Here is a 253942-nt window from a genome sequence, read left to right as displayed (position 1 = left end):
GACCAATCACAGCTAATCTTGAACGTAAACAAAATAATTCTTCTGATTGTCATCCTCACTGACAGTTGGCATCAAAACATTGCCTTTTGGCTTATGTTTTGAGGCAATGAAAAAGCCGTTCAAGTTTCAGTTAGTGTCCCATTAAAGAATAAAAACATCTACGTTATTAAATGATAAAGCAAATGATACAAACTTACAATTTACAATGAATCAAATCCATTCAACACCTCAACCTAAAAGACGAAGTTAATCAGCTGTCACCCGGTGACAATCCGGGATACCGATCAAACTTTGGCTGCGTCAAAAGTGATAATGTAAACACGGAAACGTTTCAAACATTGAGAGTTTATTTGTGTGAAATTTTGTAAGTAATTTTAATGGTATTTTTGGAAACCTCGGAATGTTCTCTACAATTTTATTTCTAATCACTTTTACTGTCACTTGTCAAATAACCGAGTTATTGACGTGTAAACTGAGTGCTGCGCAGCTGATTGGTTTTGAATTAAAGGTCAACTTTGACGCCCTCTACCGGCTAAACGATGGACTCGATCACCTGATTTAATAATATTTTTGGAAATCACGGAATGTCCTCTACAATTTTATTTCTAATCACTTTTACTGTCACTTGTTAAATAACCGAGTTATTGACGTTTAAACTAAGTGCTGCGCAGCTGATTGGTTTTGAATTAACGGTCAACTTTGACGCCCTCTAGCAGGTAAACGGTGAACTCGATCACCTGATTTAATGGTATTTTCGGAAACCTCGGAATGTGCTCTACAATTTTATTTCTAATCACTTTTACTGTGACTTGTCAAATAACCGAGTTATTGGATAAATCCAACAAAGCATACAGTGTGTCCCAAATTGATTCTACATGTATTGGGATCTCTGTAACCGTAAGAGCTACAGAGTCGGTTAAATGGGGAAAGTTTTAGAGAATTTTATGTTAAACTTATGTCCCAAATTAAATTATCTTTCTCCGTTTTCCGGAAAATTGGGAAAACGTCAGAGGCTGCATTTTAAACACTCTTTAACAAAGCCAAAGAGAGTTTTGAAACTAATACATTATTAAGGCACTTTTTTACGTAGATCACGATGATGTAATTAGAAAAAATCTATCGTCATTGGTTTCCGAGATATGGAGGACGCCATCTTGAAGGCGGCCATAAGAATTTACTTCGTGTTGGCATAACTAACATTTGGCGTAAAAAAAAAAAACGTTAAAAAATATTAAACAATAATTTATTTCAATTTAAAACAACAAAACCCGTTATTGCTAAAACAATTTAATAATAAAACATTTCAGTCTCTAGAGTAATTTATACTACTTTCACTCAAATAATGAGAGTGAATTAATCAAGTAATTGTCCAATTAAGTGTCCCACTTAGATTGCTTCCGTTTAAACTCTTCTGTACCATCATCCTTTACAGCACCATAATATCCCAAAGCTTCATATTTATGCCTCATGTATGCAATGTATCCTAGACAACCACCGAGTGCAACTAATCCTAGTCCCATAATAATGGCATTCTAAAACAATTAAGTAAAATACAAAGGGTAAGGTTTATTCAGTTCATTGTCTCTCAGTGGAGTTGTACGAATATGACAGGTAAGATATGACCTAGTGTCGTCTGCACAATACTTCAGTTCAGTCTTTAAAGAATAAGATTTGCTCAACTAGTTTCGGACATATACAGGGTGTTTCGGGAGGAAAGGAAAATATTTTAGGAATGCGTTCAGGAGATTTAAATAAGATAAATGTTTAGTTCGATTCTTAACCGTTTCTGAAATCAAGGTGTTTTTAATACTTAACATTAGGGTATTTCAGTATTTGTCATTACTTAATTTAATTGACTGGTAGTTTTGACAAGCATGGTTGTTGTCAGTTTGAGTGATATTGGGGGCGTTCCGACTCGAAGACAAAAAAAATGCCTCAAACATTCACCCATAAAACACGGGTCACACTAGGCTGATTGCCAGTTACTGCCAATCAGCTGCTGACAGTGGCCGCTGCTTGCTGGCAAAAGTTGGACAAGTTCAACATTGTCAGCCGCTGATAGTGGTTGCTTCTAAATTCGCGGTTGGCTAGCAGCCTAGTGTGACCTGTGCTTAAGCAGCAGCCACTGTCAGCCGCTGATGTCTGACATGCTATAGAGAGTATGCCGACATGATATACGTGCATGGTTTCTGCAATGATAGCGCAATGCGAGCTGTTGATGAATATCGACGTCGTTTTCCAAATCGAAGAGTTTCTAATCGAAAAGTTTTTCAAAAATTCCAAGTCCAGGAAACTGGAATGTTTCCAAGCGTAAGGATTGATTATGACCGAGAGGAGGGTTTAGATGCTGAAAATGAAGAAAATGTTCTGGATATGGCTGAAGAGAATTCCGGAGTTAGTACGAGGCGGATTAGTGTTGAACTTCAAATACCATCACATGTGGCCGTTTGGAAGACGCTTAGAAAAAACGGTTTAAAGCCTTTCCACGTTCAACCAGTTCAAAGTTTTCAAGAAGGTGATTATGGAGGGTTCAATTTTGGGAATGGATCCAACCAAATCGAGACCTCTACAGATACGTTTTGTTTACCGATGAAGCTCAGTTTATCCGCGATGGAATCAACAACTATCCTGAGAATCATCATGCCACGTTTGAACAAAACTTTCAACATCGATTCAGTGTTAACGTGTGGTGTGGAATGCTCAACGACCAATTGTTTGGTCCTTTTGTATTGGATGGACGTCGTACTGGAGATGGATATTTACGGTTTTTGGAAGACCATTTAACGAACATGTTGGATGATGTTCCGCTAATTGTTTGACACCGAATGTACTTTCAGCATGATGAAGCCCCGCCTCATTTTAGTCGCAGGGTGCGTAATTTCTTGGATAATCGTATTCGTGATCGTTGGAATGGCCGAGGAGGACCTCATGATGGCCTCCGACATCACCAGACTTAAATCCACTGGATTATTGCCTTTGGGGGTAGATGAAATCAATAGTATACGAAACAAGAGTAGAGACCGTGGAAGGACTCCGCAATCGAATTTTCAATTCTGCAAATATTATTTGCGACTACAGAGAAAAAGCTATTTATACCGCCGTATGTTAAGAATATCGTGGGTGCAGAGAATCACCAACTTGGAAGTCCTTGCGTGGATGGGAAAAAAGATGGGGGAGACAAAGAAAAAGATATTGGTACGCTCGCGTGAGCAGAATGCAAGAGGGAAGACTGCCACGCATCGCACTTGAAGGAAAACCACTAGGGAAGAGAGCACCCGGAAGACCACCTAAGAGATGGAAGGACAGCTGGCAGTCCACCTCCCAGGAGCTGATCCAGAGGAACCTGCAAAACTAACAGATAGCGAGATCTTAAATATGAATAAGAAGAAGAAGAATAAGAAAGTTTTCTGTCAACTGAAGAAAAAGATAACACAAGTGCAGCCTCCGTCATTCGATCGGCCATATTTCAAACCTTCCGGTACAAAAAAAACTCGGAAAAACGGTTTTTGAGATATAGTAAGTTTTCACACTTTTGTTACACAGTTACACGTTGCAATTTTATTGTTTTATACTTACGGGTTTAGCATAAAGTTCAAAGTTAACTAGGCGAAACGCAGTGGAAGTTTTTAAAGAACGAATGCCATCTCCCGGTGGACCGTCCTTCTGACCACCTTTATTATTGTCTGCCATGGTACGAGGTAACTGAAATTAACAAAGTAATTAATAAAAAAAAATTAAAATAGCTGTTGTATATCACATTTGTATCAATCTTGAAAAATCATTCCTAAACGTATCTTAATTTTTATATCAAAGACTAGTAAGAATTATGGGGATTATTCAAGAAGTGTTTTAAGTTTGCCTCTTAATCATTGCAAGACATCAATCCTTATTAACTATAACTAAACTGATGTTTTAAAACAAATATTTGATGTGGTCTGAGATATGGCAATGTTCTTCAACAACCTGAATGACCAACCAATGAAACTCCTGAAATTCAACGATCAAAGCCGATCAGTCGATTGTCTCTTTGGTAGGAAAAGTCCACCTCTCTCTAATTCGATTTCGATTTCTTTTTTCAACAGTCTCTTCTTGTCAAATAGCTATTCTTTGGTTTAGAAATCACACCATGGACTCGTCGCCACCAAAAAGGTAATACAATTTTGAATTTGACAATTGAAGATAGCAGCAGAAGTTTACAAACTTTACATTCAAAACATCCACCTGTGATTGAAATTTGGATTGGATAATGATTACTACTTCCTACTCAACTGTGATTACATTGTACTCATTACAATAAGGGCTCAATTATAGCCTTTACTGGCTAACTCACTATGTCTGTCAAAACGGTTTGCATTGAACTCAATTATAATTTTATTTTTATCCTTGTGAAGAGGCGTACAAACGCTTTGCAATTTAAGTTGTCAGAGCATCTTGGTCATGAACGAAGGATGCATATTACCAACAATATTATCCTTGGTACCCTCCACAACTACAGTAAAAGACCCGGGGAGTTACTCTGATAGAAGTACTTAACCTTATCATCATTATTCGAAGCAGTTCAAAGAACATTAGTAGCTTATTGGGGATCCCACCCCATCATTAAACTACCAATTCTGACGTCAAATTTACACAACAAGCCCATATCCCACACGCCAGTTATTTCAGGTTATGTATGTTATTATGTTGGTAGTTTAGGGTGGTAATTACCTCCATAAATGGTTAAGCCCTACACGTTTGTGGCGTTATAACTTTTGGGGCCACAAAAGATCTGGGTTAGTGTGACTATAAAGATCCAAATTACTTGATAAATTAGGTATTTAATGAGATTTTTTACAGAGTATTATACAATTTAAGTCACATAAAATATCACAGTTGAGCATACATGAGTTCTTCAAGGAAGTTGGTTCTCAAAATGGCCTCCCTTAACTTCCGGTCAAAATCGCACTTTTTCTTCTCCATTTCCGTCCTGCTCCTAATCTTTTTCACTCTTTCTTTTTCGCTTAGAAATTTCTCCTTCTTTCTTTTATAGTCGGCGAGCATACTTTTCCCTGGAGAGTATCCGGTCACGATTTGCTTGTGTTCGTGCTTTCCTACTTTTCTCACTACCTTCTTGTCCATGGTGGTCGTCAACTTCACTGTACATTTCTGGTCGGTACACACCCATACACGTTTACCATCGGCGGTAATGTAGTAATGGTGGTACTCAAACCCGTCAACTTTTAGAATCTCCATTACACCAGCCCTAACTCATTTACTACTTCATGAAGCCGGCAACTTAAGTACTGCCAAAGTGAGTCATCTTACGAGTAAAATGAACAAACCCCGCAGGTTCTAATCTTTTAAAAAGCCGATAAGATATTCAATATAGTCGAGGTAAATCAGATTTGTTTGGAAAACATTACTACTTGGATTTCAGTTTGTTTACAATAATTGATAATGTTTTTGCAAAGGCATTTGAAACACTATACCTAATATGCTTTTGTTGGTAACAATGTGGAAATAACATGTCAACTGTCACCCTAACGGGCTGACTACGAACTAAAATTGTTTTTAATTATATACGTACACAGAAACTGAACTAAACACAGGGCACTTTATCACAAACAGATTATCAAAATAAATGTATTAAAATGATTAGGAATGTTCCAATCACAAAATTAATTTGGCAAGGATGTATTCAGTTGGACAGTTCACAACATCTCCCAAATTTTGGTCTACTTGAACGTTTTGGTCTGTCTTGGTCTCGTGCATGCAATTATCTATGTTTACTCTGTCAGTTACACGGTTTTCCTTACCACACCTTTATAGTTTTGTAAAGCAACACTTATCCCATACAAATGGCCCAAACACCCAAATCAGTTCCTGGACAGGTCAGAATCATGAACCCAAACCATTGTATATTATTGCATTTTAGGATTCTACGTCGAATTGTCATGTCATACACTTTTCTGTGTCCGTTTCTGAGATATTTACCGTTCTATGTGAAATTTAATATTTTCAGTATCCAAAACAATAATTTTAATTTATGCATATCAGGAAACGGTTTTTTCTTGGTTTTTGTGTTTTGTTCTGTTATACATATTTGTTCTAAGAGTGGGTGAAGAAAAACGATAAAATATATTATACAGAACCACCCTGTAACTGTCAAAATAATCGAGTTATTCAAGGTTAAAGTAGTAGCTGTCAAAACTGTCAAACAACTCGTTTATTTGCAACACTTTGTATGGACTTTTATGTCAATGGATAGAAAATATAATGGGCTTTCCAAAAATATGACCTTTTGTGTTGATAGGGTGCTTGGTTTGGCCGCCAGAGGGCTCCAAAGCTAACTAAACGTTTTTCTTGACTGTAACCACTCTAACTTCTTTGAGGATTTTTTTTTTAAATCGGTCAGGTACGGCCCTGATATTTGGCTACAAACCTAGCACAGTGAGTGTCAAATTTAAAGCCCTAGCAAAACTGTACAAATAAAATCATTAAAGTCGATTTTCCTTTGCACTAAGTGGCCAACATAAGGCAAAATCCATTGGAATAGTGGTGGCTTTTCAGGCAAATTTGACCCTTACGAAAATTGTCATTTGCAAAATCACTTTTTCAAGAAATTTCTATGCATTACATCGTGGTAGACCTAGTAGCTCATGTAACCGTGCTTTCTTAATTTTCCAGGGTCAAATTAGCCCTAACCAGTCAAAAAGTGTTTCTGGGGCACCCTGTCTGTAAACCGTTAGTAACGCGCGTATTTGTAACACTTTGTATATACTTTTATATGTCGATGGACCGCCAATGAAATGAGTTTTATATTGACGTAGAAAAGTCGGTTGGTTAGTGGTACCGTTTAGCCACTAGAGGGCGTCAACTTTGACCAACCTTTTTTTGGTGTATCCTTTTGTTTAATATTCAAACACCCGCTTAATTGCACTATTTTTGCCAGAGTTTTATACGTCAATGGAGAGCCAATGGAATGACCTTTCTAAAAGTTCCCAACATGGATTGATAGGTTAGACGGTTTGGCCGCTAGAGAGCGTCAAAGTTGACAGTTTTTTGTATGACTTTTTTCGTGCATCCTTTTGTTCAATCTTCAATAACTAGTTTATTTGCACTATTTTTAGTAGTGTTTTATACGTCAATGGATAGCGAATGAAATGAGCTTTCTAACAGTCATCCAATTTGAATGGATAGGTTAGACAGTTTGGCCGCTAGAGGGTGTCAAAATTCATTATTTTTTTCATGACTTTGTTGGTGCATACTTTTGTTCAATTTTCAATAACTCGTTTATTTGCCACACTTTTTCAAACTTTATATGCCAACGGATAGCCCCTTGGTTAGGGGTACGGTTTTGTCGCTAGAGAACGTGAAAAATTTTAAAAGTAAAATTACAAAATTCATAATTTTTCATTGTATTCCAACGGAATTCATAGTGCCCATTGATTCCTAAAGTTTGTACACCATAATGCCCCAGTGGTTTACCACTCGGTTAGTATATCCTGAAGTACTAGAATTTTATTTGACTCAAACTTGCTCCAATTTAAACTTCTTTGTCTTCTCTTCCCATGCTGAGGTTGTGTGTTTTCAAGCTCTATGGCGCAAGCAGAGCGTTTTTGACATCACAATGACGTAATTTGACAGTTGATCTAATTATGTTTTTGCCAAATTACGTCATGGTGACGTCAAAAACGCTCTGCTTGCTCCATGGAGCTTGAAAACCAATACAGCCCTTATGAAACACAACTTTTGATATGATCTGGTCTAGTAAAATGATTTAAGAGATGTGAGGCAACAATGAGAAGTCACTAAACAGAGTATAGGGTTTATTTAATGTGTTTAATGTCCAAATATGCTACAACCAAACGATATCTACATGACAATACACATCTTGATCACAGGACATAAAACCCAAAACACAGCCCATAACAAAAGTATTATCTTACTACTTACTATTATCTAATGCTTTTATTCTAAATTTATCTTCTTTATCACTTACCTTTTTTGACTTTAGGATACTAGGTATAGAGAATATTGCCAAACTCTCAAACCCCTCTTTTTTGGTAAGACTTATTATAATGAAACTGGAAAATTAGAACATTATTGTAGTTAGATACATGACAAGGATATTAAGTATTAGTACCTATTTAAGTTTTAAAATACATTTATAAGGGAGTTTTTCCCTTTTGTTATGTTGTTTACTAATTTACTGTAGGTTATGTAGACTTGTTTGACCAGCTTCTTTTGTACTTTCTAGGCAGCTGGTCAGCTCCAAATTTACTATTTAAAAGAGAACCAACAAAATAATTTGTCCCAACTAAAAATCATCCTGTCGTTAAATGAACGTCCTTGCCCCTGTAGCGCCACTGGTGGGTCCTCCTGGGTAGCCCTAGGAATGGTCAGGTTCAAAGCCCCAAGGGTACCTTCAAGACCTAGGACATTCCAGTCCGTTACGTCTATTTCGGAATTTTACCGACCGACAAACTAAACAAAAATTGACCCAGGGCTTTCCGATTTCCCTCAAGATTCTAAAAAATGGACATTTTTCGATTCAAAAATTACCGCTGTGACATCTCTGGTGGCGCCATCTATTCCTATTGCGGCGAATCCACACACCGCGTTAAACAGAGTTCTTTAAAATCGTAAGAACAAATACGCTTTTTGACGTCTGACAGCTACAATCGACCAGCGAGATAACTGGTCAAAAAAACGGGTTCCGACATTTTCATTAGTTGGTTGTGCTTCCTTTGTTTGTTTGTCTGTAAAGTTTTGAATGTTTATTTATATTCTTGAAGTAAAATAAGTGATACTTTTTCAGTTAAGTGGTTAATATACGGTTGAAAACAAGTTAGGGCATAGTTTACAGTGCTAGAATTGAATAGAAGTCAAATATGGAAGAAGTAAAACCTGAGCTGGTTCAAATTGATTTAAACAAACTTTGCAGGGCTTGTTTGTCTGAAAATTCTGATATGAGAAATATTTTCTTGCCGGATGCATCAACAGGAGAGGATTTGGTTATAGCGGATATGCTTACAAATTTCACAAATATTGAGGTAAGTTTTTAAATTAAATAATTAAACTTGTCTTTAATACAAAAAATCATGAGAGTTTATAAATCCAACTAGTGCTTAGACCCTGTTTTGACCATCAACAAATAACCATGGTTCAATACTATTGGTGTATAACTAGACAAAGATGTGTTATTTACCCATATTTATCTGGAGATTTACAGGGGTACAGGGTCTTTCACTGGGGACTAACCAACCCCCCTTTTTGGGCTTCCCTGTATGTAATTAAAGAAACTGAGATAGCCATTTGATGTAGGTAGTTTAAAAAGTTGAATCAAAAAATTAGTATCAAAATATTCCTAACCTTCAAATAGAAAAGCTACAGCCAATAATGGTGTTTTTTTCTAATGGATCACCCGGTATAATTAACTAATAACATGTAACTGATTAAATGGCTATTTCAGTTTTTTTAATTACTTACAGGAAAGTCAGAAAAAGGGGGGTTGGTCAATCCCCAGTGAAAGAGGAGAGAGCTTTATAAACTATTTTAGATAAGATTGTTGCCATATATGGGTATGTATGACAACAATCTTTAGTGTCAAGAACAAGGGGAGAGTTGAGAATTCCCCATCAATCAACCATTTTTTGAAAAGGGCTACAACACAAAGCATATAAACTGCTTCCTAGTTACCTTAAGTCCATTGAAAATTTTAAATTGGTTTGAAAATCTCTGATAAGTTTCCTGTTGGAAAAGTGTCTGTATAAAGGTCTTTAAAAGTTGGGAATTTATCAGGTGAAACTCAGGTGACCATAAAAAACTTAATTTCAGGGGTGTATTTTATCAAGATTTATTATTATCTCAATACCAGGGGACTTATAGGTATAACTAAATGTAAGAATGCCACAAATGTGTAAACCGAGGTGTAAACCTTTGAAGGTATCCCAAGGCAATTTAAATAATTTAAAGGCATTTTGTGGTATTTCAAGACAGTTTGAGGCATTTTAAGCAGTTTTATCACTATAAGGCATTTTGAGCCATAATAGAAGCATTGTGAGGTATTTTAAAAACATTTCAAGGTATTTTGTAGGCAAAGAGGCATTTTGGTGTAATGCAGCTTTAACTGAATAGATTTAGTGTTAGTTATGATCCAGTAGGTAGGTACTCTTTTGTTATAATCAGTGATGTTAAATTACCATATTTTATATTTTTCCTAAATTACCACTGTTATTTATTTACCAATTTTAATTACCATTTTTAATTCTCTCCTAATTCAGAAAGAAGTAGTAGTCCATATTCTTTCAGTGGAGTCGCAAGAGTACGAAAGGAAGGAAATGACAAACAGTCTTCTCCACAATACTTTATTATGACCTTAGATGGTAAGGTCTGCTCAACAAGTTTCGGTCACAGAAATGACCATCTTCAGGAGCTACAAGAATAACCTACTTTACATGGTGTACCAGAAGTTAAATGTTAAAAAACGAGATGTTAAAAAACGAGAAAACGTACCTTAAATCGGTCGATCAATGTGACTACTGTCTTTTTACAAGGGGAGAGACAGAGAGACCCATGTTATAATGAATTAGTGACTATAACATAGTTAAGTAGGTGAACAAAGCTGTAAAATTTAACACATGTATAAATTAATTAAAAGGATTATAGGGAAATTTAATAGTTACCACCATTGCACCTCCATTTTGTTTCCTGTTTGATCGCCTCTTTAGTGGATGGTGCAGGAGTTTTAAGATCTTTTTTTCCCCCTAGGGTCTCACCCAGCCCTAAATGGGTCTAGTTTAAGTTTTAATTTTAATTTAATGTGCTATAGTTAGTTTTTTCTCCATAATGAGGTAACTATTAAATTTCCCTATAATCCTTTTAATTAATTGTTAAATGTGTTAAATTTTACAGCTTTGTTCACCTACTTAACTATGTTATAGTCACTAATTCGTTATAACATGGGTCTCTCTGTCTCTCCCCTTGTAAAAAGACAGTAGTCACATTGATCGACCGATTTAAGGTACGTTTTCTCGTTTTTTAACATCTCGTTTTTTAACATTTAACTTCTGGTACACCATGTAAAGTAGGTTATTCTTGTAGCTCCTGAAGATGGTCATTTATGTGACCGAAACTTGTTGAGCAGACCTTACCATCTAAGGTCATAATAAAGTATTGTGGAGAAGACTGTTTGTCATTTCCTTCCTTTCGTTCTCTCCTAATTGATTTCCTTTGGGTAATTTACCACTCATAATACGTTTTTTTTACACGAATTCTTGTTTTTTTGGGGAAGGAAGGGCAAGTAATTAACTCGGTAATTAATAGCAATAACTCCTTTGTAAGCAACTTTATTACCTAGTTATTCTTGAATAAAAAATAAACTACTGAAATACATAAACAACATAAATGTTAAAATAACATCTTACATCAGTTTGTATTAATTTCATAACCTTTGTTATAAATTATAATGGTGAAGATAACCTAGAAATTACTAATTAGTTTCCTGATCTGATTAGATTTCCTTCATCCACATAAATATCATCCAAATTCTCATCCTCCTGCAAATTTAAAACTTTAAATGGTTTCTCCAATTTTAAATTGCAACTAATAATGCCCAGTAATTCCTAACAATATCATTTTCTGAATTACCACAACTGGAGAGTCTAATAAAACATTTTTTTTTATTAAAAAAAGACAAGCATACAAGGAAATTTGCATGCAACAATTTCACCCAAACTAGATATCAACTGCTGCTTATTTTAAATGGGACACCCATTTAAAATAAGCAGCAATATTTTTGCATTTTTGGATTTTACGTCGAATTCTAGACATATTTTGTGTATTAATGTTATATACTTACCTGTATTTGGTTCTGAGATATTTACCATTTTATGTGAAATTTGATATTTTCAGTCTCCAAGACAATTTTAATTTACACATATCAGAAAGAGTTTTTTTCTTGGTTTTTGTGTTTGTCCAGGTAAAACAAGGTTTGTTCTAAGAATGGGTGCAGAAAAACGTCAAAATATATGATACAGAGTGGTCAAAAAATAGGCTCAAGAAACCAGTTCTAAAAAAGGACAAAAAGTCAAATTTTTCAGATAAAACACTTTTTATTCTTATAACTTTGTCTCAGTCTCTGTCCAAAATTCAGGTAAGTTAGTATTAGATCACTTATTTAAAACATTTATTCTTCAAATCGATACATTGAACCACCCTGTAACTGTCAAAATAACCGAGTTATTGAAGGTTAAAGCTGTCAAATCCAGTCAAAACTGCCTTTATTGTCAAATAACTTTTTGCAAACTTTTATATGTCAATCGATAGCCAATCAAATGGACTTTCCAACAATATGGCCACCAGAGAGCTCCAAAGTTGACAAAATATTTTCCTTGACTGTTACCACTCTTATTATCTTTGAGTTGACACAAACCTAGCACAATGATTGTCAAATCTAAAGCCACAGCAAAACTGTTGTAGAAATAAAATCATTAAGGTCGATTTTTGCTTCCACTAACTGTCCAACTTAACCCGCAAAACCCATTAGGATAGTAGTGGTGTTTCAGGCAAATTGGACCCTTAAGAAAATTGTTATTTGCAAAACAGTTTTTCCAGAAATGTCCAAGCATCACGTCATGGTAGACCTAGTAAGTCACGTGACCGTGTTTTCCTAATTTTTAAAAAAAAAATTAGCCCTTAACCAGTCAAAAAGTGCTTCTGCTGCACCCTGTCACTAAACCGTAGATAACACGCGTATTTGTAACTCTTTGTATATACTTGTATAATGTCGATGGACAGCCAATAAAATAACCTTTCGATTGACGTATAAATGTTGATTGGTTAGTGGTACCGTTTGGTCGCTAGAGGGCCTAAACGTTGACCAATTTTTTTGGTGTATCCTTTTGTTTAATCCTCAAAAACTTTCTTAAATGCACTATTTTTAGTAGAGTTTTATAGGTCAATGGATAGCCAATGAAACAAGCTTTCTATTGACGTATAAAAGTTGATGTAGTTTAATGCCCAGTAATGCCTACTAATTCAGAATTCTTAGTATTGTTGCCAATTGCCAGGTAATGTCCACTAGTCCCTACAGTTTGTACACCATAATGCCCCAGCGATTTACCCCTTGCTTTTTGGTGGCACATGTTGTAGCTGGACAGTCTAATATTTCCTTGAATATTTCTGTAGCTAGCCTGCTACAGAAATAAATTCCACCAAATGACAGGACTTAAATGACCGGAATCAAACGCATTCCACAAAAAATCTTTGGAGAAAAATATTCTTTTTCAGGTGTGGAAGGAAGCATACCAAAAAAATTCCCCAGAATTTATTTACCGGTTTGGGTGACATTGGTAGTTTGTTAATGTTTAGGTTAGGTTAGGTAACTTTAAATTTCTCTTTGTCAGAAATAATACTTTCTTTAACGTCCACTTAGGCTAAAGTAAACAAACTTGAAACACAAATAAATGTTTGCCAGAAAGTCAAATAGTAACTTCTGTTTTCACAATGAAGGATATTATATTTGACCCACATCATGTCGAGAACTACCGAGGTATTTCAATCTTGTGTAGCTTTTCTAAAGTTCAGTGTTTGAGATCATGCTCTATACGCGTCTCTTTTACAGAGTTTGCAACAGGCTCTCGAGTCATCAACATGGTTTCTATTCTGGGAGGTCATGTTTGACTAATTTGTGCTCGTTCTCCACTTACGTCTGCGGCGCCATTAACAATGGAAGCCAGGTTGATGTTATTTACATGGACTTTAGCAAGGCGTTTGACCAGATCGACCACTCCCTTTTGCTCCAGAAAGTTTCTTTTGGTGGTTTTCGTCTTTGGCATTTTGGTTTCTCCGACAACTTGGTTTCATTGTTGAAATCTTACCATTTGGGGCGTAGGCAGTTTGTTGAGTATGAGGGCTTTAGATCGGACATGTTTATTCCTACTTCTGGCGTACCTCAGGGTTCTAATCTGGATCTAATTTCAACACTCAACTGCAGTACACTGGCGTATGCTGACGACATAAAAATATTTAATTGCATCGATACTTCGGCCGATTGCACCCCCTTGCAGGACAGCATATCCGTTCTCAGTCAGTGGTGCCCGGCTAGCCGGCTAAACCTCATCAACATCTCGAAATGTAACGCAGTCTTTTACTCACAAATTTCTGTTTAAAAAATCGTTTTTTTTGTCATAACTGTCAGACCGTTGGAGCAATATTGATCAAATTTGGAACAAACACTTTATTACACGTTATTACGGTCAAAGACCCAAAACTAACCCAACCCAACTTAAAAATTGTCTTGGAAACGGAAAATTCACTTAAGAAGTTTAAAAAATATTATTGTAGTCAGTTTTCATAGTTTCCAGACAAACTGAAAGACTTTAGTTTTGAAAATTGACTTTTCATGCAAATCGAGAGACTTTAATACTGAAAATTGACTTGTAGACATAAAAACTAAGTACTTTTTCAAGAATTTGTTACTACAAATTCATATATTTAAACCTTAAAAATTGACTTGAACCCCAAAATGTGACTGAACTAATGAAAAGTGACATCAGAAGCTTAAAATTTGCATTTGAAGTAAGTTTTCATAATTTGAAGACAAATTTCAATATTTTAGTCTTGAAAATAGTCTTAGATGCAGGACATTAACATTAGATTCATGAAAATTGTCTTGAAAACGAACTTTTCGTGCTTTTTACTTTGCTTTTCATTTTCTTCGAATTCTGGACTATTTTTAGTGCTTCAAAACTGCTTTCAGCTTGGAAAATCGAGTTTCAGGACTATCTTCACCAAGTTATTGACATAGCAAACTTAAGAAACTATTTTTACATTCTTCATAGACTTAAAATGGCATTCCAAGCTTTGTCACTATTAAATCGACTTCTAGACACCTCAGTGCTAAAAATTCATATATTTCTTAATAAACTAGACTGTTTTTAGTGTTTTAAGGCTCTTTTCAGTGCCTCAAATCGAGTTTTAAGACTATCTTTACAAAGTTTTTGACTTTTAGTGCTTTTTAAGACTGAAAAATCGAGTTTAAGACTATTTTCAAAAGTCAAGTTTCTTCAGTAATAAAAGTAAAAAATGTTGGTATCAAATGCTACAATAATAGTCTTAAGAACTAGTTTTTAGAAATAAAATAGTCCGAAAATTTAATTTACTTCTAGATGCAGAAGAGTTGTCCAGTCCAGAAAATTCAGTTTTACACCAATTAAAGTCTTGAAAATATACTTTTGGACTCTCTTTAGTCCTAGTAAAGTCAGTTCTAGCATTAAAAGTCAACTTTTATATTATTTTTAGTAGTAAAAAATGAGTTTCATGCACAATACAATCTTTGTCTTGACTTCCGGATTTTTTTTTGTTCTTGAATGCCAGTTTCAGACACTCAACCAGGATGGCAGTCTGAGGAAGCGAATCATAAGACTAGATTTACTACTAGATTCCTAGTAGTAAAAAAGTTTTTAGACGATTCAGTACAAATTTGGACTTTCACAAGGTTTGGATGTTCAGTTTTAAACTATAAAACGATTTTTTAAATTGAAATTTGGAGGACTGTATCTTCCTTAGGAAACGATTTTCAGAAAAATGACACAATGCAAGTCAACTTATTTTTTGATTGGCTATAAAATGGTGAATTATTGACACTTAAAACTGGACCACCCTGTACATTGTGCGAATCCACCCTTGACAGACTTTCCACTATAAAGGACCTGGGAGTGGTTTTCGATGCCAAATTCTCTTTTATTCCTCACATCGAACAAGTGGCTGCCAGCGCCTCTAAAACTCTGGGCTTTGTTTTGAGAAACTGCAAACATTTTGCTAACCAGGATACTATCAAAGTTCTGTATAACTCCTATGTAAGATCAAAATTGGATTACGGTTCAATAGTGTGGTCCCCTATATACAACTCCCACATTCAAACTCTTGAGTCCGTGCAAAGAAGATTCCTAAAATACTTGATGTTTAGAGAGGATAATGTATACCCAGAAAGGGGTTTGGAGCATAACCGTATTCTTCTTAGGTTTTCGGAACTTCCTCTGGCTGTACGTTGGGAATTGCAGTCACTCTCGTTTCTCTATAAACTTACCAACTCTAAAATAGACTGCCCATACTTGTTAGAGCGGGTTTCGTTTAATATTCCTCGTAAGGCGGTCAGGCATCCACCAACTTTTTTATTGGCATTTGCGAGGTCCAACATCCTATCCCAAGACTTTATACACAAAGCCTGTTACAGCTATAACTGTGTAGCGGCTGACTCAGATATTTTTTGCGACAGTCTCTCGTTCTTGTTGCACAGGTTTCGCTTGTTCTCCGGCTTTCCCCCTTGAATCCTGTTGTCCACAGGCACATATCCTTTGCACCTACCTCCCCCTACCTTTTTGTGATTGTATTGTGAAACTTCATTCTTGTTCGTCTTTTTTTAGTTTTTAGTATTTAGTTATTAATAATTATTTAAGTTTGAGTTCGTATACTATCTTTCAATTTCCTGTAAGTTGGGCGTCGGCCTGTTAGAAATAAACGGCTTTATGATTATTATTAAAAATACCTACATAAGTGGATGATATACGTTTCACTGACACAACAAGCGCTGTAAGGTAAAACATACTTGTAAAAAGTACCTTTTTGGCTTTTCAAGGTTTTTAAAAAGACTAACTTATTTAGATACTGAAATCACTTTTTTTCAGGTATTCAGCAATGATGGTCTTCCTAGTTTCGTATGTCTTCAATGCACTGTTCAAATTGGTCGAGCATATTCATTCAAACGACTTTGTGTCCAGTCAGACTCCAGTTTGCGACAATATTTAGGAAAACCTTCGTTGAAATCGGAACCGGAAAAGTCGTTGCAATCAAAAAAGTTGCCGACACCTGAAGAGAACGATTTTACCAAATCGTTTCTGGAAGGGTTTGGCTTAGAGTCGACTTCTGAAAGTGAAGAAGAGGAACTTAAAGACTGCTATACCGGTTTAGTAAAAGGCCCGGTAATTACCGATCCATTCCAGGAGAAAGTGGTAGCTCAACAACAGCTCATTAAATTGGCTTTAAGTCAAAAGAATAAAAGTCGAAAGAAAAAGTTGGGAAAAACTTCAAGTCAACATAGTAAGTAGAAAATTATGAATATTTGCATCTTAGTTTTTAGTTTTATTTTTTCTTAATGAAAGGTCGTGAATACAAAGGTGCATTCCACAAATGAGTTTGTAAATAAGGGTCGCCAAGTCGCAACATAAAACCATATTGGAAAGGTGATTGGCAGAGAAGGACAATAAGTTGCTAATTTGAATTCTTTGTCTACGTCTCGTTTATTCTACATAAACTTCTTCAGGGCTAAGGAAGAAAGTTGATGTCAAAAACCGACAATGAATCACAAATAATAATTTCAAAAACAGAATTTAGATTAGCAACTTATTGTCCCCTCTCCGTCTTTCCAATTGTAACTAATAGGGACGCAATTCCAATAAAACGTATAAAACCATATATTCGTATGAACCAATCTCTATTTTTTTGATTTTCTTTCCGCGCCAGTTTTAAGATACGATACTAAGGATTACGATTTTTGCAGCTCTATACCTTCAAATTTTCATAATCTCTAATCAACATAAACAACCACTTAGGGACGCAATAATTTGGCGGGTTTGATTAACTTGCTCTGACTAAAGGAGAGATCAAAAATGTCCACTTATAATCTTTTTCTGATGTATTGTAATATAATAATCAATCATTCAGTCTGCCATTGATGCTCTCATGTCGACTAACCTAACCTAACCTAACCAGGTAAATCAAAAACCCTAAAAGAGTAATGACCAATGGCGGCTAATGTACGCTATGCTAAATCCAAAATTCTCCACCAAAGACGGATAATGCATATACCTGCTAACTTTCTTCTTCTGTTTTTAACATTTATTTGTTCATTTTTCATTAAGATGACTAATATTGAGGTCAGAATTGCGCAAACCGCATGGCTCTAACTTAATCCTTAATAAATGAATTGAATACATAGAGTGATCAATTAAGACAGGTTGTATCACAAAAATTCTACAGGTTTGAAATAAAAATTGTTTCCGAAATTCCAGTGTTGTCGCATTTACATGAAATCAGTGGCAATCACGGATTTTTGTTCTTCTGCTATTCTGCTATTTTGTCTAGACCATTTTGCACTAAACATGTCAATCGAAAACACCATAAGAGAGTCGTCTTAAATAGAGTAGTTCTGTGTTCAAAATACCTTTCAAGTACAGTGAAAAGGAACAAATCCAGAAGGAAAAAGTGGCTGGAAAAACATTATTTCCACGGTTTCCGATGCTTTAAGCATTTCGGAATCTACTGTCCTAAAAATTAGCTTGAATGGTGTAAATAAAGGTAAAAGCTTTAAAAAACGAATTAGCGAAGCGGCTATGCTATCCCGTGGTTTTTTGAATGAAACGTAAAAATATGAAAAGTTCTTAGGAAATCAACGGTATGAAAAGAGAATCAATGCTCTAATGCTCACGTCAAAAATGATAAAATCTTTCTTTTTTTTTGCATTTTACACCACACTTTTTACACTTTAGAAGTACAGCACCAGCTTAATATACAGGGTGTCCCGCGAGGTAAGGGACAAAATGTCACTACGTGTTGTTTAGGTAAATGCGAGTCGAAAATATTCTATGAACATGGGTCCGCAAATGCTTCCTTACCAAGATATGATTTTTTTAGGTTTAATAACACTGGTCGACAAAAAAAATATTTTTTTTTGTAACAAAAAGCTGAATAGCATAGAATGGTAAAATGGACCAATATGAATTGAAAACAGCAAAAAAAAAACTTGTAGCACGTAAGGTTTTCTTGTTACGTTAAACAAACCACAAGCGTAGAACGGTATTATAATGCATATGTTATTTATCACAAAATATATTTTACAAGTAATTTAAATCTCTATAGCGACTGTAACTACTTAATAATAAGTTGAAATCTATTAACAATACAAATATTCAAAAAAGTTATTTGAAACACACCAAATAGTTCTATTTTTTTCTTTTGTGTGGGGTGACGTCTTCTCTCTTCAAAAACCAGCAATAGTCACCCATCATGGCTTCATCCCATCGTCCTTGGTACCTTGTTTCCATTGTCCTGATGTCCTGATGGAACCTTTCACCTTGCTCGTCGCTAACAGCGCCCAAATTCTCCGGAAAAAATGATAGACGGGAATGAAGAAAGTGAATTTTTAAGGACATTCGACAACCAAGCAAATTGTAAGATTCCAAAAGTTCCTCAACTATTTGTTCATAATTTTGATCCTTATTGTTACCTAAAAATCCCTTCACCACTCTTACAAATGAGTTCCACGCTCTCAATTCTTCTAAGGTGAGATTTTCCGTGAAATGAACATCTCCCATCAATTTTCTAGTTTGCGGTCCAATAAAAATACCTTCTTTTAATTTGGCGTCACTTAACTGAGGAAACACTTGTCTCAGGTACTTAAATCCTTTACCATCTTTATTCATAGCCTTCACAAAGTTTTTTATCAGTCCGAGTTTTATATGAAGAGGAGGCAAAAGAACATTTTTTGGATCTACAAGAGGCTCATACTTAACATTTTGAGATCCAGGTTGAAATGCACTCCTCTCCGGCTGACCATCAGTGATTTTAGATTAATAGATACCAATACAAGGGAAAAACTCTTTTTCTACCTATTTTTTTTTTATCTTTTCTACCGTTTGTACATCTAGAATTACAAAGTCGTATATGCATATAAACTCCTTTTGGAAGAACGCTCTTTTGTATATAATACTAAAAATATTTAAAAAAAAAACAGTAACTACATATGAATTTACGAATATTTCCTCTTGGTAAATAAGTAATATCCGTTGTGTTAATCCCAAAAAAGCAATTATTTTGTACAGTTTTATTTTGGCAGTTACGACTTTGTAATTCTAGATGAACGCGTTGTACCGACTCTGCCGAACACGCCTACCGTCGTATTTTAAGCCGCGCCTAAGTTAAGTTTGATTCAGGCTGTCATTTTTTCACCTGTATTGTCACAGTGTGAACCACCCTTAACTTAATCTTGGCTTAAGGTATGACTGTGCAAATGGGGGTTCGTCATATTTGCTCTGCTCCTTCATGCGGGGCTTCAACTCAAACACGGCTATTACTGGCCAACATCAAAAGGTTTAATGAAGCTATTGAAAAAAGTGGACGTTCTAGGACTTTATGGGAATTTTTTCTATTACTAGAAAGGCATAAGCATTGTGAGATTAATGGTCTGACTGGTGTTACAAAAATTGTGTCGGCCAGTGTAATTGTCTTATTGTGTTGAAAACTACAATAACCTCACAAAAATATTTTTTTACAAGAAAAATTAATACTACTTGGAAAATAACTGTTTATAATTATTGTTCAAAGTGTCCATTTTCCCATTGTAAGCATGGTCTAGCCCTTTTAATGATGTGGATGATACCCATTGTAGTTTTCGGCACAATATCACTATTAAATTTCCAAAATCATATTTTGGTGAGAAAGCATTTGCAGACCCATGTTCATAGAACATTTTTAACTCGAATTCACCTAAAGAACACGTAGTGAAATTTTGTCCCTTACCTCGCGGGACACCCTGTATAATTTATTATAGCCCTTAAGTTACAACCTGAAACTATAATCATTTTGACAATCAATCAATATCGCATTTAATTACCGACATACGTTTCTTGCTGGTGATTGTGACGCAACAGTCGCTGAACAGAGAGTAGCGAGGTATAGTCTGTTTAGTGACTTCCGACTGTTGCGTCACAAAACACCACCAAATTGGATGATTGTCAAATCAGGGGCTACAATAAATTATATAGCATATGACCAATCAATCAATATTTATAATACCAACAATTAAACAATTCTTGCAAAGAGCACTTAGAAACCTTTGGCAGTTTCTAGAAGGTTTTCTGTAGCATTTAAAGTGCTCTGACACTTCCTAGAGGCCTCTGGCAATTTAGCACAGTTATGGTAAGGTTCAAGAGATTTGTAGAGGCCTTTAACAGTTTTAAAATGGTTCTCAGTAGCATTTAGAAGTCTCTGGCACTTTCAAAAAAGTCCTAGAGGCTTCTGGCTGTTTAGAAGAGTTATGGGAAGGTTTAAGACACTTGTAGAGACCTCTGGTAGTTTTAAGAAGGTTCTCAGTAGCATTTAGAAGTTTCTTCCACTTTCAAAATGGTCTTAGAGGCCCCTGGCAATTTAGAACAGTTATGAGAAGGTTTAAGACACTTGTAAAGGCCTCTGGCACTTTTTAAAAGGTTTCCAATAGCATTTAGAAGTCTATGGAACCTTCAAAATGGTCTTAGAGGCCTCTGGTAATTTAGAAAAGTTATGGGAAACTTTAAGACACTTGTAAAGACCTCTGGCAGTTTTAAAATGGTTCTCAGTAGCATTTAGAAGTCTCTGGCACTTTCAAAATGGTCATAGAGGCCTCTGGCAATTTAGAACAGTTATGGGAAGGTTTAAGAGACTTATAAAGGCCGCTGACAGTTTTAAAATGGTACTCAGTAGCATTTAGAAGGCTCTGGCATTTTCAAAAAAGTCCCAGAGGCCTCTGGCAATTTAGAACAGTTATGAGAAGGTTTAAGACTTTTAAAGGCCTCTGGCAGTTTTTAAAAAGTTTTCAATAGCATTTAGAGGTCTATGGAACTTTCCAAATGGTCTTAGAGGCCTGTGGCCATTTTAAAACAGTTATGGGAAGGTTTAAGACACTTGTAAAGGCCTGTGGCACTTTTTAAAAAGTTTCCAATAGCATTTGGAGGTCTATGGAACTTTCCAAATGGTCTTAGAGGCCTGTGGCCATTTTAAAACAGTTATGGGAAGGTTTAAGACACTTGTAAAGGCCTGTGGCACTTTTTAAAAAGTTTCCAATAGCATTTAGAGGTCTATATGGAACTTTCCAAATGGTCTTTGAGGCCTCTGGCAATTTAGAACAGTTATGGTAAGGTTCAAGATACTTGTAGAGGCCTCTGGCAGTTTTAAGAAGGTTCTCAGTAGCATTTAGAAGTCTCTGGCACTTTCAAAAAGTCGTAGAGGCCTCTGGCAATTTAGAACAGTTATGGGAAGGTTTGACACTTGTAGAGCCCTCTGGCACTTTAAAAGGTTTCCAATAGCATATAGAGGGCTATGGAACTTTCCAAATGGTCTTAGAGGCCTCTGGTAATTTAGAAAAGTTATGGGAAACTTTAAGACACTTGTAAAGACCTCTGACAGTTTTAAAATTGTTCTCAGTATCATTTATAAATCTCTAGCACATTCAAAATGGTCCTAGAGGCCTCTAGCAAATCAAAATAAAACTGGCAAGGTCTAAACACTTAAAGAAGCCTCAGGCACTTTAAAGAAAATTTCAATAGCATTTAGAAGTCTTTGGCACTTTAAAAATGGTCTTAGATGGCTCTTGTTTAAAACACTTGTAGAGGCCTCTGGCACCTGTTGAAAGATTTTCAATATAATTTAGAGCTCTGTGGAACTTTCAAAATGGTTATAGAGGAGTCTGACTAGTTTAAATCAAGCAAGTTTCTCAAGTCAATTTTTCCTGCTGGAAATAGTCTATGAAGTCTTGAAATAAGGATTTGTTCTTTTTCACTGTACCTGACCGCCATTTCGGACACAAAACTGCTCTATATAATATGCTGCTCTATACTCACCTCGTTTATTTACGAGGTATATAAAAACGTCAAAATAACCTGACATTTATTAAACCGCCAAACTGACAATATCATGTTATAAAACTCATATTCTTATTCGATCTTTGTCTAATGAAATGAGGAACAAAATGGGAAGGAACGTGACGCAACAGTCAGATGTCACTGAACAGAGCTTACATAAGCTTTTGAAAACTTAAGTTCATATTTGAATTTGCCGACTATCATTAAGAAACACTCTGTACATTTGTATTTCCAGGTAAAAGTCGACATTCCATATGCAACGTGTGCCAAAAAAAGTTTTCAGACGTAAAATTGTTTCGCAAACATCTACGGTCTCACATTGAGGACCGTCCGTTCAAATGCACACAATGCAGTAGAACTTTTACTGAAGAAAACTACTTAAACAACCATATGCGAAGCCATGTTCCCGAAGAGAAAAAACCACACGAATGCAACGTGTGCAAAAAGAGGTTTATACATTCCACTATGCTTCAAAAACATTTTTTAAGGTGTTAATATAACTATTATCCAGCGCTGATTGATGTTTTTAACCATATAATTACCTTGTAGGCACACGAACGAAAAACCGTTTGTTTGCAAGATATGTAATAAGGGCTGCTTCGCTGAAAACAGCTTGATTAAACATATGAAGATACACGAAAAGAAAGTAGGTGATCCTGGCTTATTGAAACATATTTGTGACTATTGTAGAACTGAATTCTCTAGTGCAGAAGCCCTTTCAATGCACATTAAACAACATTCCGGTTCCAAACCGTTTGTTTGTAATGTTTGCACGAAATGTTTTCCGCAAAGATTTAACCTGGAGTTACATTTAAGGGTACATACAGGTAAGTCACTTTTCAGTTACAATTAATCATATACAGGGTGTCCGTTTTACGAGCTCAACCATGGGGATCTTGGTTATTTGAAGAGATACAAAGTCGGTTAAATTAGGGCAAAAATGCGCATTTTCGAGCTTTGTACGAGGAAGTATTGAAAAGTAAGGTCTCCTATTTTTTTTTTCATAGAAAATCAAATTTATTTACAACTTTGCGTACATCGTTAGAAAGGTTGAACATTTTGCTATTTTTCTACATAATCGCCTTGTCGTTCAATCACTTTTTGCATGCAACTGACTACAGCTTTTTGCACTTCCTCATCTGACTTGAATTTCCGTCCTCCAAGGTGTTTTTTGAGAGCGGGGAACAAGTGGTAGTCGCTGGGAGCAACGTCCGGACTGTAAGGAGGGTGGTTGATGATATCCCAGCCGAATCTATTAAGTAGGGTGGTCGTTTGGTGTGACACATGTGGGCGCGCATTTATGATGCAAACACACTCCTTTGGTGGGCCTACCCCTTCTTTTATTTTGGATGGCTTGCCGAAGTTTCTTGAGAGTCTCGCAGTAGCTTTCTGAGTTGATTGTTGTTCCTTTCGGCATGAAATCCACCAACAGAACCCCGTTCCTGTCCCAGAAAACGGTCGCCATAACCTTTCCCGCTGACTTCTCTGTCTTGAACTTTTTGGGCTTTTTTTTGGGTGACGCCATTGTTTCGACTGTGCCTTCATTTCCTGGGTGTAATGAGGTGCCTAAGTTTCGTCTCCAGTCACAATCGAATCCAGAAAATCTTCACCCTCTTCTTCATAGCGGCGGAGAAATTCTGTGGCACTTTCCACGCGTTTTCTTTTGTGTTCGTCGGTAAGCTGCTTAGGGACCCACCTGGAGGAGACCTTGTGGTAACCGAGGACCTCCGACACAATATTCTCCACAGAGAAGTAGCCACACTCTTCATTAAGTCCTTCCGTTATTTCATGAAGAGTTATTCTGCGGTTATTGCGCACCATCTCGTCGATTCGAGCAGCCGTTGATTCCGGTAACCTCGGCCGCCCTGACCGCGGCTCATCGTGGACATTTTTTGCGGCCTTCAGAAAATTCCCGGCACCACTTCCGCACGTTTTTTATGTCCATGCACTTCTCACCATATACTTCCACTAACTGGCGATGATTGTATATCGGAGAAACCTTTTTTGCGTTCAAAAATCGAATGACTGAGCGCAGTTTGCAACTCGCGGGCGAGCTCAGCGGGAGCTCCATCTTAAGCGACCGCTACGCAGGGACTGGCCGTCCCAAGGTATTGCGCATGATTCTACACTGTGGTGGGGAAACCAAGGAATGTAGCGCTGTTGTCAAATTTCCCCTAGCAACTCACGTCCCAAAATGGCATCGTTGGAAACCTTACTTTTCTATACGCCCTCGTAAGATGTCGTTTTAAAAATTACAAAATTCATACATTTTTAATTTTTTCTGGACTTATTCGAAGAGACAAATAAAAATGACGATGTGTCACAGGCACTTTTTCTCCTCTACAAGATGGCGGAGTCAACCTTGGAATCCGACGTTTCGATTTTCCGAAACCATCATCAGATTTGTTTTTTCATATGGGCGCCATCTTGGATTTTTGCATTTTTAGATTCAGCTTGTAAAGCTGATGTATTGTTAAGACAATCGCTCTCGGGACTGGGTCGTTCCAAGGATTTCCTTTCTAGAACCGTTGGACGACAATATTCTAGTGATTTGTCTAATTGCAATAGTATGTCATCGAAACTCGATTAATATCCATTCTTTCAAATAAAAACTACAAAAATAAAGTTCCCAGGGATGCCAAGTTATTTTATAAATGGAGAAATAACTAAACCTAAAACAAAACTAACCTAACTACTTTACTACAGTAACTATTCTATTCAGACACTAACAGGGTAATTGTTTGGCGCTCAATGTTTACATACATGACTACCACTACTACTAAATGAATAGATCGGATACCAGAAACGATTGCATTATATGAACTACTGTCTATACTAGCCTAATTACTTACTGTCTCTGACACGGTTACGGAATTAGTCCAAGAAACAAAACGTCTACAGATCACGTGGTGTGTTGCACTATGACTCCTACTTCAGGTTTTCTGGAATTCGCTCACAACATCGTCGGGGTATCAGTATCGCTTTTGAACAGCAGCAATCAGCTCAGTCTCTGGCTCTTCAAAGATGAAAGTTCTTAGACAGCTTTGCAGCGTTCCCAACTAGTTTGCTTAAGAAGCAACAAATGCTTCCAATTGGTACCTGACTGGAACTGCCCAATGCAGATTACACCCTCTTTAGCTTTAGTTCTCGAACATCAAACGACGGGGCGAAAACTATCGTATTTAACGCAAGGTGTATTAACTGTTTGAAGCTTTCTACAAGCTATTCTTCCATCAGTCCGCATCTTTAGCTTCGCAAGAAAATTTGATATATATGTCTGACAATTCTGAAAAATTCTTATCAAAAAATTGACATGTCTACCTCCACCTGAATATCCCTGGCATCCCTAAAACGGCCCATACACTATACAATTAGTTGTACGACAAGTTGTACAACTCAGGTAGATTTGACCGTCGAAACGCAAATTGCATAGTGTGTGATGCTGTCGTCCAACAAGTCATACGACCCGGTTGAATGGTTGAATCGTACGGTAGTTTGACTGGAGAAAAATTTATCGTACAACGGCGTTTGATATACGACAAATCGGACTGATGTATGCGCAACTCACGACTTGTCAAATACAAATTCGACATAAACTTAAAACTTTCGCAAATATGGAGACTAATACATTTTGGACTGAATTTATTGAACTTTATCGTGAGCAGGTTTGTTTGTGGGATGTGAAATCCAATGAATATGCCAATAAATATAAACTTTTTCCTTTCTTTTCTTTTTCTTAACTTTTCTTTCATCATGAACTAAAGCGACCACTATTGCTGCTGTAGTGGTTTTTTACAACGTACATGATGCTCTGTGTGCTACAGAAGTTTAAAAAGTACTACAAATCTTTAAGACCGATTGATGCTCAGATCGTTTGTGTTTGTGGCCAAAATCACGTGCAACTTGTCGCATCAATTGTATGTTCAATCTATCGTACAACTTGTCGTACAACTAATTGTATAATGTATGGGCCGTTTAAATGTTTGATCCGAGATTGGTGGTTATGTCACTTAGGGTATAGCGCTTGCCCCTCGAACCCCAAAAATAGGCTTGTAAGACTCAAAAATTGGAATAACGAATTTTTGGGCCATTACAAGCAGGTCACAAATACAGAAACAAGCTGCCTAACAAAACAAAAGCTAAAGTAAGTGTTCAAAATGTTTACCGTCATTTTCAATACACAACTGGACTCTTTTTTGAAACGAATGTCCATCATTGACTAACATTTGTGGCGTTACAGTTGCAAAGGCTGCGCGGATTATCTGTTTCATATCGTCTGAGGTTGTGGGTGCAACATGGTAAAACATACTGTTAATGTAACTCCACAAAAAAAAATCGGGAGATGTTAGATCGGGTGATCTTGCTGGCCAGTTTTGCGGACCTCCTCTACTAATCCACTTGTTGGGAAAATATTGATTTAAATGATTTCTAATGTTGATATGAAAATGCGCTGGTGCACCATCTAGTTGTAGCCACATTCTACGTATTACCCATTCTAAGGCACGTTCTCTAAAAGGTCAAACAAAGCTTCTGTCAGAAATCTAGTAAACTCATTTAAATGCCCTTCAAAGAAGTAAGGTCCGATCACATATTGCTCTAAAATGCCGCCCCATACATTAACAGACCATCTATGCTGATGATCCAGTGTTCAGAAAGCGTGGGGATTTTGGTCACTGTAATAGTGAAAATTATGCCTATTTACTAAGCCGTTATTATGAAATGTGGATTCGTCCGAGAATAAAACGTAATCAAAAAAATCATCTTATCAAGACACCACAAACAAAACTCAACCCTCCAAACGAAGTCTATTTCAAATAGAACCTCCCAAATAGCCTTACATTCGTATCAAATTCTTTAAAAATGTCTCCAAAACTATACATTTATCAGACACTAATTAGACATTAATGATACACTATTTTATTTTTAGGAGAGAAACCGTTTAATTGTGAAGTGTGCAAGAAAGGTTTTGTCTCGAAAGCCGGTTTAAAAATTCACATGAGAACGCACACGAACGAACGACCGTTCGCTTGCAATTTTTGCGGAAAAGCCTTTAGGCAATCCGGCGATCTCACTAGTCACAAAAGATTGCACGGCACCGGAAAACCCATTGAATGTGAAGTCTGTCAGAAGCGGTAAGTTTGCTGTAAGTTGGATAGTTTCATTGAACATTTGGATAGTGATAACACTTTTTTCAAATGTTAGCTGCTCTTTTGCGCTTAATTGAGGGATATCTTACCCATCTAACCTTAAAATAACATAACGGAAAATTGGTTTTGTTTGCTCATAGATTGTATTTCCTGTGTACTACTAATAATTAACAATCTTCAGTACCACCTCACCGGGACAGTGATTTTTTTGGGTAATTTTTAAAACCGCGCCATTTCCAAACGAATCAACGGATTTTTATGTGGTTTGGACTGTCATTGAACTTAATTTGTTTGCTTGGTTTTTTGCTGAATAACAAAGTGTTGTTTAGGTCGATATCTCGGGACGTTTTTGGCCCTAACTAACATTCTGTTCAATCTCGAATTAAGGCAGTAGCATTGATCTGTTATTCGAAGTTAGGTGTAGGTCCCATAATATTACATAATTTTAAATCAACACCCTTGACCGATAGATCCAAATAGGGTCTCTAGAGACGAGAGAAGAAGGTATTACCAGACATGGAGCTTGTCTTGAAAAGTACTCTGATTATGTAACAGATAATGTTGAACATATACAGGGTGTCCCACGACGAAAGACATCGATTGATATTGGAAAAAGTATAAATAGGAGAGTTTTGAAAATTTGGCAGTATACTGAGGTGGGCATGCCCAATCCAACTAAAATATTTTCAAGATGGTTGCACTTCCGTTTATACCGGAAGACGATCACAACTTTCTTATTTTAAATAGAACACCCTATATATTATTACATATTTGGATCCCTCACAAAATTCTGACCAACTTTTGTATAGAATGCCCTATGCCTATCTCTAGCCGTTTTCGAAATATTTGATGTTTTTCCAAAAAAGTGACAGTTGCAACGCTCAACATATTTTTGTACTATGTTAAAACCGTATTTCATTTTGCAATGAAACTTTGGGTTATTGTAAATAAAAGATCGTTTTATTAAACTGAGGGTGCGTAATGACTCATTTGTATACAGGGTCGTCAAAAAAAATCATAAACTTGCCACTAAAAAAAATGAAAAATCTCAAGTTTTTTAATCAGAAACCCACATTTTTTATGACGGAATCATTTTGAGCATCAAAAATTACTATAAGTTTCAATTTACTTGCCTATACCTAAATCCAACCCATTTCGTTTTATTTGAGAATAAACATTTTTTATTATAAAAATTCCAGATTTCTTGAAAATTTCTCTCTCTAATTACGTGTGGATTTATGTCACACCAGTAGTGTGAATTATGTCTATTGAACATTCCATTTTTAGTGAATTTGGCCTCGTCGCTCCAAATAATATTATTCAAAAACAATTCATCTCCATAGTGACTAGTCAGCAAAAACTCACTAAAAGCAACTCTCTTCGGAAAGTCAACCTCTTTTAAGTGTTGCACTAATTTAAATGAAAAAGGGTGAAATTTATGTTTCTTCAGGATCCTCTGAATTAAGCTTTTGGATGTTTATTCTACGGAAACTTGTCTTATTGACAAAGTTGGATTTGCAACAAAATAGCCCAAAATTGCAATTTCTACATTTGTATTATTAAGGATTGGTTTTGTTTTAATAGCTTTTATCTTCACATATCCCGTATTCTTAAAATTTTCAATTATTTGCTTGACAGCTTTTGGTGATGGCTTTGGTTTTTCTGGAAAACGAGCGGCAAATTCCTCACATGTTCTACTTACAACTTTATCACATTCTCCGTAAATAATAAACAGATTTAAGTAATCTTGGTTTGAATAACGTAACCGCGACGGCATATTTGCAGTTGTCAAAACACTCAAAACTAGTGTTATTAACATGCCCTGCAGGTCTCCAATATCACCGTGTGTCAAAAGCATGACCAACTAGAACACCACATAATCCCAACCGTGCAGCATAATAAAAAAATGTTTATTCCCAAATAAAACGAAATGAGTTGGATTTAGGTATAGGCAAGTAAATTGAAACTTATAGTAATTTTTAATGCTCAAAATGATTCCTTCATAAAAAATGTGGGTTTCTATTTAAAAAACTTGAGATTTTTCATTTTTTTTAGTGGCAAGTTTATGATTTTTTTTTAACGACCCTGTATACAAATGAGTCATTACGCACCCTCAGTTTAATAAAACGATCCTTTATTTACAATAACCCAAAGTTTCATTGCAAAATGAAATACGCTTTTAACATCGTACAAAAATATGTTGAGCGTTGCAACTGTCACTTTTTTGGAAAAACATCAAATATTTCGAAAACGGCTATAGATAGGCATAGGGCATTCTATACAAAAGTTGGTCAGAATTTTGCGAGGAATCCAAATATGTAATAATATATAGGGTGTTCTATTTAAAATAAGAAAGTTGTGATCGACTTCCGGTATAAACGAAAGTGCAACCATCTTGAAAATATTTTAGTTGGATTGGGCATGCCCACATCAGTATCCTGCCAAATTTTCAAAACTCTCCTATTTATACTTTTTCCAATATCAATCGATGTCTTTCGTCGTGGGACACCCTGTATATCGGCATCTGAATAATAGATATTACAGTTAATTATCATTGTTAATTAAGAAACGCTTAAAAACGTCTCGAGGAATTACCCTAGACGACAAGTTACTATTGTAGAAAAAAGTAAAAAAATATTTCTTGGTAAAAATAAAGGTTAAAGGGACACTTTTAATCTCTCAGGGATTTAAATGGTTATTTGCGCAACTAGGAAGAAAAGTGCAACTTTTACTCCCGCGAACAACTTTACGGTTCAAGGGTGCAAAAAAGCAGTTTACTCCATAGTTGCGCATCTAATTTTTTCTACGATCAAAATTTTGTTTTATGATAAAAAACAGCAGTCAAATACTATGTTAATATCTGGCTGAAACTTGTTACTAAAATAAGTGTTTGTCAATACTATGATATTCTTAAAGGGCTGAAAAGAAAACTAACGAAAAGGAAACTAGTTTTTGCATTCTTTTTGTTTGATTTTTTGGGATATTTCATTTCTTTGAAAGCCAACTTTGAACCATTCCCACCATTTTTTATGAAGAGATAGATTGACCACGAACGAGCCAAATTCAGCGTCCAATGTGATGCCAACAGACGTAGAATGGCTCAAAAGTAACAAATATGCAGACTAGAACAACCGCGGAATCGATTGTGCCGGTTTTGAGACGAAAGAATACAATTTGGCACAGATTGACCACGAACGAGCCAAATTCAGCGTCCAATGTAGTCCCAACAGACGTAGAATGGCTCAAAAGTAACAAATATGCAGACTAGATCAACAAAAAAAAGTGAAATAGTAAAATTGTTCGTCGAGAACTGGCAATTACGTTTATCGTATTTTTGCTATACCATTCCATTTAACTTTTCAGAGTTTTTGGCTATTTTAGTGGTATGGATGCGCCCCCCTAGGGGTAGATTTAGAAAGCTGAAAATTATTTCCAACATTTTCTCCTGCCTACATTTACTAAACAGACTAACAGCAGCGTGCACGGCTTATTGAAACACTTTGTACAGTTAAATTTAAAAAAGACATTTTCCACACATTTGCATCACAGTGTATAGTGTATTTATATGTAATTTGTATGTTTCAGATTCACAACAATGGTGAAGCTGAAATATCACATGCGTAATCACACTGGGGAACGTCCGTATGTTTGCAATGTTTGCAACCGTGGATTTACAGTGAACACGATTCTACTACGTCACATGCGAGTGCATTCTGGCGAACGACCATACGTATGCGTAACTTGCGGTAGAGCATTTTCCCAAACTAGTACTCTGAACAATCATATGAAAGTTCACAGTGCTGCGAAAGGCGAAGAGAAAGAGTTGAAATTTGAAAATGTGACAGAGAAATTTAGTCAAAATCCTCAAAACATTCATCAACCAACCAATCAACAGCAACCGGTTGAATCTCAGCAACACATGATACTCCATCGGAATAATCGGATGATCCAAGAAGGTGAGCTTACTTGTATTGTTTTTATGTGTTAATATTAGTGATTCAATCAATCAATCAAATTATGCTTTATTGTCGGAAGATACACTGTTCTTATTGACAAAGCCACAATAATAATTAAGAACATAATATAAAATTATACAGGGTTTTTCAATGAAAAGTAGCCACCCTGAATATCTTCCAAAATAATTTCTCTGTTAAAAAATGCTAAGACACGTCAACAAAGATTGCAAGAGGGACATTTTTTTACGTAGGATTTGAATTTCTGCCATCAGCCCCTTTGCCGCCATAGCCACCCCCACTAAGTTTTCAAATGGCACCATACCCTGTGTGGCACATCGTTGGAAAGGGTATTTCATAAGGAATTAATTGCACTATTTTGAGAGCAAAAAAAAATAAAAAATACGTTTTGTGTTTATTTTTTGTTAACTGCAGAAATAATAGCAAAAAGCGGTTATCATTTAATTAATGGCTCAAAATCACCTCCGTTAACTTCCATACAATAATACAAGCGACTTTGGAAGAGTTCGCGAACATTTGTGAGGACTTGCGGTGTCAGTTGTCGGCATTCATGTATTATTCTCTGCCTAAGGTCTGCAATATTGGCCGGCTGTGTTGCATAGACTTTAGATTTTAAATGCCCCCATAGGAAAAAGTCCAACGGAGTGAGGTCGGGTGATCTCGCAGGTCATTCCATGAGACCACGTCTAGCAATCCATCTTCCAGGAAATCGATTGTTCAGATATTCTCGAACGGGAAGTGAATAGTGTGGAGGTGCACCGTCTTGTTGGAAAATTAGTTGGTTTTCAAATAAATTTTCATAATTTTCTAGTAGCTCTGTTATGGTCGGATCAACTGTGGTGTCAAGAAGCTCAAGATAAGTATAGAAATTACCGTCAATAAAAAACGGACCAACGATGTGGTCTTCTAAAATACCTGCCCAAACATTAAGTTTTTCTGGATATTGGGTATGGGTTTCCTTAAACCAATGTGGATTGGTGTCTGACCAATACCTATAGTTATGCCTGTTCACTTCTCCATTCAAAAGAAACATACACTCATCACTGAAACAAATATTGTACAACAAGTTCACATTGTTTGTCAGATTAGTAGACATAATTTCACAAAATTGTAGTCTTCTATCATAGTCATCTTCGTTTAATCCCTGAACCAATTTTACCTTGTATGGATGAAAATTGTGTTTTTTTAAAATTCTCTATACACTGCTTGTCAAAACACCCGATGCATGGGAAATTTGATTTAAAGACTGATTATTATCCATTGCAACGTGTCCCAAAACAGCAACTTCAATTGGTTCATTAATAATTTGTCTTTCAGGTTGATGTTTTTTGTTTGTCACTGAAGCAGTTTCCATGAATTTTTACATCAACTTTAAGACATACTGATGACCAATTAATTTATCTGGATGGATTACAGTCGTTATGTTTGAAATAAAAACGTACAATTTCTATTCTTTCGGAAGTCGTGTAAACCATATTGACAATGTTCCTTCAAAACGAACTTACAAGTTGACCGACTGAGGCAAAAACATGGAATGGAAAACAGGTATTCGGTAGTGTTATCAGCAGTTTGACTAGTTACAGACTAGTTACATAAAGTGATACTTTATGTAATGACACTAGTTATGAAAAGTTCATTTCATCACTCCCTGTTTTTATGCATTTCCATAGAAACATATGGGCGACATCCATCATAACATGTCGTTGTCACTGTTTATACAAGGTGCTATGAAAGTGAATATTTGTGTTAAATCACTTTAAAAGATGGTTTTTACCGCTTTTTGGTCAAAATTAGAAAAAATTATGTATGCAACACGTTTTGAAAATGTCTTATTGTGTAACTCATTCAAATTGTAGGACCTCGCTGCGCTCGCCCTACAAACATTCATTCGTTACACAAAATCGATCTTTTCGTAACTGGTTACATAAATAGCTATTTTGTTATTTTGGTCTCAATTCAAAGCAAATGTACAAATAAAATAGTGCAATTAATTCCTTATGAAATACCCTTTCCAACGATGTGCTACACAGGGTATGGTGCCATTTGAAAACTTAGTGGGGGTGGCTATGGCGGCAAAGGGGCTGATGGCAGAAATTCAAATCCTACGTAAAAAGATGTCCCTCTTGCAATCTTTGTTGACGTGTCTTAGCATTTTTTAACAGAGAAATTATTTAAGATATTCAGGGTGGCTACTTTTCATTGAAAAACCCTGTATACAAACAAGCATAGCACAATATAACTATCTACTACTCAACATCAACTTTAAAACAAAAATGTAAATACTTTATAATTAAAGGTCACAATGCGCAGAATCAGATAAAATTACATTTAACATGACATAAACAGGACATGAATAAAGGTAATAAGACATAACCCACAATAGACATACGGAATTCAACAAAGATGCCGAGCAGGCCCCGGCCTAAATCCGACCCGAAGCCGTACCGTACTCGAAATATTCCGCTATAGAGTAAAATGTATGGGCCGTCAGAAACGATTTCAGCTTTTTTCTAAACTGAGGAAGAGAAGATAATCTTCTCAGTTCAATGGGCATAACATTAAATATTCTTCCAGACAGATACAGTATGGATCTCCATGCGAGTGTGCTTGATGGAATTGGAAGAGGTATAGTAGAACAGCGTTGTCTCCGGCCATCGACTAATGCGTAGATTGAGCTGAATTGTTTCTTATGCATCAGACAGGCAGTTTCCAAAAGAAAAAGGCAAAGCAATGTCAAGATCTTGCCGGAAATAAAATATTCTTTACTTGATTTTAAACCATACAAAGATCTAAGGGCGCGCTTTTGTATTCTAAATACTTTATTGAAGAGACCAAGCCTCCCAAAAACAAATGCCATATCGCAAGTGTGATTCCACCAGAGAAAAGTATACGGTTCTGGCGCACACCGAGACATGCAGATGACAGTTTACTACATAAACCCACGATATGTTTGTCAAACTTTAGCCTTTCATCCATCTCAAGTCCCAAATATGTGTGTGAAGATGAGGTCCTAAGTTTACGTCAAATTTGCACTTAAAATTTAAAATGTTTGTTTTAGCGAAGTTAAAACAAAGATAGTTCGCATTACATCACTTTTCAATGCATTCCAAATCAGTCCTTACCTGGTTCTCCATTTGAGTAATATTCATATGGCGCCAAACAATTGCAATATCATCGGCAAATGAGCCGCATTTTTCCGCTCTTACTACCGAGGTCAGATCGTTCACATACAATAAGAACTGGACCCAAAACAGAATCCTGAGGAACTCCAACACTGAGCTTTCCCTCATCAGAGTGTGATCCGCAAAACCTAACCACCTGTGACCGTTCTGAAAGATACAACTTAAACCAGTTCAGTATACAGCCTCTGAATCCGTAACGTTCTAGCTTTGCCAACAGTGTTTCATGGCAAACACAGTCAAAAGCCTTGGTCAAATCGCATAACACCACTGAGGCCAACTGACCATCATTCAACCCCAAATACAATTCCTCCAGCAGGCTGTGATAAACTCGTAGGTCAAATTCTATTGGACCTACGGTTGTCCAATGAAGGGTTCTTTAGTTCCAGTGCGTAGGGCTAGATTCAGTGAAACACGAAGTACAACAATAACAACAACTTTAATAACTCCGCCATTAACAACCGCACATAGTCACTCAACAGCAACGCGTAGCAACTGTACGCGTGCTCGCGCGCTGCGCGAGCTGTTCTCTTAACTCCCGTTACTACGATCAATCGCTCTTTTATCTACTCAGTTATCTTACATCAGGTTTTTGGGGTTGATTGCCTCCTAAAACCTTCAACAACATAACCCATTATCCTTTTGCTTGAGCGTTGACCGCATGGAGAATGATTGATATTGTTACGATTTTCCCGTGGGTTCACACAAAGTCAATTTAACTCAACAATTAATAAATTTATTAACACTTCAAAACACTCCGTACAATAATTAATTCAGTTACTAAAAAAAACACTACTACAATTCCACAATTATTCCGCTATTTCAACTTTACCGCGTTCCCAAATTCACTACTACACCACGTTCTAGAAGACGCTTCGCGATTTGCATCGAACGTCCAAGATTCTTCCAGGTGGCGCCTCCTAACTGTGGCCTACTTTAACACGCGCCCGGCCAGATATTGCGGCGCATCGGTTTCATCCTGACTCGAGTATAGTAGGCCCAAACCGTAACAATATGATATGATTTGATATGATGATTTTGCTCATAGTAGGCCATAATGAAATAGGTCGGTAGTTGGAGGGGTACTGTTTTTTTGTACCTTTTTTAAATAAAGGCACAACAACGGCCCTTTTTAAGATCTCTGGAAAGCAACAATTTGCAATAGATCTGTTCACGTTTAGGGGTAGCTCAGAAGAAGGAAACCACAGGTGTACAGATAACCCACTTTTATTCAAGATAATAACTACAAAGGTCTTACATCCAGATTGCCAAGATGGCGAGGATCATGATGTACGGTGTATCAGGGGGAATGGTTACTGAGGTTTGCGGAGGGCACACGCTTACCGGGGGTGAATAGAACCCTAGACTAGTGTCCCAGGGTAATTTATGGTACTGCTAAAGGGAGATAAGCCGGTACGGCAGCTAATGCTGCTCGCCCGTGCTATTTCTTTTAACAGGCTGATTCCCGGGTGTTGCACTTGGTTACCACCTGCTCCACTGAAAAGCTACACAGATGGTAAACCCAGACTAACCCAGAGATCAGTGAGTGACCTCCCTCTGGGAGAGACCCCAGAGTTCGGTAATTTGTACGTGATTTTCGAGCTGCCACATCATGACCTCAATTCGCTGATCTTCTCTGGTATTGGGGGAGACCGAAGCAAATGCAGGTACGGAACATAGTGGAATTACTATGTTACAATAGAATCTGCCAAAACTTCGACAGCACTGTCAGGAAGAAGCTCAAAAACTCTAACAGATATTTCGATTTTGGAGAGATTATTTGGGTTGTCACTATTATGGAAGCAAAACACATACAATTCATCACCAAACATCAAACTAATTTAATAAAACAACCAAAGCAGGAAATTAAACATTAACATGTTCCAAGAGTTCTTAACCTCACTTATATTCTAACCTAAGATCAAAAACAAATTTAAAAAAGACAGCTGACATTTAGGTGTTTACTACAACAACCTTATTTCATAAATCCAACAGTTAATATACAGGGTGTCCAGGATTGGAAACGGTTAGAGATACAGATTTGGTTAAGTGGGAGAAAAGTTGCGTAATCATGACCTTAATAAGATAACATTTAGAAAATATCAAAATATTTTTTGGTTTTTAAGATATTTTGAAAAAAGATAATTCTTTGATTTTGCATTTTATTTTTTTTGTGACGGTAATATTGGACCTAGGCCAAAAGTAATGACACTTCTCCACAACAACTTTTAAAGCTCTTTAAAGTGGCTTTATCAGATTTTCTTTTGAGCTTTTTTTATTCCAAATTCAATGATGTTTGACACTCTATGCTGTTACACTGTTTTTTGACCTAAATATCAAGATGACCTAATACGGCCGCTTACGCAGATGATATCAATATTATGCCCCGCAGAGCGGAAGAGGCGGCAGAAATATACACACAACTGAAGAGAGAGGCCAGAAACATGGGACTCGAAATAAATACACAAAAGACAAAAACACTAACCCAGGCAAGAACAAGAGGAAACGAAAACTACCCCAGAGTAGAGAATAACGTGGATGCTGTCCAGAGCTTTACATATCTAGGTGTTGAACTCAATAAGAGAGGATCAGAGGAATCGGAGATACAACATCGAATAATATCGGCAAACAAAGCCTACTTCGCTCTGTCCCATATATTCCGCTCCAAAATCATACACAGAAAATCAAAAATCAGGATATACAAAACCATCATCAGGCCGATACTACGCTATGGATGCGTAATGACAAAGAACTCACAGAATAAACTGGAGGTGTTTGAAAGAAGAATACTAAGACGGATCTTCGGGCCACTAAATGAAAATGAGATATGGAGAAGAAGATATAATCATGAAATCTACCAACTTTTCAAGGAGGCACCTATCTCAGAATTTGTCAGACTATAGAGGCTACGATGGGCAGGCCACATAGTAAGAATGCCGGATAACAGGCTACTAAAAAGGGCCCTCAATAGTAGGATGCAGGGCAGAAGACCAAAAGGGAGACCACGGAAAAGATGGGAGGATAGAGTGACAAAAGACGCGCAGAACTTGATAGCTATCAAGTGTTATTTAGATTGTTATTATTAATTTATACTTGAAATATCCTGTGTAATATGTTTTCCTAAAACGTCGAATAACTGAGTTATTTATTGTTAAAACTGAGTTATTTACTTTGACAGCCCATAACTCTGTTATGTTGACATGCTACCGACAAGGTATGTCAACATAAGAGAGTTACGGGCAGAGACAGACCGCAAGGAAACCGATAGCCTGTGACTCGTCGGGTTGGACAGGCGCTGCATTCCAAAAACGAGTACTGCGGGGGGAGAGGCCCCACCGAGACCTGCGCCTCGGTATTCTCCCACTGCGGTCTGTCTCCGCAAGGTTTTACGAGTAGAGCTGATAGTACTTCTCTACCCTGGCGCCCTTCTTGGTTTCGCCGAGTGCTCTACACACTCAACTACTTACGGTGTTGCCACGAGAAGGCTCGGGTACGCACATGCTCACTCATTAAGTCGTCGCGGACGACGAGTTTATGTCGCTTGGATGTCCAGATGTTCTATGACTCCCCAGTTTAAGAGAGTCACATTTCTCATAAGAGAGAATTTCTTCACTTTGACATTGGGGACACTGGGCAGAACTCACATTGCATCAACATCACGTTGTAACCCTTGAAATTGTCTTTTGATCACTCTGTATACTATATACAGTGTGTCCCAAATTGGTTCTACATGTATTGGGATCTCTGTAACCGTAAGAGCTACGGTCGAGTCGGTTAAATGGGGAAAGTTTTAGAGAATTTTATGCGAAACTTATTTCCGGTTTCCGTCTTTCTTCGTTCTTTAACAAAGCCAAAGAGAGTTTTGAAACTAAAACATTATTAAGGCACTTTTTTACGTAAAACACGATGACGTAGATAGAAAAAACCTATCGTCATTGAACTGCTTTCTGGATCTCTGGCGACTTCAGATACAACTTCGCAAATGCGGCCTTGCTGTTTCGAAATGCGGAAGATGTTGTATCGCATCCAGTAAATGCATGCAAAAACAGCACGTTCTTGAAGCCTTTGAGACGAGAATAAGGAATCTCTGATCTTTCCACGTTTGATAAAACTAATGTCCTTATACGCATCAGCTTTAGCCATAAACAGGACATTGAGGTCGACATCTTCTCCTACAATGCAGAAGGCTGTCGTTTCCGACATTTCCACAGCCGTATCCACAATCAGAACGTCCGCAGCACCTTCTGCGTGAAGAGTCCTAATCCCATCGTCCTCAAGCTTCACCTTAAGCATGTTGATGAGTCTTTTGTTGAACTGATTCGACAAAAAATCTTCTTGTTTGACTTGTTTATCTCGGTGTCTTCGCTGAAATAGATGTCTGCAGACTTCCTGAGGCGATAGCGCCTTTGCTACTTTGCTACTTTTGTGCTTGAGATGAATGACGAATGACCGTCAAAGACTACAGTACATCTCTTTCTGTGGTAGTTTTTCGTGATAAAGGGGATGTAGCTCTTGCAGATTGTCGTTGCACCTCTTTGCCAAATTATTTTATAAAGGAACTGCGTCAAATACGATTTGTAGCTGTGCGACATGTACTTCCTTGGTCGTAGCGTTGAAATCTTTTCGTCGTTGATTTGAACCGATGTTCAACAGTTCACTGTTGAAAGAGGAAGAGCTCGTTCTTTTCGAGTCAATTTGATGTTAGAAAATGTTGAATTGACCAGTTTAGCCATTGCTTGCTTACCAACAAACCCTACAGCCAGCATTCAGCTTTTCGGTGCATTGTTAAAGAGTTATCCGGTCAAAAAGAGCGATAATGTGAAGAAAACAATCATTTTTCAAAGTTACACACTTTCAAGAGCGGATATCTTGAAAAATGTATAGAATAAAACTTGTAGCAAATTTAAGCAGCTTTCATTTTGTTTAGAGAATTCTTGTCGGTAGAACACATAGTTTCTGGACTCGTAAAATTATGGAAAACATTTAAATCTCTCGTGGTATTACCCCCGATAATAATGAATGTACTTTATTACCAATGGCTATTTCTTTTGTTATAGATGGGCGAATAATGCAACCTGATCCATTAAGAGTTTTACATCCAGACACAACCCACGACGCGTCGAGATTGTTAACGGATAGCGGTCATATGTTAACTGATAATCGTGGCGTTATGCCAGATGATACTCGTATCTTGGTTGCCGATCCGAGAATGGTTGTAAACGTGGTAGAACCTACAAGATTATTAGTGTCTGATAACCGATTATTAACGATGGACAACCGAGTAGTAAATTGTGTAAACGACAATCGGCATTTACCTATGACTGAAGGAACTCGAGTATTGACTGAAAAATATTTGGGTTATGGCACGTATCAGAGAGGACATTTATAATAATTAGTCTTTTTTGGAAGATTTTATCAATAAAATCTGTTTTTCAGTAGAAATATACGTTTATTTAATTAATCCTGAATATTGACAAACTAATATCCAAATTAGGTCGCCGAAATGTTCAGTTTGGAATTAAATTGAATTGAACCCTCGTCAACATTTCTGGATCATCCCGATTTACGTTCCTGCGCTCTACGTACTGAGAATCTCCTTCTCAGAAAACAGCTTGAGGACCTCAGCGAGAAAATGGCGGCATTTGAAAAACAAATAGCTGCCATCAAAAAGACGCCCGACAGACAAGCCAAGCAAACCGATGACGACGAGTTTATCACAGTTAAAAGAAGACGAAAAGACGGATCAAAAGACAGCAAAACCTCTGGAGGAGATGGAGATTAGTGAGGAAACTTACAACAATCGATCAACTTCGGGAACTGTGACAGACCCTCCGAGGGAGACGGAGAAAGTCGAAAAAGTAGGATACCGCCAGTAGTGCTAATCAATCAATCAATCAAAAAAGTAGCTCTATTGGCGGAAACTTAAAGTCATGGACAAAGCCCTGAAAATAAATACAAAAACAGCAAAAAAAGAACATACATAATTGTTACACTACACATACAATATGAATCACACATAATTACACCTTACAATTATTAAAATAAAAACAAAACAAAAAGGCAGTTACCCTGTAAAAGAGAGGAGAAAGAAGATCAAAAACACAAACAGTGCTGCTTGGTCAATTTATGGCAGAACAAGGCGCCTTAAGAACTGGAGTAGAATTCGTCCAGAGAATAGTACGCCCTGTCAAGCAAAAACCTCTCAGTCTCACGCCTAAATCCACGCGCAGACGGCTGGCCTCTCACGTGGAGAGGAAGGTTATTGAAAAGTCTCTTGCCACCGTAAATAAGCGACGACTTAATCTTCTCCGTGTGAGGAATGGGAAGCCTCAAAACGAATCTAATGCGAGTCACCGAGCCGGAGCCCTCGGACAACTGACCCCCAAACTTGCCACGGACAAGACAAATCGTCTCTAAGATGAAAATGCAGCACAAGGTGAGGATACCATGTTCAATGAAACTAAGAAACGCAGAAGACTGGACAACCGTCTGCAATAAGCTTAAAGCCAAGAAGATCGAATACAAAACGGCCAAGATATTAATGAATTGAATGGAGTGGCAATTACCCCGTCCACCAGCAAGGATTATAGGAGCTTGACTAAGCTCCTAAACGATATCAAGAAGGATTACCACACGTATGCACTTCCCGAAGACAAAACTACCAGGGCCGTCATCAAACATCACCGTTGATGACGTCACCAAGGATGTCACAAGTCAGGGATTGAAAGCTATCCTATGACCAGCAGACAGGACAAGAGGCCATTACCACTAGTTTTGGTCAAAACTAGAAAACAAGACAAAGGGATCCTATTTCAAATCACTCGATGCTGCCACCTAGTAGTAAAGGTGGAGCATCAAAGACAACAGCTCGGTGCAACCCAATGTCACCGTTGCCAACGATTTGGACATACGCAAAGCTACTGCACCGCAAAAGCCAAATGCGACAAGTGCGGAGAAAACCACCACACAGCGGAGTGTAAGAAAGCACGAGAAGACCTGCCAAGTGCGTAAACTACGGGGGTCCACACCCCGACCAAACCGAGACAACAAGCACGAAAAGGACCCAAGTCAGCCAGCTATGCAGCGGCGGCAGCACCAACCAAGACAGAGGACATTGTGTCTCCCAACCCGGACATGACTTCAACTTTGAACACGATTTTGAAGCAGATGCAAACAATGTGCTCATTAATGAACACAATGTCTGCACATCTGGCAAAACCCGCCATTTAAAAAACTAATCATGTTTTCAAGCCAGCCAAGAGGAAGATGACGACTTGACAAAACCAACTCCGACAGACGTTTTCCCCCCGGATGGCGAGAATTTATTCTCAAAATCTGGGTAAAACCTCTCCGCAGCTAACTTAGTGCTGACTAAGCTTTGGTTGCAATCCGCCCCCTCCAAGAAATTGGGGGGGCACCTCCAAACCATCAACTCCTTCCAAGGTTTGTAAATGAAATGGTAACGACCTGAAGGTTTACCATTTAATTTGCAAACCTTCCCCGACATTGACCAAGCCGATGAAAAAAGAAGCGTCGAGGAGGACAGAAGAGCCCCAAGTCGGCGGGGGTACTTTCAGCCAGGACCGCAGTTGCACTTTTAACTTGCGAATGTCGACTTAAGTCGATAAAATTCGCCTTTGTAGGGCTGGGTGCTACTGATACTGGCCTAATGGTCTACACCGATGGGGAGGTAGAAAGCAGTAATCTTGTTTGACCCTGTTGAGTTAATCTATTGAGATCGCTAGCTCTCTCGAGCAACATCTCAACCTCCCAGCATCACCGCCGACTAGAGTAAGTATACCTGTTTGGTGGCTAGCCCTCCTAATGCAGTGTGTACCTGTTATTTGAACACTGAGGCTCTAGACCGTGGTGTTCGTGCCTTGTTTACTCCAACCCTGTACCGCCGTGGTTCGCTAGACCATGCGCTACCTTAAGTTTCACGTCACCAGTTTTCATTGCAAACGCTACGTGGTTCGCTAGACCGGGCGTTTGCACCGCTAGTCCCAGTCCGGCCCTTTTACTTCAGTAGCATTGTGGCTTGCTAGACCAGGTGCTAAGCCGTAGATCTGGCACTGTAGGCTTCTACACAAACACTACATGGTTTGCTAGACCGGGTGTTTGTATACTTTTCCCCGATAGGCCAATTTCCGGCCCTAGTTCACTCTGTAGCGTCGAGGTTCGCTAGACCGGACGCTACATGATAGTTCCGCATTCAACACAAACGCTACATGGTTCGCTAGACCGGGCGTAGGCAGCAAGTTTCTAAACCCATTTGCCGACAAGAACCACTACAAGACTCGTGTAGACCGGGTGGTTTCAGTAGTACCCTCTGCCGACTCTTTTACCGACCCGTGACACCGTAACTTTGTTTGCACTAGGACGGTTAATTGCTTAGTTGTAAACGTAGACCTGCTTTGTCCCCGTAATTAACTTTGAATCGTTTTGTACCTGTAACGTTGACTGCATTGCGTGGCTTTTAATTTTCTGCATTACACCGTTGACATGTCTTGCATCTCGTCCGTCCCGTACCGTAACTAAGTAGCACACTCTCATTCTCGATTAATTTAAGGAGTTGCTTATTTGAACAGTTAATTGGGTTAGTTGAGTTTGCTGACGTTATAGATTAAGCAAAGAAGAATAAAACTTAGTTGATTGATACTTTTGGCTTTTATTAGCGTTGTCCCCACCTGAATCACTGTTGCTACAGATTGACGGGAACTATACAGGGTGTCCCACGACGAAAGACATCGATTGATATTGGAAAAAGTATAAATAGGAGAGTTTTGAAAATTTGGCAGGATACTGATGTGGGCATGCCCAATCCAACTAAAATATTCTCAAGATGGTTGCACTTCCGTTTATACCGGAAGTCGATCACAACTTTCTTATTTTAAATAGAACACTCTATATATTATTACATATTTGGATTCCTCACAAAATTCTGACCAACTTTTGTATAGAATGCCCTATGCCTATCTCTAGCCGTTTTCGAAATATTTGATGTTTTTCCAAAAAAGTGACAGTTGCAACGCTCAACATATTTTTGTACTATGTTAAAACCGTATTTCATTTTGCAATGAAACTTTGGGTTATTGTAAATAAAAGATCGTTTTATTAAACTGAGGGTGCGTAATGACTCATTTGTATACAGGGTCGTCAAAAAAAATCATAAACTTGCCACTAAAAAAAATGAAAAATCTCAAGTTTTTTAATCAGAAACCCACATTTTTTATGACGGAATCATTTTGAGCATTAAAAATTACTATAAGTTTCAATTTACTTGCCTATACCTAAATCCAACCCATTTCGTTTTATTTGAGAATAAACATTTTTTATTATAAAAATTCCAGATTTCTTGAAAATTTCTCTCTCTAATTACGTGTGGATTTATGTCACACCAGTAGTGTGAATTATGTCTATTGAACATTCCATTTTTAGTGAATTTGGCCTCGTCGCTCCAAATAATATTATTCAAAAACAATTCATCTCCATAGTGACTAGTCAGCAAAAACTCACTAAAAGCAACTCTCTTCGGAAAGTCAACCTCTTTTAAGTGTTGCACTAATTTAAATGAAAAAGGGTGAAATTTATGTTTCTTCAGGATCCTCTGAATTAAGCTTTTGGATGTTTATTCTACGGAAACTTGTCTTATTGACAAAGTTGGATTTGCAACAAAATAGCCCAAAATTGCAATTTCTACATTTGTATTATTAAGGATTGGTTTTGTTTTAATAGCTTTTATCTTCACATATCCCGTATTCTTAAAATTTTCAATTATTTGCTTGACAGCTTTTGGTGATGGCTTTGGTTTTTCTGGAAAACGAGCGGCAAATTCCTCACATGTTCTACTTACAACTTTATCACATTCTCCGTAAATAATAAACAGATTTAAGTAATCTTGGTTTGAATAACGTAACCGCGACGGCATATTTGCAGTTGTCAAAACACTCAAAACTAGTGTTATTAACATGCCCTGCAGGTCTCCAATATCACCGTGTGTCAAAAGCATGACCAACTAGAACACCACATAATCCCAACCGTGCAGCATAATAAAAAAATGTTTATTCCCAAATAAAACGAAATGAGTTGGATTTAGGTATAGGCAAGTAAATTGAAACTTATAGTAATTTTTAATGCTCAAAATGATTCCTTCATAAAAAATGTGGGTTTCTATTTAAAAAACTTGAGATTTTTCATTTTTTTTAGTGGCAAGTTTATGATTTTTTTTTAACGACCCTGTATACAAATGAGTCATTACGCACCCTCAGTTTAATAAAACGATCCTTTATTTACAATAACCCAAAGTTTCATTGCAAAATGAAATACGCTTTTAACATCGTACAAAAATATGTTGAGCGTTGCAACTGTCACTTTTTTGGAAAAACATCAAATATTTCGAAAACGGCTATAGATAGGCATAGGGCATTCTATACAAAAGTTGGTCAGAATTTTGCGAGGAATCCAAATATGTAATAATATATAGGGTGTTCTATTTAAAATAAGAAAGTTGTGATCGACTTCCGGTATAAACGAAAGTGCAACCATCTTGAAAATATTTTAGTTGGATTGGGCATGCCCACATCAGTATCCTGCCAAATTTTCAAAACTCTCCTATTTATACTTTTTCCAATATCAATCGATGTCTTTCGTCGTGGGACACCCTGTATATCGGCATCTGAATAATAGATATTACAGTTAATTATCATTGTTAATTAAGAAACGCTTAAAAACGTCTCGAGGAATTACCCTAGACGACAAGTTACTATTGTAGAAAAAAGTAAAAAAATATTTCTTGGTAAAAATAAAGGTTAAAGGGACACTTTTAATCTCTCAGGGATTTAAATGGTTATTTGCGCAACTAGGAAGAAAAGTGCAACTTTTACTCCCGCGAACAACTTTACGGTTCAAGGGTGCAAAAAAGCAGTTTACTCCATAGTTGCGCATCTAATTTTTTCTACGATCAAAATTTTGTTTTATGATAAAAAACAGCAGTCAAATACTATGTTAATATCTGGCTGAAACTTGTTACTAAAATAAGTGTTTGTCAATACTATGATATTCTTAAAGGGCTGAAAAGAAAACTAACGAAAAGGAAACTAGTTTTTGCATTCTTTTTGTTTGATTTTTTGGGATATTTCATTTCTTTGAAAGCCAACTTTGAACCATTCCCACCATTTTTTATGAAGAGATAGATTGACCACGAACGAGCCAAATTCAGCGTCCAATGTGATGCCAACAGACGTAGAATGGCTCAAAAGTAACAAATATGCAGACTAGAACAACCGCGGAATCGATTGTGCCGGTTTTGAGACGAAAGAATACAATTTGGCACAGATTGACCACGAACGAGCCAAATTCAGCGTCCAATGTAGTCCCAACAGACGTAGAATGGCTCAAAAGTAACAAATATGCAGACTAGATCAACAAAAAAAAGTGAAATAGTAAAATTGTTCGTCGAGAACTGGCAATTACGTTTATCGTATTTTTGCTATACCATTCCATTTAACTTTTCAGAGTTTTTGGCTATTTTAGTGGTATGGATGCGCCCCCCTAGGGGTAGATTTAGAAAGCTGAAAATTATTTCCAACATTTTCTCCTGCCTACATTTACTAAACAGACTAACAGCAGCGTGCACGGCTTATTGAAACACTTTGTACAGTTAAATTTAAAAAAGACATTTTCCACACATTTGCATCACAGTGTATAGTGTATTTATATGTAATTTGTATGTTTCAGATTCACAACAATGGTGAAGCTGAAATATCACATGCGTAATCACACTGGGGAACGTCCGTATGTTTGCAATGTTTGCAACCGTGGATTTACAGTGAACACGATTCTACTACGTCACATGCGAGTGCATTCTGGCGAACGACCATACGTATGCGTAACTTGCGGTAGAGCATTTTCCCAAACTAGTACTCTGAACAATCATATGAAAGTTCACAGTGCTGCGAAAGGCGAAGAGAAAGAGTTGAAATTTGAAAATGTGACAGAGAAATTTAGTCAAAATCCTCAAAACATTCATCAACCAACCAATCAACAGCAACCGGTTGAATCTCAGCAACACATGATTCTCCATCGGAATAATCGGATGATCCAAGAAGGTGAGCTTATTTGTATTGTTTTTATGTGTTAATATTAGTGATTCAATCAATCAATCAAATTATGCTTTATTGTCGGAAGATACACTGTTCTTATTGACAAAGCCACGATAATAATTAAGAACATAATATAAAATTATACAGGGTTTTTCAATGAAAAGTAGCCACCCTGAATATCTTCCAAAATAATTTCTCTGTTAAAAAATGCTAAGACACGTCAACAAAGATTGCAAGAGGGACATTTTTTTACGTAGGATTTGAATTTCTGCCATCAGCCCCTTTGCCGCCATAGCCACCCCCACTAAGTTTTCAAATGGCACCATACCCTGTGTGGCACATCGTTGGAAAGGATATTTCATAAGGAATTAATTGCTCTATTTTGAGACCAAAAAAAAATAAAAAATACGTTTTGTGTTTATTTTTTGTTAACTGCAGAAATAATAGCAAATAGCGGTTATCATTTAATTAAAGGCTCAAAATAACCTCCGTTAACTTCCATACAATAATACAAGCGACTTTGGAAAGGTTCGCGAACATTTGTGAGGACTTGCGGTGTCAGTTGTCGGCATTCATGTATTATTCTCTGCCTAAGGTCTGCAATATTGGCCGGCTGTGTTGCATAGACTTTAGATTTTAAATGCCCCCATAGAAAAAAGTCCAACGGAGTGAAGTCGGGTGATCTCGCAGGCCATTCCATGGGACCACGTCTACCAATCCGTCTTCCAGGAAATCGATTGTTCAGATATTATCGAACGGGAAGTGAATAGTGTGGAGGTGCACCGTCTTGTTGGAAAATTAGTTGATTTTCAAATAAATTTTCATCATTTTCTAGTAGCTCTGTTATGGTCGGATCAACAGTGGTGTCAAGAAGCTCAAGATAAGTAGCGCCATTCAAATTACCGTCAATAAAAAACGGACCAACGATGTGGTCTCCTAAAATACCTGCCCAAATATTTTTAAAGTTTTTCTGGATATTGGGTATGGGTTTCCCTAAACCAATGTGGATTCGTGTCTGATCAATACCTACAGTTATGCCTGTTCACTTCTCCATTCAAAAAAAACATACACTCATCACTGAAGCAAATATTGTACAACAAGTTCACGTTGTTTGTCAGATTAGTAGACATAATTTCACAAAATTGTAGTCTTCTATCATAGTCACCTTCGTTTAATTCCTGAACCAATTTTACCTTGTATGGATGAAAATTGTGTTTTTTTAAAATTCTCCATACACTGCTTGTCGAAACACCCGATGCATGGGAAATTTGATTTAAAGACTGATTATTATCCATTGCAACGTGTCCCAAAACAGCAACTTCAATTGGTTCATTAATAATTTGTCTTTCAGGTTGATGTTTTTTGTTTGTCACTGAACCAGTTTCCATGAAATTTTGCATCAACTTTAAGACATCTGATGACCAATTAATTTATCTGGATGGATTGCATTGAAAGCGGGCGCGGCAGCTCGTGCACAGTCGTTATGTTTGAAATAAAAACGTACAATTTCTATTCTTTCGGAAGTCGTGTAAACCATATTGACAATGTTCCTTCAAAACGAACTTACAAGTTGACCGACTGAGGCAAAAACATGGAATGGAAAACAGGCATTCGGTAGTGTTATCAGCAGTTTGACCAAAATAACAAAAAATGTTTTTATTTTTTTTGGTCTCAATTCAAAGCAAATGTACAAATAAAATAGTGCAAATAATTCCTTATAAAATACCCTTTCCAACGATGTGCCACACAGGGTATGGTGCCATTTGAAAACTTAGTGGGAGTGGCTATGGCGGCAAAGGGGCTGATGGCAGAAATTCAAATCCTACGTAAAAAAAGTCCCTCTTGCAATCTTTGTTGACGTGTCTTAGCATTTTTTAACAGAGAAATTATTTTGGAAGATATTCAGGGTAGCTACTTTTCATTGAAAAACTCTGTATACAAACAAGCATAGCACAATATAACTAACTACTACTCAACATCAACTTTAAAACAAAAATGTAAATACTTCATAGGTCACAATGCGCAGAATCAGATAAAATTACATTTAACATGACATAAACAGGACATGAATAAAGGTAATAAGACATAACCCACAATAGACATACGGAATTCAACAAAGATGCCGAGCAGGCCCCGGCCTAAATCTGACCCGAAGCCGTACCGTACTCGAAATATTCCGCTATAGAGTAAAATGCATGGGCCGTCAGAAACGACTTCAAGCTTTTTTCTAAACTGAGGAAGAGAAGATAATCTTCTCAGTTCAATGGGCATAACATTAAATATTCTTCCAGACAGATACAGTATGGATCTCCAAGCGAGTGTGCTTGATGGAATTGGAGGAGGTATAGTACAGGGTGGGGCAGAATGGACGGGCGTTTTTAGAACTGGTAGTACGTGTGAACGGGAGGAGGTAGAGCGTTCCGGTTGTCGTCGTTCGATTCACGAAAGCTTGCCATTTTTTATGAGCCGTATTGGAGTTATTAGACCTTTTTTCTTTGAAGATGCAAGAGGGGCAACTGCCACTGTAACCTCTGAGCGATATGTTTTCATGTTGGAAAACTTCTTGATTCCTGAATTGCGACAAAGAAAAATTAACACCAGACATGTTTGGTTCCTATAGGACGGTGCCACAGCGCATACAGCCCGAGCGACAATGGAAACTGTGCGTCGAATTTTACCTGGACACTAAATCCCTCGTTTCGGTGATGTGCCGTGACCCCCTCGTTCCCCTGACCTTACATCTGCTGATTTCTTTTTGTGGGGTTACCTGAAGGCAAAGGTCTACGTTGATACACCTAAAAATCTGCGTGAGTTAAAAGAAGCCATCAGAGCACAAGTTAGGGCAATAGATATCGATTTGTGTGAGAGGGTTCTGCGGAACTTTGAGGAACAACTACAACAGTGTATTACAGAGAACGGACGTCATCTCCCTGACATTTTTTCATTTTTAAATGGCAACATTTAAGCTTTCATTTTGAATGATTAAGTTAAAAAACAGCGGAGATATTTTCATTTCTTAAACACCCTTCCATTCTGCCCCACCCTGTATAACAGCGTTGTCTCCGGCCATCGACTGATGCGTAGATTGAGCTGAAGTGTTTCTTATGAATCAGACAGGCAGCCTCCAAAACAAACAGGCAAGGCAATGGTCAAGATCTTGCCGGAAGTAAAATATTCTTTACAGGAATCCGTTGGTTTTAAACCATACAAAGATTTAAGGGTGCGCTTTTGTATTCTAAATACTTGATGAGAACTAATTGAAGAGATCCAGCGAGCAAGCCCCCCAAAAAGAAATGCCATATCGCAAGTGTGATTCCACCAGCGAAAAGTATACGGTTCTGGCGATTGACACACCGAGACATGCAGCAGACAGTTTACTACATAAACCCACGATATGTTTGTCAAACTTTAGCCTTTCATCCATCTCAAGTCCCAAATATGTGTGTGAAGATGTCGTATTACTAATTACGTTAGATCCTAAATTTACGTCAAATTTGCACTTAAAATGTTTGTTTTAGCGAAGTTAAAACAAAGATAGTTCGCATTACATCACTTTTCAATGCATTCCAAATCAGTCCTTACCGGGTTCTCCATTTGAGTAATATTCATATGGCGCCAAACAATTGCATCATAGGCAAATGAGACGCATTTTCCCGCCCTTACTACCAAGGTCTGATCGTTCACATACAATAAGAACTGGACCCAAAACAGAATCCTGAGGAACTCCAACACTGAGCTTTCCCTCATCAGAGTGTGATCCGCAAAACCTAACCACCTGTGACCGTTCTGAAAGATACGACTTAAACCAGTTCAGTATACAGCCTCTGAATCCGTAACGTTCTAGCTTTGCCAACAGTGTTTCATGGCAAACACAGTCAAAAGCCTTGGTCAAATCGCAAAACACCACTGAAACTGACCATCATTCAACCCCCCAATACAATTCCTCCAGCAGGCTGAACATAGCATCTGAAGTGCTCATGCCACTACGAAAACCAAATTGCAAAGAAGAAAGAGCAGCGTGTTTATCGAGAAAATAGATCATTCTACCCTTAACAGCCTTTTCTATGATTTTGCTCATGTAGGCCATAATGAAATAGGTCGGTAGTTGGAGGGAGTACTTTTATCACCCTTTTTAAATAAAGGCACAACAACGGCCCTTTTTAAGATCTCCGGAAAGCAACCATTTGCAATAGATCTGTTCACGTTTAGGGGTAGCTCAGAAGAAGGAAACCACAGGTGTACAGATAACCCACTTTTATTCAAGATAATAACTACAATGGTCTTACACCCAGATTGCCAAGATGGCGAGGATCATGATGTACGGTGTATCAGCGGGAGTGGTTACTGAGGTTCGCGGAGGGCACACGCTTACCGAGGGTGAATAGAACCCTAGACTAGTGTCCCAGGGCATTCACCACGCCGACTAAGACGCTATGGTACTGCTAAAGGGAGATAAGCCGGTACGGCAACTAATGCTGCTCGCCCGTGCTATTTCCTTTAACAGGCTGATTCCCGGGTGGTTGCACTTATTGGTTACCACCTGCTCCACTAAAAGCTACACAGATGGTAAACCCAGACTAACCCAGAGATCAGTGAATGACCTCCCTCTGGGAGAGACCCCAGAGTTCGGTAATTTGTACGTGATTTTCGAGCTGCCACATCATGACCTCAATTCGCTGATCTTCTCTGGTATTGGGGGAGACCGAAGCAAATGCAGGTACGGAACATAGTGGAATTACTATGTTACAATAGAATCTGCCAAAACTTCGACAGCACTGTCAGGAAGAAGCTCAAAAACTCTAACAGATATTTCGATTTTCGAGAGATTATTTGGGTTGTCACTATTATGGAAGCAAAACACATACAATTCATCACCAAACATCAAACTAATTTAATAAAACAACCAAAGTAGGAAATTAAACATTAACATGTTCCAAGAGTTCTTAACCTCACTTATATTCTAACCTAAGATCAAAAACAAATTTAAAAAAGACAGCTGACATTTAGGGGTTTACTACAACAACCTTATTTCATAAATCCAACAGTTAATATACAGGGTGTCCAGGATTGGAAACGGTTAGAGATACAGATTTGGTTAAGTGGGAGAAAAGTTGCGTAATCATGACCTTAATAAGATAACATTTAGAAAATATCAAAATATTTTTTGGTTTTTAAGATATTTTGAAAAAAGATAATTTTTTGATTTTGCATTTTATTTTTTTTGTGACGGTAATATTGGACCTAGGCCAAAAGTAATGACACTTTTCCACAGCAACTTTTAAAGCTCTTTAAAGTGGCTTTATCAGATTTTCGTTTGAGCTCTTTTTATTCCAAATTCAATGATGTTTGATACTCTATGCTGTTACACTGTTTTTTGACCTAAATATCAAGATGACCTAATACGGCCGCTTACGCAGATGATATCAATATTATGCCCCGCAGAGCGGAAGAGGCGGCAGAAATATACACACAACTGAAGAGAGAGGCCAGAAACATGGTACTCGAAATAAATACACAAAGACAAAAACACTAACCCAGGCAAGAACAAGAGGAAACGAAAACTACCCCAAATAACGTGGATGCTGTCCAAAGCTTTACATATCTAGGTGTTGAACTCAATAAGAGAGGATCAGAGGAATCGGAGATACAACATCAAATAATATCGGCAAACAAAGCCTACTTCGCTCTGTCCCATATATTCCGCTCCAAAATCATACACAGAAAATAAAAAATCAGGATATACAAAACCTTTATCAGGCCGATACTATGCTATGTATGTGATAAAGATGACAAAGAACTCACTGAATAAACTGGAGGTGTTTGAAAGAAGAATACTAAGACGGATCTTCGGGCCACTAAATGAAAATGAGATATGGAGAAGAAGATATAATCATGAAATCTACCAACTTTTCAAGGAGGCACCTATCTCAGAATTCGTCAGACTATAGATGCTACGATGGGCAGGCCACATAGTAAGAATGCCGGATAACAGGCTACTAAAAAGGGCCCTCAATAATAGGATGCAGGGCAGAAGACCAAAAGGGAGACCACGGAAAAGATGGGAGGATAGAGTGACAAAAGACGCGCAGAACTTGATAGCTATCAAGTGTTATTTAGATTGTTATTATTAATTTATACTTGAAATATCCTGTGTAATATGTTTTCCTAAAACGTCGAATAACTGAGTTATTTATTGTTAAAACTGAGTTATTTACTTTGACAGCCCATAACTCTGTTATGTTGACATGCTACCGACAAGGTATGTCAACATAAGAGAGTTACGGGCAGAGACAGACCGCAAGGAAACCGATAGCCTGTGACTCGTCGGGTTGGACAGGCGCTGCATTCCAAAAACGAGTACTGCGGGGGGAGAGGCCCCACCGAGACCTGCGCCTCGGTATTCTCCCACTGCGGTCTGTCTCCGCAAGGTTTTACGAGTAGAGCTGATAGTACTTCTCTACCCTGGCGCCCCTCTTGGTTTCGCCGAGTGCTCTACACACTCAACTACTTACGGTGTTGCCACGAGAAGGCTCGGGTACGCACATGCTCACTCATTAAGTCGTCGCGGACGACGAGTTTATGTCGCTTGGATGTCCAGATGTTCTATGACTCCCTAGTTTAAGAGAGTCACATTTCTCATAAGAGAGAATTTCTTCACTTTGACATTGGGGACACTGGGCAGAACTCACATTGCATCAACATCACGTTGTAACCCTTGAAATTGTCTTTTGATCACTCTGTATACTATATACAGTGTGTCCCAAATTGGTTCTACATGTATTGGGATCTCTGTAACCGTAAGAGCTACGGTCGAGTCGGTTAAATGGGGAAAGTTTTAGAGAATTTTATGCGAAACTTATTTCCGGTTTCCGTCTTTCTTCGTTCTTTAACAAAGCCAAAGAGAGTTTTGAAACTAAAACATTATTAAGGCACTTTTTTACGTAAAACACGATGACGTAGATAGAAAAAACCTATCGTCATTGAACTGCTTTCTGGATCTCTGGCGACTTCAGATACAACTTCGCAAATGCGGCCTTGCTGTTTCGAAATGCGGAAGATGTTGTATCGCATCCAGTAAATGCATGCAAAAACAGCACGTTCTTGAAGCCTTTGAGACGAGAATAAGGAATCTCTGATCTTTCCACGTTTGATAAAACTAATGTCCTTATACGCATCAGCTTTAGCCATAAACAGGACAATGAGGTCGACATCTTCTCCCACAATGCAGAAGGCTGTCGTTTCCGACATTTCCACAGCCGTATCCACAATCAGAACGTCCGCATCACCTTCTGCGTGAAGAGTCCTAATCCCATCGTCCTCAAGCTTCACCTTAAGCATGTTGATGAGTCTTTTGTTGAACTGATTCGACAAAAAATCTTCTTGTTTGACTTGTTTATCTCGGTGTCTTCGCTGAAATAGATGTCTGCAGACTTCCTGAGGCGATAGCGCCTTTGCTACTTTGCTACTTTTGTGCTTGAGATGAATGACGAATAACCGTCAAAGACTACAGTACATCTCTTTCTGTGGTAGTTTTTCGTGATAAAGGGGATGTAGCTCTTGCAGATTGTCGTTGCACCTCTTTGCCAAATTATTTTATAAAGGAACTGCGTCAAATACGATTTGTAGCTGTGCGACATGTACTTCCTTGGCCGTAGCGTTGAAATCTTTTCGTCGTTGATTTGAACCGATGTTCAACAGTTCACTGTTGAAAGAGGAAGAGCTCGTTCTTTTCGAGTCAATTTGATGTTAGAAAATGTTGAATTGACCAGTTTAGCCATTGCTTGCTTACCAACAAACCCTACAGCCAGCATTCAGCTTTTCGGTGCATTGTTAAAGAGTTATCCGGTCAAAAAGAGCGATAATGTGAAGAAAACAATAATTTTTCAAAGTTACACACTTTCAAGAGCGGATATCTCGAAAAATGTATGGAATAAAACTTGTAGCAAATTTAAGCAGCTTTCATTTGTTTAGAGAATTCTTGTCGGTAGAACACATAGTTTCTGGACTCGTAAAATTATGGAAAACATTTAAATCTCTCGTGGTATTACCCCCGATAATAATGAATGTACTTTATTACCAATGGCTATTTCTTTTGTTATAGATGGGCGAATAATGCAACCTGATCCATTAAGAGTTTTACATCCAGACACAACCCACGACGCGTCGAGATTGTTAACGGATAGCGGTCATATGTTAACTGATAATCGTGGCGTTATGCCAGATGATACTCGTATCTTGGTTGCCGATCCGAGAATGGTTGTAAACGTGGTAGAACCTACAAGATTATTAGTGTCTGATAACCGATTATTAACGATGGACAACCGAGTAGTAAATTGTGTAAACGACAATCGGCATTTACCTATGACTGAAGGAACTCGAGTATTGACTGAAAAATATTTGGGTTATGGCACGTATCAGAGAGGACATTTATAATAATTAGTCTTTTTTTGAAGATTTTATCAATAAAATCTGTTTCATCAGTAGAAATATTTGTTTAATTAATTAATCCTGAATATTGACAAACTAATATCCTAACTGGGTCACCGAAATATTCAGTTTGGAATTTAAATTGAATTGAACCCTCGTCAACATTTCTGAATCGTCCCGATTTACGTTCCTGCGCTCTACGTACTGAGAATCTCCTTCTCAGAAAACAGCGTGAGGACCTCAGCGAGAAAATGGCGGCATTTGAAAAGCAAATAGCTGCCATCAAAAAGACGCCCGACAGACAAGCCAAGCAAACCGATGACGACGAGTTTATCACAGTTAAAAGAAGACGAAAAGACGGATCAAAAGACAGCAAAACCTCTGGAGGAGATGGAGATTAGTGAGGAAACTTACAACAATCCATCAACTTCGGGAACTGTGACAGACCCTCCGAGGGAGACGGAGAAAGTCGAAAAAGTAGGATACCGCCAGTAGTGCTAATCAATCAATCAATCAAAAAAGTAGCTCTATTGGCGGAAACTTAAAGTCATGGACAAAGCCCTGAAAATAAATACAAAAACAGCAAAAAAAGAACATACATAATTGTTACACTACACATACAATATGAATCACACATAATTACACCTGACAATTATTAAAATAAAAACAAAACAAAAAGGCAGTTACCCTGTATAAGAGAGGAGAAAGAAGATCAAAAACACAAACAGTGCTGCTTGGTCAATTTATGGCAGAACAAGGCGCCTTAAGAACTGGAGTAGAATTCGTCCAGAGAATAGTACGCCCTGTCAAGCAAAAACCTCTCAGTCTCACGCCTAAATCCACGCGCAGACGGCTGGCCTCTCACGTGGAGAGGAAGGTTATTGAAAAGTCTCTTGCCACCGTAAATAAGCGACGACTTAATCTTCTCTGTGTGAGGAATGGGAAGCCTCAAAACGAATCTAATGCGAGTCACCGAGCCGGAGCCCTCGGACAACTGACCCCCAAACTTGCCACGGACAAGACAAATCGTCTCTAAGATGAAAATGCAGCACAAGGTGAGGATACCATGTTCAATGAAACTAAGAAACGCAGAAGACTGGACAACCGTCTGCAATAAGCTTAAAGCCAAGAAGATCGAATACAAAACGGCCAAGACATTAATGAATTGAATGGAGTGGCAATTACCCCGTCCACCAGCAAGGATTATAGGAGCTTGACCAAGCTCCTAAACGATATCAAGAAGGATTACCACACGTATGCACTTCCCGAAGACAAAACTACCAGGGCCGTCATCAAACATCACCGTTGATGACGTCACCAAGGATGTCACAAGTCAGGGATTGAAAGCTATCCTATGACCAGCAGACAGGACAAGAGGCCATTACCACTAGTTTTGGTCAAAACTAGAAAACAAGACAAAGGGATCCTATTTCAAATCACTCGATGCTGCCACCTAGTAGTAAAGGTGGAGCATCAAAGACAACAGCTCGGTGAAACCCAATGTCACCGTTGCCAACGATTTGGACATACGCAAAGCTACTGCACCGCAAAAGCCAAATGCGACAAGTGCGGAGAAAACCACCACACAGCGGAGTGTAAGAAAGCACGAGAAGACCTGCCAAGTGCGTAAACTACGGGGGTCCACACCCCGACCAAACCGAGACAACAAGCACGAAAAGGACCCAAGTCAGCCAGCTATGCAGCGGCGGCAGCACCAACCAAGACAGAGGACATTGTGTCCCCCAACCCGGACATGACTTCAACTTTGAACACGATTTTGAAGCAGATGCAAACAATGTGCTCATTAATGAACACAATGTCTGCACATCTGGCAAAACCCGCCATTTAAAAAACTAATCATGTTTTCAAGCCAGCCAAGAGGAAGATGACGACTTGACAAAACCAACTCCGACAGACGTTTTCCCCCCGGATGGCGAGAATTTATTCTCAAAATCTAGGTAAAACCTCTCCACAGCTAACTTAGTGCTGACTAAGCTCTGGTTGCAAATCCGGCCCACCCAAGAAATTGGGGGGCACCTCCAAACCACCAACTCCTTCCAAGGTTTGTAAATGAAATGGTATCGATCTGAAGGTCTACCATTTAATTTGCAAACCTTCCCCGACATTGACCAAGCCGATGAAGAAAGAAGCGTCCAGTAGGACAGAAGAGCCCCTAGTCGGCGGGGGTACTTTCAGCCAGGACCGCAGTTGCACTTTTAACTTGCGAATGTCGACTTAAGTCGATAAAATTCGCCTTTGTAGGGCTGGGTGCTACTGATACTGGCCTAATGGTCTACACCGATGGGGAGGTAGAAAGCAGTAATCTTGTTTGACCCTGTTGAGTTGATCTATTGAGATCGCTAGCTCTCTCGAGCAACATCTCAACCTCCCAGCAGCACCGCCGACTAGAGTAAGTATACCTGTTTGGTGGCTAGCCCTCCTAATGCACTGTGTACCTGTTATTTGAACACTGAGGCTCTAGACCGTGGTGTTCGTGCCTTGTTTACTCCAACCCTGTACCGCCGTGGTTCGCTAGACCATGCGCTACCTTAACTTTCACGTCACCAGTTTTTATTGCAAACGCTACGTGGTTCGCTAGACCAGGCGTTTGCATCGCTAGTCCCAGTCCGGCCCTTTTACTTCAGTAGCATCGTGGCTTGCTAGACCGGGTGCTACGCCGTAGATCTGGCACTGTAGGCTTCTACACAAACACTACATGGTTTGCTAGACTGGGTGTTTGTATACTTTTCCCCGATAGGCCAATTTCCGGCCCTAGTTCACTCTGTAGCGTCCAGGTTCGCTAGACCGGACGCTACACGATAGTTCCGCATTCAACACAAACGCTACATGGTTCGCTAGACCGGGCGTAGGCAGCAAGTTTCTAAACGCATTTGCCGACAAGAACCACTACAAGGATCGTGTAGACCGGGTGGTTTCAGTAGTACCCTCTGCCGACTCTCTTACCGACCCGTGACACCGTAACTTTGTTTACACTAGGACGGTTAATTGCTTAGTTGTAAACGTAGACCTGATTTGTCCTATTTAACTTTGAATCGTTTTGTACCTGTAACGTTGATTGCATTGCGTGGCTTTTAATTTTCTGCATTACACCGTTGACATGTCTTGCATCTCGTCCGTCCCGTACCGTAACTAACTAGCACACTCTCATTCTCGATTAATTTAAGGAGTTGCTTATTTGAACAGTTAATTGGGTTAGTTAAGTTTGCTGACGTTATAGATTAAGCAAAGAAGAATAAAACTTAGTTGATTGATACTTTTGGCTTTTATTAGCGTTGTCCCGACCTGAACCGCTGTTGCTACAGATTGACGGGAACTTTGTCTCCAGCTGTTTAAAAGCTACCAAGGCATACGAGTTGTGTTTCTTGGTTCACATTTCGAAAACTCTAATAATTTTATTAAACCAGGTGGCGCCTGCGGCAACTTTTATTAACGTCTTCATAAAAATCAAAGCTAAACTAATCACATAAACAAACAGCGTCACAGGGTTGGCTGCTGGCTTCACACGTCCTGGAGGCCTATGATCTCCTATCTCTTACCGTTGCTGGGATCCCAATGATGTGGCTCGAATTTGAAACACCCTGTAGTACAATATTATACTTACCCAGGTGTAATAAACAAAAAAATATTATTATTTTTTTTAGTTTTTCTTTATTACTTAATATTAACAACTTTGTAAAAAAATTGCTCCAATATGTCGACTTTACTTAATTTTCAACTTCACAAATTGAAAAAACAAATTTATTTCCGTCGTTCTTTGTCATCTTTATCTTTATTAGCCGCTAAAACTGCCCCCGGAGACGGATAGGGTCTTTGCTGAAATAACACCCCGGAAGCAGTATTGTCTGCTCTCGTTGTATTGCTTTCCAAACCATCGCTCCACGTTCCTTGTGGCACATCAGAATAAGCCGCCGGATCCATTGGATCTAAAGGTTCCTCCCGTTTACGTTTTTCTCTGTCCCTTCTATAGCGGTCGTCTCTCTCCCTCTTAGAACGTCTATCATCCCTTTTTAACGCACATTATGTTAAGATATGAAGAAAATTCATCAAAACGATTCAACTTAATTAGAAGTTTCAAAACGTTTAGATAAGTATCGTGTTAAACCTCATAAAGCCTTGTCGGAAACAACTTGGTTGGTAACACTCCAGGAAAACCGATAAAACAAGGAACAAATCAAGAACTTACCTATCTTTTTCTGTCCTATCACGTCGATCCGAAGATTTCCTGTATCCCCGGTCGTCATCATCAGAATCATCTCGCATTTTGTCATAGCTTCTATCCGTTTCCTTATCTGACCTTTCGCGCTTTAGCGCATCCTCTTTGTCACCATTTGAATTATTCTCGTCTAGTAACCGCTTCTCTCTTAATTTGGCCGCGCAGTGTGAAGCCACTGCTTTAGGATGCTTAGGCGGTAGCCAGGAAACCAAATCGTTTTCCATATTCCAATAATAAAATCGGCCTCTGGAAATAATAATACTCAATCGGTCAATATAAGCTTTCAGATTGTAAGTATAGGGCGAGGGGTAGATCGCCGAAGTATTTTGGTGTACACACTCGAGGTATTATGAGGCACTTTTCCAGTATTACGAGGTATTTTGAGGCATTAATACTTTGCAGTAGACCTTGTATCAAAATAACTAAATTGACTGAAAATCGAACAGATCAGCATAAGCAGATGTAATAGTTGTGGTAAAATCTTTGTTACATTATATTGAGTTGACACAATATTTATTACAAATTATTATAATAATTTACCAACTTTTGAACGTTTAAACATTTTTAAGGTCCCGTGACTGTTATGACAGGTTCCAACTAGACTTTACAGTGTTGCAAGCACTAAAATTGCATAATCAAGGTCACGTGATGTGTCTCTTACAACCTCCGGTTTTTAAACCGTCTAAAATAGTCCAGTATCAAATTTTTAAAATGTAAACTACATTTTAAAGACCACGTGATTGTTTTTGACAATGTCAACAGCCCTTCACAGTGTTGCAAGCTTAATTTATCAATTTTCCAAAATTAAAACTGCGTTTTGGAGGTCACGTGATTGTTTTCGACATTATCAACTGGCCTTTACAGTGTTGCAAGCTTAAAAATTGAATTACCAAAGTCACGTGACGTGTATTTTGCAATTTAAGTTTGTACAACTGTCTAAATTTAATTCATCAATTTTCCAAAGTTAAAACTGCGTTTTGGAGGTCACGTGATTGTTTTCGACAATATCAACTGGCCTTTACAGTGTTGCAAGCTCAAAAATTGAATTATCAAATAAGAACTATGAATCCAGTTTTATAGACTCTTTGATTAATCATGGCATCAATCTGCGATTTTGAAAAACAATAAACGTAGAAATTAAGACTCTAAGAACCATAAAGGGTATAACACTTAGGAACTTGCACACAGGAGTGTATATAATATAGAATTTTTTCCACTATTAACAATATTTTTCATAGTCCTTTTATTGAAAATTTAAGATAACAACAATACAACAACATGAAGGGACAACCCACCGCCCTCTATACTAGAAAGCCTAAAATGTCACTTTTAATGGCGGCGTTAGCGGTTTTCGTTTTATACACAAACGTATGCAGATGCAGTAAGAAATATGTGTTTTTTTAATTGTTTCGTGTAATTGATTGCAAGTTGTGAGTGAAAAATCAAAAAAATGTTTATTTCTGATCCAGATATGTATAGATACAGCTTTTTTATACATAATCAAGTCCAGCCTAAACAAATTGGTTAGAACACTTGTCCTGGAAAGTACAACACACAGCAAACTAGTTTAAACATTGTTCAATGTAAGAAAATCTGTAAATCCTTGAAACTAGGTAAGCAAAACTGGTAAATGGTTCTTATGTTATTACCAAGAACATTCATTCAAAGTTATTTTTGTTGCTCTCACAATGAAGGATGCTTTAAAATGTAACTCACATACGTGTGCATGTAACAAGTACCTATTAAGTTTACTGTACTAGAAAGCACTTGTACCTACCATTGAGTATAGTGTTGGAGTAAAATCATCCCACTTCAAAGTGTTCAACCACTGTTAAGTTGGATCCGGTTTTTTGTAAAGCAAAAAACTGACATGGTACTTAAATCAACTCGACAACAGAAAGTCTTTTTAAAAAGAATAATTTTATTAAGAGTTTCTGACGTCGAGTTTATTTAAGTGGCGCAGTCGGTAGGATTGTGCGGTAGTGATTTTCGGACAATTTCGGTCTGCAGTCATTATTTGGGCCCTTCGACCCTTCAGCGCAATCCAAAGAATCTAGGACACCAGGCGACACCCAGAGTGAGAGTCGGAAAGGAAGAAGCCAGTTCAACTACGTAAGTGCCATATTCCTTTCGCTCCTTCCGAAATACCTCGTTTAGGTGTCTCGTTAGGAATAATTTATTTAAGTTCAGTCTATCGAAGACAATTTAGGTTAGATCAGTCTATTGGAGACAACTTTAGGATTAGTTCAGTCTATCGGAGACAAAATTAGGATTAATTATCAGTTTCTGAGTGAAAAGTTAAAAATAACATAATTTTTAATTAATTTTTGTTTTCTTCGATGAGTGATTCCGAAAACGAATTTGATGCTATTATAAATCAATTTCAAAGCTCTCTAAAATTATCAAGGGAAGTAAAACAATCAACTCGAAACACTATTCCCACCATGAATAATCAAGCAGGTAGTCAGGCACATGTTGCTTCATTTAATTGGAATCTTTTCAAATCAAAAGTGGATATTATTAAACCATACGATGGAGACGCTACTAATGCTTATTAAAGTATGCCAAGGTCTGATTGATTCTTACAAAGATTTAAATGATGCCGAACTTAACAAACATATTTTCGATTGCATTCAAGGTAAATTGATTGGTAAGGCAGAAATCATGATTGGCAATCGATCAGAACTTTCTACTTGGGATCAATTTAAGAATGCTTTGATTCAATGTTTTTCCGATCGCAGAAATTTGGAATGTTTAATTCAAGAATTAACACGACTGCGCCACTTAAATAAACTCGACGTCAGAAACTCTTTTTAAAAAGAATAATTTTATTAAGAGTTTACAATTAGTGCGACTTAACTATACGAAGTTACAGTAGAGAGTAGTCTAGGAATATAATAAATAGCTATTTATGTAACCAGTTACCAAAAGATCGATTTCGTGTAACGAATGAATGTTTGTAGGGCGAGCGCAGCGAGGTCCTACAATTTGAATGAGTGATACTTTATGTAACTAGTTACATAAAGTAAAACGTTTTGTCACTCTAATCAGTTTTGAAAAGTGTCACTTTATATGTCAAAATTAGAAAAATACATTTAAGCAACCTAAAATGTAGAATAAGCATAATAGCAATAGCATCTTCCTGGGAACCGTTGTGTCAGCATAGTCCCATGGGATTTACGGAAATAGGCATATATAACTCGGTTGGGCTTTTTTCTGAATTGCTGTTACAATGTGGCTTGAAAAACTTATGAACGGCAGCAAACAAAAATAACTTACGCAAATAACCTCAAGTTTTGATTTTAAACCGCAAAAATTCATCTAATCCTCAAAAAACAAAATTTCCACGATACAAACTGTCACCACTATTCCCGCCATATTGGAATTTTTGACAAGCACCTTCTATGCTTTCTAGTATAGTAGGCGGTGGACAACCTAATTTATCTGTCTCTGTCAAGTCAAGTATATTTCATATGTCAGATGTCTTAATGGACATTGACATTATTATTTACCTAGGTCAATAATATTTCCTTTTTTGTCGTGTTTGTGCCAGACTAGAACTAGAGATTAGACTCTATTTTTGACCTAGGTCAACAATGACCATTCAGGTAGAGGAAACTAATTTCTCAAGTTACTAATCGGTATGTTTATTATGTTAGTAGTGGAAAAAACAATTTTCTTATTTCCCGTTGCAGCTTTGTCCGTCTTTTTCTTCAACTCGGCCTTCATATCTTGGATTTTCTTTTTTAGTTGTATTCCAGTTAAATCCCTTCCAATTTGGGAAATATATTTTTGGTGGATCTCTTTGTATGCTTGTTCTTTTTTCTCTTTTATTTTAGGAACTTGCGATTTATTAAATATAATATTATAATTCCTTCCCAAAATTTCCATCAATTTCAAGTTGGACGAAATTTTTGCAGGAACTTCCTCCGCCAAAAAATCACTTGTAGAATTTTCTGAATCACTACTCATTTTGAACGTAAACCGATAGCACTCGATAATGATACTGGTTTAAAAAGTTTTAACTACTTAAAATATCTAGATTTTCCTAATAAAGTAAAAGCAAAAGGTTATTCACTTCAATTTCAGCAAATGCTATTAGCCAAAGCTAAATCTACCTAGTAAAAGCTAAAGCTTACACTTCATAATAATAATAATAATAATAAAGCCGTTTATTTCCAACAGGCCGACGCCCACTTACAGGAAATTGAAAGATAGTATACAAACTGAAACTTAAATAATTAATAACTAAATACTAAGATAAGATCAAGAATCGGAAAGGCTAGATCAGTGTTTAATAAAATGAGGAATGCATTAACCAGAACAGATCTTAGTCTACATCTTAAAATCAGAATGCTTAAATGCTACATATTTCCAGTACTATTATATGGAATGGAAGCCTGGACGCTTAAGAAGTGCGACACTGACCGGCTGGAAGCGTTCGAGATGTGGGCATATCGAAGAATCCTCAGAATAAGCTGGGTGAGCAGAACAACGAACAAGGAGGTGTTGAGAAGAATGGGAAAGGAGAAGGAAATAATCAACACAATCAAAATCAGAAAATTGCAATATCTGGGCCACGTGATGAGAGGGGAGAGGTACACACTGTTGCAAACTATTATACAAGGAAAAATACAGGGTAAAAGAAGTATAGGAAGAAGACGCATCTCCTGGTTGAACAACCTAAGGCAGTGGTACAACAGTAGCTCTGTTGATTTGTTCAGATCCGCAGCTTCAAAGATAAAAATCGCCATGATGATAGCCAACCTTCTTAAAGGAGACGGCACGTAAAGAAGAAGAAGAAATACTAAAAACTAAAAAAAAGACGAATAAGAATGAAGTTTTACTATACAGTGCGTTTTTTTTAACGCGCAACATAGGATTTTACGTGTTAAATTTTTAAGCTCATGTTAGACCATTTTATTTTGGAACTGCAAGTCTATAACTTGACGGGTGTGTCTTTAGTACCCTGAAGCTTGTAACGAAGTTACTAAGTTTTACCGTTTTTTTAATTAAATCGATCAACCGGAATCATCATTTAAATAACTTAAGTTCCAACAGTCGGATTTTCTCCGTTCTTGTCAGTTTAGGTTCGGGACGTCGGTTACTTTTCGTTGGGATCATAGCGATGTGTCGCGGAAAACCGCTAATTGATGAGTGCGTGGTTAATAAGTTTTACGCGGCCGAATGTTCAGCGGCTATAGTACCGCAGTTAACCTGCAAAGGCGTCCTGCCGGCACCCAGTGTGTGGCAGTGCGCGCGGTTCCGGTCCCCCATACATGGTACGTAGGTGAGTGGGAGATTGCAGGAAATAAAACTGGCCTGCACGTGGCAAACGGCCTCTTCCACCTGCGGTCAGCGTCCGAACCAGACAACCTGCTCCGACTCGAGATCCGACTAGCAGTAAGTACCATTCAACCACGTGTACCGGTACGGCATCTGTTCTGGGCCTATACCGCAATACCTGTCCGTTCCTTTTGATTTTCCCCAGTAATTAGTACACCGTAGCTAGCCGTCGTGGACTCGTAATGACCCGGCGGATTTTTCCCCAGTAATTAGTACACCGTAGCTAGCCGTCGTGGACTCGTAATGACCCGGCGGATTTTTCCCCAGTAATTAGTACACCGTAGCTAGCCGTCGTGGACTCGTAATGACCCGGCGGAATTTTCCCCAGTAATTAGTACACCGTAGCTAGCCGTCGTGGACTCGTAATGACCCGGCGGAATTTTCCCCAGTAATTAGTACACCGTAGCTAGCCGTCGTGGACTCGTAATGACCCGGCGGATTTTTCCCCAGTAATTAGTACACCGTAGCTAGCCGTCGTGGACTCGTAATGACCCGGCGGATTTTTCCCCAGTAATTAGTACACCGTAGCTAGCCGTCGTGGACTCGTAATGACCCGGCGGATTTTTCCCCAGTAATTAGTACACCGTAGCTAGCCGTCGTGGACTCGTAATGACCCGGCGGAATTTTCCCCAGTAATTAGTACACCGTAGCTAGCCGTCGTGGACTCGTAATGACCCGGCGGAATTTTCCCCAGTAATTAGTACACCGTAGCTAGCCGTCGTGGACTCGTAATGACCCGGCGGATTTTTCCCCAGTAATTAGTACACCGTAGCTAGCACCCGGATTTCTCCTGTTCTTCACCGCCAGGACAGCTGCCGTAGACACCGTTAACGTGTACACCTTTTATTTGACCGCTTTTATTGGTACGTTTAACTGCTTTGTCACCCGCGTCCCGACTTACACGCTTTAGGTTGAAATTGACCACTTAAACAAAGTTACACGCTCTCTCTCATATTTATACTTGCTTTTGTTTCTGTTAAGACTTAAGATACCGTTAGGGTACCGACTTTTGTTTTTCCGATTGGTTCTGTTCGTTAACCACCGTAGGTCCGTAGTCATATTTTTTTTGGTTAAGTGTGTCAGAGTGTTAATTTCTGTTTAGTTTATTTGGAAACACGACCCGGTGAGCTTGTAAATTTACTTTTGTCTTTCATTGGGCCTGTCAGCCTTGCAAAACCTTAGCGCCCGCTTTCCTTCTTCGACTGTCTTAAAAGTTACCCCGGTAGACGGAGCGTTTTCCTGGTTTACGCTCCGCGGTTATTTGAAACCAGGTGGCGCCCGAGGCAATTAAAATCAGACTAGTGTCAAAAGGGGTATTTAATTTGCATCCCCAACAAAAGAGCGTCACCGGTCATCACCGGGAGCGTTCCGATAAGTAAGTCTACCAATTTGGTTTAAAAAGTGATTAAAAACTGGAAAAAAATCTTTTTTTTTCGAAATACTGTTTGGCTTCAAACGGAGGTCACTTTGAACAATTCACTTATAAAAATACTTCTTTTGTTCTTAACTTTCTTGATATAAAGTTAATGATAACCCTGTTTTACTTTCTACGCCAAATTTTACCTGCTACCTGCCGTGCCAGTATCAAAAACAACAAAGAACAACAACGTATACAGGGAGTATGAAACGATAAAACCTTTTCGAAAAAAGATGATTTTTTGCAAGCTTTTTAACACTTTTTAGGCCGAATTGGTAAACTTACTTAAGTTTCAGGGCACGAAACAGCCACCCGTCAAGTTTTATACTTGTAGTTCCAAAATAACATGGTCTAACATGGGCTTAAAAATTTAACACGTGAAATCCTATGTTGCGCGTAAAAAAAAAACGCACTGTACAATCACAAAAAGGTAGGGGGAGGTAGATGCAAAAGATATGTGCTTGTGGACAACAGGATTTAGGGGGGAAAGCCGGAGAACGAGCGAAACCTGTGCAACAAGAACGAGAGACTGTCGCAAAAAATATCTGAGTCAGCCGCTATACAGTTATAGCTGTAACAGGCTTTGTGTATAGGGTCTTGGGATAGGATCTTGGACCTCGCAAATGCCAATGAAGGAGGAATATTAAACGAAACCCGCTCTAACAAGTATGAGCAGTCTATTTAAGAATAAAATAGTTGGAAAGTTTATAGAGAAACGAGAGTGACTGCAATTCCCGACGTACAGCCAGAGGAAGTTCCGAAAACCTAATTAGAATACAGTTATGCTCCAAACCCCTTTCTGGGTATACATTATCCTCTCTAAACATCAAGTATTTTAGAAATCTTCTTTGCACGGACTTATGAGTTTGAGTGTGGGAGTTGTGTATAGGGGACCACACTATTGAACCCTAATCCAATTTTACCAGGAATACTCAGAACAATTTTAATAAAAAGATTAATATTAAAAATGAAACTAGAAGCACCAGCTGTTGATTAATAAAAGCATTTCTGTTGTCAAAACACCATACAAAATTGCGTCTTTCCTTTCCCCATAATTCCTTTTGTAGACTAAAAATTGTATCAACCAAGCCCCTTAAATGACATAAGAAAGAATATTCTAAAATTATCTCAGCTATCAAATGCACTGGGTTGATATTGTCAAGATTATTATCATCCTGAAGATGAGATTTACTCAAATCTCCCTCACCTCCTATTTGCATGATAATATCATCATAACTGGTATCAGATTCACCCTGACCATTCATTCTAATAATCTAGTAAATAAAGAAAATTTAAATAAATAAGCTTGAATAAAAATTCTATAATAGGGATGCCAAGTTAGTTTTAAGGTAAATAACTAAACCTATCTAACTTACTTTCTACCTGAAAATCCTGCTTCTAAATATATCATTGAAACTACAAATGTCTTTAATACAAAAAATTACAAACTACTTACAACTAATACTCTTCGTCAAAGAGTCCAAATTGTCCAAAATAAACCGTCAGTTGACCAATCTTCTTCTTTTCCGTTGAGGCGGATTTTTAACTGCAAAGGCTGTATATCGGTAACAGCCGGGAGGCCTCCTCGGTTATCGATTTAACCACTTCTGGAATAGGTCCTCTATCACAATCTGCTCCATGTCATAACGTGGACTAGACGGTACAATTGCTGGTAGCACTCGGTATTACACCCAGTAACTTCCGTTCCGGAAGGAAAAAAGCTTTCTAAGATCCCCTGATCTTCAATAGTCTGATTTTTGCTCGAATTTCTCTTTTTTTTTTAAATTGACTTTTTTAGCTCTCTCAAAGTCTCCACCACCACGTACCACCTTTTTCACCTCCTTTGAAGTTCATCAAGTAATACTGTTAATTTTCTTAATAACTACATACAATCCTACTAAAACTAACTATAATGGTAAACACTTGACATCCCTACAAAAATGTACCTTTTCTATAAATTAAATAAATAAATTTTCTTTATTTTCTTGGAAAAAAAATCCTTATTTTCAAGACAATATTCAAGACATTTGCAGCACATTTTGTTTTACTTTGTATATCTGCTTTTGAGGCAAAATTAATCTTTCTGATTAGTACTCTCCTTTGTTGGTTAAATGACTATTTCAAAACTTTAAAATCAAATCAAATCCGTGATTGCTTTAAACAAAACAAAGTCTAAGTTAAGTTTGAAATAATTTCAATTCAAGATTCATATTAGAATAAACTGATAAAAACTTACAATCCTTTGTCGAAGACTTCTATCCAAGCATTAGGTAGAGGATATTTAGCAAGCAATTTATGCATGTTTCTTACATATCTGGCATCAGGAGTCAATACTCCTTTCCAATGTGTCTCACACCATACAGAGCACTCGTGGAAAACATTACTTTTGTTAGGACATGTGGATAATCCTTTATGGTCAGTTTTTCTGATCGGATCGTGATATCCTTTTTGTTTTGCTGCAACAATAATAAAACATAATATGTGTAGTAGTATATCAATCATGTAACTTAGCCAAAGCTTATAATGAATACATTATGATTGTAGAAAGTTTATTCTGAAGCTTAAATTAGTTCGAAAGACCTCTAAAATCTTATAATTCATCTCTCAGTTTGAAAACCCGGCAATTTAACCGGAAGTAGATATCAACTGCTGCTTAGTTTAAATGGGACACCTTGTATATTATTGCATTTTTGGATTCTACGTCATATTCTAGACATATTTCCTCTACTAATGTCATACACTTATCTGTATCCGTTTTTGAGATATTTACCGTTCTATATGTGAAATTTAATATTTTCAGTCTCCAAAACAATAATTTTAATTTATGCATATCAGGAAACGTTTTTTTCTTGGTTTTTGTATTTTGTCCTGTTATACAAGGTTTGTTCTAAGAGTGGGCGAAGAAAAACGATAAAATATATTATACAGGATGGTCAAAAAAAGAGCTCAAGACGTCAGTTCTAAAAAGGGACGTTTTTCAAATTAAACACTCCTTTTGTCTGATTCTCTGTACAAAATTAAGGTCAGTTTGTATTAGGTCGCTTATTTGAAAAATTTATTCTTTAAATTGATACATTGAACCACCCTGTAACTGTCAAATAATCGAGTTATTGAAGGTTAAAGTAGTAGCTGTCAAAAAACTCGTTTATTTGCAACCCTTTGTATGGACTTTTATATGTCAATGGATAGAAAATATAATGGGCTTTCCAAAAATATGACCGCTTGTGTTGATAGGGTGCTTTGTTTGGCCGCCAGAGGGCTCCAAAGCTAACTAACCGGTTTTCTTGACTGTATAACCACTCTAACTTCTTTGAGGGATTTCAGGTACGGTCCTGATATTTGGCACAAACCTAGCACAGTGAGTGTCAAATTTAGAGCCGTAGCAAAACTGTAGAAATAAAATCATTAAAGTCGATTTTCGCTTGCACAAAGTGGCCAACATAACGCAAAACCCATTGGAATAGTGGTGGTGTTTCAGGCAAATTTGACCCTTACAAAAATTGTCATTTGCAAAATCGGTTTTTCAAGAAATTTCTATGCATTACGTCGTAGTAGACCTGGTAGCTCATGTAACCGTGTTTTTTCAATTTTCCAGGGTCAAATTAGCCCTAACCAGTGAAAAGGGGTTTCTGGGACACCCTGTCTGTAAACCGTAAATAACACGCGTATTTGTAACACTTTGTATATACTTTTATATGTCCATGGACAGGCAATGAAATGAGCTTTATATTGACGTAGAAATGTCGGTTGGTTAGTGGTACCGTTTGGCCCCTAGAGGGCGTCAACTTTCACCAATTTTTTTGGTGTGCTTAATTTTCAAAAATCCGCTTAATTGCACTATTTTTGCTAGAGTTTTATACGTCAATGGAGAGCCAATGAAATGACCTTTCTAAAAGTTCCCAACATGGATTGATAGGTTAGACGGTTTGGCCGCTAGAGAGCGTCAAAGTTGACTAAATTTTTATGACTTTTTTCGTACATCCTTTTGTTCAATCTTCAATAACTCGTTATTTGCACTATTTTTAGTAGTGTTTTATACGTCAATGGATGGCCAATGCAATGAGCTTTCTAACAGACTCACAATTTGAATGGATATGTTAGACGGTTTGGCTGCTAGAAGGTGTCAAAATTGACTAATTTTTTCATGGTGCATTCTTTCGTTCAATCGTCAATAACTAGCTTATTTGCCACACTTTGTATAAACTTTTATATGCCAAAGGATAGCCAATGAAATAGGCTTTCTATTGACGTATAAAAGTTGATAGGTTAGGGGTACGGTTTTGTCGCTAGAGAACGTGAAAATTTTTTAAAGTAAAATTACAAAATTCGTAATTTTTCAGTGTATTCCAACAGAATTCATTGAAATTACCAAACTTTATTTATGTTTAAATTTGAATGGTAGATGAATAGAAAAAAATATTTTATGAATTTTTAGTTGGTTATATTAATAGTTTTCAAAATAGCAATGTACCTCCAGTAATGCCCATTAATTCCTAAAATTTGTACACAACAGAAAACAAAGTTCTTCAAAAAGAGCATTTAAGAAACCTTAATGTTAATGGACACACATCAATATAATCTTATTCCCCCCCTAAATTAAAATTACAAACAACAGGATTTGGAGTAAAATACACAGCTAAGAAAACGAACGAAAAGAGTTAATTGTAAATAAAAAATATAATTATCAAGACTGGATAGGAAACTTCAGAATGACAAAAGGCTTTGCCTGAAACTTGGTACTCTGTAAAAAAGATAATCTACCCAAGAGGGCTCCAAATTCAAGTAATTGTGACATTATTTGATACTGGACCATTTGTTTGGTCCTTGCAGTGTAAACAGAATAAATAACACCCAATACCTTTTCACCTTCAGCTAGTATTGCAAACTTTATCTTTGTAAGTAATAACTATCATTACATGCTCATTGAATAATATACTATTTTTCTGAGTACCTCCATACTTTCAGTGATAATTGTCATAGTTGTTGCCCCCTCAGTTATTATTATTAAGAATAACTAATAGAGCAAATAAAGACACAGGACATACAGAGTCTTTTACTGTTTCTTCTCAAAGAATAACAAATTCTACTTAACTACATATTAGTTTGAATTATCTTACCACTTATAAGTCCTCGTTTAGCCAATTTAGCCGCTAAATGAGGAGGTAAAGGCATGCTGATAATGACTTGGGATTCAAAAGCTTCCTGATAAAATTTGATACAAACCGAGCAGCACGCACTACTAAGCCAAAAAGTCCAATATCACAACAGATAACGCTAACAGTTTGAGGTAAAATATAAACAAAACCTCCCAGTAGTCTTCCAACCTCCAATTCTCCCAAAAGCAAAACAAAACAGAAAATTGACGTGAGGTGTCAGTAATGTCATTGGCCGTCTGTCGATTACTTCTTTTTGACAGTTGTTGCAAGTTTTATTACTGTCATTTGTCACTTTATAAAGTCCGAATCAATGAAAACAAAAATATAGCAGGAAGGAGGATAAACAACCAAAGTGGGAGACAAAAATCGTTCAGTATGGCGGCCGTAAACTGTCACAAAATCATTCTTTTTTCTCGAAGGTCCGAATTCTAAGCCAATTTAAACGAATAACCAAATGATCATAGTTAAAACTGTGGTTATTGTAGAATTTATTGTTCAGGTCCAACGGATGACGTCATTAATATTTAAATTTGGCATCAGGGATGTAAAATTCAATTATAATTCGATTTTTACATTTTTGTACTATCAACTTGAAGGTATTTAGGCAGTTGATGAAGTTAATTTTGAAAATAAAAAATTTTAACTTGAAATTTTTTGAAAATTCTAGTTTTTAATTTTTTACAGTCAACCGGTGCATGCGTAGTACCAAAAAAGTGTATAGAAAGTTGTATCCCATCGAGGTGCATTTGTGGTAAAACATTCAGACCTCTAACCTGAAACGTTCCTGAGATATTGAGCAAAAACTGCAAAAAACTAGAGTCAACTTTGACGCCCTCTAGCGGCTAAACGGGACAACATAGTCGTGCCCGCGTCACGTGATAGCCCCGTGCATTAGCTTTCTTTTGTTATACGGTGTGTTTATATAGGGAGTTTCAAATAAGCGAGTTATGGACGATTTTCTGGAAAAGTGCACCAAAATTTCGCTCAAATTCGACGAGGGTGGTCAAAGTGAGGCTGTTAGAGAAAAACAATTGAATATCGATACAAACATTTTACATCATTTATAATCTAGAATTCGACGTAGATTCCAAAAATCGAAAAAAAAAATTATGTTTGGTTTGTTGCTCAAATTTGGGACACCCTGTATACTGATGGATTATCTAGGCATAAAGTATATGCAAATATGTACAAGATTCATATTTGGTATTTTTTTATGACAAGTTACAAGGATGTTAAAAATGCATTGAATCACCCTGTAAACTACTCCATTGTATTGTCAATAACTCCTGTTATTTTGACAGTTACAGAGTGGTTCATTATACCAATTTGTAGCCCTTGAAATTCTCTTGTGACCACCCTGTATAGCGTTTTTACCTGAAACGCCGAATAAGTGAGTTATTTACTGTTGAAATTGAGTTGTTTGATTTGACAGTTTTTATTGTGACAGCCTATAACTCCTGTTATTTTGACAGTTACAGGGTGGTTCAATATACCAATTATTTGTAGCCCTTGAAATTCTCTTTTGACCACCCTGTATAGCGTTTTTACCTAAAATGTCGAATAAGTGAGTTATTTACTGTTAAAACCGAGTTGTTTGATTTTGACACTTTTTACTGTGACAGCCCATAACTGTTATTTTGACAGTTCCAAGGTGGTTCAATATACCAATTTGTAGCCCTTGAAATTCTCTTGTGAGCACCCTGTATAGCGTTTTTACCTGAAACGCCGAATAAGTGAGTTATTTACTGTTGAAATTGAGTTGTTTGATTTTGACAGTTTTTACTGTGACAGCCCATAACTCTGTTATTTTGACAGTTACAGGGTGGTTCATTATACCAATTTGTAGCCCTTGAAATTCTCTTATGACCACCCTGTATAGCGATTTATTTAAAACGTCGAATAAGTGAGTTATTTACTGTTGAAACTGAGTTACTTGATTTTGACAGTTTTTACTGTGACAGCCCATAACTCTGTTATTTTGACAGTTACAGGGTGGTTCAATATACCAATTTGTAGTCCTTGAAATTCTCTTTTGACCACCCTGTATAGCGCTTTTACCTAAAAAGTCAAACAAGTGAGTTATTTACTGTGTAAAACTGAGTTGTTTTATTTTGACAGTTTTTACTGTGACAGCCCATAACTCTGTTATTTTGACAGTTACAAGGTGGTTCAATATACCAATTTGTAGCACTTGAAATTCTCTTTTGACCACCCTGTATAGCGCTTTTACCTGAAAAGTCAAACAAGTGAGTTATTTACTGTTAAAACTGAGTTGTTTGATTTTGACAGTTTTTACTGTGACAGCCCATAACTCTGTTATTTTGACAGTTACAGGGTGTTTCATTATACCAATTTGTAGCCCTTGAAATTCTCTGTGATTAACGGTAAATCGGTGGCGGTAAAGCCTTGCTCAAATGAAGTCTTTGACTTGATTAACGAAAAACAAACAAACCTCTTCAAAGAGAAAGATAAAATAATCTCTGATTGCTTGTTATAATATCGAATTTGCCGGTAAAGAGCGACGATCGAGATATAGGTATATCTGACTTTTCTCCGACATCGGACTTATCCCCACAAAGATTCACTTATTAAGCAACAGTAACGGTTTTACCGGTCAGGCTTACTGCGGATTTGAAACTACTGAAGAAGCTGTCAAAGCAGCCGCAAAGGATGAAACTCTTATGGGGCCCAACAAAGTATCGGTACAGTTTCTTCTGCGCGAAAACATGGAAAGTGTGTTGAATATGAATTACACACAAAATGATAAATTGGATTTAAATCGTCGAAAATAACTCGTGAGGAGAGTTAGAGGGGAAAAATTAACTTTGAATTTGATTAATACCTGCTGTGTTGTAAATTTTAAGGTCAAGGGCTGTCTTAATCCAGGTATTGGAAAAACTTGAAAAGAGCTTGGCACAGGGAATTCACTCGGAGTAAAAAAGGTGAATGTGTACCGATCAGATTAATAAGGAGGTTCAAAGATTTTTGGAGGGACTTTTTCAAGTGTAATCCTCAAAAAGGGTGCTGGGATGAAACGAACGTCTCGTCTTTAAGTTCAGAAATTGTAAATAAGTGAGGGGAGACTTAAAAAGTGTCCCGAAAAGAAAAGAGCACAAGAGGGATTTTTTATACTCTGCCAGAGATGGCGTAATACCTGAACCTGATACGTTTCATGCATGGAAATTACTGATTAGTCCCGTTCGTCGAATCAATATGTCCTGTCATTCCGAAGGGACGAACGGGAAATTCATCTTTTCGAGCATTTTTACAAATTAGAAAAGGAACGTAAGTTCCTAGATTTTGTGTATCACAGTGTGTTCATTGCCACATCCCGGATTGGTACCTGGTGGGACTCCAGCTCCTGAAACTCCATTGCCACCACAATTCAGCCAGAACTCCAGACTGAGAAAGAACCATCGGCCCGAGAACAAAAAGACGCAGCAGAAAGAAGAAGGAAATTTTCAATTTCCGCGCAGACCGCTGTTATCATTTGTTCGGCCTGGTTTCCCCAATATGCCTAGGACGAGATTTGATTCGAATTTAGGGCAGCAAGGACACTTCAGTCGTGGTGGCATTAGAGGAAAGTTTGAACCTCGTAGAGGGTTCAGAGGACGAGGCGGAAGGTTTCCTCCCCCTCGAGGAGGACGATTTGTTCCACCAAGTCATAGAGCAGACTAGAGATGTTCAATTCGGTTGCAGAGTATACTTGGACAATGTCCCATTCAAGGCGGGCACAAACAAAATTCTCGACTTCTTCGAGGGGTACAATTGCACTAATGAAGTGAGCAGAATGTATAATAACGACCACACTCCCAGCGCTTCGGCTAAAGTGACCTTTCATAACTCAGAAGACGCTGAAAGAGCGGTGAGAGAGTTAAACGGGGAAACCAATTTAGAATCGACCTATTACAGGAATAATACTTTTAGACTACTAGAGCCTGGATTTCTAGGCAATTTGCTTTTTGTAAACAAGAAAAGCAAACCACTTTTGACATCTAATGTGAACGATTTATGCTAATTATCTGTTGCAAAATACGTAAGTATCAATTTACAAATTTAAACTGACCCAAGTAATTTCCAAATGATCTTCAACTAAAACTAAAACTTTTAGTCTAAAACTCTCCAAAAATTTCAAGGCAGTCTCAAAGCTTCCGTATGCTTCTGCTTCTAAAGCAGTTTAAAAGCTTCCACAAGTTTCTAGAACCCTCCATAAGTTTTCTAATGCAAAAGCAGTCCAAATAAACTTTCAATGCTTTTTAAACTCTTCAGAAACCTTCCAAATGCTCCTAAAGTAGTCTAAAAAGATTTCAAAACACTACAGAAACTTTAAAATGCTTCTAAAGCGGTCGGAAGTCTTCCTGAAAGATTTTAAAACAGTCTGAAAGATTCCTAATGCACTTCGACTAGTCTAGAAGCCCTCAAAAATAATCACAACAAACGTCTAAGACGCTTCAAAAGCCTCTAAAGCATTCCAGAACCTTCAATATGCTCTTTAAACTGTCCAAAAACCTTCCAAATACTCCTCAAGTAGTATAAAAAGGTTTTAAAACACTACGGGGACTCCAAAATGCTTCCCGAGCAGTCGAAAGGTTTCTAAAAGCTTTTAGAACAGTCTAAAACATTCCAAATGCGTTTCAACTAGTCTAGAAACTCCCAAAAGATTTCAAAACATTCTAGAAGCTTCCAAAAAATTCTAGAACCTTTTAAGAATTTTCAAATGCCTCTAAAGCATTCCAGAACCTTCAATATGCTCTTTAAACTGTCCAAAAAGCTTCCAAATACTCCTCAAGTAGTTTAAAGAGGTTTTAAAACACTACGGGATCTACAAAATGCTTTCCGAGCAGTCGAAAGCCTTCTAAATGCTTTTAGAACAGTCTAAAACAGTCCAAATGCGTTTCAACTAGTCTAGAAACTCCCAAAAGATTACAAAACATTCTAGAAGCTTCCAAAAAATTCTAGAACCTTTTAAGAATTTTCAAATGCCTCTAAAGCATTCCAGAACCTTCAATATGCTCTTTAAACTGTCCAAAAAGCTTCCAAATACTCCTCAAGTAGTTTAAAGAGGTTTTAAAACACTACGGGATCTACAAAATGCTTTCCGAGCAGTCGAAAGCCTTCTAAATGCTTTTAGAACAGTCTAAAACAGTCCAAATGCGTTTCAACTAGTCTAGAAACTCCCAAAAGATTACAAAACATTCTAGAAGCTTCCAAAAAATTCTAGAACCTTTTAAGAATTTTCAAATGCCTCTAAAGCATTCCAGAACCTTCAATATGCTCTTTAAACTGTCCAAAAAGCTTCCAAATACTCCTCAAGTAGTTTAAAGAGGTTTTAAAACACTACGGGATCTACAAAATGCTTTCCGAGCAGTCGAAAGCCTTCTAAATGCTTTTAGAACAGTCTAAAACAGTCCAAATGCGTTTCAACTAGTCTAGAAACTCCCAAAAGATGTCAAAACAGTCTAGAAACTTCCAAAAAATTCTAGAACCTTTTAAGAATTTTCAAATGCCTGTAAAGCATTCCAAAACCGTCAATATGCTCTTTAAACTGTCCAAAAACCTTCCAAATACTCCTCAAGTGGCTCAAAACAATTTTGAACGTTTACCGAACAGTTTTAAATCTGAAATATGACAGTTACCTGGGCTTATAAGCCATCTACAATAGAATTTCTTCCTCGACAATGACAGTTAAATCTTCCGAATGCTTCCAAAGCAGTTAAAAAAACTTCTAGAACTCGAACTCAAAAAAAGTAAAAAATTTCGCATCTCTCAAAGAATCTTGTGCTTTTTTTAAGATTTTGATGGTTTTTTGAAGAAAAATGTTGCTTTTTTTCGCAATTTTAGTGTTTTTTTAATCCGGACTCTAGTTACTACTATTATAGTATGAGGGCATGATTTATTATCTCCTTTAATTACATAAATAAAACTTGCTTATCATTTTGCCCAACCGTTAGTGGAATAACTAAAAAATAAACCTTTCAACTATAAACTTTTAAATATCAACTTTGATTTATATGAACTTTTCAATATTATAATCAAATCTGTGAAAAATAAGTCCAGTGTCAGATTTTGTATATCAAGTCAAATAAGCCTCAAAGTAAATCAATCATCTTACACCACAGATAGAGCTCCATTCTGGTTTTTTTCAAAATGAGAAAAGGAAGAAAAAAAAACAAACCAAAAAATACAAAAATAATCATAATTTGTACCTTACTAGGACGAATCTAAAATCACAGTCAAACCGCGAGCTTCCACTTTGATTGTTAAATGTTCGCGGTATTTTTCACGAAACATCAACGCCACAGCCTCCAAAAACGCTCTATTCTCACCGGAAACCTTGAATACGGCCTTGCCCGGATGACAGTTCAATCCCACGAACCAGCCAGTGCTAGCAGCGTCAAAGTACCGCCAAACATCTTTGCAATAAGCCACATTCACGTAATTCAAACTACCGTGCTCGAGTAGTCTTCTTAGGGTAATGGATGTCAAGTCTGGATTGTTTGTGGCGCGTATTGATGTGAGGTGAGGAGCCAGTCTGCAATAAAACGTCGATTGGTACGAACTAAGTTAAACTGAAAACTGACCTTAGTAAGTGAAACAAGTCAGAATCGGCAACATCGCAATGGTCCAAGCCTACTTTTTCTAAAACTATTGGATTACTGTTGAACGCGTCCAGTATAATCTTCAGCACTCTAGTGCCTTTATTTCTCGATACGTCCAGGTGTTTCACCACCGTCCCGTCCAGGTATGACATCATTTTCTTCAGCCCATTGTCTTCTAGTCTGTTGTGACTTATATTGAATTCCTCCAGAGTTTTTAACGGCAAACCAGTGCAATTTAGCGGTTCTTCGAATCCCACATTACAGAGTTTCAGAGTTCTTAAAGTTAAATGACTGACTATGACGTTTAAGTCGTTTAATGACGGATTTTTTAGCGAAATATTGTGGCTGAGGTCCAAGTCGTGCAATCTACTCAAATTGGGAGCACTTGAGGAGATGCAGTTGGCTAACTGAGTTAAGTATAACCTTTGAAAACCTGTAAGGCTCAGGTTTAACACTTCCAGGTTAGATAAAGTGTTCAAACTGGAGCACAGCAAGTTAACACTTTGTAGATTAAGAAAGTTCCCGCTTAAATTAATCTCAGTGAGGGATTTTTGGTTGATAATTGATTTAAGAAGGGGGTTGAGCTGTTTACAAAGATAACCGCGGTCGGACAAGTCTAGGCTGATTGTTAGAGTCTCAATTAAAGAGCAAACGTCTTGATCCAGATCTGAAATTTTGTTCAAATTCGCCCAATAAACTTTAAATAGATAGAATCTTACCAACTCCCATATTTCCGCATATCTCCCGATACCTGTCACTAACGGAAAATAGTTTCCACTCTATCACTCTGCCCACCACTTTCTCAGCTTGCACAGTACCCATAGGGAACAGAAGCTTAAGAGGGTCGTTGTCGTCTAAGATTGCTCCGTTAGAGGTCTCCAGCTCCAATGATGGAGCCATAAATTCTTTGCTAGTTGAGAAAAAAACACAGAAAAGTATTTTCATTTTTGTCCAATTTCCAAACTCACCTTTCATATCGATGCGCAGCTTCTTCAGCCAACCATTTGAATGTTTTAGTCTGCACTTGTGACAACAAAACAGGTACCCTAAACACCTTCCTCTCGATTTCTACGTCCACAAACAACATTGGATCTTGTTGAGTTGCAGCAACACTAACGTCAGTCCGTTTCATTGGACTGCGCGACACTGTCGATGTTGGATCGGTCTCAACTTGACTGCGATACGTGGTGATCTTCGCCTGGGTGGGTCTGAACAATAAAACATTGACTTGGAGGTCAATAAAGGTGTATGGAGGTTTACTTTTGCTTTAAAGACAAACGTCCTCTGGGAGTTGGAGATATACTGCTGGTCCTTTCCCTGCTGAATCCTGAATCAAGTAAGGAAATCTGTCTTTTTTTGGCGGAACGGTTGCTCTCGTTGCTGGCGGTTGATTCTCGTCGTTGACTGTGATTGGGATTAACAAAATCCAAGTCCCAGAAATCTTCTTGGAATGGCGTCTCTTCTACAAAATCACTCTCAACCTGCCTGGTATTCAAGCCTCCGGACGTGGTTTTCCTTTTTTTGCTTTTAGTAGGTCTCACATCATCATCCAACCAGTCATCACCTTCAACAAAGTCATCCTCGTTGATTAGCGCTGATCTTTTGGAAGTGCTCGGTCGTTGACTGTGATTGGGATTAACAAAATCCAAGTCCAATTCCCATACATTTTCTTGGAAAGGCGTCTCTTCTACAAAATCACTTTCAACCTGCCTGGTATTTAAGTCTCCGGACGTAGTTTTCCTTTTTTTGCTTTTAGTAGGTCTCACATCATCCTCCAACCAGTCATCACCTTCAACAAAGTCATCCTCGGCGATTAGCGCTGATCTTTTCGAAGTGCTCGGTCGTTCTCCAGGTGATTGGTAACTTTTATGACGTAGCGTTTGCATGACCTGTTGATATTCACTAGAAGCTCCTTTTATCGGCGTCCGTCTTGTGCTGGTTTCTGTTAAAATATTGTTATTCAGCGACTGACAGTTAAACCAGTCAGCACTTGCCTGGTTCAGAGTCTTCCTCGTCAGGGCTTTCTTCCAGGTGAATATTCCTCCTAAGTCGCCCCACGTTAATATTTGATGCGGAGCCGGCATTTTCTTTGCCTGGAGTAGAATTACGTGTTTGTTCTGCATCTTGTTGACCAGCTTTACGCAATGCTTGCTCTAGGCGAACAATAATTTTGTTGTAAAGGGACGTTTGCTCGATGGTTAGATCGGAATTTGCTCGATCGTGCCTTAAAAGATAGTTTCTTTTTCAAATTGTGTAGTATACAAAGTTTCTATTATACAGTGTGGAACAGCCAAATGGAATAAATTCGATAACGAATAAATGAGAGCGTGTTGGGAAAAACGCTTGGACATGTCGATTTGTATTTTTAGATGCGCATTTATTAAAAAAAATAAAAATTATATAGGGTGTGTCATGTGACAGTGGCCGATACCAACTTTCTTATTTTAAATACAACCCCCTGTATATTATTAGTTTTTTGGATTCTTTAGAAAATTCTAGACATAATTCATGTACAATGTTCCATACCTATCTTCAACTGTTTCGGAAATATTAAGTGTTTTCAGATGTATTACAACAATTAACATTAAAAAAATAAAATTATTTTATTTCACAAATAATGTAAAAAAAAACAAAAAAACATTAATTTCAATGTAAGAGATGTTCAAAATGTTCGTGAAAATAAGTATTGAGTGTAATGTAGCGAATTTGTGAAAAAAAATAATTTTCTTTTTTTAATGTTAATTGTTGTAATACATCTGAAAACACTTAATATTTCCGAAACAGTTGAAGATATTTATGGGACATTGTACATGAACTATGTTTAGAATTTTCTGAAGAATCCAAAAAACTAATAATATACAGGGGGTTGTATTTAAAATAAGAAAGTTGGTATCGGCCACTGTCACATGACACACCCTATATAATTTTATTTATTTTTTTTAAATGCGCATCTAACAATACAAATCGACGTGTCCAAGCGTTTTTCCCAACAGGCTCTCATTTATTCGTTATCGAATTTATTCCATTTGGCTGTTCCACACTGTATATCTGTTATACAGACGCTATTTTAGTACCAAGTGATATTGCCAATCAAATAAAAGTAAACAAAGAATTGCTGTAATCCATCAAAAAAGAACTGGATTTTGGAAGCTCCACTAGATATTGCCAAATGTCTTTTTAAGAAACGAACTTTATGTGATGTTATAAATAAGAACACCTAAATCTGGCCTTTTGTATGAATTGCTGTGGTTTTGGACACGAAGCTAAGTATTGTAACGATAAACCATGCGGTTATCGATGTGGAAAAGAGCAGCCTGGAGAGGAATGTTCTCAAGAATTCTTAGACTGTATCAACTCTAAAAAAATGAAATTTTACCCCAAAGACACTAAACACTAAAAAGACTCAAACAGTATAGGAACCAGGTAAACTATGGCGGCAATTTCTTTGTAAACAAACGAAGAACAAAATCAAGAGAACAAAAGATATTTAGAACTAAATTTAGAGGCGACAGGTAGCAATCAATCCACAGAACAAAGAAGTGTAGGCACAAAATGGAGCATAATCCATCAAAACCTTCAATCCATTGGAAACTCGGTTGAAAATATGCTGCTGTCAAATGAAACGTGTAAAGTTGTATGTGTGGAAAACCACAAGTCAACTGCAACATCACAATATTTAAAATTTCTATCTGGCATAGGGTTTCTGTAGAAGTGAGCAGACCCATGGAGGAAGTGCCATTTTCGTTCGAGAACGGTTGGAGAGTAAAGTGATGTAAATGTGTTGAGTGTTGCAGGGCAGTTTGAATGTTGCGGCTGTAAAAAAACAGGAAAGTATGTAATAGTTATTATATCTCTGTATAGACCGAAGTAATCGACATATCAGTTGAGTAAGAATAAACATTTTAAATTCACGTAAAAAATAAGTTTTTCATGATTTTTTCTGAAAGAAAAATTAGCAAAACAATAAGACTATTCCTTGGCCATATCTCAAAAACCGTACATCAAATGACTGACAAAAATTACTGGGTAAATTGGCCATGAAGGAAGAATCGCTGGAAAATATTTTCAAGTTCTTAAAATGACCACCAGAGGTGCCACTGCCATCTTAAATTTAAAAATTGCATTTTCTATAAATTTTGCGTAACAAACTACTAAGTTTTTGTTCACATTTAGAGAACCAGTTTATCTAGCATGCTGTAACTTCTTAGCGATTTGACTGATTTTAACAAATTTGGTATCGTTGAAAATAGCATTCCTTGGGCAATAAGAATCAACCAAAATATTGTTGCACTTTACTGGGTTCTTTTTGATAAGTGAGGCTTTGAATAAACTCAACAAACTTTATTTACGAATTACACTACAACTTTATTTACAATTTACAACACTAGAGATCACTTGTTAAACCACTAAAGTCACTTTTACCACTTTTCACTACTTTGCTCCTCTTTTTCAAGTCGTCGTTGTTCTTCCTCTTCTTGCTTTTCTTGTTGTCGTCGTTCCTGTTCCTCTTGTTTTTCCTTCTGTCGTTGTTCTTTTTCGGCATCTATCTTTTGTGTAGTATTGTCGCCATAAATGTCGCCAGTTGTTTCTCCATTTTTGCCGTTTGTTGTCTTGTATTCACCATTCACGTACAGCACAATTCTTCACTCACTTATCCTACTTCTGACACCAAATGTTGCACTTTATTTGAAAAGTGAGACTTTGAAAAAACTCAACAAACTTTATTTACTAATTACACAACAACTTACAACGCTAGAGATCACTTCTTGTTAAACCACTAAAGTCACTTTTACCACTTTTCACTACTTCGCTCTTTTGCTCCTCTTTTTCAAGTCGTCGTTGTTCTTCCTCTTCTTGCTTTTCTTGTTGTCGTCGTTCCTCTTCCGTTTGTTTTTCTTGTTGTCGTCGTTCCTGTTCCTCTTGTTTTTCCTTCTGTCGTTGTTCTTTTTCGGCATCCATCTTTTGTAGTTTGTTCGCTCTTTTGCTCCTCTTTTTCAAGTCGTCGTTGTCTTTTTCGTCGCCGACTTTTTGTCGGCGTTTCTCGTCCGCTTGTTTTTCTTGTTGTCGTCGTTCCTGTTCCTCTTGTTTTTCCTTCCGTCGTTGTTCTTTTTCGGCATCCATCTTTTGTAGTATTGTCCCATAAAAAGGATAGTGTGCAAGACGCCAGATTACCGGATTCAGAAGAAAATCAGTACCAAACGGGACATGTAGCTGTTATGGAGTTAATTGTAAGGAAGTTAGATGAACTTTCTTATCGTTTTAACCAGAACATCAGAACAAATCACCGGTACTCCTCTGCTAAAAGAAACATTACTCTCGTTTACCGACCCCGCAGAACTGGCGTAACCAGGAGCAGGAAATGAAGAACCCGGAAGGACAATTACCCCGATATGTAGAGGATCGTCAAGCTTTCGATAGCGACTTAAGGCACCGGAAAGGACAAATTCATGATGGTTGGAGGATTGGTCAAATTGCGAAGGTGACAGACAAAGAGGCTACGAAAAGAGTGAAGAGCAGCGTTTCTAAGGAAGACAAGAAATTTCCAGACATGGACTAACAGTAAAGTGTAACAATATAGTTCATTTAGTTGAATCCTTTGCCGCCAGTGGGTTAGTTTTGACACCGTGACACAAATTCCAAAATAAAAATCAAATGGAATGATATGACTTTTTCTGTCTGAAAAAGTAGCCAAATAACTTCCAAATAGGCCAGTAAAAACCGTTTTTCAAAATCTTGTTTCTAAACTAAAATATTGGGAAAATCAGATGAATGGAATTTTGAAGGCCAATCCAAGTTTCCTAAAACTAAAAATCAATTTACCTACAAGATGAATAAGATGTTAAGCCGTTAAGCCACTTGTGAGTCTAAATAGAATTCATTATTCAATTTATTATCATAACATTCATGTTGCCTCAAAAAAGGACTAAACGCGTCCTGAACTTTATATAGAAGTCACTTTAATATTATTCCTACCTTTAGTTTAAAAAGTAACCATCAATCTCTTCTACAGGCGCTATTCTAGATTTTACCAAGTTTGAACATTTGTTTAGAGATTGAGGAGAATTTACTCATCCTAAATCTGTTTTTCATTTTGGAGAAAATATCAAAAATACTATTTTTCACAACAGTCATAATAAAAAATCACTTACCAACGTTTCAGTTCAAATAAAGCTGTGTTGCCATCATCAGTCTTGGCAACAGCAGAAGCGCCTCGATCCAGAAGCAGCTCGATCACTTCCAAGTGGCCGTTACTAGCCGCGTCATGTAGAGGAGTGATTCCTTAAATGAACATATTTCTTCCTTGTACGGCACACTATTAAACAAAAATAAAGTACCGTTGCACTCTGATCCACCGCGATCGTTAATAGAAGCTTTATGATCTAACAGGAGACGAACAATTTCTAGATGACCATGAACGGCGGCTTCGTGCAAAGGCAACCAACCCGCATTATCCCTAACGTTAACCGGATGATCAACATCCAGCCAGTATTTTACCTGAAAGATTCATCTTTTCCAAACCTGACAAAAACAGGTTTACAGACACTAACCATTTTGAGATTTCCCTTAATGCAGGCTACGTGTAGCGGCCATTCTCCGTTTAAGTTTTTCTTAAACTTAACTGAAGTAGGCTTGCGACGCTTTGACGTTTGACTGACTGTTTCAGGAACTTCATCGTCTGACTGTTCCGAAAGGTCCGTGACATCACTTAAAATTATGTCATCTCCAATGGGGATTTTATTGGAGTCTTCACTTTCATATTCTGATGAGGAGCTGTGCTCTTCATTTCCCAGCATGTCTTGTAATTTCTTTAAGTGTTGATCCAGCTTAGCTGCGTCGCCGTGACAAAAAGAACGCTTTAAAAATTGTTGGTAGCGTAGAGTCAGCACTTTCTCCTCCTTAATGTTTTGTTTCTTCCTGCAATGCTCCAGACCTCTTTCATAAACAACTTTTATCTGTTCCACACTATGGTGCGCTGTTTCCTTCACATCGGCAATTTTACATAAAGTGTTTAAGCAGTCTTTCAAATTGTTTTTGCACAAATTGTACTCTTTTTCAAAGTAGCGCTCTGCTTCATCAAAGTCCCGATTATCTTTGTAGGTCTCTCCTGATTGTTTGGGGTTCTAGACTGTTTCACAGTGATTGATATGTACTTACCTAGACTGAAATAACACTCTCCTAGCTCCTTATCACTTGCCCCACTTCTCTCAGCAGCTTCAAGCATTTTCTTGTAATACTCAATTGCTTTAGGAAAATTTCTTAAGGTGCAAGCTCCATCCCCCATTTTTTCATACAACAACTTTAGCTCTGCCTGGTTGTGGCAAGTAATAAGGTCGTCCTCGATTTTACACATTGCAGCCACTACAATAATACCAAAGGGTAAATCGGAGACATGCCCATGAACTAAACTATAAGAAAGAAACAACAAAAACAAAGGAGGACCCAACTCTCTTAAAGAAAAGTGATCCAAGTGAAAGCAATGTACAACCTTACAACACTGTGAGTATGATCTACATAAATTTAGTTTGAACATTCATCTGTGGATTACTGATCTGTCTCCTAAACTGTACCAAAGTTCCGCAAGAATAATCTAGCTTACGGAACATGGAATAAATCGTTCAGTCGAGTGGTTTTGGATGGTACATGTAATGAAATATCTTCTGAGAGTAGGACAGTTAAATAATGGCTTTATAAACCAGTAAAGTAGAGTTAAATCATGCTCATTTCTCCTGTTTGACCATCAATCCTCAGAACTGACTGAAGACGAGTGAAATCTATGTAGTGGTAGCCACAATTGCAGAGGAAGTCAGCTGATCCACCAAGTGAGAACTTCCAGGCAATGTATTTTAAAAATGTTTGGTATACAAACTGTAGGAATTAATGGGCATTACTGAGGGACATTGGTAAATATTTTGAAAACTATTATAATAGAATTAGAAGCGTCTAAATTATATTATTAATAAAATACCCTAAAACAATTGTTTCTATACATCTACCATTAAAACTTAAACACAAACTTAAGTCATTTCAATGAAATCCGTTGGAAAACAACGAAAATTTATGAATTTTGTAATTTTACTTTTAAAAATTTTGACGCTCTCTAACGGTGAAACTGTACCACTAACTAATCAACTTTTATACGTCAATGGAAAGCTTAGTTCAATGGCTATCCATTGACTTATAAAACTCTACCAAAAATAGTGCAATTAAGCGAGTTATTCCAGAGTGAAGGAAAGGATGCACCAAAAAAGACAAAATGAAATAATCAACTTTGACGACCTCTAGCGTCTAAACCGTCCACCTTATTAATCCAAGTTGAGACATTTTTAGGAAGCTCATTTCATTGGCTATCCATTGACGTATAAAACTCTACCAAAAATAGTGCAATTAAGCGAGTTATTCCAGAGTGAAAAGAAGGATGCACCACAAAAGACAAAATGAAATAATCAACTTTGACGCCCCCTAGCGTCTAAACCGTCCACCTTATTAATCCAAGTTGAGACATTTTTAGGGAGCTCATTTCATTGGCTATCCATTGACGTGTAAAACTCTACCAAAAATAGTGCAATTAGGCGAGTTATTCCAGAGTGAAAAGAAGGATGCACCACAAAAGACAAAATGAAATAATCAACTTTGACGCCCCCTAGCGTCTAAACCGTCCACCTTATTAATCCAAGTTGAGACATTTTTAGGGAGCTCATTTCATTGGCTATCCATTGACGTATAAAACTCTACCAAAAATAGTGCAATTAAGCGAGTTATTTAAGAGTGAAGGAAAGAATGCACCAGAAAAGGCAAAATGAAATAATCAACTTTGACGCCCCCTAGCGTCTAAACCGTCCACCTTATTAATCCAAGTTGAGACATTTTTAGGAAGCTCATTTCATTGGCTATTCATTGACGTATAAAACTCTACCAAAAATAGTGCAATTAAGCGAGTTATTCCAGAGTGAAAAGAAGGATGCACCACAAAAGACAAAATGAAATAATCAACTTTGACGCCCCCTAGCGTCTAAACCGTCGACCTTATTAATCCAAGTTGAGACATTTTTAGGGAGCTCATTTCATTGGCTATCCATTGACGTGTAAAACTCTACCAAAAATAGTGCAATTAAGCGAGTTATTCAAGAGTGAAGGAAAGGATGCACCACAAACGACAAAAAGAAATAATCAACTTTGACGCCCCCTAGCGTCTAAACCGTCCACCTTTTTAATCCAAGTTGAGACATTTTTAGGGAGATCATTTCATGGGCTATCCATTGACGTATAAAACTCTACCAAAAGTAGTGCAATTAGGCGAGTTATTCCAGAGTAAAGGAAAGGATGCACCAAAAAAAAAAAAATGAAATAATCAACTTTGACGCCTCCTAGCGTCTAAACCGTCCACCTTATTAATACTAGTTGAGACATTTTTAGGGAGATCATTTCATTGGCTATCCACTGACGTATAAAACTCTACCAAAAATAGTGCAATTAAGCGAGTTATTTAAGAGTGAAGGAAAGAATGCACCAGAAAAGACAAAATGAAATAATCAACTTTGAGGCCCGCTAGCGTCTAAATCGTCCACCGAGTCGTCCACCTTATTAATCCATGTTCAGACATTTTGAGGGAGCTCATTTCATTGGCTATCCACTGACGTATAAAACTCTACTAAAACTGGTGCAAATAATCGAGTTATTCAAGAGTGAAGGAAATGATGCACCACAAACGACAAAAAGAAATAATCAACTTTGACGCCCCCTAGCGTCTAAACCGTCCACCTTATTAATGCAAGTTGAGACATTTTTAGGGAGCTCATTTCATTGGCTATCCATTGACGTATAAAACTCTACCAAAAATAGTGCAATTAAGCGAGTTATTCCCGAGTGAAGGAAAGGATGCACCAAAAAAGACAAAATGAAATAATCAACTTTGATGCCCCCTAGCGTCTAAACCGTCCATCTTATTAATCCAAGTTAAGACATTTTTATTAAGCTCATTTCATTGGCTATCCATTGACGTATAAAACTCTACCAAAAATAGTGCAATTAAGCGAGTTATTCCAGAGTGAAGGAAAGGATGCACCACAAAAGACAAAATAAAATAATCAACTTTGACGCCCCCTAGCGTCTAAACCTTCCACCTTATTAATCCAAGTTGAGACATTTTTAGGGAGACCATTTCATTGGCTATCCATTGACGTATAAAACTCTACTAAAACTGGTGCAAATAATCTAGTTATTCAAGAGTGAAGGAAAGGGTGCACCACAAAAGACAAAATGAAATAATCAACTTTGACGCCCCCTAGCGTCTAAACCTTCCACCTTATTAATCCAAGTTGAGACATTTTTAGGGAGATCATTTCATTGGCTATCCATTGACGTATAAAACTCTACCAAAAATCGTGCAATTAAGCGAGTTATTCAAGAGTGAAGGAAAGGATGCACCAGAAAAGACAAAAAGAAATACTCAACTTTGACGCCCCCTAGCGTCTAAACCGTCCACCTTATTAATCCAAGTTGAGACATTTTTAGGGAGCTCATTTCATTGGCTATCCATTGACGTATAAAACTCTACCAAAAATAGTGCAATTAAGCGAGTTATTCCAGAGTGAAGGAAAGGATGCACCACAAAAGACAAAATGAAATAATCAACTTTGACGCCCCCTAGCGTCTAAACCGTCCACCTTATTAATCCAAGTTCAGACATTTTTGGGAAGCTCATTTCATTGGCTATCCATTAACGTATAAAACTCTACCAAAAATAGTGCAATTAAGCGAGTTTTTGAGGATTAAACAAAAGGATACACCTACAAAATTGGTCAACGTTGACGCTCTCTAGCGCCCAAACAGTACCACTAACCAATCAATTTTTATACGTCAATTAAAAGCTTATTTCATTGGCTATCCATCGACATATAAAAGTATATACAATGTGTTACAAATGCGCGTGTTATTTACGGTTTAGTGACAGGGTGCACCAGAAATACTTTTTGACTGGTTAAGAGCTAGTTTGACCCGGGAAAATTAGGAAAACACAGTTATGTGACCTACTAGGTCTACTACGATGTAATGCTTGGAAATATTTGAAAAACTGTTTTTGCTAAACTAAGGAATTAGTGTACAGAATTTTACTCAATCAAAACTGACACAATACCTTCACAAACAAAAGCACTCAACTTACCAACTCTCAAGTTTTTCTCTATAATTTTACTCTCAGATCGGTTAGGTGTCTTGAACTTGTAAGCCTTCCTCAAAACTTGTTTAGCACCTTGAAAGTCTGCTATTTTGATTAAAGCTTCAGATTTGGCCAAAAGAGCAGCACAAATCAACTCAACCCTTTTGGAGCTCAGCTTTTCTAATAAACACCACTTTTAATGACATTTGATGACTGTTTGTGGAATACTCACTGGCCACTTCCACAGCAAGATTGTAATGTTTAATAGCATCCTGATAGTTATCCTGCTTCTCAAACAGTGATGCTAAGGACAGGTAACCTCGATAGAGTTGTTCAAAAAAATCATGCTTCAAGCAAATTTTAATGCTTTTTTCATACAGTTTGTAAGAAGTGTTGTAGTCCCCTAAACTTTCTTTTACAAGCCCCAAGTTTGAAAACAATCTAGCAATCATGTCCTGTTTCTCTATTCCATCTGACAGGCTAAATTTGACTGTTAAATAAATCCCGAGGAGTAGATCACCGAAGTATTTTGGTGTACACACTTGAGGTGTTATGAGGCACTTTGCCAGTATTACGAAGCATTTTGAGGTATTTATGAGTATTTTGAGGCATTAATACTTTGCAGTAGACAATACCGTGTATAAAAATAACTAAATTGACTGAAAATCGAACAGAACAGCATAAAATCTTTATTACATTATATTGAGTTGAAACAATATTCATTACAAATTATGATAATAATTTACCAATTTTTCAACGTTTAAACATTTTTAAGGTCACGTGTTTTTTCCAACTGTACGTTACAGTGTTGCAAGCTCTAAAATTGCATAATCAAAGTCACGTGATGTGTCTCTTACAATTTCAGCTTTTACAACTGCCTAAAAGAGTCTAAATTTCATTTACTAATTACTAATTTTTAAAGTTTGAACTGCGTTTTGACGGTCACGTGATTATTTTTGACAATGTCAACTGGCCTTTACGTGTTGCAAGCTCAAAAATTGAGTTACCAAAGTCACGTGACGTGTATTTTGCAATTTAAGTTTGTACAACTGTCTAAATTTAATTTAACAATTTTCCAAAGTTTAAACTGCGTTTTGAAGGTCACGTGATTGTTTTTGACACTGTCAACTAGGCCTTTACAGTGTTGCAAGCTCAAAAATTGAATTACCAAAGTCACGTGACGTGTATTTTGCAATTTAAGTTTGTACAACTGTCTAAATTTAATTTAACAATTTTCCAAAGTTTAAACTGCGTTTTGAAGGTCACGTGATTATTTTTGACAATGTCAACTGGCCTTTACAGTGTTGCAAGCTCAAAAATGAAATTATCAAAGTCACGTGACGTGTATTTCGCAATTTAAGTTTGTAAAACTGTCTAAATTTAATTTATCAATTTTCCAAAGTTTAAACTGCGTTTTGAAGGTCACGTGACGGTTTATGACAATGTCAACTAGGCCTTTACAGTGTTGCAAGCTCAAAAATTGAATTACCAAAGTCACGTGACGTGAATTCTGCAATTTAAGTTTGTACAACTGTCTAAATTTAATTTATCAATTTTCCAAAGTTTAAACTGCGTTCTGAAGGTCACGTGATTGTTTTTGACAATGTCAACTTGCCTTTACAGGGTTGCAAGCTCAAAAATTGAATTACCAAAGTCACGTGACGTGTATTTTGCAATTTAAGTTTGTACAACTGTCTAAATTCAGTTAATCAATTTTCCAAAGTTTAAACTGCATTTTGAAGGTCACGTGATTATTTTTGACACTGTCAACTTGCCTTTACAGGGTTGCAAGTTCAAAAATTGAATTACCAAAGTCACGTGACGTGTATTTTGCAATTTAAGTTTGTACAACTGTCTAAATTCAGTTAATCAATTTTCCAAAGTTTAAACTGCGTTTTGACGGTCACGTGATTGTTTTTGACACTGTCAACTGGCCTTTACAGTGTTGCAAGCTCAAAAATTGCATTATTAAAGTCACGTGACGTGAATTTTGCAATTTAAGTTTGTAAAACTGTCTAAATTTAATTTATCAATTTTCCAAAGCTTAAACTGCCTTTTGAAGGTCACGTGACGGTTTATGACAATGTCAACTAGGCCTTTACAGTGTTGCAAGCTCAAAAATTGCATTATTAAAGTCACGTGACGTGAATTTTGCAATTTAAGTTTGTACAACTGTCTAAATTTAATTTATCAATTTTCCAAAGTTTAAACTGCATTTTTAGGGTCATGTGATTATTTTTGACAGTGTCAACTGGCCTTTACAGTGTTGCAAGCTCAAAAATTAAATTATCAAAGTCACGCGACGTGTATTTTGCGAATTTAAGTTTGTAAAACTGTCTAAATTTAATTTATCAATTTTCCAAAGTTTAAACTGCATTTTGAAGGTCACGTGATTATTTTTGACAATGTCAACTGGCCTTACAGTGTTGCAAGCTCAAAAATTTAATTATCAAAGTCACATGAGGTGTATTTTGCAATTTAAGCTTTTACAACTGTCTAAATTTAATTTATCAATTTTCCAAAGTTTAAACTGCGTTTTGAACATCACATGACTGTTTATGACAATGTCAATTGGCCTTTACAGTGTTGCAAGCTCAAAAATTGAATGATCAAAGTCACGTGACGTAGTTCTTACAATTTTACAACTGTCTAAATTTAAACCAATTTTCGAGCAAATTTTTCAACTATTTTTTTTTTAATTGATAAGTGTCTTTATTTGACACGTGCTAACTTGGTTACTATGACAGTTAGAAGATTCGTTCAAACTTTAAAATGTCAAAATATAACCCGTAATTTCAGACCACCCTACAAAACATACTTTTTGTTGGTCAGAATTTGGAAAAACAGTCACCTGACCATAGAAAATGAACTTAATAAGTTTTCGACACAAGGTCAAATCAAGTGTCAAAAATTTAGAAAAACGTTTAGGTGGTCACCTACCCTAACCTAAAAACTGTCATGGGACTTCTAAAAAAATCAATTTTAAGGTTTTTGAGTTTTCAAAATTTGGAAAAGCAATCACATAACCTGAGGAAGTCATTTTTATTGAATCATTAATCCTTATGACATTTTGACAAGGGTCATGTACAAATTGTAAAAGCAGACAGGCTACTGAATTAATCTGACCTAAAACTGTCATGTGACCAAAAAAAGAAAATTTCAAGAGTGTATTTCATCAAGGATTATCATTGTCTCAATACCAGGGGCCTTATACCTATGTATAACTAAATTTATGAATGCCTTTAAATAATTTAGGCATTTTTAGCAAAAATATAGAAGCATTGTGAGGTATTTTAAAGGCAATTCAAGGTATTTTGCACTCAAAAAGGCATTTTTGTGTACAAAAAAATTATCGGCAGTCTACCCCTCGATAAATCCTTAAACTACTGAAAAAACACTCACCTTTCACATTTTTTCATGCTCTTCATAAAATACCCATAAGCATCATTTAGTAGATTCTTGTTGCACTCATCTAAAGATGTTTCAAGATACCAAGTTAAATGTAAGTGACCCAGCTGAGCTAGAGCCCGCTGCTGTTCTAAAGTATTATGCTCTTGAAGGGCCACATCTACAAAAAACTGTCCACTACACCTGCTTTTGACTAATCCACAAGCGAATACCGTAGTGAATTTTAAAGTGCTCCAAAGCATTTTTGAACTGTTGTAAGCCCATGAACGCCTCGCCGATTCCACGATGAGTCTGAGCGTATAAAATATGCTGTTTTTGCTCCTTGTACATTTTGCTGAGAAGTTCATATTCTTTGATTGCCTTGGAAAATTTATTGTGGGCATTGTAGTATGCAGCTAAGTCTGTACATACTGATATTAATGCCGAAGCGCTGCCTGCAGCTTTAACTTTACGCTTAAGAAGCTCTGAAAGTTAAATAATGTAGCAAAACTATCTCAAAGCCTATACAATCGAATTAAAATAACAATAATTAGACTTGTTGAGTGGTCACTATTCAACTTACTCTGTTCCTCCATATTCTATACTAATTTTAACTAGTTTTGAAATTAACTGTTCTATGTTCCTAATGGTAATAAAAAGAATAATAATAAAAACTTAAAAATTTAATAATAAAAAACCGCCAAACCACCAAAACAAATATTTGAGGTTAGGAAAAACTTTCTCTTTGATTTGACAGTCTGCCTGTGCTGCCCCCATCGTTATTTTATTCTGTCAAATGTCATTCATTGAACATAACCATATGACAGACTGACAGAATATCTGAATGTCAATAATTTGTTGTGGTTTATTAATTTTGGTTCCCCTTCTTTTCAAGTATCAAGAAAATTGAGAATATTGATATTTAAGTGGGATGGTGTGGCTGTGATAAACAAAAATTATGAAAAAGCATCAATGTGTAAAGTAATTTACGAGATAATAAGGCCGGTTAAAGTATTTTGTTAATAGAAGATGGCCGCGGCGGACACAAAATTGATGATTGATAAAATATGCCGTTCTTGCATGTGTGAGAAGGCTGAAATGCAAGATGTGTTTAAGAAAACACTGGGAGAAGATGAAGATGCTTTGCTTCTTTGCGATGCACTTATGGCTTGTGCTGCTGTTGAGGTAAATAATTACTTTATTACCATACTCTGTTGCTAATGTTTGAGGTGAGGTCTTTATGGAAATTTTTATATAAAATCCTGGAATTAGTGAAGATACTTTCAAGCAATATTGCATCAAAATTGTGATAATTAGTAAATATTTAGTGCTAAAGTGCAATCATAATAATTTCTACATTCTGAACAGTAACTGCACTGAATCAAGTGGCAAACATACTTTTTCTGTTGCTTCGGGGATGTATGCTAACATTACTACTGATATACTTACATCATTACAGTTATTGCCCCCATTTTTATATATTTTAAAAACAGGACCTACTACAGAGAAGACCCCCTTTACATGCAAAATTATTTTATCTGAAATATTTTGTTTACATTGTAATTGTTTTGATTTCCTAATTAAATCAGACAAGTCTTTTAGGATCTTTATGGATAAAATCCTATCCGGAACTTTTTATGGAATTTTATCTGTACAGTAAAATGACATGAAAGCTCAAGTTTAATGTTTCACCTACACCTATCAGGGTAAATAGACAATGAAGCTGATTTTTCAGTTATGTAATGATCCTCTTTATCTACAGTTGCAAAAAATGCTCTCCCAGGCTCCTCCAGGCGGTCATAAATGAACTAGCCTAATTGCTAAACAATTTGTATGTCATTTCTTTTCTTGCTGTATCACAGAATATTAGATGGATTTCCTTGAGTCCTTGGGGGGTGCTCAGAGGGTTTTAAAGCTCAGTTTTAAGTAACTACCAATTGCTCTAACCAATATCACCTGCAATAGCAAACACATCAAGAGATGTTATGCAAAATAGGTGCTAGTTCTAATACTAAAAAAATTCAATAATTTAACATGGGTACAAATTTGACCAATTTTTTTATCACTTTCTTTGTGCATCCTTTTGCTTAATGCTCAAAAACTCTCTTAAATGCACTATTTTTGGTAAAGTTTTATACGTCAATGGATAGCCAATGAAATGAGCTTTCTAAAAATATTCCTATTTGGGTTAACAGGTTGGACAGTTTGGCCACTAAAAGGCGTCAAAGTGAACTCGTTTTTTCATGACTTTTTTTTCGCTCAATCGCCAATAACTAGCTTATTTGCTACACTTTGTATAAGCTTTTATATGTCAATGGATAGCTAATGAAATGAGCTTTTTACTGATGTATAAAGTTAATTGATTAGTTGTACCGTTTCACCGCTAGAGACACTAAAATTACAAGATTCATAATTTTTCCTTGTTTTCTAACAGATTTCATTGAAATGACCAAACTTTATTTATTTTATTTATGTTTATGTTTCAATGTATAGAAAAAAATATTGTGATATGATCATTTTTTTTATAATATACTTTAGAGTTTTTCAATTTTATTAATAATACTAATTTAATGCCCACTAATTCCTACAGTTGGTACACTATAATGTTTCAACGTAGATTCTGAAAATTAAAAATACAACTTTGGTATTTTTTCTGCATTTGGGACAAACGGTACATCCTGAAAATATTTGTAATAAAGCAAATCCATCCCAGAATCAAAACTTTTTTTAAAGTGAATAGTTTAGTTACAATCTTCCGTGTCGAATAACGTGAATAACGTAGTATAGAAATAGCAAATGTGGTAAACATAATTTCCGATTTTTCACCAACAATTTTGCTATTTAACTTATTTTCTCTATCTCTTCAAAAGAAATCGCAAAAGCGGTTCAAAGTTTGCTTTGAAGCGCGAATTGTAGAGTTTGCGACATTTTAAAGCGTCTTTTGAACCTACATGGTACCGAGGGGTGTGACACTCTCTTAAATTTGGGCCCATATTATATAATACGAGGATTATCATAGATTATTCAATATTATGCGATATTATTGATAATATTGGTATTATACCCGTATTATTGTATTATTCCAAATAATATTGATATTATATGGTAATATAAGGATTATTATGGATTATTCAATATTATTGATATTATGTCAGTATTATTGTATTATTCCAAATAATACTGATATTATACGTATTATTGCTTGATTAGCGTATTATTAAGGATTATTCTTTACTACTTGGATTATTACATATTATATTAATGATGCAATATTATTGCGAAAGCGCAAAAGTTTAAGCGCAAACGAGTAAGTTAAAAATTGTTTAGATTATAATTTAGAATACAAAAATGGTATCAGTAAATAAAGCTGTCATAACAAAATCTGAGTTTACTACTGGTTTCACGTAGATGTGCGAACCAATCACTTCAATATTTTGAATGTGTTTTGATCGAGGTTTTTATGGTCATATTTTTTTATTTCATTTTTGTTTCGAACATGTCTCAGTTTCAATTTCCTCAATACTGCCCATGTTGTTTCTTATTTAATCACCCGCTAGTAATTTAATATGTAATTGCATAAATTATTAATTTAAAGACGATAAATACATTTTGGCAAAATACTTAGGGAATAAATAAATAAAATAAAAAAATTTGTCAGTTTATTATTGTCACAAGCCGAGCAAAAAGTTCGGGGAAACGCCATCTGTACTTTCTAACTCATAGAGTTGAGTACAGATGTCACCAGATGTTGCACAACAACTATCATTTCTGGCATCCAGTTGACTATACTGGAATGAAGGTTTTGTTCTTTGGTTATCAAGCCCTATAGCCTCTCTGATGAGCCGTAATACGGCGAAACCGGTCAGAGGATTGGGATTGATAAACAAAAAACAAAACCTCACCATTTTCAAAAAGCTCCTTATAATAACCAAGCAAAAAAAACATACCTGCATAATTATTTCTACACTTTTCAATCTTCAGTTGGTTTAGTTGGTTTAAAATGTTTATATTTATTCTTAATAACCAACAATTCCCACCGCTTTATGATTTTTCATATTATGCCGTATTATTCGTATTATTCAGATTATTTACTATATTATTGGATTATGTGGTATTATCAAGATTATGCTGCATTATTTATATTATGGGGTATTATTCGTATTATTCAGATTATTATTAGTATTATTGCATTATGTACTATATTATTGGATTATGTCGTATTATCAAGATTAGTAAGATTATTGCATATTATTAATATTATTTGGTGAGTGACCCAAATATTATTGAAGTGTCACACCCCTCGCATGGTACCCTTCCCTAGAAAAAGTCCAAAACGTTGAAATATGGTCAAATTTCATAGAATCTGACTTAGTGGATCATTTACAGTAATTCTAGTCAATTTTTAGAGCCAAAACGTGAAAAAAACCGTAAAATTTCATATAAAATTTTCTTACTGGTCCATTTGCAGACATTTTAGCCAATTTTCAAGTTTAAAACGTTGAAATATAGTCAAATTTCATAAAAAATGACTTACTGGACCATTTGCAGTCACTCTAGTCAATTTATAATGCCGAAACATAAAAAAACTATCAAATTTCATGCAAATTGACTTACCTGGCCACTTGCAGTCATTTTAGCCAATTTTCAAGTCCAAAACGTTGAAAAACAGTACAATTTCATATAAAATCTTCTTATTGGACCATTTGCAGTCATTTTAGCCAATTTTCAAGTCCAAAACGTTGAAATATGGTCAAATTTCATAGAATCTGACTTAGTGGATCATTTGTAGTCATTCTAGTCAATTTCTAAGGCCAAAACGTTGAAAACAGTAAAAGTTCATATAAAATCGACTTACTGGACCATTTGCAGTCACTCTAGTCAATTTATAATGCTGAAACATAAAAAAACTATCAAATTTCATGCAAATTGACTTACCTGGCCACTTGCAGTCATTTTAGCCAATTTTCAAGTCCAAAACGTTGAAATATGGTCAAATTTCATAGAATCTGACTTAGTGGATCATTTGCAGTCATTCTAGTCAATTTCTAAGGCCAAAACGGTGAAAACAGTAAAATTTCATATAAAATCGACTTACTGGACCATTTGCAGTCACTAGTCAATTTTCAAAGCCAAAACGTGAAAAAACAGTCAAACTTTATGAGAATCGACTTACTGGACCATTTGCAGTCACTCTAGTCAATTTATAATTCCGAAACATAAAAAGACTATCAAATTTTATGCAAATTTTTCTTGGCTACTTGCAGTCATTTTAGCCAATTTTCAAGTCCAAAACGTTGAAAAAACAGTACAATTTCATATAAAATCTTCTTACTGGACCATTTGCAGTCATTTTAGCCAATTTTCAAGTCCAAAACGTTGGAAAAACAGTACAATTTCATATAAAATCTTCTTACTGGACCATTTGCAGTCATTTTAGCCAATTTTCAAGTCCAAAACGTTGAAAAACAGTACAATTTCATATAAAATCTTCTTACTGGACCATTTACAGTCATTTTAGCCAATTTTCAAGTCCAAAACGTTTAAATATGGTCAAATTTCATAGAATCTGACTTAGTGGATCATTTGCAGTCATTCTAGTCAATTCCTAAGGCCAAAACGTTGAAAACGGTAAAATTTCATATGAGAATCGACTTACTGGACCATTTGCAGTCACTCTAGTCAATTTTTAAGTTGAAAACAGTAAAATTTTATGACTATTGACTTACTGGGCCATTTGCAGTCATTTTAGCCAATTTTCAAGTCCAAAACGTTGAAATATAGTCAAGTTTCATAGAAATTGACTTACTGGATCATTTGCAGTCATTCTAGTCAATTTTTAAGGCCAAAAGTTAGTTTTTGCTTAACCCTTAGAGAACTTTTTCCTATACGTTAACATGTGAAAGAAATCAAAATCCCTAATAGACTTTTGTGATGAGAAAACTACACAAAATCTTTTCTGTGACAAAGCTCTTCTGCTGACAGCTGAAAACTTTACTTTACCTAATACAGGGTTGTTAAACTAAAGTCAGTCTCAAAATGTTATTGTTTTTAATCGCCCTTAGGCATGATGTTAAAAAGCCATTGTTACTACACGAGTACAAACAAAAATCTTGTTTTTTTGATCAAATAAGGTTTATACACTTTTTATAGATTATTTCTGGAGACGGATTGCCTTATTTGCTTTGCGATGTATGTGAAACCAAATTGTGTTCGGCGTACGAGTTTAAACAGCAATGCGAAAAATCCGATATGAATTTGAGGGAAATCACCAATCAGACTGGGAGCAAATCTAACAGAGAAGACATTGTTGTACAACCTGATGTGCATGAAGAACTTTTCGATGAGGTAAATTCTAGTGTTTCTATGCAGTATTTTTTTGGAAACGTTTATTTAACAGGAGGACGAGGATGATTTACCCTTATCAAAGAGACAACGTAGCCTATCGTCAAACGAATTAACTTGTAGTTATTGCTTAAAAATATTTTCATCAAGAAGAGGTTTAAGGGTTCATTTACGACAACATACTGGCGATGGACTGAGGTATGGTTATTGAGTGTTTTGAGAATTTTTACTTGAAAACGTATTTGTTGAAAGGTACTGTCCGTTATGTCCTTCCAAGTATACTCGTACAAATCATCTACTAAGACATATGAAAATTCATGATAAACCAGGGAGAAAACACTCGTGCAAGTTGTGTGCTCAGAAATATACCCAATCTGGAAATCTTTTTCGACATATGAAGAGTCATATTGAAGAGGTAAGTTAATGCTCATGAGTTTGAAATTTAAGTATTTTATATTATAAGTCAGATTTGTAATATTTTACGAACGAGAATTTTACCATCACTCATTTCTCTTTATTGTTTTAAATATTATTTTTTGTTGTTTTTGTTAATTTCTACAGCTTCCTTTATCCCTTTATGAACTGGTCAAAAAGATTGAAGATACTTTTATTTGATTTTATACAACTTTATTTTTTTGACATAAAACAATGTCTATCTTCCTTACCCTGAGTATCTTAAATTGTCATCATGACATAATGATTATGTAGTATGTTCTGTAAAATTGATTATTTTAACATTCCCTTCCAATTTTACAATACATACACATCAGTATAATAGTAAAATGAATATCAATACAAAAACTTCCTTCTATAACAATTTCTTGAATAATTTATAAGTCTAAAATATCTACAACATTTAGTTTTTCAATAAAATATTTGAATTTTGGTAGCGGTAGAGCTTTTGTAAATACATCAGCTACTTGCTCTGCTGTACAAACATACTTTAAAATTATTTGTCCTTTTTCAACACAATCTCTTTGCTTTTAAGTCTTCACTTAAAAATTTACAAGGCTTCTGTGTCTGTTTACCTTTTAAACATGTTTCACATAGAGTTTTACTAGGGTATTTAGTAGAGTGTCCCATTCTTTTGTGCCATAAATCATTAAGTTCAGATTCAGTTATATGCGCTTCCCCATTATCAATATTCATGCATACTAGATATAAATTATTCTTTATGTTACCTTCTATTATTGTTTGGCCTTTCTTCTTAATCACAACTCGTCCATGTTCAAAAACAACTTTTAGTCCTTTCTGCTCCAGATTTTTCACACACAGAAGATTATAAGTTAAACCTTCACACTGAAAAACATTTTCCATTGTTATTTTTCGACCATCACTTGTTTTCAGTTTTAAAATTCCTTGTCTCTTTGCTGTTACAGTTTCTCCCTTCTTGGCCACATTAATTTTAATGTCAATATTTTTCACTTGGGTTAAATACTGTCCTTGATTTGATCCAATTGATGAGTTGCTCCACTGTCCACAATAAATTGTATCTCATTACTAGTTCCACTTGTCATTGCTTCACTATTTTCATTAAAACTGCAAAAAGCTATTTCTTCTTCCTCTTCAATATTACATTTTCGTTGTTTGAATTTCAGTTTCCTGCATTCTGATTTTTTGTGTCCCCTTATACCACAATAATGACACTTGTATGGAAAATTTTCACTAGAGGTCGCACCGCTTCTATAATCAGGAGATGCATAACGATTTGTAGTTGATGGTCGTTTGTTTACTGGCTTACTTCCTGGATATCTATATCCTTTTCCAAAATGTTTTCTTTCTCCATCTCCTCTACCATAAAAATCATGTGGCTGTGATGTGTCTTCATTTTCCTCTTTTACCTTTTCTTGTCTTGATTCCTCCATAAGTAATTTGTTCTTTACAAAGTCAAGAGAGATGTTACTTTCACCTTGACAAAAAATAATATCAATTGCAGCTACTTGATAGTTCTCTGGCATTGCAGACAATAACTGTGTAACTACCTCTGTGTCATTTATGTTTCCACCACAGTTTTTTTAACTCTGAGACTGTTTTCTCAAATTCAAAAAAAAATTCACTTAGTTTTCCTTTTCCAAAGTATTTCATGTTTCTTAATTTCTTCTGCAAATGTACCTGGTTTGCGATTCCTTGCTTTTGAAAAGTACCTTTCAACTTTCTTTAGATGTAGTTTTGGTTTTCACCATTTCAAGAACATTATCAGCCAATAACTGAACAATTAAATTCCGAGCTTTTATATCGTTTTTATTAAAAACTGCAAGTTTATTTGTGGCTGTTGATTCCAGAGGATCTTTCTCCAACATTTCCAAAACACCTTGTTGCTCAAGACACAATCTTGCTCGAAACTCCCAATTTGAGAAGCCGTTTCCATCAAATGGCTTTACAATTAAATTACTAGGGATTGTCGCCATAATTTGTCTTATCCTTCAGGTTTTCAAAATACGTTTCACAACAGGATAAGTACTGCTTACTTTTCCGGTTTTCCTGGGCTGGGCCCATAACCTGGTAATTTTTACAGCTTCCTTTATCCCTTTATGAACTGGTCAAAGAGATTGAAGATACTTTTATTTGATTTTATACAACTTTGACATAAGCACACTCGAATAATAATTCCCGTCTATCTTCCTTAACCTGAGTATCTTAAATTGTCATTAGATAACATAATGATTATGTAGTATATTCTGTAAAATTGATTATTTTAACAGTTTTTGAATTAAAATTGTCTTTGTTCTTATAAGGTTGAACGAAAAGCTAGAAGAGAAATTGAAGGTTCTGAACTAGTGGAAGTAAAACGCGAAAACGAAGATGAAGCAATCAAGGCGGAGAAAGTAATTGAACGTGTCAATAATGCCGCAGATTTTGCTGATAAAGAGATTGAACAACAGTTGGCAGATAATAATGAGATTAAGGTGAATCAAGACGAAATTATCGATGCTAGTATTGCAGCAGTAATCAAGGTAAGTTATACATACATCTATAAAAAAGTAAACTAGTCTAACACCGATTAGAGCGTTATTGTTCCAATAATGCATCTGGCGATTTAACCTGATTTTTGTAGAACTTTTAGAATACCCTGAAATTTAAAAATATTACGTTATTTGCAATAAAAATGTGTAAAATGGTAAATAGCAGGGGGTCACAAAAAAATTTTTTGCCGAAGAACTGTGAATGCTAGAAGATTTTACCAACAGTAGTAAAGCCTTGAAAAAAGACCAATACATCGGATTAAATAATAAAAAATTAATTTTAACGAGGAAATAAATCGTTCTGGTAATTTTTGAACCCAGTCACGAACTTAGCACTTGCCAAATGCAAATGGACGTGGTTGTTTCATCAAACCATGAGCCTTACTTAGAGACAAGTCCACAGCAAGTTTCATTAAAATCCATCGAAACGTTCTTCAAATATTTCCGAAATTAGTTTTTTTTTCAAGAATTTTGACCATCAATAGCCCTGGAACCATAAACTTTTTTCTGATGACAATTACGTCAAATCGTCACCTTTCGATCTAAAGAATGTCACAGTACCCTTTTGATCATGTGCTTACTGGACACCCTGTTTAATAATTACAATATATTTTGATTTTGCCACTTTACTGCATCTTTTTTGATGTTACTTTTTTATCCGCAATACTAATATTACAGAGTACTAATGATGAAGATTCAATGGATATTCCACTCAGTCAGTTTCCATTCAGCGACTATGAAGAGGACGATGTCGAAAATCACGCAGAGGTTAGTACGGAGAAAGAAGATACGAAAGATGAAGATTTTGAAGTGAAAGAAAAGAAACCTAGAGGTCGACCTCCGAAAAAGGATAACACTCTCTATAAATGTAAAGAATGCGACAAAATTCTTACCACGTATACCGGTTTAAAAGTCCATCTGCGTAGGCACACTGGTGCTGATTTGGCCAGATGCAAGGTATGTAACTGTTTTAAAGTTGAAAAGACAAATTTTATTTCTGGTTAGTATAGTAGAATTAGTGAACTCGAGAAAAGTGAAATTTTGAATCTTTTTTGTTGATATTTTAAGCAGTTGTCTATTGCAGTAACTAGAAAAGGACACCAGCAATGGGTGGTTGGCAAAAATGCGGTCGATTTAAGTCTTTTTAACACTTGAGTCGTTGATTATTTGTGGTTAACATTGACATTTGCGTGTAGATAAAATATAGGTTGGATTTGATTTGTTTACATGGTGTTTGTTCCTTTGTTAACTGTGGAAATTGATGGAAAAGAACAAGGACTTTAGAAATTTTCACCTTTGCACATGATGGTATACAACAGCCAATCATTTTTGCTTGTGCCTTTCAGCTTTGATTAGTATTAGAAACGAAAAAACTTTGCTATTAAATTCAAAATGAATGGCGTATTTTGGTGAAAGTATTAACCTGAGTTTGAAGCTGTCGTAATATAGGCCACCCAACAAACATTTTTGGCAGAAAGGAAACTTTACTTATTTTGGTGAAAATCTACCTAAATTTGTCTACAAAAATTACTCAGTCAGTCAAAAATTTGTCAAAGTTTTTGAAGGGAGTTTAAACTTAGTAATCTTTGAAAATGCCCTTCAAGACAAGTGAAACTTACAACTTATGGACCTAGTTGCACATTACTTCATTTTTACCTTAATTACAACTTTTGGTAAAACAGACTTATGAGGTAGTTGAGCTTGACCAAATATTGCCTTTAAAATGTCAAAGGTAGAATTTGGTCAAAAGTCAGGATTTCTTACCTAAAATTCAACTTATTTATTTCTTTGAGATTGTGGTTGAATATTGGTTCAGATATGTTCTTGCAACATCATTTTATAACGTCATTTTGTGTGCTGACCTTTGCCTGTGGACATTCCGTTTTTGTTACCAATTACCCTGATGCCTATAACCTCAATAAGAGCAGTAAACAACCTCTGTCATCGCCTTTTGTGGCTCCATCTTTGTTTAGCACCATATTTGAGGTTAAATTTTGGTAACATAGTTAAAAATTGCACAAAATGTCCAGTTTTGGTCTTAAAAATGGTTTTAATGCCTCAACAACCCAAGACACTGATGTATGAACAGTCAATCTTATGTCAATGTCAACTTTTTCTTGTGCTTGGTAGACTGATTGCCAACCAAGATCTCTTGCCTCAATTAGTACCATAAAAACACTTTAATAGTAACCCTCACGACAATCCTCCTGGTAGCGACACAATCCCATCAGAATGTCTCAAAAATGGAGGTCATGCCCTGTTAAAACAGTTCCATACCCTAATCTGGCAAATATGGAAAGAAGAAGTAACACCAATCACTTGGAAAGAAAGCATTATAGTTCCGATAAGAAGGGAGATAAAATGTCCTGGTTAAACTATCGTGGGATCAATACTGGATATCAGGTGGTGATGTCACTTATCCTACCGGAAAAATTAACTCCCTATGTTGATTGTCAAATAGGCCACTATGAGTGTGGCTTCTGGAAAAACCGCTCCACTGTGGTCCTCATACTCATGGAGAAATGCTGGAAATTCAATAAAACCCTTCACCAGCTGTTTATTGATTTTAAGCAAGCGTATTATGACAGTATTTTGAGGGAGTGCGATGGCGGAACTTGGAATACCCAAAAAAGTCATTAACCTCACAATAAGGGCATGTATTGAGGGATCGGGCTAGTGCGGTGAGGGTTGGAGAGAGTCTCGACGTTCTTTTCAATCAATAACGGACTCATACAGGGCGATGCTCTAACCCGGTTGTTATTTAATGTGGCGTCGGAGAAAATCGTACGAGAGGCCGGACCTGAAACATTGCTATTTGGAGACCAGGGACCACGTCTCGTACTGGCTTTTGCGGATGATATAGACATCGTTGGAAATTCGACGGTTGCCATTAATGCAGAATTCTTCAAACTGGAAAGTGCTGCCAAAGAGGTACCTTAAGGACTGAACGAAGCGATCGAATCGGACGGAACGTCCCAATAAATTAATATAATTTATTGGTGGCTACGATAACGTCGAACAATACAACATGACCAATGAAATCAATGCGAGGATACAGAATGGAAATCGTTGCTGGTTTGCATTACAAAACATTATGAGGTCTAAGAATATCTCTCGTGGTGCAAAGATAAAAATCTGCCACACCTTAATCAGAACTATTATGACGTATACCAGCGAGACTTGGAATACACAAGAGTATCATATCCGAACAGGCAGAAATATAGTAAGGACCTGATATTGTCAAGTTGATTTAGTCGGAGAGACTCAGATGGGCACGTTGCAAGGCAGGAAAATGACCGCATCGCAGTCGGCAAACGTCCGTTGGGGAGACCTAGATTGCGCTGGAGAGATAAAGTGTCAGCGGATCTTCAAATCCTAAATATCGTTAATCCAGAGCGGATAATGATGGACAGGCAACAATGGAGGCAGATCGCGACGTCAGCCAAGATCCACCCAGGGTTGTGAAGGCTACAGAGAGAGAGAGAGTAACTTACACTTCACTTTACTAATAATGTGGGTGTAGGTCATATTATCTCCTCTTCTTCTTGAAATAGGCTTTCAGCCTGTTTTTCCAGCTTTAAGGAGTTCCTTGCGACGTCGACTTCCAGCTATCCTTCCACCTCTTTGGTGGTCTGCCTGACGGTCTTCTAGAGTGTGGTTTTCCGTCTCTCGCAATTTTAGCAATTCCATTCTGTTGATGTGTTGATTCCACTCTCGTCAATCTTACAATATCCTGTATGTCGCAGATTCGTCTTATTTCTTGGTCGGGTATTCTGTCACGTAGCGTGTGTCTCGTGATACTTCGGTTCTCATCTCTGCCGTTCGGGTTATGCTCTTGGTTCTGCTGGTGTCTGCCGTGGTTTCAGCGGCATATGTGATTATTAGCCTTACGCATGACTTATACATAGTATAAGTAGTATACTTGTATATTCTGGTCTTTGCTTCTATTTTTAGGAACTGGTTTTTCCATATAATGTCTTTCAAACATCCGGCTATTCTAGAGGCCTTGTCTATTTGATTCTTTACCTCAGATCTCCTGTCTTGATGGGCGGTTATTTCTACCCCTAAGTATCTGAAGGACATCACCTGTTCTACTATTTCGTCGTTAACAGCTAGTTTGCATCTTCTAGGTTCTTTTGCTACAACTAGTGATTTTGCCTTGTTTATCGCAATCGACATATTGTAGCGTTTCGCTGTCAGGTAGAATTGATGTAGTCTCTGCAGCTCATCTTCGTTTTCTGATATAATTACTGCGTCATCCGCGTAGCACAGTATTGTTATTTCTCCTTTGTTAGTTCTGTAACCATGTCCCGCGTTTTTAACGTCTTTTATTATTTCATTCATGATTAGGTTAAAGAGTACCGTGCTTAGAGAGTCTCCCTGTCTTAATCCTGTTGATATGGGCACTTCTTGGGTCAGGTGTTGTTCACAAGTATTCTGTTCGTTGTATTGGTGTTCAAATTTTCAATAGTTATAACTATTTCTTCCGGAATGCTGCCCCGTCTCAATATGGTTGTGATGTCATTTAGCCTCACTCGATCAAACGGTTTGCTGAGATCTATGAAGCAAATATACGCCGGTTTCTCGTATTCAATTGATTTTTCGACTATTTGTCTAATGATGAATATGACGTCTGTGATAGACCTGTTTTTCCTGAATCTCTGTTGTTCTTCCATTATGGGTATTTGTTCTGAAATGATACCGCATATGATTTTCCTGAATAGTTAGTTTCATCACGGCGCTTAGGAGAGTTATTTCTCTGTAGTTTTCTGGTTGTTTTTTGTCGCCTTTTTTGAAGATAGGGATATTGATGCTTTCTTCCAGTCGGTTGGTCATATTATGTGTTAGATAATTCGAAATCAACCTTCTTGACTGATGACAACATTTTGTGTGGTATAAAGTTTAGCGTAGGACCGACGGCTAAGGCCCAATTGCGTGGTACGTCGTCTGGTCAATGTATCTCTTTGCACGATATCTTGTGGACAACAGCGATATTCTCAGCAGAAAGTCTCTTCAAGGCAAGTGGCCAAACACCGCAGAGTATACGTTTGTTCAGTTGGTGTCGGATGGCCATGAAATCTGTGACGAAATTCACGTTGCGCCAAAACAATCGACGAACTGTTGCGCAAGAAAATGGAAACAATTTTTTTCTATGACCCCTATAGAAAATAAAAATTTTCTCCCTCATTTGAGAGATGAGAAAGATGAAAAAAATCATTTTCACTACCTAGGGAGTGAAAGTGTCACCAGTAAAAGTAACACTGTCTAAAGATAAAACATAACATTGGTCGTAGAAAAACTTAGATGCGCAACTCTTGAGTATACAGCTGTTTGCACCCTTGAACTTTGAAATTGTTCGCGGGAACAAAAGTTGCACTTTCCTCCTTAGTTGTTTACTTCACAAATGTTAAAATCGAATTGACATTTGTCGCCATTTACAAAACTTATAGCGTTGTCCAATAGGGTGATTATTTCTGCCCCACCTTGTAGATAGTTAAGTAAATAATACAGTGCGTTTTTTTTAACGCGCAACATAGGATTTTACGTGTTAAATTTTTAAGCCCATGTTAGACCATGTTATTTTGGAACTGCAAGTCTATAACTTGACGGGTGTGTCTTTAGTACCCTGAAGCTTAAGTAAGTCTACCAATTTGGTCTAAAAAGTGATTAAAAACTGGAAAAAAAATATTTTTTTTCGAAAAGATTTTATCGTTTCATACTCCCTGTATGCATTGTTGTTCCTTGTTGTTTTTGATACTGGCAGGGCAGGTAGCAGGTAAAGTGACATATTTTGACAGCATCACGACCCGACATCTTTTGAACGTCAAAAGGGCATTTTATGATTGTTTGGAATACTGTTTGGCTTCAAACGGAGGTCACTTTGAACAATTCACTTATAAAAATACTTCTTTTGTTCTTAACTTTCTTGATATAAAGTTAATGATCACCCTGTTTTACTTTCTACGCCAAATTTTACCTGCTACCTGCCGTGCCAGTATCAGAAACAACAAAGAACAACAATGTATACAGGGAGTATGAAACGATAAAACCTTTTCGAAAAAAGATGATTTTTTGCAAGTTTTTTAACACTTTTTAGGCTGAATTGGTAAACTTACTTAAGCTTCAGGGTACGAAACAGCCACCCGTCAAGTTTTATACTTGTAGTTCCAAAATAACATGGTCCAACATGGGCTTAAAAATTTAACACGTGAAATCCTATGTTGCGCGTTAAAAAAAAACGCACTGTATAATATTCTTATACAATGCAGTGACGTTATGAAAATTATGTAAAATCAGAAGAGTCAAATAGAAATTTATTGATTGGAGTAATAGTATATTACACACCGGGGTGGGAAGAGTTTCATTACTGTCGAGAGATTAGTTAGATAGCCAAGACGCGAAGCGTCGAGGTTTAGCTAGGATCTCGAGACAGGAATGAAACTTCCTACCGAGGTTTGTATACTATTTTATTTACAACCATCATATTTCTATCAAAATTTACAAATCATTGTTTCATTCTGAACATATCTAGAATATTACATTTAACAAAAAACTGCCAAGCAGTCATTTTTCTATATGCTTTTCTTCTGCTTTTCTGTTATGCTGTCCCAACGTGCCATGTCTTCTGAAGCTGTTGCAAGTAGTTCACAAACCTCAGTCATTCAGCAGCAAATTAATTTGTCAACCAAAGAGACAACTGTTGGAGACGCCAGTGCTGGTACTGGCCTAAATATTTCTATAAACACTTATAATAATTCAAATGTAACCATTAATTTCAATAAGTAGTTTGTTTTAGTTTAGATCATGTTAATTTTAGTATTGTAATGTATTATAGGCATTATAACCGTTAGAATGCATACAATTCGAGTTGTAATCCAGGACATTTTTCTCAATTTATTATTTGCGAACTGAATATCGATCCGACTTTATCTGACATTTAAAAAATTTGATTCAATCATCTTTTTTTTTTTTTAAAATATTAACAATCACAATTTTAGAGGGCGGGAAATGAGGGCGGGAAGTGAGGGCGGGAAGTAGAGGTGCGCAATATGATACTTCCTAACCTTCAATGACGTTAGTAATGATAGCATTACATATATGGTTGTAAATAAAATGTTTTTTCAATTCATCTATGAAAGCCAAACGTACGTTTTTGAATTTAATAAACGATTAATATAACTTTATGAGTGTCTAAAGTGTAATATTTCTATTATTTACTATTATTTTTTCTCTAGTCATAATATTTTTTTGCAGACTAGAGAGTGCGAATTCTGTGATCGTAAATTTAAGTACAAAAAAAGCTTTGTGCACCATATGCAAGTAGAACATGGCATGTCTGACGTAGGAAGCGATATTGATGATAAGACTGAGGAACTACCGTTATCTGCGAATAATAATGATAATAAAAATGGAGATAACGTAGGTAAGTGAGCTATTGAGAGATAGATGAGCAGATTCAAAAGAATTAGCAACACAGAAGTTAAAAATATGCGGAGTCTTAGAAAAGACATTTCCGATATAATGACAGCTAATTTACCACTTTACACAACAGCCAAAACATTTTTTTGACAGTTGTCACATCTTTGTTCTACTTATAATAATATGTCTGTTATGATACCAGCAAATTCTTCTCGCACGATCCGTATTTATTGTTTAGTAAGTTAATATATTCAGATGGTTCCAATGAGCACTTCCAAAGCAATGGCGATCTGGATGACATGGATCCTGGAGACGATATGACTTTTGGAGGAGGAGAAGAAGAAGACAATGCGAAGCGGAAAATTAAAGTACATACTTGCCATGTTTGCCAAGCCCAATTCGCTAGAGCCAATCACTTAACGCGGCACATGACGCTGCATCGATCAGTTTTGACGCATAAATGTGATAGATGCGATCAAGTGAGTACTTGACTTGTGTACACTTAATAATTAAAACAATTTGTTTGTGTAAAAACTTAAAAATTGCCTTTGAATTTGATCTTTTTGAATAATTTTTTAGATATATAATTTTTAGGCTTTTTTCACCGATGAATTATTGAAACAGCACATTGAGCAGCAACACATTAATAAGCCTTACATCTGTACAACATGCAATAAACCTTTTACTAGAGGTGAACATTTGATAAGGCATTTGAAGCTGCATCAAGAAATTACTGACGATGGTGAACACAAGTGTTCTATATGTGACGCTGTTTTTACCAGGTAAGACTATCTAATATTTTGTATTAGCCAATTTTACATCTATGGTATTGGTAAAAAAATACAGAAAGTTTCAAGAAGAAAAATATCCACGATTTGAAATACAGAAATTCAAAGTTACTCTGTAATACTATTAACTAAATTAAAATTGTCATTTTTAAACACACACTCGTTTGCGAGTAGAACCTTAACTTCGACTTGTTAAGACTGTAAATGTTTTTACCCAAAAAACGCTCCCTCTATACTTACTAAAAATGTTTTCGTAGTCTTTTAAAAATCTGATTTTATTTGTAGTAAATTATCTATTTATTCTGATTTTAGGTCAGATCATTTAGCTAGACATACAAAGACACATTTAATGCAAGATAAGAGACATGTTTGTATTGAGTGTGGAAAAGCATTTAATAGGTTAGATAATTTGAAAACTCACCAAAGGATACACACTGGAATGAAGGACAATTCTAAGCTCCATTTATGTGTATACTGTGGAAAGGAGTTTAATAATTCCAGTAATATGGTAAGTTGCTTAGATATTTTACATATTTTTTTTACAATTTCATTTCCTTGATTGTTTTTCCATTCTTAGCTATTAAGAAAGATGTATGATTTCTGTAAGTGCAGAGAAAAATAATTGAATTATTTTTTCCATTGGGTAACTGGTTAAAAATAATAATACGGTACTTGAATTGAAAACTGATCAAAAACAAAATGTCCACCTGATAGAGAAGCTAACTTACCAAAGTTTCTGTTAAATTCAACGAAAGGTTTGCGAAATAACGGTAAAAAGAAAACGGAAAAAATTATCGGGGGTAATTGCAGGAGTGTATAAAAATTACCGATAATTTTGCATGAAAACTTGTTATCTCTTAACTGCATGAGTTTAATTTCATATTTTTTTGGCGAAAAAAAAGCTTTTTTAGAAAAAAATATGAAAATGACCGAATGCAGTTTGCAAAGATAGCAAATTTGAACGCAGAATTATCAGGTTATTTTTAAGCACGAATGTAATTTTGGGGAATATTTCCCTCATGTGTTAAATGTCCCATATGAGCAGTGCATTTTCACCAGAATGACAGCGACAATTCCACTCATGTACAAAAAATGCCATATATACGTCATCAAAACACGGTTTGCTATCGGCTAATAAGGAAGGAAGAGAGTTTGCTAGCGGATAAAAAAATCGGATAAATTTTGCTGTTGATTTCATCGTTTCCACGGATTTTCACTACACTTTTATTGTTGCAATGTCTCACCTTGAGGTTTTTGCTGGCACTGTCAATTTTGATTTTTGTTCGTATTGTTTTGGTTATGGCTCGCTTCGGATAGAGTTCTACTGCAGAAAATCAAAAGAACCAGAAAAATGTATTTCTGCCAGTACAAGGCAATCGCAGTCTGATTATATTATTGATTATATTCATGGAATTGTCTTATCAAATACCATTCGAGCTCAGATTTTGAATAGGATAATTTTTCCGCTTGTCTTCTCATACTTTCTTTATGGTACAAAACTCGACCTGTTTGGCAATAGATACGTACAGTGCAATTATCGAAATGCAATTATCACTTTAGAATGCAATTATCGGGGGTAATTGCACAAGTGCATAAAAATTACCGATAATTTTGCATGAAAACTTGTTATCTCTTAACTGCATGAGTTTATTGTCATATTTTTTTTTAGAAAAAAATATGAAAATGACCGAATGCAGTTTGCAAAGATAACAGGTTTGAACGCAGAATTATCAGGTCATTTTTAAGGCACGAATGTAATTTTGGGGAATATTTCCCGAATAAATAAAATGTTTTGGTTTTGCTGCAACTATAGATTGCTCAATGGAGCTCAATGAACAAGTTCCAAACCGTTTATTAATTTTTGTTGACATCGCGTTTGACATTTTTTGGTTATAAAAAGTCAAAAAAATGCGCATGGACAACAATTAGTGTACTAGCAATTGGCTCTACAACAATGCTGTCGTTATAGATACGTACAGTGCAATTATCGAAATGCAATTATCACTTTAGAATGCAATTATCGCTGTCATTCTGGTGAAAATGCACTGCTCATATGGGACATTTAACACATGAGGGAAATATTCGGGGGCAATACCATAAGCGCTCAGATTTAGCCGGATAATTTTTGTGCTTGTCTTAGAACACTTTCTTTTTGGTGTAACTGCACGAGACCTGTTGTAACTAAATCACGAGAGCGTAGCTCTAAGACAATTCCATGAATATAATCAATAATATAATAAGACTGCGACTTCCTCGTACTGGCAGAAATACATTTTTCTGGTTCTTTTGATTTTCTGCAGTAGAACTCTATCCGAAGCGAGCCATAACCAAAACAATAAGAACAAACATCAAAATTGACAGTGCCAGCAAAAACCTCAAGGTGAGACATTGCAACAATAGAAGTGTAGTGAAAATCCGTGGAAACGATGAAATCAACAGCAAAATTTATCCGATTTTTTTATCCGCTAGCAAACTCTCTTCCTTCCTTATTAGCCGATAGCAAACCGTGTTTTGATGACGTATATATGGCATTTTTTGTACATGAGTGGAATTGTCGGGGGCAATACCACAAGAGCTCAGATTTAGCCGGATAATTTTTGTGCTTGTCTTAGAACACTTTCTTTTTGGTGTAACTGCATGAGAGCTGTTGTAACTAAATCACGAGAGCGCAGCTCGAGTGATTTTGCCAAACAGGTCGAGTTTTGTATCATAAAGAAAGTATGAGAAGACAAGCGGAAAAATTATCCTGTTCAAAATCTGAGCTCGAATGGTATTTGATAAGACAATTCCATGAATACAATCAATAATATATTAAGACTGCGACTTCCTTGTACTGGCAGAAATACATTTTTCTGGTTCTTTTGATTTTCTGCAGTAGAACTCTATCCGAAGCGAGCCATAACCAAAACAATACGAACAAAAATCAAAATTGACAGTGCCAGCAAAAATCTCAAGGTGAGACATTGCAACAATAGAAGTGTAGTGAAAATCCGTGGAAACGATGAAATCAACAGCAAAATTTATCCGATTTTTTTATCCGCTAGCAAACTCTCTTCCTTCCTTATTAGCCGATAGCAAACCGTGTTTTGATGACGTATATATGGCATTTTTTGTACATGAGTGGAATTGTCGCTGTCATTCTGGTGAAAATGCACTGCTCATATGGGACATTTAATACATGAGGGAAATATTCATAGGTTACATCCCGAGACGTTCAAGTTTTATCGGGTAAACTGTGCATAGGTGATTTTTTGCAAAATTTTGCTTGGAAAATGATTGAGACTAAATAATTCGACGATGAAATCCTGAGACCGCAGGTCGAACCTGCGGTCACAGTTCGACCTGCGGTCTCAGGATTTTATCGTCGAATTATTTAGTCGAAACCATTTGCCTAAAAGAAAAATTTTGCAAAAAACCTACCAATGCACATTTTACGTGATAAAACCTGAACGCCGAGGGGTATATGTCAAGATTATTTCCTGAAAACTCACATTTTAGTTTATTAACAAGAAAACGCCTTAGTTAGAACACAAATACTAAACTAAACGTGATGAAATTAATGATAATATTGAACTCACCCCAGCAGACGACAGATTTTCGTTCAGCCATGTATATTTTTGTTTACATTCCAGATTGACAATCAGATGTCATAATATTTTAATTTATGTATTTTTTTAATGGAAACTACGTTATAGTGATTTATTAACTGTTAATATTGAAGAAAATAGCTTAAATTTTATACAGTGTGACCCATTTAGAATGGAAACACCCCTATAAAATTTTAGGTTATTAACCGATTTCAATGATTTTTTTTTTGAAATAATTAGGAATGAAATGCCTATTACGGGAGAAAATTTTAAATATTTATTTCAGTTTTCAGGTCATATTACGATACTTTTTCTTGATAGAAAATGGAGAATTTTTATTAGCGATTTTTTTATTGAAAAAATTACTACGCCATTGGATCTATAGTGCTTTCAAATAGCTGTGACCAAAATTTCATGAAAATCCATTCATTAATAACAAAGTTATGACGAATTAAAATTCAAAAATCCTCTAAGCTAACGGTCACAAAAGAACACCCTGCATCAACTGGTGCCATAGAAATGGTGTTACTATTTACTTGTTTATTATTACTTATTAATTGATTAATTTCTAAAAAAAAAAATCAAAAAAAAAAAATCAAAAAAAAAAATTAAAAAAAAATCAAAAAAAAAAATCAAAAAAAAAAATCAAAAAAAAAATTAAAAAAAAATTTGGTCACAGCCATTTGAAAGCACTATAGATCCAGTGGCGTAGTAATTTTTTCAATAAAAAAATCGCTAATAAAAATTGTATAATGGCTCTCATTGGTCGAACTAGAAAGGTTCATTGAATTTTATTGGCTGCTAGTACAATGAGGGAAATAATCACCTTAAACAACTGATTGAAGTGTTTTCTTATTGGTTGGGCGTCAGAGGTTGCCAGACTGTTTTAGTACAAAATGTAGCATAAGGGGTTTGTCTATCCATCGGTATTTTTCAGTACAATACAATTTTTCTGACAGACTGATAGCTGTCATATAAGGTCTAAAAATGACCGCGAGAGGTGCCAACTGCCATCTTAAATTTTAAAATTGCATTTTCTATAAATTTTGCATAACAAACTACAACGTTTTTGTCTCCTTTTTTTTAAAGAGAACCAGTTTATCTAGCATTTGCATAAAACAAAAATTTCAGTTATTTCAAAAACAAAGTTGGGGGGGGGGGTGTTCAATTGTTTTTGTAATAACCCGCGTTAACTCCTTAAAGGTTTGACCAATTTGGTATCGTTGAAAAGAGTATTCCTTGGGTAATAAGAATCAACCATAATTTAGTTGAATCTTACTCCGCCAGGGGGCTAGTTTTGATACCACGACCCAAATTCCAAATTAATCAAAAAAATCAAATGGAATGATATGACTTTTTCTTTATGAAAAAGGACCCAAGTAACATCCAAATAGGCTGGTAAAAACCGTTTTTTAAAATCTCGTTCCTACCCTCAAATATTGGGAAAATCAGATTAATGGATCTTTGAAGGCCAAGAATCGCGCGGTAAATGTCCTAAAAGTTAAAAATTTAGCTACAAAATGAATAAGATGTTAAAGAACGAATTGTGAGTCTAAATAAACTTCATTTAATAAACTTTATTTAAAACAAATATAGGTATTTACTATTACTTACGGGACATGACTTTTCAATGCATTTAATTATTAAAATTTACTATAATCGTGTAACGCTTTATAAACAGGAATTTTTGGTAATAAATGAGTCCGCAACTGAGATTTTTTTCCTCCATTACCATTTTAATACAACTTAAAAAGGTTAAACGCCGTTAGAGCAAAACCATATACAGTGCGTTTTTTTTAACGCGCAACATAGGATTTTACGTGTTAAATTTTTAAGCCCATGTTAGACCATGTTATGTTGGAACTGCAGGTCTAAAACTTGACGGGTGTGTCTTTAGTACCCTGAAGCTTAAGTAAGTTTATCAATTTGGTCTAAAAAGTGATTAAAAACTGGTAAAAATTCAATTTTTTTCGAAAAGATTTTATCGTTTCCTACTCCCTGTATGCATTGTTGTTCTTTGTTGTTTTTGATACTGGCAGGGTAGGTAGCAGGTAGAGTGCCATATTTTGACTGCATCATGGCCCGATATCTTTTGAACGTCAAAAGGGCATTTTGTGATTGTTTGGAATACTGTTTGGCTTCAAACCGGGGTCACTTTGAACAATTCACTTATAAAAATACTTATTTTGTTCTTAACTTTCTTGATATAAAGTTAATGATCACCCTGTTTTACTTTCTTCGCCAAATTTTACCTGCTACCTGCCGTGCCAGTATCAAAAACTACAAGCACCTATCATACATACAGGGAGTATGGAAAGATAAAATCTTTTCGAAAAAAGATGATTTTTTGCAAGTTTTCAATCCCTTTTTAGGCCAAAGTGGTAAACTTACTTAAGCTTCAGGGTACGAAACAGCCACCCGTCGAGTTTTATACTTGTAGTTCCAAAATAACATGGTCTGACATGTGCTCAAAAATTTAACACGTAAAATCCTATGTTGCGCGTTAAAAAAAACGCACTGTATTTACTGTGTGAATTGACTCAAAATCATAAAATTAAACATACTGCTTACACTACATGGGAGACTATAATTTCCAACATTTATTATATTTTCCATCATTATAGTCTTTATAACGCCGTTGGTACCGCTGTTATCTGTTATACAATTTAAATTTTTGATTCGGATTTGTTAATGGTATTATTTTTAATTAGTTACTCATATGTTTGTCAATCAATTAATTTGAATATTGATACAAAAATGTTATATTGCTAGTAAGTTGTATTTTTCTAACAAATAGAGCTTGATTGCGGAATCAAATTAGGCTGCTGTTTCAGATTGTTCACATGAGGAGGCATACTGGGGAAAGACCCTACAAGTGTAACGAATGCGGAAAAGGGTTTCCACGATCTCACGATCTAAAATGTCACGAGAGAACACATTCCGGAGAAAAGCCTTATTTATGTACATTATGTGGAAAATCATTTAACAAAAGCAACAAACTGGTAAGTGTAGTTTATCAGTAAGGAATAATCAATTTCTGAAATCTTGAACTATTTTTGAATTTGTAACATAATGTTATGTATAAGAAAATGTTTAATATGCTAATTGTTGTAAACAATTTTTCTGAAAAGCGCTTTGATTCAAAAGTGGAAAACTTTGCTCTATATATTTTTTTGCTGCTTTTGCAGTAGATATTATGATATTAATCTAGTAGAATATGTCCTAGTGACAGAATAATTAAACTAATTATCTTTTGTTGTTGTCACTTCTTTTAAGAAATATCAATTTCAACAATCATGTAACAGGAGACGAACATTAGCGTTAGTGTTTAGTAGAGTGTTTCTGGTGAGAACTGGCTCTGTTCTTGTTTCAACTTGTTCTAATAAAACTAAACTAAAGCAAAATTGTTTTTTAAGCGGCGGTTTTTTTTAAATTGATTGCCTTGATTTTAGTAATTTTTTAAAACGTAATTTCCTTCTCTTTCTGATAACCTAAATAATCTTAGGAGAGTATACAGGGTGTGACTGAGGTGTAGTCAAAAAATTAAAATTTTAATTTCAAAATAATCGAGTCTTGACGTTTTTGTTAGTTTGGCGTTTAAGAACCGTTTAAAAAATTTATTGCAAAATTCCAAAAATGGGTTTATTTTTCTTCTCGTGTTGTAAATTCAATAGAATCTATAGATTTTTTTGAGTAACCAAAGTGGGATTAACAAAATTACACTTCAATTTGCCCATTTCGGGCGCAAAATTTCTAAGAATAACATTAAAAAACAACTTTGTCACCTTCTGATGCCCAAAAAAAAAACAATAAATAACAAGTAAAAATAACTGTAAATAAAACATTTTTGAAATTTAGCAAATAATGGCGAAAACGTCTATGGATATGGATTTGATAATTTTAAATGAATTGTGTGCTCTTTTCATAAAATGTCATACTTTTCTACTAAAATTACTGAATATGATTTTATATTTTAAATTTACGAACTTTATTCAACCATAAATTCATTAATTTATTTATTCACGTGAAACGATAATTTCATGAACTTCTTGGAGCATAAAGTGATTTGATATTATTGGCGTTTCAAGATAACGAGATACTCCCTCTGGTGATCAGTTTTGAAAACTGTTTCGGGCATTCCAGCTGTCATTTCTCCGTTTGTTTACATTGATTTTGGTTAGGATTTAGCACTGGTTTCATACATATGAAGACAGTGTCATATTATTTATAATGTTAGGTTAGGAAAGGATTGCCCGATTTTAGTTCAACTGGCGGTGCGATTTTAACTTGAAACGCCAATACTTATCAAACTTTTATGTCAAAGCTGTCAATGAAAACAGTTTGACCAACCAAACCAAGTGAATTTAAACACTAAATTCACGTGCTCGGTGGTAATAATTACAGATTATTCCTACTTGGTTTTCTGGTATTTTTTTGAAACATATAAAAGAAATTGCTTAAAATGCCGATAGAATATAGTTCATGCAATAAGTGCAAAAAAGTATGTAGTATTAGTAAAAATTGTACATTTTTGCACAATTTTATAAAAAAATTATTAAAATAAAATTTGAAGAAACTCTTTTTGATGAACAGTTTACTTTGCACGCTATAGTGTAAAATGGATCTTACGGGAAGTCCACATTTCAGCATTTGCCTAACTTGTAGCACTGTTTGTGATTCATTAAAAAAAGCAGCTTTTTTGACTAGTCACAGTCTACAAACAAAGCTGGGATTTACGCAAATGCTGAACTTGGGTGCTTTTTATTTTCTAAGATTCACTTACACTTTAGCTAGGAAAGTAAACTCCTCGTCAAAAAGAATGGGACATCAAAATGTTTGCTCTGTTTTCAGCGGTTGTTTCTTCAAAGTAATTGACTCTATTTTAATAACTCTTTTTTAATAATTTTCTTACCCTTTCTGATTATCTAATTAATATTTTCGAATATTGCTGAGAAATGTAGTTAAAAAAAATAAAATCACATAATAATAAAAAATAGTTACCACACTCCGTTCATATTTTTTTCAAAATTTCTACAGTTACGCCATAGTCGAGTTCACACAGGAGAACGTCCGTACGTTTGCAACATATGTGCACGAGCGTTTACTCAGTCAAATGATTTGGCACTTCACATGCGCCGACATACGGGCGCTAGGCCGTACGCTTGTGGTGTGTGTCCAGCGCGATTTATACAATCCGGCCAGTTGAAGAACCATAAGCGGCAGACTGGTCACTGGATGGAAACGCAGCCCGACTTAAAAGGAGGCCACAGGTATTTATTTTTTCTTGCTAAAAGTAATACTTTAATTATTACAATGACTGAATCACACATGCACTCATTCACATGAGAGTTTTACATTTTGATTTTTAGCTACAATCATATGGAGGTGTATAAGTAATACTGTATGTCCCTCGTATGCACTAAATTAGGCGTTTAAACTTGCTTTCTCTGTCACATAAGGTATCATTAATTATAATCCTCCAAATATTGAATGATTTTGAGTTAAAATATTTTAAAAATAAAACCAGATGAAAATGTCTGGTTTGGGGTATTCATTAGAGTCACTCATCAAAAGGCAATTCCGGTTTACGCACAGACTGATTTATAAAGTTGTTACATTTTTTATAAATTTTATTTTTTCCGGAAGGTCTAGGAAAATGTGAAATTTGGATTGTACAGGGTCTTTCACTGGGGACTGACCAACCCACATGTTTGAGATTCCCTTTATAAAATTTAAAAAAACTGAAATAGCTATTTGAGGTAATTTTCAAAGTTGAATCCAAAAATTATTACCAAAATATCTTATATGATTTATATGCTGTTTTCCAAGAGAGAGAGTTTTCAGTCTCTGCTGGTCTGGCTCTATGGGGCCTCTGTCCCCAGTGCACAGTCCGTGAAGTTTCTTGAGGTTCACCTAGACCCATGTCTTGGTGGGAGCGACATACAGTATGTCGCAAGATTCGATTCTCTATACAGGAATCTCGCTTCCCGTAAGAGCTACTGCAAAGGTTAAGTGGAGAAAGTTTTAGAGAATTTAATAGGCAATCCAACACCGTTTTAAAAATATTTAATTTTTGCTTCGTTTTTGAATTATTTTCGAAAAACCAAAAACGACCATTTTCAAAAAAGTGCTGTATTTTCGCTACTTTTAAAAATTTTAAAATTTGGCTTGTACATTGTTAGAGCAACTTTTTAAGGACTTTTTTTTTGTGTATTTCGTTTTCAGTTCCGATGTTTAGGTCTCGAGATACTATCATCAACGTCTTTTTTTCTTATGGATGCCATTTTGTTTTTTATCTAGTTAAAAAGAGCACGCTTTTTGCATTAAAATGAGGTACATGTTACAAAAAAATGTACTTTTATGTTAAAAAAGCTAAAAATCAGTAATTCTTAAAGTTACGTTAATGCAAATACAAAACGATTGCCAAATGATGAAAATGTAGTATGTAATTAAGGTCTAAACTAGCTTTCAATCTAACCAAACGTAACTTAATCTAAACCTGGTAAATTTTCTAAATGTCTCCCATTCGCTCTTCGACACTTTTCGCAATTCTTTAGCAGCCTACTTAGGACTCTGCCAAGTGTATGTCGGTTTATCATTGCAAAAGTATTTATTACTCTTTCTCGGAGAACATCAACATTTGTAGGAGGTTCAAACTCATAAATCTCATTCTTAGCATGACTCCCAAAGATAAAAATCTAAAGGGGATAGGTCTGGGAATCTAGCTGGCCATGGGATTGAACCGTTTAATGCAATGACATTGTTTCCAAAAATTTCTCTAAGAAAATCCATAACGGGCGCTGTGTTATGCGCAGGACAGCCATCCGGTTGAAACCATAATTTTCTAAAATCAGCTTCGTTTGGCACAATTTCTCGAAGAGCTGGTAAGATCTCAGCTCTCAATAAATCCAAATACCTCCTTCCATTAGGATTATAATCCAATGTAAATGGCCCTATTCAACTAGATCCTAAAATGACAAACCTTGCTCAGTTACACACCAACGATTCCACACCAAATATTTAAGGCAAATCTTGTCTGCATCCGTCTTTGAGCAACCTCATAGGGATTCTATAGCCCAAAAATGTCTATTGTGCTTATTGAAAACACCACAATTAGTAATCCTGCTTTCATCAGTCCATACAACAAAATTAGAAAATTCTGGGTCCTCATTACATTTATTAATGTACTGGTTCGAGAAACGCAGTCTTCTGCGATAATCGGTCTCCAAAAATCCTTGTACAACTGTTGGCTTATAAGGATGATATCCAGAAGTTTTAAGAACTTGGTGAACAGTTGATTTTGGTACGTTTACATCTTGTCCTACCATTCTAACAGATGCGGTTGGGTTTTCATTGACGGCTTGCGAAATATTCCAATTCCGGATTTCATTTCCACATTTCATGAAGACGGTATGATTCCCTCGGTTTTTCAAAAGCACCGTATTCCAATAAATTACCAACTAGATTTCTAAAGTGGGTCTTGTGAGGTTGGCGTCGTTCTGGATACGTCTCGAAATACCTAATTGAAGTCACGTCTGCGTTTCTGTTGGACTGAAGATTCAGTGCCAGCATGTCAAATTTCTCTTCATTTGAATACTTATTTTGTGGCATTTCAATACAAATATTAATTACAACCACGAACGTAAGCTTATCTGTGCAACAGTTTTAAAAAAACCGAATAAAAATTAAAAAAATAAATGTCACTGTCATATTCGACAATGTATTTTTACGGCAAATGGTAAGTCAAAGGCAACTTAGAGTCAAACTGTTTTTTAGCTTCTTTAACATTAAAGTACATTTTTTTGTAACATGTAATACGTCATTTTAATGCAAAAAACGTGCTTTTTTTAACTAGATCTTCTTCTTAATCCGCCGTCTCCCGCCGGAGGCTGGCGATCCATTATTATTCTGGATGTAGCAGCTCTGAAGATGTCAATTGAGGTACATCCAAACCATCTTCTTAAGTCTTTCAGCCAGGAGTTTTGTCTTCTTCCTACTGATCTTTTTCCTTCAATGATCAGTCTCAAGAGTTCATACCTTTCGCCTCTCATTATGTGGCCTATGTATCCCGTTTTTTTTTCCTTAACGATCAGCATCAGTTTTTTTGATTTTCCCATCCGCGCAAGCACTTCCAAGTTGGTGATTCTCTGCACCCACGATATTCTTAACATACGGCGGTATAAATACATCTCAAAAGCGTCCAGCTTTTTCTCTGTAGTCGCATCGAGAGTCCATCCTTCACTACCATATAACAAGGTTAAAAATATATAACATCTGATCATGCGCATTCTAAGTTCTAGGCTCAGTTCGGATCTCGTGAAAAATTGCTTCATATCAATAAATGTTTTTCTGGCCTGCTCAATTCGTGCTTTTATTTCGATCTTGGGGTCGCACTGATTATTAATGATATTCCCTAGGTATCTGAATAAATTTACTTGTTCTATCTGTATATTGTTAATGGACAAATTGGCAACTATGTTCGTCTTTGAAAAAACAAGAAGCTTAGTTTTGGACGCATTCGTGAATAGTCCATGCCGTTCACTGTGGCTTACTATACGGTTCATTAAGTCTTGTAAATCAGCCAGGTTATCTGCCAGCACAACACAGTCGTCGGCGTATCTCAGATTGTTAACAATGACTCCATTGATTTTGATTCCTCTTTGGACCCCCTGCAGCGCTTCTCTTAACGAGAAAAAACAAAACGCCCGTAAGAAAAAAAGAAGTTGATAATGGTACCTCGAGACCGAAACGCCGGAACTGAAAACAAAATACACAGAAAGATAGTACTTAAAAAGTTGCTCTAACAATGTTCAAGCCAAATTTTAAAATTAGCCAAAATAAAACCCTTTTGTTGAAAATGGTCGTTTTTGGTTTTTCGAAAATAATTCAAAAACGAAGCAAAAATTAAATATTTTTAAAACGGTGTTGGATTGCCTATTAAATTCTCTAAAACTTTTCCCATTTAACCTTTGCAGTAGCTATTACGGGAAGCGGGACCCCTGTATACAGGATCGAATCTTGGACATACTGTATTTCGAGCAGGGAACCATGCTTATTATGATCCCACTGTTAGAATTGTTACTGTTTTGTACTGTTTTATGACGTTGCTCTATGGTTGTTGTAAACTGAACTGGCAATAAAGGAGAATTATTATTATTATTAAATATTCCTAACTGTTTGAGCTATTTGAGGTAATTTTTAACGTAGAATCCAAAAATTAATACCAAAATATTCCTAACCTTAAAATAAAAGCGCTACGGCTAATCATGATGTTTTTTTTAATGGTTTACCCGGTATATTTTACTGAATATGCTCAAAATTCTGGAGGTATTTTGAAGATGTTCTTATACCGTGCTTTAAAGCATAAAATTCGCCGGTGGCATCATCAGCCAGCTTCAACAACAGCCAAGTTCAACATTGTCAGCCGCTGACAAATACTTCGCGGTTGGCTAGCAGCCTAGTGTGACCCGTGCTTTACTTTTTGAGATTTGGAAGCGAAAAATGCATCATTATTGAATGTTTGTAGAAAAAGTGTATTTATACTTTCATAATTTTGTTATTTAAATCGACATTTATAGTTCATTTGTTGGAGAAAAATCTGATTTTACGTTTGCTCACGTTTCAAAGCTTGTAGTCTCTTGCAATCAACTTTTAACTTAATCACACCCTTTTACTTCAAGAAAAAAAGGTTTTTCTTTGTCAATGATGTAGCGTTCATTTGCAATTATTTTCAGGTTGTCATCGTATTTGAAACCTTTTTTTCTAAGTCAAATTATTAGTACGTCCTCTTGCGGACATTTCACAAAACTCAAAATAGGTTCTGATGCGATTTAGGTGCCACCGTATTTTTACCGTTCTTTTTTGATGTAATCGTTGTCAGATTGTTTATTTATTAACTTACTTTTACCAAAATAAGGGTGGATGAATCACTTTCGCGCAGGAAAAACTCATATTTTCACGTTTATTCCTTTCTTATGGCATTCTCCATACTATACATAAGTGACAGCAGCACCAGCGTGATTGTTGAACATTTTGTTTGGTGCTTAACAACCTTAGCAACGTTGTCAAACATAACTGCTTTTTTGTTCAAAATTAGTAATGTCATTCTGATAATTGTTTAATAATTTCTTAAAATAGAAGTTTTCCATATTTTTTCTCTTTTTGAGATCTTAATAATTATTTCTACATATATGAGTCAGGCACTATGGTTAGCACTAGCAAAGTTTACAGAATAAAATATAAGTTCCGTCACTCTCGCCAAAGCGCCGGTTTACCTTTTCCGCGCTCCTCGTTCCTCTCAGATCCCACAGACCCCCGGTCCCAGCGCCCGAGCATACACAGTGGATTTTCGGCACGCGCAGTGTTAGTATCGGCGTATCTAACTAGGTGGACCAAATATTTTGCGCAAAATGCCTGTAGAATCAAAACATGTAGGTTAACTCTCAATCTTACAACATTTGTAAATTGTGTATTAGTATGTAAGTTTTTTAATTTTAATCTAGTCAGTTAATTATGTAGTGCGGTTTTTTCTCCGGAATAAGTGTTTTAATTCTTTAATTGCGCATGTTAGCAATCATAACATAACCTAAATAATCATTAACCACATTCAGTTAATAAGAATTATTAAATTCGTTTAATGCTATACGAAAACATTCATTTTTTTCTTCCAATAATTTTTACCCCAGATATTCCAAAATTAACTCCACCTTCCCCAATAAAATTTTGGTGCGCATTATTACTCCGACTTCCCCTGCGGTTTTCCATACAGTAAGCACGTCCTTTTGACGCGTTTGCCGGCAGTCGGCACGCTTAAGATCGCCGAACTTCAAAGTGCCGACAAGGAGTGACGGAACTTATATTGTATTCTGTAAACTTTGGCACTAGGTTAGCATCTTTTTCAATTTACAAAAAATAAATATTGTTGCTTGTACTAATCGGACACTAAGGTTAGCATTGTCAACAGTAATTATAGATATGGCGAATTCGACTGGGAAGCACTATCCGAGTGCACGGCCTACCCCAGTTCAATTCGCATTTTCTCAGTGCCATGTAAAAGTTGCTCTAACTCGGATTAGGTGCAGTTAGCACGCGGCACTAAGAAAGTGCGAGCTATACCAGTGCAGTTATTAAAACGAGGTTGATTCGACTGGGATTGACAATGGACAGAAAATGTATCTAATTTATCAAATTGGCCCAAGCAAGCTAACCACTCTTCATCCGACGAATCACTGTTGCTGCTAGATGACGTGTTTAATAAAAATTCTCCAAGTAAAGCCGTTGACACCATTTCTATTTATTTGTTTTGTTTGTTTCTCTTGACAGAACTGAACTGAACTATACTAGCAGCACAGTTCTAACATTTTGCACTAAGTGCTAAAACACATAAATATTTTCAAAACCAGTGCAGAACTTTGTCAGTCGAACAACCAGCACCGAGCAAGTGTGCTTTCAGTGCAGATTAGTGCGCACTAGTGCCGCCAGTCGAATTCGCTGATAGTAGTGTCACTTTGCATGTAAAAAATAAAAATGCTTATTTAATTTGCTAATTTTTAAACTATTTAACGATTAAACCCTTCATGTTAAACGTCTTATATCGTTTTCTTGAACCTTCGGTTTGGCAACGTTGCACATTTCCAGTAGTAAGGGGAGGAATTTTTCCTAGACTCAATGTTGCCAGGTCTACCGTTTTTGTACCGTCTTCCTGTTTTTTGTATACACCACGTGATGTCTGTTACTATTGTCACAATTGTCAAAAACTTTACTAGAATTTGCAAGAATTACATTTTAACGCAGTTTTCGAAACAAGACGACTTTCTGAGATTTAACAGTTATTTTGACAATTGACACTTCACAGTCCAGCTAAATAGTCTTCTGATATCACGTGACAACTGTCAATAACGTCAAAATTGTCAAACCTTGCTCAAAAGTTGCATAAATCAGGATTTAGAAACGTTTTCTTGCAGTATTTGATATAAAATGTGTTTCTGAGATTTATGAGTGTTATTTTGCCAATTGTCACGTGATCGTCTAACTAAATAGTGTTCTACAATCACGTGAAAACTGTCACTAACATCGAAACTGTCAAACTATGCTCAACAGTTGCAAAAATCTTGATTTAGAAACGTTTCCTTGTAGTATTCGATATAAAACGTGTTTCTGTCAATTATGACAGTTGTTTTGACAATTATCACGTGACGTCTAACTAAATAGTGTTCTAAAATCACGTGACAACTGTCACTAACGTCAAAACTGTCAAACTATGCTCAAAAGTAGCAAAAATCTGGATTTAGAAACGTTTTCTTGCAGAATCTGATATAAAACGTGTTCTGTTAGTTATGACAGTTGCTTTGACAATTATCACGTTACGTCTAGCTAAATAGTGTTCTAAAATCACGTGACAACTGTCACTAACGTCAAAACTGTCAAATCATGCTCTAAAGTTGCAAAAATCATGATTTAGAAACGTTTCCTTGCAGTATTCGATATAAAACGTGTTTCTGACAATTATGACAGTTATTTTGAGAATTATCACGTGACGTCTAGCTAAATAGTGTTCTACAATCACGTGACAACTGTCACTAACGTCAAAACTGTCAAACCATGCTCTAGAGTTGCAAAAATCAGGATTTAGAAATGTTTTCTTGCAGTATTCTATATAAAACGTGTTTCTGGGAATTATGACAGTTATTTTGACAATTGTCACTTCATAGTATAGCTAAATAGTATTTTGAAATCACGTGACAACTGCCACTAACGTCAAAACTATTAAATCATGCTCAAAAGTTGCAAAAATCAGGATTTAGAAACGGTTTCTTGCAGTATTTGATATAAAACGTGTTTCTGTCAATTATGACAGTTGTTTTGACAATTGTCACTTTATAGTATAGCTAAATAGTCTTCTGAAATCACGTGACAACTGTCACTAACGTCAAAACTGTCAAATCATGCTCTAAAGTTGTAAAAATCAATTTCAGTAAGTAATTTGAAAACTTTTCAAATTACATGGCGTACTCTTTTACAGGGTGGAACCAGTTTCATCTGCTGTGGACCCGCCACCGATCAAGTTTAAAACTTTTGGGCGAAATCGGGTTTTGAAAATCGAAGATGGCCAAGGAGATTTTGCAGAAAGCCAGCAGCCACCACAATTGGAACAGCTGCAACGCCTAGAGCCTACTGCGCAACTATCACAAATGCAACCACCGCAACGGATATTAATGGGCATTATGGGTAACCTGAAATTACCAAACGACGGTCAACCTTTAATAATCGACGGGAACAAATTTGTCGAGTTACCCGGAGGACAATTGAGTTTGGTCACTCTTCCAACGGTTATACACGGCGAGGATGGAGAAGAGATTAAGCTGAAAACTGAGATAAGTAGTTTTAATTTAACCTCAGTCGAAGACGAGCTGGATAAACATGAAAACGTCAGCACGTCTAGTACTTTCCATGAAGGCGAAACCGTTAGTTTTTCGGCAGTACAAACATCAACCACGTATACCTCAGCTGATAATTTTACTTTTCAAACGTTTCACTAGATTTTTATTCTGATCTCGTTTTCAATTTGACTGCTTGATTTCGTTTTAATTAAGAGGGACGTAAGAAGTTAACTTTTTTTACAATTTTTACTGTATTTTAGACAAGTGTACACTGTACAGGATGTCTTCAATTGCAATTGCTAATTTGGACATTTCGTATATAAAACTCCTTAATAGTATATTATTAAACAAGGTTTAGACAGAAGTTTTCATCGACCGTATGTCAATACATAAGGTTAATAAAAGCTGTCTAAACCGTGGATAATATAGCATTTTTTCCACTATTAACAATATTTTTGATGGTCCTTAAATTGAAAATTTAAAAATTTAAAATAACAACAAAACAACAACATGAAGAGACAACCATCCTCCCTCTATACAAGAAAGCCTAAAATGCCACTTTTAATGACGGCGTTAGCGGTTTTCGTTTTATACACAAACGTATGCAGAGGCAGTAAGAAATATGTATTTTTTTAATTGTTTCGTGTACTTGATTGCAAGTTGTGAGTGAAAAATCAAAAAAAATGTTCATTTCTGATCCAGATATGTATAGATAGAGCTTTTTTATACACAATCAAGTCCAGCCTAAACAAATTGGTTAGAACATTTGTCCTGGAAAGTACAACACACAGCAAACTACTTTAAACACTGTTCAATGTAAGAAAATCTGTAAATCCTTGAAACTAGGTAAGCAAAACTGGTAAATGGTTCTTATGTTATTACCAAGAACATTCATTCAAAGTTATTTTTGTTGCTCTCACAATGAAGGATGCTTTAAAATGTAACTCAAATACCTGTGCATGTAACAAGTACCTAATAAGTTTACTGTACTAGAAAGCACTTGTACCTACCATTGAGTATAGTGTTGGAGTAAAATCATCCCACTTCAGAGTGTTCAACCACTGTTGAGTTAGATCCGGTTTTTTGTAGGGGAGAGTGGGTAGGAATGGGTCAAAATCGACAACAGTCGCTGTAAAAATTCAAAATGATAATGAAGCCAATAACATTAATGGCCAAAATGTTATTTCAGGAACGTGGCAGTTTATTTATTATTTCAAGCAGCAAACTGTTAAAGCGGTAATTAGGATTTCAAAATTTCCATCGATTTGTCTTTCAGGATAGGTCTTTCACTAATATCGGGAGGAATGGGTCAAAATCGCACTTAATGAATTTCAAGTTATAAAAACCAAAAGAAAATTTTATTAATTCATTACAAATAAAATAAAGCTTTCTCAACAAAACTCTTAAAATATGGCACAGAACTTTTAAGATTAAGAAGTTACTCAAGTCCACGTCAAAATACATTACTGAAAATAACCTTCCGCTTGCCCCTGACTTAAAAGGTGATGGGAGTTTCAATACAACATCCTGTTGTTGAATGGTAGCAATATCAGGTACATTGGGAAATATAAACCCACTCCCTCTCTTCCTAAGAAAATTAATCTCATATCCGTCATCCAGCTCTTTTTCAACACGACCAACATAATGAACCAGATTAGTTTTAGTGCAAAATTTTACTAGAAGAAAGTCTCCAACATTGATTTTATTTGCTTCAAAGTCAGAATCGTGATCTTCCAATTCGGCAAAATCTAATGAGCTGGATCCGCTTGAGTGGAACGATTCAGACTCACTAGAACTTTCCATCACGCTAGTTGCTTTCTTTTTCTTTTTAAACTTTCTTTCGCTCTTCCTTACATGTGCATAATCTTTTTGTTTTTTCCCATTTTTTTTATTTTTACATTGCCACATTACCTGACCTAAATTTAGTTTCACTTTTTTCTTTAACCTTTCTTCAATTTCCTTCTTCTCTGACGAATCTGGTAAAATCCGTGTACGGCCTGGTTTTCTTCCTGCATTGCTAATCTTTCTAGGAGCCGCTTTTGGGTATGGGATCACATCCTCAGGACTTATTACTGAAGCAACCTTAAAGAAAAGTTAAAAATCTTAATAATTTTGGTTGTATTTACCTATAGATTTAACTATACCTGCTTGCTGGTAGATGGAGGAGGGATCTTCGGTGTGGTAAATTCATTTCCATGAAGGTCCTTGGGGATAGATTCACAATTTTCTAGCCTTCGATCTGTGACGGCAGCCATTAAGAAATCATCCTCCGTAAACACATTTAATGGCCATATTCCCGTTTTTTCAAACCCCTTTATTAGATTCGCTTTATTAAAAGCTTCAATGTAAGCTTTTGCTGATAACTCCGCTATGTTATAAATTGTTATTGGTTTTCCCGCATTGGAAGTCATATATTCCGCGCAAGTTTGGTTATAGCGGGTCTTCAAGGGTCCATAGACAGACACGTCTAATGGCTGTAGCCTGTGACTGGAATGTGGGGGAAACGTTATCAAAAATACTCCTGAATCCCTTGCTTTATTTATGACTTCTAATGAGATGTGGCTTTCATGATTGTCTAAAAACAATACTGCAGGCTTTTCTTTAGAGCATCTTACATGACGAACAAAATGTTCAAAGATTTTTATAACATTTTCTGTAGTCATCCATCCACTAGGATGCCCTAAAACTAAACTATTGGGAGGGGCTAAATGACCAATTACGTCCAGATGTCTTTGTCTCGGAAAGATATACGCAGGTGGAGCGGTATTTCCAGCAGCATTTATGAAGCAACACATAGTTACCAACTGTCCTCTTTCTCCCGACGTCACCTGTCCAACTTGCTTGAGACCTTTTTCTGCTAATACTTTTTGTGGCTTATGAAGTGTAGTTAAGGCAGTCTCGTCGCAATTCCAGATGTCACTAGCAGTAAATTTGTGCCGAGCATAAACATTTTGCACATTGTTAAAAAATGTATCGATGTTATGCCGGTTAAAACTAGTTGATCTGCTCAAACTTGTCGCCTCGGGAGTTCTTAATGCAAGATTTGGGTTTCTCCGGAGAAAGCCGAATAACCACTCATGTCCTGCTTTTTCTTCAGTATTCCATTTTTCAGGTACTGATGCGTTTATAGCTTTAGCATATTTGTACGCTAATTTTCTGGTGTCATTGGTACTCAAACCATAATGCATTTTTGAACACTTCTGCAAGTATTTTATCATCAGTAATTCTTGTTCTGGTGTGAAGACTTGTCTAATAGTTAAATTTGGTATAAACTGATATTCCTCTCCATCCGGCAACTGCCTCGCTTTTTGAACATGTCTTTGCAATGAAGAAAAAGAAATATTGAAGTTCTTTGAAACAGCTCGAATGGACGAACCACTCTTTACTTCTTCAATAGCCGCTTTTATATCTTTCCTGACCCAATCCGTTTTTCTTTTCCAAATCTAGGCATTTCTAAGAATAGAGGCGCTTTATATATTATATATACGAGCAGGCGGAATGGGTCGACCCAAAGCTCCTGCTAGGTGTTGACACGTTCTTCTCACATGCACCAAAAAAAAAAATCACAATCAGTTTAGATAAAAGTGAGATTAGGTGTATCAAAACAAAATATATGTATCTGTAGTAAATTAACATGCAATAATGATGTAAAAAACTACAATTTTGTTACATTTACTCCGCGTAGAACAAACGGCCATAAACTTTGTTAATGTTTATGTCGCAGCATACGCCATGAATACATATCTTACATAAAAAAGTAGAAACCTGTAGTTGAAGATTCGAGCGATTTATATCTCCTGTAACCCGCCATTCCTACCCACTCTCCCCGAAAGCAAAAAACTGACACGGTTGGGCTTTTTTCTGAATTGCTGTTACAGTGTGGCTTGAAAAACTTATGAACGGCAGCAAACAAAAATAACTTACGCAAATAACCTCAAGTTTTGATTGTAAACCGTAAGACTGTCACCACTATTCTATATATAATTTTTGACAAGCACCTTCTAGGCTTTCTAGTATAGTAGGCGGTGGACAACCTAATTTATCTGTCTCTGTCAAGTCAAGTATATTTCATATGTCAGATATCTTAATGGACATTGACATTATTATTTACCTAGGTCAATAATATTTCCTTTTTTGTCGTGTTTGTGGCAGACTAGAACTAGAGATTAGACTCTATTTTTGACCTAGGTCAACAATGACCATTAAGGTAGAGAAAACTAATTTCTCAAGTTACTAATCGGTATGTTTATTATGTTAGTAGTGGAAAAAACATCATATGTAGGTATATTGGTGGAATACGAGGAAGTATTGAAAAGTAAGGTCTCCTATTTTTTTTTTTCATAGAAAATCAAAATTATTAACATCTTTGCGTACATCGTTAGAAAGGTTGAACATTTTTCTACATAGTCGCCTTGTCGTTCAATCACTTTTCGCATCCTGGTAACCAGCTTTTTAATGCCGGCGTCGTAGAACTCTACCGCCGCGTCGCAAAGCCAACTGACTACTGCTTTTTGCACTTCCTCATCTGACTTGAATTTCCGTCCTCCAAGGTGTTTTTTGAGAGCGGGGAACAAGTGGTAGTCGCTGGGGGCAACGTCCGGACTGTAAGGAGGGTGGTTGATGATATCCCAGCCGAATCCATTAAGTAGGGTGGTCGTTTGGTGTGACACATGTGGGCGCGCATTGTCATGATGCAAACACACTCTTTTGGTGAGCCTACTACTTTTCTTTTATTTTGGATGGCTCGCCGAAGTTTCTTGAGAGTCTCGCAGTAGCTTTCTGAGTTGATTGTTGTTCCTTTCGGCATGAAATCCACCAACAGAACCCCGTTCCTGTCCCAGAAAACGGTCGCCATAACCTTTCCCGCTGACTTCTCTGTCTTGAACTTTTTGGGCTTCGGTGACGTCGGGTGACGCCATTGTTTCGACTGTGCCTTCGTTTCCGGGGTGTAATGTGCCCAAGTTTCGTCTCCAGTCACAATCGAATCCAGAAAATCTTCACCCTCTTCTTCATAGCGGCGGAGAAATTCTGTGGCACTTTTCACGCGCTTTCTTTTTTGTTCGTCGGTAAGCGGCTTAGGGACCCACCTGGAGGACACCTTGTGGTAACCGAGGACCTCCGACACAATATTCTGCACAGAGAAGTAGCCACACTCTTCATTCACACCTTCCCTTATTTCATGAAGAGTTATTCTCCGGTTATTGCGCACCATCTCGTCGATTCGAGCAGCCGTTGATTCCGGTAAACTCGGCCGCCCCGACCGCGGCTCATCGTGGACATTTTCGCGGCCTTCAGAAAACTCCCGGCACCACTTCCGCACGGTTTTTATGTCCATGCACTTCTCACCATATACTTCCACTAACTGGCGATGAATGTCTATCGGAGAAACCTTTTTTGCGTTCAAAAATCGAATGACTGAGCGCAGTTCGCACCTCGCGGGCGTGCTCAGCGGGAGCTCCATCTTAAGCGACTGCTACGCAGGGACTGGCCGTCCCAAGGTATTGCGCATGATTCTACACTGTGGTGGGGAAACCGAGGAATGTAGCGCTGTTGTCATATTTCGCCTAGCAACTCACGTCACAAAATGGCATCGTTGGAGACCTTACTTTTCGATACGCCCTCGTAGTTACGCTTTTTCCATAGCGCTCAAATGCATTACACGTCGGTACAGGACAGGAACAGACAAATGTTTAACTTTAAGAAGTAACTGAATTTTTAAAGAAGGATCAATCATATTTTGAAGTTTTAATTTTAATATACAGGGTGTTTCAGGTTTTCATGCGCAAATTTAAACCGCGTATTCTACGTCTAAAAATAACTCTAGTTTGCTCCATAAACTATATTCCAAAAATGCTCCGTTGATGAGTAGTATGGCGTCTTAAAGTTTTATAGTTTATTGTAGGTAAGGTTTTTGAGATATTTAGCTCAAATTTGAACCGTATTTTGTATCATACCGACAAGCCTGGGTTAGAAGCTTGTTAAGGGCTCCTGAAGCACTTGAATATAAAAAAAAGCTGAATTAGTAATTTCCATAAATAAACAAATATAAATGAAAACAGAGATAGTCACGTGACCTTTCTAGGTGAATTTGACAGTTGAAAACAATCACGTGCCCTTCAGAAAATTCTTTCAATCCGAAATATGGCCACGTCACTTTTAAAACAACATTTCTACCTTAAATATTGTCACGTGACCGCAAGGATGCTATTTTAAGCGCAAGTAGAGTCACGTGACGTTCAAGATTCTATTCGGCGCTTAAAAATAGTCACGTGTTCTTTGTATGTGAATTTGACAGTTGAAAACAATCACGTGCCCTTCAGACAATTCTTTCAATCCGAAATATGGCCACATCACTTTTAAAACAACATTTCGACCTTAAATATTGTCACGTGACTGCAAGGATGCTATTTTAACCGTAAATAGAGTCACGTGATCTTCAAGATTCCATTCGGCGCTTAAAAATAGTCACGTGTTTTTTGTATGCGAATTTGATAGTTGAAAACCGTCACGGGACCTTTAGAAATTTGTTTTAATCGTAAAATTGGTCACGTAACCTTCAGAACATATTTTAACCGTAACTAGAGTCACGTGACTTTTGTAGGTAAATTTGAAAATAATCGCGTGCCTTTCAGACATTTCTTTCAATCATAAAAATCGCTACGTGACCTTCCGAACAAGATTTTAACCATAGATATGGTCACGTGACTGCAAAAATGCTATTTTAACCGCAAGAAGAGTCGCAGTTAATCGATTTTTAAGATTCCATTGGAATTACAGAAATTCCTTGTAGTCGTAAAAAGTATCACGTGACCTCTAGAGCAACATTTTGACCATAAATATGATCACGTGACCGTAAGGTAGCTATTTTAACCTTCAGAAGAGTCACGTTACCTTCAATCGACTTTTAAAATAGTCACGTCACCTTTGTATGTGAATTTGATAGTTGAAGACAATCTTGTGACTTTCAGAAATTTCTTTCAATAGTAAAACTGGTCACGTGATGATCTCAACAACATTTCGACCTTAAATATGGTCACGTGGCTGAAACGACGCCATTTTAATTTAAACAAAAAACCACTTGATCTTTGAGAGTCCATTTGACGCTTGAAAATAGTCATGTGACCTTTTGTAGGTTGAAAACAATCACGTAGAAATTCTTTTCAATCGTAAAAATCGTCACGTGACCTTCAGAACAACATTTTGTCCGTCAAGAGTCCATTCGACGGTTGAAATAGTCACGTGACGTTTGAAGATGAATTTGATAGTTGAAGACGTTGACGCGACCTTTTCAAGGGTAAAAATGGTTACGTGACCTTTAGAAGAACATTTTGGCCTTAAATATAGTCACGTGATCTTCAATCCTCTTAAAATAGTCACGTCACTTTTGTATGTAAATTTGATTTTCAAAAACAATCATGTAACTTTCAGAAATTTCTTTCATTAGTAAAAGTGGTCACGTGATTATCTGAACAACATTTCGACCTTAAATATTTAAATATGGTCACGTGGCTGCAACGATGCCATTTTAATTTAAAAAAATCACTTGATCTTTGAGAGTCCATTTGACGCTTGAAAATAGTCATGTGACCTTTTGTAGGTGGATTTGTTGGCTGAAAACAATCACGTGACCTTCAGAAATTCTTTTAAATCGTAAAAATCGTCACGTGACCTTCAGAACAACCTTTTTGTTCTTCAAGAGTCCATTCGACTTGATTGTTAGATGAAGACATTCACGCGACCTTCAGACAATCTTTTCAATGGCAAAAATGGTTACGTGACCTTTAGAAGAACATTTTGGCCTTAAATATGGTCACGTGACTGCAAGGATGCAATTTTATTGATAAGAAGTCACGCGACCTTCAAGATTCCATTCAGACATTTCATTCATTTGAAAACAGTCACTTGACCATACAGAAACACCGTGTAGTCATAAAAAGTATCATGTGACCTGCAGAGCAACATTTTGACCTTAAATATGGTCACGTGACACTAAGGTAGCTATTTTAACTTTAAGAAGAGCCACGTGACCTTCAATCGACTCTTGAAATAGTCACGTCACTTTTGTATGTGGATTTGATTTTCAAAAACAATCATGTGACTTTCAGAAATTTCTTTCAATAGTAAAAGTGGTCACGTGATCATCTGAACAACATTTCTACCTTGAATATGGCCACGTGGCTGCAACGATGCCATTTCAATTTTAAAAAATGTATGAAATGTGTTTAAATTTAATACAAATGTTGAATTGAAATCCTAGGGGAAATTGGAGTGTTTTGACAGATTTGGCGATCTATTTAAAAGGAACTAATACGTTCTTAACTTATTATTTATCTATACCGTATACACAAAATTAGTGTTCTTCGTATTAAATGAATCCTACAATTATTTAAAGAGAAGTCCATTATCACTCAGTGGAATTGTATGAATACGAAAGGTAAGAAATAACAAAATATGGAGATGACTGTATGTTCTATTTATGTTCTGTTTATCTACAGGGGTTGTCAGAATCATGTATAAAACACCAAATCTAGAACACCCTGTATATTATTCTTAGCTGAACTTGCACTTTATACCATTCTTTTTCTCAATTTATTTAATATATCATTTTTTAATCAATTTGAACTTTTTTTAGTTATGAATATGAAAAATTATTTTATAAATAATTATTTTAAAACGAATTTTTTTGTAAAGCGAAGTAAAAGATTATTTTCTCAAAGTGGAGTTGAAAGGAAAAGTAACACAAAGCCTTCTCTACCAACTTAGTTTTGTGGAAAACGTTTTGTGTTACTTTCTCTTTAAATTTGAATTTATTTGTGTTACAAAATAAGGCTCTTTCATTTTGTAGGATTTATAAGGAGTATAAGAAAAAATAAAATAAAGAATTCGTTTTATGAATCTGTAGCAGAAAATATGTTCCAACATTTTGAGGGACTTTTCCACAATACGCATTTTTTTATTTTTTTTTTTATAAAAATTTATTCTTTTGGCTTTATTTAGAACCTTTCGAGTCAAATTAGGAAAAAAGTTATGCGCTTCTTCGTCCCTATACAATTAATTAAGTTAAGGAGAAACAACTACCAAGTTAAGTGATTAAGTTATTTGTATTGATTTTAATTTAAGGTTTTATTTGCCGATGTAAATATATTTGTATTTTATATATCAATAAATGCGTGTGTATTTTAATTACGTTTTAATGCTTTCCCCTTTATTTTTTTTTTCTGCAAGCTTAAAAATGATATACCAGGTGTCCAAAAGCACCCTGGACATAGGAGATTAACATGGGAAAACGGTTTTGATTTTTTGCGCCTGTACGGTTGATTTGATTGAAAAATCGTATTAATGAAAGTTGTAGTACCTATCACGGACTAGTTTTCTGTATTTTTTTCAGATCTCTAACTTGAGCCCTTTCGTCGTAAAACACGCACACACAAAAATGAGAAAATTTAAACTTTTGGCTTGCACTGTATAGGCGGTTGTCGGGCAACGGGTAAACAGATCATTGTTGCTGGTACGGTTGCTCGACAACCGCTTATACAGTGCAGGTAAAAAGTTAAAATTTTCGCATTTTTGTTCGTGTTTTACAACGAAAGGGCTCAAGTTAGAGATCTGAAAAAAATACAGAAAACTAGTCCGTGATAGGTACTACAACTTTCATTCATACGATTTTTCAATCAAATCAACCGTACAGGCGCAAAAAAATTAAAACCGTTTTCCCATGTTAATCTCCTATGTCCAGGGTGCTCTTGGACACCTGGTATTTTTTGACTTGAAAACGTCAAAACTGGAGATAAAAATTGAAAATTGACTACAAAATTTGTAAATTAACTTAAAAACAGAAAAATTTACTAGACAACGTAAAAACTGACTGGGAAACAAAACAATTGACTAAAAAATTTACTACAAAACTTGAAAGTTGACTTGAGAACGTCAAAACTAATGATGAGACTTAAAAATTGACTAGGAAAATTGAAAGTTGACTTGAAAACGTCAAAACTGGAAATGAAAATTAAAAATTGACTACAAAATTGGAAAATTGTCTTGGAAACTTGAAATTTGGCTTGGAAATGTGAAAACTGGAGATAAAAATTGAAAATGGACTACAAAATTTGTAAATTAACCTAAAAACAGAAAAATTTACTAGGCAACGTAAAAAGTGACTAGAAAACAAGACAATTAACTAAAAAATTTACTACAAAACTTGAAAGTTGACTTGAGAACGTCAAAACTAATGATGAAACTTAAAAATTGACTAGGAAAATTGAAAGTTGACTTGAAAACGTCAAAACTGGAAATGAAAATTAAAAATTGACTACAAAATTGGAAAATTGTCTTGGAAACTTGAAATTTGGCTTGGAAATGTGAAAACTGGAGATAAACATTGAAAATAGACTACAAAATTTGTAAATTAACCTAAAAACAGAAAAATTTACTAGGCAACGTAAAAAGTGACTAGAAAACAAGACAATTAACTAAAAAATTTACTACAAAACTTGAAAGTTGACTTGAGAACGTCAAAACTAATGATGAAACTTAAAAATTGACTAGGAAAATTGAAAGTTGACTTGAAAACGTCAAAACTGGAAATGAAAATTAAAAATTGACTACAAAATTGGAAAATTGTCTTGGAAACTTGAAATTTGGCTTGGAAATGTGAAAACTGGAGATAAAAATTGAAAATGGACTACAAAATTTGTAAATTAACGTAAAAACAGAAAAATTTACTAGGCAACGTAAAAAGTGACTAGAAAACAAGACAATTAACTAAAAAATTTACTACAAAACTTGAAAGTTGACTTGAGAACGTCAAAACTAATGATGAAACTTAAAAATTGACTAGGAAAATTGAAAGTTGACTTGAAAACGTCAAAACTGGAAATGAAAATTAAAAATTGACTACAAAATTGGAAAATTGTCTTGGAAACTTGAAATTTGGCTTGGAAATGTGAAAACTGGAGATAAAAATTGAAAATGGACTACAAAATTTGTAAATTAACCTAAAAACAGAAAAATTTACTAGGCAACGTAAAAAGTGACTAGAAAACAAGACAATTAACTAAAAAATTTACTACAAAACTTGAAAGTTGACTTGAGAACGTCAAAACTAATGATGAAACTTAAAAATTGACTAGGAAAATTGAAAGTTGACTTGAAAACGTCAAAACTGGAAATGAAAATTAAAAATTGACTACAAAATTGGAAAATTGTCTTGGAAACTTGAAATTTGGCTTGGAAATGTGAAAACTGGAGATAAAAATTGAAAATGGACTACAAAATTTGTAAATTAACCTAAAAACAGAAAAATTTACTAGGCAACGTAAAAAGTGACTAGAAAACAAGACAATTAACTAAAAAATTTACTACAAAACTTGAAAGTTGACTTGAGAACGTCAAAACTAATGATGAAACTTAAAAATTGACTAGGAAAATTGAAAGTTGACTTGAAAACGTCAAAACTGGAAATGAAAATTAAAAATTGACTACAAAATTGGAAAATTGTCTTGGAAACTTGAAATTTGGCTTGGAAATGTGAAAACTGGAGATAAAAATTGAAAATGGACTACAAAATTTGTAAATTAACCTAAAAACAGAAAAATTTACTAGGCAACGTAAAAAGTGACTAGAAAACAAGACAATTAACTAAAAAATTTACTACAAAACTTGAAAGTTGACTTGAGAACGTCAAAACTAATGATGAAACTTAAAAATTGACTAGGAAAATTGAAAGTTGACTTGAAAACGTCAAAACTGGAAATGAAAATTAAAAATTGACTACAAAATTGGAAAATTGTCTTGGAAACTTGAAATTTGGCTTGGAAATGTGAAAACTGGAGATAAAAATTGAAAATGGACTACAAAATTTGTAAATTAACGTAAAAACAGAAAAATTTACTAGGCAACGTAAAAAGTGACTAGAAAACAAGACAATTAACTAAAAAATTTACTACAAAACTTGAAAGTTGACTTGAGAACGTCAAAACTAATGATGAAACTTAAAAATTGACTAGGAAAATTGAAAGTTGACTTGAAAACGTCAAAACTGGAAATGAAAATTAAAAATTGACTACAAAATTGGAAAATTGTCTAGGAAACTTGAAATTTGGCTTGGAAATGTCAAAACTGGAGATAAAAATTGAAAATTGACTACAAAATTTGAAAATTAACTTAAAAACAGAAAAATTTACTGGACAACGTAAAAGTTGACTTGAAAACATCAAAACTGGAGAACAAAATTGAAAATTTACAACAAAATTGAAAAATTGTCTAGGAAACTTGAAAAGGTCAAAACTGGAAATGAAAATTTTAAATTGACTAGAAAATTTAAAAACAACTTCAACTGGTTATGAAACTTAAAAATTGACTACAAAATTGAAAAATTGTCTAGGAAACTTGAAATTTGACTTGGAAATGTCAAAACTGGAGATAAAAATTGAAAATGGACTAAAAAATTTGTAAATTAACTTAAAAACAGAAAAATTTACTAGACAATGTAAAAACTGACTAGGAAACAAGACAATTGACTAAAAAATTTACTACAAAACTTGAAAGTTGACTTGAGAACGTCAAAACTAATGATAAAACTTAAAAATTGACTAGGAAAATTGAAAGTTGATTTGAAAACGTCAAAACTGGAAAGGAAAATTAAAAATTGACTACAAAATTGAAAAATTGTCTAGGAAACTTGAAATTTGACTTGGAAATGTCAAAACGAGATAAAAATTGAAAATGGACTACAAAATTTGAAAATTAACTTAAAAACAGAAAAATTTACTGGACAACGTAAAAACTGACTAGGAAACAAGACGATTGACTAAAAAAATTTAAAATTTACTAGAAAACTTGAAAGTTGACTTGAAAACGTCAAAACTGGAGATACAAATTGAAAATTTACTACAAAATTGAAAAATTGTCTAGAAAACTTGAAATTTGACTTGGAAATGTCAAAACCTAAAAATTGACTACAAAATTGGGAAATTGTCTAGGAAACTTGAAATTTTACTTGGAAATGTCAAAACTGGAGATAAAAACTGAAAATTGACTACAAAATTTGCAAATTAACTTAAAAACAGAAAAATTTACTAGACAACGTAAAAACTGACTAGTAAACAAGACAATTGACTAAAAAAAATTAAAATTTACTAGAAAACTTGAAGGTTGACTTGAAAACGTCAAAACTAGTGATGAAACTTAAAAATTGACTAGGAAAATTGAAAGTTGACTTGAAAACGTCAAAACTGGAGATCAAAATTGAAAACTGACTACAAAATTGGAAAATTGTCTAGAAAACTTGAAATTTGACTTGGAAATGTCAAAATTAGTTATGAAACTTAAAAATTGACTACAAAATTGGAAAATTGTCTAGGAAACTTGAAATTTGAGTTCGAATTGTCCAAACTAGAGATAAAAATTGAAAATTGACTACAAAATTTGAAAATTAATTTAAAAACAAAAAACTTTACTGGACAACGTAAAAACTGACTAGGAAACAAGACAATTGACTAAAAAAATTTAAAATTTACTAGAAAACTTGAAAGTTGACTTTAAAACGTCAAAACTGGAGATGAAAATTAAAAATTGACTACAAAATTGAAAAGTTGTCTAGAAAACTTGAAATTTAACTTGGAAATGTCAAAACTGGAGATAAAAATTTACTGGACAACGTAATAACTGACTAGGAAACAAGACAATTGACTAAGAAAAATTAAAAACAGTTTTGTCACATTGCAAGCCATCTTCAAACCAAATTAGTAGAATTTGTAAGATTGGTCACTTTGCAAACCATCTTCGAACCAAATTAGTAGAATTTGCCTGTTTTGTCACATTGCAAACCATCTTCGAACCAAATTAGTAGAATTTGTCAGTTTGGTCACCTTGCAAACCATATTTAAATCAAATTAGTAGAATTTGTCAGTTTGGTCATCTTGCAAACCATCTTCGAATCAAATTAGTAGAATTTGTCAGTTTTGTCACATTGCAAACCATCTTCGAACTAAATTAGTAGAATTTGTCAGTTTTGTCACATTGCAAACCATCTTCGAACCAAATTAGTAGAATTTGTCAGTTTGGTCACTTTGCAAACCATATTTAAATCAGCTGTGGTAAAAGAAAAACCGGTTATAGCAAAACGGTATAATTGACAGAGACACATTTAAAACTGCATGTACTAAACAAAGACAGAAAACTGAATAAAAAGTCTAGAAGGCGAAAACTTCGTGGCGGTGTTGTCAGATATTCATCTGGATGGAAAGTTATAATAAAAATTCATCTTTGCAGTATTCACCTCGTGGCAAAAGGTAAACCTTTCCGGAACATTTGCAAAACCCATAGAGAATGTAATTTTGAATTTTTTGACGCTGATGATACGCAACTTCAGCGTCCTCTTTACCAAACTCAGAACCAAAAACCCTAAACCTTACAATAACTATCAAAAATTAATATTTCTCCTTTGATCGCCATTATCTCATGTCGCTTCGTATGTATTAAGGATCACCTTGACATACCAGTGACAGTAAAACACTTTGCTTATTAAACTATCAAAGTAAAGTTGTCACACAACTTATTATTGGTTTTAAAAGATGTGTACGCGGGCGTACGATCACAATTTTGCTCACATATGTGATTCTATAAAATGTTCGGAAATTAAGAGTATAAAAGGCCAAGATGTTTTACCGTTTTTATTGGACAAGCATCCCGATGACGTGCAAAATGGGGTAAGTAACCTACAAGTCAACTACATTAATAAGTTTGTATGGGAATGCCCATAAAGCAAGAATACCTCTTGCTAGAATACAGAGAATACAATGTACAGGTCTGCTGCACTGTAGGTTCTACATGGACTATTCATCTGTATTCTGCAAACTCCTTGTATATCTATGCACAGACATCTGTGGTAGCTTCTAAACGTGTATGGTCCACTTAAGAGCCAAATTATTAAATAGATATCTTTTTCGTGCTAGAGCAGAAAGTAATCTGATCAATAATTTCACTTATCAGCTGTCCAGAAACAATACAGGCTTTGAAAAAATCGATCCAACCTACGGCGCTGTACTGCAGCAGTCATATCAGTCTTTCTACAGTCCAACGTTCAATTTGTTGAAAAGAATTACGGGTACATATGATCAATTATGACCAATTTGGTCAAATGCGACCAAATCGTACGACGTGACGCCGCAGTATCGTATCTTCGGCATATGTTTCGATCACTTGCATCCACTTACTAAATGACAAAATGGTCGGTTTATCAATTTAGTGAATCGGAATAAAACCATCAAACAAATATAAACCGGTGCGGGTTGCAGAATTCGGGACTACTACATACTGTGGCACGAGACGGAGCCTTCTGACCGTCTCCGACCGTCTGCCGTACTAACGCCAATATTCATTGGCTGGGAATACGGTCTCAGATAGATGGGCCAAGCAAGACTACTTCTTGTTACCCTCCCATCGCTGTAGACCAAAAGGATAGGTCTGGAAGAGGAAGTCGCTACAAGACCAGGAGTTTTTCCTTTCGGGAAGTTCCCAGAGTTGTCTCGGCATCCTCTGTCCTGGGAAAAGAGTGCCCCCGCTGACGGACGGGCTCTTCTAACGCTCTTCTTGTCCTCCATTTCTTGTTTCTTCGCCAGCTCGTCCATCTCTGGTGGTCCTGGCAAACTATAGGATGTCCAAACAGCCGGCTTTCGTCCGTCTGTTTTTACATCCTAAAGTTTTGGGAGTTAGGGTCTGGTGAGTAGGAGGAAGAAAAGATCTAAACCCTGTCGAAGGCCTTGGAGACGTCTAGCAGCACGGCTCCTGTCGTTTCTTTCCTGTTGAACCCTTCCGTGATGTACTCGGTCATCCTCAGGACTTGGAGTTTCGTTGATAGTGTCCTCCGGAATCCAAATTGCTCGTCAGGGATGACGTGCAGGGTTTCTTCTTGCTCCTTTAGCTTCCTGAGGATGATAACTTCTGCCACTTTTTCCAAGGATGGCAAGAGGCTGATGGGTCGATAATTCTGGGGAAACAGCGGGTCCTTTGGTGGTTTCGGGAACAGAATAACATCGGCTCTCTTCCAATCAGCAGGAAAGTGCCTCAGTCGAAGTATTGCGTTAACAATATTCAACAGAGTAGCTATCCCGCGTCCTGGAAGTTTTCTGAGTGCAATGTTTCCTATCTCGTTCCATCCTGGTGTCTTTCTGATGTTGAGGTTATTTCTTTTAGGTAAAACCATCAGAAATGTTCGCAGCTCTCATGCTTTCCACGGAAGGACTATTAGCAAAACTGCGTTCACCACTTCGAAAATATAAGATTGGAAGTAAAGAAGATGCTTTCGTCAGATGTCCGGAAGCAATAATATTTCAAAACTTTGAATTAGGACATGTTTATAATGCTTCGTTATCCATCACCAATCAGAGAGGGGTAAGATAACTGTTTTCTTGGATTATTGATTTACTATTGGAGTTTTGTTTTAGAGTCCTCAAAATTTGAAACTTTGCTTTGAGACATCCAAGTTTTTTTCACTGTCTGGAAACCCTGATCAGAATAAACTGGTAAAATTAAATCCAGGATTACCTCAGAACTATAAAATAACATTCATTCCTACCGATACACAACGGGATTTTTTTCATATAATATGTTTCTCTAGCGACGATGAGCAGTTTTCAGTTCCCATATTTGGTAAGTTTTTCTGATTATACATCATTTCAACTGTTTCCAGAATATTTCATTTTACTGAAATAGTAATTATTGATTATTTCTAGCATTGGGTTCAAACCCAATAGTGAATATACCGGATGTAATTATTTTGCCACCCACTGTGATCAAAGTGGCGACTGAGCAAACCATAGTTGTAAAAAATACTGGAAATATGGATTTTAATTTTTCTCAAGTGACAGAGAAACCAATCTTTACTAATTTAGTTAACGGCATTTTACCGCCAAATGAAATATTTGAGTTGACATACAGGTGTTACCCCATTAAAACTGGTCAAAATAAAGGGAAAATCAAGATATATTTTAGACAGGATTTTTGCCTGCTAATTGATATTGAATGTGAGGTAAGTAGTACAAAACAATCGCATTATAACAACAAATATTTGAAAATGAAACTATTTTTAAAATGTAATTTGAACATCCTGAAAAACCGTTATTATTCAGTTTTCGAAAAAGTGTTACGCTTATTTTTGCGGACTATTTCGTTGAGTTACTCCGGACATCCTGTATATGTGCTGATAATGTAGGGTTAGTTTAGGTCACCTCATACTATTGGCATTTCAAGATAAGAGTTACTCCCTCTGGTGATCATTTTTGAAAACAGTTCTGGTCATACCAGCTGTCATTTCTCTGTTTGTTTACCAAATTGATTTTGGTTAGGAATTTAGCACGTTTAGCAAGTCAAAATTTCAAATTACCGTATCTCGCTTAGTTTTTGGTCTGTGACAATCACCAACCACTCAAAATGTAGCTTACAGTCTCCTTTTTGCGACTGCCGCCTTGAAAGTACACAAAACGTCCACTACTATACATGGTGTGTACAAATTCAAGATCATGACAATTTAGGACACTCTGTATAGTTTACACTGTATTTAAACGCGCTAAGATGGTTGGGTTGGGCTAAGAAAGGTTTTTTGAGTATTTTTCTACTCTTGCACTTTTTTCGTAACTGTACCTGTTTTTGAGATATTGATGGAAAAAGAGTTTAGGGCCAAAATTCAATTCTGTTTTCAAAATAAAGTCACAATTTGAAATTACCTTATCTCGCTTAGTTTTTGATCTACGACAATCACCAACCACTCAAAATGTAGCTTACAGTCTCCTTTTTACGACTACGGCTTTGAAAGTACACAAAATGGTGCTACTATACAGGGTGTGTACAAATTCAAGATCATGACAGTTTAGGACAGTCTGTATAGATCACACTGTATTTAAACGCGTTAAAACTGGTTAGGTTGGGTTAAGAAAGTTTTTTCTGAGTATTTTTCTACTCTTGCACTTTTTTCGTAACTGTGCCTATTTTTGAGATATCGATGAAAAAAGTTCAGGGCCAAAATTCAATTCGGTTTTCAGAATAAAATCAAAATTTGAAATTACCGTATCTCGCTTAGTTTTTGGTCTACGACAATCACCAACCACTCAAAATGTAGCTTATAGTCTCCTTTTTCCGACTGCGGCCTTGAAAGTACACAAAATGATGCTACTATACAGGGTGTGTACAAATTCAAGATCATGACAATTTAGGACATTCTGTATAGATCACACTGTATTTAAACCCGTTAAAACTGGTTAGGTTGGGTTAAGAAAGTTTTTTTGAGTATTTTTCTACTCTTGCACTTTTTTCGTAACTGTACCTATTTTTGAGATATTGATCGAAAAAGAGTTTAGGGCCAAAATTTAATTCGGTTTTCAAAATAAAGTCAAATTTTCAAATTACCGTATCTCGCTTAGTTTTTGGTCTGTGACAACCACCAACCACTCAAAATGTAGCTTACAGTCTCGTTTTTCCGACTGCGGCATTGAAAGTACACAAAATGGTGCTACTATACGGGGTGTGTACAAATTCAAGATCATGACAACTTAGGACACTCTGTATAGTTTACATTGTATTTAAACGCGTTAAGATGGTTGGGTTGGGCTAAGAAAGGTTTTCTTAGTATTTTTCTACTCTTGCACTTTTTTCGTAACTGTACCTGTTTTTGAGATATTGATGTTCAGGGCCAAAATTCAATTTTGTTTTCAAAATAAAGTCAAAATTTCAAATTACCGTATCTCGCTTAGTTTTTGGTCTACGACAATCACCAACCACTCAAAATGTAGCTTACAGTCTCCTTTTTACGACTACGGCTTTGAAAGTACACAAAATGGTGCTACTATACGGGGTGTGTACAAATTCCAGATCATGACAATTTAGGACACTCTGTATAGATCACACTGTATTTAAACGCGTTAAAACTGGTTAGGTTGGGTTAACTCTTATTACAATTTCGGACACTAATTACTTACATTTATTACAACTAATTAGGTTGGGTTAAGATAGCTTTTTTGAGTATTTTTTACTCATGCACTTTTTTCGTAACTCTGCTTGTTTTTCAGATATTGATGAAAAAATTTGTCCTTGTAATAATAGATTCTCAAAATTCCATTAAAATTTTATACAATTTTTCACAGTCAAACTGAACTTTTAAATCACAACTTTCAGGTTGGATGTGCACAACTGAATGTCGTTCCACAATATCTATCATTTGACGATACGTATATGGGTCTCACATCTAAGAAGATTTTAACTTTGCATAATCAGAGTGACTTTACATTACTGTTTGCTTGGAAAATAAGTGACCGAAAAGAAGAAAAAGAAAGAATTTCCAAATTAAAGGATTTAATGAAAGATATGAAAAATTACGAACAAACTAGATGCGAAAAATTGGAATATATGGGCATCGTTGATAGAGAAGACCACGAGAAAATTTACGAAAAGATTTTTGTTGATGAAGCTAATGAGCTACGACACACAAAGGAATTCTTGTATCATTCCAATTTCTTTGATATTGTCCCTAAGGCGAGTTAACAGCAAATCGTGTTAACTTACAACATAAAAGAAAGGAATTTTAGATCGGAAAAGTCCTGCCCAGAACTCAATTTGAATTTATTGTTATATTCACTCCAGAAAAAAATATTCCTTACGAATCATCAGCGTTTTTGGATATTGCAGGAGTCGAAAAGAGAATAAAAACTTCGTTTTTGGGATACGGTATTGGCCCATTGGTGGAACTTGTAGTAAAAGATCTAGACATTGGAAAAATATATCTGACTGATAAACATCAATACGAACTTGTGATTGCAAACAAAGGTAAGCAATATTACACTGATAGTAAGTATTAGTAGGTTGGGTTGCAGTGTACTATGAGATGCTGTCCAAAAAGTGTAGTTCCATCCAAAATAAAGGAAGATGTAATGTGTGAAACGCCACGAGGGTGGCTTTTACTTGAAACACAAAATCTGAATATTAACTTTTAAGGTTAAACATTTTAGTTTATTTCCCCGATCAACTTATGTTTCGCCAAATACTCTTTTATGTTCGTGTACCTTGTGCGTAGCTTAGCATCCCTGCAGGACAGCGGAAGCTTATCTCCATCAACCTTACATAGCTCACACTCTTTATTTGATCGGTTCCACTCCCTTAAGCCACTCTCTTATCACCCATTCATCCACTTTCTTCCAATCACACCAGTCGGTTGATGTCTTCTCGATTTCCTCGTTCTTCCTTTCCGCTCAAACAATCCAAATAATCAAAAAAGGAGTCTGTCAAGGATGCGTACTATCGCCTACACTTTTCAATTTATACTCACAAGCGATCTTTGACGATGCTCTTCATGATGCCACAGAGGGAATAAAGATGAACGGAGAACTCTTCAATAACATTAGATACGCGGACGACACTGCCATCATAGCTATTAGTCTTGAAGATCTTCAGAGCTTATTACAGAAGGTGAACGATGTATCCGAGGAATTCGGACTAAAACTAAATATCTCAAAATCAAAGAAGATGTGCATTAGCAAACAACGATACCAACACAGTCAGTTGTTCACAGTCAATGGGTCATGACTATAGAAATCAAATCCAGGATTGAAAAGGCAAATTCAACTATTGTTAGAATGAAAAACATATTTACAGGAAGAAACATCTCACTACCACTAAAAATTAGATTAATAAAATGCTACATATTCACAGTCTGATGTACGGAGTAGAAGCATGGACCATGACAGAACAACTTATGTAAAAGATCTCGGCCTTTGAAATGTGGATATAACGGCGTGTTCTCCGAATATCCTGGAAGGATCACGTCACAATCGAAGAACTACTCAGAAGAATCGCCAAACAACAAGAAGTCACATTTATGATAAAGAAAAAGAAACTGGAATACTTTCGCCATCTGATGAGACACGACAAATATCGCTTTCAGCAGATTATTCTTCAGGGCAAGGTGGACGGTGGAAGGGGTCCGGGTAGAAGAAGAAGAAATAGTTTGGTCTGTCATCTATCCAATTGTTTTGACAAACTGCTAATAAAATTTGAATCGCCATATTAATAGCCAACATCCAAAAGGGATAAGGCAATTGAAGAAGAAGTAGCTCTCAACTCCGCTGTGAGATTTTTCCTTTCTTTCTCATCCTATTTCACTGCCAATGTCCCACTCAGCACCACTACCCCTGTTACATCCTCCCTCACGCTTTCGCCTACTCAAAGTTTGGCTACTTGTGTCACATTCTCGCCTACTCTACCCCAAATTCTGCACTCTGAATATGCTGGAGACGCTCTTTTCCCCATGCTATTCTCGCTGCTATTCTCTCTCGGAAATTTCCTGTTGATATCGGATGGTTTTCATACCTCCTTTCCATTCATTGCCTTAGGTGTAACCTTTTTAACCATCCCTTTATTTCTATGAAACTCCGTTAGCTTGCTCACTGTTTCGTTTACTCTCGCTTTCACTCTTTTTGTACCTACAAACAGTTCTTTCCTATCCAACCTCAATAAATTAACCCACTTTCACAATTTTGTTATTTCTTTCCATCCTTACCACAGGAGGTCGAATTCTTCCTTTCACCTCTATCAGCATTATCTTTGTTATCCCTTGGCTTTCCCGCATTTGCTCTCTTCCCACTTCTTACATGTTTTCCAGACTTTCTTTCACTTCTTCACTATCTCCTTCACAGACACACTTGAGACCAGCACAGGCTGGTGATCAGGGAATGCTTGTTTCATTCTTCTAGCTTTTGTCGACCACACATTTGGAAATGTAAGCCACAGGATTGGTTCAAGACTGGAATCCTTGTTCGATCTCTCTACTCTTACTACTACTCACTTCTTCTCTGCTTCATGTGCATTGGTCTTCTGTCTATTCCCATCTTCCATCAATATAAGCTGGCCATGCCATGGAACACGTGCTATCCTCTCCTGGTGTATGCATCCACCTCCATTTCGCCACCTTTAACACCTCCAATGTGTTCCTCGATTAATTCTCTCGCCCACTTGCGCTTTCAAAAGTTGGACCTTTTGTCATTGCATGCAAATTACCGCATATCTCCAATAACGCTTCTCCTCTTTCATCAGTAACCAGTCTCCCTCCCACCTCTCAGTCTTTACGTTGAAGTCTTAAAAACAGGGGCCTTTTCCACAACCACTCCTTCTTTTTCATTTTTTATTTGTCCTCCCGAGGGGTTCATCATAAACCCCAAGTACCCTCACATTCTTTCCTTTGATTCTCAGAATCACACTCATCACGTACTTAAAGGTTTCACTGCCACGCCCTCGTGTCACTCGAAATTGCGGTTTTACCGTCTTTTAGAAAATACCTCTAGGTACTTGTTTCACTTTGGATTTTTCTTCTGCGGTTCCGCTACTATCCCCAAATCCGCACCTTTCCTCTATATATTTTCTCATCGCAGGAGTTGCCTCTTTTTATCTTCCTTAGTTCGCTTGAACGAAACACACAGCGATTAGTATGCCATGTTGTTTCTCCTGTCATCTCACTTTCTAGCATACTCATGTATTGTTATGCTATGTTATGCTTCTTCTTTAAGCTTATTAGTGCTTTCCGGTCTGCTTTTGCTTCTTATGATTATTGTTAGCCTTTCCTTTCCCTGACTCATCGTTTTTTTTGGTTTGCAACACTATTGTTGTTTTTGTCCTTTCTCACTGCAGTTCCACCACTCCACTCCTGTGTTCCTTCGCCACTTCTCTTCAAGTTGTATTCAGAAGAAAGTTTTACCAAAGCCCTCGAAAATGAAGAGAGTGGAATACAAGTTAACGGCATTCCACTGAACAATTTGCGCTATGCGGACGATACGGTACTTCTCGCCGAAAACATTTCTGACCTTCAAAATATGTTGAATAACGTCATCACATCTAGTCGAGAATATGGTCTAACACTCAACGTTAAGAAGACCAAATACATGATTGGTACCGAAACTGAAGTGCCAAATGAGGATCTGTATGTGGAAGACGAAAACTGACTACTTGGGAACAAGTGTCAACTGGTCTGTGGATTATTGTTCAGAAATAAAGATTCGCATTGAGAAGGCCTGTGCATCCTTCAGGAGGAACAAGAAGCTGCTCTGAGCCTGAAGAACTCGAATGCTCAAATGCTATGTATTCCCGGTCCTTCTGTATGGTGTGGAGGCTTGGACCCTGAACGTATATTGCGAGCGAAAATTGGAAGCCTTCAAAATGTGAACATACTGTAGATTGGTGACAATACCATGGACAGAACATGTTAGAAACGTAGAGGTCCTAAGAAAAACGGAGAAGGGCGTGGAGATCCTACATGAAGTTAAAAAGAGAAAACTTCAGTATCTCGGACACGTTATGAGAGGTCAAAGGTATGATGAGGTTCTGTAACTCATAATCCGGGGAAAGATGGTGGGAAGAACTTCTGTTGGAATAAAAAGAATATCCTGGCTTAGGATCTTACGAGAACGGTTCGGTGTGACGTCCTCTAACCTATTCAAAGCCGCAGTTTTCAAAGTAAGAATAGCAATGATGATAGCTAACCTCCGAGATGAAGATGGTACATGAAGAAGACCAAGATTGTTTTGTGAGCCCTTTTCCCCCACACTTCCAACATTCGGAACATCAAGATAACGGCTTCGTTTTTTATTCCACATTTCCATTCGTTCCCTTCTATGTATTGGAATCATTTGATTTCTGTATTCTACTCCTTACTATGAATTCCTAACCTAACTTACTACTCTTTACGTCCTCGTTACATGCGGCCATTGTCGACAAAACTTCTACGATCGCAAAATAATAAAAAAACCCACAAATTTAATTTAAATTTTGTATTTCAGGTACTATACCAGCAACCGTTACATTTAAAGTTAAAAAATGTGAATGGGGCGGTTCCATAAACTGCAGTCCCGAATCACTTAAGCTTGAAGTTAACGCTACTAAAATGTTTCTCATTACGTTTTATTCAAAAGTTGAAGGAGAGTTTATCGAAACTTTGCATTTTAAGGTTGTGGAGTCCGAAGAATATTTGCAGTGTTTATTTAGGTATGTAAAAGATATTTACATTACTGGTGGGGTTTGAGCATTTTTATGGTACTGCAACACATTTGGAGAATTAATCGTGTTTTAACTCTTACTTTGATTTATGTAATGAGCGATTTTACCATACTAGTGCGGTAATAGTTATTTAACTAACGAGTGTATTAATGAAAAAGATTATAGAGCCAATAACCGCGTTGGGTATATCCGCCTAGTCGTAGAGCTGTGAAATAGAAAGATTGACTAGAGAGGCGTGCGGTAATATTGTCTTACACGGATTGTTTACGTCATTAATAAGCTCTAAAAATTATCAAATAAGGCAAGAAAAACAAAATTGCACTTATACAAAAGCTGATCGTTTTTGGCAAATTATTTTATTTCTATGGTTTAACGTTTTAACGCATTTACGTTTTATTTCAGAGGAAATGTGATATGCCCCCTACTTAGATGTATACCCGATTCACTGGATTTTGGCGTGATTTCCGCAGGTAAATGATTTTATATTAATTATTCATTTTAGGGTTATTGGATTTGGGTGATGTCATCTTCTGCTTGGTGGAATAGTGTGGCGGCATCTCTTACTCCGCACCAGTTCCTTATGTTTCGAAACCAGGAGTGTTAATTTCTACCCGGGCCCCTTTTACCTTCTATCTTGCCTTGCAGGATCAACTTTGGAATTGAATATCTCGCGCCTCTCAAAATATGACCAAGATGAGATGTCTTTTGTACCTTGACTATTCCAAGCAACTCTCTCTTGACTTCAGCCATCCTCATTCGTTGGTTTTGCGCGCAGTCTGCGAATTTCAAATGCCTCTATACGGTTTAGAGTCCTGACCTTTATCGACCATGTCTCTGCACCATACAGGAGGATAGGCCACACGTAGCATTTGACAACCCGAAGACGTAGTGTCTTTGGGAGAGTACGGTCAAGCATTAAATACAGCTTCATAAATGTGCTGTTTTAGCTTGTCCAATTCGTATTTTGACTTCCTCAGCACAATCCCAGTTTTGGTTAAGGGTGGCACCCAGAAATCCAAAACGCGACACTTGATTTAAGCTTTTGTCGGGTATAATCGTCATCACTTTTGTGTTTTAAATGAGTTGATTATCAGTCCGAACTGTTTACCTACTTGGTTTAGGTACTCTATCTACAAGCAGTTGAAGGTCTTCGGGTGAACGCGCCAGTAGGGCAGTATCATCTGCATACTTAATTTTATTAATTCTATTGACTTCGATTCCTCTTTTATCTTCTTCAAGAGCCAACATAAATATTAGTTTAGATTGGTGACTGAATGCATTCCTGGTGAACCCCTTTGGATATACAAAATGTATCGATAATGACTTCGCTGTTGGTTCTTACCTCCGCAGTCTGTTGTTGTTGTAGGTAAATATGCTGGATCACACGGATGTCTCTAGAATCTATGGAAATCTCTTGCACTTTATGCACAGAACACTTCTGGATAAGAAGTTTTATAGAGAAGAGTGCCTCCCTAGTGCCTATACCCTTTATAAAACCAAACTGAGTTTCTCCGTTCTTTGCTTCGCACTTACCATATATTCGGGGATGGATAACTTGAAGAAAAACTTTAAGAGTTTCTGGGGGCAGTTTCTTTGACGTTGTTCCTGGAAAAGCGTTTCCGCATATTGCTTCCATTCATTGAATAGGTCGTCTGGGAAGGGATTGGTGACCCTTTGATAGAGCCAGTTATTTGCTTTATCTTTCGATTATTATTTCGAAAGTTAACTGAGTCATGGAGTCTCTCAGCCTCCCCACATTCTGCAATGATCCATTGTTCCCTGGCTTCCTTGCATTTTCGTTTCATTGTTCGATGAAATTCAGTATATCTTTCAGATTCTTGACACAGTTGTGAGCGGCGCCGTTCTTCCATTATGTCAAGAATTTCATCCGACATCCATGGTCTAATCTTGATACGTTCCTGTTGGCCTAAGACCGTCTCACAGGCGTCTTGAAGATTTTCTGTCACGTTGTTCCATATATCCTCAAGGTTGTCTTTGCTTCCTGGGTCATTGGCGTTGCAGAGTCGGTTCAGTTCCAGTCTCATGTTCTCCTTGATGTCCGTTTGGTTAAGCTACTGAACATCGTATTTTTAGTACCTTTTCCTTGTTATTTTAAGGTGGAGTTTAAAATTGGCTATTATAGGATTATGGTAAGATCCAACATCAGCTCCCGGATATGCTGCCACACGCGTGATACTATTCTGGTATCTGTGGTTTATCATATTAAAGTCAGTCTGATTTCTGACTATGTGATTGTGACCAGTCACCCGTTACACCATCCGCTCCTTCTTTTCCTACTTTTGCATTGAAATCACCCATTACGATGGTTATTTTGTCAGTTCGTAGAATGCTTCTATTTCCACATCCGGTCTATCCGCTGTGGGTGCGTATACCTGAACAAAATTTAGATTAGTGGGTTTAGCCTGTATTTGTAAGGAGGAGGATGATTCTGTCTGAACAGGCAACAACATTTCGTACGGATTCCTTTACCTCTTCAGTAATTAGAAATGCTACTCAATTTAGATGGGTTTGGTCTGAATTTCCAGAGTAGTAGATAATTGTATTCTGCTTATCACACATTTTACTGTTGGGCCACCTACTTTCGCCAATTCCGAAGATGTCGATATTAAGTCGTTAGAGAGAACTCACGTTCCATGTACCTATTCGATTAATAGCTTTCTTCATGTCAAGCGGGGGGATTCTTAGGACCCTCTGATGATCTAACATCTGCCCGGGACTGAGGGCCGAATTGTTTTTTGACATGATAAAGTATTTTGGACAAAGGACGTCCTGGGGAGAATAATGCGGTAGTTTCCTATTTGCTTTCCGCATCAGCTTCGCCTGTGGAATTCCAGTGATCGATCCAATTTCAGGATCATTTCCTTATTGTCACGAGTTGGTAATGATGATCGCTGCTGCCCTTAATCATCCTGGTTTTGATCCGCCCCGGGTATTTAATTTCCCCGGTACCACCCATATCTGGGAGGCTTTTTCCTATCCGCCACCTGGGGAGGCGCCCAAAGGGGGAACAAGCAAACCCCCCACGGAAAAAAATATTTCTATAAGACGTTTTAATTGTATTTGTACTGGACTTTCTTTTAATGATTTATGTTTTCTTTCACCACTTATTTACTCTTCTAATGACTTTAAATACGTTTAGGATTAGAACTTAACCAGAAATAATGTTCAATCACTTGTTGTCTTATACAAAAAAATAACCATCAAAATGACTAAAATATACATTCTACGTGTTCTTTAAAATCTTCTAGGGGTTAGCAGTACTATGGACCTGGAATTGGTGAACGAGTCACGTGTGGCAATTGAATACGATTTTCAACTGCACGATTCCGGAAAATGTTATTCCGATAAAATTAGAGTTGTCCCTTCCAAAGGAAAAGTTTCTCACTTCAGCAAACTTACGGTACAGGTAAGAGATACACAAATTTGGAATACCTAAACTGATGATAAGTTCAAACGAATCAAACCTTTTTGATGGTTAATTAAAAACCAACAGCTCAACAATTAGTGTTAATAATGCAGCTGGGTGATAAAGTGAGCTAATTATATGGTGATGTCTAGCTTATTAGGGGACCCTGTGACCTGGACATTAAAACTACTAAACGTAAATGAGTCACAAGGCGCAGTCACGAACCTAATAAATGGTGAACAAAGAGGATATCCTGCAAGCTCTTCTTGTAGGCCAGCTGGAACCGCTACGCTATTTCAAAAAGACTCATCATGAAACTCAATCCAAGGTAACCGTTACCTTAGACGATTTTGCTAAACGCCTTGGTACGTTCACGTATGATGCCGATGCTGATCTTTGAGAAGTGGTATCAACGTCACTTAATGACTTTTAGAGAAGCTAAATCGACGCTCTCTCTCACACCACTCGTAGAACTTGTGCTTAATGCCTTGGGTGATCAGGAATTTAACCAGCAACGTGGCCGCTTATCATTCAAAAGATCCATCTGAATTGGTTTTTGACAACCTGGTTGACGAGCTTAACGATTTGTTTTCAGGCTCGAAAAAAACGCTTTTACAACGACGTTATGAAGCTCTGACCTATAAAGCAACAACATAGACGCTGTTCTACGTGGAGATCTATTGGAATTTGACAAACTGACGCTGGAGAAGTTAAAATTATTACTTGCAGCTCCATCCATGAATGATACATTTTATCAACCATTCCGTGCAATTATTCTCAAAGAAAGTGATTTCACCGGTATGAAGAGGATCCGGGCTTTGTGTCGCGCACATGCTGACAAGCTCACCAACATTCGGGTAGGATCCTCATCAACTGCTGCACCCACTGTTGATTTCAATGTAGTCCAACGCCCAACAAGGAAGTTTCAGCCAACAAGAGAGAAGACGAAGACCAATGCTGGTCTAGACAAGTGTCAGGGTTGTGGAACAATAACTCACAACAGACGGAATTGTCCATTCCACAATGCAACTTGTCACTCTTATAACAAATCAAGACACGTTTCACGCGTGTGTCGGAGCAAGAAAACAGTCCACATTAACAATTTCTGTGTGGATCCAAATGTTAGCAGACGCTATCATGATGTCTTACTTACTGTCTAGTACGAATGCAGGCTGACACTGGTGCTAATGTCACTGACATCAACACCTGGAAAAACTTGATGAACCAATCCTCCAAGATTGTGGCCGTGTTGTTAATGGAGTAGGCTCAGAGATTACCGCTATTGGATTGTTCGTCACCAGTTTTGCTTCAATGTTGTCAAAGACACTCTTCGAGGGCCTCTTCTTCTGACTCACTACGATCTACGTCAAAAACTGATGCTTGTCAGTCCGGGATTAGTGGCGTACTTCTCCAACGATATGCTGATGGCTCTGAGAAAGCTGTGTTCCACATGAGCAAAGCTCTATCGCCTTCTCAAAGGGACTGCAGTCAAATTGAGAAGGAAGCTTCACAACTACATCTGGGGACAACATTTCATTTTGCAGACAGATCACCGTCCTCTACTTGAACTGTTTAAGTCCTCGAAAACAAAAGGACTCAGCGATAGAACTGCAGCTCGTCTTCGCTATCCTTCTCATTGGCTACAATTTTGACATAGAGTATGTCAAGACAGATGAGTTTGGTCAAGCTGATGCTCTGTTTCGACTGATGAAATTCGAAAAGACTCACATGATCGGGAAATAGATACGGTCATCGCAACAGTACAAGTGGATCAGGAACTCGCAGACATCACGATGGAAGCATTAGGTGCATCTAATGCCAGGAAGTTTCTGAGGAAGGAAACGTAGCGAAATCCGACTACAAGTAAGGTGTTACTTACTACCTTATGTCAGGCGTTCCGATCCACTCTCCATCAACGATGGCATTATTATGCGTGAAGAGCGTGTTGTGATTCAACTTAAACTTAGAGATTATGTCTTAGTGCAAGTTCACCAAGGCCATCCAGGAATTTGCCGTACCATTTCTTCTGGCCAACATTGTGTGACGATATTGAACGGAAGGTCAAGACGTGTCATCAATGTGCTCAAGCCGTAGCAAAACCGGTCAAGAAACCCCGTAACCCTTGGTCTGACGCTCACACGCCTTGGTGGCGCATTCACATAGACCTTGGTGAACCGGTGAAAGAAAAGTCTTTCCTTGTAAGTGATGACAGTTACAGCCGGTACATCGATGCAACATGGATAAACCCAGCTACCGCCGAGGTACGGTCCAACCAATTTGGCATAAATAAGGCTCGACATCCGTTAGTACAGGAGACAGTCAGAAGACTCCGTCTCGTGCCATACCATGTAGTCCTTCCGAAGTTCGTAAATTGTTAGTTTTGGGGATTATGTTTAAACGATTTATTAAGATTTAGTAAACTGATCATTTTGTCATTTTATTTTTTACTGTTATTTATTCATTAAACTATATTTTTCTACGAAGTGGTGTGATTCCACCTCTGAAAGAAGATCTCGGTAAAGGCGTTTATTAAAATAATGCACCTAATTTTTGTTTTGCAGGTATCGCTTTTTTCCGAAACAAGTTTAAAATTGAAAACAGATTTGCTTTTGGTAATGTGGAACTCCAAAAATCACATCAAAAGTATTAAGCTAAAAGCCACATGTTCCTGCCCAAGTATATCTTGTAGTCCCGATATTATTAACATAAAATTTTGCTTCATAAATTACCTTTACACGAGAACGATAAAGCTACAAAATTCCAGTGCATCTCCTGGCTATGTGCAATTTTTAGAACCAAAAATGACGGTAAGTTTTAAAACGTCTACATAAATCTCGGTTGTTAAGAATGTTTTTGCAGGAAGACGATGAAGATCTCATAAAATGCACACCCAACCAAACAAAACTATATTTTGAAGCACACGAGACCAAACTAATAGAATTGAAGATAGTAGTTTCTAAACTAGGCTCCTACCACTTAAATTTATAGTAATTTATGTTGCAAAATATTTGATTTAGTTTAAATGTAATTACGTTAAAGCTTTTCTGTAACTGGAGGAGTTGTTCTGAACCTTTGTTCTGTAATTTGTAATGGTCAAGGTCCTGTTGTGTCATACCATCCAGACGAAGTTAACTTTGGAACTATTGAAGTTCTTAAGAAATGTGAACGTAAATTGACTATTGTTAACGATTCACCAATTCCAGCTACAGTTCACCTGCAGTGTGTAAGTACTTTTGACTTAATATGTCGGTTTTAAAACGTCTAGCGATTTTGTCCGAAACCTAATCTCCATCTCCTTCAGTCTTTTCAGGTTCTTTTCACTCATAGCATTTCTTTTGCCATTCTATTTTGTGTTCACTCACTTTCCATGTCTCTGCTCCATATAATAAGTTGCTCTTTATCATGGTTTCGTATATGTTATATGTCCGTTTCTTAATGATTTCCTTACTCTACTATTTCTCTTACTTCCTCTTCCTCTACTTCTCTCCCTTTTTGACCTGAACAATTCTTTTTTCGTCGGTTCTTGTGCTGTGAAGGTTGGCAACCATCACAGCAATTTGAACCTTTGTTGCCGCTGTTCTAAATAAATCCACAAAACTGCAGTTAAATCACATTCTTAGGTTATCCAACCAGAAAATGCGTCTGCTTCCTATGCTTCTCCGCCTCTGAATCTTTCCCTGCATGATAACCTGTAGCAGTCTTTAGCGCTCTCCCCGCATGATGTGTCCTAAGTATTGAAGTTGTCTAGCTTTGATAGTGTTTAGGACTTCTTTCTGTTTTCTCACTCTTCTCAGCACTTCGTCGTTTGTTATTCTATCCACCCAGTTTATCCTCTACATTTTTCTGTACGCCCACAACTTGAAAACCTCCAATCCATCAGTAGTACTTTTTTTCAGCGTCCATACCTTCATCCTATATAACAGAAGAGAGAACACGTAACACCTTAAAAGTCTGGTCTTCAAGCAAGAAATAGTCAGATGTCTACTATACAAAACATTTTTCATCTTGTTAAATGCGCTTCTTGCTCTTCAGTGTAATCGTTGTCTTCGTTAATTATTGCTCCCAAGTATTTGTATTTTTTCACATTCTTTATTTGTTCTCCATAGATCATTAGGCTTTCTTGGCGCTGTTGTGATTTTGTGATCACCATGAATTGAGGTTTTTTGGTATTTCGAGTTAGACTCTTTCCTCTTTCCTCCTCCAGTGGTTGTTCGTTTTTTTAAAGTTCAGAGAGAGAGAGCATATCTTTGACTAACCTCAACCACCTGAGCCATCATTACCTGAAGACTCTCATGGCTTTTTATTTGCAAACACTACCGTATCATCTGCATAGCGTATGTTGTTTATATACTCTCCATTAACTTTGATCCCGCTGTTTGTATCTTACAACGCCTCTTGGAAAATAAGTTTAGAGTATACATTAAGAAGATGCGTAGTAGAGTACAGGCGACAGCACGCAGCTCTGTCGGACCCCTTGTTTTATTAGAATATCCTCTAGTTTAGACCCATCTCCTTTAGAATCTCATTGAGTTTGTTGTGTTGAACGTTATCAAATGCTTTTTGATGATCAATTAAACATGCAACGATATCAGAACTAACATCCCTGCATCGTTGGAAAAGGACCTGAGCACTAAATAAGGTCTCTCTAGTACCTGAGCTGAGATACAGCCTTCGTGATTTCATCTATTGACATTGATAGACTATCAGTGGAGGTAAGATCTGGAGGATATTCTGGTCTGTTATCCGTAAAAAGGTTTTTTATGTAATTTTTCCAGATTTTCTCTTTGACGTCGGTAATCATTTTACCATCTTCGTCATGTAGTGTCCCAGATGTATTGGATTTATATATTCCTGCTGCTTCTCTAATCTTTTTGTGGATATTGAAAGAATCACACTCTTGTTCTCTGAATGTTTCTATTTTTCTGCTTTTTGTGCCTAGCCAATTTCCTTTTGCTTCCCTTATTTTCCTTTGGATGTTTTTATATCTTGCTTCGTTGCTCTTCGCTACCGCCTTTGGTCCATGACTTTTAGAATATGGTCTGTCATCGCTTTTCTCTCACGGATAGCGAAGACGAGCTGCAGTTCTATCGCTGAGTCCTTTTGTTTTCGAGGACTTAAACAGTGAAAGTAGAAGACGTTGATCTGTCTGCCAAATGAAATGTTGTTCCCAGATGTAGTTGTGAAGCTTCCTTCTCAATTTGACTGTAGTCCCTTTTGAGAAGGAGATAGAGCTTTGCTCATGTGAAACACAGCTTTCTCAGGGCCATCAGCATATCGTTGGAGAAGTACGCCACCAATCCCGCACTGACAAGCATCAGTTTTTGACGTGGATCGTAGTGAGTCAGAAGAAGAGGCCCACGAAGAGTGTCTTTGACAACATTGAACGCTAGCAAAACTGGCGACGAACAACCCAAAAGCGGTAATCTCAGAGCCTACTCCATTAATAACACGGCAACAATCTTGGAGGATTGGTTCATCAAGTTTTTTCCAGGTGTTGATGTCAATGACAGGTACATCAGCACCAGTGTCAGCCTGCATTCATACTAGAATGAAGACATCAGGATAGCGTCTGCTAACATTTGGATCCACACAGAAATTGTTAATGTGGACTGTTTTCTTGCTCCTACACACGCGTGAAACATGTCCTGATTTGTTACAAGTGACAAGTTGCATTGTGGAATGGACAATTCCGTCTGTTGTGAGTTGTTCCTTCACAACCCTGACACTTGTCTAGACCAGCATTGGTCTTCTTCCCTCTTGTTGGCTGAAACTTCCTTGTCGGGCGTTGGACTACATTGAAATCAACAGTAGGTGCAGCAGTTGATAAAGATCTTACCCGAATGTTGGTGAGCTTGTCAGCATGTGCACAAAGCTCGGATCCTCTTCATATCGGCGGTATTTCTCTCCAATCTTACTGAGCGAGCCGGAGTCATTTTCTGCAGCCATTTTCTGCATTTCTCAGTCAGTAGATTTGACACTTTTTTCCTCCTCCTCCAGTATTCTCATGTTCCATCGCTTGTCAGTCATTTTTATTGACTTTCTTCAATTTAACTCTAAATCTTCCAGCCAGAAGGCAATGATCCGATAAGATGTCAGCGCCTGGATATCTGTTTTATCACCATTTCTATTTCCTCGTTCCACCTTATTTTCTTACCTGATCTATTCTGTTTTACTACAATCGCTTCTTTGGCTGCTTTCAATAACGTTTTCATATACTCCAGTGAACGTAAAGCCTTGTGTATCTATTAATCTAATTATTTTGACTAATTGTTGCCTTAATTTCTCATGATGGTACAAATGTTGAAACGTTTATAGAAAGAAAATACTACGTTTCAAATTAGTGAAACTCCTGATGAATTTGAATTATTACCTGATGCGCAATACGAAATAACCATTTGGGCCGAACTTAACACTCCTGGAAAACACAGCGATATTATCCATTTGGAAGTAAAAAATAGTGATGGTTCAATGATTAAAGTTTCTGCAGAAGGTAAAGGTACTTCGATATTGTGTGAGCCTCAATTAGCACCGCTTGTGAACTTTGGTCTACTCTTAACGTACAAACCATTTATCCATGTTGTGAAAATTACTAACAAAGGAGCGCTTCCTTACAAGTTAGTTTTCACAAAGCGCTGTTCTATAAGAAGTTTGAAGGAAATTGCAGAGGACGACACCAAATCGTAATTATAATGATTTATAAATTATTACTCGTTGTAATTTTTGTAAATTTCAGAAATTTGTTTACGATTGAGCCAAACTCGTATGAAATTCACTCGGGAGAGTCACAAGAGTTAACTATCAGATCAGTAGTTAAAACGCCAAAAACTGTCAGTGAGGAGTACTTCTGCCATGCTTTAATAGGGAAATCCCCAGTGATTCGAACGATTTTTAACTTTACTTTGCAAGCAGAATTTGTGGATCCGCAATTCAGTTTTTCGAAACGTGAAATGGACTTTGACATGCTTTTTTCAGGAGATCAAAGTGAAGGAAAGTTGGAAGGTAATTAATGCTTGTTGTAATTATTTTTTCTGTTTGTTTAATATATTTATTTGGCAATTTGTTTCAGATATGGTACGAATGGACAATAACACGGGCATTCCGCTAGAGGTGAGATTTACTGTTGATGATGAAGAAGATAATTTTACCCTTATTCATGGACATTCTGGTTGGAATTCAATTGAGAAAAAACCGTCCTCGACTCTATCTGTAAAATATACGCCAAATATTACAGAGAAAAGAATAAAATCCCAGAACGCTCGAGTTATAGTAGAATATCAAGATCATCCCAAAACGGCAAGTATTCGCACAATACAGATGGATCGATTTTTATTTTCCAATAATTTGGGATAACTGTCGAACTAATTTTCTCTCAGGATATAATAAATCTACACGGAGTAGTAATGTTTCCCACAATAAAACTATATCCAGATAAAATCAATTTTGAATGTGTCCCTTGTGGATCAACGTGCAGCCAGATACTAATAATTCAGAATGTTAGTGCAATGATAGTGAAATACGAATGGCTTTGGCTGGAGGAGAGTGTAGCAATAACCGAATTAGAACCACACAAGGTAATTATTTCTACTTTTATGATAAAACATTCTAAAATATACATAAATATACTTGTAGGTAAGTAGTTCTAGTGTTTGTTACCTGTAAGTGTTATCTAAAAGTAGTTGGATAGTTCGGTTGTTTGGCACCAGTTTACAACGTATCGGTTCTTTTGGAATCACTTTTGATTGCGTTTGTTCCACCGATATCTTCATATTGAAACTATTCTCTGTGACTGTGCAGAAGTCGCTGTAGATCGTCCTCGTTGCCATCAAAACTGTATCGTCCATAGAACAGGATTCCTACTCTTTATCCCATTCTGTAACCAAACTTCAGAACTACTGCTACTACTCGGAAGCACTACAACCCAGGGTGGGGTTTGGTTGTCTTGACTATCTGCCTCCACCTGGAGCGGTCGTGGGTTATCTCCTTCCATTCTTGCTGGTCTACTTAATGATGTTGTCTCTCCATCTGAGCCTGGGTCTTCCCAGTAGTCGTTTTCCTATTAGGCGATCGTTTTGGCTTCTTCGCAGATGCCCTGCCCATCTTAGTCTGCCGGACTTTATCTCCTGAATGATGTCGGGGCTTTGATATAATTGGGCAAGCTCAGCATTGCTTCTCATCTTATAATGGCCGGTTTCAGGGTCTCGAACGGGATATCATGAGCAGGATCTTTCTCTCAATCTTCTTAGGAGCTCTGTCAGTGTCCATGTTTCACTGGCGTATGTTGCTACTGGTCGTATCATTGGTTGGTAGATTCCGGTTTTGGCTTTTCTTGTGATACATTTTGATTTTAGCAGGGTTTGTACTGCAAATGTACACTTGTTTGTCTGTGTGATTCGTTGTTTAATCTCTTCCTGCATATTATTGTCTGCCGTTATCACTGCGCCCAGGTACTTGAAGGTTTGCACATACTCAAAATTATAGACGTCCATTGTGACGTTCTGCCTGACTCTGCCTCGCGCGGAGTTGCGGAGGCATGCATCTATTTGGTCTTTCCTTCATTTACGTCTCCTACTGCGCCTATGTCATCTCTCTCTCCAATGGCGCTACAACCCAAATTGAGCCTTGGCCTCCTTTATCTTCCGCCTCCAACACTGTCGATCTCCTCCAGGTTCTGACACCTATTAATCTCCATCCTCCCATCTTTTCCGTGGTCTCCCTTTTGGTCGTCTGCGCTGCATCCTTCTATTGAGGGCCCTTTTTGGTAGTCTTTTATCCGGCATTCTTACTACGTGGCCTGTCCATCGCCTATGTCATCTGCGTAGGCCAACATAAGTTTGGGACCTCCTAGGCCAAAAATCTCTGCTTTCACTGATGCTGTTCTTATTGCTTTTTCTAGTGCAAGATTAAATAGTACTGGCGACAAAACATCCCCCTGTTTTAGACTTATATATAGCCTCACACAATCCCACTCTCCATCATCAACTTCAGAAGCTTTTCCTTATTTATTATCTGACTGTCTCCCTGTATGATTCCGACATTGATATTGGCGTTATCGGAGAGACTAGCTTCTGTTTTAATTTTGGATAAGTTCCCTGTATTAAGTTCTGTTATTAATCTTCAGTATCCTTTGTTTATGTTGTTGTTTTTCGGGGTATTTATCGAATACTTGATTTAAATCGACAAAACGTCGGAACATCGGTTTGAAATAGATGCATGCTGCCAAATACATTTATCATTTTAGGAAACCCCAGAATTGTCTCCATTATTTGAGAACAAGAACAACAACACAGATTTTATGGCCTACATTGATAGCATTGGCCCCATGGATGTTGGACAAACAAGAAGCTCTACTATGGAAACTCCCATTGATAGGTCGATCTTTTTGAATAACAGCCAGTCCAATATTAGTTTCGACAGAAAAACATGCTTGGGCGAAATGAGAAACATTATGTCTTCGGTGTTATCATCCCATTTACCTGTCAAGAAAAACCTTTTGACTATTCCCAATACAAAGTCTGATATCAGTCCGATATCGAAAATATTATCTCTGGAGCCAAGGAATGGTATAATTTGTTATGTCATTTTCATTTTTATTATGCGTATTCGGAGGATACAGAAAAAACAATGTGATAGATCTTTCAAATCATAATTTTACAGGAATATTGGGTCCTAACGAATACACTATTATTACGATTGGATTTAATCCTAATCCCGAGACAGAAATAAGCGCCGCTGCAATATGTAAAGTTGAAGGAGGTGAAGAAGAAGTTCTTGAAGTGACTGGGAAGTCATCAAAGTTACGTTATGAGTTGGATAAATTGTGTGTAAATTTTGAGAACCAGGTAAGTGATAAACTGTTTTTAGAAAGTGTGACTTTTACTGGTGGTACTTTTCCTCTCACTTTCAGTCTCTCTGGTGGCACTTTCACTCCTTCGATAGTGTAAGTGATACTTTTCTTCATCTCTCAAATTAGGGAGAACAATTTTATAAAATTAAAACCACTAGGAAACTACAGTGTGTTAACTCAAGTTAATAAAAAACACTTTATACCACATACAATTGATTTTATTGACTTGCTTACATTACTTTTTATGAAACAACATAAAACAGCTTTTTTCATATAGCTGGTACTGTAAGGTTCAGGTGGGAATATGCTAGGACCTGGAGAACAGTGAGAGCCGTGTTTATTCCCAGTAGGTAAAGCAGATTATACTAATCCAAAATTGTTTCGGCCCATCAGCCTCTCGAGCTTCATGTTGAAGACTCTTGAGCGCATTTTGGACCGTCATATTAAAGAATAAATGCTTACTGTGGCTCCTATACACGAGAAGCAATATGATTACAGGGCGGGTAGGTCTACGGAGGCTGTACTTCATCTCTTCGTATGGAGGTAGGAGAATTGCAGTGCGCCCCGATGCACCACCCTGGCAGCACTTGTGGATATAGAGGAAGCGTTTGACATCTCCTTCGAATTCATGTCAAGCTTTTGAGTGGCGTGGGGCCTATCCGGCGGTAGTCGAGAGGGTGGTTGCCAGGGGACGTTCTATCGCCCTTTCATTGGCGCCTGGTTGTTGATACTCTGCTCTGGAGGCTCAACTCCACAGATGTCTACGCTCAGGCCTACGCGGACGATGTGGTCATTCTTTCGAGTGGTCGTGTCGTCGGAGGCCTGGTGAACAATGTCCAGGCGGCTTTTCGATCTACACTGGTTTGGTGTGAGGAGAAGGGTCTCACCATGAACCCGGCCAAAGTGGAAGTCGTCATCTTTACAAGGAAACGTAAACTCGAGCCTTTTCTGGCTATGCGGGCTCAAGCAGTAAAGTTCGTCAAGACAGCCCACAGAGTGGCAGGTCTCAATATGGTGATTACAGACTCAGCTGAATCGTGGGGGCTGGAAGGAGGCGTTGGGGGAGTGTCCGGAACTGTTGAATGAAGCAGGATTGGTTGCCCGTGACACTTTTGTCCAGCGGACGTCTAAAGTTTGTAGGACCTGGGAGGGAGGAGTGGAAATAATCATAAAACTCTATCCTCTCCGCATGGAGACGTCTGGTTTACAGATGGATCCAAAACCGCGATGGGAGCAGGGGAAGGTGTGTATGGTGCGACATCGGGGATAAGGCATCTTTCAGACCTAGATCTTTACGATCATCCGATGCGGGGAGTTTATTTTTAACTCACCACAACACCGCGTCGGAAGGATATCTTTATCTGTACGGACAGCAAGATAGCAATGACTACACTCCTGTCGCTCACGCGGATGGCCAAAGTACGTCTAACGTGGGTTCCAGGGCACTCCGGTGTTAGGAGAAACGAGGAGCCCTTCCTTCGGGACCCCAAAGAGAGACAAGTAGAACCCGAACCTATTGTAGAACTAGCCGGCACTGTCGAATCCGCCATTGGGGACCGTATGTTCTTGCAAAGATCCGATATTGCCTGGGAAGAGGCCGGAGACATGCGACAATCGCGATGTCTCATGGGATGGCATTTGCTCGATACTCTGGTTTAAGGGGGACCGCCTTAAACTTGATTGGCCCCTAACCTAACCTAACCTAACCTAACCTAACCTATCTGACAGGCTGCAGACAGTGTGTATTCGAAGGGGTGGTGTATGTGCCTTGTCTGACACATGGCAAACATCCCAAGGTGTTCCGCAGGGACCAATTCTTGAACCTATTTTATTTATCATTTATCAGACAACTTATCAGATTCCTTCCAACAAGGTACAATGTGTCAGTATGCTGACGACACATCAATAGTGCTTTCGGGTTCAACATATCAGGAGCTCTCAATATTTAACTTATCTTCTCTAAAACCAATTTGATGCAGCTTGCCAAAACCTCACATGCCACAGACTTAACGTTGGTCAGAGAGAGTGGCAGCTGGCTTCCAACAGTGAGTAAAGTTTCTTGGGCTGCACATTGATTCAGCATTGACCTGGGTACAACACATTTCCCAACTTTCCACAAAATTATCTCGCCTCTGTGGGCTGGTCAGGAGGTTGAGAGACATTGTCTCTATGGATGTACTCCGCGTGTTCTACTTTGGTCAGATCCAGTATGGAATTGTTTTCTGGGGGTCTTCTATGGGGGCCTCACTCACCCCTCTAAATTTCATCTTTTCTGTAGAGCTGATAAGTACGAATATGTGTTATAATGGAAAACCTAATGTCCACAATTTTTTTGTACAATTCTACACCAACAGCAATTCTAACCCTTAACTACTTTTACTGTGTGGACATATTTAAATTTGAAATTTGTATTTTGCTAGGTGTTCTGCGATCTTTGTTCCAACTATCTTACTGTAAACAACACTGGACGGTGCACGTTGAATTTCAAAGTTTTATTGGAAGAACGTGTAAAAACGCAGGCGGATTATATGGACGTTAATCCCAAGTGCGGATCTATTTTTCCAGGAGAAATTTTTCCGATTAAAGTAGACTACCTTCCCGGTATTCCAGGAATCTTTAATAAATGGTTTATACTTGAGGTTAGTATTGCTAGTTTTTCATATTGGGAAGATAGTGGAATAGTTTTTTATTGATTTACATTTGTAGTAATTTCTCTTTGACTACATACATTTGTAAACTACTTATTTTAATTACTTTTCAGTTGGGATATTTGGAAGCAGTTTCAATTAATGTTCGAGGTTATGCAGTGTTGAACCAGGCTTACTTAGAACTTCCTCGTCCAGTCACTAATCTCAGTGTAGAAGATTGTTATAAAGCCATAAGTTGGATTACACCAGAATACTTAGAGTCAGTTCAAAACAACATAGAAGTAGACGACAATCCAAACGATCTCAGACAGTTTTTAGAAGAAAACGACTGGGTTTACATTTCATATAACGTTGGCTATTTTGCGTTGCAAATTAAAATACATTTTAATGATTTGGTACTTTTAGGATTCATATCCCACCCTGATTGATATCAGTATGGTTATGGAAAGAATGGAAGCATACAATACAATTAGTAAAAATTCGAACCTATTGAAGGAATGTATAATGAGCGAGCAACCTAACAGCATCCCACAGTTTTTTCCTTCGTCATATGTAATAGATTTCGGATATGTGGTTCGTGAAGTTCCCGTTTGTTACACGGTGAAGCTATTAAATTACGGCCCTCTTTCCATCGAAATAAAACTACTTGAAGACAATAAAAGGGAATTGGCAGAAAAAGAACTAAAAATAGAGTTTAAACCCCGATTGTTGGCACCAAATGAGTTGATGGTGTTTAGCGTAGTATTCTCGCCAACAACACGTAGGTATCCAGAACTAAACCAAAAATTAGAAGCTTTTATTCGTCTTAGAATAAAACGTGGCCCTATTATCACGATCAAGATACTGGCAGAAGTCACTTTACCAGTAATCAACATACTGCATGAAGAGTTACATTTTAACAATGTTTACTGTGGAGATGTTTTACGAAAGTCCATAATTCTTTCTAACGAGTAAGGGAAGTGTAATGTTTCTGTCCTTTTCTTTAGTTTAAAATTTTAGTGGAAACGTAACAAGCAAGTGGACTGCCGTTCTTCTGAAACCAACCAAAAAAAGATCAGTCAACTTCTTTGCCATACCAAGTAATGGACAGCTTGAACCAGGACAAAAATCATACTTGGACATTTACTTTAAGCCCGCTGACTTGCATGCAGTAAAACAAACTCTTCGTATTGATGTTGAGTGGAATTCCGAATCTCTTCTTTTGGCTCTTCACGGTGAAGGATTGGAGGCGCATTTAACGATCGAACCGACAAAGCTCAACTTTGCGCCTACAATCAGCTATTTTGAAACATCATTGTGTTTTGCTGTTCACAATGCGGCAGAAATACCCATAGAGTTCTATTTTTCTTCTCTAGATAGGTAAGACGTTTTCATTATAAAATAAGTTAACAATAAATTGACGGATTTGCTAATCACAACTAGATAGACAAAACTACTGAGTATTTCGAAATACTGTCTATAACAAAAAGTATTTAACATTTCAATATTGACCGTTTGAGGGCCACCTTAGTTTTGTGTTACGCTCGAAACAGTCCAACAACCCTAAAGTATAAATGTGATCCATCCGCACCAATGCAGTCTTATTATTTACCTGAATTGCTAAAAAAGAAGACATAAGGGCATTCTTTTCTGATTTGCTGAAAGCTGCCACTTTCTGGTTGCTTCATGGGTACTCTCTGGTATCAACTGTAATCTCCTGCAGAACTTTACCAAGAACACCAAATTGTAGTAGTTTAAAAGAGGTTTCTTGAAGTCCTGAGGAGCTGAAATCTACCTTGTTCTTCTGGTATTATGATCGTTCAACGATCGTCGATTATGTTGGCTACCATGTTCAACTGTAGACTATACCATCCCCTCAAATTTTTCAGCAATCATGTGCTTCTTCTTCTTGGGCGCACGCCTGTCAGCTATTTAAAAATATAATAATTCCCGAAAGTACAAACCCGGTGCGGGTTGCAGAACTCGGGACTACTACATACTGTGGCACGAGACGGAGCATTCTGACCGTCTCCGACCGTGTGCCTTAGTAACGTCAATATTCATTGGCTGGGAGTGCGGCCTCAGATAGATGGGTCAAGCAAGACTACTGCTTTTTACTCTCTCATCGCTGTAGACCAAAAGGATAGGTTTGGAAGAGGAAGCCGCTACAAGTCCAGATATTTTTACTTTCGGAAAGTTCCCAGAAATTTGTCGTGGGAAAAGGATGCCCCCGCTGACGGAGGGACTCTTCTTCTTGTTCATAGTTTGATTTTAACATTTAATCTCGCATATTTTCATTATAGTAATATGGGTCATATTTTGTTTCAGCGACAGCGAGCATGAGAAGAATCTAGTGGACATTTATTTGAAATACAAAAATCTAAAATATGTTTTTGGTCCTTTAAGACAAGCGGGACATCCATTACCTGTAAATTTTTTGAATACCTATAATTCTTTGGTGGAAAAATTGAAAGAAAAAATGTTATCTGTCCAAAAACTTGATGGTGCAGTTGAAAGTGAACTAGCAGAAGTTAGGTGAGTTGTCTTGTCTGAAGGAGAGGGAGTTGTCAAGAGAAACTAATACAGAATGTGACAGTCACCTGCTCTTGACATCTTGTTTGCTGATTTATGCTTTCAAGATTTAGAAATAAGTGTGATAAAAATAGAAGAAATTAAGTATGTTTTCTTTTCAGTGATGACCCCTTGCTGAAATACTCACCAAAAGAAGTGTATTCACTGTTGTTAGGTAAGTAGAGTCAATATTCATATACAGGTAAAACATATTGAAATTATCTGTATTCTTGATTTCCTGTAATTTTCAAACCTGTTTAAGTCTACAATTTGTTTTGTAGAATACCTAGGCGCTGAGGGATTTGATAACGAAAGCATTGCAAATACAACAATGTATCACTTGGAAGAGACGTCGGAAAATATTGAGATAATCGAACCTGCTGCCAAAACAGTCGATGAAGACACTGAGAGAAATGGAGCAGTTTTTATTTTCCATGGAGCTCCTAATACAGGTTACACATAAAATAACTTTACTATTTTTAATCCTGCTAAAAATTCGCATCAAAGATCTTCTTCTTACCATGTGCAGATCGCCGCTTTCAGCTCTTCGAAATATGGTGGCTGCGTCGCTTATGTTGCACCAGTCCCGTATGTTTTTCAGCCAGGAGTGTTGCTTTCTTCCCGGACCTCGACGTCCCTCTATGTTTCCTTGTAGAATCAATTTAGGAATGTAGTATTTGCCTCCTCTAAGGATATGGCCGAGGTAGGAAACTTTTCTTTCTTTAACGATGTTAAGTAGTTCTCGTTCGCAGCCTGCAGTTCTTCATTCGTGGCATGTGCTGTCCATGGCACGCGCAAGAGTCTCCGGAGAGTCCACATTTCGAACGTCTCGATGCGGTTTAGGGTTCTAACTGTGAGAGACCACGTTTCTGCGCCGTATATATTTAACTTCTTTGTTGATCGTGGCACCCAGATGTTTAAGCCGTGTCACCCGCACTATATTTTTTCCGTCGATCGTCAGTGCGGCATTGATCATTGGCTGGCGGCCTATTACCATGGGTTTGGGTAGCGTTGATTTTAAGACCAAAACGTTTGCCCATGTCCTCTATCCTATCCATCATTTCTTTCTTTTTCTTATCACGCCGTCTCCTGTCGAAGGATCCAAATGGCAATTGTAGGTCTGGAAACTGCAGCACGAAGGATTTCTGCAGATGAGCGGTCGAACCATCTCCTTAAATCTTTTAGCCATGAGTTCTGGCGTCTTCCTACTGATCTTTTCCCCTGTACTTTGCCTTCCATTATGAGGCGTAGTATTTCGTATTTATCACCTCTCATCACATGACCCAGGTATTTCATTTATCTTTCCTTGATGGTGCTCGGTAGTTCCTTTTGTTGTCATCATTTCTTGGAGATCCTCTAAAGTTGGTGCTAAAATTGCCGTATCGTCTGCATATCTTATATTGTTTATTGGATATCCGTTAATCTTAATTCCTCTACTTTCTCCTTCCAGGGCCATTTGAATAATCTTTTCCACGTATATATTAAAAAGTATTGGTGACAATATACAGCCCTGGCGGACTCCTTTGCATACATTGAAGGTATCTGTTGTCAGGTTTTTGTTAACTCTTATCTCCGCGATTTGGTTCCTGTATGATTCTGATGTCCTTGGCGTCTATTCCTATCTCGAGCAGTTTATTTAGGAGGATATCGTGTTTAACGTTGTCAAAAGCTTTCTGATAATCTATGAAGCATACAAAGACGTCTTGGCGTGGGTCATAACACTTCTGAATCAATAGTTTGATTGAAAACCAAACCTCTCTCGTACCCAACCCCCTGATGAAGCCAAACTGTGTCTCTCCACTCTTTTCATCTTCTCATGAGTCTGTAATCATTACAATCCTTTGGAGATGTCTTTTTGGGAATTGTTGTATCTTTTAAAATAGTGTATTTTTACAGATTATTTGGGGGGAGCAAATCAAGCTGGCATCGTATTGTCAATTCCAGTATACAGCATCGATCGGCTTATTATTGAAGCTTTAATCGAAAACTCGAATTCAATTGCCACAGATATAAAAGACACTATTGAAACTGCCTTCTCATCAATATCCGATGTTAACGCTATATCATTACTGGAGAGTCTAGAGAATGAAGGTATTTCGAGTATATTACATTTTAAAGCATCGTTATTTTGCTAAACCTGACTATTATAATTAGACAGTGAATACGATAAATTACTGGAGAAAATTAACTTTGTTTTAACCGCCAAGCCCACGAAGAAAGACAAGAAAAGCCCTATAAAGGACAAGAAAAGTCAAGGGTCGTCGGAAAAGAACCAATCTAAAGGAAAACCTACTGGAGATAATTGCTTTTTAGATATTCAATTGGACTCATTAGTTGAGTTGTTGAAACCAAAAATAAAACTTCTGAACAATTTAATAATAGAAAGCTTGCATAGTACATTTATTAAATACGAAAATCAAGCGCTGAATATGGTTTTAAGAGCTGCAGGGTCAGTTCAGTTTATAAACATTGTGGTATTTTCTTACACGGTAACCAGTTTATATGTGCAATTATTTAATATGTTTTATTAGCAACTTAATTGTAGATTAAGGACATTATTAAAAATGAAGAAAACAGACTTCAAGCTGAGAAGACAGACACTTTTCAAGCAAAAGAAGTTATATTTCAAGAAAAATCTGCTATGGCAGAAACCGCAAGTAATCGGAAAGCGAATCAAAGTGCTGATGGAAAAATGTCAAAAACTAGTGCGGACAAGAAGAAAGGAATGGACATTTCTAAAAGTCAGTACCCACATGAGTTTCATAAAAATTATTTAAGAATCCAAGCCGTCCAGAGTTCACTAACGCTCTTTCTTTTCAAAGTCTTTTAAAGGGACAACTACGTTACTCGAGTTTTGCTTAACAAAGGCATCATTAGACGTATGACAAGAACATACACACATCATCATCATCATCATCAGCCTGTAGTAATCCACTCTTGGAATGGCCTCTTCCCTATCCTTCCATGTCGACCTATCTTGTGTTGAGATCATCCAGTTTGGATGATATGCCGTCTCGCCATCTTAGCATGGGTCTGCCCCTGCTTCTTTTTGTTCACCGTGGTCTCCACTGCACAATGATTTTGCGAAAAAGTTTGTTGTTTCTTGCAGTTTGTTCTATGATATCATTCACTTTGGTTCTTGTCTTGATATCCTCGTTTCTTGTTGTGCACTTTTCTTTGTCATAGTGACTGTCTCGAGCCGGTATAATATAACTGGCAGTACGCAGGAATGGTATCTTCAGTTCTTTGAGGATGTATGCAAGTTTTCCAAATGCTGCCCATGCCAAACTGATTCTCCTCCTTATCTCGGCTGTCTGGTTGTCCTTGCCTAGCCTGATGCTATGTCCGAGGTATACATATTCTTCCACTAGTTGAAGTGTGTGATTATCGATGTTGATATGATTTGCGCTCATGATCTTCGTTTTCTGCAGATTCATTTCAAGTCCTACCTTCTGGTGACTCTTAATTTGTATATCATGGTGCAGAGTTCGTCCTGGTCGGTTCTCATGATCACAATGTCGTCAGCGAATCGCAGATTACTCAAAAATCTTCCGTCTATGTTGACTCCCTTGTGTTGCCATGTGAAGTTCTTCAACACGTCTTCTAATGCCAGAATAATTAATTTTGGAGAGATTGAATCGCCCCTTCTTGCTCCTCTCCGTATGGGGATCTTTTTGGTTGTTATATTTTCGTCTGCTTTGACACGTATTGTAGCACCCTTCTAGATATCTTTAATGAGGTTGGTATATCTTGAGTCAATCCTCGCATTACCCGTTGCCCCCAACATCGCCCAAATTTCCACCCAATCGAAAGCTTTTTTGTAGTCGACGAATGCAAGGACTAATGAGATATCATAATCGATATACTTCTCAATAAAAGTACGCACCGTTTGAATGTGGTTACGCAAACTGCCCCAGTAATCTGGCCCGGTAGCTTTAGAGTTTACCGGATCTCCTTTTTTAGTTTACCATGAAGGCGAGCCTGTTTTCTATCAGCTTTTTTCCATGTCTCTGGACCTTTTTTTGGTGCATTTTCTGCTTCTTCTGTTGCACTAGAGTCACTAGACTACAAATAGTGGATCAAGCACGCCTAAATTCCATTGACATTACAGGTCACATATTGGATGGAAAAGCAATATAACTCCTGGACTTGTACCGTTCTTCCACTCAATGTCGGGATCGATAGCCTCGTATAAGCCCAAAAATGTGGTATTGATACTGATCGTCATTTCATCGCAAAAAGCTTCATAATTAATAAAACATAAACTTTAAAAAATTGAGTGCACAGAAAGAAAAATTAATTAGTTGTTTTATTAAATTTCAGAGGTATTACAGAGCCTTAACAAAGCTTTTAAAAGCCAACTCGAGGACTTTGATAATTTGTTTCAAGAAATTGTCCATGTCGGGCAGTACTGGGACAAAAAGAACCAAGTTCTGAAGAAGGTAATATATTAGTCTATTTTGAAAATATCACATTATCATACATTTGCCAAACTTTATTCGAGGTAAGGTGGGGAGGGTTTGAGGGGAACCGGCAAACAGGGCCTTAAGGCCTACTTGCCGGACCTTTTAGTGCCTCATTATTACTACTACTACTTGATACTTCTATTCTGTTGATCCGGCAATATCGCAAAAATAAAAATTCTTTATAGATTTAGTACCCGTCCTAAGCTAAACTCAAAGAGTCGTTGTCTAGATACTACACCTTGAATTATCCTTGTATAATCCTCCTTTTGCATAATTTCAGCAATTTTCTCCTGGATCCAAAAAAGAGTCTTCAACTAAAGATTCGGCTCGAACCTTAAAAAATTCCGTAAAAAAAGGATCCTCATCCTTAACTCTCGAAGAGAATTCAGATTACGGTAAGTAACCCAAATTATCTCTCTTCCAGACACATAGTATTTGTATGGTTGCGCTGTAGGTTTACACATGTGGATAATACTAAATGCTTGCAATGATCGCGGTATAGATTACCGTCACATGATTGGAAATCGTCTTAACGCAGACGCTGAGATTCAGAAGATATTGGCGGACATCGAAGAGAATAAAAAACCAAAGTTTGAAGAGTTTGACACCAATTTTACCGTAATTTCCAAACGAGAACAGCATCGAAATGAGCCGTCCGGAGTATATAAAATTAAAAATTTTCAAGATGTTGAGAACGTATATCCAGCTAAGGTAACGAATGCGTTTTTTTATGGAATATTTTTTAAATAGCATCAAAACGTTAAAATTCTATATCTGCGCCATTTCTGGGGTTTCGGCGACTGTAAAAAGCTCAAAATGTTTGTCTTGAATTCCTCTTTCACCTCGTGCTAATTAAATATGTATAAAGTGTTCAAAAAACAAAACGAAATACAGTTGAATTTGAAACTATCGCTCTGCCAGTTGTGGCCGCGTTTGCCCAGTTTTAAGTGGTTGTAATATCCACTGTGAGTAGAAAGTCATCCTCAACATTTTTAGTCTCTTCCAAAATTTCTATAACTCTAACCGTTTTTTTTGTCTTGAACTGCTTTTTCACCTCCCGTCAACCGCAACACGATTAAACATATACAGAGTGAACAAAAATTCAAAAAACAGACATCGGGTTAAATCGTTCTTCGACGTCTTCCGATCTCCAGTCACCATTGGTCCCTGTTCATCCACAGGTCTTCTTCCAATTCTCTTTTTCGAACTTGTGTAACGTTGCCTTCTCTCCAGCTTTTTCTGGGTCGCTCTCATTTTCTTCTGCCCCTGTGGTGTCCAGTTCTGGATTTGCTTGGGTAGCCTTTCTTCTCCCATCCTCTGTCCTCTACTATTGTATGTCTGACATTCATAATTTCTTGAATCCGTTCATTTCGGATCCTTTCCCACCTTGATTTGCCAGCGGAGCGTTTCCAAAAGTCCATCTCGGTTACCTTTAACGAGTTCTCTGAGCGTTGTTTTAATTGCCACACCTCACTGCCATATGTGACTACGCTTTTGATGGTGCTATTGTATATTCGGTGTTTATTGGCTTTCATTATGCTTTTGTCCCATAGTACACTGTTTAGAAGGTTGATGGCTCTACGTACCTGGATGTTTCGGTCCCTTATTGCTTCATCCGTGGTACCGTCGTTCGTAATGTACATTCCTAGGTATTTATATTTGTTGCAGGGTTGCATTCTCTGTTGTGTATCTTCGAGGATAAGGTATTCATGTAGTCCGCCTATGCACATATATTCGGTTTTATTTACGTTCACTTCAAGGCTCCATTTGGTATATTCTTCAACTAATTTTCGGGTCATATTGTAACGCAATTATAACACGTAGGCGTTTATAGCACTACCCAAAGCAAATCGCTGCAACCTTCCTTAGCCCGAAACAGGAAGAGTGTGGATTCACCCAAAATATTAAGTTGTCTATAAACCAACTTACCAACAAATTTCCTCCCCTAGGTGGTGATTAAAATACTCTAGCTCAGACGGGGGTTCGTGAGGTTTTTCCCTTTGTATTTCAAACTGCTGCTTTGTCAAAATCGAGAATAAGTTTTAGGCGCCACCGAAATTTTGATTTAACAACTAAAGTTCTTTAAAGTTAGCTGCAACAAACCCTAAACAAAATATGGAAAACAAATACTGACTTGTTGCCCGTAATATGGCTTCAAAATCTAATCAAAGAAAGGCCACACCATTAAGTGAACAAAATACATTTAATCATTATCGGAATAATGACAAAACAAATAGCAAAGGTGTGCAGCAAATAATTACAACGCTGGGCACCCTGCGGACGCTACCAAACAGTAATAAAAACAATAAATGAGTGGGTTTACACCGCTGTAGGTTAAACACTTAAAAATGTAATTACGCTACCAAATATAGCACTATGTACCCTGAGTACACCCCCAAAAGAAACCATAGTCGACTGTGATTAGCTTTTTTACACTGGGTCAAAGCAATTAAAATATGAAAACCCTTATCAATATGTTGAGCAAATACAAATTTGTAGAGCCAGTAATAAATGAAGTAATTAGTTGTTGTATGATCAAATTACACTAACAGAAACTTAGATATAGGTACTTATCTTGACAGACCTCCGAATCTAGTGACGTTTTAGATTAATTAAACCATCTATTGACCCACATATGAAGCTATCCCGATTGGTCAACTCGTGAAATACTCTGGTGACTTGTTAGGTGAAAAAGGTGGACTCCGGTCTCAGTGTTTCAGACCCTCCGTACATCCATAGACAAATACAATTCCCAATTTACCTATATGAACTAATCCAAACGTCTTTCGAAAAGCCTTCTGGACTAAATGACCTTAGTCCTGGTACTAGTTCCTGTAAGTTCAACCCTATATATAATACAAATACACAAACTAAAACCAATTATTTACCTCGTTTAACGAGGAACACCAAAAATTAAAGATCCGCGTCTTTATGACAACCACCGATAATATAGCCGATTTAAAATGGCCGAAGTTCGAACCTTTAAAACGCCACCATGCGGCTAATTAATTGCCTCCAGAACACAATGCGATCGCTAAAACTCATACGGCGATGCTACCAAAACTATGGCAATTAATTGATAAAAACAGAGGCTATACAAAGTCCCAATCAGTGGGGTAGAATCAATTCAGGATTCTAAATAGAATTGCCTCCATTTTTCGAACTTCACACGTGAAAAGGTTTTGTCAAAAAGCCCTCTCTAGATCCCCTTTTCCCTCAACCAAAAGTGAATATCTCTACCAGCAAAAAAAATGACCCTTCAACGACAATCTACTGTCCACAAGCCAAACGAAGACAGAGAAAGAATATCTCGTGGCAACGTCGAAGGCGCGATTCAAGAAGAAAGCACCTGTCGCGTCGATCAATACTCGTACCAGCAAGAGGGCGACTCCTCAGAAAGCGGGCAGTACGTTAGCCCAATCCGGCGTAGGTACGACCGTATGTGACCGAAACTGCAATGCGATGTTGTCACGTAGAGCTGGTAATACTACGTACTCCCAGACAAATCTATTCTTGCCAAATCAACCCGTAACAATATACTCCAGGTCTTCGTTGTCCTGGGCCAAAATTACTTGATCGTCTGCAAAGCTCAAAGTGTATAAAGTTAAGTCATTTACTGGGATGCCCATATATTTACACTTTCGTTTCCATCCTTTCAAAGCTTGTTCCCGATATATTTTAAACAATATCTGTGAGAGGCAGCAGCCTTGCTTCAGGCCCTTATCCACTCTAAAACCTTCTGATATCATTTTTGCTATTTTTATTCTAGTTGTATTGTCCTGCTGGCTTTAATTAAGTTGACGTTGATGTTAGTCCTCTCTAGGGCTTCCCAGATTTTGCTTTGTGGGATGTTATCGTATGCCTTTTTTAGGTCCACATGTAATAGGTATATTCTGCTGAAATGCTGTTTTCTTTTCCATCGCCTGGGTGAGACAGAAGAGGTGGTCAACTGTAGATCTTCCCGCTCTGAAGCCGGCTTATCCTTCCGCTTCAAAGTCGCTGTATTCATTTTCGATTTTCTTAGTAAGTATTTTTCCGTATACTCGAGTCATTGAGCATCGATATGCCTCTGTAGTTGTTGCATTCTTCTCTGCTTTCCTTCTTGTGAATCGTCGACATCTAAGTTGTTTTCCATTCGTCAGGTACTTCCGCTCCGTTGATGCAGTTTTAAAATAAGTTGGTAAGTTGTTTAAAAAGTTTGTCTCTCCCGTACTTAAATAACTCAACCCCATTCCCGGGTCCAGCAGATACTGTAATCATCCCACTTTTCTAGGGTTATCGGTGATATTATATCCCTTTTGTTATCTTGTCTTAGCGACTTCAGTAGTCTGCCTCCCAAGTAGGTATTTATTCTCGAACAATTTCTTTCCCATGCGTCGTTTTTCCTTTGGCAGATCATTTTTCGCGCCTTTGCTTGGGCGTTCATATAAAGTGTCTCATCTTGGTTTGTTTGAGAGTTAAGGAATTTACAGTAAACATTTCTTTTAACTTCTATTTGTTACTCTTGGTCCCACCAATATGGTTTTTTCCGTTTCTCTGGCTCATACAGCGCCTCCCTTGCAACTGCAATATTTTATGTGTTGGTAGTGTTGTTCATTATCATTAAAACGTTCCTGATCTAGTTTTTCGTCTAATATTTTTTGGTACAAGACCCTAACGCTCTCATAGTCTGATTTTTGGATTTCTGGACTTTTTTCGGCTTCGTCTGATCTCCACGGAAATAAGATTTTAGATCCGAACCAATAATGGTCACTACCGCACGTAGGTCCTCTGTGTACTCTCACATCTTGCACCTTTAAGTTGGTGTTTTGGCTTATCAGGATATAATCGATGATCGATTCCAGGCCTCTCGTATTTTGTGTCCATATTTGTGGATCCATGGGTGCTGGAAGAAGCCATTCAGTATCTTCAGTTCATGTTGTTCTGCTATTGATATCAATCTGTTGCCATTATCGTTAGTTGTGTCTTCTCCAAGCCCCCAAGAACGTTATTGTTAACGCATAGGTGAATGAAAATAGAAATTGAAAGTAGTGGACTGTATGAAAAGTAATCTAGACGCTAACACCGAGAAATGCACAAAAGTACCAAAAGGAAAAGGGCACTCACCAGTTGTCTGCTCTGGCCGCTCTTCTGGGGATCCCCACACACATACACGTAAACCACGAGTTTTCTTAGGATAAGTAAAATTGTTGTAATTAAAACGGTAAATCCGGATTAGTGCCTGTTTGTGTCTCGTCGTCTCGTTCTAATGTTCAAGACCGCTTTTCAAGCAGTACTGATTCTTCATTGCGCCTGCGCGCCCTTTTGAATTGAAATACCCTTATGCAGATAATGGTAGTATTAAACAAATATATATATAGAATGAAAAACTCGAGGAAAATTTATATCACCAATGTTATGCATTAACATTAACCGGCCACCAAAACCTTAGTTTTCTAAAAAAACCCTGATACGAAAAAATAATATTAGTATAACTAAAATAATATTTAGATAAAGACAAAAAATTTATATCTTAATTCCAACCCCTTAAATAAGAAATCCCAAAATAAAACAAAAAAGAACGAAACAATAGTAATGAATATGCGAATTAATTACCCTTTGGTAAAGGGCACAATTTTACAACCGGTCTTTTAAACATTCCGCTGGCTGTTCGAACAGTTACTACTCGGCAGTAACCATCCTCACCCGGGTGCAATTGTACCACGCGACCAAGTGGCCATGTGAAAGGAGAAGTTTTCTCGCGCTTAAGAAGAACTAAATCGTTTAATTCAATTTTTCCAGAATCACCATACCACTTATGCCTTTGCTGTAAAGTATTCAAATATTCTGTAGAGTACCTTTTCCAAAAATCAAAATGTAACCTTTGAATAAATTGCCAGCGAGATAAATGATTGAGTTTAGTATGAGTGAAATCAGATTCGGGAATTACCGAGTTTAATGGCTCCAATGTTAGAAAATGGCCTGGGGTCAAAGGAATCAAGTCATTGGGATCTGAACTTTGTGAACATAATGGTCTTGAATTTAGAACTGATTCTATTTGGCACAATAGGGTCGAAAATTCCTCGAAGCTTAAACGCTGCTCACCCACAACTCGAAGTATATGTGATATGACGCTTTTCACTCCGGCTTCGGCAAGACCATTAAAATGGGGACCGGAAGGTGGACTGAAATACCACTGAAATGACAACTTTTCCGACGTAGTTTTTGCTAACTCTTTGATTTTGTTGTTTTTTTCAGTAAAATTAGTGCCATTGTCACTATGACACGCTATTATCATTCCCCGTCTAGCTATGAAACGTTTAAAGGCAGCAAGAAAACTGTCAGCGGAAAGTTCTTGCGTTATTTCTAAGTGAATCGCTTTTGTAGCGGTACAGACGAAAACACAGACGTAAGATTTGAATACCTTTGCTCCTCGATGACGGAAAACGGTTAAGGAAAACGGACCACATAAATCAATAGCCACGTGGGAAAACGGCTTAATTTGACAAATTCGATAAGAAGGTAGATTTCCCATCGGAGGTGGCGAGCAACACTTAGGATTAGCTCTGAAACAACGAATGCAATTTGATAGAGTTTTTTGAATAACCTTTCGGGCTGAAACAATCCAATATTTTTGAAGAAGTAAGTTATGCAACGTTCTTAAGCCTGGATGTAAGAATTTTACATGCGTTTGCTCAACAATCAAAAACGTTAAACGATGCGAGCTCGGCAATAGCAAAGGATATTTTGCAGAATATTCTAAGTCGGAGTATTTCAAACGTCCCCCGGTTCGAAGAAATTTATCTGAGTCAAGAAATAATGAAAGTTTTCGAAAGGGTTTAGGTAGGGGTTGATTATTATTTATCTTCATGATAAGGTCAGAAAATTCAGTTTCCTGAACATATTTTATCAACCGCATTAAAACTTGTTGAAGTTCAACTTCCGTAGGAATGCCAAAACGCTTTGATTCAGGAAATTTCCAATTAGAGTATATACGAAAACAATAAGCTAGTATTCTTTGAATTTTGGCCAGTGAGGAATATTTTTCAAGAAAATCATCGCAAGCATGAGTTACGGTCACCACATTTAAGGAAATTGATTTCTCCTCACTGGAAACTTCGGAGGTATTCAACTCAGGTCGTTTAAACCACTCCTCCAGCCATTCGTCACGAGGCTCAGAAAGAAACGATGGTCCTCTCCACCAGACATCGTTACAAATTAATTCCGACGGGTTCATGCCTCGTGAAGCGTAATCTGCAGGGTTAAGTGCAGAGGGAATATACCTCCATGAAGAAGGTGGTACTATATCTTGAATATGACTGACTCGGTTTGATACGAAAGTTTTCCACCGACTAGGCGATGCGTTTAACCAAGAAAGAACAACTTGAGAGTCAGTCCAGGCGGTACACAAATCGAAATTAATTTGATCATGATAAGTACTTTTCACAGAATAAATTAAGTCGGCTAGTAGTTTCGCTGCTACTAATTCCAACTTAGGAATAGTTAGGGATTTCAAGGGTGCAACTCTGCTTTTTGCACATAAAAGGGACACCGAAATAGAATTTCCCGTTTCTACACGAACATAAACAACCCCTCCGTATCCGATAGAGGAAGCGTCGCAGAAAGCATGCAATTCGCATCTTCGAAATTTATTAGAAAAAATGTGACGTGGAATTTTTAAACTAGAAATTGCAGGAATTTCTTTTTTCAATCGTGACCAAGCAGAGACTATCCTATCTGAAGGGGTTTCGTCCCAATCGATTTGAGAACTCCACAAGCATTGCATAATATATTTTGCTAGTAGAACCACAGGGCAAAGAAATCCTAGAGGATCAAAAATTCTACCTATGTCAGATAATATATTTCGCTTAGTACACGGTCGTTCACTTAATTGGCATCGGTAAGAAAATTAATCTGATTTAGGTTGCCACTGAAGACCTAATACTTTAAGAAACTGGGGTTCTTCTATATCGAAAGATAGGGGCATTTGTCTGTCGGATTCTGAAACAGTGGAGAGCAGTTCAGGACCATTGCTGGCCCATTTACGTAACTCGAAGCCTCCTAGCCTTAGAAGTTGAATTAATTCAGATTGTAGCTGAAGCGCTCCAGATACCGAAGGGCTTGTACCCAATATGTCATCCACGTAAGTCTGAGTCTTAAGAAGTTTACTGGCGTTTGGGAAACGAGAGCCTTCTACATCAGCAAGCTCATTTAGAGTGCGTATAGCTAAATAAGGGCTGCAACTCAAACCGAACGTAACTGTATTCAATGTCCACTCAGAAAGTGGCTCATCAGGAGAAAATCGCCACAGTATTCGGAGAAAATCTCTATGAGATGGAGTAATAAGAATCTGGCGAAACATTTGTTTGACGTCGGCAATGAATACAATAGGATGAACGCGAAAATTTAGAAGCAGGGAAAAGATATCCTGTTGTAATTTTGGACCTGAAAGTAGTGTATCATTTAAACTCAATCCTTTTGGACTCTTGGCTGACCCATCCCAAACGACACGCAATTTAGTGCTAACACTATCAGGTTTTAAAACGCAATGATGCGGTAAGTAAGCACAAAGAGATGGCCTCGAAGTTGAAGGTGTAACCAGAGACATGTGACCACTATCAACGTAGTCCTTCATAAAATCACAATAGGGAGCATACAAAGTAGAATTTTTTATAAGTCTTGATTCAAGTGACATAAATCTACGAAGTGCCTGAGAATAAGTATCACCAAGATCTGGTTCCAAATTCTTGAATGGAAGAGAAACTATGAATCTCCCTGTAGAATCACGACTAACCGTGTTGCGATAAATGTTTTCGCATTTTATTTCATCAGGTGAGGAAAACCCTTTTGAAGGTATATGTTCTATTTCCCAGAATTTTGGAAGAAACAAGTCAAGATTGATTTCTGAAGAAGCAAAAAATGTATTTGAAGTTGAATTATTAACTGTACCTGATACCTTACCAATCAAAACCCAACCAAAAGTTGTTTCTAGGGCCGTTGGTTGACCAGGTTGACCTACTCTTTTACCAGAACACAGAATTTGAGTAAATAGGTCGGCTCCAATTAGCAAATCGATAGAACTGGAAAGGTAAAAACGTTCGTCTGCTAATTTCAAACCCTCTAGATGGTTCCAAGTATGATTTTGTAAATCGAAAGATGGCATGTTTGAACAAAGTTTTTGAACAACAATTGCGTCAAAAGAATACTTAGGTTCTGAGAGATGTTTGGCCTTTATTGTACAATGAGTCAAACCTTTCGTAGCGACTGATGTCATTTCATTAAGGCCGAAAATAGAGCTAGAAAAACTACGTCTTGGCAAACCCAAACGACGAATACAGCGCTCGCTTATGAAGTTTGACTGACTACCGGAGTCTATAAGAATACGAATAGGTTGGCAATTTCCTTTGCCATCGAAAATGTCTACCACTGCTGTGCCTAACAACACGGTACTATGGACACTAAAGATATTTGCAACAGTAGTGGAAGATGAACTGGGAGCAGTATTCAAAGTATCATCAAACGTGCCTCGATTGGAAATACCCTCTGAATTATTTTGAAATTCGGAACTTGAAGTGAATGAAATTTTTGTAATATGCAGAACAGAATGATGTCGATGGTGGCAAATTCGGCAACTGAAAGCGGACTTACAAGATTGAACGGTATGGGAGTGATGTAAGCAATTGAGACACAGTTTAGCTTGTTTGACGTAAGTTAGTCGATCATTTGGAGACTTTTCCAAAAACTTTGTGCATTTTGAAAGTGTATGAGGCTGGCCGCATAGATAGCATTTAACTGTGGAATGGGTAGAGTGATAATGCACCTTTTGATGGAACGCAAATGAGGGACTTTTGTTTTGTGCCTTTGATTGACCTGACAAATTTAACTTAGAAAATGCAGATTTATTTGCTTTAATGTTGGTAGTCAAATGTTGAACTGATTCCAGAGCCTTACATTTATTTTCGAGAAATTCAAATAAATTACTATAACGTGGAATTTGTACGTTACTGAACTTAATCTCAAAATTAGTTCGAGTTTCTATGTCAAGTTTTACTAGAAGTAGGTGAAAAAGTATGAAATCCCAATGATCTGTTTGAAATTGAAGTGCATTTAACATTGCCAATGATTCAGAAAAGGTATTCAGCAATGACCTTAGATCTTTTGCATTAATACTTTTTAATGTCGCTGACAAAATGGCATTTAAAGCATTTGCTGCAAGTAGGCGTTTATTTTGATATCTACTAACTAATTTATCAAAGGCAATGTCGTAGTTGTCATTAGTAATAGTAATTCCACTGAGCAGCTTCAATGGCTCTTCCTCAAGGTAAGAAAGTAAATATTGATGCTTTTCAACATTCGAAAGCTCTTCATTTTCATGTATTAGTTTTTTGAACAAATCATAAAATGTAGGCCATAGTTGCTGATCTCCCTTGAAAACAGGTATGGTAATCTTTGGAAGCTTCACATTAGGTTCGACTTTGACACAACTAGGTTGGCTATGAGATGAGATAGACGGCTTACAAATTGAATTGTTTATGAATTTGGAGTCATAGTAAAATTTATCTGTGTCTTGCCTAATCTTTTCCTGAACTTCAAATTCGGAGTCTTCAGACAAAAGACCGATAATGTCATTATGAATTTTTTGAAAAGTATCGTAAACTTGCTCTATATCTTCAAACCTAACAGTAAATTGTTGTATAAGAGAGGAGTCGTTCATAGCCTTAAGAGCAAGCGTATATATCTCAGTAATTCGGTTAATATAGATAGCCCTCTTAGCTTCAAGCCTCTTCAGTTGTGCCATTTTTTAGAAAAAAGTATTATATAGTAGTACAGTATCCCCGATGTGAGAAAGGTATGAGCTCTAAAGTACTATGAAATACAGTTAATGACAAATTAATTAAATTTTAATTAACGCAGTGGAAGTTTTATTCTTATTTGACTGGACTATTATTTATCGTAATTTTGCGATCCACTATCCGAGTTTTGAATTTGAAGTATAAACAAACGGCTTTACCGTCTACCGATAAGAAAGGCCGAAAATAGAAAAAACTCGTTTTTGAAGAAGTAAATCGAATGTAGAAATGAATTTTTGTGTGCGAACAAAATGTAAAAGTAAGGTTTCTTGAATATTATAATACAATTACCTTGAAACTATGAATAATTTGATACTTTTTGTACTGAAAATTTCAGAAATCCGGTTCGATAGGACCAAAATGTTAACGCATAGGTGAATGAAAATAGAAATTGAAAGTAGTGGACTGTATGAAAAGTAATCTAGACGCTAACACCGAGAAATGCACAAAAGTACCAAAAGGAAAAGGGCACTCACCAGTTGTCTGCTCTGGCCGCTCTTCTGGGGATCCCCACACACATACACGTAAACCACGAGTTTTCTTAGGATAAGTAAAATTGTTGTAATTAAAACGGTAAATCCGGATTAGTGCCTGTTTGTGTCTCGTCGTCTCGTTCTAATGTTCAAGACCGCTTTTCAAGCAGTACTGATTCTTCATTGCGCCTGCGCGCCCTTTTGAATTGAAATACCCTTGTGCAGATAATGGTAGTATTAAACAAATATATATATAGAATGAAAAACTCGAGGAAAATGTATATCACCAATGTTATGCATTAACAGTTATCTTTTCTTTTTTTCCCTGTCCTGCCGTTAAAACGTCCAAGGAGGATAATTTCCCTTGAGTTTCCTATTTTTGTTATTTCAGAGGAGAGGTTCTCATAAACTTCCTCTTTTGTCTGCATTGAGGGCTTATACCCCTATTATTGTAATTTTATAATCTTGTAGAATTAAATTCATCTTTATTATCCGTTCGTTAATAGGTTTCCATGACGTGATATTCTTCCTGAGGCTTTTGCGGATCAGAATAGCCATCCCTTGTTGTGCTCTTTTATCCCTAGCTATTCCGCTGTAGAAAACGTCATATTGCCCCAGGTTTTCTGAACCTTGCACTTTTTTTTTGTTTCAGTTAGGACTGCTATGTCGAGATTGAGATTTTTTAGTTCAGAGGTGACTTCACTCGCTTTTTGCCCTGTACGTTCCAAGTGTCGATATTCATAGTCCGTTTCCTAAGCTTGGGTCGTCTTTGTTTCCGCCCATTCCGAGGCTTGTTACTGGAGTTTTTAACCTTTTTTTTGTTTTCCGAGTACCGAGGTGTTGGCCCGGGTGATTTGTCATTTAGGTTGTCTTCCTCTAGCCTTTGGCATTTCCGCGCCTCATTGCAAGGCAGCAATGTCACTCTTATTTATCCTAAAAGCATGGTTGCCGCCGGATCCGCCTTCTCTGCCGTTGTGGTCTTCGTCTGTACCCTAGACAAGGGGCCCTGACAGGGTACTATCAGCCGGGCCAGCTGAACCCTGGTTTTTTTGCTATTTCCGCCATTTTTACATTTGTAGTAGTTGTGACCGCGTTTACCCGGTCTAACTGAAAAAGGGTCTTTCATTGTGCCTTACTTAATTAAAAATTATTTACCTTTTAGAGCCGATCAAAATCTGGATCTTCTATAAAAGTGCGCCGACGCCGTGGATCAAAGAGTTCTAAGAGAAGTGTCGATTCGCGAAGTGGAGCTGATACAGTTATCAGTTTTGCAAAAGGTGAAACTTACAGAAACTTGCTTTTATTCCTCAACTTTTTTGTTTCCTATGAGGAGCCGAATTATAGTTTCATTAGTTTCTAACAGTGCAAAATCCAGTTGAAAGAAAGCTTCGTCAATATTTCAGCTGAGAGTGACGTGGAGTTTTTTCCTAAAATGGTCTTGGAGCCTGGCACTCAAGCTAAATATCTAGTTACTTTTGCTCCACGCATCTGCGGGTTATACAAGTACCAATACTCATTAGAAACCACAAGAACTACAAGCCTGTACAACGTATCATGCAAAGCAGTTTGTGAACTGCCCAAAATCGAGATGACGCCAGAATGTATGTTTCCTAAAACACTCGAAAGCTACAAGGAAAAAGCTTCTTATGACCATTTTGCCTATATTAAAGATCAACGGATATTTGACTTTGGATCTGTAATAGGTTTGTGCTTAATAATATGTGGTTAAAATTGACATTTATTTTTGATTAATGACAGCTGGAAGCACGTCGCTTGGATTGTGCTACAACAGTACTATTTTACTGAGGAACAGTTCATCAACAACTTGCCATATTTATCTTGGTTTATCGAGTGATTTATTTGAGATAACGCCTGCAAATCTTGCGATAATACCCAAAAGTGAAGCTGTTGTGACCATATCGACCACGCCTTCAACAGTAGGAACATTTACATGCGAAATGTTTATCGCAATTAAGGATAATCCCCGAGTAGAAACGTTTACATTGGCTTATTCGTGCAGTAAATTGGAATTAAGTGTAGCTCCCAAACTAGTCAATTTTGACAAGGTAAGTTATTCATTATTTGCATTTTAATTATCTTTATTTTTGAAAATCGTGTCAAACATGTGAAAAAGTTAAGTAAACGGTACATGATAACGAAGACCTTCTTACAAATATATACGGGTGTAACCTGGAAAACGATGGACACGGAGGCGAGTCTGTGCCGCTCTCCACGGCGATCGGTACTCGGTGGTGGCTGCGCGAGGCTGCCCGCAGGGAGAGGTGCTTTCTCCTCTGCTGTGGAGCCTTGTGATGGACGGCCTCCTGTGGAAATTGAACGATGAAGGCCTATGCCGCCGATCTGGTCATCCTGTGCAGGGGCGCCAGAAACTGTCTGCAGGGCCCCATGGTAAGAGCAATGCGGATGGTAGATGAATGGTGCCGTTTGGCAGGACTGAGTATCAATCCAAAGAAGGCCCAGCTTATGCTATTCAGCAAGAAGCGGAACCTTGTCACAAAACCCATGATTTTCCTGTCAGGGACGAATCTCGAATACCACCTCACGGTGAAATATCTAGATATACACCTAGATACCAAACTATCATGGCGCGATCATCTTGCTTCCAGGGGCAAGAGGGCCATGAATATACTATGGGCCTGTTAGAGGGCTGTTGATTTCCCCAAGAAGATCCACATATCGTGGACAACATCTCGCTTTAGCACTGATGACGCTAAAACCAACCGTTGCGAGTGATCCTACCCAAGGAAAGGCAAAACATGGAAAAGTTATACATATAGCCGGTTTCATAGCGTCCTGCGCCTTCCGGTTCCTAGCATCCAGCCTCTTCTGTCTTCCCAGTCCCCTGGTTGCAGGTTTCGTTCTGACGCAGCTCTCTCTCTATTCCGCCGGTTCATGTCGCCCTGGGTCTTCCTCTTTTCTGTCGGCGTCCATTTGAGGACCTGCTTAGGTATTCTAGTATCTTCTAGTATCCTCTCACTCACATGTCCATACCATATTAGTTGTCTACGTTGGATCCTTCTACTATAGTTGTCTCTACCTTCATAATTTCCCTAATTTTGTCATTCGTTATTGACTTTCCTGCTGATCTACGCCAAAAGTCTATTTCTAAAGATAGTAGCTAGCGCTCTAAATTTGTTGTTAATTGCCAGGTTTCACATCCGTACAGCACTATACTTTTGAATATTGAATGGTATAAGAGGTGCTTCTTTTCTCTCGAGAGGTACATTTGGACCACAGGGTCGAGGTCAGGCAGCCTATAACCTTTTGCCCTTTTATAATTTGGTCCTTTATTTCCTTCTCTGTACGACCTCCGTTATTAATTTTCATCTCCAGGTATGTATATTCCATACAGCAGCTTATCGTTTCGTTTTCTTGTGGATGAAGGTCATCTCTGTCGTCTCCAATACATAGATATTTGGTTTTGGAACGGTTTACCGACATCCCCCATTCTTCGTACTTTTTTAATAGCTTTCTTATCAAAACTCTAAGTCCTCTTTGTCTTGTGCGATAACCTCCTGATCATCTGCAAAGTGCAGGGGGTGTACGGTTATGTCATCACTTATTTGTATGCCCATCCCACTACATGATCTGCTCCATCGCCCCAAAGCTTTCTTCAGACAGATTTTATATAGTGTGGGAGAGAGACAATAGCCCTGTCTTAAGCCTTTTTCAGTCTTGCAACGGTCGCCTGCGCAGGTTGAAAAAACTGCACAGGTCTATTCCTACACATCCTCTTGTCTACCTGCGCATGCAGACCTTTCCGGTAGTCCATGTACGGCCGGCATTACTGATAATTTGTATAATTCCCAAAGTTCTGATTGGTCCAATGAATTGAACTTTACTGCATTTTGCTTTTAAAGGTGCCGTTGTATTACACTGCTAAACGAACTGTAAGGCTGACTAACTCATCACCCATAAATTTACGCTGGGAACTATCTGATGCAGCTTGGGCCACTGAAATCTTTGAAATACCCGACCAAAGTGGATTTCTGGAACTATATTCCTTTTCGGATATTTATTTCAAATTTCATCCTACTGAAGAACTGTCACTCCCGAAAAAGTCCTTACAGATAAAGGTAAGTTTTCGTTTTATTATTTGCACTTTAGTATAATAAAAGTTGTTGCAGTTGTATGACGTAAACTGTTCTTCAACAGAACCATGCTTAATCGAAACAGTAGGATTTCATGCTGATTCTGTAGACTATAACCTAGACTTATTAACACATATTGAATATGGAGAAGTGAAAGGTGGCGTTGAAGGTAAAACCACATATGCCATTGCCAATAAAGGAAAACATGAGGTTTTAATAAAGTAAGTCAATGACGTCTTATAAAACCTATTTTAAAGATTGTATTCAAACAGGATAGAAGTGGCAAACAATCCTTTGGAAAATATCAATTATGTTCGTGAATATTTTAAAATCAAACCACTAGAATTGAGCATTGGAGCTCAGAAAACTGAAAATATTTCAATTCTACTGCATCCAAAAAGTAATTTTTCCGTGGAAAATTTGTTCCTGTTTGTTGTGAGCATTGTGGACAATTTTGATGCTGCTCAGGCTGTCAAGGCTTATAAAGTTTACACCAGTGTTACTTCCACTATGCCTTGGTGAGTATTTAGAAACTATTATAGTATATTTTATGATGATTATGAATAAAACACTCATTTTAGTTACGACATATGTCCACCTACCCGTTTAAGTTTTGGCAATGTTCCTTTACAAAACTCAAAGAAGCTATTGATTGACATAACTAATAATGGAAGATTTTCGTTTGGCTTTACCATATTGAATTATGCAAAAGTTTTGGAAGCACAGAAGCGAGGTAATTTTTACTTTCCTTGAATATGGATTTTTAGTGATTTGGTGTTACCTCGAATAGTCTTAGCTCATTTCGTCTTATGAGAGAGAGGGACTTATGTCATAATTTGAAGTATACAAGAGAATGCCAATTTCAGGAATAATCTTTCTCGAATCGATAAGAGGTTATATAAACAGCTGGGCTAGCAACGGTAGTTATTGTTGTTAAAAGTAGTTGTCAGTTCGAAGTTAGGTTAGGTTAGGTTAGACGGCAGATGTCAGTGTTGTTCCAGTGGTGTTCTGTGGGACAAACAGTACATTTGGTGTCAGAAGTGGAAGATCCAGAGAGACAGCGAAGTCTGTGATTACATTACAAGGTGCGAAAATGGAGTACGCAGTGAAACAGCTTATAGAAATGATGAAGGAAATTAAAGCAAGTCAAGTAAGTTAGGACAGCAAGTTAGAAGAAATGAAAGCGAATCAGATCAGCGAGAAAAGTGTAAACTAGATGACATAAAAGGACAAATAAAGGACCAGTTAAATTGTGTGATTGGTGGACGGAAAAGCGAAATGGAAGACCGGATGGGAACTTTGGAAGAAAAAGTCGACAACAAAATGTGCAGAACATACAGAGGGAAGTTGATAAACTACAAGCAATATCTCTGAAGCCAATTCTAGTTGCCAGCTCAAATGCATGTTTAAACATAAAACCTTCAGTCTATGATGGTAAGACCTCTTGGCAGATATACTAGAAACAGTTCGAAGCTGGTGCGGAGGCGAATAACTGGATATTAAGTGACAAAGCCACCGACTTGAATTTATCACTTAGAGAAGAATCTCTGAAGGTTTTGCAGACTCTAAATAAAGGCCACTACAAAAACTACGACGACTTGATCCAGCACTTAGAAATGAGGTTTGGAAACAAGCACCTGGTGCAAGTTTACGAGGCACAGCTATCAAGCAGAAGCCAGAGAAGCAATGAAACCTTGCAGCAGTACGAAGCTGATACTGCCCGTTTAGTTTATCTGGCTTACTCAACTGCCTCTCAAGGCATCAGAGAGCAATTAGCCGTGTTTTTGTAAGGGGTCTGATACCGAGCAAGCATTACGACTAGCTAGATGCCAAACTCTTCATGATGCCCTTGCCTACTTACCTTTGAGTTTGAAGCTGTGAAACAAGTTATACGAGTACGTCAAGTAAGGAGCCGTACACCGGAATACAGAAACCGATATTTAAATTCAGACCTCTCAAGCTCCCAATCAGACGTAAAGCAACAGTTATTAGAGGCCTTCCGAAAAGAACTAATGGGAGTGTTAAATAGGAGACAACAGAACAATCGAAATGTACAAACAAATTCGTTTACAGGAATCTTGGAATGTTGGATCTGCGAAGACTATACCACCTCATTGCCATAAACCCAGAATAGTAGAGAACAAGGAAATGTGGGATAGGAGAAGACAAGTCAATCAAAATTACCAAACAAAGCCGTCTACACGATCCTTGAATGTCAGGAAAAAGGACATAAACAACATCAGTGTCCCAAACCAAAAACAGTGTTGAACCAGAAAAGAGAAGGACTAGCCAATATTCATCAGATGCAAAAGCTGATCGGAAATAATTAACACGCTTTACCTAGTTCATCTCCAGCAGAACAACACGAGCTGTATAGTGATAGTTGTCGAATGGTTGTCGACATAGGAACTTCACCATAGTATGATCAGACATAGTGAAGTATTGCAGAATTAGTGATACCGGAGAAAAGTTTATATTGGAAACAGCCGGAGGTGATACAATGCCTATATTCGGAACCCATGAAGCTAAAATCAACACAACCAACATAACCTATGATATAAGATGGGTTTGGTTCTTATGAAGCAACATTTGGATTTGGAAAATAGCGTCAATAAGATTAATCGTGACAAGATAAACGCAAAGATGCCCGAAAAGACAAAAAGAAAGGTTACTTTGCAAGGAAATGACTTTCCCAGAACTATGGAGGCAAGACCGTGTCACGAAGGCTGCAGACGTCTGGTTTACAGATGGATTCAATACCGTGACGGGGGCAGGAGCCGGTGTGTATGGTGCGACTTCGGGGAAGAGGCTTAGCTTTCCTCTAGGCTGCCACTGTACCATCTTCCAAGCCGAGATCTTCGCGATCATCCGATGCGGGGAGTTCATTTTTAACTTACCGCTATGCCGGATATATTTATTTGTACGGACAGCAAGGCAGCACTGGCTGCCTTAAAAGCTGATTCAATGACGTCTTCGCTGGTGCTGGAGTGTTAGAAGACACTCTTGTCGCTCACGCGGATGGTCCAGGTACGTCTAACTTGGGTTTCAGGGTACTCCGGTGTTAGGGGAAACGAGGAGATGGACAGGTTGGTCCTTTGTGGATACAAAGAGAGACCTATATCCGATATTGCTTGGGAGGAGGCCGGAGGCATGAGGCAGTCGCGATATCTCATGGGCTTTATCCAGAAATGATCTCAGATATGTGACAGGACTTCTCACGGGTCACTGTCAGATGAGAAGACACATGCACATTCTGGGTCTGTCACAGGATCCGGAATGTCGCTTGTGTCTGGAAGACGACGAAACTCCGATATTCGTTCTCACACAATGCCTGGCACTTGCGACGATCAGAAATGAACTTTGGGGTAAAAGTGTAATCAACCTCTTAGATATTCAAGGTACCCGGTTAAGGAGGCTTTGTCAGGGCCACCGAACTGGAAAGGTACTAGCTTGTGATGGGTCACAATGGGCCCGTTTAGCGGCCTAAGTGTCTTCTCCGAAGGGAGCCCATCTAACAATATCATCATCATCATCGTTCTCGAATTAAAGCTCTATTCCGATTGAAGATGTTTTAAAAAATATTTATTTTCGAAATAAGGCACTTATAACTAATGAGCAATACTTAAACAGCAACAAACGGTTAGCTTGGCTTTGACATAAGTAATGATAATAGTACGAACGCAACAAATGGTTTTAAAGAACTATTCTGCTTACTACAGCGGTTTTCTGGCTTACTCTAGTGTAGTACGTGGGTTTAGGGACATTTCTCTCGAACGTCGTAGTTCAGCTGTTTATGAGAGAGAGGGACTTATGTCATGGTTTGAAGTTGATAAGAGAGAATGCCAATTTCAGAAATATTCCCGAATTCCCTCGAATTCATATGAGGCTATATAAACAGCTGTGCTAGGAACGGTAGTTGTTAAAAATAGTTGTCAGTTCCAGGTTAGACAGCAGATGTCAGTGTTGTTTGTAATCAAACAACGCATCTATACAGTGGGAGTTCTGTAGGAAAATGGTACAATAATAATACAAAAGAATAACTCATCTATAACTGCGAAATAACTTTGGAAATTGTTTTGGATGTATCAGACGACGTTGAAAAATTTCGAATAAAATGGGATTATATTACATTGAACTGTATTTAAATTTTAAAAATAGTGAAACTTGGTGGCAAAAGTGCCAAAGACAAGAAAGTTGGTACAGATTCGGCCACAACTGAAAGCAAGACAAACAAGAAGCCAGGTAAAAAGGAAAATTCGAAAGCAACCACGTCAGAAATCAGCAAACGTAGCAAAGGAAACACAACTAAAGAAAGTAGCAGTAAAGCGTACGTTACTATAGTCTATCCGGCGAACCTACGGAGTAATAAAAGCGAAAATTAGGAGGGGTGGACCCGCCCCGTCCATTAATATTGGTCTATATCCGGTCCGTTTTACAATATAATATCTTCTTCTCTCTCTAATATAAGGACTTCTCGGGTCTCATGTCTCGATTCACTTTTACGTACCTGTTTTACATTGTAATGCGGGTCGACCAAAGTTGCCGTCTATCGAATTTTATTACTCCGTAGGTTCGCCGGATAGACTATAGAGATAATTTTTAGTAAATTTCTAAACACACTGAATTGGTGATTTTAGTGAGAAAAGAAAACCAATAAAAATAACTAAACTTGATGTTGGAGGGTTCGTCGTTACTCCAGCAGCTGGCATAGTATATCCAAACGAAAACATTACCATTGAAGTAGAGTTTGGTCCTGCTGAAGCTAGAGACTATAGGGAGCAAATATTAGTAAAAATATCAGAGATTGAAGAGCTAGAGAAAAACAAAATTGTAACTTTAACTGCAACTGCTTGCGAACCTAAAATAGATCTAAAATCATTGGAGCATATCTTTATGGAACAGAACGTAGTAACTAATGTTGGTGACTTTGTAATTCCCAAACAAGTACGTAATTAATAACCCAACTTATATGATTACTTTATTGTTTTCTCGAATTTTCAGGTTGATGGCTGTTGCGTGTTTGTATTGGCAGAGCAAACTTTGTACTTCAAACAAATATGTCTACATGAGCAGTTCTCAGCAAGTTTGCATTTAAAAAATATTGGATCTGTGATCGCGCATTTATCAGTCAAAGTGGAGGACTTTGGGAAATCAGTGTTCTCACTTTCTGAGTCTAATATGTTTATTGAGCCATATACTGAAGGGACGATGCAAGTAACGTTTAGTCCAAACAGCTTAGAGGTTAGTAGTAGTTTATACCTCCAAATTAACAATTAAACTAAATTTGCATTAAAGTCAAATTAATTTTAGTGAAATGATGTTTATCGGTCTTACTCTCCATATCTCCAATTTCTTTTTCATCGTTTTGTCAAGGATACACCGATTTGACCAAGGTATTTGATAGGGTTCGCCTCTCCGACATCATAAACATACTGATAACGAAAGAAACGCCAGACACCATCGTAAGAGCAGTCCGCAGTCTCAATATGAAAAAAATGACTAAAGTAAAGGCAGGAGACATTTATACGGAAGAGATACCGACACCAGGAGGCATCAGAAAAGGTGACAGCCTTAGCCTATTTCTGTTCAATCTCATAATGGACAGAATTATAGAGGAAGTATCATCACTAAATATGGGATGAATAAAAGAATCAGCATGTATGCTACGCCGATGATGCAGCTATTTTCGCGGAAACGGAGGACGATCTACAGAGACAACTACACAAATTCTGCCAGGTCAGCCAAGCGATGAACATGACCATATCTATAGAAAAAACGAAGTGACCTTTGCTAAAGATCCCGTAATATGTAAGCTGGTAGGACAAAATCATTGAGCAAGTCTCACAATTCAAATATCTGGGTATAAATCTATCGAGTTATCAGAACCCAGTGAAGGACCTAAGAAGCCAGATCAACCTAAGAAGCGACTGCCATGTCGGGCTGCTTAAGGCAGATAATATGGGCGAACGAATAGATGCGAAAGGATAGCAAAGTCAGGATCTATAAGACTTGTATCAGGCCAATCATGACATACGGAATAGAAACCAGAGAAGAAACCAACAAAACGAAAACAATGCTTCGAGTAGCTGAAATGAAAACGCTCAGGACTATAATGGGAAAAACAAGAATAGACGGAATTAGGAACACTGACACTAGGGAACTATGTAGGGTGCAAGACATCGCAAGATGGGGGAGATAAAGAAACAGATATTGGTACGCTCACGTGAGAAGAATGGAAGAGGGAAGACTGCCACGCATCGCACTTGAAGGGAAAACAATATGGAAAAGAGCACCCGGAAGACCACCTAAGAGATGGAAGGACAGCTGGCAGTCCACCTCCCAGGAACTGATCCAGAGGAACCTGCAAAATCTGTTAGATATGAATAAGAAGAAGAAGAAGAAGACTTTTATTGCCGCTAAAATACTCCGACATTAACAACAACTGGTCGTGGTGTGATGGTACAGTTCACGACTGTTAGAGACTCTGGACACGGACAGCAAAAGAATCATGAACCAGCATAGCTGCCGGTAGAGGAAATCATTGCAAATGTGAAGAGTGGAATACGGTCGCTGCCAATACATACCGCAGAGCACATAAGAGCAGAAGATTCTTCAGCGAGCAAAGCTCTCAAAAAGCAATCTCACTTTTGTAGAAAGAACAGCTCTTAAAACACTCAATCAAGACAAAGAGATCCTTGTTTTACCTGCTGATAGAGGAAACGCAACAGTGATCATATCAACTGACTACGAATGGAAAATCAAAACCCTTCTGGATTCCATAACCTACAAGAAGTTGACCCAACAGCTCGAATACTTACTAACCAAACATGGAACAACCAGATTTCAAATTGCACTTTAGATTTACATTTGGCAAGAAAAGTGTATGGGCAAAACCCATGTGAAGACCTCAAGAGATGGAAGAGCCATAGAGCTCTTTTCTCATCACTATATTATTTTTATCATGCAAGTGCGTAAGCAACAAATCATCCAAATGGTCTTCATCTTCCAGGTCGGATTCGAGAATGGCAATTTCAAAAATGTCATCCATTATGTAGCATACGTGTTATAAGTATACAACATACAACGAAAACCAGAACGTCTACAGTACACAAAATAAGCAGCAAAAATCAAAGAAAATTTAAGAGAAAACTATCATCTTACAATGTAATGCTAAAATCTGAAACTGATATCGCACTCGCTTTATATTATAAGTTTTTGAGAGGCACATGCTTAGAAAAAAGCTTAACAAACCATATTTTTTAGGTGTTTAATGGCACTTTACAGATATCAACTAACTCTTCAACCGACAACAAACTAATAGTTTACCTAATCGGCGAAGCTTGTCTACCTCGTATCAAACTAATTGTTCCATCAACGGATAACAATGAGGCGTCGATCAATTTTGGTCCCATATGCGTGGGTTATAACGCATTTAAAAGGTTTGGCGTGAAAAACGTTGGTCCAATCAAAGCCAAACTAATCACGGAATTATCAGAAGGCAACGATCAATTGACGATAGTTCCAGCAGATGATTGTACGTGGAAAAACCTAATGAAAGATGAAGGTAATTTTGGTTACCAAATAAAATAATTTACTTAATAATAATATACTATAATTATACTGGAGTTTCAGTGAACATACAGAACAATCTGGTACTAAGCTTATTGACCGGAGATGTTGCAAGTTTTGATATTTGGTACACACCATCTAAGGAAGGGTCGATTGATTCTGCCATAATATTGCATACAATTTCAAATCCGTATGAAACTATTAAGGTAAGTTATAGGAATTTATTTTTCAGTTGAAATAAGTTTACACTTGCCGGTTCGCATCCAAAAAAGAACTTTCTATTTACTTCAATTCACTAACTGGATTTTTGAACTAATTTTTACTGCCGTTAAATTTTTTAGACTATTACTATTACTTTTTCGCACGATCGTAGGAAATAGTATATTGCACAACAAGGGTGAAAAAGATGTCCCTATGGCACGAGGACGAAAATTTGAGCACGACGCTGAGGCACAACTGTCAGTTTGTTTACGTTCAAGATTAGCTGTAATTGGTCTATTTCTTTACGCACGCTGAAGATTGTCTGTGATTGGTCTATTTCTTTACGCACGCTGAAGATTGCCTGTGATTGGTCTATTTCTTTATGCACGCTGAAGATTGTCTAGGATTCGGTATTCGTTCAACCGTTGACAATTGCCTACTTATCCGTTCTCTAAATGTTAAGGAATGAACCAATATCCCTGTAAGAGTAGAAAAACTGTATTAGCCTTAGGAAGCATCTTTAATTTTTTGGGAAATGACATAATGCATGTCAACTGATTTTTTGTTGGGCTATCTAATGGTGAATTATCGACATTTAAAACTGAACCACCCTGTAGATTGTTTTTTTGATATTTGCAAAAAAAAATTGTTTTATTTTTAGATTAGAATAGATGCACTTGGTTACAATAGCAACATTGTTATGGAAGGATTGACACCATTGAGATTAAACAGATCAATCGCTTCCGATCCTAGCATCATTAGTAGAAACTCGATTGGATATCTATTAGACTTGGGATACAAACAACTGAACAAATTATATAAAACGTCATTTCTGGTGAAAAATCGTTCAACGGAAAATACTTACAAATTTCGATTTTACTGTTCGACTATGGTATTTTCCCCTGAAGTTGGACACTTAAAACCAGGTGTAACAAAGGAAATAATAGTAGTATTCAAGGCAACTCAACCCGTTATGTTGGAAAATGTACGTATATCCACTTACATATCTTTGTATTAGACTTATGAAGCAATTCAAATATCAAAAATCTTTTCCAAATTAAGAGGTCAAATCTCCGAGTAAAATACCCTTTGTAGGAAGAAGTTACATGCTATATAAATAAAATTGAATATGTGAATCCCAATGATGGCCCCTTATCGTGGGACGACCGACAAAAATGTGTTTACTGGACAACTGAAAGTGAATCCACCAGCAATAATATTATGCCGTATTCCACAATATCGATACAAGAAGAGCAACAGTTAAGTAGTGATAAGCATGGCAATATAGGAAGTGATAAAAACTCAAAGGTTGCTCCCTTACTAAGGTAAGTGATTTGCATTGATCTGCAAAATTTAGCATGATTTACTCCTATTACTACTAGAACAATTGAATTTTTAATTATTTTTTTCTGAAGCAAATCGACCGCTTTGATAAAATTTGTTGTAAATCAAAAGATTAGAAAATCGCCTAGAAAAAAGATATTGTTACGGTTTGGGCCTACTATGCTCGATACTTCCGAACGAGCACTCGATTCGGGATGGAATCGACGCGCCGCAATATCTGGCCGGGCGCGTGTTAAAGTAGGCCATAGTTAGAAAGCGAGACCTGGAAGCATCTTTGATATTCGAGGCAAATCGCGAAACGTTTTGCGGTCATTCTAGAACGTGGATTGCGAATATAAAAGAAGCGGTTTCAGACAGTGGAGTAGTGAATTTGGGAACGCGGTAAAGTTTAAATAGTGAATGAAGAATAATTGTGGAATTGTAGTAGTGTTTTTAGTAGCTGAATTAATTATTGTACGGAGTGTTTTGAAGTGTTAATAAATTTATTAATTGTTGAGTTAAATTGTCTTTGTGTAAACCCACGGGAAAATCGTAACAATATTTTAGAGGAAACGACTTTACATCCATGTCAACAGTCATAGGGCGGGCAGATCTACTGACCACCCTGTACCAATTGGCAGAAATGATCCAGAATTCTCTTGAAACCGGAGAACTAGCGGTATATGCTTTTCTCGGCATCTCCGGTGCTTTTATTATTCATCTCATGCGGCAATCAGGTACCCTGCAGAAAAGAGGTATCAACAAAGCAATTACGAATTAGATGAGCGAGATGCTTGCGACAAGGTCTGCTGAAACTACAATGAGTAGTAGCACCATTGAAGTTGGCAGTCCTCAAGGAGGAGTATGTTCACTTCTGATGTGGAAGTTAGTAGTAGATGAACTATTTAACAAGATAACAAGCTCTGGCTTGCTAAGGTACGAAAATCATATAGTCATAGTAGCCAATGGCAAATATGAACACAGTTATGTGAACTGATACAAGCAGGAATCAAAGTAACTGAAATATGGTGCACCCCTATGGGGACGACTATAAATCTAGCCAAAACCACTGTTGTACCATTCACAAGAAGAAGAAAGCTGGCAATCTGAAAACGATCCATATATCTGCAGAATTCATGGAATTCAAGCAAGAAGTTAAATTTCTAGGAATAACACTAGATCACAAACTTCTTTGGAACAGGCACATTCAGGAAACTGTCAGTAAAGTCACAAGAGCCTGGGAAGAAAGACCTGGAGTTGTAACCCAAGCATTCTGAGATGGATGTATACTTCCATGATTAGACCCATTATTACGTATGAGGCGGCTGATTAGTACAATAAAACCAGACAAGGTACTGCTAGGCATAGCTTTAGCAAAGCACAAAGTCTGACATGCCTTTGCATAACAGGAACCATCAGAACATGTCTTACAGCAGCCTTCACAACCCTCACACCCTTGCGCCGCAGAGGCATCTTTGTTTAGAACGGCAAAGAACAGAGTTGGATAAGTAAGAGAGGTTGGACACCTCTATCGCAAATCATTCCCTATCTGACGCATCTAAAAGATTAAACTATCAGGAAACTTAACTTTTGAAGTACGATTTTTACTAAGTTAAGCAACAAGAGAAAGTGGACTAATGAATATGTTACTTACCGTCTGGACGAACAATCCATTAAATGGTAAGCGGATGAGTCTAAGACATACAGAGAACAGGAGCAGGAGTGTTTGGGACAAGGATCAAATACTGGGAGTCAATGGGAAGATACCCCAGTATCTTTCAGGCGGAAATTCACATAATAGAAAGATGCGCTGGGATCAGCATTGACAATGGCTATCGCAAGCAGGATATTACAATTCTGACCGACAGTTAAGCAGCCATAACAGCGCTGAGCTCAACCAGAGTGAGCTCTAAAATGGTATGGGAATGTCTAGACAAACTCAATGAACTAGGCAGAAATGGTAAAATCACCTTGCTTTTGGCCTCAGGACACAAAGAAATTAAGAGAAATGAGAAAGCCAACATTCTGGCTAAAAAGCGAATCGAGACTCCTTTTACAGGACCAGAATCCTTCTGTGGCTTGTAGGATTACACCTGTAAGCACGAGCTCTCAAATTGAAGAAGGAACACGAAAGATCCAAGCTCTGGGAACAACTCACTGGACTGATGCACTCTAACTCTGGATGTTACAACCGAGAAAGGAGTAAACAATTTGTAAAATAGAGCAAAAAAAGTTTCTGCTCACTCAAAGGTTTCCTCTCAGGACACTGTCGCCTGAAGCGGATAGGCCTAGGAAAACACGGAGACTGCAATTCTGTGGGGATGAGGAAGAAACTCCTGAATACCTGCTTTGTGAATATGATGCATCCTCAAACATAAGGACCAACATGTTTGGTAGCAGCATTATCAATGATGGGGAGATTTCTTCTCTAAAACCGACTCAGCTGCTGGCTTTTATTAAGACCTTGAAGCTGGAGAAGAAACTGTGATGAGTCTAGTTCAGATCCTATAACGGGGGCACAATAGGCCGCAGTGCATAGTCACCCCGACAGCTAAAATCTAGACTAGAGAAGGACTTGGAGGCAAATAGATTTCCATTTAAAGCTTTATTAACAACCACTATTTTTAATTATGGTCCGAAGCTTATTTCTCTCCTCTCTCCTTTCTTCAATTGTGGACCATTCTTTATTCTACACTCATTTTCTAGGAAAAACAGCGGTTCAGACATTAATAGAGCACCGGTTAAAACAAAAGTTGTAGTGGAAGGCACCGAACCAGAGATAATCACCGTTCCAGAAAGTTTTGACGTCATATCGGTGTTCCTTAGAGTAGCGGCCGATTACGCCAAATACGAATGCATTAAAAATGATATTATTTTTGAAGATACATTTATTACAGAGGTATTGGATAAAAGTCTAAATATGCGTATTAATATTATTTCTTTGGTGTTTCTTATTTCTAGGAAAAGATAGAGGAATTTGAAATTAGGAACGTTGGTAGCGTTCAGTTATCAATTACCTGGCATATAACAGATGAAAATGAAATCAACTGCATAAGGAAGTCAAATTCAGACACGAAAATTAACTTTACCTGTTGGGATTATGAAGGTAAATCTAATGAAAAATTTCCGACTACATCATGGTGTTATGAGGCGGAGTCTCCGACCGTCTCCCTTACCAACGCATGTTAAGCTTAATTTATACCCGATGGATTGGCTGACGTAGCGTAAACAGAAAATTAGTTTTCCGTTACGCAATGACCGTCTTTACGCACAGTTGTTGTTAGCTATTGGATGTATATTATAATATATAATAATTTCGTTTTCATTCTTTGCTTTGTTCATATTTTTTTATTATTTGTATCATGTTTCAGATACATCTCTGAAAAGTGTTACTACCATAAGTTTAATATCGTCCAGCAATTCCGACAAAATGGAATCGTTCCTGCCATTTTCAATTGTACCAGAAAAAGTTGATATTAGTCCAGGAAATTCAACAAAATTTACGGTTCTATTTTCACCCAAACAAGAAGGCAGTTTCAAGGGATTACTAACGTCCAATATAACTTCACTGGATCCGAGTTTCGATGAAATAACTATTCGCATTAGTGCAAATGCGTTGCCTACGCCATTATACTTTGAAATGGAAAACGGCAGCATTTGCAATAAAGACGTTGTGCTACAATTTGAAAACATTGGCGTTGGCGCTGAATCTACGAAGTAATTTTAAAATATTTGTGTGTGGTTTAGTGAATAATGATTTTCAACGGGTTTTCAGGCACATTTTCCTGGTCAATCCCACAGTAAATAAGGAAAACTTTCAAATCGTCCCTGTCGACAAAAGAGAATTCTCCCAATTTCACTGCAACAAGTTAACGGGTGAAATTGTTCCTAATAAAAAAGTAGATATTTCATTCAATTTTCATTCGCCAACATACGGTCGTTTCAAAGAAAATTATCTATTGAAAATAATTGAAAATGGCGTACAGAAACTAATACATCTTCAAGGGCATTGCAGAGAACCGGTAGTTTACTTTGATGAGAATAATATCAAATTGAAACCTACAGTACCGCATGCAAAGACGTCAAAAATAGTTAAACTGATAAACGAAGAGAACTTTCCTGTCAATTTTAAATTTGTGAAGAAAACTTTCTTCTCTGAAAATCAGCAAGATAAGTTGGACATAATTCCCATCACTGGGCGATTGGAAAGTCAAAGCGATTGCGATATTAAGTATGCAAACAATATACATTGTTTGACAGATTTTTAAGCATTTTATGTTTTAGGATCACGTTCAGCACCGTTAATGCCGTTTCAACTAACTTTCACGTAAAATGTTTGGTTGAAAAACTTAAATCTCCTTTGAATTTACTGGTGGGTGCTACTGCCGTTTCAGTCAAAGCTACAGTAACCTTTGTGAGTAAAAACGGTGAGATCGTCTATTTAGGAGAAGACAGAGTTAACGTCATAGATATGTGTCCGGTAAGTGACAGTCACGTTATGAATAATAATAGTTGTGAGTGGAAAACTTTCTGGGGTATGGTATCATTCTTTGTAATGTGGGTCCTTCTTCTTCTTCTGCTGCGTGTCCATTAATGGATGTTTGCGATCACATTTGTCCACTCTTCCTTATTACGCATTGGTTCTTGCATTGTCCTCAGTCTTGCTCACTGCCTAAAGTTGCGGAGCCATGACATCGTTTTCCTGCCGATTCCTCGGTTTCCCGCAATTTTTCCCTCAATTGGTACCTCTCGTTGCGTATTACATGGCCCAGGTATGCTGTTTTTCGACGTTTAATGGTGTCTAACAGTTCACGGTCTTTATTGATTATTCTCAAGATCTCATCGTTGGTTCTTCTTGCAGTCCATGGAATCCTCAGTACACGCCTATAGACTCACATCTCGAATACTTCCAGCTTGTTCATAGTGCTCACATTCAGTGTCCAACCCTCCATGCCATAAAGCAACACTGTCCAGACGTAGCATTGGACAAATCTAATTCTCAAGCCAAGATCGACATCAGTATTGGTGAGCACTTTTTTGAATTTCATGAACGCACTGCGGGCATCTGATTTCTGTTTTCACATAGATTTACTCGCTCTATTGATTGATTCTCATATGTTAGGCTTGAGTGTTCAAATTCTTGTGGCTTTCGAGTAATTATCATGAATTTAGTCTTCTTGGTATTGATATTGAGGCCCATGTTCTTACTGCATTCCCCGACAGTCCCAAGCATATCCTGAAAATCCTCCATGTTACCTGCAATTAAAACTGTGTCGTCCGCATAACGAATATTGTTGACACCATTCACCTTAACGCCCACGTTGCGTTCTTCTAGGGCTTCCTGAAAGATGGCTTCAGAATATAAATTGAAGAGAATTGGGGAGAGAACACACCCTTGTCTGACCTCTCTACAAATTGGTCTTGCTTCTGTGAGATCGTTACCAACTCTGACTTCAGCCATTTGGTTCCAGTATAGACTTTGAATGCAGCGGATGTCTTTTTGGTCTATGTCCAATTTATTTAGGATTTGGATCATATTATGATGTTGGACTCTGTCGAACGCCTTTTCATAATGATTTCTCTGATTGTTGCAGTTCTGAATCAATACTTGAGTCGCAGCTAATGCTTCTCTCGTGCCTAAACCTCGTCTGAATCCAAATTGTGTGGATCCGATGTTTCTTTCGCACTTTATTCTGATATTCTGTAGTGGATAATCTTAAGGAATATCTTCAGTGTGTGACTCATGAGGCTGATTATAGTCTGTGGTCCAGGAATATGGAAATCGAGCGACAAACAATAATAGATTTTGTAACTGAACCAATTTAGTATAAATAAGGCTCGACATCCGTTGGTCCGTGGTTAGGCAGACGGTCGGAGACTCCGTCTCATGCCACACATGTAGTCGTCCCAAACAACCCGCACCGGGTTCGTAAATTAATGAAAATAGTAAATCATTTCTCAATTATAACAATCGCGAGTGCTAAACCTTTCAAAAAGCTACCCTCATCGTTCAACAAATGTAAAATTGTCGGAGATCTACCTAAAAGAGCAGGATACATAATGGGGAACACTTACTTCAATGTTGTCTGCTACGCAGATGATGCGGTGCTCATTGCCGATTCTGAAGACTACCTTCAGAGATTACTTCACTCCTTTAATCACTCAGCAAAACAATTAAATATTGTCATTAGCACAGACAAAACCAAATGTCTCGTATCATCAAAAGAGCCAAAGAGATGTAAACTGGAGATTAACCAGAAAATTGTAGAATAAGTAAATCACTTCAAATACTTAGGAGCTGAGATAGCAAGTTATGGAAATCTACAGAATAAAGTCAGAGAACAAACTATGAAGCCGTCTCGACCTGTGGAAGACCTGTGAGAACGTATGCGAAACAAGACCAGACTCATCGAAAACATTACAAATGATGGAAACGGTTGAAATGAAAATAATAAGGAAGTATTCACAGAAAAACACTACACGACAGAATCAGAAGCGAAGAGATTAGACAACGGAGCGTGAGACAGGACATAGGAAGGAAGGTAGGTAAGACAGAGAAGAAAATACAGGAATAAACAGAATGGAAGACAAGTAAAAATAGCAAAAACAAACAATCTTGTCGGAAAACGAACCCAAGGCAGACCTCCAAAACGCTGGAAAGAGTGCTGGACATCAACGTCCAAAGAGGCATAATAGGCCAACAGGCATTAGCCTATCTATATGGACACCCATATTAGAAAGAAAGAAGAAGAAGATTGACACTTCTTCATTGCAACTTTCTCTGCTCTATAAAATGGTATGACTGGGTTTTTCCTTCGACGTTTCATTTTTTTATAACCATCATCGTTTGCAATTATAGTCTAGCTAAAAATTGTTTTTCTATTAAAATACGGAGATCAGAAATTTATGTTAAAACGACATAGTATTGGACTCTAAATTGCGCAACTTTACCTTAATAAAACACCCTGTACGGAGTGATTGGTTACATTTGCTCTTATCTTTATCTCATCAACTTTTGACAGACGTGGTTTAAATTGTTTTTGTCATTATTGATAAATAATGAACAGACATGACAGATAATGAACAGATGAACAAGATAATGATGGTGATGAACAGATAGTTCATGGTGTAGATTATGCTTCTGTAGTGATGTCAATATCTAAATCAATAGCGATGCACACTTCTTGAGAATCGCATTACATTTTTCTACTGATGATTTTATTAAAACACGTTTTAGGACAACTTTTGGATCGATTAGATTTAAATGGAGAATTAAAACATTTTTTTTTTTTTAGATTATAAAAGGCAACAAAGAACAAATACAATTCCAACTAACAAACCAAGGAACAACCGGAATGTTCTACGAGTGGGAATTCGACAAGAAAACTTCCAGTTTGTTCAAAATATCCTTTACTTCTGAAAATGGTTTTATTAATAGTGGCAACACCTCCTCCATTGATTTAGTATTGGAACCGCTACGTAAAGGGACGCTTAAAGATTTTAAAATTAAACTTAATGTAAGTTTTTACCATCATTCCATTGAGAATTTGTCCAGGGATAAACCGCTGAGTAACATTTTGGCAACTAGTTTCTAATATGCCAATACTGTCCAGTAATTCCCAATAACTAAACCAACCTAACCTAACAAATACCCACTAATTTTCTGAATTACCACGACTGGAGAGTCTAAAAAACCTTTTTTACTGTATTATTTTAAATGGGACACTCTGTATATTTTTACATTGTTGGATTCTACGGCAGAATGTATTACACAGTATCCATTTTGGAGATATTTACCATTTTATAGATTAAATTTTTAGTCTTCAAAACAATTTCAATTTACTCATATGAGGAAGCGTTTTATTCTTGGTTTTTGTGTTTCTCATGCAGAATGAGGTTTGTTCTAAGAGTGGGGGCAGAAAACCGTCAAAATATATGATACAGGGTGATCAAAAAAGTTCTCAGTTCTAAAAAAGCTCCTCTTATAACTTTGTCTGATTTTCTGTTCAAAATTAAGGTAAGTTTATATTAGGTCACTTATTTAAAAGATTTATTTTTTAAATTGGTATATTGAATCACCCTGTAGTTGTCCAAATAACCGAGTTATTGGGGATTAAAGTAGTAGCCGTCAAATTCAATCCAAACTGTCTTTATTGTCAAATAACTGTCTGTAAATAACTTGTTTGCTGAGTTGTTGAGTATAGGAAAAATATACTGAACATCTTTTTGGGGAGGAACAACGACCGGAAAAACTAATCTTTGATACTGTTGAAGGTCCACAAATCATCATATCAGAAGTGAAGCAGGCAATTAAACTCATGAAGAACGGAAAAGCAACGGGTCCAGATGAAATACCCAGAGGTCCAGATAACTGGGAACGTGGGAAGCATTGTTTGTAGTCCAGGTCTGTTCCGATTCCGAAGCTGAACTAGATAAGCTAGCAGTTCTTGCCGACGGGCTTATAGATCTCTACCAGCCAAGTTCAGCAGTGTTCGCCACAACTCAGGTTGAATCCCAGCTCGAAAATCAATAAGTTGCATTAACCTCGAAAGTTGATCGCCTTTTCAAAGAAGCGCCACGTATACCTTCAGCTAGGCGCCCTTATAGAGACAGTTCTCCGCTTAGAAAGCCAGGATCAGGTAAGCAAGGTTGGCCCCAGGTGGTCAGGGAAAGGCATAGTGAGCGCCACAGGTACTCCCTCCCAAGGGAGTTCAACCTGCCTGGTCACTGAAACGGACCTGCTTCTTGCGGGAGTAAGTGCGTAGGGTTGCTGCTGAAGTTGAGGGTCTGCCTGAACCATTTGGAGACTGTTCTTGAAGCTCTTGGACTGGACATCGACGTTCCTGGACTGACACGGCTTCGCCTTGAATCATGATCTTGAAAACCACGTCGGAAATACGTTCAAGAACTTCGTTGGGGCCTTCATATGGTGGTGGCAAAGGTGTCTTCACGGCATCAACTCTAAGAAAAACATGAGAACAAGTGAACAAATCTTGGTGAACAAACGCGGCTTATGATGATAAGCGGCAGGACTTGAACGAATTAATTGCATGTGTTGTCTAAATTTTTCAAGAAAACGTTGAGGATCAGGGAGCATATCGACGTCTGTGAAGAACTCTCCAGGGGGCCTATTCTTGAAAGCAGGGAACGGAATCTTCAAGAGAAGTGTTGATAGAATGTGACAGAAAAAGCTGACAATGGCGGGTTCCTGTCATATTCTACAGGTCTTTCTCTTGATAATTCCCTTCCCTCGTTTCAAGAATACGCACCCAGGAAGTCGTAACGTAGTCCCATACACCATCTCCGCAGCTGTGCCTTTTAGGTCCTCCTTGAAACTGGTTCTAAGTCCCAAAAGAACGGTGGGCAAAACGCCAACCCATTCATTGTTACCATGGCACATGAGGCTTTCAGAGAACGATGCCAACGTTTCACCATTCCATGGGCAGCCGGGTGGTAAGCTGTTGTTCGAATCCTCTTGGAACCTATTAAATTGGTTAAAGCTGTACAAATTTGCGATTCAAATTGCGATCCTCGGTCGGTGGTGATGGTGACAAGAGCTCCAAAACGTGATATCCAATGAGTGTAAAAAGCAGTGATAACAGTGTCTGCAGTGATGTCCTTAACTGAAATAGCTTCTGGCCAACGTGTGAAACGATCTTCTGGATACTGGTAAAGGTCCAACTAAATCAAGATGAACATGAGCAAAACGATGTCCAACAGGATTTTTGGTATGCTTGTGTACTTTCGATCAATCTCCAATAACTCGTTTATTTGCACCATTTTTATACGTCAATGGACATCCAATGAAATGGGCTTTCTAAAAGTGTCCAAACTTGGGTGGATAGGTTGGACGGTTTGGCCGCTAGAGGGCGTCAAGTTTAACTAATTTTTTATGACCTTTTGCACAATTTTTGTCAAAAGTGGACTCTTTTCTCCTGCACTCTTCAACTCTATTTTTCAAAATACTAATTCTTAGTAATGCTGCCAATTCCCAAGTAATAACCATTAAATTCTACAGTTTGTACACCATAATGCCTTAGCGGTTTATTCCTCGGAATTTGTTAATAAGTCAGTAGTGCAATCTGTACTTGACCATGAATTAAAAGTACAGTTATCGTAAGGTATGTGCAATCTCACTCATTTAATTTAAACAAAAAAAATACAACGAATTTCTTGTAATTAGATAATGTACGGTCCCACTTACATCATCAGCCTAAACGCAACAGTGACAAACCCAAATTGCAAATTTTCGTTTGAGAGGTACAATTTTGGATACTGTTTTGTACAAAAAGGCGAGACCAGCTTTTATAATGCTACACTGTCATTTAAGAACTTGGAAAACACGAAAATATTGTAAGTAACCAACGTCTCAACGTCTGTTTGTAACAATATTTTAACGTATACACTTACAGCCTTGAAAATGTATCTGAAAAAACTAGCTACCTTTCACTGGACTATTATTCTGGATTTGTTTCTTCGGGAGAAGTCAAAAATATTAAAATTACCTTTCATCCACAAGTTAAAGGACAATACAGTTCCACTGTTACTTTTGTGGTTTCCGGATGGAAACATGATATTTTAGTTACTGGAGAAGGAGTGGATTTGAAGCTGGACTTGTGCAATTCCCTGGACAGATTAATTAGTTTCGGTGACGTACTAGTAAATTCAACTAAAAAGTATCGGGTTGGTGTTACTAACAAGTCCCTTGCAATGCTGAATGTACGTTTTGACTTGTACGACAATTTAATGGCCCTGCAAAAGACAACTAGTAAATTGGAAGATTGTACGATGCAAATGCCAGTTGTGCCTCCACCTCCTGAAAAGTAAGTACATTTTTGCTGGTATGTTCAGTTGTTGTGGTTTCTTTAATACCTGTTACAACACCCAGTATTTAAAATTCCCTCATTTCCAGAACCGATAAGAAAAGTAAAAGTTCGAAAAAGAACGAAAAACCGCAGCATGTGTTGACAATAGAGAAATCTGGGACTAATCAAAAAAATTTAACGGAGTAAGCACATTATTTTCATTTTCTATTCGGATTTTTACTTGGAATTAAAATAAGTATTTAAGCAGTAATTAATTAACAGACTATTCCAAGTTTTAACTACAAAACTTACCCAGGAAACTTTTTACCAATGTTTAGGAAACTTCCTTCATATTTATTAACGCTTTAACATTAATAAATAGGAAAACCAATATTTGCAAGGTATTGGTCAGAAAAAGTACTACATAATCAATTATTTTTGATAAAGTTGGGTGTTAAGTTGAGTTTAAGAACAGCTTAGACAAGTTTAGTTTATACTGTGATATTTTCATCACCTGATTAGTCACATTCAAACCTCAACTTAGCTTAATTTGTACTTAAAATCGACTAGGAAGTGTGAGGGAAACAGGCATAAAGTTATTATGTGTCGTTTACTACTTAATCAATTATTTTTGATAAAGCTGGGTGTTAAATTGAGTTTAAAAACAGCTTAGACAAGTTTAGTTTATACTGTGATATTTTCATCACCTGATTAGTCACATTCAAACCTCAACTTAGCTTAATTTGTACTTAAAATCGTCTTGAAAGTGTGAGGGAAACAGGTATAAAGTATTATGTGTGGTTTACTACTTAATCAATCATTGTTGATAAAGCTGGGTGTTAAGTTGAGTTTAAGAACAGCTTAGATAAGTCTAGTTTATACTGTGATATTTTCATCCCCTGATTTGTCACATTCAAACCTCTACTTAGCTTAATTTGTACTTAAAATCAACACTTCGAAGTGTGGGGAAAACAGGCATAAAGTTATTATGTGTGGTTTACTACATAATCAATTATTTTTGATAAAGCTGGGTGTTGTTGAGTTTAAGAACAGCTTAGATAAGTCTAGTTTATACTGTGATATTTTCATCCCCTGATTTGTCACATTCAAACCTCTACTTAGCTTAATTTGTACTTAAAATCAACACTTGGAAGTGTGGGGGAAACAGTGTAGCGCTTTTCTCGCGGTTTTCTTCGAACTGTACCAAGGACAAGGTACGAAGTCTTCGAGAGCGGAAACGGGGTCCACATCGTCTTCAGGCTTGCCTACCGGACTCCTAGACAAAGCATCGGCTACCTTATTAAGTATTCCCTTACGGTATTTAATTTCGAAGTCAAACTGTTGCAAATACACACTCCACCGAGCCAAACGGCCGGACGGGCTCTTTAAGGAGTGTAACCAGCGGAGCGACTGGTGGTCAGTCACTACGGTAAACCGGTAGCCCTCCAAGTACGGTCTCATCTTTTCGGTGCCCCAAACTATGGCCAGACACTCTTTTTCAGTCACGGAGTACTTCTTTTCGGCGGCGGACAGACTACGGCTGGCGTACGCAATGACATGGTCACCATCGGTGTCATGCTGAATCAGAGCTGCCCCTAATCCAGCGTCGGAGGCGTCGGTCTGTAAAATAAACGGCTTGGTAAAGTCAGGACAGGTTAATACGGGCGCCTCTGTAAGCCGGATTTTTAACTGCTCAAATGCAGCCTGCTGTTCCTCCTGCCATTGCCAGCGTACGTTTTTCTTCAACAGGTGGTTCAACGGGGCGGCTAATTGTGAGAAATTTTCCACAAAACGGCGGTACCACGATGCAATTCCCAGAAATCTTCGGACGCCCCTCACGTTAGTCGGCGGCGGTAAACTGAGTATTGCCGAGACCTTTTCCGGGTCAGTGCGGATTCCCTCGGATGTGACAAAGTGACCCAAATACCGGAGCGACCGGCGCCCGAATTGACACTTCTCTGGATTCAGTTTCAGGTTGGCGGCTCGTAGACGGTCAAATACCTGTTTTAAAAAGTGTAAATGCTCGTTAAATGTCTCGCCCAGTACTATTATGTCATCTAAATAGGCGAAACAGTACGGCTCTAACTCAGGCCCGATCACACGGTCCATTAGGCGCTGAAAGGTGGCGGGGGCGGAATGAAGACCAAACGGCATTACTCGGAACTGGAACAGGCCTCTACCCGGTACGGTAAACGCGGTAATCGGTTTACTTTCTTCCGTCAACGGTACTTGCCAATAACCCTGTTTCAAGTCTATACTAGAAATGTATCTGGCTCTGCGCAGCTTGTCTAGGATTGCGTTGATAAACGGCAACGGGTACGCATCCGGACGAGACACAGAGTTCACTTTCTGAAAATCGATACAGAACCGGTGCTTACCATCCTTTTTCTTGACAATCACCACCGGCGAGCTCCAGGGGCTCATGGAAGGCTCAATAACGCCCTCTTCCAGCATCCGATCAGCCTCTGTGTTGATCACTTCCTGCATTTTCGGATTGCGGGGGTGGTATCTTTGTTTTATTGGGTCGCTTTGTGTCAAGTTAATGTGGTGGTAAATCAGCGGTGTTGTGCCCTCTATTGACTCAAAACCGGGTAGTTCGGCGGCCAAAAAGTTCTGAAGTCGGTCCTCTTCATCGGCGGTTAACAACAGTTTCGGCGGTGCGGTAAGACCCAACGGACTGCATGGAAGAGGCAGCGGTACTACGGAAACCTGACTGGTGCTTAGATCAATCTGAAAAGCATGTTGTTTTAACAAATCCATGCCAAACACAACGTCGGAAGTGAGATTTGGCAAATAGCTCAGATCTGCCTGCAAACTAAGATCATTAATAGAGACGGTAAGCCGAAAAGCTTCGGCGATCTTGACCACGCCTCCACTAGCAACTTGAGCGGAACTGGTGTGCGGGGTGATCTGTTGCGAACGTTTAGCAACACACAACTCCCTAACGGCGTCACCTATGAAAGAATGAGCTGCTCCGGTATCTATTAATGCTCTAAATGGTTTTTCTAAAATTGTAACAGGCAGGTGCGGACGGCAATCTTCTTTTGTACGGACCGGCAAGGTTTCGGTTTGACGGTGCTGGACGGACCTTGCTGCAATGCAACACCGATCTAGTTTCCCGTCTGGCAGGTGCAATCCCGGCTCAATACACCGGCCTTGCCACAACGGGAGCAAAACAGCCTTGCCTGGTTTCTGCAGGCCGAACGGTAATGGCCTTTTTGACCGCAGTTCCAGCATTGAGGGCCGTTATCCGTAGCCTGTTGGCTTGGTCCGGCTCGTTCTTCGGTCCCAGTGGATGGTCTAGCTGGCGGCACTGTCGTTGGCCTAATTGCCCGGTTTGCTTGATTTTCTGTAAATTGACGGGTGTTAGTAAAATTTCGGGGCCCTGAGAATGGCCGTGACGACGGTACGGAGGCGGGAATTATAGGCGGCGGCGGTGAGTGCAGCTCCTTGAACAATAGTTCGGTTTCTCGAACCGATCGGGCAAAGCTGGTGCGATCCGAAAAATCGCCCCGACGGATTTGTTGTCGGTACTCCGGCAACAAATTACGATAGAGCCACCTCAGCTCTTCTTCCGGGCTAATTCCCCCATGACGGCGGATTAGCGTCTGCAGCTCAGTTATATACGCACCAGCCGATTCATTCGGTCGCTGACGTCGCCGACTGATTTCCAGCTCCAAATCTTCGGCATAATTTATGGGGAAGTAGAAGCTGCGAAAATCAGCCAGAAACTGCCCCCAGGATCGCCAACTTCCCCTGTTGTTACGGAACCACAAAGCGGCCTCACCCTGTAACAAATCAGGCATATGTGGCAATAAAACGTCCATGGAAATGCCTTGAGCGTCACAGAGCTCTTGGACACGCTCCACAAATGCAACGGGGTCGTTTCGGCCATCAAAGTACACTTTCCAGTTGTGTACTTGCACATGGGCAGTCGGCGGCGGTACGGTGGTAAACGGGGATCCAGAAACGGCGGGCGGTGGGTGAACGGTCGGCGACAGGGCAAACGTGACGGCTGGCAAGCCTGTCATAGTGACAGGAGGCGTTGTCACCACAGAAGCACCTGTAACAGCCGTAAAACACCGGGTGGTCGTGGACGTTACGGCGGTAGTGGTTGGCGGTGACAGTGGGTGGTTTGGAAACCCAACAACCGGTACTGCAGGAAACGCAAACTGTTGCAAGTGTGGGGACGGTGTTGCCACACCCTCACGCATGTAACGCACCAGTCGTCTACGCAACATTTCCACGGTCCCAGTCACATCCAGGCAAAACTTACTGAGTTGACCCTGCAACTCTTCCTTTTTCAACCCGTAAATCCAACTCACCCTCACGTCAGTCGGTCCCGGTACTACTGACAACTCCATGTTGTCGCTGTCTCGACCCTCGGTCACTCCACCAGCGGCCCTGTCTCCGCTGTAGCCCTCCTCGTCCATTTCTTTTCAGCTAAAGAAAACCGGCAAAAGAAAACAGACTATAATAAAGGGGGAAAAAAAAAATCGGTCCCTGCTCGGGCGCCTAATTTGTAGCGCTTTTCTCGCGGTTTTCTTCGGTTACGTTGCCTCGGGCGCCACCTTCGTTATTTATAGTGGCTGAAGGTCCACTTTGCGGTACCTGGGTAGCCTTTAGACAGCTGGAGAAAAGTTCCAAAGGGTTCGGGAAGAAAACAAAATTAAAACAACTGTTTTCACTAATTGCACTGTATTACGGCTCTCAATACTTACAGTAAATACTCACGGTAACGAATACCCAATGAAACGGAAATTACCTTATACGGTGGTACGGGGAAAGCGTGTAACGTTAATGAAAACTACCTACGGACCCTTCACTACTGATTAGCCTGACTACTGTAGATTAAAACTCACTGTGACACGGTGAAAGAACGGCGGTACGGTACGGTTATGTAAAACTGACTATTCGGCGCCGATATTCGTTTCAAAACCCAATGAGGCCCAATTACGTGACCAGCGGTGTTCCCGTCACTCGACCTAACCTCTAGGTGCCTCTCCCCGATTCCCCGGGGTTCGACAAATAGAGCCTCCGTTGCACACTGTTTCCCCAAGCATGCAACAGAGGTTTGAAGTCTCGTGACGTTGCCAGTCACACAGCCGCCAATCCCTCCAGTATCCCCAAACCCGTTTACTGCTCCGTTTCCCCGGAGCTAAGCAAACGAGTCACAGGTTTCACCGTTCCCGCTTGCTACACCGTTTCCCCGGTGTTCAACAAACAGGAACAGGACCAGAAGGATTACCTGACTGTTTCACAAACAAAGTAACTGAAGCCGGCGCCGTTTCACCAGAAATACCCTCTAACGGAAAACCCCGGAAAAATATAGCAAATGCCTCAAATGAAAATCCCCGGACAAATTTAGTGAATGCCCCAAATGAAAAATCCCCGGACAAATATAGCAAATGCCCCAAATGAAAATCCCCGGAGAAATACTGAAAATCCCCCAAACGGAAACCCCGGGAAAATACTAAAAATGCCCCAATTTACAGTCTATTAAAATAACTATAGTTAACGGTACGGGTTTTAAACAGCAAACAGAACAAATACCGGACGGTCGGTATGTGTCTATTTTTTACTTACAAATTCGCGGAGATAAGAGATAACGGTCGGCACGGATCGGCTGGCTGGTTTCGATCTTTTGATGATCGAAGAATCCCTATTTTCCGGCTCGGGGCCTTCTTTTATACACAAAACCCACGGTGGGGGCTGTTAGTGGCGGTACCCACTCTCAGCGCCCACCGAACCATTTCGAACGGCCCCGGACGGTCCCGATAGAATCGACGCCACGACGGCCGCGGTCTAGCACCCAGCAGTGAAGGTCACGCGTATTTTAACTAAATCAGCGAAAAATTAGTAACTTCGTTACAACAGGCATAAAGTTATTATGTGTAGTTTACTACTTAATCAATTATTTTTGATAAAGCTGGTGCTAAGTTGAGTTTAAGAACAGCTTAGATACGTTTAGTTTATACTGTGATATTTTCATCACCTGATTTGTCACACTCAAATCTGAACGTAGCTTAATTTGTACTTAAAATCAACACTTGGAAGTGTCGGGGAAACAGGCATAATGTTAATATGTGGGGTTTACTACATAATCAATTATTTTTGATAAAGCTGGGTGTTAAGTTGAGTTTAAGAACAGCTTAGACAAGTTTAGTTTATACTGTTACGATTTTCCCGTGGGTTCACACAAAGTCAATTTAACTCAACAATTAATAACTTTATTAATGCTTCAAAACACTCCGTACAATAATTAACACAGCTACTAAAAACACTACTACAATTCCACGATTACTCCGCTATTTAAACTTTACCGCGTTCCCAAATTCACTACTACACTACTCTAACTAACTACGCCGTCGTCAACGCCGCTTCTTTTATATTCGCAAACCACGTTCTAGAATGACCGCGAAACGCTTCGCGGGTTGCCTTGACCATTCAAGAATATTCCAGGTAGCGCTTCCTAACTGTGGCCTACTTTAATACGCGCCCGGCCAGATATTGCGGCGCATCGGTTTCATCCCGAAGCGAGCGCCCGTTAAGAAGTATCGAGCATAGTAGGCCCAGACCGTAACACTGCCCCCCTCTTAAAGCTGATCGTCCCGATCCGCTTCATCTAGTCCCTGGTATTTCTTGAGTCTGTCCAGATGGACAATTTTCATCTTGCCTTTGGGGCTGCGTTGGACTCTGTATGCGACGTCGTTTAACCTTTTTACCACATTGTAAGGTCCCTCCCAGTGTCGTTGCCATCTTTGACTTAATCCTTTGCTCCTCCTGGGTTGAAACATCCACACAGCATCACCTTCCTTATAATTGCCACCAGTTGGTCTGTGGTCCAGCGTCATCTTCATACGGTCGTTGTTTGGTTTCATCTTCTCTCTCTCAGGTTCCCGAATTGTGATGGATTCCTTCTGTAACGAACACTGGTCACACCGTTTACACCATTCCTCAACGTCCTTTCTGAAGTTAATCCAGTAAAACCGATCTCTTATTCTAGCCAAAGTCTGGTTTACTCCAAAGTGTCCTCCTCCGCGACTGTCATGTAGTTCTCGCAGCACATTCTCTTTGCAGGAATTGGGCACTATTGTTTGGTAAACAAAACGTTTTCCGTCTGGACTTTCCCATTTGCGAGTAATTAAGTCATCTCGCAGTCGAAGCGAATTCCACTGCAACCAGTAACCCCTTACTGTTGGTCCATATCTGGAAATCTGTTGCCAATCCGGTTTCAAATCCTTCTCCAACCATCTTCTGATTACTTTCAAATCAGAGTCTGAGCGCTGTCCTTTTATTATGTCCTCCTTAGAAACGCAGCTCTTCATTCGTTTTGTAGCCTCTTTATCTGTCACCATCGCGATTTGACCAATCCTCCAACCATTATGAATTTGTCCTTTCCGATACCTTAAGTCACTATCCAAAGCTTGACGATCCTCTACATATCGCGGTAAATGTCCTTCCGGGTTCTTCATTTCCTGCTCCTGGTTACGCCAGTTCTGCGGGGTCGGTAAACGAGACTGCTTTCTGCAATTCCATTGGTAATGTCCTTTACGTCCACAAATATAACATGTAATGTTTCTTTTAGCAGAGGAGTTCCGGTGATTTGTTCTGATGTCCTGGTTTCGTCGACACTGTGGGTTTGGAGAACAAGACCGCTGTCTGCAATTCCTTCTAATGTGTCCCGTACGTCCGCATCGATAACACTCCACTCTCGTGATCGGACGTGACCGTTCTAACTGTCTGGACTGACCATTTCCTAATGCTGCCATTTGTTGCACTAATTGGCCGAACATTGATTTAATTTCATCTATTAATGTAGCAACATGATCGGCTGGCGGTACTCTTTCCTCTTGAATAGGCTCTGGCTTTAAATCATTGCACGCAGCTTCAATTTCCAGCGCTCGAATCAGTAATTCGCTGTTGTTGCTCCCTTTGAACATCTTCAGCCATTTCTTTACCTCCGGATCTCGAATCCCATCTACAAAATACTGTGCCACAAGTTCTTCTTGGATTTCATCCGGGACGGCTGGGTAAGCCAGATGCACAAGGCGACGAATTTCGGTTTCAAACTCTTCTAGATTTTCACCAGTTTTCTGCTGTCTTGCCATTAATTGTGTTCGATACAGTCCTTTCTTATGTTGATCCCCATAACGACGTTCTAATGCAGCTACTAATGCTTCATAGTTGCTTCGTTGGGCGATAGGCAGAGTCTGTAACAGCTCCAATGCAGGTCCTCGTAATGCCACTATTAGTGCTACAGCCATTTCCTCGTTACTCCATCCATTTGCATTTGCAGCGGCCTCAAATTGGAGTTGGTACGTTGCCCATGAAGTTTGACCGTCGTATGTGGGAGGCTTGATCTTGTTGAGCCCGTTTCCGGTGAACACTGTAGAGCTGACTCTTCTGCTGTCAATTTTCCGCTCTAAGTCGCGTAGCTTTATCTTGACATCATTCTGAATTTTATTAATGTCCTCCCGAACATCATTCTGAATTTTACTGAGACTATGGGTTACATACTCTTTGATTTCTGTCTTGGTCCCCGCTAGAACGTTCAATATTTCTACGTTACGCTTTTCATGCCGCTCTCTGTCTTCTTCTTTGTCTTGTTGTCGAATTCTTTCTTCTTGTTGTCGAATCCTTTCTTGTTCTTCCTTGTTTCGTTTTCGAATCTTTTCTTGTTCTTCTTTGTCTTGTCGAATTCTTTCTTCTTGTTGTCGAATCCTTTCTTCTTGTTGTCGAATCCTTTCTTGTTCTTCCTTGTTTCGTTTTCGAATCTTTTCTTGTTCTTCTTTGTCTTGTCGAATTCTTTCTTCTTGTTGTCGAATCCTTTCTTGTTCTTCCTTGTTTCGTTTTCGAATCTTTTCTTGTTCTTCTTTTTCTTGTTGTCGAATTCTTTCTTCTCGTTTTTCAAGCATTGCCATAATAGCTGCAAGTTGGGCCTCCATGTTTGCACTTTGACGTCTTGTTATTGGCATAAAATAAATTTAACACACCACTGTTCCGAAAATCTCTAGTCCGGTTCTGAACACAAGTATCTAACCCGAAGTTTAGTTCCAATTCACGTCGCACTAAAGTCTGATCCCACTTCTGACACCAATTGTTACGATTTTCCCGTGGGTTCACACAAAGTCAATTTAACTCAACAATTAATAACTTTATTAATGCTTCAAAACACTCCGTACAATAATTAACACAGCTACTAAAAACACTACTACAATTCCACGATTACTCCGCTATTTAAACTTTACCGCGTTCCCAAATTCACTACTACACTACTCTAACTAACTACGCCGTCGTCAACGCCGCTTCTTTTATATTCGCAAACCACGTTCTAGAATGACCGCGAAACGCTTCGCGGGTTGCCTTGACCATTCAAGAATATTCCAGGTAGCGCTTCCTAACTGTGGCCTACTTTAATACGCGCCCGGCCAGATATTGCGGCGCATCGGTTTCATCCCGAAGCGAGCGCCCGTTAAGAAGTATCGAGCATAGTAGGCCCAGACCGTAACAATACTATGATATTTTCATCCCCTGATTTGCCACATTCAAACCTCTATTTAGCTTATTTTGTACTTAAAATCGACTTGGAAGTGTCGGGGAAACAGGCATGAAGTTATTATGTGTGGTTTACTACATAATCAATTATTTTTGATAAAGCTGGTGCTAAGTTGAGTTTAAGAACAGCTTAGACAAGTTTAGTTTATACTGTGATATTTTCATCACCTGATTTGTCACATTCAAACCTCAACTTAGCTTAATTTGTAGTTAAAATCGACTTGGAAGTGTGGGGGAAACAGGCATAAAGTATTATGTGTGGTTTACTACATAATCCATAATTTTTGATATAGCTGGAAGCTAAGTTGAGTTTAAGAACAGCTTAGATAAGTTTAGTTTATACTGTGATATTTTCATCACCTGATTTGTCACATTCAAACCTCAAATTAGCTTAATTTGTACTTTGAAACAGGCATAAAGTTATTAAGTGTGGTTTACTACTTAATCAATCATTGTTGACAAAGCTGGGTGCTAAGTTGAGTTTAAGAACAGCTTAGACAACTTTAGTTTATACTGTGATATTTTCATCACCTGATTTGTCACATTCAAACCTCAACTTAGTTTAATTTGTACTTAAAATCGACTTGGAAAAGTGAGGGAAACAGGCATAAAGTATTATGTGTGGTTTACTACTTAATCAATTATTTTTGATAAATCTGGGTGTTAAGTTGAGTTTAAAAACAGCTTAGACAAGTTTAGTTTATACTGTGATATTTTCATTACCTGATTTGTCACATTCAAACCTCAACTTAGCTTAATTTGTACTTAAAATCAACACTTGGAAGTGTGAGGGAAACCGGCATAAAGTATTATGTGTGGTTTACTACATAATCAATTATTTTTGATAAAGTTGGGTGTTAAGTTAAGTTTAAGAACAGCTTAAACAAATTTAGTTTATACTGTGATATTTTCATCACCTGATTTGTCCCATTCAAACCAATTTCTACTTAAAATCAACACTTGGAAGTGTCGGGGAAACAGGCATAAAGTATTATGTATGGTTTACTACTTAATCAATTATTTTTGATAAAGCTGGGTGCTAAGTTGAGTTTAAGAACAGCTTAGACAAGTTTAGTTTATACTGTGATATTTTCATCACTTGATTTGTCACATTCAAACCTCTACTTAGCTTAATTTGTACTTAAAATCGACTTGGAAGTGTTGGGGAAACAAGCATAAACTGGTTTCTACCAAACAAGCGTTTCAAATCAGCCTGTTTGGGTACGCAAGCCTACTTAAGAGAATGCAGAGTCCTTCTTGGGCTGGGGATTCTCAGTGGTTGAGCCAGTCTTGGAATATCACCTTTTTTAAATAAAATATTCATTCAATTTTACATTCTTCTTCAAATAAGTTTTCTAATTTCAAATATTGCCTACAATTCAACTCTATTCTCATTCCAACTTGGATTTGGATTGGATTTAAAACTTTCAGTAATAAAAATTATCTGAATCAGAGCATTGACAGCATTTTCCATTTGGACCAAACTGTTATAGGTTTGGTATTAAATAAAAATTTTAAATTGTAAGTTTAAGGTTGTATTATTTGTTTTTAACCCTACGGAAACTATTTTGAAATTTGTCAAATAGTGTCTATGAGAACTTATAGGTTCGAACTGTGTACAATATGGGATCGATAACTATTATAGCTAAAGCTTGTTTTAGGAGTCAGGAGGATATTGAAAAACGACTTAAAGAAGAGGATCATAAAAAAGAAATTCTGAAATGCTTTTCGATTGTACCTGACACATTTATGGATATGCCTCCTAAAGCAAAACGCTATTTTGATATCGTTGTGCAACCATTAGCAAGATTTTCTTTCAATGAGAAGGTAAGTATCAACAATAATATAATAATTAAACTTTTGAATATTAAAAAGAACTAAATCCAAAAAAAAACTAAAAAAAGCTTTGACATGAAATATGATACTTCTGTAAATACATTTATCTGTCTAAAGCAGGCATTACACGAAGCAAATATTTGTTACATTTGCTAAACCACTTGGTAGAAAACTATAATTTAATAACTAAATAGCAGTTAAAACTAAATAACAAAATGGTTGGTTTATCAACTATTTGAATCGGAATAAAACTTTCAAACATAATTCCTAAAAGTAACACTTTAAACAATACCTTTTACGTAAACAAAATATTACAATAATTAAATAGATTATACTTACATTTGTTAAACAATGATGACGGCAGCTTTCTGGAGGGTTTGGCTTTTGCGATTTGTTATAATTTAGGAAGTGGTTTACTATTCAATTAATTTACGAATCCGGTGCGGGTTGCAGAATTCGGGACGACTACATCATGGTGTCATGAGGCGGAGTCTCCGACCGTCTCCCTTACCAACGCATGTCGAGCTTAATTTATAACCGATTGATTGGCTGACGTAACCCGCTTTCTCTTTTTGCATAGCAGTAGCAGTGATTTGTTGATGCACTATCTCCGAATATCTGCTTTAATTTAACGAGTTATACTTTTAAATAATAAGTTTAATTTGAATCAAAACATGTTTTCTGACACTAAACACTTTTTGCTGTAGATATACTTTGAAACACAAAATCGTCTTGAACCGTTATGTACCGTTCAAGGAAAAAGCATTGCACCGGACTTTTCTCTGGATAAAACGGAACTAGTGTTTTCTGGAGTTATTATTGGCTGTAGGTCTTCTCAAACCATTGTCATAAGGAATAAAGGAGACGTTATTGGAAGGTATAACTAACTAAGTTGCCTAATTTTAGACAATTTTGGATTAATTAAATTATTGTATTATTGTATTGATTCTATTCTTAATACTAATACTATTATTAAAATTAAATTTTGTTAATATATCGTGATAATATGATATTTTCTTAATAATATTTTATTTTACAGTTTCCATTGGAAATTTGATGATTTAAAACAAGAAGAATTTTCAGTCAATCCAAAGGAAGGATTTATCCTGCCATACGAAGATGTAAAAATAAACATTGCATTTGCTCCAAAAAAAGTCAAATGCCAGATAAAAACAAAGGTACTTTATGCAAATTATTTCACACGTTAAATCATTTCGATTATTAATCGCTTTTATTAATACACTTGTTGGTTAAGTAATTACTAATTAATCCCGATTCAACAATCACAGTTGACACAAACCGGGACTTAATATAATAATAAACTAGTTAATCACTAAATTAAGCTAAAGAAGGGTACATTTACTTTAGAATAAATTTATCCCCTAAGTAGGGGCCCTAACAAATATTTTATTTGCTTAGGTAAAATGTCATTTTAAAGAAATTGACAAACCACTCAAACTTCAGCTGAACGGAAACGCAGTGAAAATTCCTGAACCCGCTTCTACGATTACACTTAGTTGTTGTGTAAGAGAAACCGTTGTTGACAGATCAGTGCTGATTACAAACCCGTAAGTAAAAATGTTGTTTTTACCAGAATAAGGGGGAATAACACACAGTTTTCTCCACTATAACTTTATTGTAGCCCTTGATTTGTTTTATTTTTTGCCACAAATATTACACACAACTAAACTACAGACTTAAGAACATGATAAAGAAGAAGACAAACGACACCTGGAAATGAAAACGTATTGAAGTGAACCTAGGAGGAACGAGATCATCGGAAGCCTGGAAATTACTCAGAAACCTAAAATCCAACAACGTAAATAAAGTAAACTTCCAACTAATTCAGATGAGCAAATGGTACCAACATTACTCACAACTTCCTCTAAATGGAAAGAAGCATGGACTACTCCGATTCACAAAAATGGAAAGCAATGAATATTGTTCTAACTTTAGGTGCATATCTGTTACAAGTACAATGAGCCGTCTCTATGGGAAAGTTCTCAGAAACTTTATAGAGGAAGAGTACAGTCCTCTGGAAATTGAAGAACAAGCTGGTTTTCGAGTCGGCCGCTCTTGTCTGGACCACATATTTAGCCTTGTCCAACTAAATGAAAAGGAAGTCGCCAGGAAAGTAGAGAGATGTATCTTCTGTTTGTCGATTTAACAAAAGTATACGACACCGTACCCGTTCACAAACTATGGCAAGTACTAGAGAGGTTCTGGATTAATGTCACGTTAATAGCTGAGGTCAAACAACTATACGACCATTCTACATCTAAGATCAAATTGAAAAACAAAATCTCAGATAGCTTTCCAGTTACAAAGGGCTTAAGGCAGGGATGTTGTCTCGCTTCCAGACCATTTAAAATCTATCTGAATGAATCTTTGAGGCGATGGAGAAGATCATGTAGTGGGATGGGCATATAAATAAGCGATGACAGAACCTTATACACCCTGCACTTTGCAGATGATCAGGTTGTTATCGCACAAGACAAAGAGGACTCCAAGTATTTGACAAGAAAGCTATTAAAAGAGTACAAAGAATGGGGGCTGTCGGTAGACGACAGAGATGACCTTCACCCACAAGAAAACGAAACAATAAGCTGCTGTACCGAATATACATACCTGGAGACAAAAATTGATAACGGAGGTCGTACGGAGGAAGAAATAGAGGCTCGAATTATAAAAGGGAAAAAGGTGATAGGCTACCTTAACTCGATCCTGTGGTCCAAATGTATCTCTCGAAGAAAGAAGCACCTCTTATACCACTCAATATTCAAAAGTATAGTGCTGTAGGGATGTGAAACTTGGCAATTAACAACAAATTTAGAGCGCTGGCTACTATCTTTCGAAATTTTGGCATAGATCAGCAGGAAGGTCGAGATTGAAAATAATAACGAATGACAAAATTAGGGAAATTATGAAGGTAGAGACAACTATAGTAGAAGAGATCCAACGTAGACAACTAACATAGTATGGACATGTGAATGAGAGGATGGAAGATACTAGAATACCTAAGCAGATCCTCAAATGGACGCCGACAGAACAGAGGAAGACTCATGGCGACATGGACCGGCGGAATAGAGAAAGCTATGTCGGAACGAAACCTGCAACCAGGGGACTGGGAAGACAGAAGAAGCTGGAGGCTAGGAACCGGAAGGAACAGGAGGCTATGAAACCGGCTATAGATCTTCTTTTTCTGATGCCGTACGCTTCTTTAGCTCGTTGGCGTTGCACTGAACAATATAGTGTTCCTCTCTCAGCTCTTCTGAATATCGTGACGGCATCACCGATGTTACACCAATCTCGGATATTGCGCAGCAAAGAGTGTTGCTTCCATCCTGGTCCTCTCTTTTCCTCAATTTTTCCCTTTAGTATAGTTTTTAGTAAATTGTACCTTGAACCTCGGAATAATCAGTTGTCGGTCTGTGTTTGCTTCCTGTTGGGTGACATGTTCTATTCAGAGAATCTTAAGTAATTTTCTCAAGATCCACATTTCGACGGCCTCTATCTTCTGAAGGGATTATTTATTTGTTAAAGTGTAAGGACGAAAAAGGATAATTAACATAAACATAACTTAAATCTAGTTCTTATTATTATATATATTTACATTTATATTGACTTTGGTGCAGTTTGCAAGGCTAACGAAGGGTGGACAATTGGAAGCAACATTTTTAGTAGTAAACATATTCTGCACATACGTAGCAGTCGCCGTTGCCGTTGTCCCATTTTCTGAAATTGATCTTTCTATGGTTGATGCTGATGCCATATCAACATCGGAGAAGACATTGGTGAATATTTGATCGGCAACATTCTTCTTTTGATACAATGAATTTTCAACATAACCTTCAGCAACAGAACTGCTTTTCCAGCCACCATGTCTTTTCAACACATCTATGGTTGATCCAGAGTCGGCAAGTAAAGAAGCTGATGATCTGCGAAAACAATACCCAGTATATAGGTTTGCGTTTGGTAGTCTCAAGTAGCCAGCAATTCTCCTTGGTAGCTGTCCAAATGTATTTTTTCCTATGGGCTGAGTCATGCATTTCCCATTTTTGTAAGACACAAAAAATCGTGTATGCTTTGTAGGTGGCCTTAGACCAACTTTCTCACTAATTCCACTACATTCGTAGAGTTTTCGCCAGACGTTTTTATCACAAACAAGCGATCCTTTCCTGATTTTGTACCCCGTAGATTTACCAGAAAAAAGCTTTTATGATCCGAGTCATCGTTGCAGTCTAGCTGACAGAGCTCCTTTCCTCGACATGCTCCAGCGACTCCCATAATCAGCACCACCTGCAACAAAATTGTCTCCTGTCAGTACATTTTGTAGTTTTGTAGGCAAAAATAATCAATGGTGTTATTTTTAGTAGTACTATCAGGAAAATATTCAAAGTAAAGAAAATAATCTTACCTTTTGGGCTAGATATTGTTCATCTGGAGCATTTTGAAGAAAATCTCTTATATGGTCGAAATCCAATGTCTTGGACTTCTTCGGCTTATAATGGTCATTCTGTCACTTTAGAAATGCCTGGAGTTTACTGTATTTGCTGATGTCGACGTTTGCTTCAGATATTATCGTGGCTTTGATCATGGAATATTGGCTCCATAGAGGATCTGGATATTGGATCTTAGAGCCTTGAGCTTCTTAGACTTCTGCAGGAAGTAAGGCAGGAGCACTTTTTCATCCGTAAAATTCTCTGCATTCTGTTCAACGCACCATTTTTGGTAAACAAGAAACTGTTTTTTGTAAGCCTCGCGAGATTTTTCTGGAAGAAGGCTAGCGATGGCCTCTGGGGCGGCCTCTTCAATGTTCATTTTCAAAAAATACGATTTTTCTGGACTCACCTTTTGATAACAACTGATTGACATTTGTTTTGTGCCATAGCAACACTTCCAGGGCACAATAAATTTTAAGTGAATCCACCATGCCAACAACAATCAATAACAACTATCAGTAATACGAGAGTACCGTTGTAACCACCGTTAGTTTTTTATTTTTTTTAATTTTTAGTTTCTCGCATTCTAAAGTGCATAAAATAGTATATAAACCTCGTGACTAAAGTGGTTCTTTTAATCCCGCGGCGAAAGGTTTGTAGCCCGACCGTAGGGAGGGCTACAATTCGCTAAGGTTTCCCTAGGTTTATAATATACTATTACTCTCTATTGGTTGATTATCATATGTTAGGCTTGAGTTTTGAAATTCTTGTGGCTTTCGAGTAATTATCACGAATTTAGTCTTCTTGGTGCTGATATTGAGGCCCATGTTCTTACTGCATTCCCCGACAGTCCCAAGAATATCCCGCAAATCCTTCATGTTATCTGCAATTAGAACTGTGTCGTCCGCATAACGAATATTGTTGACCCGTTCACCATTCATCTTAACGCCACGTTGAGTGCGATTCATTCTCTTCTCTTTTTTAATCTGATTTTAAATTCATTTATAGAACTTTGCAAGTCTGGTTAGTTCATGTGGAATCTTGGAATAAAACGTTTTCAACCCCGGAACAACTAACGATATTGCCATCCAGTTCAGCTCCATTACCAATTACTTATTGTCCCAAAAAGATGACGGGAGTCAAAACCGATGAGGTAATAAATAAAAGTAATCTTTAAAATCTAAACTGTTTATTATTTAGTTAGTTTGGTTTTAGTGTATATGAATGCTTTTGGTTTTAGGGCAAGATATTCATCAAATACCCAGACGGCGGTGGCATACTTTACAATGTAATTGGTAAGGCCGGTCCGCCAGCATTGAAGAAAAGAATAGAAAAGGAAATCTACTGCAAAACAAATTATTACGAAGACCTAATAATAGAAAACTGGTTGGGTACTAAGCAAATATTTAACGTGGAAACTGAGTTGCTTTCCCCGATAACAGCCAAGATGTTGTACAAAATTCTCGGTCCGAAAACTATTGAACTGAAAGGATCAGAAAAGAAACTTTACAAATGGGGAGTGCATGTGGTGAATGAAGGCCCAATTGAGTTTAGAGTCACATTTAAAAATACTGAGAGTGGTGAATATGAGTTTTTTGAATTACTATACAAAGTGGTCTCTAGTGATGCTGAAGAAATAATATATTTCAAAGGGAAAGTAAGAGAACAGTTGATCAGATTTATTAATTTAAAAAATCCAGTAAACGTACCAGTTACGTATAATCTACACGGTTCTGAAAAGTACGTGACATATTCCAGTTATGTGACTGTGGAACCTTGCTCTGTGGTAAGCTCTTTACACACAAGGTCTTTACAAAAACTACCTGTGTCTAGCTTAAACTTGATTTTTAGACGAAAGTAATGCTGACATGCTTAATGAAGAACGCTGAGATCGTCGATACAAGTATTACAGCTAAATGTGAAGAGTTAGGGATGTATAAATTCAATTTAAACATCGTTGCCGAGCCACCACTAGAAGAACAATGCATTCTGTTTAATTGTGAATTGGGATCAAAGGATACGAAAACGATAGTTTTTGAGAATGCATCTGATAAAGTTGCAGATTTTACTTATGCGGTAAGATTCATAGGTTCTTTCTAATAGTAACGGGAAGTAGAGTTAAGTAAAAGTGTTCATAATCCTGAATTTAAATAATGTAAACTAGATCGATTATAGCTTGAGATATTTGGCCATTTGCCTTCACGTCACTGCGATCAACAGATTATTTTGTTACCCTCAGATCAGATCAGACTCCATAACCTTGTCGCCAGGGGATGCCCCAAGGGGGCGTTCTTTCGCCCACTCTCTGGTGCCTGGTTGTTGATACTCTGCTGTGGAGACTCAACTCCGCAGGCCTACGCGGACGATATGGCCATTCTTTCGAGTGGTTGTGCCGTCGGGGGCCTGGCGAGGAATATCCAGGCTGCCCTACGATCCACACAGGTTTGGTGTGAGGAGGAGGGTCTCTCTGTGAACCCGGCCAAAGTGGAAGTCGCCATCTTTACGAGGCGACGAAAACTCGGACCGTTGTAGGACTTAAATCTGTTCGGCCACATTCTGGGGTACAAATCCTAGGTCAAATACCTAGGGGTCATTCTAGATTCCAGGCTGACCTGGAACGAGCACCTTGCAGTCAAAACCGGGAAGGCCCGCAATGCTCTCTGGGCGTACAAGAGGGCCTTTGATACAATGTGACTCCAGCCGAGAATCCTTCGATGGATCTACTGCGCTTTTGTTCGCCCGATGATAACATATGAAGCGAAAGTCACGGGCAGCCGCTGCACCTGTTTATACAAAAAGAAGTCGCCAGGGCAGCCATTGAGACTGGCAGGTCTCAATATGCTGATTACAGACTCAGCTGTATCGTGGGGTCATCTCGGGGGCTGGGGGGAGGCGTTGAGGGAGTGCCCGGAACTCTTGATGAAGCAGGATCGGGTACCCGAGAGGGAGGACTGGGAATTCGCTCAAAACTCTATCCTCCCGTCGCATGGAGACGTCTGGTTTACAGATGGATCCAAAACCGTGACGGGGGCAGGGGCAGGTGTGTATAGTGCGACTTCGGGGACGAGGCTTAGCTTCCCTCTAGGCTGCCACTGTATCATCTTCCAAGCCGATATCTTCGCGATCATCCGATGCGGAGAGTTCATTTTAAACTCACCGCTACGACGGAATGATATATTTATCTGTACGGGCAGCAAGGCAGCAATGGCTGCATTAAAAGCTAATTCAACGACGTCTGCGCTGGAGTGTAAGAGAACACTCTTGTCGCTTACGCGGATGGCCAAGGTACGTCTAACTTGGGTTCGAGGGCACTCCGGTGTTAGGGGAAACGAGGAGGCGAACAGGTTGGCCCTTCGTGGCTCCAAAGAGAGACCCGTAGGGCCCGAATCTATTGTAAGACTAGCCGGCGCGGTCGGATCCGCCATTGTGAACCGTATCTTCTGGCAAAGATCCGATATTGCTTGGGAGGAGGCCGGAGGCATGCGGCAGTCGCGATGTCTCATGGGCTTCTTTCTAAGAAACAAGTCGAAGTCCCTGATGGCAAATGAGAATACACATGCACATTCTGGGTCTGTCACAGGATCCAGAATGTCGCTTGTGTCTGGAAGACGAGGAGGCTGCGATACACGTTTTGTGCAGTGCCCGGCACTTGCGACCATCAGAAAAGAGCTTTGGGGTAAGAGTGTGATCAACCCCTTAGATATTCAAGATACCCGGCCAAGGAGGCTCTGCGGCTTTGTCAGGGCCACCGAACTGGAGGGGTTCTAGCTTGTGATGGGTCACAATGGGCCCGGCTAGCGCCTTAAGTGTCTTCTCCGAAGGGAGCCCATCTAACAATATTCATTCATTGATTCAATTTTGACAGTGATTCAATTAATGTAAAAGCGCTAGTTCCAATCGTTTATGTTATAATTATGTTTATATCTCTCGTTAAAAGATAAATTATACTACAGTGTATTCAATATACACTGTGTGTAAAAAGTCCGGCAACCCTGAATTATTTCGCAAAATATACAACTTATTGAAAAATATCCTATATAAATATTGACGCACTTTAAACGTTTTACCGTTAGGTGACATTCAGGAATATACAGGGCTAGCCACAATATGGCAATGAATTGAGGTTATGTTTTTTCTTATGGAAGGACCATGTTTCAATGACATTTTCTGATTCGCTCTCTTATTCTAATCACATTTCATGTAACATGTTGTATGGTTATCTTAAACAGTTTGGCAGCTATTTAATTAAATAAAAAAAATAAAAAAAATAAAATTAAATTAAATTATTAAATAATATTAAATTAAAATTAAATTAAAATAAATTAAATTAAATAAATTAAATTTAAATTATATTAAATTAAATTTAAATTAAATAAATTAAATTAAATTAAATTAAATTTTAAATAATTAAATTTAAATTTTATTTTAATTTAGCTCATTGTCAGACAGTTCAAGGGGCACATTTTCAGCATTTAATCAAATAAAAATTTTTTACTTATTTAAAGTGTAGTTTTCTTTAATAATTAAATAGCTGCCAAACTGTTCAAGATAACCATACAACATGTTACATGAAATGTGATCAGAATGAGAGAGCGAATCAGAAACCGTCATTAAAACATGGTCATTCCATAAGAAAAAACATAACCTCAATTCATTGCCATATTGTGGCTCACCCTGTATATTCCTGAATGTCACCTAACGGTAAAACCAATGAATAAAAAAAATATAGCAGGAAGGAGCAATAGCAAACAAAGGGGGTGACAGAAACAAGGGGGAGAGGGGGAGTAATATGGCGGCCGTCAACTTTCGGTTGGCACTATAAAACACTATTATTATTGTCCACTGTACAACTTAATTTAAATTTGCAAAACTCAACTGTTAAAGAACCACAAACAAACAAAACAAATTAACACTAAATACAAACAACAAATTTTTGCGGGTTTGAAACTCCAAACTGACAATGACTTTGCGTCAATTCAACTGCGCAGTAGGCGAATGCGCAATCAACTTCCGTCCCCCTCGCTTAATGCACAAACGGGTTATAATTTGTATTATTGTTACCTCCTGATGCTTGTTCTTTTTCCTCATTGGGTAAAACGTTTAAAGTGCGTCAATATTTATATAGGATATTTTTCAATAAGTTGTATATTTTGCGAAATAATTCAGGGTTGCCGGACTTTTTACACACAGTGTATATGACTCTTAGGCTAATAATTACCGGTCATTTCTTTCATAGTTTGAAGACGAACGGTTCTACATGGAAAAATGTCCTTCAATTCCTGCCGGAGAAACTTCAAGAATTATAATAGGTTTCGAGCCATTTAGTCTAGAATCTGCGCAAGCACGTTTGTTTTTAACATCATCGGCTACTGGATTGTACATGTAAGTAACTTTACAATACAACGTTTTTCTTTCTTAGTATAGGTGACATAGCAAAGAGTAGTCAGGTAGTTACTTCTATCCAGACTCAAATATCCAGTGTCAAGAGAACCTGCCAACCTCCGCTTCAACTTCCTTATCCCACGTATTTTACTGGGATACGGAAGATATTTATTTATTTTATCAAAGCTAATAGAGAATTACTTATAAACTAACTTAACCTACTTGTATACTCACGCGGTACAGCTTTCAAGTCCGTTGTTTTAACCTATAGTTTCATGTCTTTGCTCCCCACTTTCAACACCTTATCTACTCAATGTTTCATTGGCTCTCAACCTTAATCTCTTCCTTTCTACTCCCTTCATTCTTATTCGATTCCCCAACTTTTCCTCCCCAACTTGGGACTCACCAATCTAGTCATCTGGACCTCAAAGGATGTCCTTTATGATGACCAAAAGAGAGTGGCCACTCTTCGTGGAAAATAAAACCTTTACGGTTTTAAAGAGCCGTGAATAACTGACAGTCTTTAAAGGACAACGACAATTCCTCCCTTCCTACTTCCTTGCAAACCTCGTAACTCCCCTATCCTTATCCGATTCATCCTACACTTTAGGCCACCCAGCCCATAACCTAACCTATCACATTATCCACTCATCCTCCTTTTTGTTTTTTCGTTCTCTACCATAATTCATAGTCACACAAATCTACTTTTTCCCTCTCTGTCCTAAGATTAATAATAATTTGGCAATCATACTTCTGATACACTTTATTATTTATGTAAACTATTTTTTTTACCCGTTTTCCATTCTCGATCAGCACTCTTTTCTCCTTGACCATTTACCGACTATGCCCTCTAGCCTGGCTCTATCCCATCTTCTCGCTTCGTGCAACCTTTTACTCATTTTCCTTTAATTTCTGTTGTTAAACGCTGCGACGGTCAACAAAATCCACGGTGATGCTATTCATAATGTTGTTCCTATACAGTCCTGTCATCTCATTCATCACTTTAAACATTCTATCATTCTTCTCATGCTTACTTATGTACGTCTATTCGCATTTTCAACATAATTACCTATACCATCACTTCTTTTTACTGTCACAACTGGAGGACACAATTATCTACAAACTTAGGTTCATATCTCCTGTATACTTGCCATCAACTACACTTATTCTCGATAAGTCTCCCCTAAACTCTCACAAAAAATCTCCCGTCACTTACCTCCTTTAAACCCCTTCATCCTCCGTTCTTTATTTCTTGCGTTTAAGTATGAAAGTCATTCAACATGGGAGCATTTTTGGGAGCAAGTCAATCGAAACCACCAAACTTAGCAACTTTAGCATCTTTTTCATTCTTCTCAACAAACTTTCAATTAGCTCAATCGTAACTCTAATTTCCAGAACCTTCTTCTTTCTTGTACCAAGGTCTTGTATCTTTTTATCTTAGCGTGGGTTTCAGACTGACAGCTCCTGTAGCCCCCTCAGCCCTTTGGTAACCGTCGTACTCTGGCTACTTTTCATACCCTTTCTGATCTTTCAAACATTGCCTTTAGACTCGCCTTATGCCTATTTCCATTTGGTATCCTATTATACACTTTCTAACTAAGTATCTTTTAATATCAGTATATCTTCTTCAACGTCATCTTTTTTTTGTTTCTGTTATAGAGTTTTCATTCTCTTGTCTAGTTTAATGTCTGATTTGGTTGATACTCATTTAACAGTTATTTTTTCCAGTCGTCTCCCTCACCATTTCTGTTTGTTTCCCCCTTTTCACACCTCTTGGTGACCGTATGTTAAAAGCAAGTTAGGATCTTCCATTGTTAACAATTTCGTACTTATTTTAGCCCTTATCACAGCTTGAAGTCGAAATTGAAAAGAAGTGGTGGTAGAGCGAAGCCTTTTCAGGTTTAGTGTCTAATCTCAAGTGTCTATTTATTCTTCTTCTTTCTTTCTAATATGGGTGTCCATATAGGTAGGCTAATGCCTGTTTTGTCCTATTATGCCTCTTCGGACGTTAATGTCCAGGTATGTGAGGTACTTGTTTTTCCACACAATGTCTCTTAGGCATCCTGATATTTGAGACGTCTTCATAGTTCTTCTCTGACTTCATTCTGTAGATTTCCATAACTTGCTATCTCAGCTCCTAAGTATTTGAACTGATTTACTTGTTCTACAATTTTCTGGTCAATCTCCAGTTTGCATTTTGTTTGGCTCTTTTGATGATACGGGACATTTGGTTTTGTCTGTGTTAATGACCATATTTAATTGTTATGCTGATTGATTAACGGAGTGAAGTAATCTCTGAAGGTCGTCCTCAGAACCCGCAAAGAGCACCGCATCATCTGCGTAGCAGACAACATTGAAGTAAGTGTTCCCCATTTTGTATCCTGCTCTTTGAGGTAGATCTCCGACAATTCTGTCCACAATCATGTTGAATATAAATGGGCTAAGTGAGTCACCTTGTCTTATTCCTGTGAGTCTTTGCACTTCTTCAGTTAATAGATATCCTACTTTTATACTAGTCCGACAGTAGTTATTGATCTCGTATATTAGTTTTATTAATATCTGGTTCACTTGCTTTTCTCGCATTATTTCAATGATGTCCGTTAATCGCATCAGGTCGAAAGCTTTAGTCATGTCGACAAATATAAGCTGGTTATTGAACTGTAGGAATTTTTCTGTTATTTGCTTCACAATGAAGACAGCATCAATGCCTGTTTTTTCGAAAACCTTTGCTGTTCTTTGAGAATTTGTATAGTTTTGTTTATTTCCTCTAACAAACTCCTGGTGAAGGCTTTGAGGATGCTGTTGAGCAGCGTTATTCCACGATAATCGTCCGGGATTAGTTTCTGGCCCTTTTTAAATATAGGGATCTGTATGCTGCTTTTCCATTCATTTGGTACTTTTTGTTCTATTATGATGTTTCTGAAGAGAGTTAATATATTTCTTTTTGTAGGTTGTCTCCCCCTGTATTTTAACATTTCATTTGTTCTCTCGTCGGGTTTCAAGATGTGTTCTATCAATTCTATCTCATTGTCTTCTTCTTGGTCTTCTTCAGTATCCTTGATTTCTAATTTTTTCCTTCTTAGCATTCCCCATATCTTTCTCTGGCTTCCGTACATATCTCTCTCTCCATCTCTTTGGTGAATCTTTCCCAGTAATCTCCTTTTATCTCTCTGATTGTACCATTTATTCTGTTTTATATAGATTCCAGTTTTCTTGGTTTCTGTTGCCTAAATACTTTATGTTTGCTTTCTTCTTGTGTTCTGATAGTTCCTTTATTTCCGGTGTAAACCATGGTGTTTTATTTGTTCTGTTGACATCTACATGTCTTCTTCCTAGAGCTTCGTTGGCTACGTTAAGGATATTATGTTTTAGGCTTCTCCATTGTCTTCTCTGTTGATTGGGTTTTGTGTTATCTTCTGTGACAGCCTACTTTCGTACAATTGTTTTACGCTTTTGTCTTCCAGAGTTTCGATGTTGAATTTCTCTATGTAATGTGGTTTAGGTATATTTAGTCTAATTTTACAATTTTTTTTTTGTTATTTATTCGAACCTTTAAATTCCTCTCTCTATGCAAGTTTTAGTAAGCCGAATAAGCTTTTCTGGCTTATAGAACTGCGTCATCACGTTCCAAATTTGACTATCTTCTATACTATCATATCGTATTAAGTAACAATATCTCTTGTTTAGTTATCCTCTTAACGGGATTGTAAAGTTGCCATCACCAAAGGGACCTTTCTACGTTAAGTCAACAAACTCCGCAGTCATAGACTTCAAGAATCCATTCAGAGAAGATCAGCGATTTGAGTGTGTGTTGCGACCAGAAATCTTTTCCTGCGATTTCAATCCGAACGAAGTAGTAAAAGCAAGAAAACCGGTGAAATTACTGATTTCTGCCAATTTTGGAACTGAATCTCGACCAAACTGTTGTATAACAGGACAGTTAACAATGTGTGCTACTGATGAGCCTAAAATTGAATGGAAATACTATTTACAGTATGATCCATAATATAATTGCTAATTGGACGACTGAAAGTCATCAAGTTTTAATACGAAGTGTATACTATTGTTTATCTTATTCTAGAATAAAGAGAAAATATGTCATAGCGTCGCTTTTATTGGTACCCCAAAAAAAAATATAATTTACGATATGCCATAACATACTGGTGTCACTTTAGTATGTCAATATTGGAAAATAAGTTTTCCTCTCCTTGACTGGAATAGGAGACTTGACTACTTCGGTACTTGCTTTGCTCCTAATTCTGATTTTGTTTTCCATCCCAGAACACTCAACCTCTCGCAATGTCAGTTGTCACAACAAGACCTCAATATACTTAACTTAGGGTTCAAATATAATTTTTCCTTTCCATTAAAAGATAATCCTCTGCAAGTTTTTGCAGCAAATGTTGAGAATGTCATTATACTTTTTGTAGAGAAGATTGTGTGTTACTCAGCTACCCCCTATCTACTACAACTCCACTGAGTGACTATGGACTTCACTCTATAAAAATAATATATTTGTGTTGCTTTCCTCTATGATTGGTCGTGAATTGATAATTGTCAATTCGGCAGATATGTCACCACAGTGCCACAGTCTATGTATGATTTTTAAATTTCCATACACCTGACCTAACTAAATTGGAAATCGTATTTGTGGATAATTTTAAAATTTTACGGTGGGTTTTTGATATAGTTACGGGTTTACTGGGCTCAAACTTTGTTTACAACATTAACAATTAAAATATCGCAAATTTGATCTGATCGATTCTGCACAACTTGACATAAGTACGTATTCAATGAAACAAAAAAATGGATTCACCGCCTCTTATCAATGAGATGATGACAGTTTCAAGTAAGATGCAGTACAATTCAAGAAAATAGGTACTTAAGCATTAAAAGTACTTAACTAAGGTGTGTCATATTCATTTATAGGGGCTTATCAGTTGGGTAATTAATAATTTGTGTTTATTTTGACTCAATATCGACACCATTGTTTGTTTGTAATTAAGTCAATTAAATGTAAAGGACTTTCTTTATTTTGCGTCGGATCTATTAAAGTGGTTTTGTCGCAATTTTGCAAAATTACATGCCACTTCAAGGTCTTATAATGTACCTGAAAGTGAACAATATTTTCTAAAGGTAACCTTGTTTACTTCAATGAAACTCAAAATAAGTTATTCGGGGGTAATATCCCTAGTGCGTTTAATTTTTCCGGAAAAATTCGGAAAAACGAGTAGAGAGTTCCACAGGAAAAATTAGATGCACGAGGGATATTTGGTAAGATTATTTCCTGAGTTAAATAAACATTTTATTTTAATTAAAACAATAAGAACAATAACTTTCAAGCAAGAAAGGGTAACACTATTCTTTATGTTGTTGTGAGGAGTGTGCAATTTTTTCGAATTTTTTTCCGGAAAAACTGCTGACCGCTAAGTTGAGAGTTGTTGACAAGTGATTTTTCCACTTAAAATTTACATTTGTTATACTAATTCTTGATAGCGATTGGTCAAAATTGATAGAAAGGAAATAATCTACAGAAAATACTAATAACATAATAGTAAGTTTGATATGTTTGAAAAATCTGCGACGTCATAGGATTCCTCCTAAATATTACGGAGGACTATTTTTCAATAATATGCCTATTACACACTAGTTTTGAATAGATATAATAACAGTTATTGTCTACTCGTGAGTAAAGACTCTACTCACGGCTATTACTCACTGGTTCAGTCCACCAGCGAACACGACCAATATTCAGTGTATCCCAAATTGGTTCTACATGTATTGGGATCTCGGTAACCGTAAGAGCTACAGAGTCGGTTAAATGGGGAAAGTTTTAGAGAATTGACCAATCAGTATCCTCTTCCTTCAGGAGCTTTTGTGAGACAATCACCTCAGTCCCTGCAGCAGCCAGACTGCACAAGTCCGTGGCGAGAGGCAGAGAGCAGGGTCCCATGTCACTCAGAAGAACAGATGGGCGCTACACAGAGGACGAAGAGCAACGAGCTTTCCTCTTACGGGAAACGCACTTCCCAGGCAGTACCCCATACGTTCCCGATAGATCACTAGTAGAACTAGGCAGAGCCAAACAAGAAGACTGGAGAGTAGCAAAAAATATATGCACTCCTCATGCAAACGGGACTACTGCCGTTCATTATCAAAGCATCTAGATTTAGTCTGGCGCTTGATTACATACCAAGCAACTGGAGAAGAGCACGGGTCACCTTCATCCCTAAAGTGGGGAAGAGTGACCCCACCCTTTCAAAGTCATTCAGACCAATCTGTCTCTCTGGAGAAGATGATAGATAACTATATTAAAACCGAGATACTGTAGAGGGTGCCTCTGCACCCCGGACATCACGCTTACAGAGCGGGAAGATCAACAGAAGCCGCTCTTTTCGTGTTGACCGAAATCATACAAGAATCACTCGAAATGAACACCACGAAATGGCTATAAGCGCCTTCTTAGACATAGAGAGAGCATTCGATAACACCTCTCACGAGGCAATCAAAATGGCCCTGACAAACAAGGGAATAGACAGAACCACATCCAGGTGGATGTGCCAAATGCTGACTACAAGAACCGCTGAAACAAACGTGGGCGGAAACAACTTTTAGATCAGCACAAATCTAGGATGTCCACAAGGAGGGGTCCTATCACCCTTAATGTGGACTCTGATAGTAGGCGAACTTCTCGGAATTCTTACATTTAACATCAACTCGATGATGGTTCTGGAGTGCCTAGGAAATCTCAATGATCTAGGAAGGAACAATAAGGTAACCCTCCTCTGAGTTCCGGGGCACGTCGGAGTAGAGGGTAACGAACAAGCAGATACTCTGGCACGAAAAGGAGCATCAGCGCCACTGATCGGGCCATAACCATTTTGCGGCCTAGGAAAGGCATATTTTCAGGAAGAACTTAATAAAGCTGAAGACGAACTGAGAGCAACGCACTGGCAGAGACTTCCAGGACTGAGGCAAGCCAAAGATCTCCTCGGAAATTTTAACCGAGCAAGATCGAAGACACTGATTAACCTCAGCAAAATTAGTCTTAAGGCATTAACAGGGTTTCTTTTCTAACGGGTCATTGTCAACTCAGAGAACACCTAAGGAAGCTAGGCCTAGAAGAGGACAGTACCTGCAGGTTTTGCGGAGAAGAACCAGAAACACCCCACCACATCTTGCTGGAGTGTTATGCTGTACGCCACAGAAGATTAAACACACTGGGACCAGCTGGCTGTGTCAAGAAATACCTCTAACAGACCCACTCAAGATCCTGAAATTTCTAAAGGAACTGAATCTTGAGGGTCTGCTATGAACAAAAAAACCTTGAGATAGCAGAAGAAGATGGGGTACAATAGATCTAATCAGGTCGCAGTACATCTGTCACCATCCACACCTACCATTACCATTACCATCCAAACTCCTGTGGCAGCGACTGTGTGTTTTTAGTGAATTCTGATCTAGAGACATAGGGAATAAGAAGCAGCTGGATGTCATTTACACAGATGTTGAAAAGGCTTTTGACAAAGCAAATCATCATCTACTACTTCGAAAACTTCAATTGGCTTTACAAATAATGTTGTTGCCTTCATGGATTCATATCTGTCAAGGAGAGCTTATTCAGTGCAGGTGGGTAAGGAGTACTCTGAGAAGTACTATGCAACTTCTGGGGTTCCGCAGGGAAGTAACATAGTTCCTCTCCTGTTTTTGATTTGTATTAATGACTTGCCAGGGTGCATTACAGGCTTTCAGTGCCTGCTGTTTGCTGATGACTTCAAGATCCTTAAAGAGGTTTCTTCGCAGGCAGCTATTATTGCAGTTCAAGAAGATATGGACTTTGTTATCAGTTGGTTAAAAAACAATAGGATGAACTGGTGTAGGGATCTTGGAGTTACTATTGGGGCTGATTGTAATTTCAGAATGGCATTATGAAGATATTCTTAATTGGGCCTATAGAGTCTTGGGCCTGTTAGACAACGTACAGTTCATAGTAAAGTAGGAATTTCAGTGCCATTCCATCTCTCCAGACCGTATCGTATGCCGACGTGAGGTCTATGAAGGTCTATTGAAGCATACGCTGAGAAGTGCGATGGGTCTGTAATTTTCTGGGTTTTAAAATGGCGACAATCTTCGTTTCTTTAAACATCGGAGGAAGCTGTCCGGATTCGAGGAGCTCGCTATAAAACGCTCTGCCGCAGAAACTCCGGGTTAACTCCATCCAGTCTAGCTGCCTTTTCTTTCTTCATTTCTCTCAGAGCTTCGATGATCTCAGACGTGGTAAAGTCTCTAGAAAATTCCGGCATCTGATTGGGGTCGTTAAGGTTTGTTCTAAGTTCGTTTTTGATTTGTCTTTATTAATTCCGTTTGTTCTTCTAGTTAAACTAACAATGGTATTTGGCTTAGTGCTGCTGAAAGGGCGATGATGGATTATGGATTAGTCATCCAGTTTCTTGAGAAGAGACCACGCTCTCTTACTGGAATGTTGAAAACTCAGATTTTCTGTGAGTTCTCGGCATTTCTAACGTCTAGACGAATCCAGACACCGCATTAGCTCATCTGCCACATCTAGTTCCCGGCTGACTTCATACTCCAAATAGAGTGTTGTACACTCCCGGCTCTAACCCGGGATATACATATGTCTTCCTGTAGAGGTCCCACAAAGCGATGCTAGTAGTTTTGCACTTTAGGTGCGGTGACTATTGTGTTCCAATTCCAACGAGGTACTTGGGTGCCCACGTTTAGCAGAACTGGTCTGTGTTGACTTTTTGAGAAGTCCGGGATCACCTTCCTTTTGCAGTGGAGAGGAAGGTTGCGTCTATTCTTGGAGACAAAATAATGGTTATAATCTCGTCTCCATGTAGCAGAGTGGAATGTGCTTTTCTCCTTACCGTCATACATTAGGAACACATTCTCGACATCTGTTGCCCGGGGTGCACCAACGAAGAGGCTAATCTACATTGCACCTCATTTTACTTTATGAATCACGTAAACTAAGAAAAATATAAGAAATTTACAATTGTTTTGGGAGATTGCAAATTAACGATGAAATGATAAATATCCCAGAAATGAATGCAGATTAGTATATGGCATTATACATTAAATAAGTCTAGAATTTGACGTAGAACCCAAAAAAGAAACAACTCCGCTTGATATCGACTAAAGTGCTACAACTTTGTGGCTTTTTGCTTTGTCTCTGTATAGTGTCACCAATAGATATCATAGCACAACGTTTCTCTGAATCATCACAATATAATGGGAAAACCCGACAATTTGGTTATTATCAATTTTATTAGATTTTAGGGTCCAGCAAGTTGATTACGCTATTTTTAGTTTTTTACTTAAGATTACTAGAATTTTTTTTCCTTGAAATTATAATTATTTTAACAAATAAAAGTATTATTGTCATAAAGATTAGAAACATTTTCTAGGAATTTGAAACGAGCGGTTAGTTCAAAGCTGACAGTGATTTAAAAAAATAAATCTGTTAGAAACAGAGATAAGGAAATTTTAAAATTATACATCGCAGGAATCCCATGATAGAAAAAGAGTACTCTATTGCTCTAGACAAACTTTGCAAGTAACATAGGTCAATGTTCCAAAACGGAAGTTTTGATTTTGCTTATTTGTGTGGAAAGCTAATTGTTCCAACACACTTGCTATTGCTGCTGGTTCTTGATTCACTTCTTTCGTTTCGGATTTCGTTCGGATGCTATTAATCGACAACTTTTAACTGGTATGATTCATTTATTAGACAAAAGTACTAGCTAAATAAATGAAAAACGATTAACAAACGTTGAGAACAAAGATAATTTTGCACACGCCTTTTTTTGTTGTTGTCGCTACAGAGTACGGTTAAGTTCACATCGTCTCTCTCACGAGTTTGTTTTTAGGGTTATGTCCAAACACTGACACTTCACTTCTTTGAATATTTTCGGCCTTAACAACGGATGTGACGTGATTCAATAGTTGGTCACATGACCAGATCATGAGAAAGTCTGACAAAACCTTGTGGATGACGGTTGTCAAATTTAGTATATTTTATTAAAACCATGATTATGCAACTTTCTTCCTATTTAACCAAATGTTGCGGAGGCAGAATTGGGACATAAACGAAAAGCACAAAAACACGATTGGATGGCAGATGAGATACTGGCGCTGTTTGAGGAACGAAGAGGGTACAAGAACAAATGGAATGGTGATAACTACAAAAAAAAATCAATCCAGAAAATTATTAGAACGTAGATAAGAACCGTTAAGAATGAGTGGCTGAAACAACAGTGTGAAGAAGTAGAACAACTACAAAGAATACACGATAACTTCAACCTATACAGAAAGATAAAAGAAACGGCAGGAGTATATAGAAAGAGTCCATTCTCTAATGTAGAAAACGATCAGGGAGAATTAGCGCGGGATGATCAACAGCGTAAAATCATATGGGAAAATTATTAGCATCCTTTTTGCCGGTGAAAAATGTAGACGACAAAAACCTCTCGGGATCTCCCATCACAAAAGAGGAAATTATAAGAGCGATCAATACATCCAAAGATAGAAAGGCGATTGGCCCAGACCGCATACCTGTAGAGTTGCTGAAACTATTGGACGACAAGAGCATCACAGTTCTTCAGACGATATTTAATAGAATCTATAACACAAGCGAATATCCCGCCAAATGGTTAACATCGAATATTGTCCCCTTGCCGAAAAAGAACAATGCAACAAAATGTGAGGACCACAGACTAATCAGCCTCATGTCAGTCACACACTGAAGATATTCCTTAAGATCCACTACAGAATATCAATAAAGTGCGAAAGAAACATCGGATCCACACAATTTGGATTCAGACGAGGTTTATAGGCATTAGTTGCAATTCAAGTACTGATTCAGAACTGCAACAACCAGAGAAAGGACATAATGCTGTGTTGCATCGATTATGAAAACCCATTCGACAGAATCCAACATCATAAACTGATCCAAATCCTAAATAGATCGGACATAGACCAAAAAGACGTCCGCTGCATTCAAAGCCTGTACTGGAACCAAATGGCTGAAGTCAGAGTTGGTAACGATCTCACAGAAGCAAGACCCATTTGTAGGGGGGTCAGATAAGACTTCTCTTCAATTTATATTCTGAAGCCATCTTTTAGGAAGACCTAGAAGAACGCAACGTGGGCGTTAAGGTGAATGGTGTACATATCCGTTATGCGGACGACACAGTTCTAATTGCAGATAACATGGAGGATTTGCCGGATATGCTTGGGACTGTCGGGGAATGCAGTAAGAACATGGGCCTCAATATCAACACCAAGAAGACTAAATTCATGATAATTACTCGAAAGCCACAAGAATTTTAAAATTCAAGCCTAATATATGAGAATCAACCAATAGAGCAAGTAAATAAATTTAAAAATCTAAGAACGTGGCTGTGTGGAAACTGGGAACCAGACACAGAAATCAGATGCCGGATTGAAAATGCTTGCAGTGGGTTCATGAAATTCAAAAAAGTGCTCACCAATACTGATTTCGATCTTGGCTTGAGAATTAGATTTGTGTGGACACTGAAGGTGAGCATCATGAACAAGCTGGAAGCATTCCAGATGTGGGTCTATAGACGTGTACTGTAGATTCCATGAACTTCAAGAAGAACCAACGATGAGGTCTTGAGAATAATCAATAAAGACCGCGAACTGTTAGACACCATTAAACGTCAAAAAACAGCATACCTGGGCCACGTAATACACAATGAGAGGTACCAACTCCTGTAATTGATAATTGAAGGGAAGATTGAGGGAAAGAGAGGAATCGACAGGAAAAAGATGTCATGGCTCTGCAACGTTAGGCAGTGGACAGGACTGAGGACAATGCAAGCACTAATGCATACCATACGTAATAAGGAAGAGTGGACAAATGAGGTTGCAAACATCCATTAATGGACACGCAGTAGACAAACGGAATATATAATTGGACGTAGAATACGTGGTTAAAACCTGAATCACCCTGTATAATAACCAAAGTTTTTATACAATTTCCAAGAAGACGCTCTTTTTAGCATTAGTATTTTGGATTGTCATTACGTAATACATAAAAAAAAATTATACGCACATTGACGAACAACGCAGAATATTAAAGTAGGGCTTCACTACTAAGCTCCACTTGACGCAATTTTTTTTTAATTGATAACATCAAATCACCTCAAATCATCGTGATTATGATTGTATATAAAAGCATTAACTTTACTCCCATAGTCATTCAGTTCCTAGTTCCTGATCTACTAAAACTATACAAATAAAATGGCTGCCAAATCTATGTTGGTTCTCTTCAGTGTGGTTGCACTTGTAGCTGTTACCTCAGCAAGACAAGTTCCGTTTCTAGCTGGTAAGTTTCTTATGTATTTTTTCTTTAATAATTGATCATGTATTATGTTCACTCATATTTTTACAATTACTACGTAGTTGTCCATTAACTTTATTTTTAAAACTGCTTCGACAAGTCAATGAATCCATACTACTTAAACTTCTAGATGGTTAGGCACCTGATCCAGATCCTGATCCTCAAACTATATTTGACTGTGTATGATTTATTTAGTGACTGAACTTATTACATTCAGTGATTCGAAAACTGGTACCAACAGTCAATAACTAACTTTCCGAAACTTTTTTCATTTAATTTTACGGTTGTTGTTATGTTATCTTTGCAGCGTGCCCCGCTCACGACAATCCAAACCGTCAAGCGGTCTTCTTGGCCAACCCATGGGACTGTTCATCTTACTACGAATGTTCCAACGGCACTCCTTACCTTATGCATTGTCCTGCCGGTTTGTTCTTTGATACCGACCTGACTACCTGCAACTACGAAACCCAAGTAAACTGCGGATCGAGGCGCAAGACCATTGATGTTGAACCAAAAGTACCTATTGCTCTTTACGATGGAGTCGACAGTGAATAATTTCTCTCAATTGTTTATACACGTATGTTTTTGAAAAGCGCACAATAAAAATAAAGGAAAATATAAAAACTGACTACGCTATTAAATTTTGCGAACAAATATCTATCAGAATCCGGTTTAACATCTTCATAAAATTGAAATATAACTAAGATATCTGTAAATTGAGGCGGGTACCTCAAAAGTTGCATATTTCAATTTTTCACTGAAAATTCTGTTGAAAACCGTATCTGTTGTCAAAGTCCAGTATCTGTAACCAATGCCAGATGTGTCCCAAGAGCAATTTCATTTACAACCCATCCAACGTAGATTTACTAAGAACCATTTTGTAGGGTTCAGCAATATTTCTTTCAAAGGGTAGCAAATTCTAACTTCTTTATATTCGTTCCTATTCGTTGCTTCACCGTTTCATATTATAGCACAATGAGAAATACGATCTATTCCAGTCCTCTTTGTTTAAGCTAATTCCAGATGACCCATTTGGATGGGTGTGGAAAACCGAGTTTTGGACTATAAAATCAAGCTGCCATTCAAAATAAACAAGCTCTCAAACCCGTAACAAGTTTCGCTGTCCCAATACGACGGTCAACCAAAACAAACCCCAAATCCTTCACTTTGAAAGGTACTCTTGCTATTCGCAACCTTGTAAGGGGTGGAGTCTCACAAATAAAGTTTAGGGTTCTTCACAAGAGGCTGGAAAGCTATTCCGCTTGGTAAGTCTGGATGTTGGTGGCTTTCTAACCACTGGCTTCTGGACGTTGTAGGGACAGGTCGCAGGAGATTTGTTAAAGAACGACACTACATTGATTAACGATTAATGACTGTTTTAATGAAGTTTTGAATAGAATTCTTAGACTTACTAGCACATGGCACATAAAATGAAATTAATGAGTTCTGGCGCGAGGCGGATGCTACGGCAGCTCAACATGAACTCTTGCTAGCTTGGGTGTTGCATGCAAAGCGGAATTGGTGGCGCTGCTGTACTTCCGGCACTTGTATGGCGGGATGGTTAAATGGCGGTGGAGTTTTGTTACAACCTATTTATATTTTACCCTTTCTCACAAACCAACCCAATTCTTCACTTTGAAGGAACTCTTGCTATAAAGCAACTTATCTCTGACCCTGCTAAGGTTCTAGCACTTTACTCAGCCACCCTACTCTAGTTTACCTTACCTATTGCTCAAGAATCACTACGTGAAATAACTGTCACGCACCAGAAGACTTCTTTTTAAAAAACTTTAATAATACCAAAAGTCCGCACTGACTGTGGAGGGGATCTGCTGACAGTGCTAACTCGGTGAATCTTCATTAGGGCTAGGGTACTGAGCGGTGAGATAATTCCTTTCCCACGAGATCCAACGACGAGGGTTAGCGAGGTAGTTGGAAATCAGCTAGCTCTATCTTAAAACGATCGTTAGCTTCTTTGTCCACTGGTTTACTTCTGCTTTTTGGCAAACAACGGGATCGTTCCATCTTCTTATAAATGAGGTAGGCTACCACTATGGTCATAAGGCAGGAACAGGCAATGGTCCATACACTGGGTATCGTTGAACTTCATTTTGTGAATTGCATTTCAATTTGAACGTTTCTTCATTGTTATAATCCATTGGTTAGAGTTTTCTAATCGTGTGATCCAATAATCACAATCAATCAATCAATCTATCTGTCACAATCAGTCTGGCACAATTGTGCCAAATCTGGCACAATTGCCAGATAGATTGATTGGTATTTTTTGGCAATTTGAAGTATCTTTAGTTTCCAACAGCTGGATTTCACAACAACGTCGTGTTTCAAGTGATTCTTCGGTTTCAGAATCGGAACACATCAAACAATTGTACTTACATAAAACAAACAATCAGTATCTTCATTATGTTTGGTATTGAACTATAAGGCTAACGGTCTAAATTTGGCAGTGGAGTCCTCTTCTATACGTTATCCGTGCGGAGCTGGACGATTTGGTTCCAAGCCCCAGCCTTCTGAAATGGCTGCTGCGTCTTCGATAGATCCAACACACCACGGCACGGAAAGTCTCCAAAATTCGATATTCGGTAAATCGTTAACCCGAAAGTCTATCGTTCGATACGATCGACCCCAAATATCCTACCGACTGCGCCAAATAACTGTCATGCACCTGAGGCCTAATTCTTGAAAGCAGGGAGCGGAATTCTCAAGAGAAGTGTTGATAGAATGTGACATAAGAAGCTGACAATGGCGAGTTCCTGTCACATTCTACAGTCCTTTCTCTTGATAATTTCCTTCCTTTGTTTCAAGAATACGCACCCAGAAGACTTCAATGACCAATGTCCGCACTGACTGTGGAGGGGATCTGCTGACAGTGCTGACTCGGTGAATCTTCATTAGGGTTAGCGTACTGAGCGGTGAGATAATTTGTGTAATTAAAGTGTGATATACGTGATACAATTGACAATAAATGACATAATTTCAGAACTCCAGCACGTCGCAAATCCCTCAACCCAAGGGTCTAGTTTGAGCGTAGAAAAAATTATTGTTCAGGCAGTTTGAACCTTATCAATACAGTATCTCTGCTACTTTAAAATCAAGCGGGATACCTTACAAAAGTATCGAAAATGGAACACACTGTACAATAAAATGACATTTAAGAAATTTAAATATTTCTTACTAAAATTTTATTAAATAACATGGTCATTAGGACTTTTGCGTAAAGTATGGTTTGCTTCAATATTCTCAAGTGAAGTCAGTTGAGAAAAGGGTTTCAAAGTCTAGTTCGACAACCCTAGTAACTGATGCTATTTCTTGATTCTGTTAACTAACCTAAAGAGTTTTTGCTCTAAACAGTTTATTCTAAATGTTGACGTTTTAGAGATATTGACTATTAACCTGTAAAAGAGCAGGATACAAAATAGGAAACACTTACTTCAATGTTGTCTGCTACAGATGATGCGGTGCTCATTGCAGATTCTGAACCTTCAGAGATTACTTCACTCCTTTAATCAATCAACAAAACAATTAAATATGGTCATTCACACAGACAAAACCAAATGTCTCGTATCATCAAAAAAGCCAACAAGATACAAACTAGAGATTGACCAGAAGCTGAGATAGTTAGTTAGTTAGTTATGTACCGTGAGTGCAGGTCTATTGTGGCTCACACGTAAGTTAAAGCTCATCCAGAATACTCGACTCCCTGAGGAACCGAATAACTGCTTTGGAGGAGAGGTTGTCCAGGTCTCCTGGGCGTACATCCGCCCGTTCAAATATGGAAGACCTGGAGTTGCCCAGAGCCGGACAGTGGCACAGTAGGTGCGCGACCGACTCGTCATCTTCCATACACCAGTGGCATTCGGCATCTTCCGCCAGGCCTATCCGATGCATGTGAGCCCTTAGCTGACAGTGACCGGTGTACAGCGCCGTCACTGCCTTCACGTGTGGTCTGCTGAGTTGCAGAAGATTGTTGGTCCTGTTCTTAGAGGGTCCCCTAATAAACTCCTTGGAGTGAGCCAACTCTGTAGTTCTCAGCCATAGGCCGGAGTGTTCCTGATGACACCACTCCGTGATGATTTTCTTTGCTTCACCGTGCGTCGGTTCTGGGTAGATGTAGGCCGCCTCCGAACCCAGCTTAGCTTTGGCATTCCCTGTGAAGTCGGAGTGACCCGGAATCCATATCAGGGTAACGCTGTCGGATTTTCCAAGAGTGTTAAGGACTTCATGACAGAATCAGAAGCGAAAATCTTAGACAACAGAGCGACTTACAGGACATAGGAAGGTGGGTAAGACAGAGAAGAAAATACTGGAATAAACACGTAAACAGAATGGAAGACAACAGACTTAAAAAAATCGCAAAAACAACAATCCTGTCGGGAAAAGAACCCAAGGCAGACCTCCAAAACGCTGGAAAGAGTGCTGGACATCAACGTCCGAAGAGGCATAATAGGACAAAACAGGCCTACTCATATGGACACCCATATTAGAAAGAAAGAATAAGAAGAAGAAGAAGAAGAAGGCTATTAAACATTGGAATTTTCACTATTTGGAAGGTTGTAGCAGGCGAACGGTTGAAGATAAAGCAAAACGGTTTAAATATTCCTATCTTACTTTGCTAGAGATAGGGACAGGGGTTATGATGCTATTTTCAAAATTTTAAAAATTTGAAATTTTCAGTATTTTTTTGAAAATAATATGATAGATTTCAAAAAAGTAAGCCACTTGCCAAGCCAATATCTCGAAAACGACAACATTTAGAGAGATACTGATTAGAGCAAGAACTCCTTTGGTGAGTCAACAGAATAATAATAATGTTTATTTATTTAGCCAAATGCTATATACAAAAAACGATTAAAAAGTAAACAGTGTAAACATATAGTACAAAATATTCAATAGAATTAAAATACAATTTACAATACAATACATTTTAAAAAAATTTAACCGATAAATCCATGAGGCGACTACCTTAGACGTTGGACAGCACATAATTCCTCAACATTGTACTAAAATTTTTAAAATTATCACAGTTTTTCAAATCATTTGGTAGCTTATTGTACTCAGATAGTCCTCTACATAAGATGGAGTTTGACATTTTGTTTGAGCGATACCTATCAACTAAGATAAAATCGTTACAATTTCTTGTTTGATAATTATGAACGTCCTTAAAATATGTTACTCTATCACAGATATAGGCAGGTAGTAATTTATTTCTTAATTTATAGAGAAAAACATAGGCATCATAGATAATTCCTTGTTCAACCGACATGACATTGGCAACACTCAACATCAACTTTACAGGAGTGTATCTGTTACATCAAGAAATAGCATCAGTTACTAGGGTTTTCGAACGGAAATCGATTGTTTTGCCACTGATTTTATGTAGACGACGAAAACATTTCAATCGCAACAACTAATTATCTTTTAGTCCAGCTGTTTCCATAGGCTTCTATGGATTTGAGGGACTTCTGGAAAATAATGAAATTGATATTTTCTCTTATACTTTAAATTATAACGTAAGTCTCTTTCTCTCACAAACTGCTGAACTACGACGTTTGAGAACGTGAATAATGCAATAGACTGGGAAACACAAAATGAATTATAACTATACGAAATACTAACTATCCTACTGCTTTCTCTAAGTTTATAGTTTTGGTACAGTTTTTCTTGCCGTTGAAAAGATGTTTAATATAAAATTACTAATACGAAAAATTAAAAAATAAATATCTTATACCATGCTTTATCGTATAAAAACTGATGGAAAATACCCGCAAAAAATATGTGTTTATCATATTTTGTCAAAGTGGGTTGATCAAGGGGTTGATGTTATCAATGAAAAACAAATAAGTTCAATAAAAGCAAGTTAAAGATTAAGATCGCATTAAACGAGGATTATCATTTGATTACTCAATTTTTTTTTTACAAAAAACACTTTGTTTACGTCCAAAATACCATTTTTTAAAAATCCAATACCACCAAACGTATTTTTGAAATTTATAACCAGTTTGCTCCAAAGACTTTTTTCTCAACTGAATTCACTTGGGAATGTTGAAGCAAACCATACTTGATACTGATATTTCAGCCAACAAACCTCCAGAGCAGCCCGTGACAAACAACACCAGAATAAAACAAGAACTTGCATCTCTAAGAGCACGATGTCCAAACGACTCAAATTTCTCCGCACCTTTCACATTGCTCGAACTGGATGAGGCCCTGAAACTAACTAAGGTTGGCAAAGCACCTGGCTTGGATAATCTGCACCCGGAGCTCTTGAAACACCTGGGTAACACAGCAAAGAAGTCTGCTTCTTCTCCAACGTCTTGGACAGAGGATCGGTGCTCAACGAGCTTAAAAGAACAAAAATAGTGGCTATTCTAAAACCTGGTAAACGGGCTGATCTCCCGCAAAGTTTTAGAGCAATCTCCTTGCTTAACGGCACGTACAAACTGCTGGAGAGACTTCTATATAATAGAATAAGCACCCCTGTGTTGGAATAAGTCCCAGTCAAACAGAAGTTGCGACCAAGTACTAGCTTTAACCACTTTCATAGAGACTGGTTTCCAAGAAAGACTTAAAACATCTGCCGTATTTGTGGACCTGTCCGGTGCCTCCGATACGGTCTGGAGAGAGGAGATGATTTACAAATTACTTAAAACAATTCGCTGCCGAAAAACGACAGCCCTTCTCAATAACATGATAAATAAGCAACAGGTAATTCCGCACTTACCTAGGAAGTAATACAAGCAAGGAGAGAGAGTTGAATAATATCCTACCGCAGGGCTCGGTCTTGGCTCCTCTATTGTTCAATTTGTATATCTCGAACCTCCCTGAAACCAAGTCGAAAAAATTTTGCTACGCTGATGATATCGCTCTTGCCTACAGATCTTGACCAGACGGAGACAACTCTCACAGAAGATCTAGCCTCTCTGTGCTCTTACTTTAAAAGTGGCTACTTAAACCCAGTGAAATCAAAACTGACTTCATCTGAAGAACAAACAGGCAAACAGGGAGCTTAACGTGCAATTTAATGGAAACACTCTCTTCGGCACAACAAGCACTCTAAATACCTTGGCGTCACCCTCGATCGTTTCTTATAGGAAACACCTTGAGAATACCGCTGCTAAAATAAAAACACGCAATAATATCATCCAAAGACTTTGTGGCACAACATGGGGAGCTTCAGCGGACACCCTGCGTACATCGTCCATCGCGCTGGTCTTCTCAACAGCCGAGTACTGTACTTCACAGCTGTCACACAAATTTGATTGACGTCCAGTTGAACCATACAATGCGATTAATAACTGGACTAATCCGACCAACTGGCTTCCCTTGCTGAGCAACATCTACCCTCCTGCAATTCGTGGAATGCCTTGCTCAGAGAGTACCGTAAGATACAGGATAACCTAGAACTACCTGTACAGAAAGATATACCTACTCCACGACAAAATAGACTCCGCTCCAGAAACCCACCGTTATGGCAAGCTGAACTAGCTTGCTAATAACGTGGAAATAAGAAATCTATGGTCTGGAGCTGTTGTAAATCCCGAAGAACGAGAATGGTTTGAACACAGAGCTGCAGAGGTGGATAGGAAACTATGGGTCCAAGTAAACAGAGCCTGGATAGAAACACATCTGATCATCTCAGACATTTTTTATGCCTCTTCATTGTGTCTGTGAATATCTGGATGATGTTTTCCAGACAGATGATGGATTAAAAATTCTTTGTGTGGTGGAAAAAACGATTAAGACACGAGTGTATAGTAATTTCCGTTTATGAAATTATAAATGTTCAAAAAGAGTTTCAGTTTCGTTTAAGTTATTGTCAGTTAGTCAGACTTTTAGAGACAATATATCTGGATATGTGCTATTAAGGACATCACAGGAAAAACATAAAGATATATCAAAGTTTTTCAATGCTAATAACAGCAAATAATTGCTGAATTATATGAAACATAAGTTGAAATCTTCCTTCGGGCTACTTTGGTCTTCAGGACATATTCCCTATAGCTCTTGGTACATAAATAGCTATGTTCTGCTCGTTAAGGCATATTTATTATTGAAAACATCAATGTAAATTTCCAACGCATTTGCTAATCAAGCTTTAGAAACGAGGTTAAATCGTTCTAATGTAATTGAATAATAACTATAAAACAAATATTGGAAACATATCAATTAATCAGCTAAAATAATCCCACATAAATAATTAATTTTTCGAGAGTTTTCACGTGATTTCTAAGAAAGGACTCCTTTTTGTATTAGTATTTCACCATTACGTAATACATAAAAAAAAACAATTTGTATACGCAAATATATTAACAAACAACGCAGAATATCAAGTAGGGCTTCACTACTAAGCTCCACTTAAGGCTATTTTTTATTGATAATAAATAAAGTCAATGTGATAATGATTGTGTATAAAAGCATTGACTTTACTCATATAGTCATTCAGTTCCTAGTTTCTGATCTAGCAAAATTATATAAATAAAATGGCTGCCAAATCTTTATTGGTTCTCCTCAGTGTGATTGCTCTTGTAGCTGTTACCTCAGCAAGACAAGTTCCGTTGTTAGCTGGTAAGTTTAATGTGATTTTTCTTTATTATGTATTTATCACACACTTTCACAATCATCATGTAAATGTCAATTACTTTATTTTCAAAAAGCGCTTTTCTAAATCAATGTGACTCAAACTCTATACTTGTTAAACTATGTAATAAAGTCTCTTTTAAAAGGTAAGATGTAAAGGGGTGAAGACTCACCAACAAAGTTTTAGGGTTTTCTCACAAGAGGCTGGAAAGCTATTCCGCTTGGTAACGTCTGGATCGGTGGTTTTCTAACCACGGGCTTCTGGTCGTTCTTCTGTCTGGTATATGGCCGGTTGATTGAATGGTGGTGATGGTTTGTCACAAAGATAGAAAGTTTTCGACATTTCTGAGAAACCTTATTTGCTTTATTTGATTGTATATTATCTATTTGGTGACTTGACTTGACAGTCAATGACCTTAAACTTGTATCAACAACTAACTTTTCGAAACGTTTTTCTATTTAATTTTAAAGAAAGTGAAAAATGTATGAAAATGTTACCAGAATATTGATTTGCTCATATGAACACATAAGTTTCATTGTTACAAAAAAAAACAACTTTTGAATGTTATTTTTGCAGGGTGTCCCGCTCAGGACAATCCTCAAGCGGTCTTCTTGGCCAACCCATGGGACTGTTCATCTTACTACGAATGTTCCAACGGCACTCCTTACCTTATGCATTGTCCTGCTGGTTTGTTCTTTGATACCGAACTGACTACCTGCAACTACGAAGCCCAAGTAAACTGTGGATCCAGGAGCAAGACCATTGATGTTGAACCAAAAGTACCTATTGCTCTTTACGATGGAGTCGACAGTGAATAACTTCTTTCCTTGGTTATAGTTTTGTTGTAATAAAAAATAAAGTGAAGTAATTCAGTAAAAATTGTATATTTTTGGAAGCGACAAGTTAAATAGATTTTTAGACCAATCAAAAACTGCCAACCGTGCTTGTTCTATAACTTTTCAGCACAAAAAAGTTTGTTGGGAAAATGGAATTTCGCACTATTTTCAACTAAGTTGAAAATAACATTAACCTAGTCGTCCCAACACAAGACCACTGACTTAGACTCGGTCTTGATACCTAAAAACTCTGACGTTTGTAGCCGTACTCTTTGAGATCCTAACAAACGGTTCAGGACCGATACGCGTCACTTGTGTGCCCAATCTAGCCAACCGGTCGGCCTCCTCATTGCCAGGAACATCAGAATGTCCTGAAGAACATTTCAGCACCAGCCGGGAGCTTACCTTCTCGGCACTGAGTGCTTTGATGGCTGCCCTGCTATCTGAGCAGATATTAATATTCTGTCCAATTAGGGAACTGGACAATAGTTCCATCCCGCAGGACAAGATCTCAAATACTTCTGCCTGGAAGACAGTGGCATGTTGTCCCAGAGCTATGTGTCTTTTAATCCGACCCGAGTCAGCGAAGATACTCGCTTCAGCACGTTCGTTCGATCTGGATCCGTCAGTAAAGCAACAGTTCATCGTATACAGCCTGTATGCTGCACGTACAGCTTCCATCTTAATAAAAATGTCTAATGGCATGAGATTCAGCAACACCTCCAGGGCTCTGGTAGGGGCCGTTCTCATCGAAATCGCGTCGTCGTGTTTTCAACATTGGGCCACAAAACAATGGCTTCATATGTCAAAATGGGTCTAACTACAGCACTTGAAGAGCCACTTGAGGACCTTGGGGTTAAGACCCCAGGTACCACCTACGGCCCTCCTGCACGTCCACAGTGCACACACTGCTTTTCTGGCTCTGCAGAGTATGTCTTCTCTCCATGACAGCTTCGTATCTAGGTAAATACTCAGGTATTTCACTGTCTGGGAGTAGTTGAGCACAGTATCAGAGAGTTTAATCTCGGGTCGTGTTTTTTGATTTCGCTTATGACTGAATAGAATAAGTTTGGCTTTTGTTGGATTTATTTTTAAACCCACTGCTTGGCACCAGTTATCCGTCATGCGTAAAGCCCTAGTCATAGGACCACGCAGAACGGTCCTGGTACCACAGCAGAAAATGACTAGATCATCCGCCCTGCGCGTACAGGCCTACGCCATTTAATTCCCATACCAGACTGTCCACCACAAGGCTCCATAGCAGATGTGAGAGAACTCCGCCTTGTGGGCAGCCTCGAGCGGCGACAACTGTGTGGCAATCACCGTGCATCTCAGCTTGGATGCTCCTTTGTGTCAGCATACATCGAATCCA

The 253942-nt window shown here is 37.6% G+C and overlaps 9 protein-coding genes and 2 long non-coding RNA genes across 16 annotated transcripts; 7 read left to right on the top strand and 4 right to left on the bottom strand.

Annotated features, from left to right (window-relative positions):
• Positions 1 to 1226: 1226 nt before the first annotated feature.
• On the bottom strand, positions 1227 to 8460 carry LOC145730011 (small integral membrane protein 8). The gene is made up of 4 exons (XM_081981040.1): positions 8126 to 8460; positions 7982 to 8066; positions 3577 to 3702; positions 1227 to 1532 (listed from the first exon to the last, which is right to left on the bottom strand). Exons 3-4 carry the CDS (start codon positions 3688 to 3690, stop codon positions 1374 to 1376), a joined length of 273 nt encoding a protein of 90 aa, XP_081837166.1. The 5' UTR covers positions 3691 to 3702; positions 7982 to 8066; positions 8126 to 8460; the 3' UTR covers positions 1227 to 1373.
• Positions 8461 to 8687: 227 nt separating this feature from the next.
• LOC145730004 (uncharacterized) lies at positions 8688 to 40397 on the top strand. Its single transcript, XM_081981026.1, has 7 exons — positions 8688 to 9035; positions 16671 to 17082; positions 22891 to 23143; positions 23205 to 23482; positions 27583 to 27787; positions 31388 to 31758; positions 40013 to 40397. Exons 1-7 carry the CDS (start codon positions 8874 to 8876, stop codon positions 40342 to 40344), a joined length of 2013 nt encoding a protein of 670 aa, XP_081837152.1. The 5' UTR covers positions 8688 to 8873; the 3' UTR covers positions 40345 to 40397.
• Positions 10139 to 14142, top strand: LOC145730012 (uncharacterized). Of its 2 annotated transcripts, XR_014178499.1 has the most exons (3): positions 10240 to 10835; positions 10897 to 11005; positions 11086 to 14142. It is a non-coding gene; the product is annotated as an uncharacterized LOC145730012 (long non-coding RNA). The 2 variants fall into 2 exon arrangements; XR_014178498.1 differs by having other exon boundaries at positions 10139 to 10835; positions 10897 to 14142.
• Positions 40398 to 46663: 6266 nt separating the features above from the next.
• On the top strand, positions 46664 to 55543 carry LOC145730008 (uncharacterized). The gene is made up of 2 exons (XM_081981034.1): positions 46664 to 47062; positions 55158 to 55543. The coding sequence occupies exons 1-2, from the start codon at positions 46702 to 46704 to the stop codon at positions 55487 to 55489; spliced, it is 693 nt and encodes a 230-aa protein (XP_081837160.1). The 5' UTR covers positions 46664 to 46701; the 3' UTR covers positions 55490 to 55543.
• Positions 55544 to 59242: 3699 nt separating this feature from the next.
• On the bottom strand, positions 59243 to 59941 carry LOC145729268 (uncharacterized). The gene is made up of 2 exons (XM_081979949.1): positions 59688 to 59941; positions 59243 to 59507 (listed from the first exon to the last, which is right to left on the bottom strand). Exons 1-2 carry the CDS (start codon positions 59939 to 59941, stop codon positions 59243 to 59245), a joined length of 519 nt encoding a protein of 172 aa, XP_081836075.1.
• An 8855-nt stretch (positions 59942 to 68796) lies between these two features.
• On the bottom strand, positions 68797 to 93520 carry LOC145729999 (tonsoku-like protein). 2 transcript variants are annotated; one of them, XM_081981020.1, is made up of 16 exons: positions 93361 to 93520; positions 93011 to 93262; positions 92793 to 92958; positions 89623 to 89870; positions 89397 to 89570; positions 85391 to 85594; positions 84784 to 85340; positions 84571 to 84730; positions 84385 to 84514; positions 80230 to 80459; positions 79496 to 80177; positions 79204 to 79443; positions 78955 to 79145; positions 78218 to 78902; positions 77843 to 78168; positions 68797 to 68936 (listed from the first exon to the last, which is right to left on the bottom strand). In XM_081981020.1, exons 1-15 carry the CDS (start codon positions 93371 to 93373, stop codon positions 77847 to 77849), a joined length of 4254 nt encoding a protein of 1417 aa, XP_081837146.1. In that variant the 5' UTR covers positions 93374 to 93520; the 3' UTR covers positions 68797 to 68936; positions 77843 to 77846. The 2 variants fall into 2 exon arrangements, with proteins under 2 accessions (XP_081837146.1, XP_081837147.1); XM_081981021.1 differs by lacking the exons at positions 93011 to 93262; positions 93361 to 93520 and having other exon boundaries at positions 89623 to 89880; positions 92793 to 92922.
• Positions 93521 to 93605: 85 nt separating this feature from the next.
• Positions 93606 to 136438, top strand: LOC145730002 (uncharacterized). 3 transcript variants are annotated; one of them, XR_014178496.1, is made up of 14 exons: positions 93606 to 93962; positions 98928 to 99122; positions 99175 to 99317; positions 99372 to 99534; positions 101855 to 102073; positions 102761 to 103039; positions 109337 to 109505; positions 109757 to 109980; positions 110096 to 110283; positions 110602 to 110797; positions 116711 to 116878; positions 118914 to 119146; positions 126898 to 130138; positions 130182 to 136438. XR_014178496.1 is itself a non-coding variant. In XM_081981024.1 (13 exons), exons 1-13 carry the CDS (start codon positions 93807 to 93809, stop codon positions 127412 to 127414), a joined length of 2850 nt encoding a protein of 949 aa, XP_081837150.1. In that variant the 5' UTR covers positions 93606 to 93806; the 3' UTR covers positions 127415 to 136438. The 3 variants fall into 3 exon arrangements, 1 of the variants encoding a protein (XP_081837150.1); XR_014178497.1 differs by having other exon boundaries at positions 126898 to 130520; positions 130703 to 136438; XM_081981024.1 differs by having other exon boundaries at positions 126898 to 136438.
• Positions 136439 to 141791: 5353 nt separating this feature from the next.
• Positions 141792 to 234851, top strand: LOC145729998 (hydrocephalus-inducing protein homolog). Of its 2 annotated transcripts, XM_081981019.1 has the most exons (63): positions 141792 to 141963; positions 143450 to 143647; positions 143701 to 143905; positions 143989 to 144284; positions 146423 to 146779; positions 146833 to 147070; positions 151069 to 151273; positions 151688 to 151755; positions 154555 to 154712; positions 157274 to 157519; positions 157572 to 157699; positions 157752 to 157935; positions 161028 to 161392; positions 161446 to 161711; positions 161779 to 162005; positions 162086 to 162283; positions 163951 to 164272; positions 164367 to 164551; positions 166977 to 167195; positions 167318 to 167554; positions 167610 to 168154; positions 168204 to 168563; positions 169512 to 169718; positions 169877 to 169929; positions 170036 to 170206; positions 171651 to 171845; positions 171909 to 172243; positions 172300 to 172495; positions 174078 to 174196; positions 174501 to 174615; positions 174675 to 174931; positions 186685 to 186799; positions 186926 to 187225; positions 187281 to 187588; positions 189404 to 189619; positions 189671 to 189855; positions 189907 to 190152; positions 190216 to 190367; positions 193793 to 193961; positions 194272 to 194578; positions 194636 to 194875; positions 196898 to 197198; positions 197267 to 197409; positions 198066 to 198389; positions 198500 to 198729; positions 201434 to 201626; positions 201689 to 201833; positions 202099 to 202444; positions 202503 to 202958; positions 203012 to 203207; positions 206023 to 206244; positions 208911 to 209080; positions 209140 to 209550; positions 209640 to 209735; positions 220752 to 220917; positions 221634 to 221803; positions 221966 to 222104; positions 222346 to 222494; positions 226377 to 226521; positions 226609 to 227154; positions 227220 to 227444; positions 230605 to 230750; positions 234438 to 234851. In XM_081981019.1, exons 1-63 carry the CDS (start codon positions 141829 to 141831, stop codon positions 234754 to 234756), a joined length of 14466 nt encoding a protein of 4821 aa, XP_081837145.1. In that variant the 5' UTR covers positions 141792 to 141828; the 3' UTR covers positions 234757 to 234851. The 2 variants fall into 2 exon arrangements, 1 of the variants encoding a protein (XP_081837145.1); XR_014178494.1 differs by lacking the exons at positions 226377 to 226521; positions 226609 to 227154; positions 227220 to 227444 and having other exon boundaries at positions 234438 to 234577.
• On the bottom strand, positions 206861 to 221627 carry LOC145730013 (uncharacterized). The gene is made up of 2 exons (XR_014178500.1): positions 221266 to 221627; positions 206861 to 207688 (listed from the first exon to the last, which is right to left on the bottom strand). It is a non-coding gene; the product is annotated as an uncharacterized LOC145730013 (long non-coding RNA).
• Positions 234852 to 242962: 8111 nt separating the features above from the next.
• LOC145729341 (peritrophin-1-like) lies at positions 242963 to 243766 on the top strand. The gene is made up of 2 exons (XM_081980050.1): positions 242963 to 243123; positions 243446 to 243766. The coding sequence occupies exons 1-2, from the start codon at positions 243039 to 243041 to the stop codon at positions 243691 to 243693; spliced, it is 333 nt and encodes a 110-aa protein (XP_081836176.1). The 5' UTR covers positions 242963 to 243038; the 3' UTR covers positions 243694 to 243766.
• A 7792-nt stretch (positions 243767 to 251558) lies between these two features.
• On the top strand, positions 251559 to 252613 carry LOC145729431 (uncharacterized). The gene is made up of 2 exons (XM_081980191.1): positions 251559 to 251721; positions 252311 to 252613. Exons 1-2 carry the CDS (start codon positions 251637 to 251639, stop codon positions 252550 to 252552), a joined length of 327 nt encoding a protein of 108 aa, XP_081836317.1. The 5' UTR covers positions 251559 to 251636; the 3' UTR covers positions 252553 to 252613.
• Positions 252614 to 253942: the final 1329 nt, after the last annotated feature.

The sequence above is a fragment of the Ips typographus genome, linkage group LG5 (genome assembly GCF_016097725.1).
Source record: "Ips typographus isolate SLU linkage group LG5, UJ_Ityp_2.0, whole genome shotgun sequence".
NCBI lineage: Eukaryota > Metazoa > Arthropoda > Insecta > Coleoptera > Curculionidae > Ips > Ips typographus.
Note: the sequence above shows the minus strand (reverse complement) of the source record. Positions and strands in the feature narration are given on the sequence as shown.

Coding starts and splice junctions, on each gene's coding strand:
- LOC145729268 (XM_081979949.1), bottom strand. CDS start 59,941: ATGGAAAACGATTTGGTTTCCTGGCTACCGCCTAAGCATCCTAAAGCA. Junction 59,508..59,687: donor GATAGGACAGAAAAAGATAG/GTAAGTTCTTGA, acceptor TGCGTTAAAAAG/GGATGATAGACGTTCTAAGA.
- LOC145729999 (XM_081981020.1), bottom strand. Junction 85,341..85,390: donor AGAGTGTTATTTCAGTCTAG/GTAAGTACATAT, acceptor CCAAACAATCAG/GAGAGACCTACAAAGATAAT. Junction 80,460..84,384: donor TTATTTGAACTGAAACGTTG/GTAAGTGATTTT, acceptor CTATCTTTTAAG/GCACGATCGAGCAAATTCCG.
- LOC145729431 (XM_081980191.1), top strand. CDS start 251,637: ATGGCTGCCAAATCTTTATTGGTTCTCCTCAGTGTGATTGCTCTTGTA. Junction 251,722..252,310: donor ACAAGTTCCGTTGTTAGCTG/GTAAGTTTAATG, acceptor TTATTTTTGCAG/GGTGTCCCGCTCAGGACAAT.
- LOC145730002 (XM_081981024.1), top strand. CDS start 93,807: ATGGCCGCGGCGGACACAAAATTGATGATTGATAAAATATGCCGTTCT. Junction 93,963..98,927: donor TGGCTTGTGCTGCTGTTGAG/GTAAATAATTAC, acceptor CACTTTTTATAG/ATTATTTCTGGAGACGGATT. Junction 110,284..110,601: donor TGTGACGCTGTTTTTACCAG/GTAAGACTATCT, acceptor TTCTGATTTTAG/GTCAGATCATTTAGCTAGAC.
- LOC145730011 (XM_081981040.1), bottom strand. CDS start 3,690: ATGGCAGACAATAATAAAGGTGGTCAGAAGGACGGTCCACCGGGAGAT. Junction 1,533..3,576: donor TTGAACTTTATGCTAAACCC/GTAAGTATAAAA, acceptor TAATTGTTTTAG/AATGCCATTATTATGGGACT.
- LOC145729341 (XM_081980050.1), top strand. CDS start 243,039: ATGGCTGCCAAATCTATGTTGGTTCTCTTCAGTGTGGTTGCACTTGTA. Junction 243,124..243,445: donor ACAAGTTCCGTTTCTAGCTG/GTAAGTTTCTTA, acceptor TTATCTTTGCAG/CGTGCCCCGCTCACGACAAT.
- LOC145730004 (XM_081981026.1), top strand. CDS start 8,874: ATGGAAGAAGTAAAACCTGAGCTGGTTCAAATTGATTTAAACAAACTT. Junction 23,144..23,204: donor CTTCAAAAACATTTTTTAAG/GTGTTAATATAA, acceptor ATTACCTTGTAG/GCACACGAACGAAAAACCGT. Junction 23,483..27,582: donor ACATTTAAGGGTACATACAG/GTAAGTCACTTT, acceptor TTTTATTTTTAG/GAGAGAAACCGTTTAATTGT.
- LOC145730008 (XM_081981034.1), top strand. CDS start 46,702: ATGGTGAAGCTGAAATATCACATGCGTAATCACACTGGGGAACGTCCG. Junction 47,063..55,157: donor TAATCGGATGATCCAAGAAG/GTGAGCTTATTT, acceptor CTTTTGTTATAG/ATGGGCGAATAATGCAACCT.
- LOC145729998 (XM_081981019.1), top strand. CDS start 141,829: ATGTGTACGCGGGCGTACGATCACAATTTTGCTCACATATGTGATTCT. Junction 172,496..174,077: donor AGGAATGGACATTTCTAAAA/GTCAGTACCCAC, acceptor ATTAAATTTCAG/AGGTATTACAGAGCCTTAAC. Junction 198,730..201,433: donor AAGGTTGCTCCCTTACTAAG/GTAAGTGATTTG, acceptor CTCATTTTCTAG/GAAAAACAGCGGTTCAGACA.